Source organism: Ambystoma mexicanum, chromosome 7p (genome assembly GCF_040938575.1).
Source record: "Ambystoma mexicanum isolate Mex_15411 chromosome 7p, UKY_AmexF1_1, whole genome shotgun sequence".
NCBI classification, from domain to species: domain Eukaryota; kingdom Metazoa; phylum Chordata; class Amphibia; order Caudata; family Ambystomatidae; genus Ambystoma; species Ambystoma mexicanum.
In genome coordinates this window covers 4,260,594-4,548,951 of record NC_090939.1, presented here as the reverse complement: position 1 = coordinate 4,548,951, position 288,358 = coordinate 4,260,594, and positions in this window count along the sequence as shown.

Sequence of the window (288,358 nt, the reverse complement as noted above, 5' to 3'; positions counted from 1 at the left end):
GATTTTGTAATGTGTTTTATGGGCCATGGGGTCTTTTACTCCATAGGGTTTCATGTGATTTTTGGTAAGTGTGTTACACAGCACCCTCAGTGCAGTAACACAGGGGTGTCATAGTGACCCCCAAACATAGACTCCATACCCTGGGACTGACTACTGTCTCCCTGGGCCTGTAAAGTCACCATTGGCTTTACTAGTCTCAGATTGTGAACAGAACCAGTACAAACCATCATATTGTGGAAGTACTGGTAGGGGTAATTCGATTGCCCCTGGGTCTGTTTTCCAAGGGGGCACTGTCCAGTCCCCCCTTGTCGAGTTTCTGGCTGGTGGCAGTGGATACCACGCAAAATATTTTTTGGTGCAATGTTAAAGATACCGCCGGGTTATTTATTTAATATTTATTCCCCGGTTGGGTCTTTTTGTCAGGACTCGGTTTTAAAATGGCGTTTGTGTTCGCCTCTGAAACTCTAACCCAAGTCGAGACCTTTGTTCCACTTTTTGGCGGGCTTCTCCACAGAAGCCCTGCAAATGGTGCCACTCTGTCTAGGTCTACAGGAAGTGTGGGAGGGGGATTAGGCACCCTGGACTGAGTTGCCTTGGCAACTCAAGTCGCACTCTTGTGTGATTGGCACAGTGGTGAGCTGCCCGGCTCACCACTTAGCATGTTTGAGTCATAGCTAGGCTGTTGAATGGGGGTTTTTGTGCATAAAAGCAGGGCTTTGGGGACTGGAACTTCAGAAGTCACCACAGGACCTAAAGAATCCGAAGAGGGGAGAAGCTGAGCCATCTACAATGATGACACCACCGGTGGAGCCCTGCTGTACGAACTCACCACTTCCCTGACGACAGAGATCTTCTTCCAGGAGAGTCTTCTTCCCTTTGAGCTGGTGGGACCAACCAGTTCGCCTTTTTTGCCTTCCTGGATGTCTCATGGTCGAATCCCCCGTGCCAAGCACCCCGGCGGCCGGATAGCCACGCTTCACCACTACCGCGAATAAAAGGGTCGTACCTTTTAATCGGGAACTCCGCGGCTGGTTTCTTCCCTGGCAGTGCAAAAACCTCCAGCTTTCTTCCTCGTTGAGATCATCTCTTCCCCTGGACGAAGCCACGACTTGCACCCGCTGCCAGGAACAACTGCCACCGCTGGAGCTTTCTCACCATTTCAGGTACTGTGTCCCGCCTCGTCTCCCTTGCAACGGATTGTCCAATGTGTCCCATAAATCCTTGACCTTCCAACTGGGGTGACCTCAGACCTGCTAACATTGCCTTTCTGAACTGATCCAACCTCTTTTTGACTTTTCTGCAAAGACTTTGAGTACATTTCCACTGTGTGATCTTGGGCACATTCCGCCTTGCTCTCTCCAAGAGTGGGCCTGGCCTATGAACTTTTTGCTCTACAGGAGACCCTGCCTTTCTTGACTTGCTGTGGTTTCTTAAAAGTGTTGGTACTGTGTTATTTTCCTACTCTGCCTTTTCTCTCCCTTTTTAAACAAATTATTGGAGTGCCATCTACGGTTACACGCTCACCTCTGTTTTGCTAAATAAGTGGTGTCTTAACCTAGACTTGTCGAATAATTAATTAGGGAGGTGTATATACTTATAGTGACTGTGTTTGAACTTGCTTGATATATTAGTGCCAGTGTATTGTCATAAGTGTATTTTTAAATAAATAATTATATACTTTTATACCAAAGCTCTGGTCAGTGTTTGCTTGTTTTACTGTATTTTTAGCCCTATCGTGTATACTCTATATACTGCCTAACTCTTCTTGAGAGAAGTCTGACTTCTCAGCCACAGCTACCAGGTAAATCTTGAACCTATGGTCAACATGAGATGTTGGCCTGATGTAACATTGAAACCTCAGACGGTTGATGAAGGTGAGTGTTAGTGATGGCTTGGGTAGTTCGGGTGATACAGGCCTGATTACGGGCCCAAAAAAACAGTCTCAGGGGGCTGCGTCTCTCCTCTGGCTCGAGGGGGGTAGAGTCTAAAGTCGCTCTTGATTCTCCTAATCTTGATGCTGTGCTCCCAACTGGAAGTCGGCATGTGCCTGGACCCGGCATAGAGTGCTACCAGAATATGGTTGGCGATCTCCATGGACCCTCCAGTTGTAGATACCCCTGGATTCTGTCTGGTTGGCGATCTCTACCTACTCTAGCCAATCTGCGATCACCTTGATCTACATTCATTTAGCAATCTGCGGATTTTATCCACTTGGGGATCTCTGTAGGGTATTTTGCGGCGGGATTACCAGTGGTTTTGCTGATCTGTATTGGTACCATGTGGTTCCGCCTCCAGGAGGCTTTGCTTTTTGACCTGTTCTTAGCTCAGATCCCACAGATATGAAGGAGCCTGCAAATGATTGCTACTTGCTGCCCGAGTGCACATTCAGAGCCTCCGCTACTTGCTGCCCGAGTGCACATTCAGAGCCTCTGGGGAAACCATTTTCTTCCTCGTTAGTTATTCACCTCGTGAGAGTTTAGTTCTTTGCAGTGACCTTGTGACTGATCTTCAAACAGGACTACTAAGGTCTAGGAGACTGCAGGAATTAGACTTGAGGATCCCGGCCGAAAAATCAATTTCCTGACTAAATCTGGGTCACTCGATGCATCAAATGGTAACATTAGGTCGGGTATCCCATATGGAAATAATCTTTGTTAAAATTCATATTAATTCAACTTCTCTGCTACATATTCCATATGGATAGCCACGACCCATGAATAGATGAGGGTGCCCCCTTTGCGCCCCCTATCATTTACCTTTAGACCATCCTCGTCTTTTGCAGCACTCTGGTGCTCGCTAGCTAAGTTTGCTCTCCATGAAGCATGGTACATGTTCGCATTCACACATATGCATTTTATATATATTGAGTAAAAAAACTTTGTTAAAGGGACGTTATGGTTCAAAGTAAAACCGAAAAACCCCTGAAATTCGCCAGTTATGGTAAGCTAAGCAACCATAACTCGCGCCACCAAAGTGCATTGCTAAGACTAACACCCAGGACATCAAAAATGACATCACAAATGTCATTGACAAGCCTTTTTGGGATGCCTGATGTCCAGGTCTACGGCAGGTATAGGTTTCCCCCTCATATCATCCTAGACCTGGTCACTGAGAGGGAGGATGATCTCACATCACCCACCCTGTGCTCCCAAGCATTGAGCCCCTTGGAGAAGGTGCTCAATGTCCTGCATTTTTTGGCCACTGGGTCATTTCAGTGGACATCTGCCATAGTGGGGGGGTCTCACAGGCCACGCAGTCACGCTGTCTACACCAGGTATTGGCAATCATGACTGCACGCCCCTCAGTCCGCAGGCACATATACATGCCCAGAACACCCGCAGAAAGGTAGGCCGTGGTCCAGGACTTTTATAGGGAGGCACACTTCCCCAAAGTGCTTGGTGCCATAGATTGCACCCATGCAGCCCTACGTCCACCTAAGGCCACTGAAAACATCCACAGCAACCGCAAGCACTGGCATTCCATGAACATGCAGGTTGTATGCGATGTTAAAGGAATCATAACCTCTGTCTATGCAAACTACCCTGGCTCCACCCATGACAGTTTCATATACAGAATGTCCGCCCTGAGCCGGGCCCTGGAAGCTGGGAAGCATGGCGACACATGACTCATAGGTGAGTACAAATGCCTGTGCACATGCATGCATGTCACACACAGACAAATATCCAAACCCTAATAATCACAACCATTATCACCTCCCCAGGGGACAGTGCCTACCCTCTGAGCAACCACATTATGACGCCAATCCGGAACCCCACCACACCATCCCAGGTAAGATACAACGCTGCCCATATTGCAACCAGGGGCATAGTGGAGCGCACATTCGGAGGGCTCAAGTCACGCTTGCGCTGCCTTGACCGCTCTGGCGTCCAGCTACTATATGCACCCCCAGTAGTGTGCAGGATCATTGTGGCCACATGTGTCCTGCACAATTCTGCAACACGGCGGGACGTACCGGTGGACATGGTGGTGCCCCCACATCCCCAACCACAGGCACAGGCGCTGCCCATGGGAGGGGACAGGGCACGTGGCGAGGCAGCCCGGACCCAGCTTGTGGCCACATTTTTCACCTAAACTCCCACCCCTGCGGAGTGCACACAGGCCTGGCACATACCAGGTGACAATCGATGATGACAAAGAGACACTCAACTGTCACAACCTCACCACCCTGAGAATGTTGCCACGGAAGTGCTACATTGTGTGCATCCCTAGCTACTTAAACATAACCAATCCTGTGTGACCAAAAGGAACACATGCAAAGTGTGTATCAACCCCACCCCCCCTGCAAAACAGGCCATCACAATCCCTGGTATGGTATGTCACCTAAACCCTCCCAACCCACATCACCCTTATCTGCCACACCATGACATAAAAGGCCAACACATGACCAACAACATACAAAGTGACATGTCATAAATGATAACTGGCCTGAGACAATGATGCCTGACATGGAATCAGATGAAATGACTGACCAACAACCTCCCACACATACAAAGTCAGACCCAAATGCTTTCCATCAGTCGTAGCATGAACACAACACTGAATGCCTGTTCACATGCACATTGGGGATGGCAAAATCCCTACACCTGAACCTGTGTGTTGTGTGTGTCCCCTGCAACACACTGCTCAGCACACAGCACAGTGAGCAGCCATTGTGTTCCACATACACCTCGAGCATCACATGAAAAAGACCAATGAAATCTACCACCAAATGCTGCATGTACAGGACCCCAAATGGTAATAGATCATGTGCTGCATGGACACAGTGGACCCGAGAATGCAATCTGTGTGCACCTGTGGCCATGGAAGGGTGGTTGTACGTGTGGTGGATCATTGTGCAACTGTGTGTGTCATTAGGGACATGCACTCAATATATGCATGTGAAATAAAGTTACCCTCAGTGTCCTGTACACATGACATGTGAACATTGCCCATGTGAACACCCCAGCATGTCAAACCACACCAATCCCCTGCACAACACATCATGTACATAGTACCCCACAATGACAATGTCCGAGTGCCCAAAACACTGTAACCCAAGCCAACTATCCAACCACAAAAGGGCCTCCCTCATTTACACATCACCGTGAACTTCTGAACAACTGTCTCTGGGGTATGTAGCCTTCTTCCTTCAAGTCTACCGGGCTACAGGATCACCCTACCCCTTGGTCTCCATGTTCCAGCTTACGTGTAAATAGGGACCAGCCCACTCAGAGGCCACCTTGACTGGTAAAAATACCAAATTGCAGAGAACTCCAAGGAGCCAAACCCACAAACCAGGGAAAAAGCCTGTAGGCACCAAAAAACCCAGGAAGAGTCTCCAGTAGATGACTTGAAGTAGTAGGAACTGTCAAAGCACATGTACAAGCACAATGATAGAACAACCAAGGTAGCACAGTTGAACAATGGTTCTACAGGATGGGTACCATTTACGGTACATAACATACAATGAGGATGCAGCAACTGATGTGTAGTGTCACAACTCCGGTGTCCAGGCGCAGGAGTGGCACGAACCAACCACCCCCTCTGTGGTCTGGGCGCCTGCAAGGTTAAACTTACACAGGCCTCTGAGACCTTGGCGGGGAAAGAGGGTCAGGGATATGTTGTTTGGACAGGCATTGGTATTCAGGATAACCGGAAAGAGGGGCAGGAGAGGGGAGTCAGATTGGCAAGGGAAAGTAGTCAAAATACATAAAAAATATTTTCACAATAACACATACTCAATCTGAGAAACCATGTTCTTCATGCACATTGTACCAAATGAGTCAAATGCAAGGCAAAGAGAGACTTATCTCTGGGGTGAGTGCTGGCCTCCTGCCTGCGCACTCTCAGGTCTGGTAACAGGAGCAGTTCAATGCTGCAAAGAGAGTGTGAGTTACTAATCTGAATGTGTGTTAACAACACACACACACAACACCATCCATGCCCCAAAGTAAGTGACTCCTCCACAAACAAACACTCCTGTCTGCTGCTTTGTACCCATATGTTAGCTTGGCACCCTCATGGTTCATACACTATCAATGCAGTAAGGCAGGCGTATGTGGGCACGTGGGAAATGGAAGACCCATGCGTCAAGAATCACACATGACACAATGGTCCCTGGGTGAGCTGCTACACGCGTATAGGGAGGTGCAAATTTAGTACAAGTTGTGTTCTGGCTGCTGTGGATTTCAATAGGTAGTGCGGGTGGCAATTTGCACATGCAAATGATATACACTACACACAAGTCTGTGCCTCGCAGGGTATCCCTTTGCCCTGCATCAGTTACTGGCTAGGAACTCTACTGCCCTAATAACTCTGCTTCAATGGAGCAGGGGGTACTCAAGGATATGTTAGATGGCCCCTGTGTGTGCCCTGACAACTTGTAAAGCCACTTTGCATTTGGCCCTCAACGCATGTCAGCTGTACTGTGTGCTTCTCAAACAATTCCTGGCAAAGCTCCCCAGCACTGGTGCTACTTAGCATACATGTGCAAGTGGCCTGGTAGAAGCTTGGCTGCGGTGTGGGCCCTTGTGCTGCTCACCTTGCCTGGAGCTCCTGTAAACACGTCTGCTTCTGTTGGATGTCTGAGCACAAGCCCTGTGCTTCTGCTTGTGCACACATGCACACATCTGCACCACCGAACGTGGCCAGTTATCAGGATTACTCGTCCCTGTGTCTACTGGCAAAGGTAGTGTGGAGGCTCATTTCCCTGCAGAAAGGGCATAAAAGATATGAATAAGGCTTGAAAGTTCTGTGTGTGTGTGTGTCTTCATGCTGGTTCTCACTGGGTCAGGTTACAGACCTACATTCAAACTCCTCCCACCATCTGTGATACTTTGACAGGCCAAGGGTGCAGGCTACTGTCTACAGCATGAAGGGCATCAAGCACATATACAGGCAAGAAATAACATACATCATTATCCACATCAATTAATGGAGACATCAATCACATACTCACCCAAATTGATTACAGACACGGGGTGGATAAAACGCTACAAATCCCCACTAGGGGTGTTAACACAAGTAGTACAGCAATAGACAGGCTACAGTTATGACGAAAGTCCAAGGCCCTTGTGTAAATGTTTGTTACACCGAACCATCCTAGCAAGCCCATGGATAAGGGAAGCAGGAGTGGCCTATGTGAGTCAGGACCCCAAGCTGCAAACACATACATGCGAGAAGCTTGAAGGGCCCAGCTGGGACAGACAGTGGATGTTTTCAAAAGCCACAAAGCACCACACCGTCACATGAATGCACAATAGACAAACAATATCAAACTATACTAACTGATTAAACTAACAATGAACAACCTACATAACCTAAGTAAAATAACTATCTAATAGTCAATATCAACTAACTAAACAAAAACCAAAAATGGTCACATACGACCTAGGAGGGAGGGGAGGCACCCAGGAGGGGGGAGGTACAGGGTGCACCTCAACACCCACATGCGATGATGTTGAGACAAAAAAAAACCCTCAATGGGCTCAACGCCTGCACAGCCCGACCTGTGTGGGAGATATCTAGTCTTCCGAGTCAGCCTTTTCCTGAAAAGGTGGACGTGGCACAGGAGCCTGGCCACGCCTGGGCGCAGCTTGCCCCTCGGCAGCAAGTCTTCCAGACGGGTGAGCCTGGTTCTGTGCAGCGATTACACGTTGGTCAGCATGCAGAACCTCCCGTGATACACGTGCTTCTTCTTGCAAGGTAACACGTGTAACACGGAGGTCTTCCTGCGTGGCCTGCCTGGACAACTGATGCACCTCACGGCAAGCACGTAGCTCAGCCGAGATGGTACGCTCAAGCTGCTCAAACCTCTCCTCTAACCGCACCCTCTGGGACATCAAGAGGACACCCAGAGTGGATCTGAGGGACTCATACTCAGCCCTCAGGGCCTATATGTATGCCTCTGCGTGAGCAGCAATTGCTTGATGCAAAGACAACATTGAAGCCTGGAGTGCCCTGTCTGAGGTCGCCATGCCCAGCCTGAGCGAGCGGGCCGTGGACTGTGCCGCCCGTTGCTGGAGAAGCACCTGCCTAGCAGGGGGGAGCACAGATTGGGCCACACGCTCCATGCTCACAGCGATGTTTTCCATTGCTGCCCCCTGGCATTCTGAATTGGCAGTCATGTCTTGCTCCCACTCAGTATACCTCGATGGCGCGCGGCCACCGCGTTGCTGGGCTTGACACCTGTGGGTCCCAAGGACCGGCCGTCTTTGTCAGGTCGGCACCGCCCGCGGCTGCAGGACTACATTCCCCCATCAACGTGATGTCCCAGGCACATCAGTGACTGGTGTGGAGGGTGACCCTGCGTCCCGATTCACCACAGGCGGAGGTCCCACCACCGTCTGGCCCCTCAGTGCAGGTGTCGCGGACAGAGGAGCGTCCACCTCAGAATCACTCACGCCTGACAAATGGACCTGATGCACATCCAACTCGACATGGACGTCACAGTGGTCATCTGGGCTGGACTCATTGCCAGCCATGGACAAGATGGTCTGTAACACATTTGGGTTCTCGTGGTCTACCACCCCATGACCCCCACTTGTGCCGGGTTGCTGTTGTGATAACAACCCTGTGCCTGGCATGACAACACCATCCTCTGGCTCCATTGCGTCATCATCTGAAAAGTGGAGAAGAATAACATCAGTACACATGTCAGAAGCACACAACACACACACATAGACATCACACAGACGGCCAACACACCAACCAGACATGTCAGATTCAACTGAGAACCTGACATGCATGCAAGGTCACTTTGACATGGCATCAGTGAGTAGGCATGTAGAACGGTGTAACACGGCTCAGAAGTGGTTTGATGCAGTGCAGTACATGTGTACGTTACCCACTATCTACATGAACAAGTGCATCATGATGTGCATCAATATATGTGAATGCAGTGCAGGGAAAGTTCAGGCATCATGTGCAATGTGCATGCAATGGGTTGCATGGCTTCAAGCAATCCACCCCTCCCCCTAAGTGGAAATGCAGGGATGGCTTGCTTGGTATCAAAAGGATGTCCAGAGACCTGTGTATTGGCAGACAGTGTTCACTAGCATCTATTGCATCATCTGAGTCAACTGACAACACAGCATATGATGATGGGACAGTAAGCAGGACACATGATTAACCCTCAGTAGTACACCCATGTGTGCAGAAGACACTACTCCAGTTGGACAGAGTCAGTGGGCCAGAAACAGGGTGAGGCCTGTGCCCCACACAGACTGTCACACCCTAAACATGTGTGGGACGCAGGGCTGAGCCAGAGTGGGCATGGGAAGGCTGATTAAATGCCATGAAATGTAGTTCACACTGGACACGTACTACAATGATCATCCAGTCAAGGACACATAGGGGCATGCATGGAATGCAAATGAGCATGAATGGCCACTTGTGTCCCTGCGGAGCATCTGCCATTTGCACAGTCCAAGTGAGACACCCTGCATGAAGGACAGAGGATGTACCCCACTGCATGTGTCTGGCCGGTTTGCTGGTGGTAGTTTGCATGTACACAGGAGGCTTGAACAGGGCATTGCATCACGGCAAAATGATGCACACCAGTGCAATGTTGAAATTGGGGTGCAGGGGGGGTCGAGGGTTAAGGGAGCATGCCTACGTGGAGTACCCGCATGCAGGCAGAGGACACATGCACGTCAGTCATGCAATGACATAGTCCCAGTGCTGAGAGGAAGGACACCCCAGGACACATGCAGAAGGGCCAGTGAGCTGGAACATGGACTGGAGGGGCATCCGGGTGACTAGCATTTGAGTAGGGTGCAAGTGTGGTGATGAGGACAGTCCCTGTCTACTCTACATGTCCACCATCCTGCATGGCAGGCATGCATCAGTGAAGCATTGCATGATTTCCACATGAGAACCATGTACACATGACATGTAGTGCCAGTCATGCACAGCACATCACACAAGTAAAATGCACATGGCCTCGACAAACATGCAACTATACTCACTGGACTGGGCATCAAAGTCCTGCATCTCTCCCAACTCCTTCGACCAATTCTGGTGGTATGAACTCCGCAATGAGTGACTTCACCAGAGTCATGTTGTAATTTGAGGCATGCTTCGCTTCAGCGCTGCGTTTGAGGTAATTCCAATGCTTTTTGCACTCTTGCGCCTTGCGCACCTCATGGCCGAATGCACTCACATGTTCCGCAACTTAGTTTCCAGTGGGTATCACGATGGGCAGCCGTAGTTTGACAATTCGGCCCCACTAGCATGTCACGGTTCTGGTCCCGCACGTAGTCCACGAGGAAGTCCAGTTCCTGCTTGCAGAAAGGCTTTTTCCTCGACGTGCCGGAGGCTGTAGCTGTGTCTGGGGTCCCAGTCTGTACTGCAGGTGCAACCTTCCTCCTCTTCGACGCTGATCCGGACCCTGGCTGGCAAATGCCGCCCTGTACAGTATGGGCAGTGGCGCTGTTGGAATGAGCCGAGGGAGTGGCAGGTGGAACATGGAGTGAGGCCCTGACTTGCGTTAGTGGCTGCTGGGTGCCCTGGAATGGACCCTGTGCAGCAACATCCGCTGTACCAGGGTCATTGACCGGGACTGTCCTGGTTGGTAGACTCACAACCGGGGTGTTGTTGGCTGCATCTGCCCCTGCACTTGCCAACACCCGGCTGGTCGGGGCAGCAGATGACATTGCTGCCCCAGGGACACGTGCCTCGGTCAGGGCAGCCCTGCATGCACATACGGTGTGCCTCCTGATCACCTGGGATTCTGCCATGGACAATTCAAGTGCCAACGCAGCCTGCGCTGGCAGACCCTGAGCCTGGGTGGTGGGGTCCACAGCTGCACCTGCAGCTACCCCTACCCTTGGGCCCGTGGCAGTCAATGAAACGGACTGCCGGGTCACATGGGTGCCAGTGTCAGATGCAAGTACTGCATCTCCTGGAGCCGCAGGGGGTGGTGGCATGACTGCACCAACATGTGGCACAACATCGCACCGAGCTGGCGCACCCCTGCCTCTTCCCCATCTGCAGCCACCCTGGACACCCTGGAGCCCCCTACTCCCTGGTCACCCCAGCCACATCCCTGACCACACCCACCACGTGGATTACGCCCAGCTGAGGTGACCCTCACCTTACGTGGCCTCCCAACCATGGCACAGATGGAGTAGTGCCGGCACAGATGTAGTGGTGCCAATGGGAGGTGTACACGCCAATTGTCCTGGGCAATTGGGTGAAGGGGGTGAGATACAAGATGTTAACAGCACCCCTGCACATGCAAGGATGTATGTGACCCAGTGATTAAGTGACGGGTCACGCAATGCTCAGGCACCCCAAAACTGCTGTAAAACCGTGCACGCAACCCCGCAGCCCACGTGCGTGGAATTAACATCCCTCAGTATGTGGTGGCACCCAGGGACACGAAAAACGCGTACGCGTGGGACACGCAGGCTACTATGACCTCAAAAATAGAACGCGATACACAGGGGGCACCACAGTGGGAAAAATAGTGCGCACAACTCACCATCTGACTAGCGTGATAATGAAAAACACGCGTAGCCAATACCCCCGCCAAAAGAAGAGATATGTCCTTGATCCGCTGTGAAGTTGTGATGGCGCGCGAAACAAGACGAAGTCGCAACACACACGTCGGTCTCCACGAAAGGCACATACAGCGAACTGCTGGTCCCGCTCACCTTTAACCCGTGCTGAGGGAAACGTGCTGTTTTTTCACATGCCTATTCACTCCGTATCAAGCTGGCCACGTCACAACACACGGAAGACCACACTCCTGCCCAGAAGGCCAAATTACTGCCCCCTAGAGCCCCGAGCACGCTCCCACCTGCCATCTGCTGCTGCCTGCCTGCCTGTTGGCCACATGCCCTGCTATTTGGTGCCTGCACGTCAGCCATCTGCAGGGGTCCAGTTGCTGTGAACTGAAGACTCCCTACTGGAGTAACATCTATCCACAGCCCAGCCCCAGGACCCAGTTGCCCACCCACACCTGCCTCGGGGGTTGCCATGTCGGGGCAAACACCATTGGACACCACTGGCAACCCTCAGCCAGACAGGCAGAGGGCTACCAGCTTCAGTGCCAAAGAGGTTGGTATCCTAGTGGAGCAAGTCCTGGGGCAGTATGATGCCCTCTTTGGAAGTTCACGCACCGACAATGAAGGACGGAAGAGGATCTGGATGGACATTGTGGCTGCCATCAATGTGGAGGGGGTGGCAGCCCGTGACATTCAACACGTCCGGAAGCGCTGGGAGGACTTCAGGTCCAGGACCCTCAGCAAGGCCCGGCGCCTCTTGAAGGCAGAGGATGCTGAGGGGTGCCGGGTCCGCCTAACCGACATTCAGATGACTGTCCTGGAATGTATACACCCAGCGCTCCACATCCAGGTCCTTGAGAGGCAGTCCCGTCCGAAGTACATGCGTACTGAATGGACATTGTGCATGTAGAGGTGTGCCAGGAGTGTGCATGTTGGACAAATGTGTTTGTAGGGCCATGTGTGAAAGTGTATGTACAGGGACATGAGCCTGCCGCATGTGAGTCATGTCATGTGTGAGACACATCAATGGTGTATGTGTTGAAATGCACGCTGGCCAAATGCATGGGTGGGTGCACACATGTTTGAATTTCGGTTTATGTACTGTGCCATGGTTGTGGTGTCACACAAGTAATGCTGGTTCCATATGCATGTATCTGCACCATGCACATGCGCATGTGTGTGTATTTGCGAAATGTGCAACTGTGATACACCATGGATGCATGTGACACCCACATGTAGGGGAGTAATTTGCAGATGTGACATGGATGGCGATGATTTCACTGTGTCAGATGGTGGAGTTGTACAGATGCATTTATGTCTGGTGACGTGTGTGCATGTGTTCGGCACTCCCCGTGTTGCATGTGATGTCAGGCTGACCTTCGGATGCTCATGCTGTTGTGTGTGTATGGATGGTGCTGCCTGCTGCATTCCTGTGAATTTGTGCATGTGTGTGGGTTCAAATGATATGTGTGTTGGGGAGTGTGATGTCATGTGTGAAGTTTGACACTGCAACTCATGTGCAACTGTCATGTGTGTATCACACCCTTGTACAGTGCCCTGATGCCTGTGTTCTATCTCTCCCTGTCTGCAGCGTCAATTGATGAAGAGGGTGGAGACGGTGCTGTGGAGCACAGCGGCAGGGATCCCACTGCCAGTCGGAGACGCAAGGCCCAGCTCCCCTCCCAGGTTGTCATCTCGTCGGGGAGTGAGGAGTCTGGTGCCGCCTCTGCGGCCGCAGCTGCCGGGGGTAGGTCCAAGAGGCGGAGGTCAGAGGTGGACTCCTCGGCAGCAGAAGGACAGATGAGACCCCACAGGGGCCTATGGAGAAAGATGGCACAGAGTCATCCAGGTTGGTGGGGGGTTTGGTTGAGGAGGAGGCTGTGGAAGTCACACACACGGGGCCTGGAGGGGGGGATTCCACTGGTGCCAGTGGTGCAGTGCAGGGCCAGGGACAGGAGGCAGCACAGGCCGCTGCGGAGGTGCCTGTGTATGATCCTGTCCCCGATCCTGTGACTGCATAATCCTGCACCAGCAGGGATGCTTCGTCCAGGCCCGTTTTCAGGGAGGGAATAGCCGCACAACAACTAGCCTTCCTCTCCCTGCGTACGTGGCAATCCAGGACCGGCTTGAGCCTGTCCTGGGTGGGGTGGCATGGCATGTTCGTGACATTCGGGATGACGTGCAGGGTTCTCGTGAGGACAGTGCACTTCATTTTGAATGTCTCGAAGACCGCGTCAACCTACTAGACGGGGTCACCAGTGCTGGGTTCCTCCGTGTGCTGGAGCTTCTACCAACCCCCTCCTCAACTGAACCCCCTATGTGCCAGTCGTCCTCCGTGCCATCTTCCTGCCCAAGTGACACCTGGGCACCTTGTGGTGCTGCCCCTAACCCAGCGGCCAGACTGATGGAGGACACATCCCTGACACAGTCGGGAGTCGGAGGTCCAGCAGGGGTGGCCACACCAACAACTGGACCACAGCGGGAGGATGACGTGCAGGCAACAACAGGCAGGGCACATGCATGGCAGCAGCAGGCTCAAGGTGGGGGCAATGATGGCTCAGGGCCAACAACATTAGAGGGGCAGGCATCGGCCGGAGGGCAGGAGGACCCTGGATTGGGAGTGTCTTCCGTGTGGCAGCAGTTGGGCCAGCGGATAGATGCGGAGCGGCGGCAGGCGGAAGAGGCACGGCTCACAATGGTCAGGGCGGAGAACTCCATGCAAAGGGTGCTAAGGCGGGGCGAGTGCCTCAAGGTAATTCTCAGGGAGTTGGAGGTGAACATGGCATCGTCCCTGCGAAACATCTGGACCATGGAAAAGGCCCGCCTCCAGGACATAGACCAGGAGTTCGATGATGCCCTGGCCCGGGAAATTGAAAAGTGAGCCGTAGGACTTGCCCGCCGCCATTGTATATAGTTTGTAGTTTTAGGTTTCATTTTTGTTTTGCATTGATTTGGGGCGCTTGGACTATGCCCCACCTTTTTGTACATAGTTATTAGGTATTTTTTTTATAGGTTTCATTTCATTCGTTGGGCTCATGGACCCTGGATTTCTTCGTTTTACATAGTTGAACAGTGTATTTATCTTAATTTTTATTTTTTTCTCACCATGGAGCAATGGATTATACTATTTTCGTTTCCTTTGGATTTGTTTTGGTGGCTGGAGACTGTGGACACATTTTCATTTGGATTAATTTGGATTGAGACTTTGTTCTTTTTTTTCTGTTTGGGACATGCTGTATTTCATTTCTTGTTTGAAAATGTTTTATGTTTTCATTTATTTACCTTCATTTTATGTATAATACATTTTGGTTTATTACTTCGATGTGTGGTATTCTCTCATTGGTTTCATGCATGTCACGATGTGAGTTTTCGCAATCACTGGCACCCATTGTGTGTGTGTGACGGACATGTGTTGATGTACATACTTGACATTTGGGTTGTGTCATGTAATTGGCATTTCTATGTGGGGTGGATGTAATACCTGATTGGGTCTTTAGACTGGGTTGGCGTGAAGTGGGATTTTGGTGGACATGAGGCCCATGATTGTGGATCTTGATGACGTGTTGGGGGGGACATGAGTCGGGCCTGGTGGCAGGTGCCCGTCAATGCTGGGTGGGTGGGGGTGCAGGGGGACATGAGTCGGGGCCTGCTGGCAGGTGCCCGTCAATGCTGGGTAGGTAGGGGTGCAGAGGGACATGGGTCGGGGCCTGCTGGCAGGTGCCCATCAATGCTGGGTGGGTGGGGGTGCCGGGGGACATGAGGCAGGGCCTGCTGGCAGGTGCCCGTCAATGCTGGGTGGGCAGGGGTGCAGGGGGACATGAGTCGGGCCTGCCCGTCAATGCTGGGTGGGTGGGGGTGCAAGGGGACATGAGTCAGGGCCTGCTGGCAGGTGCCCGTCAATGCTGGGTGGGTGGGGGTGCAGGGGGACATGAGTCGGGGCCTGCTGGCAGGTGCCCGTCATTGTTGGGTGGGTGGGGGTGCAGCGGGACATGAGTCAGGGCCTGCTGGCAGGTGCCCGTCAATGCTGGGTGGGTAGGGGTGCAAGGGGACATGAGTCGGGGCCTGCCCGTCAATGCTGGGTGGGTGGGGGTGCAGGGGGACATGTGTCTGTGCTCACTAGTGCATGGTGACATGTGGGCTGGCTGGGAGGCATGCCCAGGGTGGATGGGCTTCCTGTGGGTCATGGCCAGGGCAGGGGGTAGAGGGCACACCTGGGAGGACCCACACTGCCAATTTGCATGTGGTACTCCCCGCGCACCCCTCAGAATACACGTACCCCGCTCAGCCAGCAAAATCGCGTGTGAAACTCCCTGCGCACCCCTCAGAATACACGTACCCCACTCTACAAGAAAAATCGCGTGTGAAATTCCCTGCGCACCCCTGAGAATACACGTACCCCGCTCAGCCAGCGAAATCGCTTGTGAAACTCCCCGCGCACCCCTCAGAATACACGTACCCAGCTCTGCCAGTGAAATCACGTGTGAAACTACCCGCGCACCCCTCAGAATACTCGTACCCCGCTCTCCAAGCGAAATCGCATGTGAAACTCCCCGCGCACCCCTCAGTATACACGTACCCCGCTCTCCAGCCGAAATCGCGTGTGAAACTCCCTGCACACCCCTCAGAATACACGTACCTCGCTCAGCCAGCAAAATCGCGTGTGAAACTCCCTGCGCACCCCTCAGAATACACGTACCCCGCTCAGCCAGCGAAATCGCATGTGAAACTCTCCGCGCAACCCTCAGAATGCACGTCCCCTCTCGCACTAGCGAAATCACGTGTAAAACTCCCTGCACACCCCTCAGAATACACGTACCCCGTTCTCCAAGCAAAATCATATGTGAAACTCCCCACGTACCCCTCAGAATACACGTACCCCGCTCAGCCAGTGAAATCGCATATGAAACTCCCCGTGCACGCCTCAGAATACACGTACCCCGCTCAGCCAGCGTAATCATGTGCGAAACTCCCGCGCACCCCTCAGAATACACGTACCCCGCTCTCCAAGCGAAATCGCGTGTGAAACTCCCCACCCACCCCTCAGTATACACGTACCGCGCTCTCCAGTCGAAATCGCATGTGAAACTCTCTGCGCACCCCTCAGAATACACGTACCCCGCTCAGCCAGCAAAATCGCATGTGAAACTCCCCGCGTACCCCTCAGAATAGACGTACCCCGCTCTCCAAGCGAAATCGCGTGTGAAACTCCCCGCGCACCTCTCAGAATACACGTACCCCGCTCAGCCAGCGAAATCATGTGTAAAACTCCCCACGCACCCCTCAGAATACACGTACCCCGCTCAACCAGCGAAATCGCTTGTGAAACTCCCTGCGCACCTGAGGATTACACGCATGCACCCCATCCACCCTCAATATTCCCCACAGGCAGCCCATCACCCCAGTGCATGCCCCACTTGCTGCCCACACCACAGGGTGGAGTTTTACACGTGATTTCGCTAGTGTGAGAGGGGGACATGTATTCTGAGAGGTGCGCAGGGAGTTTTAGATGCGATTTCGCTAGTGCGAGAGGGGGATGTGTATTCTGAGGGGTGCGCGGGGTGTTTTACACGCATTTTCATGGTTGGAGGTCTGGATGCTGGTCCACTGGCCTTTGCGCCATGTACTGGATTTGTGCGCTGTTCATGGCGCACGGGGCGGCGTTGGGGGCTTAACTGGCGCTGCTGCAGCGTCGTTGCTCCACTTTTGGATGTTAGAATCCATGAATCCGCTGTGTGCTGACATGGGTTTTGGCACGCGCGGCTGGCACAGACTGCTGCACGTTCACACTGTGCACCAGCCGCGTGCGCCACTTGTGTGCCGAATTCTATGAATTACACTCATAATATTTTGGGGTGCTGCCCTATCAAAACCATTGCACTTTTCGTTGTGAAGAAGTGGTGGCTCTGAAAAGAGCCTTATGGTGGTGTTTTTTTGTGTTTGAAAAACTTCAAATGGTGAACACCTACTGCAAAATGGATTGCTGTAATTCCAAAAAAGGTTGCAATGCATTTTGTACATTTATCAGAAAAATCTGATTGCCAGCATAAGTAAGATGGACTCCATCTCTGTGAAAAATGTATGGGCTACGAAACATAATATTTTCATTGTGAAAAGAGGACATGCCAACATCTCTTAAAAAGGCACATAAAGCCTTATTGACATTGCGCCTCGCTTTCTCCATTTGTGGACAAAATGAAGAAAAACGCAGCCACATTTGTCTCTTCGCAATACGAGAAAAAATGACTTGGGAATTTGGAAACATGTCCATGACCTTCCCAAGTCCTTCTTTCATTGCAAATTGCAAAGAAATTCCAGACACATGTCCTAAACTGTACCCTCCACAATTAATTATAATTATGTCTGGATGATGCTGTGTCTCCAAAGTAGCACAGAGAGTTACCAAGTCCAGCCACTTCATTCCACGCACTCCATGACAATGCACTTCCACATGAGGGAATCCAAGATGTGCAGCTACTCCATGGCATTCTGCATGCATCTCCAACCAATGTATCCATGAGTCTCCCAAAATCCAGATAATCTATTTCTGAAACACGCAGCCATAGCTATCTATTCTTCTCTCAGGGAAAAGACTTTCTGACAAACTCTCTCCTTACACAACACACCCAGTAATCTTTATTGACCAATCCCTTGCTCTACTCATTCTCATTTGCATGCCTCTCCACCCCAAAATCCCCATATGTAATACGCGATGTCCGCGGACTACAGCCATGTCTGCGGACATATCGAAAATCTGAGCATGGTGAATGTAAATATAAATACTGTGCCCCATTTCCCCTTTGAGGTTGGCTCTGAAAAGAGACGTTTTTTTGGGTTTTTTTGCAGATGCTTGACAGACACCTGTTATTTTGTATATATATATATTTTTTTTACTTTACTCCTAAAATCTTCACATAACCTTCTCCAAAACAGCATGGCATTTCCCATAAAAGATAAAGAAGTGCCATCTTCTTTAAAATAAACAGCATTACTGGAATCAATATTCTCATTATTACAGAAGAACATACCAGCTCTAAGCATGAAAGCACACATGCCTCGGTTGATTGCACACCTAGCAATGTTTTGCTGAGGACAAAAAACAGAACTATTGTCCCATATTGCCCTAGGCACTAATCCAGAAAAAATAACTTTGGCATTTGGAAGGATGTTCATTACTGCTTGAACCAAGTGTTCCAAATCTGCCAACAAAGTAGGGGCACTGACATAGCCCAAATGTAAAGCACCACAGAGCAAAACTACCACATGGGGACTGTTCATCCTGCCCATATATTCACAAACTTGCACAATTCCCTGTGCATTGCAATCAGGCGCAGTGCTCCACACCACCTCCACTCCTTTAATATCAAAATTGTTTGCCACAGGCCTGCATTGAACATACTGCTGTAAACCATGCAAAAACATATCTCCAAGCACCAACACCCTGACTTTCTACACCTCTGCCATCTTCACTACACACAGCCTCTTTCAACACAAATCCACAACCTGATTGGCTAATCCCTACAGTCTCCTTTCCATGCTGGATTTGCTGGAAAACCCCGGTTGTGGCACGCCCTGTCCGCGGACAGCCACAGTGTCCACGGAGTGCGTAACTCTTAGACAGCCCCTCTACCCTTTCCACTTCACTCTCTGTACCATTCCTTTATTGGATACAGCTAAGCAGTCACACAACCATCCACCAATCACATCCAAGACCTCTACATTTCAGCACTTCAGATGTACTGTTGATCACTCTGAGTACAATTCTCATATCATTGGAAAGCACTTACCACAAAAACTACTGTACAAGTCTCCAAGATTTCTACTTGCAGCTGCATGCATATCCGCATGCATGAATACAAACTACAGGTATGCATATTTTATGCAGAGTACATGTACAATTCTTGTAAATGCATATAAAGAGAGTAACTGCCACTTAACCTGTAAAACCTATAAAATGAATTTACTATTATTTTTCCCATCTGCTATAATCAACTGTCACCTCCAAACCTGTCTGCTATCTAAATTCTTTTTTTACACACACAACTATCTAAAATAAGATGGAAGAAATAACAGCATAATTGTAGAAAAACACTTAATAGTGTATTATAAAATTACACACAGCCAGGATAAGTTCCTGCATCTTTATACACTCACACAGATAGACACTATCATTGAAAAGCTCCCAGCTGAAATAACACCACTGCCTGTACATCACATGCTTCTGCTTTATTACCCACACCTTCACAAACATATACATTCTATGCTTTTCTATACAGTTTCCATTTACCTTGTAGAAATTACAAAACAAGTATATCATTATTTCTTCTATCTCCTAACATGCAATAACACAGCCTTGAGAAACCAAGTGAGTTTCATACAATTAGCATTCTACTCATTTGCAAAGCATGTTGAACTGACATATTGTAAATAAAATATAAAGGCTGCACATAGTCAAAGGAAACTGCATGCACACACTATGTTCAGTTATCAAACAACAATACTACTACAAAAACATAAAAATCAATGTCTAAATTAACATCAGTGATATAAACACACACCATTATTAACTTCTTTCTTTTACAATTGCAGTGAAGACCACTCTCCTGAAAAGCAGCAGCATCTGAAGAACAAACAACAACTCAGAAGAAACCTGCTCATTCCAAATACAAAAGTAAGTACAATACTACCACAATATTCTTACTGTTACTGAAACACACTGTAGGGTTGATTCATGGAATTTGTGCACCGAAAAACTCGGATTTTTGAACCATTCTGCATACAAATCCCCATTTGTTAAACAGGTATTTTCTGGCAGATTGGCACACAAATCCCCATTTATTGGCGCACAAATTCCATAAATCAGCCCCTAGAATGTTAGTATTGCAGAACAAAGAAATGTTTTAATTCTATACCATTAGATTTAGTATTAGTGCTTCTCTTCACCACTAGCTTACTTTCTACTGTCAGCTGAACCCCAGTATAGTAACACACAAATACAAGAATAGCCTTCCCAACTAATTGTAGCTGCCCAATGCACAATCAAACACCACCACATACATCCTTACCATCATACTCAGACACTCATGCACACAGCACACATACATTGCAGAACAGCCCAACCCATACCTTCTTTTTTTTAAACAGACCCCAAAGAATGCCTACCAAAAAGCAAGTCCGTAGAAAGCAATGCAGAAGTAGAGCAAATGAAAATAAAACTGTCTAAAATAAGCATCCATCTCTAGCAGAATTTGTCCAAAAAGTTCAAACAAAAGATCTAATAGAGCCATTAAGCGAAACAAAACAAGCTTCCAGTACAAGAACGTTGCCTCCTCTTTCAAAATGTAAAATGAAACAGAAAGTAATTAACAAGAATTCAGCTACCGCTACTGCTAACACTGTTCCTATACATCTTGATGTAGTGGCAAGCAACCATACCAAAAAAAGTATTTTACAAAACATTTTCCGCCACAGAGTCCTTCAGAATCTTATAAAAACAGGAGAGAGATCATGCACAACCCTTAAAATCTACCGTAGAAAATCTATCTTAGAAGCTTTGATAGACAGTGTAATCCTTCTCAAAAGAAAGTTATTCATTTTAGTATTAAAGAGAATGAAAGCACTAACAAAACTAACTACTAAATTACAATCAAGACTTCTCAATAAACTAAATGTCAACAAAAATAACTTCTTAAATATCTGTGGAGGTGAATGGAGTCACAACACGAGCACACAACCATATTTCAATGAAGAAGCATACAAACAAAAGCAAACAAACACAATTGCCATACATAGCAGTGAACGAGGGTATGAAAAACTTAATACCATTATGGAACATGAAACGCTGCTCACAAAAATATCCCCAGAAAACTCAGTATCACCTCTCCATCAGACTGAACCAAAACGTCCAGTGTACAAATTGCAGTGCACGTCCATGTGTAACATTGACAAAAAATCTTTCAAATCTTTATGCCAGTTCCTCAATCAATATGTAAAAGGCAAAGACAAATTCAAAATGAAACTTCTACAAACTATGGATACCTGTCCAGTGCGCAAACACACAGGACTACAAGGACATTCATTAGCCTGCATTTCAGGACTTAATTGCAAAAGCACCTTCCATCATATCAAAATGATATCAACACATCATTCAACTATAAGAAATCTAGTCTATAAACTGTACTATGCTAAAAGTCCAGCTTTAGCATTAGACAATTTAAATAACAATCTTCTACATGGTACAGGCAAATACCTACTCGAAGAAATAGAGCATATCCAGAGAAAATATTTTGGAAGTGAAAGCCACTTACAAAATGCAATAGCTTTACATCAGAGTAGGAACAATTCTACAAATGGCAACCTTCTACCACACACATACAAAAAAGAAATACTAAAATGTAAAAGTACATCCGCTGAAGTTCCAAACCATGTGTGTGTGTGTTGCTGCAGAACTTTTAATAAAAGTAGCGCAAAAACTGTAGACATAACATACAAAATAGAAGACAATGAAGATTCCAAATGGTTTGAATTAGCTCTCTACCTTATAGCAGAAAACAAATACAAAATAAATGACCCATTAATACTTTGCAGTTACTGCACTGCAAAACTTGACAACAACCAAACTCCTTCACGTGCTATCACAAATAACTTAGAATTATTTCCACTACCAAAACACTTGCAACACCTCAATTTATATGAGAGCATCATAATTCAAACAGTGCATCCATTTCAAGCAATAATACGCCTTCAACCAAAAACAGCAAAATTACCTCCTTCAGAATTAGTGAAAGGCATTCATGGCAAAATAGTTTATTTACCATTAGATCTGAAAGAAAATGTACACACTCTAGGAGTGCAACATCCAATAGAGCAATCTTTAATTATCTTAGTAAATGGTGTACCTACAAAAGACAAAACAAAATGGTAACAACTCGTAGACTTACATAAAGTTAGACAAGCCTTGCAATATCTAAAAAACAACAATGAATACTACAAAGAAATGAATATTGAAGAAAACCTGAGGGAAACGACTAAATAATTCAAGAGTCACCAGAAACTGGTCAATTTGAACTTCTAGATCCTGCTACAGTATCCAATATTTTAGACCATTATACAATTCACCCATTACACTCTAAAGACACCATAGATGATGCACTAGAAACATACCAAATGCGACAAACCAAAGGATCACCAATCAGCATATGGGAAACAAGTATAGAAGCATGTGCTTTTCCTCTACTCTTTCCTACTGGGAAAGTAGGAAGGTACGATGATAGAACCACTTAGATAACAGCATCAGAATACTGCTCATCACAAATGTATTCTGAGGATCCCAGATTTAGACAAAATGTGGAATACATATTCCACCTACTTTTTGAAAGTGAACTAGCAACTCTTTGCTGCAGAGTTTCACACACATTGAAATGAGGTACCCATTTTCAAAATATGTCAGCTACGCAATTACTAAAAAAAGAACAAGAAAAAGATGAGGTTTTACAATCAAGCATTACAAATCTGTTATCAAACATGCGTGGTACTAAAGAGTACTGGTTCCGACGTCACAGAGATGTACGTTGTATGATAAGGTTAGGTTAGAATAAAGGGTAATCCCTATTTTTTGTTGACGTGGGGTCTAATCTGAAGGAAGGGACGATCTGTGAAGGAAAATTATGAAATTCAGATTGACTACCCCTCTCTTTTAGTCTTGTATGGATCAGGATTCAGGGCAACCTGTGTATTTCATCCACTTAGGTAAACGCTTAGTTGAGAGAAATTGCACAATAACTGCAATTTATTACAAAATATCTATCTCTTTAATAGTCATAAAAATATCTTAAAAAACATTTCAGACATGATTATCAATCATACCATTCAGTCATCATTCATATATTCTAACAGGGGAGTTCTAAAACTGAGGAAAAAACTTGTGCATAACAGTTAATCAATGTATGCAATTTAGACATTGGAAAAAGACATTAGATTTTCCTTAGGCAGTCGACATATGTTTCGGCCCATTATAGTGTACCACTTATGTCAACGGTGGTCACAACAGTAAGTATCGGGCCATCTTCAGGACAACAATTACTTAGTGGTAGATCAATCTTGTTCCCCATTAGCACACAAACACATACATATGCGTCTTCTGTTTGTGTGTCTTTGAATGCCGTCTTACTTTGGCTATAGCTATCTCGATGTCTTACAGGTGTTCCTAAGTAAAACTCTCAGAAGTAGTATACAGTGGACATCTCTGATGTTCATACAGGTTGGTTGCTGCTATTTGTATATTAAAAGCTGATCTTGCTTTTGCTGCGTGCGGCCAGATTCCTTTTTACAGTTTATTTGGACATGTGTTCCAGTAGTTGGTTTATTACCTAAGGAATTTGCTAGTCGCTGCTTAAAGCAACTTTTTTCTTCTTTCCCGTCTGAGCCTATTTGTTAGTCCTGTTGTTTGTCTTTGTTAGCACCCCTGTATGATAAGAAACCTTGGCTCACCCACTTGGTTTGTTACATTAAGTTGTGCAGAATATACATGGGAATATTAACATGATTTCCTACGCATATCAAACAAAAACAAAACAAACATAGATATACTAACACCTGCAGAACTTTGCTCTCTAGATCCTATTAATGTTTCAAGATATTTCCATCATCGCTTCATTGCTATGCTACACTTTATTTGTAATAAAACTGTTCCTCCCCTCGGAGAAGTGCAACACTTCTTTTGGAGAAAAGAATACCAAGCCAGAGGAGCACCACATATCCACATGCTTTTATGATTAAAGATGCTCCTAAATTCGGTCAATACAGTGATGCCACTGTTTTACAGTTTATCAAAAAATATGTCACTTGTGAAATTCAATCATAGCAACAAATAGTGATCTTCATGCACACATTTTACAATTTCAAAGACACAAACGTGGGAAATATTGTCATTGCAAATACAAAAACAAAGGGAAATACTACACTAAATGCTGCTTTGGTTTCCCTAGACCAGTTACAGCAACAGGCCAAGTATTCAGTTAGTTTAACAAAGGTAGCGGGCGCCCCTCTCTCGCAAGAACAGACATGATAACCCGTTCAGTGGTTATTAACCACTTGAGAGTTCGCAGCCACTGCTTTTACTCACTGTGCCTTTCACAGATGGGAAATATCCATTTGCATATCAGTCTTTGTCCTGCCCAGGGGCAGTCCAGCACCGAAATACAATGGCAATTCCAATCTGAACGAGAGTACCACCAGCAACCCCATACACGTGTTTCACCCTTGTTGGGGATCATCAGTGAGGTGAAGCTGATGCCTCTCTAAGCACAGTGAGAGGGAGACCACGTCTGGTTGCCCCCAGGAGACCTAGGGTTACCAATCCCAGGTTCCTTAACAAATAGTTTAACAAAGGTAGCGGGCGCCCCTCTCTCACAAGAACAGACATGATAACCCGTTCAGTGGTTATTAACCACTTGAGAGTTCGCAGCCACTGCTTTTACTCACTGTGCCTTTCACAGATGGGAAATATCCATTTGCATATCAGTCTTTGTCCTGCCCAGGGGCAGTCCAGCACCGAAATACAATGGCAATTCCAATCTGAACGAGAGTACCACCAGCAACCCCATACACGTGTTTCACCCTTGTTGGGGATCATCAGTGAGGTGGAGCTGATGCCTCTCTAAGCACAGTGAGAGGGAGACCACGTCTGGTTGCCCCCAGGAGACCTAGGGTTACCAATCCCAGGTTCCTTAACAAATAGTTTAACAAAGGTAGCGGGCGCCCCTCTCTCGCAAGAACAGACATGGATTTTAGATTTGAAGCATCGTATGACTTCTTTCACCCTACAAGGAAAACGCCTACATAATGAATTTGGCAAATTTACCCTGATTCCAGTCTTAACCTTCTATCGACAAAAAGTCATTCCTACTCTGACCTATGGGGCGGAGGCCGGACTAAATATCGATAATCGTATTTGGGCAGTTTTGGAAGGGCAATTTTGGAGAGGAGTTTTAGCTCTGCCAAGCTGTGTGTCTATTGTCGCAATAAGACATGAACTAGGCCTTGATCCCTTAGACGGCCTGATTCTTTGGAAGTCCATTGTTTTGTTACGAAAAATGAACCTAAAAATAGTCGCTCCAGCCTATGAGATCTTAAAACAAAAAGAAGATAAACAATATTCAGGGATGATACATATTTGGGCTATGAAAATTAGGAAATCTCTAGCGGTCATGGATATCTCTTGGGAGTCTGTATGTAACACACCACAGATTGCAAAAAGAAAACTGAGATCCTGGTACTGGATAAAAAACGAAGAACGTCGAATGACAATGTCATCTTCGCTTAATTTAGGCTTGACATGTAATACTCTTGACAAGCTGCCCAAATACTTAACAAGATTTCCGTCAAGATACCATCGCAACAAATTTTTAAGATTTCGGCTAAATTTGTATGAAACTAAAGAGATAATGTACCTGAGACACTACAAAGAGATAGATAATAATAAATGTAGGCTCTGTAAAAACGAAGTAGAATCACTTAAACATCTAGTCTCTGATTGTGACCAGGTGGCGACTCAGCGTGCATTTTTCTTTAAACATCTAACAACTGTCCAACCAACGGACCATTTGTGGTGCATGCTGGTAGCTGGAAATAATGTTAAATCAATTTGTGCAGTGGTAGATTTTCTCGACAACATCTTGGAGAAAGCCTTGTGCTGAAAACAAACTTTTCATCTGAAAGAGCCGGAAGAAAACAATGAACCTATAAGAGAGCTAATTGATGACAAAGAAAGATGATGAAATTTTGTATGAATTTTTGTAATTGAAGTTGTGTAAATAACTAATTGTTACAAGTAAAAAAAAAAAAAAAAAAAAAAAAATAATTGTATAATAATAATAATAATTAATTTAGCATCTACATAGCGCCACGAACCCTCAGGTATCTGAGCGCTGCTTATTATTACCCACGGTGTGTGGTGCTCATTTGTCGACCTCAGAAGGACGAAAGGCTGAGTTTGGCCCTGCTGGGATTCAGACCTGCATCAGCAGGCTTTGCAAGCACTCTATCGGACCGGCTGAGGGTACCCTTTAAATTCAGTCTCTATCTCACTCCCTTCTGCTGTCCTCACCTCTTGCCTTTCCCCTACCTCAGTATCCCACCTATTTCTGTCCTGCTTGTTCTCTCTTCTCCACCTCCCCCTGTCCATGTCTTCCTTCTCTATCATTTACCACTTTGTGTCCAAACCCAGCTCGAAGGCTTCAGGAGCCCCTACCCCCTTCCTTCCACGCCATTCGGAAAGAATGTAAACACAATTCTTCCGATATAGCCACGTCATCATCACTGCCAAAATCTGCCTGCCAATTGTACCCTTCTCTCAGACTTGTGCACATAAAAACCCCCGAAAGCCACCTGGGTAATTACTGGGTAATCCGCCGGCCCCTCCAACACCCTCCCTGTGACAGGTCTTGGCCAGACCCTGGACTGACCCATTCTCACTGAGACCCAGCTCCCTCCCAAAGTCATACCCTCCTTTCAGGACCGGATGTCCATCACAGACAAGCAAAATGCAGCCCACTGCTGGCATCTGGGATCATGTAAAACATGTCTCCCCAGATCTGGGAGAGCCGGTTGAACCCTTCATTATTTTAGTGTGGCTTGAGTGCTTTAAAGGTGTCGTGCTGTGGAAGCCAAGATTGGCACCAAGCCCATTAGGATGTGGGGTTAAGCCCTTAACCACAAGCCCACCCCAGCATCACATCAGGATGGCTGTGAAATTACTTGGTTTGGATTGTACTCTCCAAGAAATCAGGACCATTAAAGTAAAGCTTTGAGTTTTAAAAAGTGTTCATCTTTTATACTGTTCTTGCAAAATGATAGTAATGGCTCCTCCCTTGGATTATTTTCTAGGTGTTATGATTCGCCTTCTTGGAGGCAAATGTTGATGTGAGGTGGGGAGGTGAGACCAATCCCACACCGGCGCACCGCCCTCCTCTGACGGGATCCCACAGTCAACAACATGTCATTTCCAGCACTGGATTGGCCAGAAACTTGTTTTCACACAACCAACCAACCCCAACCGGCCATCCACTAACATCTCTTGCCCTTTCCCACTTCTCTAGAGTTCTGGGGTTCCCAGTCGCTGCGACACCACCTCTGCACCCTGCTATGCTGTAAGAGTTGTCATCATGGAGCAAATGGTGTCTCGTTTTAAGACCTTCGCTCTCACTGCTGACTTGTAGTGCTTAGAAGTAGCCTGTGAGAGTCACAGGCAGTATACATAGAACCTACAGCATGGCGCACCATAACTCTTTCTTCACCCTCTTTGGGACGTGGCTGTGTGTTCATGACAAAGGCCAGCTCCATCTCGACACAATATTCTATAGATGTTCACATGCAAACTAGCTCACTGTGTCCAGTTTCAGGAATAGGACAAAGCTTTTAGCAGAGTTCCTCAACCCATCTCCCCCACCCACTAACCCACATAATAATAAAAGTGAAACATCTTCCAGGGGAGCTGGACTTACAAATAGCCATCAAATATGTGGGTGATTTCACATCTCCCCAGTAATAGTCTGAATAAGGCACTAGGCTTGGCACACCTCACAACAAAACCTATTACATTAATAGAGAGTAACCATGGGCAGGCACCTCTGTTAATTTAGAAAGCTTGCTTTTCTTCACAAATGATGCCTGCCATGTGCAGGTATGCAATAGTCGAATTAAATGTCACCTTGCCATGCTGTGGAGCGTTTAGCATAGAGCCCAAATGGAAGGAAGCCTCATGTTTTAAGTCCTCTGCTAATCGGACATGTTTTGCTTCGCTCACATTGACAGCCAATTGAGTTGAAACAGATTTCTGTTTAGCTGTAAGTGATATTCAGGGCTAAAATGGAGAAGTGTGCTTTAACTTCACAAAGAACAGTTCCAGAATGACGAAAATGGTTGCAAAAATGAGTGGAGCTGTTAACAGTGAAAAATAAAAGTAGTGGAACACCGCTCCCGCCCACTCCCGCTCACTTCGACCACTGGCTGTTCCTATAAAGCCGGGGACGGTGCGAGTGTTTCCCTTCATCCCTTTACCTTGGTGCCTGCATGAGCACATTACTCTTGTGCTTTATTTCTACATTCTGTTGCGGGTGCGGAGAAACGAAATGCTAGAATTTGACAGATGCTCAATGCCTCTGGTCTCTTACTGTCGTAGTGGGTGTGCAGAGGTTTTTTTTAAAATATGTTTCGTTGCAATTTCATGTCTGTTAGATCTTAACTCAAAATGTAAGTTCTTGTTTCTCGCGCTTTTACTAGCGTGATGCAGTTTTCCCATCTGCCCCAGTGCAGCGGCCAGCGTGTGTACAGTGCCCTGGCTGTTCACTCTGCTTGGTGCGTGCTCAAATAACATTACATTAATAATAACACACATTGTGCCTAGCCCAGCCAGCCCAACCAAGTGAAGGACAGGTGGGGGGCCCCCTCCAAGGATCCCAGGATGGGGGCCCGGGGCACGTGCCCCGTTTGCCCTCCCATAAAGACTTCTCTGAATCACACCCAAGCAGGACTCACTGTCTGTTCCCAATCGCACCCAAGCAGGATGAACTGCCTGTGCCCAATCAAACCCAAGCGGGACGCACCACCTGTTCCCAATCATACCCAAGCAGGATACACTGCCTGTTCCCAATCACACCTAAGCAGGACGCACTCAATAATACACCCAAGCAGGACTCACTGCCTGTGCCCCTGTGCCCAATCACACCTGAGCGGGATTCTCTGCCTGTTCCCAATCACATCCAAGCATAACGCACTGCCTGTTCCAAGCAGGATTTACCGCCTGTTCCCAATCACACCCAAGCAGGACGCACTGCCTGTGCCCAGTCACACCCAAGCAGGACGCACTGCCTGTTCCCAATCATACCCAAGCAGGACGCACTCAATCACACCCAAGCAGGATGTACTGCCCGACACCCGAGCAGGACACACTGGCTGTACCCAATCACACCCAAGCAGGACCCATTGCCCGTTCCCAATGTTATGCTATGTTATGTTAAACAAATTTATAGAGCGCACAAACACCCTTGGGTACTCTGGCGTTGGAATGAATACAAAGCTGGTAGGCGACAATTTTAAAACACCCAGGTTTTGAGCAAACACCGGAAGGTAAGGTGGTCAACTGTTATCCACAATGCCAGAGGAATGGCATTCCAGGCCTTAGCAGCTGCCACTGAAAAGACATGGCCGCCGGTATGGGTATGTCTAAACCGGGGAACTTTGACCAGGCAGGTAGAGTGAGAGCAGAGACACTGTGTTGGTGCATAGTAGGGGAACTTTTCTTGAATATATTCTGGCCCAGGGCCGTTGAAGGCCTGATGTACCATACACAAGGATTTGAACAGTATCCTCTTGTCCACCGGGAGCCAGTGAAGCTGCCTCAGCAGGGGGCTAATGTGGGCTCCCAGAGGAGGCCGCAGAATAGCTCTGACAGCAGCGTTCTGCAGTAACTGTAATCAATGGATCACAAAACGGGGCTGGGCAAGATACAGTGAGTTGCAATAGTATAGACCACTTAAGACAAGTGCTTCTACCACCGGAGCCTGACATTCTTTCAGCAGAAAAGGAAGGACTTTCCTAAGTATGCACAGTTTAAAATGTCTGCTCTTACAAACTGCTGCTACCTGGGCGTCCATCGCAAGAGAGGAGGAGATAACAACCCCCAAGTTGTTTATGGATGTCACAGGGACCGGGAGGGGGCCAAGAGAGGTCGGCCAGCAATCATTGGTCCAATAGAGAAGAGGCGAGGTGGTACCAACCACTAATACCTCTGTCTTGCTACCATTTAATTTGAGCCAATTAGATGACATCCATTCCCTGACCTCCTGAAGACAGAACCTAAACCAACTAGCCGTATTGGCATGATTAAGGTGTTCCACTTCCCACCGAAGCAGGATGCACTGCCTGGTCCCAATCACACCCAAGCGGGATGCACTGCCTGTGCCCAAACACACCCAAGCGGGATGCACTGCCAGTGCCCAATCACACCCAAGCAGGACGCACTGCCCGTTCCCAGTCACACACAAGCGGGACCCACTGCCTGTTCCCAATCACACCCAAGCAGGATGCACTGCCTGTGCCCAATCACACCCAAGCAGGACGCACTGCCCGGGCCCAATCACACCCAAACAGGATGCACTGCCTGTGCCCAATCACACCCAAGCGGGACGCACCACCTGTTCCCAATCACACCCAAGCAGGATGCACTGCCTGTTCCCAATCACACCCAAGCAGGACGCACTCAATCACAGCCAAGCAGGATGCACTGCCTGTTCCCAATCACACCCAAGCAGGACGCACCGCCTGTTCCAAGCAGGACTCACTGTCTGTTCCCAATCGCACCCAAGCAGGACGCACTGCCTGTGTCCAATCAAACCCAAGCAGGACACACTGCCTGTTCCCAATCACACCCAAGCAGGATGCACTCAATCACACTGAAGCAGGACACACTGCCTGTTCCCAATCACACCCACGCAGGAGGCACTGCTTGTTCCAAGCAGGACTTACTGCCTGTTCCCAATCACACCCAAGCAGGATGCACTGCCTGTGCCCAATAACACCCAAGCAGGACGCACTGCCTGTGCCCAATCAAACCCAAGCAGGACGCACTGCCTGTGCCCAATCAAACCCAAGCAGGACGCACTGTCTGTTCCCAATCACACCCAAGCGGGATGCACTACCTGTGCCCAATCACACCCAAGCGGGACACACTGCCCATGCCCAATCACACCCAAGCAGGATGCACTGCCTCTGCCCAATCACACCCAAGCAGGATGCACTGCCCTTTCCAAGTCACACCCAAGCGGGACGCACTGCCTGTTCCCAATCACACCCAAGAGGGATGCACTGCCCATACTCAATCACGCACAAGCATGGCGCACTGCGTTTTCCCAATCAGACCCAAGCAGGACACACTGCCTGTGCCCAATCACACCCAAGCAGGAAGCACAGCCTGTTCCCAATCTCACTCAAGCTGGACGCACTGCCTGTGTCCAATCACACACAAGCGGGGACGCACTGCCCGTGCCCAGTCAAACCCAAGCAGGACGCACTGCCTGCTCCCAATCACACCCAAGCAGGACATATGCCTGTTCCCAATCACACCCAAGCAGGACAAATTGCCTGCGCCCAATCTCACCCAATCAGGATGCACTGCCCGTTCCCAATCACAACCAAGCGGGACGCACTGCCTGTGCCCAATCACACCTAAGCGGGACGCACTGCCTGCGCCCAATCACACCCAAGCAGGACGCACTACCCGTTCCCAATCATACCCAAGCTGGACGCACTGCCTGCGCCCAATCACACCCAAGCAGGACGCACTACCCGTTCCCAATCACACCCAAGCGGGACGCACTGCCCGTTCCCAATCACACCCAAGCGGAATGCACTGCCCATGCCCAATCACACCCAAGCGGGATGCACTGCCTGTTCCCAGTCACACCCAAGCAGGGAGCACTGCCTGTTCCCAATCACACTCAAGCAGGGAGCACTGTCTGTGCCCAATCACGCACAAGCATGGCGCACTGCGTTTTCCCAATCAGACCCAAGCAGGACACACTGCCTGTGCCCAATCACACCCAAGCAGGACGCACTGCCTGTGCCCAATCACACCCAACCAGGATGCACTGTCTGTTCCCAGTCACACCCAAGCAAGGCGCACTGCCTGTTCCCAATCACACCCAAGCAGGACGCACTGCCTGTGCCCAATCACACCCAAGCAAGACGCACTGTCTGTTCCCAGTCACACCCAGGCAAGACGCACTTCCTGTTCTCAATCACACCCAAGCAGGGCACACTGCCTGTTTCCAATCTCACCCAAGCAGGACGCACTGCCTGTTCCCAATCATACCCAAGCAGGAGGCACTGCCTGTTCCAATGACACCCAAGCAGGATGCACTGTCTGTGCCCAGTCACGCCAAGCAGGACGCACTTTCTGTGCCCAATCACACCCAAGCAGGATGCACAGCCTGTTTCCAATCACACCCAAGCAGTACGCACTGCCTGTTCCCAATCACACCCAAGCGGGACACATTTCCTGTGCCCAATCACTGCTAAGGGGGATGCACAGCCTGTTTCCAATCACAGCCAAGCAGGATGCACTGCCCGTGCCCAATCACACCCAAGCAGGACGCACTGCCGGTTCCCGATCACACCCAAGCAGGACACACTGCCTGGGCGTCTGTTGAGAGGGTGTTAAAGGCCTGTTGCTGTTGTTTTCTCGATGGGAAGTACTTTATGCACACTTTCATGTGTCAAAACAAGGACTCCAACTAGATGACTATCACACAGGTGACTGTAAGTCTGAAAGAAGCACAACCTGTGGTCCTTTGCAAAGATCTCAAGTTGTGCTCTGTTAGTTGTGATGTGAATCTAATATTTAGGACTCCATACTGCATTCTGGTACATGTGGTTCTGCATTCATATGGACCTCATCACGAGTTGGGCGGTATCCCGGCTGTAATACTGCCCAACTGTAATAGAGTTTGCGCCAACCGGTCTGGCGGTATTACTTCCAGATCACGGGTTGGGCGTTAATGGTAAATCCCCGTTCCCCTTGGAAGCAGGTGTTCTAAAGTCAGAAGCAAGCTCTGTACCCTCACCACACTTAAAGACCATGGAGTATGAAACTGTTGCTGGTCCATAAGCCTGCCTCTCTGCCAGTCACCCTGTGCCTAGGACCTCACCATGCTGCATGTCCCCTGAAGGTGTGTGCCAGCCTGCCCCGGCACCCGAGAAGCAGACTGGCATTGGCCCTCGAGACCCTGGAGTGGGACTCTCAGCTCCTGGATTCCAGAACAGCTGAGATCTCTGTTGTTAACGATGACCCGTTACCAACTGTGATTCGAGTGTGCTGCAACACTGAGTGATTGAGCAGGACCGGTTGACGCTGCCCCTTGTCAACCATTGTTCATCGAACCACCGTCCACTGTTTCAACTCATTCGCTACTGCACTGTTTCAGGAAAAGTGTAGAGAAGGAGTCAAGTACCCCCATCTCAATCGACCTGCCCCTTTACCTGTATGCTGGAAACCAGAGTATTAGAAGCATACAGAACAGATGAACCGACAAAGAGCAGAATATGGACTCAGTCCAGTGCCAGTGAAAGGACCAGTACCTAAGAGAATCTGGGAGCCAAGGTACCTGTTGAGAAAACCTTATCTGCTTACAAAGAAATATGATGGCCATCTGAACGAGATCCCTGAAGAAGCAGAACCAATAAACTGCAAGGATGAATGATAGTATTACTAGCCATTACTAGCCATTGCCAAGTATATGTTATATGGAGCAGAAGACGAAGTACATAAAAGGATGCAGTGATCGGAGAATGCGGATATTCCATAAGACATCCAAAAGGAATAAGGATAAGTGACATCTTGGGCTCAAGGTGAAGAAACATATGCCATAGAAACAGATGAAGATATTAAATTATTTTACACATGTATAGATGCAGAAGAAACGCAAGCAGCAAAGTAATCGTGAAGCTAGCTCGAAGCTTATGGTAAAATAGATTGCGGCAAGCGCAAACGTATACATACATAGGAATGAGAGAATTATGGATGTTTTCCACTAAACATATTAAAGCAGGTTGGACATTAGCAAAAAGGCCTTAGTTCAGTGTGTCGCAGGTAAAAAAGCAGACATTAAATTACAGAAGCAGAGCTCAGAGAGGCGAGGTTGGATGAGCCTCAAGAAGCCAAGGTCTTATCAAACTGGAGTAAACTGACTTTGGATACAAAATCGTGTGAAAGAACACACCTCCTGTCCAGAAGTAGTGAACATAACAGGGAAGGCATCAGAGGTCTATTGGAATAAAATATTAAATACACAAAAAGGCTTGATTTTATGGTCTCTTGTCACATGGAAGCATGAAGTTGGACAAACAAGATGGTCGCACCTATGCATGGAGGCAGACTGTGCTGCTCACTCCCTCATTTTCTCAGAGCTAAGAACACTCTCTAGAACAAAGTTCAAAGGCCTAATTGACAGTAGACCACTGAGGTGATAATGGATTGATATGCTAATTGTTGGGAAGCTAAGGTTAAGGCGACCTCACCAGCACCTGGACGGCCAGGCTGCAGCCTGCTAAACGTATGTGGAAAAGTACTGAAGATGGATAGAGTGCCAACCAATTGTAGAGGACCTACCTATTCAGGGGTCCTATAGTGTGTAAACCAATGGGACGTTGAGTATTTAGTGACGTTCATAGTGGTAATTTTTAGAGGAGGGCTTAGTTGCCCACATGATGTTAAGTAACCAATCACATAGTTACACTTTTCTAGACTAGTATGGATCGTATACTTAGATGTTCACTCAGAGCCAATCACCCATGCTTATACGTTTTTGTAGTTTGCCACGTAGGATGACGTTGGTAGTGGCGTAGGTAAACATCATTGATGACAGATTTGGCTATAGAAGTACAGTTTTTTCTTAAATGCTTTGAGTTTTTAGATCAAGTGTTTGCGTTGATGTTCGTTATGCTCCCTGTTTTAGATAATTGACATTAAAACAGTCTTCTTTTTGTCAACTTTCTGAGTCGGCTCCATTATTTGGTGTATGAGTGAGATCTGCATCCCCATCCATCTCAAGGGTAATTGCTGCTCATCAAAGGGGCTGGACTATCCAGTTCACTTGGTAGCAGAGAGAGGATGGTTTAAGAACCATCAATCTAAGTAAACTTTAGAGTTTCTGTAATTTCGTACAACCTTTGGATTCGGCTAAAAGAACATGAAGCTCCCCATAGATAGTGGTTAGTGTAAAGCCAAAGAAGTGTCTTGCAAGATCAGGTGTGACGGGTCCCTTAATTTCAGATAGAATCCCCTCCCACGTCTACGCGAAGCGGATCGATCGGAAGGTTGAAGAGGCAATAAAAAAGCAGACGATCCCGAGAGTCAGAAGAGGAAAAGATGATATCAGCGAGTAAAAAACTGAGTGAGCTGACAAAAGCATGGGTAATGAATGAAGAAAAAAGAGAATAACAGAGGGAGGCGGGATAAAATATAACGTGAGAGTAAGTGTATAATATATGTGGAGAATAAAATACTGACTCGAGTGTGGCCGAGCAATGATATAAATTGTGAGAGTGGCCACGCTAAGAGAATACGCATTGGCCTGCATGTTTTATGACGTAACAGAAGAAGTTTGAACCCAAAGTTCTATAGCGGAATACTAGGAGACGATCACTGTTAAAGACGGGACCAAGGGGTCAACTTAAACTCTCCAGTCAGAGTATTTTTAGAGGGCTAGCGACCATTAAGAAGAGAATTATAGGAAATGTACGTAACCGGTTGAGTCTGTCTGTTGGTTTTATGAACAATGACGTCATAAGGGGAAAGTAGTAGTTGTTTGACTAGAACTGAACCTGATGGTTATTTTTAGAAAGATTAAAGTATCAATTGTGATTAGCAGGATTGGAGCTTGCGACGATTGGTGCTCGCTCATACTATTTTATTTTTCTGGAACGTGTTTTTAAGTCTGTGATTAAAAATAAACAAGTGTTATATTAAGGTAAGAGTAGACGAGTCAAAAATGGAGGATATTACGCCACTTGTGCATGTCTGTAAGCAGTTACCGAAACATGCACCTAAACTTAAACAGTATAGTGCAGAATGGGTTAAGGGAACCGCAGATAAAATGTTTATGCCGTGAACACAGGTAGGTTCGCTGTCGAAGGCAGTTTTGCAGCAAATGATGACATATCTGCATGCAGCATACATAGGGAAGAAGCTAGAGAAGTGATTAGCTAGTTTAGAGCTTTGGAAGATGTATGAACAAGAGAAAGATGAGGAGCCTCCTATGGATTGGATACTTAACATATGCAGAGAGGGGGGTGAGGAGCCGTCTGCTCCTCCCGCCCCAGCTGAAACAGGAGACGGGAGTAAGAAAGACGATGGATTATATCCATTAAGGGAGCTTAAAGCAGCAACAGGATATAGTAACCTGACATATGAATCACCTGTGCAAAGCAGTAATGAGAGCACAGAGAGAATTACTGAGAAAGATTTCATCTCTAAGGTCCCAAAGGGCATGGAGAGACGCGATAAGGAAAGGAGTGATCAAGCAAGTATATCTCTAGATATAGGAAGAGAGATAAAACAATGGAAAGGAGAAAGAGAGAAGGCTGATAAGACAGCGCTTTTACAGAATGAATGGATGGGTGGTCAGATTTTATTAAAACTTGATGGTAAGAGCATTGAGGTCGTAAGACAACGGGAAGATCACGACAAAAAAGATAAGGAAAGAGAAGAACGATTGAAAGACGAAGGAGCGAAAAGAAAGGATAGGCAAAGACAAGAGCAATTATACCGAGAAGAACAGTCGAGAAGACAAGAGAGAGCAAAAGATCAAAGAAAAGGCGATAATAGACAGAGAGCGATCGATGAACAGGAAAGGTTACAACAAAAAAGAATAGAAGCAGAGGAACAGAAAATAAGGGATAAAAGAATACAAAGACGAAAGGATGAGGAGGTACGCAGGGCAAATGAGAGAAGGGATATGAAGAAAAAAGAAGAAGACAGAGTAGGAGAGGAAGCGAGGAAACTAAGAGAATTTGATGATGATATGGAATGAAAAAGAAGGCAGAGAGCACATGATCTCGATTGCCTGGAGAAGGAAATAAGAGATCCAGAGCCAGAAGTAGCATGGGACGATATAGAGGAATTTTATCCAGAGTACGAGTCGTTACCGGGCCCGTCTGGAGTAAATCTAGAAGAAGAGTTTAACTCGAGGAGCATTTGTCATGTTCTGTACGGTAGATCCTTATCCTGGGAAGTACTTCAACATGGCGGCCATATCTGGCGATCATAGCACACACAACAGTCTAGATGTTCTATCCCAGAACACATTGCAGCTCACTGACATCACATCCTCCCAAGCAGCTTATCAACAGAATCCTCCAAGAGTCCAGTGCGTTGCTACTCTCATAGGAGTATACAAGCGCTACGTGAGTTAGTTTCAGTTTACCTATCCTTGCTTCCTTATTCCTGACTCCTTCTGACACTCTCTTACCTCGCTATTCTCCCTTCTATTCTTGATCTGCAGACCGCTACGGCAGGACGGGAAAAGACGTTACCAGACTTTGGACGAGTTAAACCACGCCCCTTAGGAGCGCGGTTCCAGCCCAGTTTCTATTTTGTTCGGAATGCAGATCCTCGCCCTCCACGAGGTATTCCGTATGCTTTATATTAATCCTTCTTCCATCGGCAGTCTAGGGATTTCCGTAATCGGTTGTTCCCTTTTCATGTTTTCATTCTAGCGCGGTTACCTACCTAAACACCCCAGGCTAACTGCCACTCCCCCGTGAGCAGTCTCCGGGAGGCTTCCTTTGTTTACAAACTGGTAGGCTTTATATTTTGTGGTTTTGCTACTATTGTTTAGTGATCTTTAGCTATTTCTCCCTCTACCCTTTCTTTTCTATTCTACTGTTTTCCTTAGCCCATCGATTCAGTACTTCTGGGAACTCCAGGTTACCTCTCCCTTCCTTCACATCGGTTTCCCAGGACACCTCTCTTCCTACTAACTGGGGGTAAGATATAGAACAGAAGATACAAAGGGGGTCTGGCAAACTGATAGACAAGGAAATTATATCCTACCCTAACCTAATCTAACCTTATCTTCTTAGCCAGAACTTAGTCTCAATTGCTAAGAAGCTCCCAACCACAGAAGGCGGAGTTGCATCCCGCGCTGGAACATCTCGGGGAGACAACGCTCTCTAGCAGCTCTCCGCAGGGTTTTTTCCCCTGTGAGGGTTTCCCTGGGAACCTCCCGGGGATCAAGCCTTTGAGCAGGACTCCGGAGGGGTTTTCAGGGGAATTCCTAATTTCTGCAGGGAAAGTCAGAGAGATCCATTCCAGGCACTCACCGGGCCACAGGACATTTCTCTTCGTTCATCCAGCCCAGGTAGGTGATTTTCTGTTTTCCTTCTCTATTCACCTGGAGCAATTGACATTTATATCTAACATTGTATAATCGCTGACAGTTAGCAACGCCTAGAAAAGAAGTCAGCAGTTGCTGACTAGCTCCAAGTGATTAGAGTCGGTTCCAGAGAACCCCCTAAAATGGATCCTCAACAACAGCAGATCCAGCAGCTAATAGCTGCGGTACAATCATTAACTACTGAGGTGCAACAACTTAAGCAGGAAAATAATACCCTACGACAGCACCAACAACAGGCAGCTCAGCAGGTAGCCCAGCAGGCCGTAGCCTCTCGCGTACCTCATTGTTCAGAGGTTCCTCCTGGCCCTTTACCAGGCGGCCAGTTTGATGGGAACCCCCATAAGGTCAAAGAATTCCTAGACTCTTGTGCCGTACAGTTTACGTTCAAGGGGGCATTTTTTCATACCGATCGAGACCGTGTGGGTTACATGTTCTCACAAATGACAGAACCAGCCTTAGCCTGGGCAACCCCTTTGATTACTAGTAATAATTCCATCCTGGACTCTCATACGGCCTTTTGTAACAGCATTCGCACCATGTTCGGCCGACAAGAAATCCGGGTGGCCTCCCAAGAACACCTCCTTGATTTCAAACAAGGAAATCTAGATATACTGACCTATATTACTAAATTTAAGCAGATGGCAAGTGAGACCACCTGGTCCGACGATGCACAGGATACGATCTTTAGGAGAGGGTTATCAGAAGAACTTAAGGACGAAGTGCCCAGAGTATCACGGCCCACCAATCTAACAGAATTCATTGCTCTAGTTCTACAGTTAGGTTACCGTATGAAGGAGAGACTGTTAGAAAGGAGAAAAGGCCAGACTCCTCGATTCGCATCTAACTTCCCTCACTCGCCCAGGACTCAGGCTACAGAAGAACCTATGCAGTTAGGGTCAACTTCAAGAGGGCCTTTAACGCCAGAAGAACGGAATCGCAGAAAGACCTTAGGCTTGTGTATGTACTGTGGCGCTAATACACATACTGTACAGGACTGCCCAATTACACTGCCTAGGCGCTCGGGAAACGCCAGCGCCCGGTCGTAAGAGGAACCACGATCCGGGATCCCACTCTTCAACCGAGTTCCTCACAGTCTTTTCATTCTTCAATGTGTACCAGTCATCCTGATACCAACATGGTAGTGTTAAGGATTTCATTTTCCTTTGGAGATAGAATTTTACAGGATATTCCAGCACTTATCGACAGCGGAGCTGCAGGGAACTTCATTGACGATCACTGGGCTGCTTCGCATGGTATCCCACGCTCCTCAAAGGCAGAATCAATACCAGTGGAAAGCGTTGATGGGAAGCGTTGATGGGAGTCCATTAGTGTCAGGACCTATCAAAGACCAGACCAGCCCTCTGTTGATGTCCATTGCATCTCATCGGGAGAGTCTCACTTTGGATATCATCTGAGCGGCTCATCATCCCATCATCTTGGGTATACTTTGGCTCAAAAAGCACAATCCGTTCATAAACTGGACCGCAGGATCTTTTTTCTTAGGGTCAGAATATTGTCTGACACATTGCATAGAGGATCAACAAAAAGTACTGGTAGACTCAATGTCCACTCTCCAGGGGTCACCAGGGGTTACAACTCTAAACCAGATTGCAAGTCTCCCAGAAGCATACCAACAATACCGAGAGGTATTTGCCGCTACTGAATACAATCAATTACCTCCTCACAGAAGAGATGATTGTACAATTGAGCTGATTCCAAATCAACCTTTACCTTTTGGTCGGATGTACATCCTATCAAATAACGAAAAAGAGGTTTTACGAGACTACCTTAGAACCAATTTAATGAATGGATTGATCACAGAGTCAACCTCACCAGCAGCCGCTTCCCTGTTCTTCGTTGCATAGAAGAACACTGCTGAACTCCGTCCTTGCATAGACTTTCGGGGACTGAATAAGATCACAGTCCCCGATAAGTATCCGATGCCCTTAATCCCTGACATCTTAGAGGCCGTTAAAGCGGCCACCATCTATTCAAAATTAGACTTGAAATGAGCTTACCACCTAATCCGAATAAAATCAGGGGACGAATGGAAAATGGCATTTCGAACCCCTTTTGGCCACTTCCAATATAGAGTGATGCCTTTTGGCCTTTCAAACGCTCCTGGTATCTTCCAACAATTTATGGACCATCTGTTCGCCGACCTCCTCCTTCACAACGTCGTTGTCTATTTAGATGACATTTTAGTCTATTCCAACACAGCCCAGGAACATGAAAAACATGTTGAAGAGGTTCTACGGCGACTCCAGCAGAATCATTTATACTGCAAGCTGGAAAAGTGCTCTTTCCACCAGCCCCAGGTTACTTATTTGGGGTATGTTCTATCCGCAAAGGGAATAGCCATCGACCCGGAGAAGGTGTCCGCTGTTCAGGACTGGCCAACGCCTGCCTCCTGCAAAGACATTCAATGTTTTGTGGGGTTTTCGAACTTCTACCGACGGTTTATACCTGACTTTTCCAGACTAACACAGCCTTTGACGAATATTCTGAAGAAAGGAGTCCCTTTTCTTTGGACAGAAACAACAGATAAAGCCTTTAAGAGGCTTAAGGAGCTTTTTACCTCAGCACCAGTGTTGTTAACCCCTGATCAGAACCGTCGGTTCATTGTGGAAACCGACGCCTCACAATATGCTCTAGGGGCTGTCTTGCTTCAAATAGACAACTCAGATCTTGAACGACCTGTAGCGTACCTGTCCAAAACCCTTGCTCCGGCAGAGCTAAACTATACAGTACTGGAGAAAGAGTTATTGGCAATCAAACGAGCATTCGAAGAATGGCGCCATCTACTACTGGGAGCCAAGTTTCCGGTAGAAGTCCGGACAGATCATCATAACCTCAGGATCCTACAATATGCCCAAACATGTAACAGCCGTCAAGCCAGATGGGCTCATTTCTTTTCTCCATTTCGAATCACGTTCACATTCATCCCAGGAAAGGAAAATCTAAAGGCCGATGCTCTATCCCGTAAGGAACAGCTTCCGAACAACCCTTTCAGGTCTGAACCCATCTTTCCTTGTATGGCTCTGGGACTGCACACTGTGCCCGATTTTCCCTCACGTCTGAAATCACAATCTTGTCCAACTGTTAAGAAAGAACTACCACGGGCTACACAACTGGCGTTAACTTTGGAAGACGGTTGCTATTTCTTTGGACACAGGGCTTATATTCCGACACGAACACTTCAGGATGAAGTTCTCAATATGTGCCACAGTTCAAAAGCAGCTGGACATAGGGGCTTTGCCTCCACCCAAGAATTGGTTTCTCGTTTCTTTTGGTGGCCATCATTGAGAAAGGACATAAAAGAATATGTTAAATCATGCCCCATATGTCTCCAAACTAAAACGTCTCGGCAAGCCCCTCTAGGTCAAGATGCCTTTGCCCACACGACCGTGGCAAATAATATCCACAGACTTCATAGTGGACCTACCACCATCACAAGGATGCTCGGCCCTAATGGTAACAATAGATACTTTTACTAAGATGGCACATTTCATTCCACTTGCCGGAGTGCCTTCTGCTGCCTTGATGGCTCGCATCTTCATCAACCACATATTCACCTTACATGGCTTACCAGAGACAATCATTTCGGGCAGAGGTTCACAATATACTTCACAGTATTGGAAACTTGTCTGCCGTCATCTTGGAATCTCACAGGCTCTCAGTTCAGGCTATCACCCCCAATCCAACGTCCAGACAGAAAGGCTCAAGCAAACCTTGGAAGGATACCTCAGGAGCTATGTCTCCACGGCTCAGGATGATTGGAAGGATCTATTACCTTTAGCCGAGTTCGCTTATAACAACTCTTTTCACTCGGCAATCTGTACTTCTCCATTCCATTGCTCCTATGGGTTCAACCCATCATCCTTTCCCACCTTGAAGAAGTCTGAGTCCAAATTTCCAGATGTAGATTGCCTGATGGACCAAATCCGGCAGGGTCATCGCACAGCTATCACTGCGCTTCGACAGTCCCAGGAAAGAACAAAGCATTTTGCGGACCGTCACTGGTCTCCAGCCCCGATAATCAAACCAGGAGATTGGGTTTGGCTGTCATCGCGTTTTCTCCCTCGGCATCTAGTGCCGTCCAAACTTTCTCCCCGATATTTTGGGCCATTCCAGGTGATCGCAACGATAGGATCAGTTTCCTTCAAACTCCGTCTACCGAGCACCTGGGCTCGCATCCATCCGGTGTTTCACGTATCTCAATTAAAACCAGACAATCGGAGTTCCTTTCTCCCAAAAACCTCTACTCGTCCTCCACCAGTTATGGTCGCATCCGGACCAGAATTCGAGGTCAAAGAGATATGTGACTCACGGTATCACCGGGGTCATTTACAATATCTTATAGACTGGAAAGGCTACACACCCGTGGATCGGAGTTGGGAACCTGAATCAGCTGTACACGCGCCCAAATTAGTAAAAAAAGTTTCATCTATTGCATCCGGACAAGCCAGGAGGGAGCGGCCCTAAGAAGGGGCATACTGTCATGTTCTGTACGGCAGATCCTTATCCTGGGAAGTACTTCAACATGGCCGCCATATCTGGTGATCATAGCACACACAACAGTCTAGATGTTCTATCCCAGAACACATTGCAGCTCACTGACGTCACATCCTCCCAAGCAGCTTATCAACAGAATCCTCCAAGAGTCCAGTGCGTTGCTACTCTCATAGGAGTATACAAGCGCTACATGAGTTAGTTTCAGTTTACCTATCCTTGCTTCCTTATTCCTGACTCCTTTTGACGCTCTCTTACCTCGCTATTCTCCCTTCTATTCTTGATCTGCAGACCGCTACAGCAGTACGGGAAAAGACGTTACCAGACTTCGGACGAGTTAAACCACGCCCCCTAGGAGCGCGGTTCCAGCCCAGTTTCTCTTTTGTTCGGAATGCAGATCCTCGCCCTCCACGAGGTATTCCATACGCTTTATATTAATCCTTCTTCCATCGGCAGTCTAGGGATTTCCGTAATCGGTTGTTCCCTTTTCATGTTTTCATTCTAGCGCGGTTACCTACCTCAAAACCCCAGGCTAAATGCCACTCCCCCGTGAGCAGTCTCCGGGAGGCTTCCTTTGTTTACAAACTGGTAGGCTTTATATTTTGTGGTTTTGCTACTATTGTTTAGTGATCTTTAGCTATTTCTCCCTCTACCCTTTCTTTTCTATTCTACTGTTTTCCTTAGCCCATCAATTCAGTACTTCTGGGAACTCCAGGTTACCTCTCCCTTCCTTCACATCGATTTCACAGGACGCCTCTCTTCCTACTAACTGGGGGTAAGATATAGAACAGAAGATACAAAGGGGGTCTGGCAAACTGATAGACAAGGAAATTATATCCTACTCTAACCTAATCTAACCTTATATTCTTAGCCAGAACTTAGTCTCAATTGCTAAGAAGCTCCCAACCACAGAAGGCGGAATTGCATCCCGCGCTGGAACATCTCGGGGAGACAACGCTCTCTAGCAGCTCTCCGCAGGGTTTTTTCCCCCGTGAGGGTTTCCCTGGGAACCTCCGGGGATCAAGCCTTTGAGCAGGACTCGGGAGGGATTTTCAGGGGAATTCCTAATTTCTGCAGAGAAAGTCAGAGAGATCCATTCCAGGCACTCACCGGGCCACAGGACATTTCCCTTCGTTCATCCAGCCCAGGTAGGTGATTTTCTGTTTTCCTTCTCTATTCACCTGGAGCAATTGACATTTATATCTAACATTGTATAATCGCTGACAGCATTGGGGAAGCAATCAATAAAGTATATCATGAAACGAAAGCCCAGAAAGAGATAAAGGGTAAGAAAAAAATGATTGGCTCGGGAGTACTCAGTTGTATGACACATAGGGAGCCTCATGTAGTACGAGGCCAAAGGAGCTGTCTCTAGATAGACTGACTCTGAGCAGAGATGATGATGATGAGAGAAGTTGCACAATTTGGGCACAGGACATGTCAGACGAAGACAGACACCTTCCATGGGGAAGGAAGAAGGGACATATGCAGCCCTGAGGGATGTTTTTCAATGGAGAAAACAGTCAGATGGTCAGATTTAAATGCCCCTGTAACCGGGGCGCCAGAGCCACTGGCGCAGTCAGATCAATTTAAGGTGCAATTCCACAGTGAGAGGAGAGAATCGCTGCCTTATGTGAGAAGATTAAGATTGCTACCTGGTAGAAGGCGATGTGGTAATATTCTTCCTGCATTGGATAGACACATGATGAGAGGTGAGAATGAGTTTGGGGCTTCGCAGTTTCCCTTATTGGAAAAAGGAGGGGCCAGACCACAATATATACCATGGCCCCAGATGGATAAGGATAACTTAAGGTGTAAGTTCCCGAGATTAACTTCGGGCACTGGGAAATGGATACATGAGTTAGAGAAAATGATGGAAGGAAACACGTTAGCCATAGGGGACATTAAAGGTTTCCTTATCACCCTACTTGGTGAGAGAGCTGATGACGTATGGACGAGGACAGGGTACCCTGGTGTGACTATAGTTAACACTGCTCATGATGGAGCACCATTCAATAACTGTAGGGCAGCGGTCTGGAAGGCACTCAGAGTACTATATCCAGACACGTCTGATATGGGAGCCATATCGACAAAAAGATGAAGGATGGAGGTGATCCGTTGCTTTACATTCAACATTTTCAGGAATCTTGGGCTTTGGAAATGCACGAGTGTAGAGGAGGAGCCAAGTACCCCACTCCATCTGCCCCGCCTACATTACCTGAAATGCATGAACCAAAGTACGTGACGTACACTGAATAGGTAGGACAGCAAAGAGAAGAGTGTGGACTCTGTGCAGTACCCATAAGAATACCTATACCTAAGAGAATATGGGAGGTAAAGTACCCATTGAGGAAACCATACTTGCATCCAAGACAATATGATGGCCATTTGAACGAGATTCCTGAAGAAGCAAAGAAACTAAATGACAAGGGTGAATGGTGACCTCATACAAAGTTGAATTGACACCATATAGAAAGATAACTGGACCAGAGAGGCAGACACTTTATAAAGTACAAGAAGTACCAAGGATATGTGACGTCTTGGGATCAAGATGAAGATACTTAGTTAGTTAAAACGTGTACAGATGCAATGAAACACAAGCAGCAAAGCAATTATGAAGCTAGCCACTTGCTTTTAAATAGATTAGACCATAGCAAGTGCCAATATATATCTATATACCTCTATAGATACATATGGACAATTAAAGGGTGAATGTTTCCACTACGTACATAAGCAGTACTGAACAAAGCAAGACAGCCTCATTTCAGTGTCGCAGTTAAGTAAAGCAAAAGAATTAAACAGAATAAAAGTTCAGCTAAGGAGTTTACTGAACCAAGAAAGCCAAGGTATTATCAAACTGGAATTGGCTGAAATTGGATACAATTAACGTGAAAGAATAGACACTCCTGTTCAGGAAGGTCAAGCAAAAACAAAAGACGTCAGAGGACTATTGAAAATAAAATCAAATACACAAAAAGGCTCAATTTCATGGTGTCCAGTCACGTAAGGAAAGAAAGTTGGACAAGCGAGATGATCACACCTACGCACGGAAGACGGCTGGTGCCCATACTCCTTATTATGTTACCTAAAAGAAGGGACACATACATCATTACTAAGACAACATGTTCCCTCAAGCATTCAGAACCTTACTGACAGCCACTTAACCAATGTGGGCTGTGTGTATAAGTAATTAATACTAATTACAAACCATTCACTAAAAAACATATTTTAATTATTTGCTTATCCATAGCACAAGTATCAAAAACGTTAAAAACACATATACACCACATAAAAGTATACAATGTTAAAAAGTAGTTTTTCAACCACACAGAATCAAGTACACATATGCTTGATGCAATCTGCACTAGCAACTTAATTTCTCTTGTTTTCTACTGCGTACTAAAAAGCCCAAGTTATATAAGTTTCTGTCCTTGGTATTGTTAATAACTGGACATTCTTCAGGGGCAGACGTCTGACTTGTGCTTTTTGTAGGCTTTTCTAGTCTTTCCTCTACAATCCTGGTTCCTAAAAATGAGGGTACATACAAACAAACAACACATTACTACATGGGCATTTTTGGTTCTTTTACTGAACCTAGCCATCCCTAATCACCTATAGGGTGCAACAATGTATGCCTTTCTTAATATACATGTGCAGAAAGAACGTGTAACACTGAATGTATTCAGGTTCATTAACAGTTATCATTCTTGTTAATCACCTTGCAAATGGTATAGAGAGTTACCGGTGTCCAGTCAAATGGTCGAAAACAAAGGATCGAATGACCATTTGATCGACAGTCAAATGATCGAGAAAAAAAACGTTGCATTTTTTTTTTTATTTATATATTTTTTTTGTTTGGGTTGGTAAAAAAATGTTTGCAATAAATAAAACCTATAGCAATTCGATTAATGTTGTTCATGCAACGTACATCGTAATGCCCTATAGTGAATGACGTCATCGCGTACAACGTGACGTGGTGATGTGGCGTCATGTCTACAATCAGTAGTCCAAGGTCCACAACTACTACGCTGCCACAATTTGACAGAAAAAGGAACCCATAACGCTAAATCCAAAAATCTCATTATGATCGCTAAGGTAACATCCCCGGATCTATAGTACATTCCTTAAATATAATTCAACACTCTACCATTAGAGCCCCACGGGATATATCAGAATTACAGAGATACATCCTGAAATGTCATGGTAGTGTAAAACCAGTAGAATGTTGATTTAAGAATACATTGTAAACATCACGATGTTCCAAACTGGATCTGTTGAATTATATTTAAGGAAGGTACATTATATTTATGACACAAAGGGTGAAGAAGTAAAATAATGGTTTAATGTTTATCCAACTGTACAAAACGAATTATGGAAATTGAGATACAGGCCTGTACATTTGTGTTTTACCAGCGTGAGGAATTATGTGACCTGGTACTATAGATCCGGGGATGTTACCTTAGCGATCATAATGAGATTTTTGGAATTAGGGTTATGGGTTCCCTTTTCTGTCAAATTGTGGCAGCGTAGTAGTTGTGGACCTTGGACTACTGAGTGTAGACATGACGCCACATCACCACGTCACGTTGTACGCGATGACGTCATTCACTATGGGGCGTTACGATGTACGTTGCTTAAACAACATTAATCAAATTGCTATCCCGATGCTATGATAAATAGTAGGATCCAAGTGTTGTTTCTCGTTTGAGTCTTTTCGACATGATCTTACACATAAGAGACGGGGCGTTAATTGATTAGAGATTTGGGTTGTATGGCAACGCGTTACGTTGGACGCGATGATGTCATTAAATTAGGACGAGACGATTCTCATGCTGGTATTTAAGGACCACACACATGGGTCTTGGTAGGAGCATAGATCCACAGACTGGAGTAATTATATGGTAACGCTGTCCTGCCAATAGAGGTAAGCAAAGGATTGGAGCTTTATTGAAGTATAGTTGATACTTTCTGTACTCGAATTGCGAGTACAAATAACTCTTGAGATAAACAATGATGGGTCTGTTGTTTATCACAGCCCTGACATTTGTTTTCTATTACAGACTTGACATTGGAATACTTTTGACCTATTATGCGGTGGATGACCCTTTTACAGTACACGTGACTGGAAGAGTGGGTGTTTTAGGTCCTGCTTGAATGTATGCAGTTGACCTATATTAAGGTAAGGGCACTAAGGTATATTTGCTAACATTTAGGTAGTTCAGATTTATAAGAAAACTGACAATATTGTGTGTATTTTATTAAAACCTTAGGTGAGGAAAGATCTAGTAATCCACACGTATTGGTTGTGGTACAGTATTGACCTCCTAAAAGAACTTCTAAAGAGAACTTAATAAGCTCCCCTGAAGGTGAGAAAATCCATCCTGTGGACTGAGGTGAAATTTACAGCTCCATACCTATTCCTGCTTGGTCTTTTTGGATGTTAAGAGGAACATGTGTATTTATTAGGTATCTTTGGACATGACACATAAAACTTTGAATAAACGATTTAAGGACTGAATTCAGATATAGGGTAACTCTCTATACCATTTGAAAGATGATTAACAAGAATTATAACTGTTAATGAACTTGAATACATTCAGTGTTACAAGTTCTTTCTGCACATGTATATTAAGAAAGGTATATATTGTTGCACCCTATAGGTGATTAGGGATGGCTGGGTTGAGTAAAAGAACCAAAAATGCCCATGTAGTAATGTGTTGTTTGTTTGTATGTACCCTCATTTATAGGAACCATGATTGTAGAGGAAAGAATAGAAAAGCCTACAAAAAGCAGAAGTCATACGTCTGCCCCTGAAGAATGTCCAGTTATTAACAACACCAAGGACAGAAACTTATATAAGTTGGGCTTTTTAGTACGCAGTAGAAAACAAGAGAAATTAAGTTGCTAGTGCGGTTTGCATCAGGCATATGTGTACTTGATTCTGTGTGGTGGAAAAACTACTTTTTAACATTGTATACTTTTATGTAGTGTATATGTGTTTTTTAACGTTTTTGATACTTGTGCTATGGATAAGCAAATAATTAAAATATGTTTTTTAGTGAATAGTTTGTAACTAGTATTAATTACTTATACACACAGCCCACATTGGTTAGGTGGCTGTCAGTAAGGTTCTGAATGCTTGAGGGAACATGTTGTCTTAGTAATGATGTATGTGTCCCTTCTTTTGGGTAACATAATATATTAAAACTCACTTGGTAGGAGGGACTATCACCATAGTGTGGGGCAAACCCCTGAATGAAATAACTCCCATACTCCTTAAAAATGATCAGAGAACAGTACACCCTCAAGGCCAACTTCAAGGCACTAATTGACACTGGACCATTGAGGTCATGATAGATGATATTTTAATTGGTGGGAATCTGGCGCAAAGGCAAGCTCCCCCGCACCTGGTTGTTCAGTCTGCGTGCTGCTAACGTAGGTAGGAAAAATACTGACGGGGGTTAGAAGCCAACCAATTGTAGGGGACCACGTAGTTGGGGGTCCTCCAGTGTGTGTAGCCAATGGGACATCATACATTTAGTGACGCTCATAGTGGCCATTTTGAAGGGACGGCTTAGTCGCCCCATCTGATGTTAACTATCCAATTACCTCTTTCCGTTACTCCATACAGATGTAGAACCTATGTTTTCTTTTTATTCATTTAGAACCAATCCCACCTCCGATAGGTTTTTGCAGTTTGCAACATAGGATGACGTTGGTAATGATGCAGGTCAAAACGTCGAAGATGACCAGTTATGGGTTTAAGAACCCAGCTTTTGTATGAAGTAGTTATAGTCAGAGTATCGAGCGATTGCTGATGTTCATTGTACTCCCTGTTTTATATACTTGATATTAAAACAGGCAAACGTTTGCTAAACATTTGTGTCATCTGGATTATTGATGTATGAATAAAATCTGCCTGCCCATCTATCTCCAGGGTACCACTACTCATCATAAAGGACTGGACAGAGCCTCCAGTTCACTTGGTAGCATAGATAAGATGGTTAGATAAGATAAACCATCGGCCGTCAACATAAGTACGTTTTCAATTCGGCAATATCGCACAACCTTTGCCTTTCGGCTGCCAGGACGTGAAGCTCCACTTAGAAGTGGTTAGAATAGGTAACTCCTTGTAAGGGAAGGTTTGACGGGACCCCTATTTTCAGATAGAAACCTCTCCCATATCTACACGAAGTGGATCAGAAAGCGGCTCGAAGAGGCCGTAACGAAGGCGGTGATCCCGAGGGTCAGAAGACAAAAACATGCGAACGATGAGTGAATAGACCAAAGAGTGTGGCAAAGGGATGCATGCATAGTGAATAGCGGAGAGTAACGGAGGGAGGCGGGATAAAAGATAATGTTAGAGTAAGAGTGTAATATATATATATATATGTATGTGGCAAATAAGATATTGGCCCTCATTACGACCCTGGCGGAAAGCGACTGACCGGAGCGCCACAGCGTAAATAGCGTTTCCGCCATTGCACGAAGGAGCAAAGTGCGGCCCATTCCGACCCATCGGGCACGAGCACCACGCCACGGCGGAAGTGCAAAGTCCGCGATGGCGGAAATGACCCCAAAACGGCCCACACCGCCGCCGTACGGCGCCCTAGGTGCAATACCGCCACCCCTCTCAGCGGTCACCGCAGTGTGCGCCTACCGGAAAGTACGGTGACCGGAAATATACGGAAACGGAAGTTAAAACATGGGCCCGGAACGGGAAACATCCCGGCGTACACCTATAAAAACACTAAAACCACACAACCACTAAAATCACCACCCTGAAACACACCCCAACCCGTCAACCACCCTAGCGAAACCAAGAAAAATGGGAAAAGTAGCGAAGAAAGCGTGCGACCGCAAGCGGCAGGTCCACTTCTCCCGTGAGGAACTCACCGTGCTAACAGAGACCCTCCAGGAGAATGCTGCCGTCGTCTTCTCCACGCAAATGACCAGAACGGCACTTGCAAACAAGAAGGCCATATGGGCTCTGGTGGCACAGCGGGTAAGTGCGGTGGGGACCGCACCCCGCACCCCACAGCAATGCCGCAAGCGATGGGACGACCTGCGGATACGCGTCCGCAGCATACTCTCTGCCAACCGCAACATTGCCACAGCCACCGGGGGAGGTCCTGAATCACCCATCAAGTTGACCCCCTGGGAAGAAATCTGTGCCTCCACCATCGGAATGGAGAGCATAGAGGGAGTCGGAGGGATGGAGAAAGGAGTGCAGACATCCGAAGAATCAGGTAGGTGGACCAGATAAAACAATGCCAAATCCACACAGTCCATCCATGTGAAGTACCATGCGTCCACATAGTGCAACAGAAACACATGTCCAGGAGAACGTCCACACACATCGGCCTGATAGCGCACGTTAAAACCCACAATAAATACATAAATAATCAAAAACCCCTAAAACACGCACTACACGTGCAGCAGGCACACCCTAACTGCAGGCTGCCAAACAACTGCACCCTCACTCCACACACAAATCAAAGCACCTCCAAGGCCCCGACCCAAATCACCCTCAGGTACCACCCCAAAGCATGTGATACAATGCCATTCCAATTCCCACAGACCCATCAATAACCCTCGCCCTCCTTTACTCCACCACAGGGTCCGATCCAAACGACGAGCTACAGGACACCCCTACCAGCACACCTGCAAAGAGGGCCAAGACCAACGGCCAGAGACCCTCCACCTCAGCTGCACGCATCAAGACACGGCAGCAGCACAAATCAGGTGGCAGCACAGAGGAGGGAACATCAACAGGCACCCCAGCAGCCAGCATGCCCACAACACCACCACCACAGGTCCCCCCAATGGATGCCACAGAAGGCACTGCCTCAGGTGGCAGCAGCACCATAGGCGACACCTCATTGATGGCAGCATGCTCCGACACAGAAAACGGGGATGCCGAAGTCAGATCCATCCATGACCTGTCCCAATCCCCCTGTCTGTCCCATCCCGTACAACATGAGGATACCACGCAGGGGCACCCACAAGACGACGACTGGCCATCCCCCACAAGCCCTGTGGCAAGGCAACATGAGGACAACAGCCCCTCTGCGACACCCCCGCAAATGGCCATGGCCCAGCAGAGGCAACAGTCCCTCGACCAGTTGATCGAACAACAGCAGCAACTGGCCACACTCCTCAAGGACCATGCCGATGAATGTGGGGGCACTAAGGCAGACATAGAAACATCAACTGAGACACTTAGGGCAGAAATGGAGAGAGGCACAGAGACGCTAAGGGCACAAATTGAGAGAAGCACCGAGAGCCTGAGGGGGGAACTGCATGCGACGTCCAAAGACGTATGTGCCGAACTTGCCGCAGTGCGCCGTGTGCTCACTGAGCTCTCGCAAACCCTTAGGGACATGCATGGACGTGAGCAGGCAGACACATCATCCGTTGCAAGTTCCGTCCAGGGCAGCCCCCAACGTAGATCTGGAAGGAACCTGCGCTCCACAGGCAGGGGTGCCCCTGATACCCGCAGAGGGGGCTTGCAATAGCGACAGCCCACTGACAATGAGCATCTTTGGACACTGGTGTTCGGGGGGGAGGTAGGAGGGTGGAGGGGGTGTGTTGGGCTCACTTGGGTGGCGGGTCGATAGGGTGTTCAACATGATATCACATATGCCATAAACAGTGCACGATCAACCAATGAGATGTGTGGACAATGATCTTTGTGTACTAGGCCATCATAGGCGTACAGTCCATATTGTGCATGTCCCAGACACACACAGTGCCACGAGTCCCGTGTCCATGTATCAGCCACCAGGCGTGAGTGCTAGAAGCATGCATCAATGAGATGCTGACGAATGTCACGGGCCTCCGGTGCCTCGCAGACTCCATGAGGTGCTGCCACATCCCCACCCTCATCATGACCATCATCAGGTGCTTGCAGTTCTGCGTCAGGGGGCATGGGCACATTTCTACGTACGCACATGTTGTGGAGCATGACACATGCCATCACCATTTTAGCAACCTTCTCATGGCGGTACAGGAGTGCCCCGCCAGACCTGCTGAGGCAGCGGAAACGGCCCTTCAGTAGGCCGAATGCCTGTTCTATGACTACACGGGTACGTGAGTGGGCATGGTTGTAGTCCTCCTCATGCTGGTCCCGTGGGTTCCAGACTGGTGTGAGGAGCCATCTCTTCAGTGGATATCCAGCATCACCTGTATGTGGACGAGAAACGTATGATGTGGAATGCCATTGATACGTACGCACACCACCCCCCCTTCCTGCCAGTACATTGCCAATTCACATACCCCACATCATCATGCATGTAATGAGACTCACCGAGTAGCCAGGATCTGTTCCCTGCGTGTCGCTCCATGTAGCGTGGTATTGTAGAGTTCCTCAAGACCATAGAATCATGGGTTGATCCAGGGAATCTGGCACAACAATGTGTAATGATCCTGTTGGAGTCACACACCATTTGTACATTCAGGGAATGAAATTGTTTTCGGTTGCGGTACTGGGCCTCCATGGCATGTGGGACGACCAATTCAACATGGGTGCAGTCGATGGCACCAATGCAACCCGGTATGCCGGCAAGTGCATGGAATCCCACTTTTGTGTTGGTAATTTCCTGCTCCGAGCGTGGTAGAGAGATGTAGTCGTCTGCGTGCTGCAGGAGGGCATCGAGCACTTGAAATAGTGTCCGTGAGAACAGTGGCTGAGAAATGCCATGCAACTGTCCGACTGTGTGCTGGTAGGTGCCTGTGGCCAGGAAGTGTAGTACAGACACCACCTTCAGTAGGGGTGGGATGGCGGTTGGGCTATCTATCATGCTGACAAGGTCAGCCTGTGTCATGTCCACAATGGCGGCTATGGTGTCCCGGTCCAGACGGTAGAGGGTGTGGATCTGCTCATCAGTGAGGTTGAACGGATGTGCTCGGAGGCGTGGGATTGCGGGCTGCCTGCGTGGTGGTAGTGGCTGTGCTGGTGGGCCTTGCTGGCCCTGCCTTGGCCTCCTCCTCCTCCTGCGTCTCCTCCGTGCGGCTGGTTGTAGTTGGTGTTCGTCTTCTTCTTGGAGTCGGAGCACTTGCAGTGCTATCAGGTCCCCCAGGGCCAACATCGCGAGTCCTGCCGGTAGCATTTCGGTGTGGTTGTGGGAGGAGACTGGCTGTGCAATTTATGTGTTTCCAGGCTGTATGGCCTCCACCTGTGGTGATTAATTCCACCTGTGCAAACTGCTCTCCCCTTTGGCCGAGCACGTCCCGCGCACAACGCTGCAAATCGGGGAATGGTATCTTGCTATTGCAATCATGTATTTGTACCCGATGGCCGTGTAAGATTGGTTGATATGTTCATTCTGCTGTGGTCCCATTGTTTCCCATACTATCTGTGCAGTCGCGAACGGACTTGTGAAGGGTCAGTGGAACGTAGTACTCGAGTAACGGTGGGCCCTCATGCATCACTGTACCGAGTTGCAACGACGGGCGGGGCGTCCCATTTGTGGGTGAAGGCAGTTGCCATTTTCACACACAGCCGCACTCGATGGAATAATTAGTGATTTCAAACGGCCACAGATGCCTTTTCGACGTGATGTTGCAAATGAGGAATTCGAAGGGCGGCGCTTTCGGTTTCCAGCTAGCGGCGAGGAGATGCCCACAGGTCTGACTGCAAATGTAACGTTCTATTGTTCAATGTCCTTGAGACAGGGCCCATGGCGAGGGAGCAATGATTGATATGAATAGGTTGGGATGCGCAATAGCTACGTGGGCGATGAGGCAGGCCGTTCCCAAATACATGTTACTTCACAACACTGGAATTACGGGCTGGGGCACTGTGGATTTAGCAGGCTGCATTACGCACAGACTCAATGGATGTTTCTAATGTTATGTGAGTAATTATTCATGCGTTTTGATCCCGGGATGAGGGAATGATGAATGGATGCATGGGCAGGTGATTTGATACAGAGTTTGCCATGTACAGGGCTTCTTGGGATCTGTTCGCCTCCCCTACGCTATGTGATGCAGGGCTGCCATAGTGGGACCATCGTCTATCTGGCCTTGTTGAGCCCTCCCTGTCTCGACGCGCCCTCAGACACTTGTGTCCATGCACGTTAACATTCCCATCTGATGGATTCTGTTTTGACAGACGCATGCACAGGTACACTCGTTTGTGATGGTGTTTGCACCTCGATATAGATGGTCATGAGTCGCAAGTGGTTTTGGGGTGGTGATGATCCTTTTGAGTGGGCTAGCATGCATATGGCTGTGGATTTCGTGTGATCATTGAAGTGAGTTGTTCGAATGCAGTTCTGATGGCCATTCTGTTCTTGTTCTTTTCTTTTGGTTGACAGGTATCTCCTCCCCTTTTGCCACTGCCATCTGTATGCCACTCCTGCAGATGGATTTTACTCCCGACACCTGCTGCTTCGTGTTAATCAGTGGAGCAGCATTACGATCTTATGGGACGATCGCCAATGGCCCACATGCCCTTACGCAGTACTGGTGGCTCGGAGCAACATTTAGGCCTTTCAGCTAGACTAGTGCCTCCCCATTGGGTCGGCCCTGCGGTTCTGTGCGCTTCCATGTTGCCTTTTCGTACGTGATTGTGGCTCTGTGTACCATGGGGGAACAGGGCGACACACAGGTAGTGGCTGGTCATTTCTTGCGGATGCAGCCCACAATGGTGATTAGTGTTTTGTAGTTCATGGCCTGATGGCTGTATGGGCTTGGTGACTTTGATGTGCATTAAATTTCTATTCTGATTTGGCCCGTGTAGCGTTTTTCTTTGCAAGTGATGTGGCATATGCCTATTTGGGGGGCGATGTATTGTGAGGAGATCTGCATTGGGTTCCAGCTTCGGGGTTTAGTTGCGTGGTACTGTGCTGGGCGCGTTTGCCTACGAAGCACAGTGAGGTCAGGGATGGGGGCTGCCAATATGACTGTTTGAATGTTGTCATGCTCAGGGGTGGGGGATTGGGTTTTGTGTGACAGATGCCGGTCAGCCAGGTGGACTGGTGGAATGATGTGATTTTCGGAATATTGCTGGTCACAGGTGCCTGTGTTTGCGTGCGTTTCTTGGGGGGGGGACTGTGGTCATGTCCATTGGAATGGCTTCTGTATTCGTGCCATCTGTGCCCTGCAGCTCCCATTGGCCCCTCTTGTGTTTCTTTTGTTCGTTGCCATGCAGGGGTGACTTGTACATTTCAATGGTTGCATTGTGACTTCATTGCACCTACGGGGAGTTGTACTTTGTGGGCAGGGAGCGGTGTACAGGCACTCAGTGGGGCCGTTTACGGTTGATTCGCGATGCCGTACTTCTCGCCATGGCGGAATGGTACATTACGCCATGCCTGATGGCGTTAGGTACATGTCCGCTAGGGTCGGAATTGGCGTACCCTTGCGCCATGGTGGTGTTTGCGGTTTGGCATGGCGCGCGCGCGCGTGCTTGGTGCAGTTAGCGTTGGCGTTCACTACGGTGTCGCTAATGGCTTCGTACTTTCCGGTGACGGGTCATAGTCGCACCGAGCGCTATTCGATGGCGGAATTGCATTTCCGCCATCGTTTTCCCCTTTCCGCCAGGGTCGTAATGAGGGCCATTGACTTGAGTGTGGCTGAGCAATATATGAGGAAGAATAGTCGTGAGTGTGGACACGCTATGAGGATACACCCTGTTCCTAGACTTTAAATAGTGCTAACAGAAGCTTTAATTCAGAGCCCCTTAGCAGGACATATAGAAGATGAGACTGGTTAAAGACAGTCTTAAAGGAATTAACTTAAGTTCCAAATCGGAGCAGATTTAGAGGGTAAGAAAAGTCTTAAGAAAAGATTGTGAGTAGTACATGTGGCCGGTCAAGTTTGTCTGTTTGTTTTATGTGATTCAAAGGGGATGTGATGACATCAGAGTTGGAAGAAGAAAATGTAATGTAAAGGAGAAGCGTGAAGTTGAGACGCTGCACAAGAGGGCAGAGCGACCTCTGACGGGCCCATAGGATCAGTACTTTTAAGACGAAATGCTGTACCTAAAGGTGGATGGGGTGCAGGATTCTCTTACTCCAACACAAATCAACAAGGACAAGTCAATGGTATGGCAAAGGGAAGTCCGTTTAATGACAAGTACAAAAAAACGGGGAAACAAATGGAAATCAACAGTGATGCGATCGCCTGTCTCGCTTCAACTCCCGAATTCATGCAATTCTATTGGTCGGAAAAGGTAACTTAAGTATAGATGCTATATCTGTATATGGTAACAAAGCGTGAGGATTGGATAACTCTTATTGGGTGGGTGTCTACGCCCATCCCTCTACATAACTCGTGATAGACGTCACTACAAGTACAACGTTTTATTGGTTCTACTAGCTATAGGACCCTAGATTATTTGGTCCATTGTGATTGGGTGGGTTACACCCCTAGACATAAATCTCCACTTTAATTAGCAGAATGCATAATGGACACCCAGGTGCCTGGTGCCCCAGGATTCATCCTGCCTCTCTTCCATCAATCAGTACTTTAGGGCTATGTGTCAATTAGTTGGCTGAGGATGGCCTCAAAACTGTAGCTTCTTATCAGGAAAAGTTATGGCATCCTCGGGTTCTGGGTGACATCAGGCATTGGTACCTCTTCGCGCTTGGCTGGTCACGTGTTTGTTCACCGTGAATCTGCTTCATTTTCCTTCTTTTCGTGTATTTGATCCTTCCCTAGCCTTGCCACCTGCCTGGGACCTCCTTATCTCGACCTTCACTGTCTGGCTGCTATGCTCTGAAGTTTTGATTCTTCGAGGTTGCCACTCTCCTCCCTTCCTTAGGTTGATCTCGAATTCCCAGGCATGAGCTGCTTCTTGCTGAGTTTCGATTCCGCTCTTTCCTTTGGCTTTAGCTGGAATATGAATCTTGGCCTTGTTAGCCCCTTGCAGCCTGGGCTTGATTCTGCTTTTTACAAAATGGAGTCGCACTTGTATAATGTGCTCCATTGAGGTAGATATATAATTGGCGCTTGCCGCTCTATTCTTCTACTAAGCATTGAAAGCAGTATTGTTTCCTTAGCTTCTTGCGTTCCACCCCTATTTACAGGCGTTAGCTGGTTGAATACTTCCATCTTGTTTCACAGCTACGTTTCCTTACATTTCTTTATATATCAACATCGTTTCTTCTTACAAGTCCATTACATCATTATTCTTTACATTTCGTCCTTTTGTGTCATCTTTCGATCGTCGTTTCGTTCATCTGTGAGTCTGTCCGGGCCTGTGTGTCATCACCACTCGACTTCCGTTAAGGCTCTATGGGTCTCTTCGGGGACAGTCTGCAAGTAGTCTTCAATTTGTGTTAACTACTGGTACAATTGTCTCAGTGGGTACCGGGCTGCCCAACGTTATCTGGTTATAGGCACTTCCACAGGTATTGCTCTTCTGATGGGTACTGGGCAGAGTCCTAGAGCTGCTCTCTGTTGGCTCATTTGTTCCTTATACGTCACATACCTTGGCGAATATGTTCCTGGTACCTCGAACTGTGGGGCTGGGGTGCAGGCCATGTCTGGGACCTCCTCTACAACGCGAAAATTGATTGTTTTATAATTGAACTTTGATGGTTTGTTTTTAAAGTAAAAAATTGTGTTGTGACGGGATTGGAGCTTGTGACGATTGGTGCTCGCACATAAGTGTATTTTGATTGAGACGTAAATTGGAAACTGTAACTAAAATATAAGCGAGTGGTAGCAAAGAGAAAAACAAAGGTTAGAAATGGAAGAAGTTACTCCATTAGTGCATCTCTGCAAACAGCTACCGAAACATGTACTTAAGCATAAACAGTTCAGTGCAGAGTGGGTTAAGGGGACCGCAGACAAAATGTTTATGCCATGGCCACAAGGCGGATCTTTATCGAGAGCAGTTCTGCAGCAAATGACAACATAGTTGCATGCCGTGTGCACAGGAAAAAAGTTATGAAAGCGCCTAGCGAGTTTAATACTTTAAAAAATGTATATTGAGCCTCCTTTAGATTGGATACTCAATATATGCAAAGAGGGGGTGAAGAGCCTCCTGCCCTGCCCGCCCTGTCTGAAATAACAGACGAAACTAAGAATGACGAAGGGTTATACCCATTAAGGGAACTTAAAGCAGTGACGGACATAGTAATCCGTCATATGAGTCACCTACGCAAAGTAGTGACAAGGGCCCAGAGAAAGATACCGAGAAAGATATAACCTCCAAAGTCCTGAGGGACAGGGAGAGACGTGATAAGGAGAGAAGTGATCGAGCAAGTACATCTCTAGATATAAGGAGAGAAATAAAGAGATGGAAAGGAGACAAAGATAAAACTGATGAGATGGTGCTCTTACAGACGAATGGATGGGAGGTCAGATTTTACTTAAATTTGATGGTAAAGTAATCGAGGATGTAAGACAAAGGGGGAATCAAGACAAACAAGATAGAAAAGACAAAGAAAGGGAGGAACGATTAAAAGATGAAGGAGTGAAAAAGGAAAGATAGACAAAGACAAGAACAGTTATATCAAGATTAGCAAGCTAAAAAAACAGGAAAGGGCAGAAGAGCAAAGAAAACGTGACAACGGAAAAAGAATAGAAGATGATGAACAGGAAAGGATAAGAGAGAAAGGAATACAGAGACGAAGGGATGAGGAAATACAAAGAGCATATGAATGAAGGGATATGAAAAAGAACGAGTAAGAGAAGAAGCTAGAAAGCGCAGAGAAGTCTATGATGACATGGAACGTAAAAGAAGACAGAGAGCATGCGATCTTGAGTATTTGGAAAGGGAAGTAAGAAATCCCAATCCACAAGTAGCATGGGAAGACCTAGAAGAATTCTCTCCTGAATCTGAGTCCTTACCAGGCACGTCTAGAGTAAATCTAGAAGATGAATTTGACTCATGAAGTATTGGGGAAACAATTGATAAAGTTTACTACGAAATGCAAACCCAGAAAGAATCACAAGGGAAGGGAAAAAATGATCGCCTCGAAAGCACTCAGTTGTAAGACACGGAGAAAGCCTCCTGTAGTGTGAAACATAAGGAGCTGTCTTTTGATGAGAGAAGTCGCACAAGTTGGGCACAAGAAGTATCAGACAAAGAGAGGGAAACCTTCCTGAGGGAAGAGAGAAGTGATAAATGTGATCCAGAGGGATATTCGCTTTCGGATAAAGGAGTAAAATGGGCAAATTTAAAAATACTTATGTCTAAGGCATCAGAGCCACTGACACAATCAGACCGATATAAGGTGCAACCCCACGGTCAGGGGGGGAGTCCAGGCCCTATGTGAGTGGGTTAAGATCATTGCCAGGTAGACGGCGATGTGGTAATATTATCCCGGCGGTAGATAGACAAATGATGAGAAATGAGAATGAGTTTGGAGCGTCACAGTTCCCCTTGTTAGAAAAAGGAGGGGCCAGGCCACAGTATATACCGTGGCCCCAGATGGACAGGGATAATTTAAAATGTAAACTCCTGAGTTTAACTTCCGGCGCTGGAAAATGGATAGAGTTAGAAGAAATGACGGAAGGGAATAGATTAGCTGTAGGGGATATTAAAGGTATTCTAATCGCCATACTTGGTGAGAGAGCTGATGACGTATGGACACGGGCAGGTTACCCTGGTGTAACTACAGTCAACACCGCACACAATGGAGCGCTGTTTAACAACTGTAGAGCAGCAATTTGGAAAGCGATTTGAGTGCTATATCCAGACACGTCCGATATGGGAGCTATAATGACAAGAAAGATGAAAGAGGGAGAGGATCCGTTGCTACATTCAGAATTTTCAAGACGCATGGACTCTTGAAACTCACATGGCTTGGGGGAAATCTATACATGTATTTTACCATATATTATGCCAAGGGCTGCCAGAGCAAGTACAGAAGCAGCTCAAGAAATTAGTGGGGATTGAAGCCAAACTGTGGTCAGAAATCCAGTTTACCATTGCACATTACTGCAGACTCCTGCAGGAAAAGAATCGAAAAAAGGATGATATGCAAAAAGGTGAGGAAGCAAAATTGGTTCTGAAAAAAACTTTCCAAGTACGCCATTGAAGGGGCAATGTTAACTAGTATAGGCAGACCAAATTTGCAGCATGCAATGAACATGCCACAGGTAAATAACCAAAGACAGTTTGATCAGACAAATAATGGATATGCTCCACGAGGAAGGGGATATCGAGGAAGAGGTTGGCAAGGTAATCAAGGGAATTGGCAGAATAATCAGGGAGGTTTTCAGAATATGCAAAATGGTAATCAAAACATGCAATATGGGCAGATGGGGAGACCACCGCCTATATGTTGGACATGTGGAATGACAGGGCACATGGTTTGAATGTGTTGAATCCAAGGGATGGAGCAGAACGATCGGTTTTCTAGACTGGGAGTGCCAAATCCACCTTCATATTCGCAGCAGAGCGGAAATGGATTTGCGCAAGATCAAACAGTGCAGCAGCAAGTGCAGAGAATGCAGCAAGGCTTGCAATCACAGCAAGTGACAGGTAATCAACCGCAAGGACAATCGCAGCAATCTCCTATGCAACTTCAGCAGAGCACAAACATAGAACTGCCTATGAGGCGGAGAATAGGAGGTGTCACTCTTGATGGAGGAAATCTATTCACGAGTGACGGAGTGAGACTGTACCCGAAATAGGAAAGCTCACTGGGAGACCTGATGTGTTCAGTCCTATCTGTAACACCGACTCCTCATGAGGAACCGAGGATAGATGTAAATATAGGCAGCAAAGCTTTTTCCTACTTAGTGGACATAGGTGCAACACGCTCGTGTATACGTGAGGGCACATTTTTAATGTCTGTCAATGCGATGAATACTCAGGGCTTTACAGGAGCAATGAGTCGAGTTCCTTTTACAGAAGAATTACCAGTCTCCATAGGAGAATACGATATGAAGGTGCCACTGCTTTATTCGGGGCAAACACCTGTCAACGCATTAGGACAAGATTTACGGACAAAAATGAATATGACCATTTCGTTTACCGGCGAAGGCATGATATGCTCAACACCGGGAATGCATTATTTAAACGTGTGTGAAATAATCATGCCATTCGTAGGACAAATAGCGCCTAGTGCGATACCGCTCGAACCCGAGGTGTTCCATTATGGGATACGTATTCTGTTAACATGGCTACCAGGTCTAGAAGGCAGAACCATGAGAGTTTCTATTTAGGCCTCAGATACCCTTGGACGGAGAGGAGGGGCAAATTTTTCCCTTAGACATAGAAGCAGCTATAATCCGAGAAAATATGGCTTTGCTTGATGCAACTGATGATAACGGTAGACGATGGAGCACAATAATTGCCAATGAGAAAGGCTAAGGATGCTGCAGGCTGCACAGAGGTTGAGAGGAGATAATTCGAGCTGGAGAGACCTTGGAAGGCCTGGAGGAAGAAAGACTGCCTAACTGCTGGGCCTTGTTTCAGCGGAGCTTGTGAGCCGAGGTAGTGAGCCAGTCTGCAGCCTTCAGAGCATTTTCCACATTGTTGTGAAAGGAGGTGCCTATTTCAACACCAACACACCGCGGAGTGGTGAGCAGAGCTGGTGAGCCGAGGTAGTGAGCCAGGCCTGCAGCTTGCAGAGCATTTTCCACATCGTTGTGAAAGGAGGTGCCTATTTCAACACCAACACACCGCGGAGCGATGAGTGGAGCTGGTGAGCCGAGGTAGTGAGCCAGTCTGCAGCCTGCAGAGCATTTTCCACATCGTTGTGAAAGGAGGTGCCTATTTCAACACCAACACACCGCGGAGTGGTGAGCAGAGCTGGTGAGCCGAGGTAGTGAGCCAGGCCTGCAGCCTGCAGAGCATTTTCCACATCGTTGTGAAAGGAGGTGCCTATTTCAACACCAACACACCGCGGAGCGATGAGTGGAGCTGGTGAGCCGAGGTAGTGAGCCAGTCTGCAGCCTGCAGAGCATTTTCCACATCGTTGTGAAAGGAGGTGCCTATTTCAACACCAACACACCGCAGAGTGGTGAGCGGAGCTGGTGAGCCGAGGTAGTGAGCCAGTCTGAAGCAGTCCACTGAAGACGCGGAGCAGGAGCCATATGGATCCGGACATGAGACCAGCAAGTTCAACGTTAAACTCGCCTCGACGTAAGACCCAAGGAAGAAAAGAGAGGGGGAAGGCAGAAATGGAATCGGCCCGAAGACCTGCTTCCAGGGACGTGCCCGAAAACACAGGGACCAGGGAAGCACCGACCGCACACCTGATCGGGTGAGTGAAGCGAAGGAAGTGAGAGAACACGACCCCAGAGACCCCACAGAAGAAAATGAATTCTTACCTGAGCCTCCGGTGAAAATGGCTTCCGCGACTGAAGCCTCGGGGGTCTAGGAGGTCCAAAAGGGGCCGGTGAGTGAAGATCAGAGGCATCCGGAGGCCCTTGAGCAGGTCCAGGAGATGAAACCCAGTGAGAAGTTAAAGCACCCATCCACCCCCGCACACGCTCCTGCTGGTCGAATTTCGCCATCCACCGACGAGGTGAGTAGAGTCCACGCAAGAGCGGTCGGAGGACAGCTCCCGCAGGTCTCTAAGTGGCATCCCAGCGGCGGGGCTGTGCGAGGAGAAAGAACGGAGGTGGAGGAGGTGGAGGAGGAACAAGAGGGGCTGGAGGGCAGAAATGACCTGGCCCGCCTGTCGGGCAGAGGTACGGCCGACCCAAACACTGCGGCCGCAGAAAAGGATTACGATGCCCAGGACCAATATTCTGAAAATCTGGTTACAAACCTGGATGACCCCCAAACCCGAGAGATTGGGACCTATCAAAAAAGCAAAGAAAATGAAGAAAAAAAGGTCATAGAAAATACAGCAAAGCAAGTGGAAAATACACAAAATACGCAAAACAAAATAAATATAGAGGTAATGATCCACAGTGATAACAGAGACCAGCATGATATTTCTCCAGATCGGGTGGTGCCGGCAGAAAGTGGGAAAAGGAGGGTAAATGACAACGAAAACTCTATAGAGATCATTGCCAGTGAAACGGATACGGATACAGAAAGTGAAAGTGAAGGGGACACTGAAAATGTATCCTCAGAGCCTGAAAGTAAAATGGGAGGAGAGTCAGAAGACTCAAATAAGGAGACTGATGGGGAACAACTTAAGACGGCAGCGAGGGGGAAAAATAAACGGAACAAAACAAAAATGGAAGCCACGGCAACAAAATCAGGGACAAAAATGTCTTTGATAATGAAAGCAACCACGAAACTCCCGAGTATGGAGAAGAAGGTAAACAGGGCGAAAGCAAATGGAAGTGAGGGATTAAAGGTGAGCAAAAGACGGGGATCCACGTCTAAAGGGTTACCAAACCTGCTTCTATCATGCCCACTAAAGGCATTCTTCACGCAACAACACAAAAGAAAGCAAACCACAGTGACGGAAGTATCAGACGCAGAGATGCTAGTAGCAGCACAAGAATCTCCGCCAGTTCCAAAGCAAAGTAAAACAGACTCAGCCTGCTTATCAAAAATAAACCCAGTGGAAGAAGAAACCATACCTCAAGAAAATTCAAATATAAGCAATAATGAGGGAAGTATAAATCAAGATACCCCAAAGAAGGTTGGGACGTTGACAGCCACATAAGGAGCGAACCCCGATTCAAAGCTTATAATGACCAGATTCAATGACTAAAGAAAGGGGCGCTGGCCAATCTAGGAGAAACAGAAGGAAGGGCGGATGGGAAACCGCTGGAAGCACCACAGGCAGAGCAAACAATGCTAGAGGCGCAACATCAGGATCACTCACAAGCTGAAAGAGAGCATCGTTTGGCTACAGATAAAAAAAAAAACGACATCGGTGAATAAAACAGAGGAAGAAGCTTGCAATTGGGACAACCATCGAATGAATAAGAAGTCATCCGGGTATTTAGCATCAACAGACCGGGATCAAAGGGTATCTATGGACCACTCATCTATGGAATCACCTGATGTCAAAAGAAGATCCGAAAAAAGCCAACAATCTCCCAAGAACAGACGGTTAAGTGACATTGCAACATCAATGCAAAAAGATGAAGCCATCATGTCCGCAATGACTATCGTACTAGCGTCCTTCTGTAAACTCTATGAAGCCATAAAAGAGGAGACTCAAGATAACACAGCGATCCTAACAAACATGATAACACAAATGGCACACGTGGAAAGCTAAATAACGGCGGTGGAAGATAGAGCAAGCAGCCTACAAAACAACTGGGAAAGCAAGATTGAATCCTTAGAAAGAAAGATCGAAAGCATGGAAATAATAAACAGAAAATTAGCGATGACAAAGACCACGCCGAAACCTACAATCCCAGAACCACAGGTACTGCTAGTGACAAAAGAAAAACCCTTCAAAGCACCGGCAGCAAGGAAAGATGAAGATAATCAATTGCCTAATAAAAACAGAGACCACCGAAAAATAGCACAGCTAACGGAACCGATTACAAAGTCCAACGATGGAAAAAAGAGGACACCTGTACCACCTGAAATACCACAAACCAAAACTGGCCCTCAAACAAGAGAGCAACATGATAGCATCAGCATACGGCCAGCAGAGAGGCACAAAATAAGTTCCCCAAGAACAGCGGAGGGCTTTATGAACAATTCAGACTTAATGAACATATCCCAACATTTAGCAAAAAATGAGATTGAGTCAAAAGAGGATGACATAAAGATAAGCAAAAGTAGCAAGAACATTAGCCAGAAAAGAGGAACAAGCCCCGCTGGAAAAACCAGAAAAGAAGAGGAACAGGACAAAAATGACCAAAGACGTTCGCCATGGAGGCAGAAAATGGACGGACAACAGAAACCTAAACAATACCATAGTGAGGAGAGATACAACAAAAGAAAAGATAACAGAATAAAATGGAGTCCATGGCAGTATCGATCATCGAGAGAGGAGGAAGAAAACCAACCCAAAAGAAATGAAGAGATACGCGTATTTAAGCTAGAATAAGTGCAAATAAAAGAAGACTACCTGATATTAAATCGACCAACAGTGTTGCAGTTAACAAGGAAAATGAAACTCTAAGAAAAATCAGAACAGAAGATGTAAAACTAGTGGAACCGTACCACAATGAAAAAAGGGCCAAAGCATATCTTCATGTAAAATCAGCTGGAATCAAATACATCGACCAGTCCGCATCCGAGGGAATTGAACAAATGGGTTTCCTCCTAACTGAAATAAAAAAGAATAGGGAAAAAAATGAGCAGGAGACTGAAAAGAAAGAAAGGACAAAACATGTTAGCCACTATCAATCTAAAACAGAGGAGCTATATCGTGAAAATCGATGGAAGAAACCTCAAGCAGAAGAAAAATCTGGGTGGGCTAACCAGTACATTCAAAGAAATGAAAAACGACACAGCGATAAAACTTGGAAAGAAGAAGCAGAAAAAAATAGGCAATAGAGGTATGCAAACAGGGCATATCACGAGTATGGACAGGGCTATGAAAGAAGTCGAAGAGAAGAAAAAGAAAAAAATGAGCAGAGGATACAAACTGTGCCAAGTTCGAAAATACAAGAACCAAAGAATATCTCAAAGGAGAACTATCGAGTGAAAACGATAGAAACATCTCAACCGAAAGGCCCATGGAAGTGGCTAACATCAGCGTGGAATAGAAACAGCTTGAAATAGCAACGACCAGGGCCAGCCCTCGACCAGTCCAACGACCCGACGAGAGGAGCGGAGTGGCCAGAAACATACACTATGGGATCCTGGAACACAAGAGGCCAAGCTCATCTAACGACAGCCGACGACGTGAACCTTAACCACTATGACATAGTCTGTCTGCAAGAAACATGGCTGATGGATAAAACCACGCTTGATGGGTACACGGTGGAAATATCGCCAGAAATTAAAGGCCTTTTAGGCAGACCATTGTGAGGTCTATTAACGGCAATCAAAACGGACGTGGGCCTAACAGAACCCAGAAAGTCGAAAGAAGCTTATGAAATGCTTGTGATCCTGACAACATGGGTCCAAGGTGGCGCAAAGCAGCAAGGCTTCCAATCAACCTACCTAGCAATAATAAACTGCTACTGTGACCCGCAACGTATGTCAACTAAAACCTTCTGCTCCAATATGGGAGCAGTGATTGATAAACTATATGAAGACTTCGAAAAAATTGAAATCATTATAGGTGGAGACTTCAATGCCAAATGCAACATTGCCACAGAAGTGAAGTCGGGCGACCAGTGGCCCGGTGGAAGCAAAGCAGTTATAATCCGAGGAAAAGCATGGAACGAAGTCATCAGACTAAGAAATATTCATAACATAGCCTCGTTGTTCCCGGAGCAAAAGAACATTCCTACCTAGGAACGAACGTCCTCAAAAGCAACATTAGACTACACATTCATCACTGCAGATCTAATACCAAGGATGAAGAGTTTCAAAGTCAAGAAAACAATACACAGCGACCACAACTTACTGTCTTGCACTTGGCAAGGAAAAAGACCCGAAAAACTGACTTTCCAAGCGGGCATTGAAGTAAATAACCAACAAACACGGCTCCGCTTAACAGAAGCTGACATTCCCAAAATCAAAGCATCTTGGGACTCACAAATTGCAAGCAAGCCGTCAATGAAGCCCGATGAAAGACTAAACTATCTGCCCTTATCACTGCCATATCAAAAACCGAGATCAGGCAAGACGACTAAATCAGATCATCCCAAGCATGCTTATGACAAAGAAGTGGTTGAAGAAAGGAAAGTGGGGCGGAGGCTGAGAAGAATAGCAAAGAAAACCAATGCCAAAGAAGATTGGGAGAAATGGCAGAGAGAAGTGAAAAGGTATAACAACTGGAGGAAACAGCATCGAGCAGCCCAATACCAAAATGATGCCGAAGAGATGATGAGAAAAATATCAACAAAAAAATCCAGTGAATTCTGGGCGCTGCTAAAAACAATGAACAACAAATCAAATGTGACACAGAGCAACGCAGTGTCGGAAGCAAAGTGGATAAACTATCTAACAACAGAATTTGAAGATCCTAAATCGATGACCACTGCAACAGAGTGTGACTCAAATACAACTTGGGTTGATGTATCCAATCCCGAGGACGCTGTCCAGTCATTTGGTCGAAAGACATTTGGTCGAAAGACAAATGGTCGACGGAATTTGGTCGAAAGCCAAATGGTCGAATTTTTTTTTATTTATATATATTTTTTAGGTTTTTGTTTAGGGGAAAAAAGGGTTTTTTTTAGAAAAAAAGGGGGTGGGGAGGACCCCCCCTAAAAAAAAAAAAAGTGAAAATACTAAAAAAAAAATATTCGACCATTTGTCTTTCGACCAAATGGTGTCGACCATTTGTCCTGTCGACCTTTTTTTTCGACCAAATGACTGGTAACCCCCGAGGACATAGAAGTGACAATCAGGAAGCTGAAAACATCTAGAACTCCAGGTTCCGATGGACTGACAAACGTGGATCTAAAACAGTTTCCCAAAGAGTGGACGGAAGTGATTGGTAAGATCTTCCCTGAATGTGGCAAAAAAACTGATTCCAGAAACATGGCAGAAAGCAGTCATAGTACCGGTGTATAAAAAGAGAAGTAGAGAAGACCCCGTGAGCTATAGGCCGATTGCCCTACTCGACATAATAGGAAAAAAATATGCAACACATCTGCTCGAGCACTTCAAGACCTGGGAAAGAAATGGCCCATCAAAAGACCACCTGCAAACGGGCTTTCAGAAAAATGCCAGCACAGCGATTAATATCATGCTAATTAACATCCTGAAAGCTAAAGTTAAGGAAGGAGCGCCAAAGGTGCACTTGGCATTTGTGGATCTCTCCAAAGCCTTTGACAAGATCGACCGTAACAAGCTGTGGTCGAAACTACATGGATGGAACTGTCCAACAAAGGTACTCTCTCCAATAAAATCTCTCCATTCGCTAACTAAGATAAGAGTTAAGCTAAACCACCAAGGCATCCTATCAGAAGAAATTACAGTGAACAGAGGTGTCAAACAGGGATTCCCTCTGGCTCCGGCCCTTTTCATTGTGTTCCTAGGTGATTACCAGCAGACAGAAACCAAAATCAGATTTTTCCCTCCGAAAATTGGAAAAACTTTCATCCCAAGACTGTTATATGCAGATGATGTCATCTTAATTGACCAGACGTAAATTGGGCTGCAACGTAAACTATCAAATCTGGCAAAGTATATTTCCGATAATCACCTAGAGATAAACAAAACGAAAACAAAAATGTTGACAATCGAGAAACCACGAAGTAAAACAACCAAGCAGCAGAACTGGTTCCTCGAGAACACAAAAATTGAAATTGTGAAGAAAATCAAATACCTCGGTGTTCAAATCGACAGCTCAGGAACCAACAAGTGCATGCAGGATTCGTTGTGGGAGAAAGTTAAACGGTTAACTTTGCCAACGAGGGCCGTTGACAACAAGTTCGGGAAATTCTCTCTAATCCCTGCGATAAATTTCTATAAGACAAAAGTAGTGCCAGCACTGGTGTATGGAATGGAAGCTTCCCTGAACATTGCAAGTCTTCTATGGAGCAAATTGGAGGGTCACGTGTGGAAAGCAGTGTTAGGCTTGTCAAAGTCGACATCCATGCCGGCAATCAGACGAGAATTGGGCTTAGTGTCCCTTGCTTCCATGGTCGACCAAAGTGCCATGAGACTCTTTAGGAAAAATATCATGGCAGATACCCTACATGCATATAAGATCATCAGGGAAGAAATTGAAATTGGAAAATGTGAAGCCCTAAAAAAAGGGTGAAAATCAGAAAAGAGAAACTAACTGAAATTGCTTGCACAGAAAAGGAGCTAAAAGAAAACCCTGATCGAATTAAACAAAAAATGGAGGCGATGGACTGGATCCACACGATTGAGAAAGCAGCTGGGAATAAACTCTTAACCCATCTGCGGCCGACTTTTAACAAGTTAAAAAGACCACAAAACTATTGTATTAAATTTCCGAAGAAAGAGAAACCTTTTCATGAAAGCCAGACTAAATCTCCTGCTAACTCACGAAATCTTGACTATTCGGGCTGTCGCCTATGTAAAAAGGCAGCAGTGGTTGAAACTCTGAAACATCTGGTGATAGACTGTCCCAACACGAAACAAAACAGAAGCTTATATCTCCTGCCGCTCATAACAAATCCATGGATGATACAAGAAGACGATATGTGGAACAGATTAATCTCAGGAGAAACTACTAGATGGACAGTGGCCATGGTGAAACTAACAGAACTCGCATTTCTTCAAATTGCCCAGAAAGCGACCTCATCAACTCCCTAATCGAACTGAGACCCATCTCCCTCATGGCTATGGCAAAGAGGGAAGTTCTGCTCTGGGAGTATGTTTGATAAACTGGTTGACGAGACAGTTGATGGGAGAACCGGTGTCGTGTGGTGAGATCAGGAGATAGGATGATCTTCTCGAACCTTTGATAAAACTCAGATCTGCCTGAATAATAATTCAATAAAAATAATAATAATAAAAAAAAATAAAGGCTGCAGAGTGAGTGATGTCACTGATGATGAATTATTTGGAGATGACCTATCTCATGATTTTGTAATATTTGAAATATGCATTACTTATTGGGTAAAGGCGATCAAGAGAGATGTTCCACAGAAAATGATGCTAGCAAAGAAACGTCCTGAATATTTTGATGAAGATATGGCGAAAGTGCCAGTTTCATTATGGACTACAGGCACCTATGACATAGGCTTACTGAAAGGGGTTGGGGAAGTAAAGATTAAATTGAAACCAGTAGCTATTCTACCTTGAGCACGGCAATATCCCATGTCTCGTGAGGCAGATGAAGGCATTTTCATGACGATTTCGCCATGATGGACCAAGGTATCTTAGTGATGTCAGAGACACCATGTAATATGTCAATTTATCCTGTGAAAAAAGTAAAGGTGGGTCTTGGAGACTAATACAAGATTTGAGACCAATAAACCAAATTGTAGAGGCCGAGTTCCCTTTAGTCCAAAACCCGTCTACAATTCTATGTAATATACCTGTTGATGCACGATATTTCACAGCGATTGACTTGAAAAATGCATTCTTTTCAATCCCATTGCATAAAGACTCTCACGATTTGACATTGTTTACCTTTAGACAAGTATGATTAAAAAGCACAAGGCTGCCCCAGGGGTACTGTGAGTCCCCATCAATTTTCACTAGAGTCCTCCAGATGGACTTTAGCAATATTGCTTTAGAAAGCGTTGTGCTGCAATATGTAGATGAAATTTTAGTTTGCAGCACCACATAGGAAGAGTGCAGACACGATTCTGTTCAGCTGATGATTATACTTGCTGACAAAGGATATAAGGTTGAGAAGGAAAGGTTAGAATATTGTCAGCAAGAAGTGTTGTACATAGGCCAATTGATTTCACATGAGGGAAAGAAGGTCACTCCCGAAAGAGCTGAGGCTATTCTGAAAACAGCTAAGCCACACACGATAAAACAGATGCAGAGTTTTCCAGGATTATGCAATTATGTCAGGGCATGGGTCTTTGACTACAACCTGTATACACAGCCTTTCTTACAGGCCTTAAAGAAAGCACAGGCAACGCAAGAAAAAATTGTGTGGACTGAGGCCAAGGAAGAAGGGTTTGATGAATTGAAAAAGCAATTTGCACAGCCCCAGTTCTAGGGATCCCCAATTATGCAGAGAAATTATTTTTATTCTCGCATACAGGTGGTACCTTTATGACAGCAGTACTCACACAGAGAACCACATTGGGGTACAAGCCCATTGCATATTACGGTGGAATTTTGGACCCAGTAATGAGAGGTCACATTCCATGCAAACAGTCTTTGGCTGCCACTGCATTCGCCATAGAGAAAGCTGCGAGCATAGGGATGGGATGTTCCATGACACTATTTGTAGAGCGTGCACTATTTGCTATTCTAGAAAAACCTAAGGGCACATTGACTTCTGAAAGGGCTTTTGGGTACGATGTAGTTATATCAAATCCAGCGATCAAAATAGTTTGATGCAGAGAAGTGAATCCTGCCATGTTTGTAGCCGAAACACTGGCAGAAGTGGGGCATGAACATGACTGTTCAAAATATGAAGAGTTATATGATGAAATCCCAAGAGTAAAAGAAAATGCCTTGCCAGGTGGAGAAATTGTTTTTATTGACAGTTCTTTGAGAATCGATCAAAATGATGGACAGAAATATACAGGTGCCACTGTGGTAAAATACACAGCCAATGGGGAGTTTCAGACATTGGTAAGTGCATGACTACCATCTCACTATTCAGCACAGGCTGCAGAATTAGTGGTGCTGATTGTCGCTCTTGGGAATCATGCAGACCAGGAAGGAACAGTGGACAGCGACTCCACCCATGTGACATCAACAGTGCACGCAGGGTTAGCACATTGGAAAAGGAGGGGCTGTCTCCGAGCGGATGGCACACCAGTGCAGCACGCAGCCTTATTGGACAGGCTTATCAAGTCACTACAACTCCCAGTGGCCATCGCGGTCGTTAAATGCGCAGCTCACACTAAAAAGACAGACTTTATTTCACTCAGAAACCAAGCAGCAGACGATGAAGTGAAATTCGCTGCATATTCAGAAAATATAATGTCCTTTGAAACACTTGATGTAAAAGAAAAAATGGTTGTGTTGATGAATGTGGTTGAAAAATGTAGTGATTTGCCAAAAACGCAGCTTTTGGGGTGTGGGGGAAGCACCTCAAGATGAGAAAGATTTGTGGACACGAAGAGGGTGTTCTTTAAACCCCTCTGAAGCATTGTGGCGACAGGACAGCACTCGTAAATCGGTGATGCCTGTAGCCTTACTGAGGGTAGCGCTGGAACAGCTACACTACCCTGCGTTCAAAACTAGGGAGAACCTTGCGGCAATGATTGCTGAAGATTGGTTTGTACCAAATCTGTTAGAGCATGTTGCCTTCTTTATGTGGAACTGTATATTTTGTCAAATATTCATGGCTGGGCATACACTGCGCACAGTTAGGGGGGTTATTCCGAGACCCATTGGCCCCTTTCAATATTTGTATATCGACTACGTCAATATGATTCAAGTATCTAATGGATATAGGTACATGATTGTTGTGGTATGTCCCTTTTGAAGGTGGATTGAGGCAGGTCCCTGTACGCATCCAGTGTCCACCTGTGCAGCCACATTTTTTGTGCGGGAAGTGTTTCCTAGATGGGGAGTATGTGAGGTAACAAGGTCAGACAATGGTCCACATTTTGTGAACCAAACCTTTGAGCAGATCAGCTGGTTGCTTGGTACAAAGCACAAGCTTCCTTGGCTTATCATCCGCAAGGAAATGGGATCTGTGAGAGACTCGACATGTCATCTGGCTTAAAGCAGATTCGAGGAGTGGACTGGGAGTTGGTATATGTCATAGAACTGACCTAGACATATTGAGAGCAGCTCTCTTCTTGCTGGAGAGATTTATATTTCGCTTGGTTAAAAACTGGTTCCAGAGAAATAAAGATTGAGAGTTCATTTCTGCTGTTCAGCCATCAGACCAGTGGATCAAGAATGAAGGTGCCAAGCCAGGACAGCAACTTCCAGGAGTAATGTGTAATGCTGATGTATTAACAAATTACTTTTTCCTTCCTTAGGCAATAAAAAATGGGTAGTACTAGTAGCAACTTCGTGATCCCTGACTTAGAAAGACATTGACATTATCCACGAAATAGGTGTTGTACATCAGCATACCTTTGGCTTATTTATGGTTGCATTCTGCTTATAATCATACTGCTCTCACTCACAGTCCGTACATCCTACTACCTTCATATACATGGGGCTAAGACTTCAGTGAATCTTCCTGAGCAAAAGGAAGTAGCAATTGTGGCAACTACGAGACACCCAAGGCCCTATGTAGTTATTCCCGTCCCAAAGAAACATGACCAATCACCTGAATCTGAGATAAGCACCATTATCATTCACATGCAAGGAAGGTTGTAGAGACTTTGGTTGGTCACAAGAAACATGTCTGGAAAAAATGTGCAAGATGAGAGGTTTCCAGACAATGTGCCTGTACAAGTAATGCATGTAAATACACCTGCTCCTGTGGTGAAGAACCCAAAGGTAACTCCTAGAAGACAGACATATATGGAGTTTATGCAAGACTTTTTTAAGCCTAACTGGGCAGCTGAGCAAAGGAAACTTTCTAAACTTTCTCCTACCAGGGGAACATTAACAGGTGTACCTTGTCCACTGACAGATGTGCCTATGATTTATCCAGAAAGAAGGAGTTATGCTGGCACACTTCATTACATGATTCTTGAAGGTCACATGAGGAGAATGAGAACTAAAAGAAACACTCAAGAAGCTGACTTTGAGCTAAATGATTACATGGACCGCACAGCACATTTGGGAAATAACATTTGGTACCAGCATATGAAAGAAGTAGGAAGAAGAACCTCGAATGAGGAATGCTTTGTGTGTGCACTCCTGCCATACAGTATGGGAAAGTCTAGAATCTTCATAGCTATCGAAATAGACGTCCAAACAGCACACTGTGTTTCACATATCACACTTTGCATATGCAGAGGCCAGTTCATGGGTCGTAATGCCTACTTCAAATGGGCCACTGAATGGACAGATCCAGATGAAGATGACTATAAGCAAGATACTAAAACAATAAACAAGGCCCATACTAAGAATCGTGTGATCAGATATGAGAAGTCTGGAGTAAAAGAAGCTGGAATCGGATGAGAAGTGAATAAGAAATTGGAGGTTGCAGGAAAATCTGCAGAGGACGCTCGAAGATGGAAGAACAGAGGTCAAATGCAGATCTTGGGATCTGTGTTATCACCCGATGGTTGGGAAGAAGGAGTGGTCATCTGCAGAGCTTGGGTGATCATTGGATGCTATACATCAGTCATTGACATTATGCAGAATGGCTGTAAGCCATTATGGCCAAGACTTGCTAAATTACTGACTTGGGTTGAAGACAAAGGAGGACCTCTGCAGATTGTGCCATTGGAAAGTTCAAAGCTGTGCTTCAGAAATAATGGCACAAGAAAAGTTGGAGAAAATAAAAATTGTGGTTGAATCTTTGATTTTCCAGGAATGGTACACGGTACAGCAGTGATCATGGATCATTATTGGGCTTGTGCAGCCAGAGCCTATGTCAGATTGCCTGCAGACTGGGGAGGAATATGCACACTGGTGAATGTCCATGTTACAGCTTTAGTGATTCCAAAAGGTGATTTACACATTGATAACTTCCCAAAAGCAGATGCTCACCTGAGGAAGAAGGGGTCTGTGGAGCTGATAAAGAGGATGAAGAGAGAGAACTATTTCTCAGCAAAGTCAATAGAAGCCTTCGATGCCAAACCATATGAGCACAGATTAGTTAGCCAGATGTCATCTGTGTTCACACTGATCTTCATGCCAGCTGTTCAGGTTGCAGCAAACACCAAGTGGCTACAAATCACCAGATGGGAATTGCTGCAGACAATTAACACTACAATAAAAGATTCAATGCAATCAGAAAAGAGATGAGAGCCATACGATTGATGACTCTTCAGAATAGATACGTCTTGGATATGATTACAGCAATGGATGGAGGTGTTTTTTCAAAAATCGGAGAATTGTGTTTCACATTTATACCTTCTCATGATGACGAGAATGGAACATTGACAGAGGCCATAGACATGCTGACAAAACTCCATGGCCAGATGATCGAGGAAGTAGAAGACATTGCTGTTGACAGCTGGTTTGGATCACTCTTCTTGTGGGTCCCACAATGGATGGCAGACATTTTCAAGTTCCTTGGAGCCCTGATAGTGATGATATTGCTTGGATTCTGTGTGATCAAGATAATAATCTCCCAATGCAAGAAGATAGCAAAGAAAGCCATAGGGATGAAGATTATGATCGATGTTGAATCGGATGGAAGCCCAAAGACCTGACAGACAAAGAGATCAGAGACTTTGTGAAGGCTAGTATCCATGCACCTGAGGGGACAAAGTTCTTATATCCGAAGAATCATAAGAAATATGTGGGAAGGTGGATCTACTGCAGTCCAAGTGGACAGTGCCAGGTCATGACATGGAATAAGGATGAACATGTGAAAACAGCAGCATGCCTGAAGGGAGTCATAAAGATATGGGTCCCAAAGAAGTTGTTCTTCAGGCCAAGTTGCCTGGATGTGAAGGATGATGTGGGAGTGGTCGATGAATCGCCCAGAGGGGGGAGTGTAGAAAATGAGCCAAGTACCCCCACCTCAATCGACCTTCCCCTTTTACCTGTATGTTGGAAACCAGAGTATGAGAAGCATACAGAACAGATGAACCGACAAAGAGCAGAATATGGACTCAGTCCAGTGCCAGTGAAAGGACCAGTACCTAAGAGAATCCGGGAGCCAAGGTACCTGTTGAGAAAACCTTATCTGCTTACAAAGAAATATGATGGCCATCTGAACGAGATCCCTGAAGAAGCAGAACCAATAAACTGCAAGGATGAATGATAGTATTACTAGCCATTACTAGCCATTGCCAAGTATATGTTATATGGAGCAGAAGACGAAGTACATAAAAGGATGCAGTGATCGGAGAATGCGGATATTCCATAAGACATCAAAAAGGAATAAGGATAAGTGACATCTTGGGCTCAAGGTGAAGAGACTTATGCCATAGAAACAGATGAAGATATTAAATCATTTTACACATGTATAGATGCAGAAGAAACGCAAGCAGCAAAGTAATCGTGAAGCTAGCTCGAAGCTTATGGTAAAATAGATTGCGGCAAGCGCCAACGTATACATACATAGGAATGAGAGAATTATGGATGTTTTCCACTAAATGTATTAAAGCAGGTTGGACATTAGCAAAAATGCCTCAGTTCAGTGTGTCGCAGGTAAAAAAGCAGACGTTAAATTACAGAAGCGGAGCTCAGAGAGGCAAGGTTGGATGAACCCCAAGAAGCCAAGGTCTTATCAAACTGGAGTAAACTGACTTTGGATACAAAATCGTGTGAAAGAACACACCTCCTGTCCAGAAGGAGTGAACATAACAGGGAAGGCATCAGAGGTCTATTGGAATAAAATATTAAATACACGAAAAGGCTTGATTTTATGGTCTCTAGTCACATGGAAGCATGAAGTTGGACAAACAAGATGGTCGCACCTACGCATGGAGGCAGACTGTGCTGCTCACTCCCTCATTTTCTCAGAGCTAAGAACACTCTCTAGAACAAAGTTCAAAGGCCTAATTGACAGTAGACCACTGAGGTGATAATGGATTGATATGCTAATTGGTGGGAAACTTAAGTTAAGGCAACCTCACCAGCATCTGGACTGCCAGGCTGAAGGATGCTAAACGTAGGTGGAAAAGTACTGAAGATCGATAGAGTGCCAACCAATTGTAGAGGACCTGCGTATTCAGGGGTCCTATAGTGTGTAAACCAATGGGACGTCGTGTATTTAGTGACATTCATAGTGGTCATTTTTAGAGGGCTTAGTTGCCCACATGATGTTAAGTAACCAATCACATAGTTACACTTTTTTTAGACTAGTATGGATCGTATACCTAGATGTTCACTCAGAGCCAATCACCCATGCTTATATGTTTTTGTAGTTTACCATGTAGGATGATGTTGGTAGTCACGTAGGTCAACGTCATTCATGACACATTCTGCTTAAAAAAAGTACAGTTTTTTCTTAAATGCTTTGAGTTTGAAGATGGAGCATTTTTGTGAATGTTCATTATGCTCCCTGTTTTAGATAATTGACTTTAAAACAGTCTTCCTTTTGTCAACTTCCTGAGTCGGCTCCATTATTTGGTGTATGAGTGAGATCTGATCCCCATCCATCTCAAGTGTAATTGCTGGTCCTCAAAGGGGCTGAACTATCCAGTTCAAAAGCACGTTGTGTCAAGGGCTTGGTCACTAGGCCGTGATTTACCGGATCCTTGCCGTGATGGGCTTCCTCCCTTCTTCTTGGAGGCACTGGTTCACGGGTTGTCGAGGAAGATCAGGCATCAGTGCAGGCAGGAGACTTGGCCCTATTCCATCCCAAACAGATTGAGTGAACTTGGGCTAGGTTCGGGACCGATTCCCCCACACCACGGGCTAGATTCACTTCCCGGCGATTTAACGTGGTGTAGGGCTGTTAAGATGGATTTCTGAACTTTGACCTGGTGGGCAGAGGTTTAGGAAGCCACCCTTGGTTTAGTGATTCAGGGGAACCTTCTGGACAAGCCAAATGAATCTAGATAGCTTGGCAGGCGGTCAAGACTAAGTCTCAGGAGGGGTGAGAGTGATCGGACGCCCACAATGAGCACACACAGGAATGAACCACAAATTACTCTTAGATAAAATATGAAAAATATCTATACATTTATTGTCAGCCGGACCAATAGACACAAGTAACTTTAGCAATGAGAAAACAGTTATCACACAAAATCCTTATACTATACAACATATATACATTGTATTTCCTAATGCCCAACAGTGGTAAAATGCATCCACAGCCTGTAAAGAGAGGGTTGAGTTAACACAAAAATGGCAAGTCTTTTGAGTCATTCCCTTACTTTCGAGGTCAGCCCTAAGAAGAGGGGAAGCTTGTGCTCAACAGTACAGTTGTGCGTAAAAGCACACGATTGCGCAGGTGAAGCAGAAAGCGGGTCTTCTTGGGAGGGCTGTAGCAAGTCAGGAAGGGGCCTGAGGCAATGAAGAATTGGTTCCTACTATTCCAGTGGGCCCTGCTCTTGGCGGCAAAGCAGTTTTCAAAACGCAAGAATAGCTAGGGAGTGCAGGCTAACGCAGCCAAGATTGAATACCTTTAAGGGATATTTGTGTGTAGTAGTAGGTTCGAGTCCTGCAGTTTTGCAGCGCTCCGGCTCTCAGCGGCTTCGGCGGAGAACGATCATCCGTGATGGGACAGTTGCCTTTTCTTGGCTTCCGAAGGAGGTATGAAGAAAATTCCAGTGCAGCAGGTTTCAGGGCACAGGAGAGTAGAACAGCAAGGGGTCAATAGCGACTGTCACCACCAGGTAGTGACACGGGAATCACAGAATACGGGCAGCATTAGACACTCTCCTAATTCATTGCACTCGAGACGGCAGCGAGTCTGCGGGATACCCTGAGGAAGAGCTGACAGTTCACTGGATGCCCCAGGAACACTTCCAAAGGGGCTCATTTGGTGGGTATTTAGGGGGCACCGATAGCAGTTGTTTCCACTACTCAAAAGCAGTGAAGGTGAAGCGCTCTGACAGGTCTTCTTGATCGAAGAAGAAAGCAGGGGTCCAACGGGACAGCAGAATGCGAAGGGTGTCAAAAGCTTTGAAAGCGTCTTTGGTGGTTTCACAAGTCTGTTTCTTCATGCAGGAGACTTGGCTCCTTCTGTAGTTCAGTGAGAACTCATGTGATCGACCTGGAATGGATGAAGAGCCACTTCTCTTATTCAAGATTAGCTTCACGCCAAATTCAAGCACTTCCAGTTGAAGATCTGCTCTCTTGCAGGCATCCCATTTGTTGACCAATCACAGTCCATGGCGGTCTCATGCATTCAGGCACTTCAGACATCCTGGCACCAGTAGTGTGGATTGGTACCAGACAGTCCCAACCCGCTTCCTGGGCACACACACATGACAAGCAGAAGCCAACGAAAGAGACCGGTTTTCACGGGATGCTGCATGCCAAAATAAGTAACCTGGGTGAAGGCAAGGGACCAAAATGGCCATGGGACAGAACAAAAGACTATGTGGCTCGGCCATTTTTTTCGGACCTGGCCACAGTCTGGAACCAAACGGAGTAAATGCGGTTTGATTCAGTAAAAAGAAGTAAAACACCATGAAAAGTAACTTCCGCCACCAGTTCTTCCCAGGAACACTCGTACAATCACCAAAAAACCCTTCGAGGGTGTCAAGGGCCATAAAACAAAAAGGGACTCCAGCGCACGGTACTGGAAGGTGCATTGTGCATTGTTAAAAAGTTACCAAGAAATGGCAACATAGTCAAAGACTAAGGTAAACATAGTTTCCCAGTACTGACAGTCAGAAGGGCGTGTCCGTTTCTACATAACAAGTGAGCCAAAGCCCAGGGGAGTAGAGCTGTGCTCACTGGTAAAAGTCAGGATAGGATAGCAAAACAAAAGCAAAAAGTTTGGGGGGTCCATAAATGGTGGGAAAATTGCACATAAATGAAATCTTTCCTAACAAGGGCAGTGGAGCCACAGGGGTGCCACTAAGCCAGGAAGAATTGATGGTCTCAAGGATATGTCAGAAGAGCCACTCTCTGACAATGGATGGTAAAAGTAAAAGGAAAGAAGAGACAGGACCAGGGCAGAGGAAGCCCAAGTCTGGAAAAGGCCTCAGGCAGCAGAAGGCAGAAGGCAGGGGCAGGGTCAGGTAAAAAGGCAGAAGGCAGGAGCAGGGTGAAGCAGAGAACACAAAGAGAACAAGGTGAGAGCAACAGGCGCCCAAAACCACAGAAAGGACAGAAATGGGACCAGGACCATGGGAGCGTTCAGACATACTGTTCCGGCTTATCGCCTGCCTTTTATAGTTGAAGCGAGCGTGCCAGCCTCAGCAGTTTCCCTGGAAACTAAATGCTGCTGCGGATCAGCTGACCCCAGAACATAAGTCCACGCTGTGCTGTCAGCGCATCGGCGCTCTGATCCCAGAAGCATCCTGGGCAACCGCAGCGCCACCAAAGAATTTTTCACCAGTGCCTCCCATTCCCAAATGCTCCCCACGGACCGAAGAAGAAAGCGCACCCACCCGCACCACTGGGGACACCTCCAGGCTCCAGCAAGTAAGTGGTGCGGGTGGCACGAGTGGCCATGGCGGCACGTGACACTCTCCCCCTTCCCAGGGGGCAGCCGAACAGCAGGCTTTCAGGGGTAACAGAGATGAAACTGATAAGCCCGAGGTGGGGCATGTACTTGAGAGGCAGTTTTCCAGTTATCCGTCGGAGCGTAGCCATCCCAGTTAATCAGGTAGTAAAGACGCCCTCTGCAAAAACGAGAGTCAGAAATGAAATGAACCATGTACTCAGGATAGCCGTTGATGTCCACTGGAGCAGGTTGGGCAGGCAGGCGACCATTGGGATATGGTACAAAAGGCTTCAACAACGAAATATGGAACACAGGATGTATCCCCCAGGCAGTGGGCAGTAAGAGTTTGTAGGCTACAGACGAGATCTTGTTGAGGATGGCAAAAGGACCCAGATACATAGGAACCAACTTGACAAGCAGGTTTCACAAGAGAAGGTTCTTAGATGACAAACACACACAATCACCATTCTGGTATGTAGGCTCCAAGTGATGGCACTTGTCTGCTTGTCATTTAGCACAGGTCTAGGTGTCCTGAACAATGGGATCTGTGAGCAGGTGTATCTGCTGTACGTGGCGTACCATAGCATCTGCAGAAGGAACAGGGCTGTCCAAGACGCGGTCCATGGGAGACAGTCTGGCAAGCTGACCATAGGTGACAAGAAAGGGTGGTCTTTGAATGGAGGAATGCCAGGAGTTAAATATAGGCGAATTCTGCCATATCCAAACAAGAAGACCAATTATCCTGTGTGGCGGTGACATAGCAACGTAGATATTGCTCAAGGGTTTGAGTAATTCTTTCGGTTTGGCTGTTAGTCTGGGGGTGGTAACCAGAACTATGTCCCCTTTGTATCTTCAAATGTTTGCACAGCTGAACCCAGGCATGAGCAATGAATTGTGAAACACGATCTTAGATGATCTTAGAGGGTAAACCATGTAGTCGATAGACCTCATAGAGAAAAACACCAGTCACTTGTGTGGCTGTGGGTAAGCCTGTCATGGGTACAAAGTGGGCCAGTTTAAAAAAACAATCAACCACCACCATTATGCCAGTGTTCCCATCAGACTCAGGGAGATCCACAATAAAGTCAACAGCGATGGTGTGCCATGGTCTAGGTGGTATTTCAATGGGTTATAATAAACCATTAGCTCTTTGTCGAGAATTCTTGGACTGGGTACATACTCGACAGAATTGCACATAAGACACAATCTGCTTGTTCAGAGAAAAACACCTGTCTGTCCTTTTCGTGCACCTCCTGCCAGGCAAATAGTTCAAGCACAGAGGGGTCTCTTGATGTAGCAGAATGGATCTGATCAAGGAAAGACTGAACAACTTCTATGAAATGCTTGCGATGCAAGACCATAGCAGGATACCATTCTGGGGTTGCAGCTGAATCCAAGGATCTGGACAACACATCTGCACGTACATTGGCGGAACCAGAGATGTGGCTAAGGACAAAATCATACTTAGAAAAAAAGAAAGCCCACCCGGCCTGTCGGCTTTTGTGACATGGTAAAGACTGCAGGTGTTGCAGATTCCAATGATCGGTGCGGACGACTGCAGTATTCCTTGCTCCCTGGATATGATGCCTCCTCTACTCAAAGGCCCCCTTGACTGCCAACAATTATTTTTCAATAACCGAATAGTTAGCTTCGCTACGAATTAATTTGCGCGAATAATATGCAATGGGATGTTCCACTGATGTTTTAGGATCAGACTGTAACAGTACTGCCCCGATGGCTCTGTTGGAAGCGTTGGCTTCAATGAAAAAAGGAGCTGAATCATATGGATGGCGAAGAATGGGTGCATACATGAACGCCTGGTTTAGCTCCTGCAAGGCCCGTTTGGCTAAAGAAGTCCACGCAAAGGGCAAGTTGTTACGTAATACCTGGGTTATAACCAAGCACAATTGGGCGAATTTGGTGATAAGATCACGGTAATGGATTGTGAAACCAATGAACCGTTGTACGGCCTTCCTGTTGTTGGGACTCTGCCATTCTCTTATGGTTAGGATCTTGCTGACATCCATCAGAATGCCTTGGCTGCTGATGGTATGGCCTAGGAAATCAACCTTCTCTTTATGAAATAGGCACTTGGACGGTTTGGTATATAAATGATTGGACTCCAGCCGATGCAGTACTTGTGTGACGTGTTCCTGATGTTTGACAATGGTAGAAGAGAAAATCAGGATATCGTCGAGGTATGCCCGCATAGACAATCCAATGAGATTCGAGAAGATAGTATCCATAAATCTTTGGAAGACTGACGGCACAGTACAAAGCCCAACGGGCATCACCCTGTATTCGAAATGGCCCTCTCGGGTTTTAAATGCTGTCTTCCATTCATCCCCTCTCCTTATCCGGACCAATTGGTAAGCACTGCGCAAATCCATTTTAGTGACATAATAGGCCCCCTTCAGGGATTCCAGTATGTTGCGGATGAGGGGTAGGGGATACCGGTCTTTCACAGTAATATTATTCAACTCACGATAATCGATGCATGGTCTCAAGGTACCTTCCTTTTTAGGCACAAGGAATAGGGGTGCACCAGCAGAAGACTGAGATGGCGCAATATATCCTTTCCGCAGACATACTTTCAGGTACTCCTGGAGTTCATGCCATTCACGGGCAACAGGGAATATATCCTCCCATGAGGTACATCTTTGTCAGGCAGGAGGGTTATGGCACAGTCGAAAGGCTGATGTGGAAGAAGCGGTATGTCTTCTGGTTCAGAAGGCAGGAGCCGGGACAGACAAAAAGGCATAAATCAGGAGCAGGGTCAGCCAGAGAACACACAGAGAGCAAGGTGAGAGAAACTGGGGCACAAAACCACAGAAGGGACAGAAATCTGACCAGGACCATGGGAGGGTTAAGATGTACTGTTCCGGTTTATCGCCAGCCTTTTATAGTAAAAGCGAGAGTTCCTTGGAGACCAAATGCCGTCGCCGATCAGCTGACCCCAGAACCATGTCATGATGTCAGCGTGTATGGGTTCCGATCCCGTAAGCATCCCGGCGCCAGCAAAGAATTCTTCACTAGTGCCTCCCGTTCCCAAATGCTCCCCATGGACCACAGATGTAAGTCCGCCCGCCCGCACCCCCGGGGATAAAACCTCCAGGCTCCAGCAGGTAAGTGGTGCAGGTGGCGCGAGATGCCAGGACAGCGTGTGATACGTTGTTGGGCTAGCTTGAACTACAAAGTATTAGTGCCTTGCCTTGCTCGAGTCACTGTCGGTAATGCTAGTTTCTTCACCGCCACTCCTGTGAGTCGACCAACCCGACCCCGGTGTTCCCTGAGCTGCGACCTCTGAGCCGTTGCATCGAATCGACTCGCCTGTGTGCTCTAGCACCTTCAATTGTCTCATGTGCTAAATGGAATTACCAATAATGATCTTGGACCCAAATAACTGGACAGACTCAAAGAATATGGCAAAGTATCACTTTATTATCAGCATAGAAATAAAGTAGAGCCATCTGTGAATAACTGGCAGTAATTCACGCACTCACACCCAAATGTCATTATACAAAGGTTTTATACCTCGATATGCGTCATCTATGATGTCATATCCAGGGTAAGCAGATCCCACTGCTACTGCCGTCCTTAAGTGATTTTATCCTCCTCTATCACCTATTTTCAACCAAATCCTATGTCCCGAATCCAACCCTCTCTACGAGGAGATTTCTGAAATATCTGCTGTTCCGAATGTTGTGATGGTTGCCTAGTAACCCTGACACCGCATAGAGCTAGCGTCCCATTGGCCACAAAGCCAACTTTGGCCACAACACCACGCCGGAAGGCATGAGCCGGCACCCAGCCAAAGGGACAAGTACCAGTCAGGTACATCCTGTGCCAGTACCACTACGCTGCAGCAGGCCAGCTAGGTGGGCAGGAGCCCAGCCCCGATCTTCATCCACGGCTGAAGTCCAAGCCGACATCTGCGACCGACAGACCGTGATGTACAACACAATGCCAATGTCCCCCTGAATCATATCTAGGGTAAGCAGAACCCATTGCTTCTGTCGTCCTTAAGTGATTTTATCCTCCTCTATCACCTATTTTCAAACAAATCTTATGTCCCGAATCCAAATTTCCAAGTTACTAGATTAGTGCCGAGGGCACTACTTTAGTCCATTATCCAACTGAAGTGATCCCATTGAAAACGCACTAACACTAGCTGAACAGTGCAACAATCACCACTGCCTAATACTGCATGTAAACTGTCTGATGTTGCTGGGCCGAACGCTTCTCTGCAATAGTACACAACTACCATACTGTTAATTCGTTTTGTCTGGATATGCATCCGCGATGACTCACCACTGACTAGTGTTTTACCACTTAGGGTTACCATAATATGCTTACTGTCCAAGAACTAAGCATGCTGCTTGTACCAGATTATCCAAGGCAGTGCAAAGTTGAAATAGCCTACTTTTGTTATACTATACCAGTGAAAAGTCAAAATAGCCTACTGTTGTTATACTATACCAGTGGAAAGTCGAAATAGCCTACCTTTGTTATACTATACCAGTGCAAAGTCCAAATAGCCTATTTTTTCTCAGCTAACTCTTGCTATACTCAGCACAGTTCCTGCATTGCTTTGCCTGTCATACTAGCGCTGAAGTTGGAACACCCTACCTCCACTAGTATAAGTGCCTGACACCTGCCCACTGCTACTATATATTGAGTTGTACACCCACGGGTACCATTGCAACTGAACTTTACAGCATATAATGTTTGCCACCACCCTCCACTTAATGGCTCTCATGCCTACTCTACCCTCAACCGCATGCTGGACTACCCAAAACATGTCTCAGAATACCATAACTAGCCACTCCCACCCAGTGACAATATCTTCCCAGCCTAGTGCTCTACCCAACATGCCCAGAACTAATGCCCCATGTGACCTCTTGCACAGGAACCTCAAACTACATTCAAGACTACCTAAATTATACGAACCACCAGCCAGACTCTCGACTAGTCACACCCATTATTCCAAAGATACCCATATAAAATCGAGGTCCACTCACTCAAGTACCACCCTCAAAAACCACCCAAACTTAATGCATGTCACATCACAACGACCCACAGCCACAGCAAGACTAGGTCTTCTTCAACATCAGCCTTACCTACCCATCCACTCAAAGGAGCACTTATCAACCCAAGATATCTAGTAGCACACGCTACTGAAATCGCGGATATAATAGAAGCAGAGAACTACGACTTCCTAGCCATCACTGAATCCTGGCTGCATCAGGCAGCAGGCCCAGCTTTAATGCTTGCTGTGCCAGCTAATTACACAATCTTAAGAGAAGATAGAGCTAACACCCGTGGTGCGGGTATAGCCATTATAGCTAAATCTGGCTAGACTAGCAATAAGATTAGCAGCTCCACTGCATGTCAACTCCTGTGAATCCCTTACAATTAAGTTCCCTATCTCAGACTCAGAAACTATTACAATGCATCTAATCTACAGGCCGCTGGGCCCCATTTGCTCCTTCAAAGAGGACCTATCCATGATTCTGTCAGACAACCTAAAAAATGCATCCCAGGTTCTCCTACCAGGACACATGAACCTAGGATACAATGACCCTAATGATACTCAAGCCACAAACCTTGCTAATGCCCTATCAGAATTTGGCTTCCTTGAATAGGGCAGGACTCTCGACTGGGAGGCAGATTATAACTGTAACATTAACATCACTACCATCAGCCCTCAGGTTTGGACGGACCACTCGCTTAAACCCTGCACTATAGACTCTAAAATCAACCCTGTCCCGAATAACCCCATAGCACCTGCTATGCCAACCAGAAATTAAAAGAACATAACATCAGATTGACTCTTACCACTCATACTCTCTACGTTAAACTCACTTCCAGACTCACTTGATCCATCTACCTTAGTGAATGAATTTAACAAAGTTATATCAGAAGCCCTCGATACTATCGCCCCCTTAAAAATGAGGAGCAGTAAGCCAAGAGCACACTTAAATGCCTGGTTTACACTATACCTTAAATCACTGAGAATAGAAAAATGAAAAAGTGAATCCTTATGGAGGTTAACACCATCTGAGGTGAACAAAGTGAACCTTGTTAACATCTCCACAAAATACAAAAATGAAATACGACGAGCAAAAAAAGAAAGCTTTGATAACAGGATATTACAGGCCAAATTGGGAACTAAGGAACTTTTCGCTATACTAAAGGAATTAGAAAACCCCATCCCTGCACCTGATAACTGTGTCAAAGACAAGACATGGTGCACAGAAATACGGAAAGCACTCACTGACAAAATTGCCACTCTTCAAGTAAAAATTGCCCAAAATAAAATAAATGTACAAGCATCTACTACCCAACCCAGAAATGTATTGCTCTTACCTAAACCAGAACTCTGCTTCAACTTCACCAAAACTACAATAATCGAAGTTGAACAAATAATACTCTCGCACAAGCCCTCTAACTGCCGAGAAGACCAATGTCCGGCACAAATTATAAAAGACGCAGCAAGAGATCTCTCACCTGTCATCTTCAAGCTTATTAACGCGTCATTCACCTCAGGCACTATCCCAAGTAACCTCAAGGAACCTCAACCTCATGGAATTTTGGGTCCTCCCCCTTCTGAAGAAACAAACACTTGACCCAGCCATACCCACAAACTATAGACCAATCACAACGGTACCATTCCTCCTCAAGATATTAGACAGGGTGGCTTACTTACAGATTCAGAGCTTCTTGGAACAGAAAAAACTCCCGGGTACCCGGCAATCAGGTTTCAGACCTCAGCATGGAACTGAAACGGCACTCATTGACCTCAGGGCCCAAGTTGACGAGTTGAGAGATACGGGTAAATGCGCCTTATTACTCCTCCTAGATCTCTCAGCAGCGTTTGATTTGGTGGACCACACTGTTCTTTGTAACCATTTAAAATTAGCTACACACTTCTCACAACACCCCATAGCGTGGATTCAATCTTTCTTGAGTGAAAGAACGATGAGAGTCTTCTCCACATCAGAAGCAGCTGATCCTATCCCCATTGCATGTGGTATTCCCCAGGGTTCTTGCGTCTCCCCCACTTTGTATAACATATTCACCAAGCCCCTCTTTGATGATCTGGATTGTCTTGGTGTCACCTACACTAGTTATGCTCAGATTCTCTTCCCACTTACAGGGGATTACAATCGGGACTTAGCCATGGTGAATAGGATATACCTCATCATCCAAGCATGGATGGCACTCTATGGCCTATGCCTGAATGATGAAAAAACTGAGCTCATTATCCTGGGGACCACACCTAATATCAACAAACTCGGCCATAAATATACCTCCTTTGACAAAGATGGCAACACGATTTAGGTGATGAAGGAGGTAAAAACACTAGGTTTTTACCTTGACTCTGGTCTCACCCTGACAAAACAAGTGAATGCTATGGCATCCACTACGGCTTACACGTGTAAACTGATTCGATCAGCCAAACCCTTCCTCTCAATGAGCAGTTGTACCACATTGGCAAGAGCACTTTTGCTATCTAAGTTGGACTACTGTAATGCTCTTTACTTTTGGAGCTAACAAGTACATCACTAAGAAAATTCAAATACTCCAAAACAATGCCTTGAGAGCGGCATTAGGAATGACCAAAAAAGATCACATCTCCACAGCAAGGAGAAATAATAACTGGCTCTCTACTCTTGATGAAATCAAATCCCTCAACAATGCAGCACCTTTTTACCTCACTGAGAGGTTCAACAAAAGACCGACATTCTGACCTACCCGAACGATCTACACTAACTGCCTGACAGTTCCTCCATTGAAACGAGCTACCATTGGCGGAAATAGTTTCCCTGTCAAAGCTGCTCAACTATGGAACGCCCTGCCACCATGCCTGAGGGAAAACCAAACATACCGACATTTCAGAATCAACATTATCAACTGGTTTAAATCAAATGGTCTCTAAATCCAGACTAGAGAGAGAAGGCCCTCTAACCTCTCCTGACTCACCCGCCGCTCTATGACTTCTCTTTTACCCTAATAGACCTTCTTGACTTGCCATCTGTAGATATCATCGTATTCTATTTTTGTGTGTAAATTGCCAACACTGCCATCCTAACATCTGTGCATTTTGCCAATTTTGCTATGCTCTGTACTATAATCTGTATGTTCTACACTGTAACATGTAACAGGGAATTTTGTAAATTCCTTGTACTATATTATGTGACTTTGTAAGCATAAAATGTCCTTGTCTCTGCGCCCTGATACCGCTGGGTCTGGCGCGCGCTACAAAAAAATAAACAAACAAACATCCTATGTGGCAAATTAAAAGCTATTGACATGAGGGATTGATTAAGGGAACATATGTACCTATAGTATATATAAGTGTTAATAACTTCATTGGCTTCCCCTTATCTGGTGGTCACACCTCAACCTACCTCTAAACACATATAATTCTGATTATAGCAGATAAATGGCAGTGGGTTGGTCTTTGCAACATTGTATAGCAGGTTGCTTCATAGACCCTCTGATTGGTTGGCATGCTTAACCAACCTTGGACTTACGGCTCGGTAGCAGCACGTAAGCAAAATGAAACTCAGGTGCCATAAGCAACATCAGACTACTCCCCACTTTCCCAATTGGTCCATCGTTGTTAGGAAAGTTTCCCATTTATGTGTAATTTTCCCTCCAGTTGTGTACCCCCCCAACTTTTTGCTGCTGTTTAAACACTCTGACTTTTGCAAGTGAAGCACAGCCTTCAGATGCACTCCTCTGGGCTTTTGCTCACTTTTTATGAGGAAACTGACATGCCCTTAAAGACAGTCAGTAATGGGAGACTTTGTTTCCCTTAGTCTTTTCCCATGTTGCAACTTTTCTGCAACATGTTACAAGTGCACAATGTACCTTAAAGGATTTTTTAGGAGAAGTGCAGATGTGCCTTGGACAGGGCGGGTGGCAGCTTATCTTTTTGCTTAATTTTAACTCTTTCTTGCCATGCAAACCGCTTTTACCGCGGTTGGCACATGAAGGTGACCTGGCTCCAAAATGGCCATGCCACAAGGTTCTTTGTCCTGTCCTTTGGCCATCTTGCCCCTTTACCTTCCCCAGGTCGAGCCAACTCAGAACAGTCCTTATTTGGGCATGCATTCTCCCGCGAAATGCCAAGCTTTCGTAGGCTTCTGCGTGACTTGTGTGTGTGCCTCAAGGATGTGGGCGGCACTGTCTAGTTCCAATACACATCCTGGGTGCCAGAGAGTCTTGTGTGCTGGGAATAACTGGGACCACTGTGGTCCGTGATTGGTCCACGTCTGGTGTGCCTGTATGTGAGCAGATCTCCCATTGGGTCCTCTTCGTTTTGGCACAAAGGAGATTCTGAATAAGAGAAGGCTCCAAACACCCACACCAGGTCACTATCTTGAGTTCTCACTGAACCTAGGATAGGATCCACATATCCAGAAACTATGACCTGCTGGAAGGTTTGCCACCTTGAGCCTGTTGTTGTCCTGCTGGACCCCTCTGCATCTGATCGAACCAGAAGGTCTGCAAAGACGCTTCGACCCATTGGAATAGTGCGACCAACTATTCATGGCACCTTCATCTAAACCTGCAAGTAAGCCTCTTCGGAAGTGTTCCTGGGCCAACCAGTGAACTGACGAGCTTGCGCAGGACCTTTGCTCTGAAACCGCTGCCATTTCGAGTTGACACTTGAAACTTGTTAGATCGCAAGCTCTGTGTTCACGGCACTCTCACACTGAATTTCGTACACTTGGCATTCCCAAGTCTGGAATAAAGAGAGAGCGCCCAAACCGGAGTACATGTGGTTACTGTGTCTCCCAGCCGTGGTGATGAACTTCGCAGGTGCCTTGCTACTGTGCCCCTCTGTGCCCTGAAGCCTGCTACAGTGAAACTATCCTGATTCCTTCACCAGGAGCGGAGTAATCGCCACTGTCCCACCAGGGAATCACCACTGAAACTTTGCCGCTGAAAGCCGCAGAGCCGCGCAACCGCCACATTTGAACCTGCAACCGAAGTGGACTTGACTGCCGAAGTTTGGTCCGGAGTGCGCTGGGGGTTGGTGAGTACTTACAACCCTTACCGGTGGCCCCTAGCACATCCATCCACTTTTACGCACGAGTGTCCCCTAAGGGCCACTCACCTTTCCACAGGGAGCCTGAGCTACCGTCCCTTTCCCAACTCCTGGAACCTGTTCTTCCCTTTTGGGGAGACCCTCCACCAATAGAAGGAACCTGTTCTTCATTGCCTTACCCACCTTTCTGAGCTGCTATAGCCCCTGCAAGAGACCCTGTTTGCGCCCCTCTGCACTATTGCGTGCACCTGCATATGAAAATAGATTTGAGCACTAGGCTCCACTCTTCGTAGGGACTGGACTGCCTCAGATGGAATTGACTGATGAAGATCTGCCTAAAGTCTAACTGCACTGCTTGCTCCCTTTCTTTTTAGGTTGTGGACCCATTCTGTGCTTTAAACCCTTTAGGCCACTTGGAATTGTATATATGTGTTAAGTGTTGTATTGGTTTGAAGTATTACTCTTGATATGATTTTATGATTTATGACTGGTTATTTATAACGCGCTTAATACCCAGAGGTTTCTAAGCACGGACCCAGGGATTAAACCTATGTTGCTCTGTGACGCCTTGCTTCCAAGGCGAGCACGTTACTCCTGAGCTATCCTCCTGAGACAATTGCTTAGTGTTTGGGTTCAAAGGCCTTGAATAAACGTACATGTATTTTAATATATATACACCTACTGGGAGCGATTTGTATTGTCCTTTACTGTGTGTGCTCTTTGAGGTCTTTCAGCCACCCTCACCCCTCCTGAGACCTAGTCTTGACCGCCGCCAATGCTACCTTGATTGGTCTGGCTTGTCCAGAAGATTACCCTTTTTCCAAGAAACTAGGCTGGCCTTCCGAACCTCTGCCCACCAGGTCAGAGTTCAGAAATCCATCTTAAGAAATGTCTCTCATCAGTGAGGCCCCCAGCCAAGGCCTCTCCTTTGTAGTTGACCTCAAAGTCTGCTCTCTGCCCTGGCACACCATTATCTTCGTTTGGGTTTAATGAATAGCCCTTGTTTTCAACTTCTGAATCACGTGTGAGGAGGCCACAAATGTGTCCATCGCAACCTTCTATTTACTGCTATTTGATTCAATTGAATTGGGTGTCATTACCCTTCTTGGCCTCTAGATACTTGGTGACTCCATCTTACACAGGTTTTCTGCATCTTTAATTGTCTAATAATTGGTTCTTGCAGATGTTTTCTCCTTCGCTTAATCTAAGAGAAATATGTCTTATGTGCATGGGTTATCCTTTTGACTCCCCTTGTGCCTTGCAATTATTCTTGAAGTAGAATCCCTGATCCGGGGCAAATAGACTCTTTATTTCTCACAGAGAGCAGTTTTTCCAGCGTATCCTGACTCTGCAGCCCTGGTCTGTCTCTGAGGTAGCCTGAATGGTTTTAATATGAGTCCGCCGTCCATCTTTCCATCATGGCCGCTCTAGCCATGTTATGTTTTCCTCTGCATTAAGCTTGTATATGTCTCATCTACCTTGTGTTTCGGCATATATACATTTATTAATCAGCAGGCTACTTTATCTTCTTTGCATATACAATTTCTTTATATTTGATTACATGTTTCTCTTGTTACTTCAGTTAAAGTCTTATTCTTTGAGTATTTGCATACCATTTCAGCCCGTCTCATTATCTTTCCTCTATGACGTCATTCTGCTCTCGTCAGATTTCACTTATAGCTCTATGTTGTCTAATGGTGTGTGCCAACATCCTTCCACCCTCTCAGTGCGAGGGTAAATTCGATATGGGTGTCTGCGTGCATATTATCACTCATACACTCGACGAAGTATTGGGATGATACCTGGTGTCCCACATAGAGCTATTCTCCTACTGTTCCAATATGACGGAGGTGAGGGGGGGATAGGAATAACATGTCCACCTGCTCCTCTACACCTGCATATCTTGGTACCAGCTCACTGCCATCGATCCTTGACCACCGAACTAGACCTGGTAACCACCTGATCCGCACAGCTCGAGTAGACGCTTTGGCCACAGCTCCCCTTCCGTTCAACCCCGCCTCAATGCTAGCTTGCCATTGGACCGTGGCGACTGACACATCTGCGACCTGACCCAACACTGACACCGACGCAGAGAAAACTGGTTCTACACTATCAAACCCCCAAGACATTTGCAGAAGGTATTTGACTAATACCTGCCCCCTTGGTCCAGCTTTGGGCCCTAGAGACTGGCTAGGTCATTTGTATCCCTTCTTGCAACTTGAAGAAATATCCTTTTGAACATTGGGCTCTTTTGAACGCCTTTCTCCCATTGTCTCTGTAGGAAAGCTATCTTCTTGACACTCTGCTTGGGTTGTTCTAGTAAGATTTATTTCATCACCCAGAGTGCTGCATCTCGTGTATCTGTGAATATTCTGTGTTTCTTCTGCGGGGTGGGGGTTTTTACATTGTTTTCTAGTTAGTACTGTACATGGTTTGTCTAATTAAAGCATATACTTTTGTTGAAACTTGATTGGACATTCCTTTATTTTGGACTGTTATACTTCGCTGTTTGGGTTGCTACGGAACCACATTTACACTGCTCTTAAGAGCACAGTCTTCCCTTGACCCTCGTTTCCACAAGAGGTGAAGGAGGTATATCTCTTGACTGTGCCTGTTCTACCTTTATGATTTTTTTGGCTCTTGGTTTGTAGAAGTGTGAGGGCTGAGTGGGCGTTTTAGCCTCTACTCATCCTTGTATTCCTGCCGGGCAGAAGTCAATTTGCCACAGTCACCCTCTGCTGCAGCCTCTCTCTGGGATTTTTGCTCCATCTCGCCTTATTTGAGATCGATCTCTTGGCCCTTTGTTTGCTTTCCCTTGAGATCCGACACCCTCTGCTGCAGCCTCTCTCATGGATCTTTGCTCCATTTCGCCTTATTTGAGATGGATCTCTTGGCCCTTTATTTGCTTTCCCTGGAGAACTGGCACCCTCTGCTGCAACCTCTCTCTGGGATCTTTGCTCCATCTCGCCTTATTTGAGATGGATCTCTTGGCCCTTTATTTGCTTTCCCTGGAGAACTGGCACCCTCTGCTGCAACCTCTCTCTGGGATCTTTGCTCCATCTCGCCTTATTTGAGATGGATCGCTTGGCCCTTTATTTGCTTTCCCTGGAGATCCGGCACCCTCTGCTGCAGCCTCTCTCTGGGATCTTTGCTCCATCTCGCCTTATTTGAGATGGATCTCTTGGCCCTTTATTTGCTTTCCCTGGCGATCCGGCATCCTCTGCTGCAGGCTCTCTCATGGATCTTTGCTCCATTTCGCCTTACTTGAGATGGATCACTTGGCTCTTTATTTGCTTTCCCTGGAGATCCGGCATCCTCTGCTGCAGGTTCTCACCGCCTCTACAATCTACCTTGCAGTCTGTGGTCTCTATCTGCTGGAGCTGTATTTGTCCTCCCTAGATCTGTCACATTTCCATTCATAATTTGACAAAATTAAACTGCATTTCACTATAGTAAATGGAATCTCCTTTAACCATGGCACAAATACAATGTCAAGGTGGATTGGGTGTCATGTTGGCTAGGCTGCTGCGTCCTCAAGCGACCAAGAAGCTTGCTTGCATTGAAAGTGGCGAGTCCGCGCACACGACTTTTCTTACGAAGTTCTGTAAGAAGAGTGTCAATTTCATAAAAATAAAGTTGGAAAAGAAAATGTTTAGATGCACTTTATTCTAAAGGAAGCTGAATGTGTGCAATCAGGGCCATCGGGAGGCGGGAGCCGGCACCAGTAACAAAGGTCACAACTAAGGCCCCTGTCAGTTTCACTGTCCACTGACAGGCCGCTTCATGAGACTTTCTGCCACAAGCCAAGCCTCCTAGGGGTTGTAATCTCTGGACTTCTGGACTACCATGACTCTTCAACCTCATTCACCATTGGTTCGTTCCCTCCTTCTGATTGCCCTTTTTACCTTCTTGGCTCCTGTACTCTCAGCTCTCCCTGTTATGTACTCTAACATTTGATTCCCACATCGTTCCATTAACTACATGGCCTTACATTTAACTTGAAAGTCAAACTTGGGTGTATTTTGCATTTAACTTTGGCCATTGATTGTAACCTGCTAGCCCAGTGACTGTTCTTTACTGCTGTACCTGCTTACTTCTCCCTCTGCCTCCTCTCTTCCCACTCATGGCGCTTTCTGTTTCTCCGATCTATTCCAACTGCTTCTCTATTAACTATCCTTCTCTTCTCACTAAGTCTGGAAAGAAGAAGTTTAAAAAGGATATCTTGGCCTCAAACCCTGGTCTCTCTATCGCTGATACTTATACCAGCGTCTCTTCCAGACAGACCCTCACAGACATCCTCTTTGTTGTCCCCTCGCCGGAACTATGGACCCCCCACATGATCTCTGTGATTTGTGCTGTCTCCTCCTCTCCCATTAATGGTGGCACTCGCTGGGATGTCCTCATGGCTTCTTTCGACTCCTCCAGAGTCATCCTTAATGTCTACCTAAATGGCACTGTCATGGTCCAAGGTCCTCAGGCCAATCTCCTCCTCTTCGATAGGCGGTTCCCTCGCCTCATCAACTTCCTACCATCCCTGGCTGTCCCCTCCTTCCACTCCTTGACTACCTTGACCACTCACCCCTCCGCCTCTGTCCTCCCTCGGGCTCCCTTCACACCTCTGCAGGGCATACCTCTAATTTGTACCCCTCCCTGGAAGGTCCTTAAGGCTGCCAACCTTCTTCATCTTGCCACTCTCAACTCTCACGCTGCTGTCAAACACTCCTCTGACATCTGCCACCTCCTGGAAGAACTTGACCTTGATGTCCTCGGTCTTACAGAGACATGGTTCACGGCCAGCTCTGTCACAAGCTTTGACACTCTCCTGAAGGCTTTAAGATCCTCTCTGCACCCAGATCCCCCTGGCCCGGAGGGAGTGTAGCCCTGAGCTTTCCTGAGTGGATTCCTGCCTCTATCATCCCCACTCAGACTTACTCTTCTTTCGAATGCCTTGTCTGCAGGCTCTCAATCTCTCCTAACCACTCTCTTACTGTTGCTACTCTCTACCGGCCCCCTGGTCAAATCACCTCTTTTCTCTCTGAGTGGGCTGACCTCTCCTCCTCCCTCCTGGCCTCAACCACTCAACTCCTCCTCCTTGGTGACCTCAACATTCACCCTGACTCTCCCTGTCCCTCATCTTTGCTCTTTTGCGACCTCTGTGACTCCCTCTCTCTCTCTATCCTCCCCTCTGGCCCAACGCACTCTTCAGTGCATACACTTGATGTCTTGACCTCCTCTGGCCTCCTCCTCTCTATCCCTCTGACCACTCCTCTCTACTGGAGTGGCCACTTCCTCCTTTCCTCTCATCTCTCTCTCTCTCTTCCCCCCAAGCCAAGCCTACCCCAACTCTGCCACCTACCTTCTCGGGCATCCGGCCCATGAAGCGTGTGCCATTGGACGCTTTCACTGCTAACTTCTCTCCCACCTCCACCTCTGGCTGACTCACATCCTGACACAGCTCTACTCTTCTATTTCTGATACTCTTGATGCTCTTGCCCCTGTCATGAGGATCCGCTTGAAGTGCAAAGCCAAGTGCAATTCCTGGTATGACTCTGACCCTAGCTACACTTAAACGTAAGTGTAGGGCAGCTGAGAGGAAATGGAGGGATTCTTGTTCATCCTCTGACAAACTGGCCTGTCGCCTGCTCCAAAGGCAATACCGACACTCTTTCCGCACTAAGAAGAGAGTCCACATTCAAGTCCGTGCCTCTGCGGCATCTAACAACTTGGCTGAACTCTTTAAAATCAGCAAGGAGCTGGCCAAGCCTGCTGCAGTCTCTACACATGCTCTTGTCTCCTAGGCTCTTTGCAATGCCCTTGCCTCTCTCTTTATCTCAAAAACCCAGGACATCCTGTCCACCCTCTCCTCCACTCCCTCTCCTCTTCCCGCTCTGTCCATACTTGCTGAATCTGCCTTTAGCCATCCCCCCACTCTCCTTCTCTTTTCTTTCCTCATCTCGCCTGATGAGGTAGCTAGACAAGTTTGATCTATGAAAGCCTCATCAAAACAGGTCTATCCCTGTTCCTCTAAAACTATCAAGGACCACATTGACACCCTTGCTCTGGTCCTTGTCGATTTCTGCAACCACTCCTTTGCCTCAGGATCCTTCCCCTCCCCTCTTAAGCACTCCTTTGTGCATCCTCTTCTCAAGAAACCCACAGCTGATCCGTCTTGTCTGGCCAACTATCGCCCAATTTCCATTGCTTTCTTTCTGGGCAAACTCCTGGAAAAGCTGGCCATCTTTCAGCTTAACCTTCATTCCAATTCTGTTGGCTGTCTCCATGACCATCAGTCTGGCTTCATAGCTGGCAGAAGCACGGAAACTGCTCTCCTGAACATCCGTGAGGATCTGCTCTCCAACCTTGACTCTAACATCACCTCTGCCCTCATCCTATTCGATCTCTCCTCTGCCTTCGACACGGTCAACCATACCATCCTGCTCAACCGTCTCCCTGATAACCTGGGTATCACTGATCAGGCTCTGGCCTGGCTGACCTCTTACCTCTCTGATCGACCCTCCCAGGTCCAACTGGGGTCCTTCCTTTCATCTATCTCCCTCTCTACCTGTGGTGTTCCCCAGGAGTCTAACCTCTCGCCCTGGCTTTTCAACCAATACCTGGCAACTCTCGCCCACTGCATTGCCATTCCATCCTCAAATTTCCGGTGCTACGCTGACGACACTCAACTCATTTTCAGGTTGCCCTCGGCCACCTCCCCTCCTTCTCTCATCTGCAATTGCCTAAATGCCATTCAAGATTGGTGTGCTGCCAATGATCTTTGTCTGAATACCAGCAAGACGGAGATCCTCCTCATCGGCACACCTTCACCATCCTTTCCCCTCACTCTCTGGCCGGCCTCCCTTGCCCCTCCTCCTACCCCCACCTGTGAGGCTAAGAACCTCGGGGTCACTTTTGACTCCACACTTTCCTTCTCCGCCCACATCGCTGATGTCTCAAAAAAGTCAAACTTCCTACTGCACCTCCTCAGAGGTACTCCGCCTTTCCTCTCCTTCCCCCAGAAGTTCACAGTCTCCCAAGCTCTGGTTCTCTCTAGGCTGGACTACTGTAACAGCCTCTTTCTAAATCTACCTGCCTCTACTCTCTGCCCTTTGCAGCTTATCCAGAGCAGGACTGCGATACTTGTCCTTGGCCCCAGGCCCTGGGATCGTATCTCTCCAGCTCTGAAATCTCTCCACTGGCTCCCAGTGGATGCAAGGATTACATTCAAAACCCTCTGCTTTGTCCACAAGGCTTTCTGGGGCCTGGGTCCAACATACCTTCAGCTATCCCTCTGCAAATACCTCCCATCTCGAGCACTCTGCTCCTCTACCTCGAACTCCCTCAGGGTCAGTCGTTTCTCGAAACGAGCTGGGGGTAGATCTCTGTTTTCGGCTGGGGCCTCCCTCTGGAACAGCGTCCCTGCCACTCTAAAACTGGAGGAGAACCATCTCCGGTTCCAGAAGCACCTCAAGACCTTCCTCTTTTCTTCTGCCGTCGCTCCCCCTCTCCCCTGCTGATCTGTTCTCTCTTGGCACCGTGCACCTGGCCACCCTCTGTCCCCTGGGCCCAGGTACCTGCTCACCCTGCCACCCTCCCGCACTGCCTCCGGGCCACCCCTTACACGGGGACTGTATCTGTACCCTTACAGCCCCCCTCTTATTTCCTGCACTTCTGACCTACCCTGCCTGCTGCCTTAAACTCAGCACTTGCCACTTGCTGGCTGCACTACCACTGTTTGTTGCCTTTATTATTTATTTATTTATCTGTTTCTCTTTTGCTCTGCACTTTCCACTTCTCCCCCTTACATGCACTTTTCCCCTCCCCCACTCCTGTGCACTTGCGCGTTCTCAATGACACTAGGGCCTAGTAAGATCGTTGTTTTGTTCTCCCCTGTTTCCCCTCCCTTGCCTCGTCATGCTCTGAAACACTTGTGTACGAGCGCGATAGAAATAAAATATCAATTCATATCCAGCACATGAGAAAGAGTAAAAGACGCGAGTAGTATGAAGCGGCTGGCTCTCGGCGCCGCCTCTGGGAGCAGAGTTTCTGCAGCACCGTGTGCTTCTGTTGTTTGTTGCAGTAAGAAGCTCTCTATGGAAGTCCAACCCACATTCTGTGCACTAATGGTTCCTGGAAAATCTAGTTCTCGCAGACACGTCAGGTTAGGAGTCTCTGTCTTTCAAAACCCATAAAACAGCAATTCTGCAAATTGCGCAAGAATTGGAATTCCTGCCTGGACTGGAACCAGTTCTTCTGACCCCCAGCCCGGCTCCGGAGGTGTGCACGGTGCCGGCCTCAGGAATGCTGCTGAGCCCCACTGGGGTGCCACCGCGCATGGGAAGCAGACACGCCCTGACTGGTGCTCTCAGGCAGCAGCTGGAATAGGTGCCCGCCACGCGCAGAGCACTACAGCCTGGTGGCCACTGGCCACGTGGAGCCGGCAGGGCTATGCGTGCAGCCCTGCGGCCCAGTCGCATGCACATGGCACGCTGGGGCCGGGTGGTGGAACCGGCTGCAACTCGGCGACCCCACAGCGGCCCGCACGCTCCTGCAGTGGCGACCTGCAGCAGCAGCACCCTCATGCCAAAGTGATTGCAGCCGCTGCTGCTCTCCAAAGGCTGCAGAGGCGGCGTGCCAATGCGCCCATGGGCGGCGTGCCAATGCGCCCATGACACCTAGTCTAGCATGACGTGGAACACACTCTTAATAGCCACATTTCTGAGATCAAGGTGATAGGCTTTTCAGACGTACTCTGCTTTTTTCACCCCCCCCCCATTCAGCATTCTGTGCCCTCGAGGCAGGAACGCGAGCATTCCGAGCATGCGCTCTCCTCCCACCTTGAGAGCCGTAGGTATCCGGAAGCGCGCTCAGCTGATCCGCAGCAACACACACGGACCTTTTGTTGGCCACCTCCATTCCCCTTTCACCCACTCTTTTCTGGACTCCTCCGGTCGCGTCCTCCGGGTTTAGCCGTTCCCAGAGTTCAGCCGTCATCCGGGTCGGAGAGCCAATGAAATGCAACTCAGTGGGTTCAGCGCCTCCCGAGTCCCGAGACCACGGCACTAGCAAGCATTCGTGCTCTGTTTGCACTCCACATGCACTCACAGGTAGAGCTCCTTCTTATGGCCCACCGCCTGCACTCGCTCTATCGCCAGCACTGTTTCCCTGCCACCTCACCCGGGCCCAGACTCCCAGTGTGTGCTGCGTGCACCGCTTTTACCTCGCCGTACCGGTGCCTCCTCTTGAGCTACAGACTAAGGTCTGGGCACCTTGGCGGGGGCACAATAGCCAACTCCCAGGCAAGCCAGGCGCAAGTTAGAAGCATTCTAGTGTGACATAGCGTAGCATGGCGTCACTGGACCCCAGTCTACCTCACATGGCTTTGCTTGCTTAGGCCAGTGATGGCTTTGCTTGCTTAGGCCAGTGATGGTCACGCGTCACTGGACCCCAGTCTACCTCACATGGCTTTGCTTGCTTAGGCCAATGATGGCCACGCGTCACTGGACCCCAGCCTACCTCACATGACTTTGCTTGCTTAGGCCAGCGATGGCCACGTTTCCCTGGACCCTAGTCTACCTCACATGGCTTTGCTTGCTTAGCCCAGCGATGGCCACGCGTCACTGGGCCCTAGTCTACCTCACATGGCTTTGCTTGCTTAGCCCAGCGATGGCCACGCGCCACTGGACCCCAGTCTACCTCACATGGTTTTGCTTGCTTAGGCCAGCGATGGCCACGCGTCACTGGACCCCAGTCTATCTCACATGGTTTTGCTTGCTTAGGCCAGCGATGGCCACGCGTCACTGGACCCTAGCCTACCTCACATGGCTTTGCTTGCTTAGGCCAGCGATGGCCACGCGTCACTGGACCATAGTCTACCTCACATGGCTTTGCTTGCTTAGGCCAGCGATGGCCACGCGTCACTGGACCCTAGTCTAACTCACATGGCTTTGCTTGCTTAGGCCAGTGATGGCCACGCGTCTCTGGACCCCAGTCTTAACCCAGTGATGACCACGCGTCATTGGACCCCAGTCTACCTCGCATGGCTTTGCTTCATTAGCCCAGCGATGGCCACGCGTCACTGGACCCTAGCCTACCTTGCATGGATTTGCTTGCTTAGGCCGGTGATGGCCACACGTCACTGGACCCTAGTCTACCTCACATGGCTTTGCTTGCTTAGGCCAGTGTTGGCCACGCGTCACTGGACCCTAGTCTACCCCGCATGGCTTAGCTTGCTTAGCCCAGTGATGGCCACGCGTCACTGGACCCTAGTCTACCTCGCATGGCTTTGCTTGATTAGCCAAGCGATGGCCACGCGTCAATGGACCTTAGTCTACCTCACATGGCTTTGCTTCCTTAGCCCAGCGCTGGCCACGCGTCACTGGACCCTAGTCTACCTCACCTGGCTTTGCTTGCATAGCCCAGTGATGGCCACGCGTCACTGGACCCTAGTCTACCTCATATGGCTTTGCTTGCTTAGGCCAGCGATGGCCACGCGTCACTGGACCCTAGCCTACCTCACATGGCTTTGCTTGCTTAGCCCAGTGATGGCCACTCGTCACTGGACCCTACCCTACCTCACATGGCTTTGCTTGCTTAGCCCAGTGATGGCCACGCTTCACTGGACCCTACCCTACCTCACATGGCTTAGCTTGCTTAGGCCAGTGATGGCCGTGCCTCACTGGACCCTAGTCTACCTCACATGGCGTAGCTTGCTTAGCCCAGCGATGGCCGCGCGTCACTGGACCCAGGTCTACCTCACATGGCTTTGCTTCCTTAGGCCAGTGTTGGCCATGCATCACTGGACCCCAGTCTACCTCACATGGCTTTGCTTGCTTAGGCCAGCGATGGCCACGCGTCACTGGACCCTAGTCTACCTCACATGGCTTTGCTTGCTTAGCCCAGTGATGGCCACGCGTCACTGGACCCTAGCCTACCTCACATGGCTTTGCTTGCTTAGCCCAGTGATGGCCACGTGTCACTGGACCCTAGCCTACCTCACATGGCTTTGCTTCCTTAGCCCAGTGATGGCCACGGGTCACTGGACCCTAGTCTACCTCACATGGATTTGCTTGCTTAGGCCAGCGATGGCCACGTGTCACTGGACTCTAGTCTACCTCACATGGCTTAGCTTGCTTCGGCCAGCGATGGCCACGCGTCACTGGACCCTAGTCTACTTCAAATGGCTTAGCTTGCTTAGGCCAGCGATGACCACGCGTCACCGGACCCTAGCCTACCTCACATGGCTTTGCTTGCTTAGGCCAGCGATGGCCACGCGTCACTGGACCCTAGTCAACCTCACATGGCTTTGCTTGCTTAGGCCAGCGATGGCCACGCGTCACTAGACCCCAGTCTACCTCACATGGCTTTGCTTGCTTAACCCAGTGATGGCCACGTGTCACTGGACCCTAGTCTACCTCACATGGCTTAGCTTGCTTAGGCCAGTGATGGCCACGTGTCACTGGACCCTAGCCTACCTCACATGGATTTGCTTGCTTAGGCCAGTGATGGCCATGCGCCACTGGACCCTAGTCTACCTCACATGGCTTAGCTTGCTTAGGCCAGTGATGGCCACGCGTCACCGGACCCTAGTCTACCTCACATGGCTTAGCTTGCTTAGCCCAGCGATGGCCACGCGTCACTGGACCCTAGCCTACCTCACATGGCTTTGCTTGCTTAGCCCAGTGATGGCCACGCGTCACTGGACCCTAGACTACCTCACATGGCTTAGCTTACTTAGCCCAGCAATTGCCACGCGTCACTGGACCCTACTTCACATGGCTTTGCTTGCTTAGCCCAGCGATGGCCACGTGTCACTGGACCCTAGTCTACCTCACATGGCTTAGCTTGCTTAGGCCAGTGATGGCCACGCGTCACTGGACCCTAGTTTACCTCACATGGCATTGCTTGCTTAGCCCAGTGATGGCCACGCGTCACTGGACCCTAGTCTACCTCACATGGCTTTGCTTGCTTAGGCCAGCGGCGATGGCCACGCGTCACTGGATCCTAGTCTACCTCACATGGCTTTGCTTGCTTAGCCCAGTGATGGCCATGCGTCACTGGACCCTAGTCTACTTCACATGGCTTTGCTTCCTTAGCCCAGTGATGGCCACGCATCACTGGACCCCAGTCTACCTCACATGGCTTTGCTTGCTTAGGCCAGCGATGGCCACACGTCACTGGACCCTAGTCTACTTCACATGGCTTTGCTTGCTCAGCCCAATGATGGCCATGGACCATAGTCTACCTCACGGCTTAGCTTGCTTAGGCCAGTGATGACCACGCGTCACTGGACCCTAGCCTACCTCACATGTCTTTGCTTCCTTAGCCCAGTGATGGCCACGCGTCACTGAACCCTAGCCTACCTCACATGGATTTGCTTGCTTAGGCCAGCGATGGCCACGCGTCACTGGACTCTAGTCTACCTCACATGGCTTAGCTTGCTTAGGCCAGCGATGGCCACGCGTCACTGGACCCTAGTCTACTTCAAATGGCTTAGCTTGCTTAGCCCAGCGATGGCCACGCGTCACTGGACCCTAGCCTACCTCACATGGCTTTGCTTGCTTAGGCCAGCGATGGCCACGCGTCACTGGACCCTAGTCTACCTCACATGGCTTTGCTTGCTTAGGCCAGCCATGGCCACGTGTCACTGGACCCCAGTCTACCTAACATGGCTTTGCTTGCTTAACCCAGTGATGGCCACGTGTCACTGGACCCTAGTCTACCTCATGGCTTAGCTTGCTTAGGCCAGTGATGACCAAGCATCACTGGACCCTAGCCTACCTCACATGGATTTGCTTGCTTAGGCCAGTGATGGCCACGCGTCACTGGACCCTAGCCTACTTCACATAGCTTTGCTTCCTTAGCCCAGTGATGGCCACGCGTCACTGGACCCTAGCCTACCTCACATGGATTTGCTTGCTTAGGCCAGCGATGGCCACGCGTCACTGGACCCTAGTCTACCTCACATGGCTTTGCTTGCTTAGGCCAGCGATGGCCACGCATCACTGGACCCCAGTCTACCTCACATGGCTTTGCTTGCTTAACCCAGTAATGGCCACGTGTCACTGGACCCTAGTCTACCTCACGGCTTAGCTTGCTTAGGCCAGTGATGACCACGCGTCACTGGACCCTAGCCTACCTCACATGGATTTGCTTGCTTAGGCCAGTGATGGCCACGCATCACTGGACCCTAGCCTACCTCACATAGCTGTGCTTCCTTAGCCCAGTGATGGCCACGCGTCACTGGACACTAGCCTACCTCACATGGATTTGCTTGCTTAGGCCAGCGATGGCCACGCGTCACTGGACCCTAGTCTACTTCAAATGGCTTAGCTTGCTTAGCCCAGAGATGGCCACGCGTCACTAGACCCTAGCCTACCTCACAAGGCTTTGCTTGCTTAGGCCAGCGATGGCCACGCGTCACTGGACCCTAGTCTACCTCACATGGCTTTGCTTGCTTAGGCCAGCGATGGCCACACGTCACTAGACCACAGTCTACCTCACATGGCTTTGCTTGCTTAACCCAGTGATGGCCACGTGTCACTGGACCCTAGTCTACCTCACATGGCTTAGCTTGCTTAGGCCAGTGATGGCCACGCGTCACTGGACCCTAGCCTACCTCACATGGATTTGCCTGCTTAGGCCAGTGATGGCCATGCGCCACTGGACCCTAGTCTACCTCACATGGTTTAGCTTGCTTAGGCCAGCGATGGCGAAAAACTATAAGTTGGATCAGTGAAACGGGTTAACTCTGGGAGAATTTAGAACATATCATCTTTTATTTAAATTGTTTTATTACAAAAATATATCACTAATTACATAAGAACTCTAAAAAAATCAACAATTCATCATCTCTTTCATACCTTCATACAATCCCCATTCTGACATATCTATCTAAAAAAACACATCAAGTGATACCCAATGCTTAATTTTTTAGTAGAACATCTATTATTGCTGTTTGTTAACATTTTTCAGCAATGACCCAGTCCATAGTTTCAAGTGTCATTGTGTAACTGGTATGATGTTTGACCAGATATCGTATTTCTAGAGAAAAAACGTCGACACGTGTTTCGGTCAGAGACCTTCTTCAGGACGTTGGGCAGGAGGACACTTCTCCGCCCTATTATATACTTGTATGGGCCAAAGTTCAATCTAAAAACAATAAGAAAAACCAGAATGTCAACCCTATTTCTTTTAAGAGGTGACGCATTAGTGTCACATTTGTGTCAAAATTAAATCAAGACACTCGCCTTACTCACCCCCAAGAAGCAATTCCTAGGATCGTGAGAAAGGACCCACAGGATTAATCCTCCACTGGTCTCGGTATTTATATCGAGCCTGTGGAATCAACACATACCAAAAACACACTTAATATTTATTCCATGAATCAAAACGAGACTTGTAACTATACATCTGTCAAACTAAGAATGATATATAAAAAGGCCACTTACACCTATCTGATGGCACAAGGAAAAACTCGTGCGAAGACTGCACGGTTATGTAGGTCGGACGTGCACTGGTATATTGCAAGCACTAAATCCTCACTGGACCCATCAACAACTGCAATAAAATTAAAAATATATACAGATTAGCCCCCGTAAACCACACGGTGTCACTTTGTTTTCTAATATATGCTCACCATCGTGCTGGACACATCTGTTGTCAACATCATACTCGGAGTACCGATGCTCTAGCCTTCTTTCCCATGCTGCTTACCCCCGTGAGAACATTATACTCGGAGTGCCATCACCGAAAACATCTCAGCCTACTGATAAACTATACCACACTCATATAGATAACATGAGTTACATATTGTTTTCTACACTACGTGTGCCCTCGCCATACTGCCATCGTTTAAATCCTGCCTATTATCGCACATACTTCTTACCTCAGTCCAGTCAATCGGCAACCATAAACAGGAGAACCACTGCTCCGGACGGCGTTCAATTCGCGCGTAACTGCCGACTCCATCGGAAGCAATGGACATAGAAAAGGGGACCAGCTAATATCCTCGTGAATAGACACAAAAAAGGGACTCTCTCCGGGCAAACCACTAGTGTCACACAACCAGACTGTATATCCAAAACGTGGGTAATCAATGGGTGCGTATATCCACTCATTTTAGAAAAATGGACGCTCCATGGTTCTGTGTCTCGAACCCCATGCCCGGCTGATCAACAATGGTCGATCACGTCCGGGCGGGCTCTAAAATCGTGGTGAATACACGTGCACGGTGCTTGGAATATATTAGCCCTTATCCTACTGTAACGCAGCTTGATTTTAGGAACTGGGTGCTTTGTTGAAGTACTGCGTCTAGGGCTCTAAAATCGTGGTGGATACACGTGCACGATGCTTGGAATATATTAGCCCTTATCCTACTGTAACACAGCTTGATTTTAGGGACTGGGTGCTTTGTTGAAGTACTACGTCTAGCAGATAAAGATTGTCATACATACAATTTCTATGACGCATCACAAAACAAATTCATAGGTCATACATAACCGGGACTGGGTGCTTTGTTGAAGTACTACGTCTAGCAGATAAAGATTGTCATACATACAATTTCTATGACGCATCACAAAACAAATTCATAGGTCATACATAACCGGCTGACTAGAAAGCTGACTAAGAGAATTCAATACTATTCATAAATGAACCTGTATTATTCATTATCTGCGGTGTATACATCAATAGCAAGGATGTTAATTGCTTATAACACATGTTAATTGGAAAAAAGTGGAAAATGTTAATTATTTGTAACAAGAGTGTTCCACTCTACTGAAACATTCAGTCCTTCCTTGACGGTATTCAGAGTGTGAATCCATTTCTGTTCTGTACGATGTAATATTGTACTAATGTCCCCCCCTCTCATATTACTCCTAATATGTTGGAGTACGAACCATCTCATTTCTGTATCTTTATGTTTCATTTTCAAAAAATGGTCGACAAGCGGTTTATCTGCCACACCATTCCTGATACAGCGCCTATGTTCTGATATTCGTTGTCGTACTTCACGTGTGGTCTTACCAACATATAGGAGTTGACAGGGGCAACTAATAATATAGATCACGTTTTTTGTCAGGCAATTGGTGTGGCAGTTCATCTTCCACACCTTTTCGCCATATTTGAATTCCTTTATGGTTACTGTTAGAGGGCATGCTACACACTTGCCACATTTATAGTGGCCCAATATGGGGGACAACCCCCACTGTGTATTGATGGTGGTAGCTCTCTTCGGTTCTCTGTACGTATGCACTAATCTCTGTCTTAGATTCTGATTGCGTTTAAATGCATACATTGGTTTCTGAAATAATGACCCCGGGTGTTTTACAAGATTCCAGTGTTTATTGATTATTCTCTTTATGTCAACGCTCACTGGATTAAAAGTTGTAACACACACTAAACGTTCATTCTTCTGTTTTTCTCGAGGGGTAAGACAAATTTCTCTATTTGTATTTTCCGCTCTTTTAAGTTGGTCTTTCACTAACCTTCTCGGGTACCCCCTCTTTTGTAACCTTCCTTTTAGTTGTTCCGCATGGATCTTGAATTCATCTCTTACAGAGCAGTTCCTTTTGATACGTAGGAACTGACCGTAGGGTAAGTTCTGCCGTAAACTCGCTGGATGGAAACTATTAAAATGCAGTAAGGTGTTTTTATCTGTGGGCTTTCTGAATAGGGTAGTCGTGAGATGATTCCCAGTTTTTTTGATCACAAGATCCAGGAAACTCACCTGTAGATAACTATATTCAATGGTGAATTTTATGTGAGTATCACATTGGTTCAACCATGTATGAAATTCGTGAAGGGATGCAACTGTCCCTTTCCAAATTAGAAAAACATCGTCAATGTAACGGTGCCATATATTTAGATGGCCACTCAGAGTGGGATGGCTAGTGAGTAGATTATGTGGTCCCACAATAAACTTCTCCTCATAATCAGCCATATATAAATTGGCAACGTCGGGAGCAAAAGTGGCACCCATGCTTACCCCTCTCTCTTGTTTATAGAGTTGGTTCTTGAACAGGAAGAAATTTTCAGTCATTGCCAGCCTAATACATTCCTGTATAAACTCAGTAGGGGGCAGATGAGGTCTCATTCTTTGATTTAAAAAGTGGCCTAGCACTTGTAGACACTCTTGTTGTGGAATAGCCGTGTATAATGACTCTACATCCATGGTCACCAAAATGTCGCCCTCCTCAATTTGGACTCCTTGGATGATGTTGATCATATGAGTCGAGTCTTTTACATATGAAGGCATAGCCTGCACAAATGGTTTTAGAAATACCTCCGCATAAACTGAAAGTGGCTCTAAAAGAGAGTCTATTGCTGACACAATAGGTCTCCCGGTGCTAGGCCACTTTTTAAATCAAAGAATGAGAGGGTAAGCATGGGTGCCACTTTTGGAAAGGGACAGTTGCATCCCTTCACGAATTTCATACATGGTTGAACCATGTCTACCTCACATGGCTCAGCTTACTTAGCCCAGCGATGGCCACGCGTCACTGGACCCTACTTCACATGGCTTTGCTTGCTTAGCCCAGCGATGGCCACACGTCACTGGACCCTAGTCTACCTCACATGGCTTTGCTTGCTTAGGCCAGTGATGGCCACGCTTCACTGGACCCTAGTCTACCTCACATGGCTTTGCTTGCTTAGCCCAGTGATGGCCACGCGTCACTGGACCCTAGTCTACCTCACATGGCTTTGCTTCCTTAGCCCAGTGATGGCCACGCATCACTGGACCCCAGTCTACCTCACATGGCTTTGCTTGCTTAGGCCAGCGATGGCCACGCGTCACTGGACCCTAGTCTACCTCACATGTCTTTGCTTGCTTAGGCCAGCGGCGATGGCCACGCGTCACTGGACACTAGTCTACCTCACGTGGCTTTGCTTGCTTAGCCCAGTGATGGCCACGCGTCACTGGACCCTAGTCTACCTCACATGGCTTTGCTTCCTTAGCCCAGTGATGGCCACGCGTCACTGGACCCTACCCTACCTCACATGGATTTGCTTGCTTAGGCCAGCGATGGCCACGCGTCACTGGACCCTAGTCTACCTCACATGGCTTTGCTTGCTTAGGCCAGCGATGGCCACGCGTCACTGGACCCCAGTCTACCTCACATGGCTTTGCTTGCTTAACCCAGTGATGGCCACGTGTCACTGGACCCTAGTCTACCTCACGTCTTAGCTTGCTTAGGCCAGTGATGACCACGCGTCACTGGACCCTAGCCTACCTCACATGGATTTGCTTCCTTAGCCCAGTGATGGCCACGCGTCACTGGACACTAGCCTACCTCACATGGATTTGCTTGCTTAGGCCAGCGATGGCCACGCGTCACTGGACCCTAGTCTACTTCAAATGGCTTAGCTTGCTTAGCCCAGAGATGGCCACGCGTCACTAGACCCTAGCCTACCTCACAAGGCTTTGCTTGCTTAGGCCAGCGATGGCCACGCGTCACTGGACCCTAGTCTACCTCACATGGCTTTGCTTGCTTAGGCCAGCGATGGCCACGCGTCACTAGACCACAGTCTACCTCACATGGCTTTGCTTGCTTAACCAAGTGATGGCCACGTGTCACTGGACCCTAGTCTACCTCACATGGCTTAGCTTGCTTAGGCCAGTGATGGCCACGCGTCACTGGACCCTAGCCTACCTCACATGGATTTGCCTGCTTAGGCCAGTGATGGCCATGCGCCACTGGACCCTAGTCTACCTCACATGGCTTAGCTTACTTAGGCCAGCGATGGCCATGCGTCACTGGACCCTAGTCTACCTCACATGGCTTAGCTTGCTTAGCCCAGCGATGGCCACGCATCACTGGACCCTAGCCTACCTCACATGTCTTTGCTTGCTTAGCCCAGTGATGGCCACGCGTCACTGGACCCTAGTCTACCTCACATGGCTCAGCTTACTTAGCCCAGCGATGGCCACGCGTCACTGGACCCTACTTCACATGGCTTTGCTTGCTTAGCCCAGCGATGGCCACACGTCACTGGACCCTAGTCTACCTCACATGGCTTAGCTTGCTTAGGCCAGTGATGGCCACACTTCACTGGACCCTAGTCTACCTCACATGGCTTTGCTTGCTTAGCCCAGTGATGGCCACGCGTCACTGGACCCTAGTCTACCTCACATGGCTTTGCTTGCTTAGGCCAGCGGCGATGGCCACGGGTCACTGGACCCTAGTCTACCTCACATGGCTTTGCTTGCTTAGCCCAGTGATGGCCACGCGTCACTGCACCCTAGTCTACCTCACATGGCTTTGCTTCCTTAGCCCAGTGATGGCCACGCATCACTGGACCCCAGTCTACCTACCTCACATGGCTTTGCTTGCTTAGGCCAGCGATGGCCACGCGTCACTGGACCCTAGTCTACCTCACATGTCTTTGCTTGCTTAGGCCAGTGGCGATGGCCACGCGTCACTGGACACTAGTCTACCTCACGTGGCTTTGCTTGCTTAGCCCAGTGATGGCCACGCGTCACTGGACCCTAGTCTACCTCACATGGCTTTGCTTCCTTAGCCCAGTGATGGCCACGCATCACTGGACCCCAGTCTACCTCACCTGGCTTTGCTTGCTTAGGCCAGCGAAGGCCACGCGTCACTGGACCCTAGTCTACCTCACATGGCTTTGCTTGCTTAGGCCAGCGGCGATGGCCACGCGTCACTGGACCCTAGTCTACCTCACATGGCTTTGCTTGCTTAGCCCAGTGATGGCCACGCGTCACTGGACCCTAGTCTACCTCACATGGCTTTGCTTCCTTAGCCCAGTGATCGCCAGGCATCACTGGACCCCAGTCTACCTCACATGGCTTTGCTTGCTTATGCCAGCGATGGCCACGCGTCACTGGACCCTAGTCTACTTCACATGGCTTTGCTTGCTTAGCCCAGTGATGGCCACGCGTCACTGGACCCTAGTCTACCTCACATGGCTTAGCTTGCTTAGGCCAGTGATGGCCACGCGTCACTGGACCCTATTCTACCTCACATGGCTTAGCTTGCTTAGCCCAGAGATGGCCACGCGTCACTGGACCCTAGCCTACCTCACATGGCTTAGCTTGCTTAGGCCAGTGATGGCCACGCGTCACTGGACCCTAGTCTACCTCACATGGCTTTGCTTGCTTAGCCCAGTGATGGCCACGCGTCACTGGACCCTAGTCTACCTCACATGGCTTTGCTTGCTTAGGCCAGCGGCGATGGCCACGCGTCACTGGACCCTAGTCTACCTCACATGGCTTAGCTTTCTTAGCCCAGTGATGGCCACGGGTCACTGGACCCTAGTCTACCTCACATGGCTTTGCTTCCTTAGCCCAGTGATGGCCACGCATCACTGGACCCCAGTCTACCTCACATGGCTTTGCTTGCTTAGGCCAGCGATGGCCACGCGTCACTGGACCCTAGTCTACCTCACATGGCTTTGCTTGCTTAGGCCAGCGGCGATGGCCACACGTCAGTAGACCCCAGTCTACCTCACATGGCTTTGCTTGCTTAGGCCAGTGATGGCCACGCATCACTGGACCCTAGTCTAGCTCACATGGCTTTGCTTGCTTAGGCCAGCGGCGATGGCCACGCGTCACTGGACCCTGGTCTACCTCACATGGCTTTGCTTGCTTAGCCCAGTGATGGCCACGCATCACTGGACCCTAGTCTACCTCACATGGCTTTGCTTCCTTAGCCCAGTGATGGCCACACATATCTGGACCCCAGTCTACCTCACATGGCTTTGCTTGCTTAGGCCAGCGATGGCCACGCGTCACTGGACCCTAGTCTACTTCACATGGCTTTGCTTGCTTAGCCCAGTGATGGCCAGGCGTCACTGGACCCTAGTCTACCTCACATGGTTTAGCTTGCTTAGGCCAGTGATGGCCACGCGTCACTGGACCCTAGTCTACCTCACATGGCTTAGCTTGCTTAGCCCAGAGATGGCCACGCGTCACTGGACCCTAGCCTACCTCACATGGATTTGCTTGCTTAGGCCAGCGATGGCCACGCGTCACTGGACTCTAGTCTACCTCACATGGCTTAGCTTGCTTAGGCCAGCGATGGCCACGCGTCACTGGACTCTAGTCTACCTCACATGGCTTAGCTTGCTTAGCCCAGAGTTGGCCATGCGTCACTGGACCCTAGTCTACCTCAAATGGCTTAGCTTGCTTTGCCCAACGATGGCCACGCGTCACTGGACCCTAGCCTACCTCACATGGCTTTGCTTGCTTAGGCCAGCGATGGCCACGCGTCACTGGACCCTAGTCTACCTCACATGGCTTAGCTTGCTTAGCCCAGTGATGGCCATGCGTCAACGTGTCACTGGACCCTAGTCTACCTCACATGGCTTAGCTTGCTTAGGCCAGTGATGGCCACGCGTCACTGGACCCTAGCCTACCTCACATGGATTTGCCTGCTTATGCCAGTGATGGCCACGCGCCACTGGACCCTAGTCTACCTCACATGGCTTAGCTTGCTTAGGCCAGCGATGGCCACGCGTCACTGGACCCTAGTCTACCTCACATGGCTTAGCTTGCTTAGCCCAGCGATGGCCACGCATCACTGGACCCTAGCCTACCTCACATGTCTTTGCTTGCTTAGCCCAGTGATGGCCACGCGTCACTAGACCCTAGTCTACCTCACATGGCTCAGCTTACTTAGCCCAGCGATGGCCACGCGTCACTGGACCCTACTTCACATGGCTTTGCTTGCTTAGCCCAGCGATGGCCACACGTCACTGGACCCTAGTCTACCTCACATGGCTTAGCTTGCTTAGGCCAGTGATGGCCACGCGTCACTGGACCCTAGTCTACCTCACATGGCTTTGCTTGCTTAGCCCAGTGATGGCCACGCGTCACTGGACCCTAGTCTACCTCACATGGCTTTGCTTGCTTAGGCCAGCGGCGATGGCCACGCGTCACTGGACCCTAGTCTACCTCACATGGCTTTGCTTGCTTAGCCCAGTGATGGCCACGCGTCACTGGACCCTAGTCTACCTCACATGGCTTTGCTTCCTTAGCCCAGTGATGGCCACGCATCACTGGACCTCAGTCTACCTCACATGGCTTTGCTTGCTTAGGCCAGCGATGGCCACGCGTCACTGGACCCTAGTCTACCTCACATGGCTTTGCTTGCTTAGGCCAGCGGCGATGGCCACGCGTCACTGGACACTAGTCTACCTCACATGGCTTTGCTTGCTTAGCCCAGTGATGGCCACGCGTCACTGGACCCTAGTCTACCTCACATGGCTTTGCTTCCTTAGCCCAGTGATGGCCAGGCATCACTGGACCCCAGTCTACCTCACATGGCTTTGCTTGCTTAGGCCAGCGATGGCCACGCGTCACTGGACCCTAGTCTACCTCACATGGCTTTGCTTGCTTAGGCCAGCGGCGATGGCCACGCGTCACTGGACCCTAGTCTACCTCACATGGCTTTGCTTGCTTAGCCCAGTGATGGCCACGCGTCACTGGACCCTAGTCTACCTCACATGGCTTTGCTTCCTTAGCCCAGTGATGGCCACGCATCACTGGACCCCAGTCTACCTCACATGGCTTTGCTTGCTTATGCCAGCAATGGCCACGCGTCACTGGACCCTAGTCTACTTCACATGGCTTTGCTTGCTTAGCCCAGTGATGGCCACGCGTCACTGGACCCTAGTCTACCTCACATGGCTTAGCTTGCTTAGGCCAGTGATGGCCACGCGTCACTGGACCCTAGTCTACCTCACATGGCTTAGCTTGCTTAGCCCAGAGATGGCCACGCGTCACTGGACCCTAGCCTACCTCACATGGCTTAGCTTGCTTAGGCCAGTGATGGCCACGCGTCACTGGACCCTAGTCTACCTCACATGGCTTTGCTTGCTTAGCCCAGTGATGGCCACGCGTCACTGGACCCTAGTCTACCTCACATGGCTTTGCTTGCTTAGGCCAGCGGCGATGGCCACGCGTCACTGGACCGTAGTCTACCTCACATGGCTTAGCTTGCTTAGCCCAGTGATGGCCACGCGTCACTGGACCCTAGTCTACCTCACATGGCTTTGCTTCCTTAGCCCAGTGATGGCCACGCATCACTGGACCCCAGTCTACCTCACATGGCTTTGCTTGCTTAGGCCAGCGATGGCCACGCGTCACTGCACCCTAGTCTACCTCACATGGCTTTGCTTGCTTAGGCCAGCGGCGATGGCCACACGTCACTAGACCCTAGTCTACCTCACATGGCTTTGCTTGCTTAGGCCAGTGATGGCCACGCATCACTGGACCCTAGTCTACCTCACATGGCTTTGCTTGCTTAGGCCAGCGGCGATGGCCACGCGTCACTGGACCCTGGTCTATCTCACATGGCTTTGCTTGCTTAGCCCAGTGATGGCCACGCATCACTGGACCCTAGTCTACCTCACATGGCTTTGCTTCCTTAGCCCAGTGATGGCCAGACATCACTGGACCCCAGTCTACCTCACATGGCTTTGCTTGCTTAGGCCAGCGATGGCCACGCGTCACTGGACCCTAGTCTACTTCACATGGCTTTGCTTCCTTAGCCCAGTGATGGCCACGCATCACTGTACCCCAGTCTACCTCACATGGCTTTGCTTGCTTAGGCCAGCGATGGCCACGCGTCACTGGACCCTAGTCTACCTCACATGGCTTAGCTTGCTTAGGCCAGTGATGGCCACGCGTCACTGGACCCTAGTCTACCTCACATGGCTTAGCTTGCTTAACCCAGAGATGGCCACGCGTCACTGGACCCTAGCCTACCTCACATGGCTTTGCTTCCTTAGCCCAGTGATGGCCACGCGTCACTGGACCCTAGCCTACCTCACATGGATTTGCTTGCTTAGGCCAGCGATGGCCACGCGTCACTGGACTCTAGTCTACCTCACATGGCTTAGCTTGCTTAGCCCAGAGATGGCCATGCGTCACTGGACCCTAGTCTACCTCAAATGGCTTAGCTTGCTTTGCCCAACGATGGCCACGCGTCACTGGACCCTAGCCTACCTCACATGGCTTTGCTTGCTTAGGCCAGCGATGGCCACGCGTCACTGGACCCTAGTCTACCTCACATGGCTTAGCTTGCTTAGCCCAGTGATGGCCACGCGTCACTGGACCCTAGTCTACCTCACATGGCTTTGCTTGCCTAACCCAGTGATGGCCACGTGTCACTGGACCTCAGTCTACCTCACGGCTTAGCTTGCTTAGGCCAGTGATGACCACGCGTCACTGGACCCTAGCCTACCTCACATGGATTTGCTTGCTTAGGCCAGTGATGGCCACGCGTCACTGGACCCTAGTCTACCTCACATGGCTTAGCTTGCTTAGGCCAGCGATGGCCATGCGTCACTGGACCCTAGTCGACCTCACATGGCTTAGCTTGCTTAGCCCAGCGATGACCACGCGTCACTGGACCCTAGCCTACCTCACATGGCTTTGCTTGCTTAGCCCAGTGATGGCCACGCGTCACCTGACCCTACCTCACATGGCTTTGCTTGCTTAGCCCAGCGATGGCCACGCGTCACTGGACCCTAGTCTACCTCACATGGCTTAGCTTGCTTAGGCCAGCGATGGCCACGCGTCACAGGACCCTAGCCTACCTCACATGGCTTTGCTTGCTTAGCCCAGTGATGGCCACGCGTCACTGGACCCTAGTCTACCTCACATGGCTTTGCTTGCTTAGGCCAGTGATGGCCATGCGTCACTGGACCCTATTCTACCTCACATGGCTTAGCTTGCTTAGGCCAGTGATGGCCACGCATCACTGGACCCTAGTCTACCTCACATGGCTTTGCATGGCCACGCGTCACTGGAAAGGCCAGTGATGGCCACGCGTCACTGGAACCTAGCCTACCTCACATGGCTGGACCCTACCCTACCTCACATGGATTTGCTTGCTTAGACCAGTGCTATCATACACGCATGGCCATCACTGGGCTCGGTTCTCAGGGCTCCTGTATTGCCCTGCTGTCCACTCTGTGCACATGCCAACTGTAGCATTTCACTTACACCTCTGGTCAAGAGTTTTTCAGTTTCTTTAGGCACAGAAAGAGACCACCAGATGTGAGGATTAAACCCAAACATTGCCACACATGAAAGGTAAATGAGCCATGTGTTTCAGCAGAGAGACTGGTGTCTAGGAGAGCCGACCTCTGCCTCCTCTCCAATACAATCCATAAAAGAAACCGACAAATACGTAGAGCGGTCGAGTAATATATCAAGCAGACGAGTAGTATGTTGTGCCGATAAGTGGATAGACCAGATGAGTGTGTGGATCCGAGGAGCATGCGGATTGAACGAGGGTGTGGACGGGTGTGGATGCCAACGAATGTATGGAGCGGACGACTGTATGTAGCGGACGAATGTATGTAGAGCGGACGAGAACATGTGGTGCGGATGCCGGTGTGGAGCGGATAGCTGTGTGGTGCGGATGCCTGTGTAGAGCGGATGCCTGTGTAGAGCGGATGCCTGCGTGGAGCCGATGCCTGTGTAGAGCAGACCGGATGAGCGTGCAGACCGGATGAGCGCATAGGCAGACTGGAGTGCATGCGCGGGGAGGACGGGAGTGCATGCATATGGAACACATGAGAGCATGCATGAAGCACACTGAAAATGAGGGATAGACTAGAGCACGCAAGAGGAACTATGAATGCGCGAGTGTTTACCTGATCGCATAAATTGCGTGACGTACATAATATGCATTGGTATGCGGGAACATTTGAAAGAACATATATCATACCACACCCCACGCCTACTCTCCTCTTTACACCACCACTCAAATAGAACACAGGGATACTATGACACCATTCGGTATAACTGTTCTCATATCAACATCTCCTGCTCACTCCCCATCACTCTAAGTAACCACCGCTGGTTTTACACCCCCAGCCAGGCGTTTCTCCTCAGGCCTAACGCAGCCACACTCGAGCTGGATAAATTCTGCCAGAGCTAACACATTCTCCTGACCTCTCAACCACCACACCTACCGCTAAGAAGCAGCTACCACATTAACTCCGCACCAGCTGCACACATACCTTGTGCGCACACGCACCTTTTGACTCTCTTCACCCTCTCTACTGACCCGAACTTCGGTTCCCAAGGGCGTTCAACCTACCAGCGCCTTCAGACCATACCAATGGTATATAAGGCGCTATATAAATGCAAAATAACAATAACAATAACAACAATACCAACAAACACACCTGCACGTGGACTTGGCTGTCTGCCATGAACCCACCGAGCTTTCCCCTGCTAGTGACACCTTGTGCCAAGTATCTGGGATTCCACATTGACAGTCATCTCCAGGGGTGGACCGGGAACCAAAAGAGGCCCAGGGTGCAGAACCCTACCAGGAAATCTCCAGAGTTGCCTATAGGCCAGTCCACCCCTGCCCAGACCGCAGAGGCCTTCCAGGAACTCTTCAGAGTTCCCTATAGGCCAGTCCACCCCTGGCCAGGGTGCAGAGGCCTACCAGGAAATCTCCAGAGTTGCCTATAGGCCTGCCCACCCCTACCCAGGGTGCAGAGGCCTACCAGGAACTATCCAGAGTTGCCTATAGGGATGTCTTCCCCGAGCCAGGGCGCAGAGGCCTACCGGGAACTCTCCAGAGTTCCCTATAGACCAGTCCACCCCTGCCCAGGGAGCAGAGGCCTACCGGGAAATCTCCAGAGGGGAACTCTCCAGAGTTCCCTATAGGCCAGTTCACCCCTGGCCACCTCTCCTTCAAAACGCACATAGTAAAGCAAACCCAGGCAGCTCCGCACATCTTTCCCTTTTGTGGAAAATCAAGGGCAGTCCTTCCAGGAAGAAACTTCGAATCTACAGTACAGGCCCTGGTCCTTTATCACGGTGGAATGCCCTGCTCACCGCCCTCCCTTCTTCTACCCTGGGACCAATCCTCGATGCCGCAGCCCGCCTCTTCAAAGGCCTCTGCACGTTTGACTACATTACATCCCCACTCATCGAGCAAATTTAACTGCCGCCTACAAGCACACAAAACCTTGAAGACAAGCCGCATCATTTTCAAAGCCGACCCTTTGCCGCATCATTTCCAAAGCCGACCCTTTGCCGCATCATTTCCAAAGCCGCCCCTTTGCTGCATCATTTCCAAAGCCGACCCTTTGCTGCATCATTTCCAAAGCCGACCCTTTGCCGCATCATTTCCAAAGCCGCCCCTTTGCTGCATCGTTTCCAAAGCCGCCCCTTAGCTGCATCATTTGCAAAGCCGCCCCTTTGCTGCATCGTTTCCAAAGCCGACCCTTTGCCGCATCATTTGCAAAGCCGCCCCTTTGCACACTCCCTCCTACCTCGCCAACTACGTCAAAGTCTCTTGTGGCCAATGCTCAACAAGTAGCCAGGACCTGGTGAGATTAAAGATGTACTAATATTTTTATAAAGTCAACGGGCATTCCGAATCTGCCGCCCTCTCCTTTCCATGGGCCCTGACACCCTTCTACATTAGACGCTCACCAACCTCAAAGCAATTCAGAATGAAGCACAAGACTCTTCTCTTCCCCCTTCTCTCTCAGTATACACTCCTAATGCCACCTCACCGCTACTTACTGCTCCTGTTGCTTCAGTGTAATGCACTGTTGCCCTCTGCAAACCTGTGCCCACACATCTGTGTTCCTAAAAATCCATTGATGTAAAGAACTCCATTGCTTCCCGAAGATCCGTCTGCGATCAACAAATACTCCTGTAGAGGAGCTCCCAAATACAGCCCGCATCCCAACCGTCCATTTTGAAGTACCAGGAACGTTCACATCGAAATATGTAACGTATGATGAGCAAATAAACCAGCAGAGAGCTGCAGTGGGGCTATGTCCAGTACCCATCAGAAGAACGATGCCTATTGAAGTACCAGTACCAAGGAAACCATGGACAGTAAGGTACCCACTGAGGAAACCCTACCAACAAATGAAGCGAAATGAAGATCATCTAAGTACAGCCCCTGAAGAAACCAAAAAGGTCTTAATGGAAGACGAATGGTGACGTCACGAGGACCCAGACTGACCCACACACAGAAGAAATGATGATCAGAGAATGACTCAAAGAGACGCAAAGCCATGAACAAGGATATTGTGAACCTAAAGTGAAAGGACAATGTCAAATGAAGAAGTTTAAGCTGTAAACAAAATGCAGATATTCGACCAGTTTACACCTGTACATATGCTTGGAACCGCAAGAAAGCTAAGAAAATCGTGCGGCTTGCTATGCTTAGTAGAAAGATAGTGTGGCAAGCACCACTATATATAATCTACCTCAGATGAAGCACCTTATATAAGTGTATTTCCACTTTGCACAAGAAACAGAATCAACCCAAGGTTGCTAAAGGCCACACGAGAAGAGCTTCATATTTAGCAAAATCGAGAAGAGACGGCTGAAACGAAACTCAGCAGTGGCAACTCGTGCCAGGAAAGCCAAGGTCGTATCAGTGGAAGAGACGAACAGTAGCTACAATTAATTGAATCTAAGAACAGAAAATCCTGCTTCGGAAAGGTTACGATAAGAAGACAAAGGCAGGTGGCAAGCTAAATGAGAATAAAATACACAAAATTGAGAGAAAAGAGACAATTCACAGTGTGACCAGCCGAGGAAGGAGAAGCAAGGGTTCACACCTACGCTTGGCACCTGATCAGGCGGAGATATCAGAACTTTTCCAGACAGAAGATGCAGTCGCGAGGCCAACCTCAGTGAACTAATTGACACATGGATACTAAAGTGATGATTGATTGTAACAATAATTGGAGGAACGCCAGGTAACTAAGGGGCACCCTGCACCTAGCCGACCATTCTGCGTGCTACTAAGCGAAGTGGAAAAGTATGCATGGGTTTGGTGCCAACCCAATCACAGTGGACCAAATAATCTAGGGTCCTATAGTTAGTAGAACCAATGAGACGTCGTAGTTTTAGTGACGTTTACAGCAGTCATTTTTGAAGGAAGGGCTTAGACGCCCACCTTACAGTGTTTACCCAATCCCCTCACTCTGTTACCATATACAGATATAGTACCTATATTAAAGTTACCTTTCCCGAACCAATAGAATTGCATGTTATCTTTTGAGTGTTACACGTCAATGATGATGAGTTTTTAGTATAAATGTTATGATTTTTATTAAGTTCGTTGGAGTTGTGAAGCGAGAAGGGAGATCGCGCATCCGCTGATATTCATGAGACTCCCCGTTTTTTGTACTTGTCATTAAACAGACTCCCTTTGCCAAACCGTTGAGTTGTCCTTATTGATTGGTGTTCAAGCATTAATCTGCACCCCATCCATCTCACGGGTGCTGCTATCTTGTCTTAAAGTGCTTCTGGGAAAACCATGACTCTATGGGCCAGTTGGGGGTCTCGCAGTACACTCCAAATAAAATAAATAATGCAAAATAAAATAGTGTCCTTTCTACAATGCCCTGGTCCCGTTCCACCTCCCTCGCCCACCCAACTGATTAGCACGTGCGCACTGTACTCTGAGAAGCGTGCACTGGCTATGAGTGACATGTGGAGAGGCTGGGATAAGGGGCACCCGTAGACAGAGGGGTGGATACAGGGGGGGGCAGAACGTGTCTACGTGTCTGCTGTAGATGAAGAAAGACTTCCTCCTTCGAATCTGGAAGCTCGGGCTATTCCCGCGTGCATGCAGGGAGGCCGAACCCATGTCCAATGTCATGTCACTGGTTTTGCCTGTTTGGTAATTTAGGATAGGGAAGACATTTCCAATGGGAAGTCCTGTTTTTGCCTGTGTGACCCGAAGGGGTTGTCCCCGAGTGTCCCTGTGTGTGTATATGTGTGTATTTGAGTGCATATGTGCACGCACCCAATTACAATGGGGTGTCCATGCACGTGCCAATACAGTGGGAATGGCAAGTTTCAAGAAGGATTCGCTGTGTACATGTGTGGGTCCGTGTCTGTGTGCAGGCTTGTCTCTGTGGTGTGTGTTTGGTTGCAGCGTCTAATGTAGAATACGGGGAGTTCCTCAACATGACCTGGTGTGTGTGTCTGTGTGTTGTTTCTGCACGTGCATGTCTGTGATTATCTAGATCTTTGTGCAGGGTGTGTCTGTGGTGTGTGTCTGTTTGCATGCACAGTGGAATTGCAGCTTCCACTGTAGAACATTTGGGAAATCCTCGACATGACCTTGTGTGTGTGGCTGTGTGTCGTTTCTGCACGTGCATGTCTGTGCAGGGGTTTGTCTGTGGTGTGTGTGTGTGTGAGTGTGTGTTAGTGTGTGTGTGTATGTGTGTGTCTGTGTTGTTTCTGCACGTGCATGTCTGTGATTATCTAGATCTGTGTCCAGGGGTGTGTCTGTGGTGTGTGTCTGTGTGTGTGTGTGTATGTGTGTGTATCTGTGTGTTGTTTCATCACGTGCATGTATGTGATTATCTAGATCTGTGTTCAGGGGTTTGTCTGTGGTGTGTGTGTGTATGTGTGTGTGTCTGTGTGTTGTTTCTGCACGTGCATGTCTGTGCAGGGGTTTGACTGTGGTGTGTGTGAGTGTGTGTGTGTGTGTATGTGTGTGTGTCTGTGTGTTGTTTCTGCACGTGCATGTCTGTGCAGGGGTTTGTCTGTGGTGTGTGTGTGAGTGTGTGTGTATGTGTGTGTCTGTGTTGTTTCTGCACGTGCATGTCTGTGATTATCTAGATCTGTGTGCAGGGGTGTGTCTGTGGTGTATGTCTGTGTGTATGTGTGTATGTGTGTGTATCTGTGTGTTGTTTCATCACGTGCATGTATGTGATTATCTAGATCTGTGTTCAGGGGTTTGTCTGTGGTGTGTGTGTGTGTGTGTATGTGTGTGTGTCTGTGTGTTGTTTCTGCATGTGCATGTCTGTGCAGGGGTTTGTCTGTGGTGTGTGTGAGTGTGCGTGTGTGTATGTGTGTGTGTGTGTCGTTTCTACACGTGCATGTCTATGCAGGGGTTTGTCTGTGGTGTGTGTGTGAGTGTATGTGTGTGTGTGTGTCTGTGTTGTTTCTGCACGTGCATGTCTGTGATTATCTAGATCTGTGTGCAGGGGTGTGTCTGTGGTGTATGTCTGTGTGTATGTGTGTATGTGTGTGTATCTGTGTGTTGTTTCATCACGTGCATGTATGTGATTATCTAGATCTGTGTTCAGGGGTTTGTCTGTGGTGTGTGTGTGTGTGTGTATGTGTGTGTGTCTGTGTGTTGTTTCTGCATGTGCATGTCTGTGCAGGGGTTTGTCTGTGGTGTGTGTGAGTGTGCGTGTGTGTATGTGTGTGTGTGTGTCGTTTCTACACGTGCATGTCTATGCAGGGGTTTGTCTGTGGTGTGTGTGTGAGTGTATGTGTGTGTGTGTGTCTGTGTTGTTTCTGCACGTGCATGTCTGTGATTATCTAGATCTGTGTGCAGGGGTGTGTCTGTGGTGTGTGTCTGTGTGTGTGTGTGTATGTGTGTGTATCTGTGTGTTGTTTCATCACGTGCATGTATGTGATTATCTAGATCTGTGTTCAGGGGTTTGTCTGTGGTGTGTGTGTGTGTGTGTGTTGTTTCTGCACGTGCATGTCTGTGCAGGGGTTTGTCTGTGGTGTGTGTGAGTGTGTGTGTGTGTGTATGTGTGTGTGTCTGTGTGTCGTTTCTACACGTGCATGTCTATGCAGGGGTTTGTCTGTGGTGTGTGTGTGAGTGTGTGTGTGTGTTGCTTTGCTTGTGAGGAAGGTTAGTGATGCAAATAAGAACTATAAAATGGGTTCTCTTACATTACTCAATTGCCATCTCAGCACTGTCAGAATGGAAGAGTTGATGGGTAATGAGGCAAGGGTCACCTGACAGGAGACATAAAGCCATGGGTAACTGGTTATTTTGGCTGGGGAGCGGGCTCCTGAGAGATTGACATAGAGCTGTGGTGTGAACCAGACTGGAACTTGATAGGATCATCTTTTAAGATGGATCTTTTTTTAGCATTGATGACTGGTATGGGTCAGGGTCTGGGCCAGGGCTATGGACGCAGAGCACCACTTGGCGGAGCCTGGTAGCGGAGAAGAGGCGCAGCCAGGGGTGTTGGTAGGTCTGGAAAAGACCCGGGGCTACGCTACTGTCGGAACTGTCGAGACTTGGGGCTAGCTAGCCTTTTGGTTGTAGCTCCTGAGACTCTATCCGGGGCTACAACCAAAAGACATGGGGCTATAGCCCCTTTTGCCCCCCCCTACCAACGCCTCTGGGCGCAACATCATTCCAAGACATTGACGCAGAGGCTGGTTTTTTACTGCCATTGGTGGCACGTGCAGAAGGTCCGGGTCTGAGCTAGGACCACGTTTAGGACCAGAGAGAGCTGAGTGCACGCGCTGTGTAGCAAGTCAAGCTGCCACTCCTGGAAGAGGCCAGAAGGACTCATCAACTTGCACCATGGACCATAAGGTTCAGTGGAGGTGGACCCTTTGCTTTAGGCAGAGATGTACCGGTGGGCGCGTGGCCGCGGTACTGCGGTCCTGCTTTCTGGAGAATTCTGTATGGCCATGGGAAGATTATAGAGACTCGTTGGAAGTACTTTTTTCCGGATGTAGACTGCTCAGGGACTTTACTGGCTGGCAGCCACCAGTGAAGGGGGCCCTTTCCAGAAAAGTCATATTAGATTCAAGGTGACTACCTCATAAGCAGACACTCCCACTCCATGCACTTGGGTGAGTTATAACTTCAGAAGAAGAAATACCTGTTCCTTGTGGAAGTGAGAGAATCTGGGCTCCAACCAGAAGTGATGGCTTCCTAAAGCCACCGCCTGCGCTTTGCTTGGGCTCCCACACCCCCTTGCCAGGAAACCCAGGACCTTCTGTGTTTCTTGAACCTTGATAGTTTGCAGTATCCAAAAATATTGCAAACAAGAGCTGGCGAGCCTCATGTCAAAGCCCACACGGACCCACTCACTCGTGAACCTGCACCCACACAGACCCGGAGAGAGCGAGAGAGCGGCACAGTGCTCGGCGTGAGCTCGGGCCGATGGTAAATCTTTTCAAGAAAACATTACTGATTAGATAAACAGGTGAGATACCACTGACAAACACTGGACATATGCCAATTATTTACCCAACGAGTGCAAGCAATGTAAGTATCATTCACAACTTATGTTTGCACAGAGGTTTATTGCAAAATCGGAATAGTACATGCAGTTTTGTTCCGACCAGAAACTGGAAGTGGAACAGTTATGGGACCCCATCATCCATCTTAGGGCTCTGGCCTGAGGCGCACAGTCCTTCTGTTTTTTCTCAGCTTGCCTCCAGACCTTCCCCTGAGAGGTCCTCATGGCAGGCCTCATCAGAGGCGCACATACTGATCAGCACACCTGAGGCATCGCAGGTCCATGAGGGGCATGAGTGACTCCACCCGCACAGCCCGCTCTGTGTGGGCGCCACTGGTGGCTGCCAGCCTTTCTTTGATTCTAGTGGGGTCCAGCCGGCTGGACCTCAGGGTGTCGCTACTGCGGTACGGGGTCCAGGACCACCTTTCCTGCCAGCGAGGGCACGGGACACCAGTGTGGCAGTGTGCAGTGCTTGCTAATGTTGGCCTTGGAGAGTGAAGACCAGGGTCCAGGACCACCTTTCCTGCCAGCGAGGGCACGGGACACCAGTGTGGCAGTGTGCAGTGCTTGCTAATGTTGGCCTTGGAGAGTGAAGTATAAAGAATACAATGAAAAGAGCCCAAATTCCATGATTGTGGAGTCCTATCTTGTTTTTGGGACTTAAGGTTACACAAGACTCGGAAAGATAGGACTTAGTCGTTTATCAACAGTTATCCATTCATCTGAATGCCATTGGTTTATTCAAAAAGTACACATTTTAATGGAGATAGCAAAATAGTCTAACATACATGATTAAACCCTCTAAAAAGATACAAGTGTATCATGTTGACAAAGACAAACATTAAGAACATACAATTCTAAAAGATCTTAGAGATAATGACTTTCTAATCTCTAATTCTTCTATTCTAATTCTATTCAATAATTAGGATTAGATTGTCCCTTCATTGGAATTTTCAATTCACTCAGATAGTTTAACTAATTAGACTGACAAAAAATTCTCGACATGTTTCATTCCTCTGTGTTGGTCTTGGGACTTTCTTCAGGAGTGGTCAATAAGGGGGGTTTAGAATGGGCTTCAGCTAAGTATGAACTCTTCTGGCCTCTTCTTTAGGATGATAATAACTGTTGATAAAGAAACATTAAAAAAGAATCAATTTATGTTTCTTTAGACACGTTTAAAGGTGTCGAAAAAGACTACAGGGTCCATTTGGTTACCTGATCTTTTTAGTGTGGGGGCTTTCTTGATTCGCAGGCGAAAAAATGTCCACATGTGTTGGGCATCATTTTCTTGGGAGGAAGGATATTCCTACCGAATCTGCAAACAACAAATTATTTTATTTACAAGAAAGTCTATTCCAGCCTTCAGCTTAGAAAACACAAAGCATTCTGGTAATTGCAGTTCCTCTGCGAGGTCGTTTAATTTGGAGAGGAGAGGTGTCCTTTCTTTAGTAATTGGTTATGATTTCTATATATTTTAAACGTATTTTAAACATAATGGCGAGATCATAATAGCTTATCCCTTATGCATGGGTTCTTAAAAAGGTCGCATTTTAGTCAGCTTACCAGTAGTTTAGTCAGAAAACTCTCTCTGTTCTTTTCCTTGCCGCGATGAACATAAAAGCTGTTTGAAAAATAAAGTCACTAACGCACCTCTAGTAAAACATTTTGGGGAAGCACAACATGGTTATGAAAACTTCAGCTGGACCGTTTTACTAATGGTACAAGGGAGAGATCACAATACAAAAAATAGAATCCTACTTGAAAAAGAACAGAGATTAATTTTTTTAACTAAAAGTGACAAAATAGGACTCAATGAGTCTATAGATTGGTTAAAAATCTGATCGCCCTAATGTATAATTTATAATCATCGGCACAACCTTCTTTTTGACTGTTAATAGCAGAGCCAGAGAACACAATTGAAGTTGAGGCCCTTTAACGATATAAACACTAAAAAAGGACTATTAGAGAGCTATATATAGACCTCTCAAAATAGCGGCCCAAACATAGATACTAACCAGAACAGGCGCAGGCACCCACGAAGGAGGATCTTACAGAAGGAGCTAAACTCAGCCCATAGAAGACACTAGCCCACAGGGATACCACTCCACCCTGTAGTGGCACCATTGGGAATGACTAGAGACCAAGAAACAGGTAAATCATGACACACACGGTAGCCTGTGCAAAGTATTGAAATACAGAGAAGTAAGATAGCACGTAGATTTAAACTCAGCACATGACTTGCATTTTTTAACATCCTTTTAGCATTTTTTTTAGCACTTTTCAAACTTTAAGAATAGCTGGAGAACAGTTCTACTGAAATCTTTTTTCGAACTGTTTTCAGCAAGGGGAAACAGGAATCCATTTAGAACTAACGGATACAACCCGTGTGGTTTATTTCAGAAACCAATTGTAGAAGCCTCTACACAGAAGCTAAAACTGCATGAACACATCCGCAAAACATCGCGGCAAGGAAAAGAACAGAGAGAGTTTTCTGACTAAACTACTGGTAAGCTGACTAAAATGCGACCTTTTTAAGAACCCATGCATAAGGGATAAGCTATTATGATCTCGCCATTATGTTTAAAATACGTTTAAAATATATAGAAATCATAACCAATTACTAAAGAAAGGACACCACTCCTCTCCAAATTAAACGACCTTGCAGAGGAACTGCAATTACCAGAATGCTTTGTGTTTTCTAAGCTGAAGGCTGGAATAGACTTTCTTGTAAATAAAATAATTTGTTGTTTGCAGATTCGGTAGGAATATCCTTCCTCCCAAGAAAATGATGCCCAACACATGTGGACATTTTTTCGCCTGCGAATCAAGAAAGCCCCCACACTAAAAAGATCAGGTAACCAAATGGACCCTGTAGTCTTTTTCGACACCTCTAAACTTGTCTAAAGAAACATAAATTGATTCTTTTTTAATGTTTCTTTATCAACAGTTATTATCATCCTCAAGAAGAGGCCAAAAGAGTTCATACTTAGCTGAAGCCCATTCTAAACCCCCCTTATTGACCACTCCTGAAGAAAGTCCCAAGACCAACACAGAGGACTGAAACATGTCGAGAATTTTTTGTCAGTCTAATTAGTTAAACTGTCTGAGTGAATTGAAAATTCCAATGAAGGGACAATCTAATCCTAATTATTGAATAGAATTAGAATAGAAGAATTAGAGATTAGAAAGTCATTATCTCTAAGATCTTTTAGAATTGTATGTTCCTAATGTTTGTCTTTGTCAACACGATACACTTGTATCTTTTTAGAGGGTTTAATCATGTATTTTAGACTATTTTGCTATCTCCATTAAAATGTGTACTTTTTGAATTAACCAATGGCATTCAGATGAATGGATAACTGTTGATAAAGGACTAAGTCCTATCTTTTCGAGTCTTGTGTAGCTTGGAGAGTGAAGACCAGGGTCCAGGACCACCTTTCCCGCCAGCGAGGGCACGGGACACAAGTGTGGCAGTGTGCAGTGCTTGCTAATGTTGGCCTTGGAGAGTGAAGACCAGGGTCCAGGACCGCCTTTCCTGCTAGCGAGGGCACGGGACACCAGTGTGGCAGTGTGCAGTGCTTGCTAATGTTGGCCTTGGAGAGTGAAGACCGGGGTCCAGGACCACCTTTCCTGCCAGGGAGGACACGGGACACCGCTGTGGCAGTGTGCAGTGGTTGCTAATGTTGGCATTGGAGAGTAAAGACCGGGGTCCAGGAACACTTTTGCTACCAGCGAGGGTACAGGACACCGGTGTGGCAGTGTGCAGGGCTTGCTAATGTTGGCCTTGGAGAGTGAAGACCGGGGTCCGGGACCACCTTTCCTGCCAGCGAGGGCACAGGACACCGGTGTGGCAGTGTGTAGTGGTTGCTAATGTTGGTCTTGGAGAGTGAAGACCGGGGTCCAGGACCACCTTTCCTACCAGTGAGGGCACAGGACGCTGGCATGGCAGTGTGCAGTGGTTGCTAATGTTGGCCCCAGAGAGTGAAGGCCGGGCTCCAGGACCACCTTTCCTGCCAGCGAGAGCACGGGACACCAGTGTGGCAGTGTGCAGTGGTTGCTAATGTTGGCCTTGGAGAGTGAAGGCCGGGGTCCAGGACCACCTTTCCTACCAATGAAGGCACGGGACACCGGTGTGGCAGTGTGCAGTGCTTGCTAATGTTGGTCTTGGAGAGTGAAGACAGGGGTCCAGGACCACATTTCCTGCTAGCGAGGGCATGGGACACCAGTGTGGCACTGTGCAGTGCTTGCTAATGTTGGCCTTGTAGAGTGAAGACCGGGTCCAGGACCACCTTTCCTGCCAGCGAGGGCACGGGACACCGCTGTGGCAGTGTGCAGTGGTTGCTAATTTTGGCCTTGGAGAGTGAAGACCGGGGTCCAGGACCACCTTTCCTTCCAGCGAGGGCACGGGACACCAGTGTGGCAGTGTGCAGTGCTTGCTAATGTTGGCCTTGGAGAGTGAAGACCGGGGTCCAGGACCACCTTTCCTGCCAGCGAGGGCACGGGACACCGCTGTGGCAGTGTGCAGTGGTTGCTAATGTTGGCCTTGGAGACTGAAGACCAGGGTCCAGGATCACCTTTCCTGCCAGCGAGGGCACGGGACACCGCTGTGGCAGTGTGCAGTGGTTGCTAATGTTGGCCTTGGAGAGTTAAGACCGGGGTCCAGGACCACCTTTCCTGCAGCGAGGGCACAGGACACCGCTGTGGCAGTGTGCAGTGGTTGCTAATGTTGGCCTTGGAGGGTGAAGACCGGGTCCAGGACCACCTTTGCTACCAGGGAGGGCACGGGATACCGGTGTGGCAGTGTGCAGTGGTTGCTAATGTTGGCCTTGGAGAGTGAAGACCGGGGTCCAGGACCACCTTTCCTTCCAGCGAGGGCACGGGACACCAGTGTGGCAGTGTGCAGTGCTTGCTAATGTTGGCCTTGGAGAGTGAAGACCGGGGTCCAGGACCACCTTTTCTGCCAGCGAGGGCACGGGACACCGCTGTGGCAGTGTGCAGTGGTTGCTAATGTTGGCCTTGGAGACTGAAGACCAGGGTCCAGGACCACCTTTCCTGCCAGCGAGGGCACGGGACACCGCTGTGGCAGTGTGCAGTGGTTGCTAATGTTGGCCTTGGAGACTGAAGACCAGGGTCCAGGACCACCTTTCCTACCAGCGAGGGCACGGGACACCAGTGTGGCAGTGTGCAGTGCTTGCTAATGTTGGCCTTGGAGAGTGAAGACCGGGGTCCAGGACCACCTTTCCTGCAGCGAGGGCACGGGACACCGCTGTGGCAGTGTGAAGTGGTTGCTTATGTTGGCCTTGGAGAGTGAAGACCGGGTCCAGGACCCCCTTTGCTACCAGGGAGGGCACGGGATACCGGTGTGGCAGTGTGCAGGGATTGTTAATGTTGGCCTTGGAGAGTGAAGACCAGGGTCCAGGACCACCTTTCCTGCCAGCGAGGGCACGGGACACCGGCGTGGCAGTGTGCAGCGGTTGCTAATGTTGGCCCCAGAGAGTGAAGACCAGGGTCCAGGACCACCTTTCCTACCAGCGAGGGCACAGGACACCGGCGTGGCAGGGTGCAGCGGTTGCTAATGTTGACCCCAGAGAGTGAAGACCGGGGTCCAGGACCACCTTTCCTACCAGCGAGGACACCGGACACCGGTGTGGCAGGGTGCAGTGGTTGCTAATGTTGGCCTTGGAGAGTGAAGATGGGGGTCCAGGCCACCTTTCCTACCAGCGAGGGCACGGGACACCGGTGTGGCAGGGTGCAGTGGTTGCTAATGTTGGCCTTGGAGAGTGAAGATGGGGGTCCAGGCCACCTTTCCTACCAGCGAGGGAATGTGACACAGGTCTGGCAGTGTGCAGTGCTTGCTAATGTGGGACAGCGGTGTGGCAGTGTGCAGTGCTTGCTAATGTTGGCCTTGGAGAGTGAAGAACGGAGTCCAGGACCACCTTTCCTGCCAGCGAGGACATGGGACACCAGTGTGATAGTGTGCAGTGCTTGCTAATGTTGGCCTTGGAGAGTGAAGGCCGGGGTCCAGGATCTCCTTTGCTACCAGCGAGAGCACGGGACACCAGTGTGGCAGTGTGCAGCGGTTGCTAATGTTGGCGCCAGAGAGTGAAGACCGGGGTCCAGGACCACCTTTCCTGCCAGCGAAGGCATGGGACACCGGTGTGGCAGTGTGTTGTGGTTGCTTATGTTGGCCTTGTAGAGGGAAGACCGGAGTCCAGGACCACATTTCCTGCCAGCGAAAGCACGGGACCCCGGCGTGGCAGTGCAGTTGTTGTTAATGTTTTCCTTGGAGAGTGAAGACCTGGGTCCAGGACCACCTTTCCTGCCAGTGAGTCCATAGGACACCGCTGTGTCAGTTTGCAGGGCTTGCTAATGTTGGCCTTGGAGAGTGAAGACCGGGGTCCAGGACCACCGTTCCTGCCAGCGAGGGCACGGGACACCGGTGTGGCATTGTGCAGTGCTTGCTAATGTTGGCGTTGAAGAATGAAGACCGGGGTCCAGGACCACGTTTCCTGCCAGCGAAGGCATGGGACACCGCCGTGGCAGTGTGCTGCAGTTGCTAAAGTTAGCCCAAGACAGTGAAGACCGGGGTCCAGGACCACCTTTCCTGCCAGCGAGGGCACGGGACACCAGTGTGGCAGTGTCCAGTGGTTGCTAATGTTGACCTTGGAGAGTGAAGACCGGGGTCCAGGACCACTTTTCCTACCAGCGAGGGCACGGGACACAGGTCAGGCAGTGTGTAGTGCTTGCTAATGTGGGACACCGGTGTGGCAGTGTGCAGTGCTTGCTAATGTTGGCCTTGGAGAGTGAAGACCGGAGTCCAGGACTACCTTTCCTGCCAGCGACGAAATGGGACACCAGTGTGGCAGTGTGCAGTGGTTGCTAACGTTGGCCTTGGAGAGTGAAGACCAGGGTCCAGGACCACCTTTGCTACCATCGAGGGGACGGGACACTGGCGTGGCAGTGTTCAGCTGTTGCTAATGTTGGCCTTGGAGAGTGAAGACCGGGGTCCGGGACCACCTTTCCTGCCAGCGAGGGCACAGGACACCGGTGTGGCAGTGTGTAGTGGTTGCTAATGTTGGTCTTGGAGAGTGAAGACCGGGGTCCAGGACCACCTTTCCTGCCAGCAAGAGCACGGGACACCTGTGTGGCAGTGTGCAGTGGTTGCTAATGTTGGCCTTGGAGAGTGAAGACCGGGGTCCAGGACCACCTTTCCTACCAACGAAGGCACGGGACACCAGTGTGGCAGTGTGCAGTGGTTGCTAATGTTGGTCTTGGAGAGTAAAGACGGGGGTCCAGGACAACCTTTCCTGCCAGCGAGGGCATGGGACACCAGTGTGGCAGTGTGCAGTGCTTGCTAATGTTGGCCTTGGAGAGTGAAGACCGGGTCCAGGACCACCTTTCCTGCCAGCGAGGGCACGGGACACCACTGTGGCAGTGTGCAGTGGTTGCTAATGTTGGCCTTGGACAGTGAAGACCGGGGTCCAGGACCACCTTTCCTTCCAGCGAGGGCACGGGACACCAGTTTGGCAGTGTGCAGTGCTTGCTAATGTTGGCCTTGGAGAGTGAAGACCGGGATCCAGGACCACCTTTCCTGCCGGCGAGGGCACGGGACACCGCTGTGGCAGTGTGCAGTGTTTGCTAATGTTGGCCTTGGAGACTGAAGACCGGGGTCCAGGACCACCTTTCCTGGCAGCAAGGGCACGGGACACCGCTGTGGCAGTGTGCAGTGGTTGCTAATGTTGGCCTTGGAGAGTGAAGACCGGAGTCCAGGACCACCTTTCCTATCAGCGAGGGCACGGGACACCAGTGTGGCAGTGTGCAGTGCTTGCTAATGTTGGCCTTGGAGAGTGAAGACCGGGGTCCAGGACCACCTTTCCTGCCAGCGAGGGCACGGGACAACGCTGTGGCAGTGTGCAGTGGTTGCTAATGTTGGCCTTGGAGAGTGAAGACCGGGGTCCAGGACCACCTTTCCGCCAGCGAGGGCACGGGACACCGCTGTGGCAGTGTGCAGTGGTTGCTAATGTTGGCCTTGGAGAGTGAAGACCGGGTCCAGGACCACCTTTGCTACCAGCGAGGGCATGGGACACCGGTGTAGCAGTGTGGAGGGATTGCTAATGTTGGCCTTGGAGAGTGAAGACCGGGTCCAGGACCAACTTTGCTACCAGCGAGGGCACCGGACACCGGTGTGGCAGTGTGCAGGGATTGCTAATGTTGGCCTTGGAGAGTGAAGACCAGGGTCCAGGACCACCTTTCCTGCCAGCGAGGGCACGGGAGACCGGCGTGGCAGTGTGCAGCGGTTGCTAATGTTGGCCCCAGAGAGTGAAGACCGGGGTCCAGGACCACCTTTCCTACCAGCGAGGGCACAGGACACCGGCGTGGCAGGGTGCAGCGGTTGCTAATGTTGACCCCAGAGAGTGAAGACCGGGGTCCAGGACCACCTTTCCTACCAGCGAGGGCACGGGACACCGGTGTGGCAGGGTGCAGTGGTTGCTAATGTTGGCCTTGGAGAGTGAAGATGGGGGTCCAGGCCCCCTTTCCTACCAGCGAGGGCACGGGACACCGGTGTGGCAGGGTGCAGTGGTTGCTAATGTTGGCCTTGGAGAGTGAAGATGGGGGTCCAGGCCACCTTTCCTACCAGCGAGGGAATGTGAAACAGGTCTGGCAGTGTGCAGTGCTTGCTAATGTGGGACAGCGGTGTGGCAGTGTGCAGTGCTTGCTAATGTTGGCCTTGGAGAGTGAAGACCGGGGTCCAGGACCACTTTTCCTACCAGCGAGGGCACGGGACACAGGTCAGGCAGTGTGTAGTGCTTGCTAATGTGGGACACCGGTGTGGCAGTGTGCAGTGCTTGCTAATGTTGGCCTTGGAGAGTGAAGACCGGAGTCCAGGACTACCTTTCCTGCCAGCGACGAAATGGGACACCAGTGTGGCAGTGTGCAGTGGTTGCTAACGTTGGCCTTGGAGAGTGAAGACCAGGGTCCAGGACCACCTTTGCTACCAGCGAGGGCACGGGACACCGGTGTGGCAGGGTGCAGTGGTTGCTAATGTTGGCCTTGGAGAGTGAAGATGGGGGTCCAGGCCACCTTTCCTACCAGCGAGGGCACGGGACACCGATGTGGCAGGGTGCAGTGGTTGCTAATGTTGGCCTTGGAGAGTGAAGATGGGGGTCCAGGCCACCTTTCCTACCAGCGAGGGAATGTGAAACAGGTCTGGCAGTGTGCAGTGCTTGCTAATGTGGGACAGCGGTGTGGCAGTGTGCAGTGCTTGCTAATGTTGGCCTTGGAGAGTGAAGAACGCAGTCCAGGACCACCTTTCCTGCCAGCGAGGACATGGGACACCAGTGTGGTAGTGTGCAGTGCTTGCTAATGTTGGCCTTGGAGAGTGAAGGCCGGCGTCCAGGATCTCCTTTGCTACCAGCGAGGGCACGGGACACCGGCGTGGCAGTGTGCAGTGCTTGCTAATGTTGGCCTTGGAGAGTGAAGAATGGGGTCCAGGACCACCTTTCCTACCAGCGAGGGCGCGGGACACCAGTGTGGCAGTGTGCAGCGGTTGCTAATGTTGGCCCCAGAGAGTGAAGACCGGGGTCCAGGACCACCTTTCCTGCCAGCGAGGGCACGGGACACCGGTGTGGCAGTGTGCAGGGATTGCTAATGTTGGCCTTGGAGAGTGAAGACCAGGGTCCAGGACCACCTCTCCTGCCAGCGAGGGCACAGGACACCGGCGTGGCAGTGTGCAGCGGTTGCTAATGTTGGCCCCAGAGATTGAAGACCGAGGTCCAGGACCACCTTTCCTACCAGCGAGGGCACAGGACACCAGCGTGGCAGGGTGCAGCAGTTGCTAATGTTGACCCCAGAGAGTGAAGACCGGGGTCAAGGACCACCTTTCCTACCAGCGAGGGCACGGGACACCAGTGTGGCAGGGTGCAGTGGTTGCTAATGTTGGCCTTGGAGAGTGAAGATGGGGGTCCAGGCCACCTTTCCTACCAGCGAGGGCACGGGACACCGGTGTGGCAGGGTGCAGTGGTTGCTAATGTTGGCCTTGGAGAGTGAAGATGGGGGTCCAGGCCACCTTTCCTACCAGCGAGGGAATGTGACACAGGTCTGGCAGTGTGCAGTGCTTGCTAATGTGGGACACTGGTGTGGCAGTGTGCAGTGCTTGCTAATGTTGGCCTTGGGGAGTGAAGACCGGAGTCCAGGACTACCTTTCCTGCCAGCGACGACATGGGACACCAGTGTGGCAGTGTGCAGTGGTTGCTAATGTTGACCTTGGAGAGTGAAGACCGGGGTCCAGGACCACCTTTCCTACCAGCGAGGACACGGGACACAGGTCTGGCAGTGTGTAGTGCTTGCTAATGTGGGACACCGGTGTGGCAGTGTGCAGTGCTTGCTAATGTTGGCCTTGGAGAGTGAAGACCGGAGTCCAGGACTACCTTTCCTGCCAGCGACGACATGGGACTCCGGTGTGGCAGTGTGCAGTGGTTGCTAACGTTGGCCTTGGAGAGTGAAGACCAGGGTCCAGGACCACCTTTGCTACCATCGAGGGGACGGGACACTGGCGTGGCAGTGTTCAGCTGTTGCTAATGTTGGCCTTGGAGAGTGAAGACCGGGGTCCGGGACCACCTTTCCTGCCAGCGAGGGCACAGGACACCGGTGTGGCAGTGTGTAGTGGTTGCTAATGTTGGTCTTGGAGAGTGAAGACCGGGGTCCAGGACCACCTTTCCTACCAGCGAGGGCACGGGACGCTGGCATGGCAGTGTGCAGTGGTTGCTAATGTTGGCCCCAGAGAGTGAAGGCCGGGGTCCAGGACCACCTTTCCTGCCAGCGAGAGCACGGGACACCGGTGTGGCAGTGTGCAGTGGTTGCTAATGTTGGTCTTGGAGAGTGAAGACGGGGGTCTAGGACCACCTTTCCTGCCAGCGAGGGCATGGGACACCAGTGTGGCAGTGTGCAGTGCTTGGAGAGTGAAGACGGGGGTCCAGGACCACCTTTCCTGCCAGCGAGGGCACGGGACACCAGTGTGGCAGTGTGCAGTGCTTGCTAATGTTGGCCTTGGAGAGTGAAGACCGGGTCCAGGACCACCTTTCCTGCCAGCGAGGGCACGGGACACCGCTGTGGCAGTGTGCAGTGGTTGCTAATGTTGGCCTTGGACAGTGAAGACCGGGGTCCAGGACCACCTTTCCTTCCAGCGAGGGCACGGGACACCAGTGTGGCAGTGTGCAGTGCTTGCTAATGTTAGCCTTGGAGAGTGAAGACCGGGATCCAGGACCACCTTTCCTGCCGGCGAGGGCATGGGACACCGCTGTGGCAGTGTGCAGTGTTTGCTAATGTTGGCCTTGGAGACTGAAGACCGGGGTCCAGGACCACCTTTCCTGGCAGCGAGGGCACGGGACACCGCTGTGGCAGTGTGCAGTGGTTGCTAATGTTGGCCTTGGAGAGTGAAGACCGGAGTCCAGGACCACCTTTCCTATCAGCGAGGGCACGGGACACCAGTGTGGCAGTGTGCAGTGCTTGCTAATGTTGGCCTTGGAGAGTGAAGACGGGGGTCCAGGACCACCTTTCCTGCCAGCGAGGGCACGGGACAACGCTGTGGCAGTGTGCAGTGGTTGCTAATGTTGACCTTGGAGAGTGAAGACCGGGGTCCAGGACCACCTTTCCTGCCAGCGAGGGCACGGGACACCGCTGTGACAGTGTGCAGTGGTTGCTAATGTTGGCCTTGGAGAGTGAAGACCGGGATCCAGGACCACCTTTCCTGCCAGCGAGGGCACGGGACAACGCTGTGGCAGTGTGCAGGGATTGCTAATGTTGGCCTTGGAGAGTGAAGACCGGGTCCAGGACCAACTTTGCTACCAGCGAGGGCATCGGACACCGGTGTGGCAGTGTGCAGGGATTGCTAATGTTGGCCTTGGAGAGTGAAGACCAGGGTCCAGGACCACCTTTCCTGCCAGCGAGGGCACGGGACACCGGCGTGGCAGTGTGCAGCGGTTGCTAATGTTGGCCCCAGAGAGTGAAGACCGGGGTCCAGGACCACCTTTCCTACCAGCGAGGGCACAGGACACCGGCGTGGCAGGGTGCAGCGGTTGCTAATGTTGACCACAGAGAGTGAAGACCGGGGTCCAGGACCACCTTTCCTACCAGCGAGGGCACGCGACACCGGTGTGGCAGGGTGCAGTGGTTGCTAATGTTGGCCTTGGAGAGTGAAGATGGGGGTCCAGGCCACCTTTCCTACCAGCGAGGGCACGGGACACCGGTGTGGCAGGGTGCAGTGGTTGCTAATGTTGGCCTTGGAGAGTGAAGATGGGGGTCCAGGCCACCTTTCCTACCAGCGAGGGAATGTGACACAGGTCTGGCAGTGTGCAGTGCTTGCTAATGTGGGACAGCGGTGTGGCAGTGTGCAGTGCTTGCTAATGTTGGCCTTGGAGAGTGAAGAATGGGGTCCAGGACCACCTTTCCTACCAGCGAGGGCACGGGACACCAGTGTGGCAGTGTGCAGCGGTTGCTAATGTTGGCCCCAGAGAGTGAAGACCGGGGTCCAGGACCACCTTTCCTGCCAGCGAGGGCACCGGACACCGGTGTGGCAGTGTGCAGGGATTGCTAATGTTGGCCTTGGAGAGTGAAGACCAGGGTCCAGGACCACCTTTCCTACCAGCGAGGGCACAGGACACCGGCGTGGCAGGGTGCAGCGGTTGCTAATGTTGACCCCAGAGAGTGAAGACCGGGGTCCAGGACCACCTTTCCTACCAGCGAGGGCACGGGACACCAGTGTGGCAGGGTGCAGTGGTTGCTAATGTTGGCCTTGGAGAGTGAAGATGGGGGTCCAGGCCACCTTTCCTACCAGCGAGGGCACGGGACACCGGTGTGGTAGGGTGCAGTGGTTGCTAATGTTGGCCTTGGAGAGTGAAGATGGGGGTCCAGGCCACCTTTCCTACCAGCGAGGGAATGTGACACAGGTCTGGCAGTGTGCAGTGCTTGCTAATGTGGGACACCAGTGTGGCAGTGTGCAGTGCTTGCTAATGTTGGCCTTGGAGAGTGAAGGCCGGCGTCCAGGATCTCCTTTGCTACCAGCGAGGGCACGGGACACCGGCGTGGCAGTGTGCAGTGCTTGCTAATGTTGGCCTTGGAGAGTGAAGAACGGGGTCCAGGACCACCTTTCCTACCAGCGAGGGCACAGGACACCAGTGTGGCAGTGTGCAGCGGTTGCTAATGTTGGCCACAGAGAGTGAAGACCGGGGTCCAGGACCACCTTTCCTACCAGCGAGGGCACGGGACACAGGTCTGGCAGTGTGTAGTGCTTGCTAATGTGGGACACCGGTGTGGCAGTGTGCAGTGCTTGCTAATGTTGGCCTTGGAGAGTGAAGACCGGAGTCCAGGACTACCTTTCCTGCCACCGACGACATGGGACACCAGTGTGGCAGTGTGCAGTGGTTGCTAATGTTGACCTTGGAGAGTGAAGACCGGGGTCCAGGACCACCTTTCCTACCAGCGAGGGCACGGGACACAGGTCAGGCAGTGTGTAGTGCTTGCTAATGTGGGACACCGGTGTGGCAGTGTGCAGTGCTTGCTAATGTTGGCCTTGGAGAGTGAAGACCGGAGTCCAGGACTTCCTTTCCTGCCAGCGACGACATGGGACACCAGTGTGGCAGTGTGCAGTGGTTGCTAACGTTGGCCTTGGAGAGTGAAGACCAGGGTCCAGGACCACCTTTGCTACCATCGAGGGGACGGGACACTGGCGTGGCAGTGTGCAGCTGTTGCTAATGTTGGCCTTGGAGAGAGAAGACCGGGGTCCGGGACCACCTTTCCTGCCAGCGAGGGCACAGGACACCGGTGTGGCAGTGTGTAGTGGTTGCTAATGTTGGTCTTGGAGAGTGAAGACCGGGGTCCAGGACCACCTTTCCTACCAGCGAGGGCACGGGACGCTGGCATGGCAGTGTGCAGTGGTTGCTAATGTTGGCCCCAGAGAGTGAATGCCGGGGTCCAGGACCACCTTTCCTGCCAGCGAGAGCACGGGACACCGGTGTGGCAGTGTGCAGTGGTTGCTACTGTTGGCCTTGGAGAGTGAAGACCGGGGTCCAGGACCACCTTTCCTACCAACGAAGGCACGGGACACCGGTGTGGCAGTGTGCAGTGGTTGCTAATGTTGGTCTTGGAGAGTGAAGACGGGGGTCCAGGACCACCTTTCCTGCCAGCGAGGGCATGGGACACCAGTGTGGCAGTGTGCAGTGCTTGCTAATGTTGGCCTTGGAGAGTGAAGACCGGGTCCAGGACCACCTTTCCTGCCAGCGAGGGCACGGGACACCGCTGTGGCAGTGTGCAGTGGTTGCTAATGTTGGCCTTGGACAGTGAAGACCGGGGTCCAGGACCACCTTTCCTTCCAGCGAGGGCACGGGACAACAGTGTGGCAGTGTGCAGTGCTTGCTAATGTTGGCCTTGGAGAGTGAAGACCGGGATCCAGGACCACCTTTCCTGCCGGCGAGGGCACGGGACACCGCTGTGGCAGTGTGCAGTGTTTGCTAATGTTGGCCTTGGAGACTGAAGACCGGGGTCCAGGCCCACCTTTCCTGGCAGCGAGGGCACGGGACACCGCTGTGGCAGTGTGCAGTGGTTGCTAATGTTGGCCTTGGAGAGTGAAGACCGGAGTCCAGGACCACCTTTCCTATCAGCAAGGGCACGGGACACCAGTGTGGCAGTGTGCAGTGCTTGCTAATGTTGGCATTGGAGAGTGAAGACCGGGTCCATGACCACCTTTGCTACCAGCGAGGGCATGGGACACCGGTGTGGCAGTGTGCAGGGATTGCTAATGTTGGCCTTGGAGAGTGAAGACCAGGGTCCAGGACCACCTTTCCTGCCAGCGAGGGCACGGGACACCGGCGTGGCAGTGTGCAGCGGTTGCTAATGTTGGCCCCAGAGAGTGAAGACCGGGGTCCAGGACCACCTTTCCTACCAGCGAGGGCACAGGACACTGGCGTGGCAGGGTGCAGCGGTTGCTAATGTTGACCCCAGAGAGTGAAGACCGGGGTCCAGGACCACCTTTCCTACCAGCGAGGGCACGGGACACCGGTGTGGCAGGGTGCAGTGGTTGCTAATGTTGGCCTTGGAGAGTGAAGATGGGGGTCCAGGCCATCTTTCCTACCAGCGAGGGCACGGGACACCGGTGTGGCAGGGTGCAGTGGTTGCTAATGTTGGCCTTGGAGAGTGAAGATGGGGGTCCAGGCCACCTTTCCTACCAGCGAGGGAATGTGACACAGGTCTGGCAGTGTGCAGTGCTTGCTAATGTGGGACAGCGGTGTGGCAGTGTGCAGTGCTTGCTAATGTTGGCCTTGGAGAGTGAAGAACGGAGTCCAGGACCACCTTTCCTGCCAGCGAGGACATGGGACACCAGTGTGGTAGTGTGCAGTGCTTGCTAATGTTGGCCTTGGAGAGTGAAGGCCGGCGTCCAGGATCTCCTTTGCTACCAGCGAGGGCACGGGACACCAGCGTGGCAGTGTGCAGTGCTTGCTAATGTTGGCCTTGGAGAGTGAAGAATGGGGTCCAGGACCACCTTTCCTACCAGCGAGGGCACGGGACACCAGTGTGGCAGTGTGCAGCGGTTGCTAATGTTGGCCCCAGAGAGTGAAGACCGGGGTCCAGGACCACCTTTCCTGCCAGCGAGGGCACGGGACACCGGTGTGGCAGTGTGCAGGGATTGCTAATGTTGGCCTTGGAGAGTGAAGACCAGGGTCCAGGACCACCTTTCCTGCCAGCGAGGGCACGGGACACCGGCGTGGCAGTGTGCAGCGGTTGCTAATGTTGGCCCCAGAGAGTGAAGACCGAGGTCCAGGACCACCTTTCCTACCAGCGAGGGCACAGGACACCGGCGTGGCAGGGTGCAGCGGTTGCTAATGTTGACCCCAGAGAGTGAAGACCGGGGTCCAGGACCACCTTTCCTACCAGCGAGGGCACGGGACACCAGTGTGGCAGGGTTCAGTGGTTGCTAATGTTGGCCTTGGAGAGTGAAGATGGGGGTCCAGGCCACCTTTCCTACCAGCGACGGCACGGGACACCGGTGTGGCAGGGGCAGTGGTTGCTAATGTTGGCCTTGGAGAGTGAAGATGGGGGTCCAGGCCACCTTTCCTACCATCGAGGGAATGTGACACAGGTCTGGAAGTGTGCAGTGCTTGCTAATGTGGGACAGCGGTGTGGCAGTGTGCAGTGCTTGCTAATGTTGGCCTTGGAGAGTGAAGAACGGAGTCCAGGACCACCTTTCCTGCCAGCGAGGACATGGGACACCAGTGTGGTAGTGTGCAGTGCTTGCTAATGTTGGCTTTGGAGAGTGAAGGCCGGCGTCCAGGATCTCCTTTGCTACCAGCGAGGGCATGGGACACCGGCGTGGCAGTGTGCAGTGCTTGCTAATGTTGGCCTTGGAGAGTGAAAAACGGGGTCCAGGACCACCTTTCCTTCCAGCGAGGGCATGGGACACCGGCGTGGCAGTGTGCAGTGCTTGCTAATGTTGGCCCCAGAGAGTGAAGACCGGGGTCCAGGACCACCTTTCCTACCAGCGAGGGCACGGGACACAGGTCTGGCAGTGTGTAGTGCTTGCTAATGTGGGACACCGGTGTGGCAGTGTGCAGTGCTTGCTAATGTTGGCCTTGGAGAGTGAAGACCGGAGTCCAGGTCTACCTTTCCTATCAGCGAGGGCACGGGACACCAGTGTGGCAGTGTGCAGTGCTTGCTAATGTTGGCATTGGAGAGTGAAGACCGGGTCCAGGACCACCTTTGCTACCAGCGAGGGCATGGGACACCGGTGTGGCAGTGTGCAGGGATTGCTAATGTTGGCCTTGGAGAGTGAAGACCAGGGTCCAGGACCACCTTTCCTGCCAGCGAGGGCACGGGACACCGGCGTGGCAGTGTGCAGCGGTTGCTAATGTTGGCCCCAGAGAGTGAAGACCGGGGTCCAGGACCACCTTTCCTACCAGCGAGGGCACAGGACACTGGCGTGGCAGGGTGCAGCGGTTGCTAATGTTGACCCCAGAGAGTGAAGACCGGGGTCCAGGACCACCTTTCCTACCAGCGAGGGCACGGGACACCAGTGTGGCAGTGTGCAGTGCTTGCTAATGTTGGCCTTGGGGAGTGAAGACCGGAGTCCAGGACTACCTTTCCTGCCAGCGACGACATGGGACACCAGTGTGGCAGTGTGCAGTGGTTGCTAATGTTGACCTTGGAGAGTGAAGACCGGGTTCCAGGACCACCTTTCCTACCAGCGAGGACACGGGACACAGGTCTGGCAGTGTGTAGTGCTTGCTAATGTGGGACACCGGTGTGGCAGTGTGCAGTGCTTGCTAATGTTGGCCTTGGAGAGTGAAGACCGGAGTCCAGGACTACCTTTCCTGCCAGCGACGACATGGGACTCCGGTGTGGCAGTGTGCAGTGGTTGCTAACGTTGGCCTTGGAGAGTGAAGACCAGGGTCCAGGACCACCTTTGCTACCATCGAGGGGACGGGACACTGGCGTGGCAGTGTTCAGCTGTTGCTAATGTTGGCCTTGGAGAGTGAAGACCGGGGTCCGGGACCACCTTTCCTGCCAGCGAGGGCACAGGACACCGGTGTGGCAGTGTGTAGTGGTTGCTAATGTTGGTCTTGGAGAGTGAAGACCGGGGTCCAGGACCACCTTTCCTACCAGCGAGGGCACGGGACGCTGGCATGGCAGTGTGCAGTGGTTGCTAATGTTGGCCCCAGAGAGTGAAGGCCGGGGTCCAGGACCACCTTTCCTGCCAGCGAGAGCACGGGACACCGGTGTGGCAGTGTGCAGTGGTTGCTAATGTTGGTCTTGGAGAGTGAAGACGGGGGTCTAGGACCACCTTTCCTGCCAGCGAGGGCATGGGACACCAGTGTGGCAGTGTGCAGTGCTTGGAGAGTGAAGACGGGGGTCCAGGACCACCTTTCCTGCCAGCGAGGGCACGGGACACCAGTGTGGCAGTGTGCAGTGCTTGCTAATGTTGGCCTTGGAGAGTGAAGACCGGGTCCAGGACCACCTTTCCTGCCAGCGAGGGCACGGGACACCGCTGTGGCAGTGTGCAGTGGTTGCTAATGTTGGCCTTGGACAGTGAAGACCGGGGTCCAGGACCACCTTTCCTTCCAGCGAGGGCACGGGACACCAGTGTGGCAGTGTGCAGTGCTTGCTAATGTTAGCCTTGGAGAGTGAAGACCGGGATCCAGGACCACCTTTCCTGCCGGCGAGGGCATGGGACACCGCTGTGGCAGTGTGCAGTGTTTGCTAATGTTGGCCTTGGAGACTGAAGACCGGGGTCCAGGACCACCTTTCCTGGCAGCGAGGGCACGGGACACCGCTGTGGCAGTGTGCAGTGGTTGCTAATGTTGGCCTTGGAGAGTGAAGACCGGAGTCCAGGACCACCTTTCCTATCAGCGAGGGCACGGGACACCAGTGTGGCAGTGTGCAGTGCTTGCTAATGTTGGCCTTGGAGAGTGAAGACGGGGGTCCAGGACCACCTTTCCTGCCAGCGAGGGCACGGGACAACGCTGTGGCAGTGTGCAGTGGTTGCTAATGTTGGCCTTGGAGAGTGAAGACCGGGGTCCAGGACCACCTTTCCTGCCAGCGAGGGCACGGGACACCGCTGTGACAGTGTGCAGTGGTTGCTAATGTTGGCCTTGGAGAGTGAAGACCGGGGTCCAGGACCACCTTTCCTGCCAGCGAGGGCACGGGACAACGCTGTGGCAGTGTGCAGGGATTGCTAATGTTGGCCTTGGAGAGTGAAGACCGGGTCCAGGACCAACTTTGCTACCAGCGAGGGCACCGGACACCGGTGTGGCAGTGTGCAGGGATTGCTAATGTTGGCCTTGGAGAGTGAAGACCAGGGTCCAGGACCACCTTTCCTGCCAGCGAGGGCACGGGACACCGGCGTGGCAGTGTGCAGCGGTTGCTAATGTTGGCCCCAGAGAGTGAAGACCGGGGTCCAGGACCACCTTTCCTACCAGCGAGGGCACAGGACACCGGCGTGGCAGGGTGCAGCGGTTGCTAATGTTGACCACAGAGAGTGAAGACCGGGGTCCAGGACCACCTTTCCTACCAGCGAGGGCACGCGACACCGGTGTGGCAGGGTGCAGTGGTTGCTAATGTTGGCCTTGGAGAGTGAAGATGGGGGTCCAGGCCACCTTTCCTACCAGCGAGGGCACGGGACACCGGTGTGGCAGGGTGCAGTGGTTGCTAATGTTGGCCTTGGAGAGTGAAGATGGGGGTCCAGGCCACCTTTCCTACCAGCGAGGGAATGTGACACAGGTCTGGCAGTGTGCAGTGCTTGCTAATGTGGGACAGCGGTGTGGCAGTGTGCAGTGCTTGCTAATGTTGGCCTTGGAGAGTGAAGAATGGGGTCCAGGACCACCTTTCCTACCAGCGAGGGCACGGGACACCAGTGTGGCAGTGTGCAGCGGTTGCTAATGTTGGCCCCAGAGAGTGAAGACCGGGGTCCAGGACCACCTTTCCTGCCAGCGAGGGCACCGGACACCGGTGTGGCAGTGTGCAGGGATTGCTAATGTTGGCCTTGGAGAGTGAAGACCAGGGTCCAGGACCACCTTTCCTACCAGCGAGGGCACAGGACACCGGCGTGGCAGGGTGCAGCGGTTGCTAATGTTGACCCCAGAGAGTGAAGACCGGGGTCCAGGACCACCTTTCCTACCAGCGAGGGCACGGGACACCAGTGTGGCAGGGTGCAGTGGTTGCTAATGTTGGCCTTGGAGAGTGAAGATGGGGGTCCAGGCCACCTTTCCTACCAGCGAGGGCACGGGACACCGGTGTGGTAGGGTGCAGTGGTTGCTAATGTTGGCCTTGGAGAGTGAAGATGGGGGTCCAGGCCACCTTTCCTACCAGCGAGGGAATGTGACACAGGTCTGGCAGTGTGCAGTGCTTGCTAATGTGGGACACCAGTGTGGCAGTGTGCAGTGCTTGCTAATGTTGGCCTTGGAGAGTGAAGGCCGGCGTCCAGGATCTCCTTTGCTACCAGCGAGGGCACGGGACACCGGCGTGGCAGTGTGCAGTGCTTGCTAATGTTGGCCTTGGAGAGTGAAGAACAGGGTCCAGGACCACCTTTCCTACCAGCGAGGGCACAGGACACCAGTGTGGCAGTGTGCAGCGGTTGCTAATGTTGGCCACAGAGAGTGAAGACCGGGGTCCAGGACCACCTTTCCTACCAGCGAGGGCACGGGACACAGGTCTGGCAGTGTGTAGTGCTTGCTAATGTGGGACACCGGTGTGGCAGTGTGCAGTGCTTGCTAATGTTGGCCTTGGAGAGTGAAGACCGGAGTCCAGGACTACCTTTCCTGCCACCGACGACATGGGACACCAGTGTGGCAGTGTGCAGTGGTTGCTAATGTTGACCTTGGAGAGTGAAGACCGGGGTCCAGGACCACCTTTCCTACCAGCGAGGGCACGGGACACAGGTCAGGCAGTGTGTAGTGCTTGCTAATGTGGGACACCGGTGTGGCAGTGTGCAGTGCTTGCTAATGTTGGCCTTGGAGAGTGAAGACCGGAGTCCAGGACTACCTTTCCTGCCAGCGACGACATGGGACACCAGTGTGGCAGTGTGCAGTGGTTGCTAACGTTGGCCTTGGAGAGTGAAGACCAGGGTCCAGGACCACCTTTGCTACCATCGAGGGGACGGGACACTGGCGTGGCAGTGTGCAGCTGTTGCTAATGTTGGCCTTGGAGAGAGAAGACCGGGGTCCGGGACCACCTTTCCTGCCAGCGAGGGCACAGGACACCGGTGTGGCAGTGTGTAGTGGTTGCTAATGTTGGTCTTGGAGAGTGAAGACCGGGGTCCAGGACCACCTTTCCTACCAGCGAGGGCACGGGACGCTGGCATGGCAGTGTGCAGTGGTTGCTAATGTTGGCCCCAGAGAGTGAATGCCGGGGTCCAGGACCACCTTTCCTGCCAGCGAGAGCACGGGACACCGGTGTGGCAGTGTGCAGTGGTTGCTACTGTTGGCCTTGGAGAGTGAAGACCGGGGTCCAGGACCACCTTTCCTACCAACGAAGGCACGGGACACCGGTGTGGCAGTGTGCAGTGGTTGCTAATGTTGGTCTTGGAGAGTGAAGACGGGGGTCCAGGACCACCTTTCCTGCCAGCGAGGGCATGGGACACCAGTGTGGCAGTGTGCAGTGCTTGCTAATGTTGGCCTTGGAGAGTGAAGACCGGGTCCAGGACCACCTTTCCTGCCAGCGAGGGCACGGGACACCGCTGTGGCAGTGTGCAGTGGTTGCTAATGTTGGCCTTGGACAGTGAAGACCGGGGTCCAGGACCACCTTTCCTTCCAGCGAGGGCACGGGACAACAGTGTGGCAGTGTGCAGTGCTTGCTAATGTTGGCCTTGGAGAGTGAAGACCGGGATCCAGGACCACCTTTCCTGCCGGCGAGGGCACGGGACACCGCTGTGGCAGTGTGCAGTGTTTGCTAATGTTGGCCTTGGAGACTGAAGACCGGGGTCCAGGCCCACCTTTCCTGGCAGCGAGGGCACGGGACACCGCTGTGGCAGTGTGCAGTGGTTGCTAATGTTGGCCTTGGAGAGTGAAGACCGGAGTCCAGGACCACCTTTCCTATCAGCAAGGGCACGGGACACCAGTGTGGCAGTGTGCAGTGCTTGCTAATGTTGGCATTGGAGAGTGAAGACCGGGTCCATGACCACCTTTGCTACCAGCGAGGGCATGGGACACCGGTGTGGCAGTGTGCAGGGATTGCTAATGTTGGCCTTGGAGAGTGAAGACCAGGGTCCAGGACCACCTTTCCTGCCAGCGAGGGCACGGGACACCGGCGTGTCAGTGTGCAGCGGTTGCTAATGTTGGCCCCAGAGAGTGAAGACCGGGGTCCAGGACCACCTTTCCTACCAGCGAGGGCACAGGACACTGGCGTGGCAGGGTGCAGCGGTTGCTAATGTTGACCCCAGAGAGTGAAGACCGGGGTCCAGGACCACCTTTCCTACCAGCGAGGGCACGGGACACCGGTGTGGCAGGGTGCAGTGGTTGCTAATGTTGGCCTTGGAGAGTGAAGATGGGGGTCCAGGCCATCTTTCCTACCAGCGAGGGCACGGGACACCGGTGTGGCAGGGTGCAGTGGTTGCTAATGTTGGCCTTGGAGAGTGAAGATGGGGGTCCAGGCCACCTTTCCTACCAGCGAGGGAATGTGACACAGGTCTGGCAGTGTGCAGTGCTTGCTAATGTGGGACAGCGGTGTGGCAGTGTGCAGTGCTTGCTAATGTTGGCCTTGGAGAGTGAAGAACGGAGTCCAGGACCACCTTTCCTGCCAGCGAGGACATGGGACACCAGTGTGGTAGTGTGCAGTGCTTGCTAATGTTGGCCTTGGAGAGTGAAGGCCGGCGTCCAGGATCACCTTTGCTACCAGCGAGGGCACGGGACACCAGCGTGGCAGTGTGCAGTGCTTGCTAATGTTGGCCTTGGAGAGTGAAGAATGGGGTCCAGGACCACCTTTCCTACCAGCGAGGGCACGGGACACCAGTGTGGCAGTGTGCAGCGGTTGCTAATGTTGGCCCCAGAGAGTGAAGACCGGGGTCCAGGACCACCTTTCCTGCCAGCGAGGGCACGGGACACCGGTGTGGCAGTGTGCAGGGATTGCTAATGTTGGCCTTGGAGAGTGAAGACCAGGGTCCAGGACCACCTTTCCTGCCAGCGAGGGCACGGGACACCGGCGTGGCAGTGTGCAGCGGTTGCTAATGTTGGCCCCAGAGAGTGAAGACCGAGGTCCAGGACCACCTTTCCTACCAGCGAGGGCACAGGACACCGGCGTGGCAGGGTGCAGCGGTTGCTAATGTTGACCCCAGAGAGTGAAGACCGGGGTCCAGGACCACCTTTCCTACCAGCGAGGGCACGGGACACCAGTGTGGCAGGGTTCAGTGGTTGCTAATGTTGGCCTTGGAGAGTGAAGATGGGGGTCCAGGCCACCTTTCCTACCAGCGACGGCACGGGACACCGGTGTGGCAGGGGCAGTGGTTGCTAATGTTGGCCTTGGAGAGTGAAGATGGGGGTCCAGGCCACCTTTCCTACCATCGAGGGAATGTGACACAGGTCTGGAAGTGTGCAGTGCTTGCTAATGTGGGACAGCGGTGTGGCAGTGTGCAGTGCTTGCTAATGTTGGCCTTGGAGAGTGAAGAACGGAGTCCAGGACCACCTTTCCTGCCAGCGAGGACATGGGACACCAGTGTGGTAGTGTGCAGTGCTCGCTAATGTTGGCTTTGGAGAGTGAAGGCCGGCGTCCAGGATCTCCTTTGCTACCAGCGAGGGCATGGGACACCGGCGTGGCAGTGTGCAGTGCTTGCTAATGTTGGCCTTGGAGAGTGAAAAACGGGGTCCAGGACCACCTTTCCTACCAGCGAGGGCATGGGACACCGGCGTGGCAGTGTGCAGTGCTTGCTAATGTTGGCCCCAGAGAGTGAAGACCGGGGTCCAGGACCACCTTTCCTACCAGCGAGGGCACGGGACACAGGTCTGGCAGTGTGTAGTGCTTGCTAATGTGGGACACCGGTGTGGCAGTGTGCAGTGCTTGCTAATGTTGGCCTTGGAGAGTGAAGACCGGAGTCCAGGTCTACCTTTCCTATCAGCGAGGGCACGGGACACCAGTGTGGCAGTGTGCAGTGCTTGCTAATGTTGGCATTGGAGAGTGAAGACCGGGTCCAGGACCACCTTTGCTACCAGCGAGGGCATGGGACACCGGTGTGGCAGTGTGCAGGGATTGCTAATGTTGGCCTTGGAGAGTGAAGACCAGGGTCCAGGACCACCTTTCCTGCCAGCGAGGGCACGGGACACCGGCGTGGCAGTGTGCAGCGGTTGCTAATGTTGGCCCCAGAGAGTGAAGACCGGGGTCCAGGACCACCTTTCCTACCAGCGAGGGCACAGGACACTGGCGTGGCAGGGTGCAGCGGTTGCTAATGTTGACCCCAGAGAGTGAAGACCGGGGTCCAGGACCACCTTTCCTACCAGCGAGGGCACGGGACACCGGTTTGGCAGGGTGCAGTGGTTGCTAATGTTGGCCTTGGAGAGGGAAGATGGGGGTCCAGGCCATCTTTCCTACCAGCAAGGGCACGGGACACCGGTGTGGCAGGGTGCAGTGGTGGCTAATGTTGGCCTTGGAGAGTGAAGATGGGGGTCCAGGCCACCTTTCCTACCACCGAGGGAATGTGACACAGGTCTGGCAGTGTGCAGTGCTTGCTAATGTGGGACAGCGGTGTGGCAGTGTGCAGTGCTTGCTAATGTTGGCCTTGGAGAGTGAAGAACGGAGTCCAGGACCACCTTTCCTGCCAGCGAGGACATGGGACACCAGTGTGGTAGTGTGCAGTGCTTGCTAATGTTGGCCTTGGAGAGTGAAGGCCGGCGTCCAGGATCTCCTTTGCTACCAGCGAGGGCACGGGACACCAGCGTGGCAGTGTGCTGTGCTTGCTAATGTTGGCCTTGGAGAGTGAAGAATGGGGTCCAGGACCACCTTTCCTACCAGCGAGGGCACGGGACACCAGTGTGGCAGTGTGCAGCGGTTGCTAATGTTGGCCCCAGAGAGTGAAGACCGGGGTCCAGGACCACCTTTCCTGCCAGCGAGGGCACGGGACACCGGTGTGGCAGTGTGCAGGGATTGCTAATGTTGGCCTTGGAGAGTGAAGACCAGGGTCCAGGACCACCTTTCCTGCCAGCGAGGGCACGGGACACCGGCGTGGCAGTGTGCAGCGGTTGCTAATGTTGGCCCCAGAGAGTGAAGACCGAGGTCCAGGACCACCTTTCCTACCAGCGAGGGCACAGGACAGCGGCGTGGCAGGGTGCAGCGGTTGCTAATGTTGACCCCAGAGAGTGAAGACCGGGGTCCAGGACCACCTTTCCTACCAGCGAGGGCACGGGACACCAGTGTTGCAGGGTTCAGTGGTTGCTAATGTTGGCCTTGGAGAGTGAAGATGGGGGTCCAGGCCACCTTTCCTACCAGCGACGGCACGGGACACCGGTGTGGCAGGGGCAGTGGTTGCTAATGTTGGCCTTGGAGAGTGAAGATGGGGGTCCAGGCCACCTTTCCTACCAGCGAGGGAATGTGACACAGGTCTGGCAGTGTGCAGTGCTTGCTAATGTGGGACAGCGGTGTGGCAGTGTGCAGTGCTTGCTAATGTTGGCCTTGGAGAGTGAAGAACGGAGTCCAGGACCACCTTTCCTGCCAGCGAGGACATGGGACACCAGTGTGGTAGTGTGCAGTGCTTGCTAATGTTGGCCTTGGAGAGTGAAGGCCGGCGTCCAGGATCTCCTTTGCTACCAGCGCGGGCATGGGACACCAGCGTGGCAGTGTGCAGTGCTTGCTAATGTTGGCCTTGGAGAGTGAAAAACGGGGTCCAGGACCACCTTTCCTACCAGCGAGGGCATGGGACACCGGCGTGGCAGTGTGCAGTGCTTGCTAATGTTGGCCCCAGAGAGTGAAGACCGGGGTCCAGGACCACCTTTCCTACCAGCGAGGGCACGGGACACAGGTCTGGCAGTGTGTAGTGCTTGCTAATGTGGGACACCGGTGTGGCAGTGTGTAGTGCTTGCTAATGTTGGCCTTGGAGAGTGAAGACCGGAGTCCAGGACTACCTTTCCTGCCAGCGACGACATGGGACACCAATGTGGCAGTGTGCAGTGGTTGCTAACGTTGGCCTTGGAGAGTGAAGACCAGGGTCCAGGACCACCTTTGCTACCAGCAAGGGGACGGGACACTGGCGTGGCAGTGTGCAGCTGTTGCTAATGTTGGCCTTGGAGAGTGAAGACCGGGGTCCAGGACCACCTTTCCTGCCAGCGAGGGCACGGGACACCAGTGTGGCAGTGTGCAGTGCTTGCTAATGTTGGCCTTGGAGAGTGGAGACCGGGGTGCAGGACCACCTTTCCTGCCAGCGAGGGCATGGGACACCGGTGTGGCAGTGTGCAGTGGTTGCTAATGTTGGCCTTGGAAAGTGAGGACCGGGGTCCAGGACCACCTTTGCTACCAGCAAGGGCATGGGACACCAGTGTGGTAGTGTGCAGTGCTTGCTAATGTTGGCCTTGGAGAGTGAAGGCCGGCGTCCAGGATCTCCTTTGCTACCAGCGCGGGCATGGGACACCGGCGTGGCAGTGTGCAGTGCTTGCTAATGTTGGCCTTGGAGAGTGAAAAACGGGGTCCAGGACCACCTTTCCTACCAGCGAGGGCATGGGACACCGGCGTGGCAGTGTGCAGTGCTTGCTAATGTTGGCCCCAGAGAGTGAAGACCGGGGTCCAGGACCACCTTTCCTACCAGCAAGGGCACGGGACACAGGTCTGGCAGTGTGTAGTGCTTGCTAATGTGGGACACCGGTGTGGCAGTGTGCAGTGCTTGCTAATGTTGGCCTTGGAGAGTGAAGACCGGAGTCCAGGTCTACCTTTCCTGCCAGCGACGACATGGGACACCAGTGTGGCAGTGTGCAGTGGTTGCTAATGTTGACCTTGGAGAGTGAAGACCGGGGTCCAGGACCACCTTTCCTACCAGCGAGGGCACGGGACACAGGTCTGGCAGTGTGTAGTGCTTGCTAATGTGGGACACCGGTGTGGCAGTGTGCAGTGCTTGCTAATGTTGGCCTTGGAGAGTGAAGACCGGAGTCCAGGACTACCTTTCCTGCCAGCGACGACATGGGACACCAATGTGGCAGTGTGCAGTGGTTGCTAACGTTGGCCTTGGAGAGTGAAGACCAGGGTCCAGGACCACCTTTGCTACCAGCAAGGGGACAGGACACTGGCGTGGCAGTGTGCAGCTGTTGCTAATGTTGGCCTTGGAGAGTGAAGACCGGGGTCCAGGACCACCTTTCCTGCCAGCGAGGGCACGGGACACCAGTGTGGCAGTGTGCAGTGCTTGCTAATGTTGGCCTTGGAGAGTGGAGACCGGGGTGCAGGACCACCTTTCCTGCCAGCGAGGGCATGGGACACCGGTGTGGCAGTGTGCAGTGGTTGCTAACGTTGGCCTCGGAGAGTGAAGACCAGGGTCCAGGACCACCTTTGCTACCAGCAAGGGGACGGGACACTGGCGTGGCAGTGTGCAGCTGTTGCTAATGTTGGCCTTGGAGAGTGAAGACCGGGGTCCAGGACCACCTTTCCTGCCAGCGAGGGCACGGGACACCAGTGTGGCAGTGTGCAGTGCTTGCTAATGTTGGCCTTGGAGAGTGGAGACCGGGGTGCAGGACCACCTTTCCTGCCAGCGAGGGCATGGGACACCGGTGTGGCAGTGTGCAGTGGTTGCTAATGTTGGCCTTGGAAAGTGAGGACCGGGGTCCAGGACCACCTTTGCTACCAGAGAGGGCATGGGACACCGGCGTGGCAGTGTGCAGCTGTTGCTAATGTTGGCCTTGGAAAGTGAAGACCGGGGTCCAGGACCACCTTTGCTACCAGCAAGGGCATGGGACACCAGTGTGGTAGTGTGCAGGGCTTGTTAATGTTGGCCTTGGAGAGTGAAGACCAGGTTCCAGGACCACCTTTCCTGCCAGCGAGGGCATGGGACACCGGCGTGGCAGTGTGCAGCGGTTGCTAAGGTTGGCCCCATAGAGTGAAGACCGGGGTCCAGAACCACCTTTCCTGCCAGCGAGGGCACAGGTCACCAGTGTGGCAGTTTACAGTGGTTGCTAATGTTGGCCTTCGAGAGTGACGACCGGGGTCCAGGACCACCTTTCCTGCCAGCAAGGGCACGGGACACCGGTGTGGCAGTGTGCTGTGGTTGCTAATGTTGGCCTTGGAGAGTGAAGACCGGGGTCCAGGACCACCTTTCCTGCCGGCGAGGGCAAGGGACACCGGTGTGGCAGTGTGCAGTGCTTGCTAATGTTGGCCTTGGAGAATGAAGACCGGGTCCAGGAAAACCTTTGCTACCAGCGAGGGCACGGGACACCGGTGTGGCAGTGTGCAGGCCTTCCTAATGTTGGCCTTGGAGAGTGAGGACCGGGGTCCAGGACAACCTTTGCTACCAGCGAGGGCACGGGACACCGGCGTGGCAGTGTGCAGCTGTTGCTAATGTTGGCCTTGGAGAGTGAAGACAGGGGTCCAGGACCACCTTTCCTGCCAGCGAGGGCATGGGACACCAGTGTGGCAGTGTGCAGTCGTTGCTAATGTTGGCCTTGGAAAGTGAAGACCGGGGTCCAGGACCACCTTTGCTACCAGCAAGGGCATGGGACACCAGTGTGGCAGTGTGCAGGGCTTGCTAATGTTGGCCTTGGAGAGTGAAGACCGGGGTCCAGGACCACCTTTCCTGCCAGCAGGTGCACGGGACACCGGCGTGGCAGTGTGCAGCGGTTGCTAATGTTGGCCCCATAGAGTGAAGACCGGGGTCCAGAACCACCTTTCCTGCCAGCGAGGGCACAGGTCACCAGTGTGGCAGTTTGCAGTGGTTGCTAATGTTGGCCTTCGAGAGTGACGACCGGGGTCCAGGACCACCTTTCCTGCCAGCGAGGGCACGGGACACTGGTGTGGCAGTGTGCAGTGGTTGCTAATGTTGGCCTTGGAGAGTGAAGACCGGGGTCCAGGACCACCTTTCCTGCAAGCGAGGGCAAGGGACACCGGTGTGGCAGTGTGCAGTGGTTGCTAATGTTGGCCTTGGAGAATGAAGACCGGGTCCAGGAAAACCTTTGCTACCAGCGAGGGCACGGGACACCGGTGTGGCAGTGTGCAGGGCTTCCTAATGTTGGCCTTGGAGAGTGAAGACCAGGGTCCAGGACCACCTTTACTGGCAGCAAGGCCACAGGACACCAGCGTGGCTGTGTGCAGCAGTTGCTAACGTTGGCCTTGGAGAGTGAAGACCAGGGTCCAGGACCACCTTTGCTACCAGCGAGGGCACGGGACACCGGTGTGGCAGTGTGCAGGGATTGCTAATGTTGGCCTTGGAGAGTGAAGACCAGGGTCCAGGACCACCTTTCCTGCCAGCGAGGGCACGGGACACCGGCATGGCAGTGTGCAGCGGTTGCTTATGTTGGCCCCAGAGAGTGAAGACCGGGGTCCAGGACCACCTTTACTACCAGCGAGGGCACAGGACACCGGCGTGCCAGGGTGCAGCGGTTGCTAATGTTGACCCCAGAGAGTGAAGACCGGGGTCCAGGACCACCTTTCCTACCAGCGAGGGCACGGGACACGGGTGTGGCAGGGTGCAGTGGTTGCTAATGTTGGCCTTGGAGAGTGAAGATGGGGGTCCAGGCCACCTTTCCTACCAGCGAGGGCACGGGACACCGGTGTGGCAGGGTGCAGTGGTTGCTAATGTTGGCCTTGGAGATTGAAGATGGGGGTCCAGGCCACCTTTCCTACCAACGCGGGAATGTAACACAGGTCTGGCAGTGTGCAGTGCTTGCTAATGTGGGACAGCGGTGTGGCAGTGTGCAGTGCTTGCTAATGTTGGCCTTGGAGAGTGAAGAACGGAGTCCAGGACCACCTTTCCTGCCAGCGAGGACATGGGACACCAGTGTGGTAGTGTGCAGTGCTTGCTAATGTTGGCCTTGGAGAGTGAAGGCCGGCGTCCAGGATCTCCTTTGCTACCAGCGAGGGCACAGGACACCGGCGTGGCAGTCTGCAGTGCTTGCTAATATTGGCCTTGGAGAGTGAAGAACGGGGTCCAGGACCACCTTTCCTACCAGCGAGGGCACGGGACACCAGTGTGGCAGTGTGCAGCGGTTGCTAATGTTGGCCCCAGAGAGTGAAGACCGGGGTCCAGGACCATCTTTCCTGCCAGCGAGGGCACTGGACACAGGTTTGGCAGTGTGTAGAGCTTGCTAATGTGGGACACTGGTGTGGCAGTGTGCAGTGCTTGCTAATGTTGGCCTTGGGGAGTGAAGACCGGAGTCCAGGACTACCTTTCCTGCCAGCGACGACATGGGACACCAGTGTGGCAGTGTGCAGTGGTTGCTAATGTTGACCTTGGAGAGTGAAGACTGGGGTCCAGGACCACCTTTCCTACCAGCGAGGACACGGGACACAGGTCTGGCAGTGTGTAGTGCTTGCTAATGTGGGACACCGGTGTGGCAGTGTGCAGTGCTTGCTAATGTTGGCCTTGGAGAGTGAAGACCGGAGTCCAGGACTACCTTTCCTGCCAGCGACGACATGGGACACCAGTGTGGCAGTGTGCAGTGGTTGCTAACGTTGGCCTTGGAGAGTGAAGACCAGGGTCCAGGACCACCTTTGATACCAGCGAGGGGACGGGACACTGGCGTGGCAGAGTGCAGCTGTTGCTAATGTTGGCCTTGGAGAGTGACGACCGTGGTCCAGGACCACCTTTCCTGCCAGCGAGGGCACGGGACACCGGTGTGGCAGTGTGCAGTGGTTGCTAATGTTGGCCTTGGAGAGTGAAGACCGGGGTCCAGGACCACCTTTCCTGCCAGCGAGGGCAAAGGACACCGGTGTGGCAGTGTGCAGTGGTTGCTAATGTTGGCCTTGGAGAATGAAGACAGGGTCCAGGAAAACCTTTGCTACCAGCGAGGGCACGGGACACCGGTGTGGCAGTGTGCAGGGCTTCCTAATGTTGGCCTTGGAGAGTGAAGACCCGGGTCCAGGACCACCTTTACTGGCAGCAAGGCCACAGGACACCGGCGTGGCTGTGTGCAGCAGTTGCTAACGTTGGCCTTGGAGAGTGAAGACCAGGGTCCAGGACCACCTTTGCTACCAGCGAGGGCACGGGACACCGGTGTGGCAGTGTGCAGGGATTGCTAATGTTGGCCTTGGAGAGTGAAGACCAGGGTCCAGGACCACCTTTCCTGCCAGCGAGGGCACGGGACACCGGCGTGGCAGTGTGCAGCGGTTGCTAATGTTGGCCCCAGAGAGTGAAGACCGGGGTCCAGGACCACCTTTCCTACCAGCGAGGGCACAGGACACCGGCGTGGCAGGGTGCAGCGGTTGCTAATGTTGACCCCAGAGAGTGAAGACCGGGGTCCAGGACCACCTTTCCTACAAGCGAGGGCACTGGACACCGGTGTGGCAGGGTGCAGTGGTTGCTAATGTTGGCCTTGGAGATTGAAGATGGGGGTCCAGGCCACCTTTCCTACCAACGAGGGAATGTAACACAGGTCTGGCAGTGTGTAGTGCTTGCTAATGTGGGACAGCGGTGTGGCAGTGTGCAGTGCTTGCTAATGTTGGCCTTGGAGAGTGAAGGTCGGCGTCCAGGATCTCCTTTGCTACCAGCGAGGGCACAGGACACTGGTGTGGCAGTGTGCTGTGGTTGCTAATGTTGACCTTGGAGAGTGAAGACCGGGGTCCAGGACCACCTTTCCTACCAGCGAGGGCACGGGACACAGGTCTGGCAGTGTGTAGAGCTTGCTAATGTGGGACACTGGTGTGGCTGTGTGCAGTGCTTGCTAATGTTGGCCTTGGGGAGTGAAGACCGGAGTCCAGGACTACCTTTCCTGCCAGCGACGACATGGGACACCAGTGTGGCAGTGTGCAGTGGTTGCTAATGTTGACCTTGGAGAGTGAAGACCGGGGTCCAGGACCACCTTTCCTACCAGCAAGGACACGGGACACAGGTCTGGCAGTGTGTAGTGCTTGCTAATGTGGGACACCGGTGTGGCAGTGTGCAGTGCTTGCTAATGTTGGCCTTGGAGAGTGAAGACCGGAGTCCAGGACTACCTTTCCTGCCAGCGACGACATGGGACACCAGTGTGGCAGTGTGCAGTGGTTGCTAACGTTGGCCTTGGAGAGTGTAGACCAGGGTCCAGGACCACCTTTGATACCAGCGAGGGGACGGGACACTGGCGTGGCAGAGTGCAGCTGTTGCTAATGTTGCCCTTGGAGAGTGAAGACCGGGGTCCAGGACCACCTTTCCTGCCAGCGAGGGCACGGGACACCAGTGTGGCAGTGTGCAGTGCTTGCTAATATTGGCCTTGGAGAGTGGAGACCGGGGTGCAGGACCACCTTTCCTGCCAGCGAGGGCATGGGACACAGGTGTGGCAGTGTGCAGTGGTTGCTAATGTTGGCCTTGGAAAGTGAGGACCGGGGTCCAGGACCACCTTTGCTACCAGCGAGGGCATGGGACACCGGCGTGGCAGTGTGCAGCTGTTGCTAATGTTGGCCTTGGAGAGTGAAGACAGGGGTCTTGGACCACCTTTCCTGCCAGCGAGTGCACGGGACACCAGTGTGGCAGTGTGCAGTCGTTGCTAATGTTGGCCTTGGAAAGTGAAGACCGGGGTCCAGGACTACCTTTGCTACCAGCAATGGCATGGGACACCAGTGTGGCAGTGTGCCGGGCTTGTTAATGTTGGCCTTGGAGAGTGAAGACCAGGTTCCAGGACCACCTTTCCTGCCAGCAAGGGCACGGGACACCGGTGTGGCAGTGTGCAGTGCTTGCTAATGTTGGCCTTGGAGAGTGAAGACCGGGGTCCAGGACCACCTTTCCTGCCAGCGAGGACATGGGACACCAGTGTGGTAGTGTGCAGTGCTTGCTAATGTTGGCCTTGGAGAGTGAAGGTCGGCGTCCAGGATCTCCTTTGCTACCAGCGAGGGCACAGGACACTGGTGTGGCAGTGTGCTGTGGTTGCTAATGTTGACCTTGGAGAGTGAAGACCGGGGTCCAGGACCACCTTTCCTACCAGCGAGGGCACGGGACACAGGTCTGGCAGTGTGTAGAGCTTGCTAATGTGGGACACTGGTGTGGCTGTGTGCAGTGCTTGCTAATGTTGGCCTTGGGGAGTGAAGACCGGAGTCCAGGACTACCTTTCCTGCCAGCGACGACATGGGACACCAGTGTGGCAGTGTGCAGTGGTTGCTAATGTTGACCTTGGAGAGTGAAGACCGGGGTCCAGGACCACCTTTCCTACCAGCAAGGACACGGGACACAGGTCTGGCAGTGTGTAGTGCTTGCTAATGTGGGACACCGGTGTGGCAGTGTGCAGTGCTTGCTAATGTTGGCCTTGGAGAGTGAAGACCGGAGTCCAGGACTACCTTTCCTGCCAGCGACGACATGGGACACCAGTGTGGCAGTGTGCAGTGGTTGCTAACGTTGGCCTTGGAGAGTGTAGACCAGGGTCCAGGACCACCTTTGATACCAGCGAGGGGACGGGACACTGGCGTGGCAGAGTGCAGCTGTTGCTAATGTTGCCCTTGGAGAGTGAAGACCGGGGTCCAGGACCACCTTTCCTGCCAGCGAGGGCACGGGACACCAGTGTGGCAGTGTGCAGTGCTTGCTAATATTGGCCTTGGAGAGTGGAGACCGGGGTGCAGGACCACCTTTCCTGCCAGCGAGGGCATGGGACACAGGTGTGGCAGTGTGCAGTGGTTGCTAATGTTGGCCTTGGAAAGTGAGGACCGGGGTCCAGGACCACCTTTGCTACCAGCGAGGGCATGGGACACCGGCGTGGCAGTGTGCAGCTGTTGCTAATGTTGGCCTTGGAGAGTGAAGACAGGGGTCTTGGACCACCTTTCCTGCCAGCGAGTGCACGGGACACCAGTGTGGCAGTGTGCAGTCGTTGCTAATGTTGGCCTTGGAAAGTGAAGACCGGGGTCCAGGACTACCTTTGCTACCAGCAATGGCATGGGACACCAGTGTGGCAGTGTGCCGGGCTTGTTAATGTTGGCCTTGGAGAGTGAAGACCAGGTTCCAGGACCACCTTTCCTGCCAGCAAGGGCACGGGACACCGGTGTGGCAGTGTGCAGTGCTTGCTAATGTTGGCCTTGGAGAGTGAAGACCGGGGTCCAGGACCACCTTTCCTGCCAGCACGTGCACGGGACTCCGGCGTGGCAGTGTGCAGCGGTTGCTAATGTTGGGCCCATAGAGTGAAGACCGGGGTCCAGAACCACCTTTCCTGCCAGCGAGGGCACAGGTCACCAGTGTGGCAGTTTGCAGTGGTTGCTAATGTTGGCCTTCGAGAGTGACGACCGGGGTCCAGGACCACCTTTCCTGCCAGCGAGGGCACGGGACACCGGTGTGGCAGTGTGCAGTGGTTGCTAATGTTGGCCTTGGAGAGTGAAGACCGGGGTCCAGGACCACCTTTCCTGCCAGCGAGGGCAAGGGACACCGGTGTGGCAGTGTGCAGTGGTTGCTAATGTTGGCCTTGGAAAATGAAGACCGGGTCCAAGACCACCTTTTTTACCAGCGAGGGCACGGGACACCGGTGTGGCAGTGTGCAGGGCTTGCTAATGTTGGCCTTGGCGAGTGAAGACCAGGGTCCAGGACCACCTTTACTGGCAGCGAGGCCACAGGACAGCAACGTGGCTGTGTGCAGCAGTTACTAACATTGGCCTTGGAGAGTGAAGACCAGGGTCCAGGACCACCTTTCCTACCAGCGAGGGCACGGGACACAGGTCTGGCAGTGTGTAGTGCTTGCTAATGTGGGACACCGGTGTGGCAGTGTGCAGTGCTTGCTAATGTTGGCCTTGGAGAGTGAAGACCGGAGTCCAGGACTACCTTTCCTGCCAGCGACGACATTGGACACCAGTGTGGCAGTGTGCAGTGCTTGCTAATGTTGGCGTTGGAGAGTGAAGACCAGGGTCCAGGACCACCTTTGCTACCAGCGAGGGGACGGGACACTGGCGTGGCAGTGTGCAGCTTTTGCTAATGTTGGCCTTGGAGAGTGAAGACCGGGGTCCAGGACCACGTTTCCTGCCAGCGAGGGCATGGGACACCAGTGTGGCAGTGTGCAGTGCTTGCTAATGTTGGCCTTGGAGAGTGGAGACCGGGGTGCAGGACCACCTTTCCTGCCAGCGAGGGCATGGGACACCGGTGTGGCAGTGTGCAGTGGTTGCTAATGTTGGCCTTGGAAAGTGAAGACCGGGGTCCAGGACCACCTTTGCTACCAGCGAGGGCATGGGACACCGGCGTGGCAGTGTGCAGCTGCTGCTAATGTTGGCCTTGGAGAGTAAAGGCAGGGGTCCAGGACCACCTTTCCTGCCAGCGAGGGCACGGGACACCGGTGTGGCAGTGTGCAGTGGTTGCTAATGTTGGCCTTGGAGAGTGAAGACCGGGGTCCAGGACCACCTTTCCTGCCAGCGAGGGCAAGGGACACCGGTGTGGCAGTGTGCAGGGCTTGCTGATGTGGGACACCGGTGTGGCAGTGTGCAGTGGTTGCTAATGTTGGCCTTCGAGAGTGACGACCGGGGTCCAGGACCACCTTTCCTGCCAGCGAGGGCACGGGACACCGGTGTGGCAGTGTGCAGTGGTTGCTAATGTTGGCCTTGGAGAATGAAGACCGGGTCCAGGACCACCTTTGCTACCAGCGAGGGCACGGGACACCGGTGTGGCAGTGTGCAGGGCTTGCTAATGTGGGACACCGGTGTGGCAGTGTGCAGTGCTTGCTAATGTTGGCCTTGGAGAGTGAAGACCGGAGTTCAGGACTACCTTTCCTGCCAGCGACGACATGGGACACCAATGTGGCAGTGTGCAGTGGTTGCTAACGTTGGCCTTGGAGAGTGAAGACCAGGGTCCAGGACCACCTTTGCTACCAGCAAGGGGACGGGACACTGGCGTGGCAGTGTGCAGCTGTTGCTAATGTTGGCCTTGGAGAGTGAAGACCGGGGTCCAGGACCACCTTTCCTGCCAGCGAGGGCACGGGACACCAGTGTGGCAGTGTGCAGCGGTTGCTAATGTTGGCCCCAGAGAGTGAAGACCGGGGTCCAGGACCACCTTTCCTGCCAGCGAGGGCACGGGACACCGGTGTGGCAGTGTGCAGGGATTGCTAATGTTGGCCTTGGAGAGTGAAGACCAGGGTCCAGGACCACCTTTCCTGCCAGCGAGGGCACGGGACACCGGCGTGGCAGTGTGCAGCGGTTGCTAATGTTGGCCCCAGAGAGTGAAGACCGAGGTCCAGGACCACCTTTCCTACCAGCGAGGGCACAGGACACCGGCGTGGCAGGGTGCAGCGGTTGCTAATGTTGACCCCAGAGAGTGAAGACCGGGGTCCAGGACCACCTTTCCTACCAGCGAGGGCACGGGACACCAGTGTGGCAGGGTGCAGTGGTTGCTAATGTTGGCCTTGGAGAGTGAAGATGGGGGTCCAGGCCACCTTTCCTACCAGCGAGGGCACGGGACACCGGTGTGGCAGGGTGCAGTGGTTGCTAATGTTGGCCTTGGAGAGTGAAGATGGGGGTCCAGGCCACCTTTCCTACCAGCGAGGGAATGTGACACAGGTCTGGCAGTGTGCAGTGCTTGCTAATGTGGGACAGCGGTGTGGCAGTGTGCAGTGCTTGCTAATGTTGGCCTTGGGGAGTGAAGAACGGAGTCCAGGACCACCTTTCCTGCCAGCGAGGACATGGGACACCAGTGTGGTAGTGTGCAGTGCTTGCTAATGTTGGCCTTGGAGAGTGAAGGCCGGCGTCCAGGATCTCCTTTGCTACCAGCGAGGGCACGGGACACCGGCGTGGCAGTGTGCACTGCTTGCTAATGTTGGCCTTGGAGAGTGAAGACCGGGGTCCAAGACCACCTTTCCTACCAGCGAGGGCACGGGACACAGGTCTGGCAGTGTGTAGTGCTTGCTAATGTGGGACACCGGTGTGGCAGTGTGCAGTGCTTGCTAATGTTGGCCTTGGAGAGTGAAGACCGGAGTCCAGGACTACCTTTCCTGCCAGCGACGACATGGGACACCAATGTGGCAGTGTGCAGTGGTTGCTAATGTTGGCCTTGGAGAGTGAAGACCAGGGTCCAGGACCACCTTTGCTACCAGCAAGGGGACGGGACACTGGCGTGGCAGTGTGCAGCTGTTGCTAATGTTGGCCTTGGAGAGTGAAGACCGGGGTCCAGGACCACCTTTCCTGCCAGCAAGGGCACGGGACACCAGTGTGGCAGTGTGCAGTGCTTGCTAATGTTGGCCTTGGAGAGTGGAGACCGGGGTGCAGGACCACCTTTCCTGCCAGCGAGGGCATGGGACACCGGTGTGGCAGTGTGCAGTGGTTGCTAATGTTGGCCTTGGAAAGTGAGGACCGGGGTCCAGGACCACCTTTGCTACCAGCGAGGGCATGGGACACCGGCGTGGCAGTGTGCAGCTGTTGCTAATGTTGGCCTTGGAGAGTGAAGACAGGGGTCCAGGACCACCTTTCCTGCCAGCGAGGGCACGGGACACCAGTGTGGCAGTGTGCAGTCGTTGCTAATGTTGGCCTTGGAAAGTGAAGACCGGGGTCCAGGACCACCTTTGCTACCGGCAAGGGCATGGGACACCAGTGTGGCAGTGTGCAGGGCTTGTTAATGTTGGCCTTGGATAGTGAAGACCAGGTTCCAGGACCACCTTTCCTGCCAGCAAGGGCATGGGACACCGGTGTGGCAGTGTGCAGTGCTTGCTAATGTTGGCCTTGGAGAGTGAAGACCGGGGTCCAGAACCACCTTTTCTGCCAGCGAGGGCACAGGTCACCAGTGTGGCAGTTTGCAGTGGTTGCTAATGTTGGCCTTCGAGAGTGACGACCGTGGTCCAGGACCACCTTTCCTGCCAGCGAGGGCACGGGACACCGGTGTGGCAGTGTGCAGTGGTTGCTAATGTTGGCCTTGGAGAGTGAAGACCGGGGTCCAGGACCACCTTTCCTGCCAGCGAGGGCAAAGGACACCGGTGTGGCAGTGTGCAGTGGTTGCTAATGTTGGCCTTGGAGAATGAAGACAGGGTCCAGGAAAACCTTTGCTACCAGCGAGGGCACGGGACACCGGTGTGGCAGTGTGCAGGGCTTCCTAATGTTGGCCTTGGAGAGTGAAGACCCGGGTACAGGACCACCTTTACTGGCAGCAAGGCCACAGGACACCGGCGTGGCTGTGTGCAGCAGTTGCTAACGTTGGCCTTGGAGAGTGAAGACCAGGGTCCAGGACCACCTTTGCTACCAGCGAGGGCACGGGACACCGGTGTGGCAGTGTGCAGGGATTGCTAATGTTGGCCTTGGAGAGTGAAGACCAGGGTCCAGGACCACCTTTCCTGCCAGCGAGGGCACGGGACACCGGCGTGGCAGTGTGCAGCGGTTGCTAATGTTGGCCCCAGAGAGTGAAGACCGGGGTCCAGGACCACCTTTCCTACCAGCGAGGGCACAGGACACCGGCGTGGCAGGGTGCAGCGGTTGCTAATGTTGACCCCAGAGAGTGAAGACCGGGGTCCAGGACCACCTTTCCTACCAGCGAGGGCACTGGACACCGGTGTGGCAGGGTGCAGTGGTTGCTAATGTTGGCCTTGGAGAGTGAAGATGGGGGTCCAGGCCACCTTTCCTACCAGCGAGGGCACGGGACACCGGTGTGGCAGGGTGCAGTGGTTGCTAATGTTGGCCTTGGAGATTGAAGATGGGGTTCCAGGCCACCTTTCCTACCAACGAGGGAATGTAACACAGGTCTGGCAGTGTGTAGTGCTTGCTAATGTGGGACAGCGGTGTGGCAGTGTGCAGTGCTTGCTAATGTTGGCCTTGGAGAGTGAAGAACGGAGTCCAGGACCACCTTTCCTGCCAGCGAGGACATGGGACACCAGTGTGGTAGTGTGCAGTGTTTGCTAATGTTGGCCTTGGAGAGTGAAGGTCGGCGTCCAGGATCTCCTTTGCTACCAGCGAGGGCACAGGACACTGGCGTGGCAGTGTGCAGTGCTTGCTAATATTGGCCTTGGAGAGTGAAGAACTGGGTCCAGGACCACCTTTCCTACCAGCGAGGGCACGGGACACCAGTGTGGCAGTGTGCAGCGGTTGCTAATGTTGGCCCCAGAGAGTGAAGACCGGGGTCCAGGACCATCTTTCCTGCCAGCGAGGGCACGGGACACCAGTGTGGCAGTGTGCTGTGGTTGCTAATGTTGACCTTGGAGAGTGAAGACCGGGGTCCAGGACCACCTTTCCTACCAGCGAGGGCACGGGACACAGGTCTGGCAGTGTGTAGAGCTTGCTAATGTGGGACACTGGTGTGGCTGTGTGCAGTGCTTGCTAATGTTGGCCTTGGGGAGTGAAGACCGGAGTCCAGGACTACCTTTCCTGCCAGCGACGACATGGGACACCAGTGTGGCAGTGTGCAGTGGTTGCTAATGTTGACCTTGGAGAGTGAAGACCGGGGTCCAGGACCACCTTTCCTACCAGCAAGGACACGGGACACAGGTCTGGCAGTGTGTAGTGCTTGCTAATGTGGGACACCGGTGTGGCAGTGTGCAGTGCTTGCTAATGTTGGCCTTGGAGAGTGAAGACCGGAGTCCAGGACTACCTTTCCTGCCAGCGACATGGGACACCAGTGTGGCAGTGTGCAGTGGTTGCTAACGTTGGCCTTGGAGAGTGTAGACCAGGGTCCAGGACCACCTTTGATACCAGCGAGGGGACGGGACACTGGCGTGGCAGAGTGCAGCTGTTGCTAATGTTGCCCTTGGAGAGTGAAGACCGGGGTCCAGGACCACCTTTCCTGCCAGCGAGGGCACGGGACACCAGTGTGGCAGTGTGCAGTGCTTGCTAATATTGGCCTTGGAGAGTGGAGACCGGGGTGCAGGACCACCTTTCCTGCCAGCGAGGGCATGGGACACAGGTGTGGCAGTGTGCAGTGGTTGCTAATGTTGGCCTTGGAAAGTCAGGACCGGGGTCCAGGACCACCTTTGCTACCAGCGAGGGCATGGGACACCGGCGTGGCAGTGTGCAGCTGTTGCTAATGTTGGCCTTGGAGAGTGAAGACAGGGGTCTTGGACCACCTTTCCTGCCAGCGAGTGCACGGGACACCAGTGTGGCAGTGTGCAGTCGTTGCTAATGTTGGCCTTGGAAAGTGAAGACCGGGGTCCAGGACTACCTTTGCTACCAGCAATGGCATGGGACACCAGTGTGGCAGTGTGCCGGGCTTGTTAATGTTGGCCTTGGAGAGTGAAGACCAGGTTCCAGGACCACCTTTCCTGCCAGCGAGGGCACGGGACACCGGTGTGGCAGTGTGCAGTGCTTGCTAATGTTGGCCTTGGAGAGTGAAGACCGGGGTCCAGGACCACCTTTCCTGCCAGCACGTGCACGGGACTCCGGCGTGGCAGTGTGCAGCGGTTGCTAATGTTGGCCCCATAGAGTGAAGACCGGGGTCCAGAACCACCTTTCCTGCCAGCGAGGGCACAGGTCACCAGTGTGGCAGTTTGCAGTGGTTGCTAATGTTGGCCTTCGAGAGTGACGACCGGGGTCCAGGACCACCTTTCCTGCCAGCAAGGGCACGGGACACCGGTGTGGCAGTGTGCAGTGGTTGCTAATGTTGGCCTTGGAGAGTGAAGACCGGGGTCCAGGACCACCTTTCCTGCCAGCGAGGGCAAGGGACACCGGTGTGGCAGTGTGCAGTGGTTGCTAATGTTGGCCTTGGAAAATGAAGACCGGGTCCAAGACCACCTTTTTTACCAGCGAGGGCACGGGACACCGGTGTGGCAGTGTGCAGGGCTTGCTAATGTTGGCCTTGGCGAGTGAAGACCAGGGTCCAGGACCACCTTTACTGGCAGCGAGGCCACAGGACAGCAACGTGGCTGTGTGCAGCAGTTACTAACATTGGCCTTGGAGAGTGAAGACCAGGGTCCAGGACCACCTTTCCTACCAGCGAGGGCACGGGACACAGGTCTGGCTGTGTGTAGTGCTTGCTAATGTGGGACACCGGTGTGGCAGTGTGCAGTGCTTGCTAATGTTGGCCTTGGAGAGTGAAGACCGGAGTCCAGGACTACCTTTCCTGCCAGCGACGACATTGGACACCAGTGTGGCAGTGTGCAGTGCTTGCTAATGTTGGCGTTGGAGAGTGAAGACCAGGGTCCAGGACCACCTTTGCTACCAGCGAGGGGACGGGACACTGGCGTGGCAGTGTGCAGCTTTTGCTAATGTTGGCCTTGGAGAGTGAAGACCGGGGTCCAGGACCACGTTTCCTGCCAGCGAGGGCATGGGACACCAGTGTGGCAGTGTGCAGTGCTTGCTAATGTTGGCCTTGGAGAGTGGAGACCGGGGTGCAGGACCACCTTTCCTGCCAGCGAGGGCATGGGACACCGGTGTGGCAGTGTGCAGTGGTTGCTAATGTTGGCCTTGGAAAGTGAAGACCGGGGTCCAGGACCACCTTTGCTACCAGCGAGGGCATGGGACACCGGCGTGGCAGTGTGCAGCTGCTGCTAATGTTGGCCTTGGAGAGTAAAGGCAGGGGTCCAGGACCACCTTTCCTGCCAGCGAGGGCACGGGACACCAGTGTGGCAGTGTGCAGTGGTTGCTAATGTTGGCCTTGGAAAGTGAAGACCGGGGTCCAGGACCACCTTTGCTACCAGCAAGGGCATGGGACACCAGGGTGGCAGTGTGCAGGGCTTGTTAATGTTGGCCTTGGAGAGTGAACACCAGGGTCCAGGACCACCTTTCCTGCCAGCTCGTGCACGGGACACCGGCGTGGCAGTGTGCAGCGGTTGCTAATGTTGGCCCCATAGAGTGAAGACCGGGGTATAGAACCACCTTTCCTGCCAGCGAGGGCACAGGTCACCAGTGTGGCAGTTTGCAGTGGTTGCTAATGTTGGCCTTCGAGAGTGACGACCGGGGTCCAGGACCACCTTTCCTGCCAGCGAGGGCACGGGACACCGGTGTGGCAGTGTGCAGTGGTTGCTAATGTTGGCCTTGGAGAGTGAAGACCGGGGTCCAGGAACACCTTTCCTGCCAGCGAGGGCAAGGGACACCGGTGTGGCAGTGTGCAGTGGTTGCTACTGTTGGCCTTGGAGAATGAAGACCGGGTTCAGGACCACCTTTGCTACCAGCGAGGGCACGGGACACAGGTGTGGCAGTGTGCAGGGCTTGCTAATGTTGGCCTTGGAGAGTGAAGACCAGGGTAAAGGACCACCTTTACTGGCAGCGAGGCCACAGGACACCGGCGTGGCTGTGTGCAGCAGTTGCTAATGTTGGCCCCAGAGATTGAAGACCGGGGTCCAGGACAACCTTTCCTGCCAGCTAGGGCACGGGACACCGGTGTGGCAGTGTGCAGTGGTTGCTAATGTTGGCCTTGGAGAGTGAAGACTGGGGTCCAGGACCACCTTTCCTACCAGCGAGGGCATGGGATACCCGTGTGTCAGGGTGCAGTGATTGCTAATGTTGGCCTTGGAGAATGAAGACCGGGTCCAGGAAAACCTTTGCTACCAGCGAGGGCACGGGACACCGGTGTGGCAGTGTGCAGGGCTTCCTAATGTTGGCCTTGGAGAGTGAAGACCAGGGTCCAGGACCACCTTTACTGGCAGCAAGGCCACAGGACACCGGCGTGGCTGTGTGCAGCAGTTGCTAACGTTGGCCTTGGAGAGTGAAGACCAGGGTCCAGGACCACCTTTGCTACCAGCGAGGGCACGGGACACCGGTGTGGCAGTGTGCAGGGATTGCTAATGTTGGCCTTGGAGAGTGAAGACCAGGGTCCAGGACCACCTTTCCTGCCAGCGAGGGCACGGGACACCGGCGTGGCAGTGTGCAGCGGTTGCTAATGTTGGCCCCAGAGAGTGAAGCCCGGGGTCCAGGACCACCTTTCCTACCAGCGAGGGCACAGGACACCGGCGTGGCAGGGTGCAGCGGTTGCTAATGTTGACCCCAGAGAGTGAAGACCGGGGTCCAGGACCACCTTTCCTACCAGCGAGGGCACAGGACACCGGTGTGGCAGGGTGCAGTGGTTGCTAATGTTGGCCTTGGAGAGTGAAGATGGGGGTCCAGGCCACCTTTCCTACCAGCGAGGGCACGGGACACCGGTGTGGCAGGGTGCAGTGGTTGCTAATGTTGGCCTTGGAGATTGAAGATGGGGGTCCAGGCCACCTTTCCTACCAACGAGGGAATGTAACACAGGTCTGGCAGTGTGCAGTGCTTGCTAATGTGGGACAGCGGTGTGGCAGTGTGCAGTGCTTGCTAATGTTGGCCTTGGAGAGTGAAGAACGGAGTCCAGGACCACCTTTCCTGCCAGCGATGACATGGGACACCAGTGTGGTAGTGTGCAGTGCTTGCTAATGTTGGCCTTGGAGAGTGATGGCCGGCGTCCAGGATCTCCTTTGCTACCAGCGAGGGCACAGGACACCGGCGTGGCAGTGTGCAGTGCTTGCTAATATTGGCCTTGGAGAGTGAAGAACGGGGTCCAGGACCACCTTTCCTACCAGCGAGGGCACGGGACACCAGTGTGGCAGTGTGCAGCGGTTGCTAATGTTGGCCCCAGAGAGTGAAGACCGGGGTCCAGGACCATCTTTCCTGCCAGCGAGGGCACGGGACACCGGTGTGGCTGTGTGCTGTGGTTGCTAATGTTGACCTTGGAGAGTGAAGACCGGGGTCCAGGACCACCTTTCCTACCAGCGAGGGCACGGGACACAGGTCTGGCAATGTGTAGAGCTTGCTAATGTGGGACACTGGTGTGGCAGTGTGCAGTGCTTGCTAATGTTGGCCTTGGGGAGTGAAGACCGGAGTCCAGGACTACCTTTCCTGCCAGCGACGACATGGGACACCAGTGTGGCAGTGTGCAGTGGTTGCTAATGTTGACCTTGGAGAGTGAAGACCGGGGTCCAGGACCACCTTTCCTACCAGCGAGGACACGGGACACAGGTCTGGCAGTGTGTAGTGCTTGCTAATGTGGGACACCGGTGTGGCAGTGTGCAGTGCTTGCTAATGTTGGCCTTGGAGAGTGAAGACCAGAGTCCAGGACTACCTTTCCTGCCAGCGACGACATGGGAAACCAGTGTGGCAGTGTGCAGTGGTTGCTAACGTTGGCCTTGGAAAGTGAGGACCGGGGTCCAGGACCACCTTTGCTACCAGCGAGGACACGGGACACAGGTCTGGCAGTGTGTAGTGCTTGCTAATGTGGGACACCGGTGTGGCAGTGTGCAGTGCTTGCTAATGTTGGCCTTGGAGAGTGAAGACCAGAGTCCAGGACTACCTTTCCTGCCAGCGAGGGCATGGGACACAAGTGTGGCAGTGTGCAGTGGTTGCTAATGTTGGCCTTGGAAAGTGAGGACCGGGGTCCAGGACCACCTTTGCTACCAGCGAGGGCATGGGACACCGGCGTGGCAGTGTGCCGCTGTTGCTAATGTTGGCCTTGGAGAGTGAAGACCGGGGTCCAGGACCACCTTTCCTACCAGCGAGGACACGGGACACAGGTCTGGCAGTGTGTAGTGCTTGCTAATGTGGGACACCGGTGTGGCAGTGTGCAGTGCTTGCTAATGTTGGCCTTGGAGAGTGAAGACCAGAGTCCAGGACTACCTTTCCTGCCAGCGAGGGCATGGGACACAGGTGTGGCAGTGTGCAGTGGTTGCTAATGTTGGCCTTGGAAAGTGAGGACCGGGGTCCAGGACCACCTTTGCTACCAGCGAGGGCATGGGACACCGGCGTGGCAGTGTGCCGCTGTTGCTAATGTTGGCCTTGGAGAGTGAAGACAGGGGTCCAGGACCACCTTTCCTGCCAGCGAGGGCACGGGACACCAGTGTGGCAGTGTGCAGGGCTTGTTAATGTTGGCCTTGGAGAGTGAAGACCAAGTTCCAGGACCACCTTTCCTGCCAGCGAGGGCACGGGACACCGGTGTGGCAGTGTGCAGTGCTTGCTAATGTTGGCCTTGGAGAGTGAAGACCGGGGTCCAGGACCACCTTTCCTGCCAGCACGTGCACGGGACACCGGCGTGGCAGTGTGCAGCGGTTGCTAATGTTGGCCCCATAGAGTGAAGACCGGGGTCCAGAACCACCTTTCCTGCCAGCGAGGGCACAGGTCACCAGTGTGGTAGTTTGCAGTGGTTGCTAATGTTGGCCTTCGAGAGTGACGACCGGGGTCCAGGACCACCTTTCCTGCCAGCGAGGGCACGGGACACTGGTGTGGCAGTGTGCAGTGGTTGCTAATGTTGGCCTTGGAGAGTGAAGACTGGGGTCCAGGACCACCTTTCCTGCCAGCGAGGGCAAGGGACACCAGTGTGGCAGTGTGCAGTGGTTGCTAATGTTGGCCTTGGAGAATGAAGACCGGGTCCAGGACCACCTTTGCTACCAGCGAGGGCACGGGACACCGGTGTGGCAGTGTGCAGGGCTTGCTAATGTGGGACACCGGTGTGGCAGTGTGCAGTGCTTGCTAATGTTGGCCTTGGAGAGTGAAGACCGGAGTCCAGGACTACCTTTCCTGCCAGCGACGACATGGGACACCAATGTGGCAGTGTGCAGTGGTTGCTAACGTTGGCCTTAGAGAGTGAAGACCAGGGTCCAGGACCACCTTTGCTACCAGCAAGGGGACGGGACACTGGCGTGGCAGTGTGCAGCTGTTGCTAATGTTGGCCTTGGAGAGTGAAGACCGGGGTCCAGGACCACCTTTCCTGCCAGCGAGGGCACGGGACACCAGTGTGGCAGTGTGCAGCGGTTGCTAATGTTGGCCCCAGAGAGTGAAGACCGGGGTCCAGGACCACCTTTCCTGCCACCGAGGGCACGGGACACCGGTGTGGCAGTGTGCAGGGATTGCTAATGTTGGCCCTGGAGAGTGAAGACCAGGGTCCAGGACCACCTTTCCTGCCAGCGAGGGCACGGGACACCGGCGTGGCAGTGTGCAGCGGTTGCTAATGTTGGCCCCAGAGAGTGAAGACCGAGGTCCAGGACCACTTTTCCTACCAGCGAGGGCACAGGACACCGGCGTGGCAGGGTGCAGCGGTTGCTAATGTTGACCCCAGAGAGTGAAGACCGGGGTCCAGGACCACCTTTCCTACCAGCGAGGGCACGGGACACCAGTGTGGCAGGGTGCAGTGGTTGCTAATGTAGGCCTTGGAGAGTGAAGATGGGGGTCCAGGCCACCTTTCCTACCAGCGAGGGCACGGGACACCGGTGTGGCAGGGTGCAGTGGTTGCTAATGTTGGCCTTGGAGAGTGAAGATGGGGGTCCAGGCCACCTTTCCTACCAGCGAGGGAATGTGACACAGGTCTGGCAGTGTGCAGTGCTTGCGAATGTGGGACAGCGGTGTGGCAGTGTGCAGTGCTTGCTAATGTTGGCCTTGGGGAGTGAAGAACGGAGTCCAGGATCACCTTTCCTGCCAGCGAGGACATGGGACACCAGTGTGGTAGTGTGCAGTGCTTGCTAATGTTGGCCTTGGAGAGTGAAGGCCGGCGTCCAGGATCTCCTTTGCTACCAGCGAGGGCACGGGACACCGGCGTGGCAGTGTGCAGTGCTTGCTAATGTTGGCCTTGGAGAGTGAAGACCGGGGTCCAAGACCACCTTTCCTACCAGCGAGGGCACGGGACACAGGTCTGGCAGTGTGTAGTGCTTGCTAATGTGGGACACCGGTGTGGCAGTGTGCAGTGCTTGCTAATGTTGGCCTTGGAGAGTGAAGACCGGAGTCCAGGACTACCTTTCCTGCCAGCGACGACATGGGACACCAGTGTGGCAGTGTGCAGTGGTTGCTAACGTTGGCCTTGGAGAGTGAAGACCAGGGTCCAGGACCACCTTTGATACCAGCGAGGGGACGGGACACTGGCGTGGCAGAGTGCAGCTGTTGCTAATGTTGCCCTTGGAGAGTGAAGACCGGGGTCCAGGACCACCTTTCCTGCCAGCGAGGGCACGGGACACCAGTGTGGCAGTGTGCAGTGCTTGCTAATATTGGCCTTGCAGAGTGGAGACCGGGGTGCAGGACCACCTTTCCTGCCAGCGAGGGCATGAGACACAGGTGTGGCAGTGTGCAGTGGTTGCTAATGTTGGCCTTGGAAAGTGAGGACCGGGGTCCAGGACCACCTTTGCTACCAGCGAGGGCATGGGACACCGGCGTGGCAGTGTGCCGCTGTTGCTAATGTTGGCCTTGGAGAGTGAAGACAGGGGTCCAGGACCACCTTTCCTGCCAGCGAGGGCACGGGAAACCAGTGTGGCAGTGTGCAGGGCTTGTTAATGTTGGCCTTGGAGAGTGAAGACCAAGTTCCAGGACCACCTTTCCTGCCAGCGAGGGCACGGGACACCGGTGTGGCAGTGTGCAGTGCTTGCTAATGTTGGCCTTGGAGAGTGAAGACCGGGGTCCAGGACCACCTTTCCTGCCAGCACGTGCACGGGACACCGGCGTGGCAGTGTGCAGCGGTTGCTAATGTTGGCCCCATAGAGTGAAGACCGGGGTCCAGAACCACCTTTCCTGCCAGCGAGGGCACAGGTCACCAGTGTGGCAGTTTGCAGTGGTTGCTAATGTTGGCCTTCGAGAGTGACGACCGGGGTCCAGGACCACCTTTCCTGCCAGCGAGGGCACGGGACACCGGTGTGGCAGTGTGCAGTGGTTGCTAATGTTGGCCTTGGAGAGTGAAGACTGGGGTCCAGGACCACCTTTCCTGCCAGCGAGGGCAAGGGACACCAGTGTGGCAGTGTGCAGTGGTTGCTAATGTTGGCCTTGGAGAATGAAGACCGGGTCCAGGACCACCTTTGCTACCAGCGAGGGCACGGGACACCGGTGTGGCAGTGTGCAGGGCTTGCTAATGTGGGACACCGGTGTGGCAGTGTGCAGTGCTTGCTAATGTTGGCCTTGGAGAGTGAAGACCGGAGTCCAGGACTACCTTTCCTGCCAGCGACGACATGGGACACCAATGTGGCAGTGTGCAGTGGTTGCTAACGTTGGCCTTGGAGAGTGAAGACCAGGGTCCAGGACCACCTTTGCTACCAGCAAGGGGACGGGACACTGGCGTGGCAGTGTGCAGCTGTTGCTAATGTTGGCCTTGGAGAGTGAAGACCGGGGTCCAGGACCACCTTTCCTGCCAGCGAGGGCACGGGACACCAGTGTGGCAGTGTGCAGCGGTTGCTAATGTTGGCCCCAGAGAGTGAAGACCGGGGTCCAGGACCACCTTTCCTGCCACCGAGGGCACGGGACACCGGTGTGGCAGTGTGCAGGGATTGCTAATGTTGGCCTTGGAGAGTGAAGACCAGGGTCCAGGACCACCTTTCCTGCCAGCGAGGGCACGGGACACCGGCGTGGCAGTGTGCAGCGGTTGCTAATGTTGGCCCCAGAGAGTGAAGACCGAGGTCCAGGACCACCTTTCCTACCAGCGAGGGCACAGGACACCGGCGTGGCAGGGTGCAGCGGTTGCTAATGTTGACCCCAGAGAGTGAAGACCGGGGTCCAGGACCACCTTTCCTACCAGCGAGGGCACGGGACACCAGTGTGGCAGGGTGCAGTGGTTGCTAATGTTGGCCTTGGAGAGTGAAGATGGGGGTCCAGGCCACCTTTCCTACCAGCGAGGGCACGGGACACCGGTGTGGCAGGGTGCAGTGGTTGCTAATGTTGGCCTTGGAGAGTGAAGATGGGGGTCCAGGCCACCTTTCCTACCAGCGAGGGAATGTGACACAGGTCTGGCAGTGTGCAGTGCTTGCTATTGTGGGACAGCGGTGTGGCAGTGTGCAGTGCTTGCTAATGTTGGCCTTGGGGAGTGAAGAAAGGAGTCCAGGACCACCTTTCCTGCCAGCGAGGACATGGGACACCAGTGTGGTAGTGTGCAGTGCTTGCTAATGTTGGCCTTGGAGAGTGAAGGCCGGCGTCCAGGATCTCCTTTGCTACCAGCGAGGGCACGGGACACCGGCGTGGCAGTGTGCAGTGCTTGCTAATGTTGGCCTTGGAGAGTGAAGACCGGGGTCCAAGACCACCTTTCCTACCAGCGAGGGCACGGGACACAGGTCTGGCAGTGTGTAGTGCTTGCTAATGTGGGACACCGGTGTGGCAGTGTGCAGTGCTTGCTAATGTTGGCCTTGGAGAGTGAAGACCGGAGTCCAGGACTACCTTTCCTGCCAGCGACGACATGGGACACCAATGTGGCAGTGTGCAGTGGTTGCTAACGTTGGCCTTGGAGAGTGAAGACCAGGGTCCAGGACCACCTTTGCTACCAGCAAGGGGACGGGACACTGGTGTGGCAGTGTGCAGCTGTTGCTAATGTTGGCCTTGGAGAGTGAAGACCGGGGTCCAGGACCACCTTTCCTGCCAGCGAGGGCACGGGACACCAGTGTGGCAGTGTGCAGTGCTTGCTAATGTTGGCCTTGGAGAGTGGAGACCAGGGTGCAGGACCACCTTTCCTGCCAGCGAGGGCATGGGACACCGGTGTGGCAGTGTGCAGTGGTTGCTAATGTTGGCCTTGGAAAGTGAGGACCGGGGTCCAGGACCACCTTTGCAACCAGCGAGGGCATGGGACACCGGCGTGGCAGTGTGCAGCTGTTGCTAATGTTGGCCTTGGAGAGTGAAGACAGTGGTCCAGGACCACCTTTCCTGCCAGCGAGGGCACGGGACACCAGTGTGGCAGTGTGCAGTCGTTGCTAATGTTGGCCATGGAAAGTGAAGACCGGGGTCCAGGACCACCTTTGCTAACAGCAAGGGCATGGGACACTAGTGTGGCAGTGTGCAGGGCTTGTTAATGTTGGCCTTGGATAGTGAAGACCAGGTTCCAGGACCACCTTTCCTGCCAGCAAGGGCATGGGACACCGGTGTGGCAGTGTGCAGTGCTTGCCAATGTTGGCCTTGGAGAGTGAAGACCGGGGTCCAGGACCACCTTTCCTGCCAGCACGTGCACGGGACACCGGCGTGGCAGTGTGCAGCGGTTGCTAATGTTGGCCCCATAGAGTGAAGACCGGGGTCCAGAACCACCTTTCCTGCCAGCGAGGGCACAGGTCACCAGTGTGGCAGTTTGCAGTGGTTGCTAATTTTGGCCTTCGAGAGTGACGACCGGGGTCCAGGACCACCTTTCCTGCCAGCGAGGGCACGGGACACCGGTGTGGCAGTGTGCAGTGGTTGCTAATGTTGGCCTTGGAGAGTGAAGACCGGGGTCCAGGACCACCTTTCCTGCCGGCGAGGGCAAGGGACACCGGTTGGGAGTGTGCAGTGGTTGCTAATGTTGGCCTTGGAGAATGAAGACCGGGTCCAGCAAAACCTTTGCTACCAGCGAGGGCACGGGACACCGGTGTGGCAGCGTGCAGGCCTTCCTAATGTTGGCCTTGGAGAGTGAGGACCGGGGTCCAGGACCACCTTTGCTACCAGCGAGGGCATGGGACACCGGCGTGGCAGTGTGCAGCTGTTGCTAATGTTGGCCTTGGAGAGTGAAGACAGGGGTCCAGGACCACCTTTCCTGGAGGCGAGGGCATGGGACACCAGTGTGGCAGTGTGCAGTCGTTGCTAATGTTGGCCTTAGAAAGTGAAGACCGGGGTCCAGGACCACCTTTGCTACCAGCAAGGGCATGGGACACCAGTGTGGCAGTGTGCAGGGTTTGTTAATGTTGGCCTTGGAGAGTGAAGACCAGGTTCCAGGACCACCTTTCCTGCCAGCGAGGGCATGGGACACCGGTGTGGCAGTGTGCAGTGCTTGCTAATGTTGGCCTTGGAGAGTGAAGACCGGGGCCCAGGACCACCTTTCATGCCAGCACGTGCACGGGACACTGGCGTGGCAGTGTGCAGCGGTTGCTTATGTTGGCCCCATAGAGTGAAGACCGGGGTCCAGAACCACCTTTCCTGCCAGCGAGGGCACAGGTCACCAGTGTGGCAGTTTGCAGTGGTTGCTAATGTTGGCCTTCGAGAGTGACGACCAGGGTCCAGGACCACCTTTCCTGCCAGCGAGGGCACGGGACACCGGTGTGGCAGTGTGCAGTGGTTGCTAATGTTGGCCTTGGAGAGTGAAGACCGGGGTCCAGGACCACCTTTCCTGCCAGCGAGGGCACGGGACACCGGTGTGGCAGTGTGCAGTGGTTGCTAATGTTGGCCTTGGAGAGTGAAGACTGGGGTCCAGGACCACCTTTCCTGCCAGCGAGGGCAAGGGACACCAGTGTGGCAGTGTGCAGTGGTTGCTAATGTTGGCCTTGGAGAATGAAGACCGGGTCCAGGACCACCTTTGCTACCAGCGAGGGCACGGGACACCGGTGTGGCAGTGTGCAGGGCTTGCTAATGTGGGACACCGGTGTGGCAGTGTGCAGTGCTTGCTAATGTTGGCCTTGGAGAGTGAAGACCGGAGTCCAGGACTACCTTTCCTGCCAGCGACGACATGGGACACCAATGTGGCAGTGTGCAGTGGTTGCTAACGTTGGCCTTGGAGAGTGAAGACCAGGGTCCAGGACCACCTTTGCTACCAGCAAGGGGACGGGACACTGGCGTGGCAGTGTGCAGCTGTTGCTAATGTTGGCCTTGGAGAGTGAAGACCGGGGTCCAGGACCACCTTTCCTGCCAGCGAGGGCACGGGACACCAGTGTGGCAGTGTGCAGCGGTTGCTAATGTTGGCCCCAGAGAGTGAAGACCGGGGTCCAGGACCACCTTTCCTGCCACCGAGGGCACGGGACACCGGTGTGGCAGTGTGCAGGGATTGCTAATGTTGGCCTTGGAGAGTGAAGACCAGGGTCCAGGACCACCTTTCCTGCCAGCGAGGGCACGGGACACCGGCGTGGCAGTGTGCAGCGGTTGCTAATGTTGGCCCCAGAGAGTGAAGACCGAGGTCCAGGACCACCTTTCCTACCAGCGAGAGCACAGGACACCGGCGTGGCAGGGTGCAGCGGTTGCTAATGTTGACCCCAGAGAGTGAAGACCGGGGTCCAGGACCACCTTTCCTACCAGCGAGGGCACGGGACACCAGTGTGGCAGGGTGCAGTGGTTGCTAATGTTGGCCTTGGAGAGTGAAGATGGGGGTCCAGGCCACCTTTCCTACCAGCGAGGGCACGGGACACCGGTGTGGCAGGGTGCAGTGGTTGCTAATGTTGGCCTTGGAGAGTGAAGATGGGGGTCCAGGCCACCTTTCCTACCAGCGAGGGAATGTGACACAGGTCTGGCAGTGTGCAGTGCTTGCTATTGTGGGACAGCGGTGTGGCAGTGTGCAGTGCTTGCTAATGTTGGCCTTGGGGAGTGAAGAAAGGAGTCCAGGACCACCTTTCCTGCCAGCGAGGACATGGGACACCAGTGTGGTAGTGTGCAGTGCTTGCTAATGTTGGCCTTGGAGAGTGAAGGCCGGCGTCCAGGATCTCCTTTGCTACCAGCGAGGGCACGGGACACCGGCGTGGCAGTGTGCAGTGCTTGCTAATGTTGGCCTTGGAGAGTGAAGACCGGGGTCCAAGACCACCTTTCCTACCAGCGAGGGCACGGGACACAGGTCTGGCAGTGTGTAGTGCTTGCTAATGTGGGACACCGGTGTGGCAGTGTGCAGTGCTTGCTAATGTTGGCCTTGGAGAGTGAAGACCGGAGTCCAGGACTACCTTTCCTGCCAGCGACGACATGGGACACCAATGTGGCAGTGTGCAGTGGTTGCTAACGTTGGCCTTGGAGAGTGAAGACCAGGGTCCAGGACCACCTTTGCTACCAGCAAGGGGACGGGACACTGGTGTGGCAGTGTGCAGCTGTTGCTAATGTTGGCCTTGGAGAGTGAAGACCGGGGTCCAGGACCACCTTTCCTGCCAGCGAGGGCACGGGACACCAGTGTGGCAGTGTGCAGTGCTTGCTAATGTTGGCCTTGGAGAGTGGAGACCGGGGTGCAGGACCACCTTTCCTGCCAGCGAGGGCATGGGACACCGGTGTGGCAGTGTGCAGTGGTTGCTAATGTTGGCCTTGGAAAGTGAGGACCGGGGTCCAGGACCACCTTTGCAACCAGCGAGGGCATGGGACACCGGCGTGGCAGTGTGCAGCTGTTGCTAATGTTGGCCTTGGAGAGTGAAGACAGGGGTCCAGGACCACCTTTCCTGCCAGCGAGGGCACGGGACACCAGTGTGGCAGGGTGCAGTGGTTGCTAATGTTGGCCTTGGAGAGTGAAGATGGGGGTCCAGGCCACCTTTCCTACCAGCGAGGGCACGGGACACCGGTGTGGCAGGGTGCAGTGGTTGCTAATGTTGGCCTTGGAGAGTGAAGATGGGGGTCCAGGCCACCTTTCCTACCAGCGAGGGAATGTGACACAGGTCTGGCAGTGTGCAGTGCTTGCTATTGTGGGACAGCGGTGTGGCAGTGTGCAGTGCTTGCTAATGTTGGCCTTGGGGAGTGAAGAAAGGAGTCCAGGACCACCTTTCCTGCCAGCGAGGACATGGGACACCAGTGTGGTAGTGTGCAGTGCTTGCTAATGTTGGCCTTGGAGAGTGAAGGCCGGCGTCCAGGATCTCCTTTGCTACCAGCGAGGGCACGGGACACCGGCGTGGCAGTGTGCAGTGCTTGCTAATGTTGGCCTTGGAGAGTGAAGACCGGGGTCCAAGACCACCTTTCCTACCAGCGAGGGCACGGGACACAGGTCTGGCAGTGTGTAGTGCTTGCTAATGTGGGACACCGGTGTGGCAGTGTGCAGTGCTTGCTAATGTTGGCCTTGGAGAGTGAAGACCGGAGTCCAGGACTACCTTTCCTGCCAGCGACGACATGGGACACCAATGTGGCAGTGTGCAGTGGTTGCTAACGTTGGCCTTGGAGAGTGAAGACCAGGGTCCAGGACCACCTTTGCTACCAACAAGGGGACGGGACACTGGTGTGGCAGTGTGCAGCTGTTGCTAATGTTGGCCTTGGAGAGTGAAGACCGGGGTCCAGGACCACCTTTCCTGCCAGCGAGGGCACGGGACACCAGTGTGGCAGTGTGCAGTGCTTGCTAATGTTGGCCTTGGAGAGTGGAGACCAGGGTGCAGGACCACCTTTCCTGCCAGCGAGGGCATGGGACACCGGTGTGGCAGTGTGCAGTGGTTGCTAATGTTGGCCTTGGAAAGTGAGGACCGGGGTCCAGGACCACCTTTGCAACCAGCGAGGGCATGGGACACCGGCGTGGCAGTGTGCAGCTGTTGCTAATGTTGGCCTTGGAGAGTGAAGACAGTGGTCCAGGACCACCTTTCCTGCCAGCGAGGGCACGGGACACCAGTGTGGCAGTGTGCAGTCGTTGCTAATGTTGGCCATGGAAAGTGAAGACCGGGGTCCAGGACCACCTTTGCTACCAGCAAGGGCATGGGACACTAGTGTGGCAGTGTGCAGGGCTTGTTAATGTTGGCCTTGGATAGTGAAGACCAGGTTCCAGGACCACCTTTCCTGCCAGCAAGGGCATGGGACACCGGTGTGGCAGTGTGCAGTGCTTGCCAATGTTGGCCTTGGAGAGTGAAGACCGGGGTCCAGGACCACCTTTCCTGCCAGCACGTGCAGGGGACACCGGCGTGGCAGTGTGCAGCGGTTGCTAATGTTGGCCCCATAGAGTGAAGACCGGGGTCCAGAACCACCTTTCCTGCCAGCGAGGGCACAGGTCACCAGTGTGGCAGTTTGCAGTGGTTGCTAATTTTGGCCTTCGAGAGTGACGACCGGGGTCCAGGACCACCTTTCCTGCCAGCGAGGGCACGGGACACCGGTGTGGCAGTGTGCAGTGGTTGCTAATGTTGGCCTTGGAGAGTGAAGACCGGGGTCCAGGACCACCTTTCCTGCCGGCGAGGGCAAGGGACACCGGTTGGGAGTGTGCAGTGGTTGCTAATGTTGGCCTTGGAGAATGAAGACCGGGTCCAGCAAAACCTTTGCTACCAGCGAGGGCACGGGACACCGGTGTGGCAGCGTGCAGGCCTTCCTAATGTTGGCCTTGGAGAGTGAGGACCGGGGTCCAGGACCACCTTTGCTACCAGCGAGGGCATGGGACACCGGCGTGGCAGTGTGCAGCTGTTGCTAATGTTGGCCTTGGAGAGTGAAGACAGGGGTCCAGGACCACCTTTCCTGGAGGCGAGGGCATGGGACACCAGTGTGGCAGTGTGCAGTCGTTGCTAATGTTGGCCTTAGAAAGTGAAGACCGGGGTCCAGGACCACCTTTGCTACCAGCAAGGGCATGGGACACCAGTGTGGCAGTGTGCAGGGTTTGTTAATGTTGGCCTTGGAGAGTGAAGACCAGGTTCCAGGACCACCTTTCCTGCCAGCGAGGGCATGGGACACCGGTGTGGCAGTGTGCAGTGCTTGCTAATGTTGGCCTTGGAGAGTGAAGACCGGGGCCCAGGACCACCTTTCATGCCAGCACGTGCACGGGACACTGGCGTGGCAGTGTGCAGCGGTTGCTAATGTTGGCCCCATAGAGTGAAGACCGGGGTCCAGAACCACCTTTCCTGCCAGCGAGGGCACAGGTCACCAGTGTGGCAGTTTGCAGTGGTTGCTAATGTTGGCCTTCGAGAGTGACGACCAGGGTACAGGACCACCTTTCCTGCCAGCGAGGGCACGGGACACCGGTGTGGCAGTGTGCAGTGGTTGCTAATGTTGGCCTTGGAGAGTGAAGACCGGGGTCCAGGACCACCTTTCCTGCCAGCGAGGGCACGGGACACCGGTGTGGCAGTGTGCAGTGGTTGCTAATGTTGGCCTTGGAGAGTGAAGACTGGGGTCCAGGACCACCTTTCCTGCCAGCGAGGGCAAGGGACACCAGTGTGGCAGTGTGCAGTGGTTGCTAATGTTGGCCTTGGAGAATGAAGACCGGGTCCAGGACCACCTTTGCTACCAGCGAGGGCACGGGACACCGGTGTGGCAGTGTGCAGGGCTTGCTAATGTGGGACACCGGTGTGGCAGTGTGCAGTGCTTGCTAATGTTGGCCTTGGAGAGTGAAGACCGGAGTCCAGGACTACCTTTCCTGCCAGCGACGACATGGGACACCAATGTGGCAGTGTGCAGTGGTTGCTAACGTTGGCCTTGGAGAGTGAAGACCAGGGTCCAGGACCACCTTTGCTACCAGCAAGGGGACGGGACACTGGCGTGGCAGTGTGCAGCTGTTGCTAATGTTGGCCTTGGAGAGTGAAGACCGGGGTCCAGGACCACCTTTCCTGCCAGCGAGGGCACGGGACACCAGTGTGGCAGTGTGCAGCGGTTGCTAATGTTGGCCCCAGAGAGTGAAGACCGGGGTCCAGGACCACCTTTACTGCCACCGAGGGCACGGGACACCGGTGTGGCAGTGTGCAGGGATTGCTAATGTTGGCCTTGGAGAGTGAAGACCAGGGTCCAGGACCACCTTTCCTGCCAGCGAGGGCACGGGACACCGGCGTGGCAGTGTGCAGCGGTTGCTAATGTTGGCCCCAGAGAGTGAAGACCGAGGTCCAGGACCACCTTTCCTACCAGCGAGGGCACAGGACACCGGCGTGGCAGGGTGCAGCGGTTGCTAATGTTGACCCCAGAGAGTGAAGACCGGGGTCCAGGACCACCTTTCCTACCAGCGAGGGCACGGGACACCAGTGTGGCAGGGTGCAGTGGTTGCTAATGTTGGCCTTGGAGAGTGAAGATGGGGGTCCAGGCCACCTTTCCTACCAGCGAGGGCACGGGACACCGGTGTGGCAGGGTGCAGTGGTTGCTAATGTTGGCCTTGGAGAGTGAAGATGGGGGTCCAGGCCACCTTTCCTACCAGCGAGGGAATGTGACACAGGTCTGGCAGTGTGCAGTGCTTGCTATTGTGGGACAGCGGTGTGGCAGTGTGCAGTGCTTGCTAATGTTGGCCTTGGGGAGTGAAGAAAGGAGTCCAGGACCACCTTTCCTGCCAGCGAGGACATGGGACACCAGTGTGGTAGTGTGCAGTGCTTGCTAATGTTGGCCTTGGAGAGTGAAGGCCGGCGTCCAGGATCTCCTTTGCTACCAGCGAGGGCACGGGACACCGGCGTGGCAGTGTGCAGTGCTTGCTAATGTTGGCCTTGGAGAGTGAAGACCGGGGTCCAAGACCACCTTTCCTACCAGCGAGGGCACGGGACACAGGTCTGGCAGTGTGTAGTGCTTGCTAATGTGGGACACCGGTGTGGCAGTGTGCAGTGCTTGCTAATGTTGGCCTTGGAGAGTGAAGACCGGAGTCCAGGACTACCTTTCCTGCCAGCGACGACATGGGACACCAATGTGGCAGTGTGCAGTGGTTGCTAACGTTGGCCTTGGAGAGTGAAGACCAGGGTCCAGGACCACCTTTGCTACCAGCAAGGGGACGGGACACTGGTGTGGCAGTGTGCAGCTGTTGCTAATGTTGGCCTTGGAGAGTGAAGACCGGGGTCCAGGACCACCTTTCCTGCCAGCGAGGGCACGGGACACCAGTGTGGCAGTGTGCAGTGCTTGCTAATGTTGGCCTTGGAGAGTGGAGACCGGGGTGCAGGACCACCTTTCCTGCCAGCGAGGGCATGGGACACCGGTGTGGCAGTGTGCAGTGGTTGCTAATGTTGGCCTTGGAAAGTGAGGACCGGGGTCCAGGACCACCTTTGCAACCAGCGAGGGCATGGGACACCGGCGTGGCAGTGTGCAGCTGTTGCTAATGTTGGCCTTGGAGAGTGAAGACAGGGGTCCAGGACCACCTTTCCTGCCAGCGAGGGCACGGGACACCAGTGTGGCAGTGTGCAGTCGCTGCTAATGTTGGCCATGGAAAGTGAAGACCGGGGTCCAGGACCACCTTTGCTACCAGCAAGGGCATGGGACACTAGTGTGGCAGTGTGCAGGGCTTGTTAATGTTGGCCTTGGATAGTGAAGACCAGGTTCCAGGACCACCTTTCCTGCCAGCAAGGGCATGGGACACCGGTGTGGCAGTGTGCAGTGCTTGCCAATGTTGGCCTTGGAGAGTGAAGACCGGGGTCCAGGACCACCTTTCCTGCCAGCACGTGCACGGGACACCGGCGTGGCAGTGTGCAGCGGTTGCTAATGTTGGCCCCATAGAGTGAAGACCGGGGTCCAGAACCACCTTTCCTGCCAGCGAGGGCACAGGTCACCAGTGTGGCAGTTTGCAGTGGTTGCTAATTTTGGCCTTCGAGAGTGACGACCGGGGTCCAGGACCACCTTTCCTGCCAGCGAGGGCACGGGACACCGGTGTGGCAGTGTGCAGTGGTTGCTAATGTTGGCCTTGGAGAGTGAAGACCGGGGTCCAGGACCACCTTTCCTGCCGGCGAGGGCAAGGGACACCGGTGTGGGAGTGTGCAGTGGTTGCTAATGTTGGCCTTGGAGAATGAAGACCGGGTCCAGCAAAACCTTTGCTACCAGCGAGGGCACGGGACACCGGTGTGGCAGCGTGCAGGCCTTCCTAATGTTGGCCTTGGAGAGTGAGGACCGGGGTCCAGGACCACCTTTGCTACCAGCGAGGGCATGGGACACCGGCGTGGCAGTGTGCAGCTGTTGCTAATGTTGGCCTTGGAGAGTGAAGACAGGGGTCCAGGACCACCTTTCCTGCAGGCGAGGGCATGGGACACCAGTGTGGCAGTGTGCAGTCGTTGCTAATGTTGGCCTTAGAAAGTGAAGACCGGGGTCCAGGACCACCTTTGCTACCAGCAAGGGCATGGGACACCAGTGTGGCAGTGTGCAGGGTTTGTTAATGTTGGCCTTGGAGAGTGAAGACCAGGTTCCAGGACCACCTTTCCTGCCAGCGAGGGCATGGGACACCGGTGTGGCAGTGTGCAGTGCTTGCTAATGTTGGCCTTGGAGAGTGAAGACCGGGGCCCAGGACCACCTTTCATGCCAGCACGTGCACGGGACACTGGCGTGGCAGTGTGCAGCGGTTGCTAATGTTGGCCCCATAGAGTGAAGACCGGGGTCCAGAACCACCTTTCCTGCCAGCGAGGGCACAGGTCACCAGTGTGGCAGTTTGCAGTGGTTGCTAATGTTGGCCTTCGAGAGTGACGACCAGGGTCCAGGACCACCTTTCCTGCCAGCGAGGGCACGGGACACCGGTGTGGCAGTGTGCAGTGGTTGCTAATGTTGGCCTTGGAGAGTGAAGACCGGGGTCCAGGACCACCTTTCCTGCCAGCGAGGGCAAGGGACACCGGTGTAGCAGTGTGCAGTGGTTGCTAATGTTGGCCTTGGAGAATGAAGACCGGGTCCAGGAAAACCTTTGCTACCAGCGAGGGCACGGGACACCGGTGTGGCAGTGTGCAGCGGTTGCTAATGTTGGCCTTGGAGATTGAAGATGGGGGTCCAGGCCACCTTTCCTACCAGCGAGGGCACAGGACACCGGTGTGGCAGGGTGCAGTGGTTGCTAATGTTGGCCTTGGAGATTGAAGATGGGGGTCCAGGCCACCTTTCCTACCAACGAGGGAATGTAACACAGGTCTGGCAGTGTGCAGTGCTTGCTAATGCGGGTCAGCGGTGTGGCAGTGTGCAGTGCTTGCTAATGTTGGCCTTGGAGAGTGAAGAACGGAGTCCAGGACCACCTTTCCTGCCAGCGAGGACATGGGACACCAGTGTGGTAGTGTGCAGTGCTTGCTAATGTTGGCCTTGGAGAGTGAAGGCCGGCGTCCAGGATCTCCTTTGCTACCAGCGAGGGCATAGGACACTGGCGTGGCAGTGTGCAGTGCTTGCTAATATTGGCCTTGGAGAGTGAAGAACTGGGTCCAGGACCACCTTTCCTACCAGCGAGGGCACGGGACACCAGTGTGGCAGTGTGCAGCGGTTGCTAATGTTGGCCTTGGAGAGTGAAGAACGGAGTCCAGGACCACCTTTCCTGCCAGCGAGGACATGGGACACCAGTGTGGTAGTGTGCAGTGCTTGCTAATGTTGGCCTTGGAGAGTGAAGACCGGGGTCCAGGACCATCTTTCCTGCCAGCGAGGGCACGGGACACCGGTGTGGCAGTGTGCTGTGGTTGCTAATGTTGACCTTGGAGAGTGAAGACCGGGGTCCAGGACCACCTTTCCTACCAGCGAGGGCACGGGACACAGGTCTGGCAATGTGCAGAGCTTGCTAATGTGGGACACTGGTGTGGCAGTGTGCAGTGCTTGCTAATGTTGGCCTTGGGGAGTGAAGACCGGAGTCCAGGACTACATTTCCTGCCAGCGACGACATGGGACACCAGTGTGGCAGTGTGCAGTGGTTGCTAATGTTGACCTTGGAGAGTGAAGACCGGGGTCCAGGACCACCTTTCCTACCAGCGAGGACACGGGACACAGGTCTGGCAGTGTGTAGTGCTTGCTAATGTGGGACACCGGTGTGGCAGTGTGCAGTGCTTGCTAATGTTGGCCTTGGAGAGTGAAGACCAGAGTCCAGGACTACCTTTCCTGCCAGCGACGACATGGGACACCAGTGTGGCAGTGTGCAGTGGTTGCTAACGTTGGCCTTGGAGAGTGAAGACCAGGGTCCAGGACCACCTTTGATACCAGCGAGGGGACGGGACACTGGCGTGGCAGAGTGCAGCTGTTGCTAATGTTGCCCTTGGAGAGTGAAGACCGGGGTCCAGGACCATCTTTCCTACCAGCGAGGGCACGGGACACAGGTCTGGCAGTGTGTAGAGCTTGCTAATGTGGGACACTGGTGTGGCAGTGTGCAGTGCTTGCTAATGTTGGCCTTGGGGAGTGAAGACCGGAGTCCAGGACTACCTTTCCTGCCAGCGACGACATGGGACACCAGTGTGGCAGTGTGCAGTGGTTGCTAATGTTGACCTTGGAGAGTGAAGACCGGGGTCCAGGACCACCTTTCCTACCAGCGAGGACACGGGACACAGGTCTGGCAGTGTGTAGTGCTTGCTAATGTGGGACACCGGTGTGGCAGTGTGCAGTGCTTGCTAATGTTGGCCTTGGAGAGTGAAGACCGGAGTCCAGGACTACCTTTCCTGCCAGCGACGACATGGGACACCAGTGTGGCAGTGTGCAGTGGTTGCTAACGTTGGCCTTGGAGAGTGAAGACCAGGGTCCAGGACCACCTTTGATACCAGCGAGGGGACGGGACACTGGCGTGGCAGAATGCAGCTGTTGCTAATGTTGCCCTTGGAGAGTGAAGACCAGGGTCCAGGACCACCTTTCCTGCCAGCGAGGGCACGGGACACCAGTGTGGCAGTGTGCAGTGCTTGCTAATATTGGCCTTGGAGAGTGGAGACCGGGGTGCAGGACCACCTTTCCTGCCAGCGAGGGCATGGGACACAGGTGTGGCAGTGTGCAGTGGTTGCTAATGTTGTCCTTGGAAAGTGAGGACCGGGGTCCAGGACCACCTTTGCTACCAGCGAGGGCATGGGAAACCGGCGTGGCAGTGTGCAGCTGTTGCTAATGTTGGCCTTGGAGAGTGAAGACAGGGGTCCAGGACCACCTTTCCTGCCAGCGAGGGTACGGGACACCAGTGTGGCAATGTGTAGAGCTTGCTAATGTGGGACACTGGTGTGGCAGTGTGCAGTGCTTGCTAATGTTGGCCTTGGGGAGTGAAGACCGGAGTCCAGGACTACATTTCCTGCCAGCGACGACATGGGACACCAGTGTGGCAGTGTGCAGTGGTTGCTAATGTTGACCTTGGAGAGTGAAGACCGGGGTCCAGGACCACCTTTCCTACCAGCGAGGACACGGGACACAGGTCTGGCAGTGTGTAGTGCTTGCTAATGTGGGACACCGGTGTGGCAGTGTGCAGTGCTTGCTAATGTTGGCCTTGGAGAGTGAAGACCAGAGTCCAGGACTACCTTTCCTGCCAGCGACGACATGGGACACCAGTGTGGCAGTGTGCAGTGGTTGCTAACGTTGGCCTTGGAGAGTGAAGACCAGGGTCCAGGACCACCTTTGATACCAGCGAGGGGACGGGACACTGGCGTGGCAGAGTGCAGCTGTTGCTAATGTTGCCCTTGGAGAGTGAAGACCGGGGTCCAGGACCATCTTTCCTACCAGCGAGGGCACGGGACACAGGTCTGGCAGTGTGTAGAGCTTGCTAATGTGGGACACTGGTGTGGCAGTGTGCAGTGCTTGCTAATGTTGGCCTTGGGGAGTGAAGACCGGAGTCCAGGACTACCTTTCCTGCCAGCGACGACATGGGACACCAGTGTGGCAGTGTGCAGTGGTTGCTAATGTTGACCTTGGAGAGTGAAGACCGGGGTCCAGGACCACCTTTCCTACCAGCGAGGACACGGGACACAGGTCTGGCAGTGTGTAGTGCTTGCTAATGTGGGACACCGGTGTGGCAGTGTGCAGTGCTTGCTAATGTTGGCCTTGGAGAGTGAAGACCGGAGTCCAGGACTACCTTTCCTGCCAGCGACGACATGGGACACCAGTGTGGCAGTGTGCAGTGGTTGCTAACGTTGGCCTTGGAGAGTGAAGACCAGGGTCCAGGACCACCTTTGATACCAGCGAGGGGACGGGACACTGGCGTGGCAGAATGCAGCTGTTGCTAATGTTGCCCTTGGAGAGTGAAGACCGGGGTCCAGGACCACCTTTCCTGCCAGCGAGGGCACGGGACACCAGTGTGGCAGTGTGCAGTGCTTGCTAATATTGGCCTTGGAGAGTGGAGACCGGGGTGCAGGACCACCTTTCCTGCCAGCGAGGGCATGGGACACAGGTGTGGCAGTGTGCAGTGGTTGCTAATTTTGTCCTTGGAAAGTGAGGACCGGGGTCCAGGACCACCTTTGCTACCAGCGAGGGCATGGGAAACCGGTGTGGCAGTGTGCAGCTGTTGCTAATGTTGGCCTTGGAGAGTGAAGACAGGGGTCCAGGACCACCTTTCCTGCCAGCGAGGGTACGGGACACCAGTGTGGCAGTGTGCAGTCGTTGCTAATGTTGGCCTTGGAAAGTGAAGACCGGGGTCCAGGACTACCTTTGCTACCAGCAATGGCATGGGACACCAGTGTGGCAGTGTGCAGGGCTTGTTAATGTTGGCCTTGGAGAGTGAAGACCAGGTTCCAGGACTACCTTTCCTGCCAGCGAGGGCACGGGACACCGGTGTGGCAGTGTGCAGTGCTTGCTAATGTTGGCCTTGGAGAGTGAAGACCGGGGTCCAGGACCACCTTTCCTGCCAGCACGTGCACGGGACACCGGCGTGGCAGTGTGCAGCGGTTGCTAATGTTGGCCCCATAGAGTGAAGACCGGGGTCCAGAACCACCTTTCCTGCCAGCGAGGGCACAGGTCACCAGTGTGGCAGTTTGCAGTGGTTGCTAATGTTGGCCTTCGAGAGTGACGACCGGGGTCCAGGACCACCTTTCCTGCCAGCGAGGGCACGGGACACCGGTGTGGCAGTGTGCAGTGGTTGCTAATGTTGGCCTTGGAGAGTGAAGACCGGGGTCCATGACCACCTTTCCTGCCAGCGAGGGCAAGGGACACCGGTGTGGCAGTGTGCAGTGGTTGCTAATGTTGGCCTTGGAGAATGAAGACCGGGTCCAGGACCACCTTTGCTACCAGCGAGGGCACGGGACACCGGTGTGGCAGTGTGCAGGGCTTGCTAATGTTGGCCTTGGCGAGTGAAGACCAGGGTCCAGGACCACCTTTACTGGCAGCGAGGCCACAGGACACCAGCGTGGCTGTGTGCAGCAGTTACTAACATTGGCCTTGGAGAGTGAAGACCAGGTTCCAGGACGACCTTTCCTACCAGCGAGGGCACGGGACACAGGTCTGGCAGTGTGTAGTGCTTGCTAATGTGGGACACCGGTGTGGCAGTGTGCAGTGCTTGCTAATGTTGGCCTTGGAGAGTGAAGACCGGAGTCCAGGACTACCTTTCCTGCCAGCGACGACATGGGACACCAGTGTGGCAGTGTGCAGTGCTTGCTAATGGTGGCGTTGGAAAGTGAAGACCAGGGTCCAGGACCACCTTTGCTACCAGCGAGGGGATGGGACACTGGCGTGGCAGTGTGCAGCTGTTGCTAATGTTGGCCTTGGAGAGTGAAGACCGGGGTCCAGAACCACGTTTCCTGCCAGCGAGGGCACGGGACACCAGTGTGGCAGTGTGCAGTGCTTGCTAATGTTGGCCTTGGAGAGTGGAGACCGGGGTGCAGGACCACCTTTCCTGCCAGCGAGGGCATGGGACACCGGTGTGGCAGTGTGCAGTGCTTGCTAATGTTGGCCTTGGAAAGTGAAGACCGGGGTCCAGGACCACCTTTGCTACCAGCGAGGGCATGGGACACCGGCGTGGCAGTGTGCAGCTGCTGCTAATGTTGGCCTTGGAGAGTGAAGACAGGGGTCCAGGACCATCTTTCCTGCCAGCGAGGGCACGGGACACCAGTGTGGCAGTGTGCAGTGGTTGCTAATGTTGGGCTTGGAAAGTGAAGACCGGGGTCCAGGACCACCTTTGCTACCAGCAAGGGCATGGGACACCAGGGTGGCAGTGTGCAGGGCTTGTTAATGTTGGCCTTGGAGAGTGAAGACCAGGGTCCAGGACCACCTTTCCTGCCAGCACGTGCACGGGACACCGGCGTGGCAGTGTGCAGCGGTTGCTAATGTTGGCCCCATAGAGTGAAGACCGTGGTCCAGAACCACCTTTCCTGCCAGCGAGGGCACAGATCACCAGTGTGGCAGTTTGCAGTGGTTGCTAATGTTGGCCTTCGAGAGTGACGACCGGGGTCCAGGACCACCTTTCCTGCCAGCGAGGGCACGGGATACCGTTGTGGCAGTGTGCAGTGGTTGCTAATGTTGGCCTTAGAGAGTGAGGACGGGGGTCCAGGACCACCTTTCCTGCCAGCGAGGGCATGGGACACCAGTGTGGCAGTGTGCAGTCGTTTCTAATGTTGGCCCCGGAGAGTAAAGACCGGGGTCCAGGATCACCTTTCCTGCCCGTGGGGGCATGCAACACTGGTGTGGCAGTGTGCATTGATTGCTAATGTTGGCCTTGGAGAGTGAAGACCAGGGTCACCTTTCCTGCCAGCGATGGCATGGGACGGTGTGGCAGTGTGCAGTGGTTGCTAATGTTGGCCTTGGAGAGTGAAGACCGGGGTCCAGGACCACCTTTCCTGCCAGTGAGGGCACGGGACACCGGTGTGGCAGTGTGCAGTGCTCGCTAATATTGGCCCCAGAGAGTTAAGACCGGGGTCCATGACCACCTTTCCTGCCACCGAGGGCACGGGACACCGGTGTGGCAGTGTGCAGTGGTTGCTAATGTTGGCCTTGGAGAGTGAAGACCAGGGTCCAGGACCACCTTTCCTAGCAGCGAGGGCATGGGACACCAGTGTGGCAGTGTGCAGTGGTTGCTAATGTTGGCCCCAGAGAGTGAAAACCGGGGTGCAGGACCACCTTTCCTGCCAGCGAGGGCATGGGACACCAGTGTAGCAGTGGTGCAGTGGTTGCTAATGTTGGCCTTGGAGAGTGAAGACCGGGGTCCACGACCACCTTTCCTGCCAGCGACGACATGGGACACCAGTGTGGCAGTGTGCAGTGCTTGCTAATGTTGGCCTTGGAAAGTGAAGACCGGGGTCCAGGACCACCTTTGCTACCAGCGAGGGCACGGGACACCGGCGTGGCAGTGTGCAGCTGCTGCTAATGTTGGCCTTGGAGAGTGAAGACAGGGGTCCAGGACCACCTTTCCTGCCAGCGAGGGCACGGGACACCAGTGTGGCAGTGTGCAGTGGTTGCTAATGTTGGCCTTGGAAAGTGAAGACCGGGGTCCAGGACCACCTTTGCTACCAGCAAGGGCATGGGACACCAGGGTGGCAGTGTGCAGGGCTTGTTAATGTTGGCCTTGGAGAGTGAACACCAGGGTCCAGGACCACCTTTGCTACCAGCGAGGGGACGGGACACTGGCGTGGCAGTGTGCAGCTGTTGCTAATGTTGGCCTTGGAGAGTGAAGACCGGGGTCCAGGACTACGTTTCCTGCCAGCGAGGGCACGGGAGACCAGTGTGGCAGTGTGCAGTGCTTGCTAATGTTGGCCTTGGAGAGTGGAGACCGGGGTGCAGGACCACCTTTCCTGCCAGCGAGGGCATGGGACACCGGTGTGGCAGTGTGCAGTGGTTGCTAATGTTGGCCTTGGAAAGTGAAGACCGGGGTCCAGGACCACCTTTGCTACCAGCGAGGGCATGGGACACCGGCGTGGCAGTGTGCAGCTGCTGCTAATGTTGGCCTTGGAGAGTGAAGACAGGGGTCCAGGACCACCTTTCCTGCCAGCGAGGGCACGGGACACCAGTGTGGCAGTGTGCAGTGGTTGCTAATGTTGGCCTTGGAAAGTGAAGACCGGGGTCCAGGACCACCTTTGCTACCAGCAAGGGCATGGGACACCAGGGTGGCAGTGTGCAGGGCTTGTTAATGTTGGACTTGGAGAGTGAAGACCAGGGTCCAGGACCACCTTTCCTGCCAGCACGTGCACGGGACACCGGCGTGGCAGTGTGCAGCGGTTGCTAATATTGGACCCATAGAGTGAAGACCGGGGTCCAGAACCACCTTTCCTGCCAGCGAGGGCACAGGTCACCAGTGTGGCAGTTTGCAGTGGTTGCTAATGTTGGCCTTCGAAAGTGACGACCGGGGTCCAGGACCACCTTTCCTGCCAGCGAGGGCATGGGACACCGGTGTGGCAGTGTGCAATGGTTGCTAATGTTGGCCTTGGAGAGTGAAGACCGGGGTCCAGGAACACCTTTCCTGCCAGCGAGGGCAAGGGACACCGGTGTGGCAGTGTGCAGTGGTTGCTAATGTTGGCCTTGGAGAATGAAGACCGGGTCCAGGACCACCTTTGCTACCAGCGAGGGCACGGGACACAGATGTGGCAGTGTGCAGGGCTTGCTAATGTTGGCCTTGGAGAGTGAAGACCAGGGTCCAGGACCACCTTTACTGGCAGCGAGGCCACAGGACACCGGCGTGGCTGTGTGCAGCAGTTGCTAATGTTGGACCCAGAGATTGAAGACCAGGGTCCAGGACAACCTTTCCTGCCAGCTAGGGCACGGGACACCGGTGTGGCAGTGTGCAGTGGTTGCTAATGTTGGCCTTGGAGAGTGAAGATGGGGGTCCAGGCCACCTTTCCTACCAGCGAGGGCACGGGACACCGGTGTGGCAGGGTGCAGTGGTTGCTAATGTTGGCCTTGGAGATTGAAGATGGGGGTCCAGGCCACCTTTCCTACCAACGAGGGAATGTAACACAGGTCTGGCAGTGTGCAGTGCTTGCTAATGTGGGACAGCGGTGTGGCAGTGTGCAGTGCTTGCTAATGTTGGCCTTGGAGAGTGAAGAACGGAGTCCAGGACCACCTTTCCTGCCAGCGAGGGCATGGGACACCAGTGTAGCAGTGTGCAGTGGTTGCTAATGTTGGCCTTGGAGAGTGAAGACCGGGGTCCACGACCACCTTTCCTGCCAGCGACGACATGGGACACCAGTGTGGCAGTGTGCAGTGCTTGCTAATGTTGGCCTTGGAGAGTGAAGACCAGGGTCCAGGACCACCTTTGCTACCAGCGAGGGGACGGGACACTGGCGTGGCAGTGTGCAGCAGTTGCTAATGTTGGCCTTGGAGACTGAAGACCGGGGTCCAGGACCACGTTTCCTGCCAGCGAGGGCACGGGACGCCAGTGTGGCAGTGTGCAGTGCTTGCTAATGTTGGCCTTGGAGAGTGGAGACCGGGGTGCAGGACCACCTTTCCTGCCAGCGAGGGCATGGGACACCGGTGTGGCAGTGTGCAGTGGTTGCTAATGTTGGCCTTGGAAATTGAAGACCGGGGTCCAGGACCACCTTTGCTACCAGCGAGGGCATGGGACACCGGCGTGGCAGTGTGCAGCTGCTGCTAATGTTGGCCTTGGAGAGTGAAGACAGGGGTCCAGGACCACCTTTCCTGCCAGTGAGGGCACGGGACACCAGTGTGGCAGTGTGCAGTGGTTGCTAATGTTGGCCTTGGAAAGTGAAGACCGGGGTCCAGGACCACCTTTGCTACCAGCAAGGGCATGGGACACCAGGGTGGCAGTGTGCAGGGCTTGTTAATGTTGGCCTTGGAGAGTGAAGACCAGGGTCCAGGACCACCTTTGCTACCAGCGAGGGGACGGGACACTGGCGTGGCAGTGTGCAGCTGTTGCTAATGTTGGCCTTGGAGAGTGAAGACCGGGGTCCAGGACTACGTTTCCTGCCAGCGAGGGCACGGGAGACCAGTGTGGCAGTGTGCAGTGCTTGCTAATGTTGGCCTTGGAGAGTGGAGACCGGGGTGCAGGACCACCTTTCCTGCCAGCGAGGGCATGGGACACCGGTGTGGCAGTGTGCAGTGGTTGCTAATGTTGGCCTTGGAAAGTGAAGACCAGGTTCCAGAACCACCTTTGCTACCAGCGAGGGCATGGGACACCGGCGTGGCAGTGTGCAGCTGCTGCTAATGTTGGCCTTGGAGAGTGAAGACAGGTGTCCAGGACCACCTTTCCTGCCAGCGAGGGCACGGGACACCAGTGTGGCAGTGTGCAGTGGTTGCTAATGTTGGCCTTGGAAAGTGAAGACCGGGGTCCAGGACCACCTTTGCTACCAGCAAGGGCATGGGACACCAGGGTGGCAGTGTGCAGGGCTTGTTAATGTTGGCCTTGGAGAGTGAACACCAGGGTCCAGGACCACCTTTGCTACCAGCGAGGGGACGGGACACTGGCGTGGCAGTGTGCAGCTGTTGCTAATGTTGGCCTTGGAGAGTGAAGACCGGGGTCCAGGACTACGTTTCCTGCCAGCGAGGGCACGGGAGACCAGTGTGGCAGTGTGCAGTGCTTGCTAATGTTGGCCTTGGAGAGTGGAGACCGGGGTGCAGGACCACCTTTCCTGCCAGCGAGGGCATGGGACACCGGTGTGGCAGTGTGCAGTGGTTGCTAATGTTGGCCTTGGAAAGTGAAGACCGGGGTCCAGGACCACCTTTGCTACCAGCGAGGGCATGGGGCACCGGCGTGGCAGTGTGCAGCTGCTGCTAATGTTGGCCTTGGAGAGTGAAGACAGGGGTCCAGGACCACCTTTCCTGCCAGCGAGGGCACGGGACACCAGTGTGGCAGTGTGCAGTGGTTGCTAATGTTGACCTTGGAAAGTGAAGACCGGGGTCCAGGGCCACCTTTGCTACCAGCAAGGGAATGGGACACCAGGGTGGCAGTGTGCAGGGCTTGTTAATGTTGGACTTGGAGAGTGAAGACCAGGGTCCAGAACCACCTTTCCTGCCAGCACGTGCACGGGACACCGGCGTGGCAGTGTGCAGCGGTTGCTAATGTTGGCCCCATAGAGTGAAGACCGGGGTCCAGAACCACCTTTCCTGCCAGCGAGGGCACAGGTCACCAGTGTGGCAGTTTGCAGTGGTTGCTAATGTTGGCCTTCGAAAGTGACGACCGGGGTCCAGGACCACCTTTCCTGCCAGCGAGGGCACGGGACACCGGTGTGGCAGTGTGCAATGGTTGCTAATGTTGGCCTTGGAGAGTGAAGACCGGGGTCCAGGAACACCTTTCCTGCCAGCGAGGGCACGGGACACCGGTGTGGCAGTGTGCAGTGGTTGCTAATGTTGGCCTTGGAGAATGAAGACCGGGTCCAGGACCACCTTTGCTACCAGCGAGGGCACGGGACACAGATGTGGCAGTGTGCAGGGCTTGCTAATGTTGGCCTTGGAGAGTGAAGACCAGGGTCCAGGACCACCTTTACTGGCAGCGAGGCCACAGGACACCGGCGTGGCTGTGTGCAGCAGTTGCTAATGTTGGCCCCAGAGATTGAAGACCAGGGTCCAGGACAACCTTTCCTGCCAGCTAGGGCACGGGACACCGGTGTGGCAGTGTGCAGTGGTTGCTAATGTTGGCCTTGGAGAGTGAAGATGGGGGTCCAGGCCACCTTTCCTACCAACGAGGGCACGGGACACCGGTGTGGCAGGGTGCAGTGGTTGCTAATGTTGGCCTTGGAGATTGAAGATGGGGGTCCAGGCCACCTTTCCTACCAACGAGGGAATGTAACACAGGTCTGGCAGTGTGCAGTGCTTGCTAATGTGGGACAGCGGTGTGGCAGTGTGCAGTGCTTGCTAATGTTGGCCTTGGAGAGTGAAGAACGGAGTCCAGGACCACCTTTCCTGCCAGCGAGGGCATGGGACACCAGTGTAGCAGTGTGCAGTGGTTGCTAATGTTGGCCTTGGAGAGTGAAGACCGGGGTCCACGACCACCTTTCCTGCCAGCGACGACATGGGACACCAGTGTGGCAGTGTGCAGTGCTTGCTAATGTTGGCCTTGGAGAGTGAAGACCAGGGTCCAGGACCACCTTTGCTACCAGCGAGGGGACGGGACACTGGCGTGGCAGTGTGCAGCAGTTGCTAATGTTGGCCTTGGAGAGTGAAGACCGGGGTCCAGGACCACGTTTCCTGCCAGCGAGGGCACGGGACACCAGTGTGGCAGTGTGCAGTGCTTGCTAATGTTGGCCTTGGAGAGTGGAGACCGGGGTGCAGGACCACCTTTCCTGCCAGCGAGGGCATGGGACACCGGTGTGGCAGTGTGCAGTGGTTGCTAATGTTGGCCTTGGAAAGTGAAGACCGGGGTCCAGGACCACCTTTGCTACCAGCGAGGGCATGGGACACCGGCGTGGCAGTGTGCAGCTGCTGCTAATGTTGGCCTTGGAGAGTGAAGACAGGGGTCCAGGACCACCTTTCCTGCCAGCGAGGGCACGGGACACCAGTGTGGCAGTGTGCAGTGGTTGCTAATGTTGGCCTTGGAAAGTGAAGACCGGGGTCCAGGACCACCTTTGCTACCAGCAAGGGCATGGGACACCAGGGTGGCAGTGTGCAGGGCTTGTTAATGTTGGCCTTGGAGAGTGAAGACCAGGGTCCAGGACCACCTTTGCTACCAGCGAGGGGACGGGACACTGGCGTGGCAGTGTGCAGCTGTTGCTAATGTTGGCCTTGGAGAGTGAAGACCGGGGTCCAGGACTACGTTTCCTGCCAGCGAGGGCACGGGAGACCAGTGTGGCAGTGTGCAGTGCTTGCTAATGTTGGCCTTGGAGAGTGGAGACCGGGGTGCAGGACCACCTTTCCTGCCAGCGAGGGCATGGGACACCGGTGTGGCAGTGTGCAGTGGTTGCTAATGTTGGCCTTGGAAAGTGAAGACCGGGGTCCAGGACCACCTTTGCTACCAGCGAGGGCATGGGACACCGGCGTGGCAGTGTGCAGCTGCTGCTAATGTTGGCCTTGGAGAGTGAAGACAGGGGTCCAGGACCACCTTTCCTGCCAGCGAGGGCACGGGACACCAGTGTGGCAGTGTGCAGTGGTTGCTAATGTTGGGCTTGGAAAGTGAAGACCGGGGTCCAGGACCACCTTTGCTACCAGCAAGGGCATGGGACACCAGGGTGGCAGTGTGCAGGGCTTGTTAATGTTGGCCTTGGAGAGTGAAGACCAGGGTCCAGGACCACCTTTCCTGCCAGCACGTGCACGGGACACCGGCGTGGCAGTGTGCAGCGGTTGCTAATGTTGGCCCCATTGAGTGAAGACCGTGGTCCAGAACCACCTTTCCTGCCAGCGAGGGCACAGGTCACCAGTGTGGCAGTTTGCAGTGGTTGCTAATGTTGGCCTTCGAGAGTGACGACCGGGGTCCAGGACCACCTTTCCTGCCAGCGAGGGCACGGGATACCGTTGTGGCAGTGTGCAGTGGTTGCTAATGTTGGCCTTAGAGAGTGAGGACGGGGGTCCAGGACCACCTTTCCTGCCAGCGAGGGCATGGGACACCGGTGTGGCAGTGTGCAGTCGTTTCTAATGTTGGCCCCGGAGAGTAAAGACCGGGGTCCAGGATCACCTTTCCTGCCCGCGGGGGCATGCGACACTGGTGTGGCAGTGTGCATTGATTGCTAATGTTGGCCTTGGAGAGTGAAGACCAGGGTCCAGGACCACCTTTCCTGCCAGCGATGGCAAGGGACGGTGTGGCAGTGTGCAGTGGTTGCTAATGTTGGCCTTGGAGAGTGAAGACCGGAGTCCAGGACCACCTTTCCTGCCAGTGAGGGCCCGGGACACCGGTGTGGCAGTGTGCAGTGCTCGCTAATATTGGCCCCAGAGAGTTAAGACCGGGGTCCATGACCACCTTTCCTGCCACCGAGGGCACGGGACACCGGTGTGGCAGTGTGCAGTGGTTGCTAATGTTGGCCTTGGAGAGTGAAGACCAGGGTCCAGGACCACCTTTCCTAGCAGCGAGGGCATGGGACACCAGTGTGGCAGTGTGCAGTGGTTGCTAATGTTGGCCCCAGAGAGTGAAAACCGGGGTGCAGGACCACCTTTCCTGCCAGCGAGGGCATGGGACACCAGTGTAGCAGTGGTGCAGTGGTTGCTAATGTTGGCCTTGGAGAGTGAAGACCGGGGTCCACGACCACCTTTCCTGCCAGCGACGACATGGGACACCAGTGTGGCAGTGTGCAGTGCTTGCTAATGTTGGCCTTGGAAAGTGAAGACCGGGGTCCAGGACCACCTTTGCTACCAGCGAGGGCACGGGACACCGGCGTGGCAGTGTGCAGCTGCTGCTAATGTTGGCCTTGGAGAGTGAAGACAGGGGTCCAGGACCACCTTTCCTGCCAGCGAGGGCACGGGACACCAGTGTGGCAGTGTGCAGTGGTTGCTAATGTTGGCCTTGGAAAGTGAAGACCGGGGTCCAGGACCACCTTTGCTACCAGCAAGGGCATGGGACACCAGGGTGGCAGTGTGCAGGGCTTGTTAATGTTGGCCTTGGAGAGTGAACACCAGGGTCCAGGACCACCTTTGCTACCAGCGAGGGGACGGGACACTGGCGTGGCAGTGTGCAGCTGTTGCTAATGTTGGCCTTGGAGAGTGAAGACCGGGGTCCAGGACTACGTTTCCTGCCAGCGAGGGCACGGGAGACCTTGTGGCAGTGTGCAGTGCTTGCTAATGTTGGCCTTGGAGAGTGGAGACCGGGGTGCAGGACCACCTTTCCTGCCAGCGAGGGCATGGGACACCGGTGTGGCAGTGTGCAGTGGTTGCTAATGTTGGCCTTGGAAAGTGAAGACCGGGGTCCAGGACCACCTTTGCTACCAGCGAGGGCATGGGACACCGGCGTGGCAGTGTGCAGCTGCTGCTAATGTTGGCCTTGGAGAGTGAAGACAGGGGTCCAGGACCACCTTTCCTGCCAGCGAGGGCACGGGACACCAGTGTGGCAGTGTGCAGTGGTTGCTAATGTTGACCTTGGAAAGTGAAGACCGGGGTCCAGGACCACCTTTGCTACCAGCAAGGGCATGGGACACCAGGGTGGCAGTGTGCAGGGCTTGTTAATGTTGGACTTGGAGATTGAAGACCAGGGTCCAGGACCACCTTTCCTGCCAGCACGTGCACGGGACACCGGCGTGGCAGTGTGCAGCGGTTGCTAATGTTGGCCCCATAGAGTGAAGACCGGGGTCCAGAACCACCTTTCCTGCCAGCGAGGGCACAGGTCACCAGTGTGGCAGTTTGCAGTGGTTGCTAATGTTGGCCTTCGAAAGTGACGACCGGGGTCCAGGACCACCTTTCCTGCCAGCGAGGGCACGGGACACCGGTGTGGCAGTGTGCAATGGTTGCTAATGTTGGCCTTGGAGAGTGAAGACCGGGGTCCAGGAACACCTTTCCTGCCAGCGAGGGCAAGGGACACCGGTGTGGCAGTGTGCAGTGGTTGCTAATGTTGGCCTTGGAGAATGAAGACCGGGTCCAGGACCACCTTTGCTACCAGCGAGGGCACGGGACACAGATGTGGCAGTGTGCAGGGCTTGCTAATGTTGGCCTTGGAGAGTGAAGACCAGGGTCCAGGACCACCTTTACTGGCAGCGAGGCCACAGGACACCGGCGTGGCTGTGTGCAGCAGTTGCTAATGTTGGCCCCAGAGATTGAAGACCAGGGTCCAGGACAACCTTTCCTGCCAGCTAGGGCACGGGACACCAGTGTGGCAGTGTGCAGTGGTTGCTAATGTTGGCCTTGGAGAGTGAAGATGGGGGTCCAGGCCACCTTTCCTACCAGCGAGGGCACGGGACACCGGTGTGGCAGGGTGCAGTGGTTGCTAATGTTGGCCTTGGAGATTGAAGATGGGGGTCCAGGCCACCTTTCCTACCAACGAGGGAATGTAACATAGGTCTGGCAGTGTGCAGTGCTTGCTAATGTGGGACAGCGGTGTGGCAGTGTGCAGTGCTTGCTAATGTTGGCCTTGGAGAGTGAAGAACGGAGTCCAGGACCACCTTTCCTGCCAGCGAGGGCATGGGACACCAGTGTAGCAGTGTGCAGTGGTTGCTAATGTTGGCCTTGGAGAGTGAAGACCGGGGTCCACGACCACCTTTCCTGCCAGCGACGACATGGGACACCAGTGTGGCAGTGTGCAGTGCTTGCTAATGTTGGCCTTGGAGAGTGAAGACCAGGGTCCAGGACCACCTTTGCTACCAGCGAGGGGACGGGACACTGGCGTGGCAGTGTGCAGCAGTTGCTAATGTTGGCCTTGGAGAGTGAAGACCGGGGTCCAGGACCACGTTTCCTGCCAGCGAGGGCACGGGACACCAGTGTGGCAGTGTGCAGTGCTTGCTAATGTTGGCCTTGGAGAGTGGAGACCGGGGTGCAGGACCACCTTTCCTGCCAGCGAGGGCATGGGACACCGGTGTGGCAGTGTGCAGTGGTTGCTAATGTTGGCCTTGGAAAGTGAAGACCGGGGTCCAGGACCACCTTTGCTACCAGCAAGGGCATGGGACACCAGGGTGGCAGTGTGCAGGGCTTGTTAATGTTGGCCTTGGATAGTGAAGACCAGGGTCCAGGACCACCTTTGCTATCAGCGAGGGGACGGGACACTGGCGTGGCAGTGTGCAGCTGTTGCTAATGTTGGCCTTCGAGAGTGAAGACCGGGGTCCAGGACTACGTTTCCTGCCAGCGAGGGCACGGGAGACCAGTGTGGCAGTGTGCAGTGCTTGCTAATGTTGGCCTTGGAGAGTGGAGACCGGGGTGCAGGACCACCTTTCCTGCCAGCGAGGGCATGGGACACCGGTGTGGCAGTGTGCAGTGGTTGCTAATGTTGGCCTTGGAAAGTGAAGACCGGGGTCCAGGACCACCTTTGCTACCAGCGAGGGCATGGGACACCGGCGTGGCAGTGTGCAGCTGCTGCTAATGTTGGCCTTGGAGAGTGAAGACAGGGGTCCAGGACCACCTTTCCTGCCAGCGAGGGCACGGGACACCAGTGTGGCAGTGTGCAGTGGTTGCTAATGTTGGCCTTGGAAAGTGAAGACCGGGGTCCAGGACCACCTTTGCTACCAGCAAGGGCATGGGACACCAGGGTAGCAGTGTGCAGGGCTTGTTAATGTTGGACTTGGAGAGTGAAGACCGGGGTCCAGGACCACCTTTCCTGCCAGCACGTGCACGGGATACCGGCGTGGCAGTGTGCAGCGGTTGCTAATGTTGGCCCCATAGAGTGAAGACCGGGGTCCAGAACCACCTTTCCTGCCAGCGAGGGCACAGGTCACCAGTGTGGCAGTTTGCAGTGGTTGCTAATGTTGGCCTTCGAGAGTGACGACCGGGGTCCAGGACCACCTTTCCTGCCAGCGAGGGCACGGGACACCGGTGTGGCAGTGTGCAATGGTTGCTAATGTTGGCCTTGGAGAGTGAAGACCGGGGTCCAGGAACACCTTTCCTGCCAGCGAGGGCAAGGGAAACCGGTGTGGCAGTGTGCAGCAGTTGCTAATGTTGGCCCCAGAGATTGAAGACCGGGGTCCAGGACAACCTTTCCTGCCAGCTAGGGCACGGGACACCGGTGTGGCAGTGTGCAGTGGTTGCTAATGTTGGCCTTGGAGAGTGAAGACTGGGGTCCAGGACCACCTTTCCTACCAGCGAGGGCATGGGATACCAGTGTGTCAGGGTGCAGTGATTGCTAATGTTGGCCTTGGAGAAGGAATATGGGGGTCCAGGCCACCTTTCCTACCAGCGAGGGCATGTGACACAGGTCTGGCAGTGTGCAGTGCTTGTTAATGTGGGACGCGGGTCACAAGGCATGGGTCTCCAGTGTAGCAGTGTGCAGTGGTTGCTAATGTTGGCCTTGGAGAGTGAAGACCGGGGTCCAGGACCACCTTTCCTATCAGCAAGGGCACGGGACAAAGATCTGGCAGTGTGTAGTGCTTGCTAACGTGGGATACCGGTGTGGCAGTGTGCAGTGCTTGCTAATGTTGGCCTTGGAGAGTGAAGACCGGAGTCCAGGACCACCTTTCCTGCCAGCGAGGACATGGGACACCGGTGTGACAGTGTGCAGTGGTTGCTAATGTGGGACACCGGTGTGGCAATGTGCAGTGCTTGCTAATGTTGCCCTTGGAGATTGAAGACCGGGGTCCATGACCACCTTTCCTGCCAGTGAGGGCATGCAACACCGGTGTGGCAGTGTGCAGTGGTTGCTAATGTGGGACACCGTTGTGGCAGTGTGCAGTGGTTGCTAATGTTGGCCCCAGAGAGTGAAAACCGGGGTGCAGGACCACCTTTCCTGCCAGCGAGGGCATGGGACACCAGTGTAGCAGTGGTGCAGTGGTTGCTAATGTTGGCCTTGGAGAGTGAAGACCGGGGTCCACGACCACCTTTCCTGCCAGCGACGACATGGGACACCAGTGTGGCAGTGTGCAGTGCTTGCTAATGTTGGCCTTGGAAAGTGAAGACCGGGGTCCAGGACCACCTTTGCTACCAGCGAGGGCACGGGACACCGGCGTGGCAGTGTGCAGCTGCTGCTAATGTTGGCCTTGGAGAGTGAAGACAGGGGTCCAGGACCACCTTTCCTGCCAGCGAGGGCACGGGACACCAGTGTGGCAGTGTGCAGTGGTTGCTAATGTTGGCCTTGGAAAGTGAAGACCGGGGTCCAGGACCACCTTTGCTACCAGCAAGGGCATGGGACACCAGGGTGGCAGTGTGCAGGGCTTGTTAATGTTGGCCTTGGAGAGTGAACACCAGGGTCCAGGACCACCTTTGCTACCAGCGAGGGGACGGGACACTGGCGTGGCAGTGTGCAGCTGTTGCTAATGTTGGCCTTGGAGAGTGAAGACCGGGGTCCAGGACTACGTTTCCTGCCAGCGAGGGCACGGGAGACCTTGTGGCAGTGTGCAGTGCTTGCTAATGTTGGCCTTGGAGAGTGGAGACCGGGGTGCAGGACCACCTTTCCTGCCAGCGAGGGCATGGGACACCGGTGTGGCAGTGTGCAGTGGTTGCTAATGTTGGCCTTGGAAAGTGAAGACCGGGGTCCAGGACCACCTTTGCTACCAGCGAGGGCATGGGACACCGGCGTGGCAGTGTGCAGCTGCTGCTAATGTTGGCCTTGGAGAGTGAAGACAGGGGTCCAGGACCACCTTTCCTGCCAGCGAGGGCACGGGACACCAGTGTGGCAGTGTGCAGTGGTTGCTAATGTTGACCTTGGAAAGTGAAGACCGGGGTCCAGGACCACCTTTGCTACCAGCAAGGGCATGGGACACCAGGGTGGCAGTGTGCAGGGCTTGTTAATGTTGGACTTGGAGAGTGAAGACCAGGGTCCAGGACCACCTTTCCTGCCAGCACGTGCACGGGACACCGGCGTGGCAGTGTGCAGCGGTTGCTAATGTTGGCCCCATAGAGTGAAGACCGGGGTCCAGAACCACCTTTCCTGCCAGCGAGGGCACAGGTCACCAGTGTGGCAGTTTGCAGTGGTTGCTAATGTTGGCCTTCGAAAGTGACGACCGGGGTCCAGGACCACCTTTCCTGCCAGCGAGGGCACGGGACACCGGTGTGGCAGTGTGCAATGGTTGCTAATGTTGGCCTTGGAGAGTGAAGACCGGGGTCCAGGAACACCTTTCCTGCCAGCGAGGGCAAGGGACACCGGTGTGGCAGTGTGCAGTGGTTGCTAATGTTGGCCTTGGAGAATGAAGACCGGGTCCAGGACCACCTTTGCTACCAGCGAGGGCACGGGACACAGATGTGGCAGTGTGCAGGGCTTGCTAATGTTGGCCTTGGAGAGTGAAGACCAGGGTCCAGGACCACCTTTACTGGCAGCGAGGCCACAGGACACCGGCGTGGCTGTGTGCAGCAGTTGCTAATGTTGGCCCCAGAGATTGAAGACCAGGGTCCAGGACAACCTTTCCTGCCAGCTAGGGCACGGGACACCAGTGTGGCAGTGTGCAGTGGTTGCTAATGTTGGCCTTGGAGAGTGAAGATGGGGGTCCAGGCCACCTTTCCTACCAGCGAGGGCACGGGACACCGGTGTGGCAGGGTGCAGTGGTTGCTAATGTTGGCCTTGGAGATTGAAGATGGGGGTCCAGGCCACCTTTCCTACCAACGAGGGAATGTAACATAGGTCTGGCAGTGTGCAGTGCTTGCTAATGTGGGACAGCGGTGTGGCAGTGTGCAGTGCTTGCTAATGTTGGCCTTGGAGAGTGAAGAACGGAGTCCAGGACCACCTTTCCTGCCAGCGAGGGCATGGGACACCAGTGTAGCAGTGTGCAGTGGTTGCTAATGTTGGCCTTGGAGAGTGAAGACCGGGGTCCACGACCACCTTTCCTGCCAGCGACGACATGGGACACCAGTGTGGCAGTGTGCAGTGCTTGCTAATGTTGGCCTTGGAGAGTGAAGACCAGGGTCCAGGACCACCTTTGCTACCAGCGAGGGGACGGGACACTGGCGTGGCAGTGTGCAGCAGTTGCTAATGTTGGCCTTGGAGAGTGAAGACCGGGGTCCAGGACCACGTTTCCTGCCAGCGAGGGCACGGGACACCAGTGTGGCAGTGTGCAGTGCTTGCTAATGTTGGCCTTGGAGAGTGGAGACCGGGGTGCAGGACCACCTTTCCTGCCAGCGAGGGCATGGGACACCGGTGTGGCAGTGTGCAGTGGTTGCTAATGTTGGCCTTGGAAAGTGAAGACCGGGGTCCAGGACCACCTTTGCTACCAGCAAGGGCATGGGACACCAGGGTGGCAGTGTGCAGGGCTTGTTAATGTTGGCCTTGGATAGTGAAGACCAGGGTCCAGGACCACCTTTGCTATCAGCGAGGGGACGGGACACTGGCGTGGCAGTGTGCAGCTGTTGCTAATGTTGGCCTTCGAGAGTGAAGACCGGGGTCCAGGACTACGTTTCCTGCCAGCGAGGGCACGGGAGACCAGTGTGGCAGTGTGCAGTGCTTGCTAATGTTGGCCTTGGAGAGTGGAGACCGGGGTGCAGGACCACCTTTCCTGCCAGCGAGGGCATGGGACACCGGTGTGGCAGTGTGCAGTGGTTGCTAATGTTGGCCTTGGAAAGTGAAGACCGGGGTCCAGGACCACCTTTGCTACCAGCGAGGGCATGGGACACCGGCGTGGCAGTGTGCAGCTGCTGCTAATGTTGGCCTTGGAGAGTGAAGACAGGGGTCCAGGACCACCTTTCCTGCCAGCGAGGGCACGGGACACCAGTGTGGCAGTGTGCAGTGGTTGCTAATGTTGGCCTTGGAAAGTGAAGACCGGGGTCCAGGACCACCTTTGCTACCAGCAAGGGCATGGGACACCAGGGTAGCAGTGTGCAGGGCTTGTTAATGTTGGACTTGGAGAGTGAAGACCGGGGTCCAGGACCACCTTTCCTGCCAGCACGTGCACGGGATACCGGCGTGGCAGTGTGCAGCGGTTGCTAATGTTGGCCCCATAGAGTGAAGACCGGGGTCCAGAACCACCTTTCCTGCCAGCGAGGGCACAGGTCACCAGTGTGGCAGTTTGCAGTGGTTGCTAATGTTGGCCTTCGAGAGTGACGACCGGGGTCCAGGACCACCTTTCCTGCCAGCGAGGGCACGGGACACCGGTGTGGCAGTGTGCAATGGTTGCTAATGTTGGCCTTGGAGAGTGAAGACCGGGGTCCAGGAACACCTTTCCTGCCAGCGAGGGCAAGGGAAACCGGTGTGGCAGTGTGCAGCAGTTGCTAATGTTGGCCCCAGAGATTGAAGACCGGGGTCCAGGACAACCTTTCCTGCCAGCTAGGGCACGGGACACCGGTGTGGCAGTGTGCAGTGGTTGCTAATGTTGGCCTTGGAGAGTGAAGACTGGGGTCCAGGACCACCTTTCCTACCAGCGAGGGCATGGGATACCAGTGTGTCAGGGTGCAGTGATTGCTAATGTTGGCCTTGGAGAGTGAATATGGGGGTCCAGGCCACCTTTCCTACCAGCGAGGGCATGTGACACAGGTCTGGCAGTGTGCAGTGCTTGTTAATGTGGGACGCGGGTCACAAGGCATGGGTCTCCAGTGTAGCAGTGTGCAGTGGTTGCTAATGTTGGCCTTGGAGAGTGAAGACCGGGGTCCAGGACCACCTTTCCTATCAGCAAGGGCACGGGACAAAGATCTGGCAGTGTGTAGTGCTTGCTAACGTGGGATACCGGTGTGGCAGTGTGCAGTGCTTGCTAATGTTGGCCTTGGAGAGTGAAGACCGGAGTCCAGGACCACCTTTCCTGCCAGCGAGGACATGGGACACCGGTGTGACAGTGTGCAGTGGTTGCTAATGTGGGACACCGGTGTGGCAATGTGCAGTGCTTGCTAATGTTGCCCTTGGAGATTGAAGACCGGGGTCCATGACCACCTTTCCTGCCAGTGAGGGCATGCAACACCGGTGTGGCAGTGTGCAGTGGTTGCTAATGTGGGACACCGTTGTGGCAGTGTGCAGTGGTTGCTAATGTTGGCCTTAGAGAGTGAGGACGGGGGTCCAGGACCACCTTTCCTGCCAGCGAGGGCATGGGACACCGGTGTGGCAGTGTGCAGTCGTTTCTAATGTTGGCCCCGGAGAGTAAAGACCGGGGTTCAGGATCACCTTTCCTGCCCGCGGGGGCATGCGACACTGGTGTGGCAGTGTGCATTGGTTGCTAATGTTGGCCTTGGAGAGTGAAGACCAGGGTCCAGGACCACCTTTCCTGCCAGCGATGGCACGGGACACCGGTGTGGCAGTGTGCAATGGTTGCTAATGTTGGCCTTGGAGAGTGAAGACCGGGGTCCAGGAACACCTTTCCTGCCAGCGAGGGCAAGGGACACCGGTGTGGCAGTGTGCATTGGTTGCTAATGTTGGCCTTGGAGAGTGAAGACCAGGGTCCAGGACCACCTTTCCTGCCAGCGAGGGCACGGGACACCGGTGTGGCAGTGTGCAATGGTTGCTAATGTTGGCCTTGGAGAGTGAAGACCGGGGTCCAGGAACACCTTTCCTGCCAGCGAGGGCAAGGGACACCGGTGTGGCAGTGTGCAGTGGTTGCTAATGTTGGCCTTGGAGAATGAAGACCGGGTCCAGGACCACCTTTGCTACCAGCGAGGGCACGGGACACAGATGTGGCAGTGTGCAGGGCTTGCTAATGTTGGCCTTGGAGAGTGAAGACCAGGGTCCAGGACCACCTTTACTGGCAGCGAGGCCACAGGACACCGGCGTGGCTGTGTGCAGCAGTTGCTAATGTTGGCCCCAGAGATTGAAGACCAGGGTCCAGGACAACCTTTCCTGCCAGCTAGGCCAGGGGACACCGGTGTGGCAGTGTGCAGTGGTTGCTAATGTTGGCCTTGGAGAGTGAAGATGGGGGTCCAGGCCACCTTTCCTACCAGCGAGGGCACGGGACACCGGTGTGGCAGGGTGCAGTGGTTGCTAATGTTGGCCTTGGAGATTGAAGATGGGGGTCCAGGCCACCTTTCCTACCAACGAGGGAATGTAACACAGGTCTGGCAGTGTGCAGTGCTTGCTAATGTGGGACAGCGGTGTGGCAGTGTGCAGTGCTTGCTAATGTTGGCCTTGGAGAGTGAAGAACGGAGTCCAGGACCACCTTTCCTGCCAGCGAGGGCATGGGACTCCAGTGTAGCAGTGTGCAGTGGTTGCTAATGTTGGCCTTGGAGAGTGAAGACCGGGGTCCACGACCACCTTTCCTGCCAGCGACGACATGGGACACCAGTGTGGCAGTGTGCAGTGCTTGCTAATGTTGGCCTTGGAGAGTGAAGACCAGGGTCCAGGACCACCTTTGCTACCAGAGAGGGGACGGGACACTGGCGTGGCAGTGTGCAGCAGTTGCTAATGTTGGCCTTGGAGAGTGAAGACCGGGGTCCAGGACCACGTTTCCTGCCAGCGAGGGCACGGGACACCAGTGTGGCAGTGTGCAGTGCTTGCTAATGTTGGCCTTGGAGAGTGGAGACCGGGGTGCAGGACCACCTTTCCTGCCAGCGAGGGCATGGGACACCGGTGTGGCAGTGTGCAGTGGTTGCTAATGTTGGCCTTGGAAAGTGAAGACCGGGGTCCAGGACCACCTTTGCTACCTGCGAGGGCATGGGACACCGGCGTGGCAGTGTGCAGCTGCTGCTAATGTTGGCCTTGGAGAGTGAAGACAGGGGTCCAGGACCACCTTTCCTGCCAGCGAGGGCACGGGACACCAGTGTGGCAGTGTGCAGTGGTTGCTAATGTTGGCCTTGGAAAGTGAAGACCGGGGTCCAGGACCACCTTTGCTACCAGCAAGGGCATGGGACACCAGGGTGGCAGTGTGCAGGGCTTGTTAATGTTGGCCTTGGAGAGTGAAGACCAGGGTCCAGGACCACCTTTGCTACCAGCGAGGGGACGGGACACTGGCGTGGCAGTGTGCAGCTGTTGCTAATGTTGGCCTTGGAGAGTGAAGACCGGGGTCCAGGACTACGTTTCCTGCCAGCGAGGGCACGGGAGACCAGTGTGGCAGTGTGCAGCTGCTGCTAATGTTGGCCTTGGAGAGTGAAGACAGGGGTCCAGGACCACCTTTCCTGCCAGCGAGGGCACGGGACACCAGTGTGGCAGTGTGCAGTGGTTGCTAATGTTGGGCTTGGAAAGTGAAGACCGGGGTCCAGGACCACCTTTGCTACCAGCAAGGGCATGGGACACCAGGGTGGCAGTGTGCAGGGCTTGTTAATGTTGGCCTTGGAGAGTGAAGACCAGGGTCCAGGACCACCTTTCCTGCCAGCACGTGCACGGGACACCGGCGTGGCAGTGTGCAGCGGTTGCTAATGTTGGCCCCATAGAGTGAAGACCGTGGTCCAGAACCACCTTTCCTGCCAGCGAGGGCACGGGATACCGTTGTGGCAGTGTGCAGTGGTTGCTAATGTTGGCCTTAGAGAGTGAGGACGGGGGTCCAGGACCACCTTTCATGCCAGCGAGGGCATGGGACACCGGTGTGGCAGTGTGCAGTCGTTTCTAATGTTGGCCCCGGAGAGTAAAGACCGGGGTCCAGGATCACCTTTCCTGCCCGCGGGGGCATGCGACACTGGTGTGGCAGTGTGCATTGATTGCTAATGTTGGCCTTGGAGAGTGAAGACCAGGGTCCAGGACCACCTTTCCTGCCAGCGATGGCATGGGACGGTGTGGCAGTGTGCAGTGGTTGCTAATGTTGGCCTTGGAGAGTGAAGACCGGGGTCCAGGACCACCTTTCCTGCCAGTGAGGGCACGGGACACCGGTGTGGCAGTGTGCAGTGCTCGCTAATATTGGCCCCAGAGAGTTAAGACCGGGGTCCATGACCACCTTTCCTGCCACCGAGGGCACGGGACACCGGTGTGGCAGTGTGCAGTGGTTGCTAATGTTGGCCTTGGAGAGTGAAGACCAGGGTCCAGGACCACCTTTCCTAGCAGCGAGGGCATGGGACACCAGTGTGGCAGTGTGCAGTGGTTGCTAATGTTGGCCCCAGAGAGTGAAAACCGGGGTGCAGGACCACCTTTCCTGCCAGCGAGGGCATGGGACACCAGTGTAGCAGTGGTGCAGTGGTTGCTAATGTTGGCCTTGGAGAGTGAAGACCGGGGTCCACGACCACCTTTCCTGCCAGCGACGACATGGGACACCAGTGTGGCAGTGTGCAGTGCTTGCTAATGTTGGCCTTGGAAAGTGAAGACCGGGGTCCAGGACCACCTTTGCTACCAGCGAGGGCACGGGACACCGGCGTGGCAGTGTGCAGCTGCTGCTAATGTTGGCCTTGGAGAGTGAAGACAGGGGTCCAGGACCACCTTTCCTGCCAGCGAGGGCACGGGACACCAGTGTGGCAGTGTGCAGTGGTTGCTAATGTTGGCCTTGGAAAGTGAAGACCGGGGTCCAGGACCACCTTTGCTACCAGCAAGGGCATGGGACACCAGGGTGGCAGTGTGCAGGGCTTGTTAATGTTGGCCTTGGAGAGTGAACACCAGGGTCCAGGACCACCTTTGCTACCAGCGAGGGGACGGGACACTGGCGTGGCAGTGTGCAGCTGTTGCTAATGTTGGCCTTGGAGAGTGAAGACCGGGGTCCAGGACTACGTTTCCTGCCAGCGAGGGCACGGGAGACCTTGTGGCAGTGTGCAGTGCTTGCTAATGTTGGCCTTGGAGAGTGGAGACCGGGGTGCAGGACCACCTTTCCTGCCAGCGAGGGCATGGGACACCGGTGTGGCAGTGTGCAGTGGTTGCTAATGTTGGCCTTGGAAAGTGAAGACCGGGGTCCAGGACCACCTTTGCTACCAGCGAGGGCATGGGACACCGGCGTGGCAGTGTGCAGCTGCTGCTAATGTTGGCCTTGGAGAGTGAAGACAGGGGTCCAGGACCACCTTTCCTGCCAGCGAGGGCACGGGACACCAGTGTGGCAGTGTGCAGTGGTTGCTAATGTTGACCTTGGAAAGTGAAGACCGGGGTCCAGGACCACCTTTGCTACCAGCAAGGGCATGGGACACCAGGGTGGCAGTGTGCAGGGCTTGTTAATGTTGGACTTGGAGAGTGAAGACCAGGGTCCAGGACCACCTTTCCTGCCAGCACGTGCACGGGACACCGGCGTGGCAGTGTGCAGCGGTTGCTAATGTTGGCCCCATAGAGTGAAGACCGGGGTCCAGAACCACCTTTCCTGCCAGCGAGGGCACAGGTCACCAGTGTGGCAGTTTGCAGTGGTTGCTAATGTTGGCCTTCGAAAGTGACGACCGGGGTCCAGGACCACCTTTCCTGCCAGCGAGGGCACGGGACACCGGTGTGGCAGTGTGCAATGGTTGCTAATGTTGGCCTTGGAGAGTGAAGACCGGGGTCCAGGAACACCTTTCCTGCCAGCGAGGGCAAGGGACACCGGTGTGGCAGTGTGCAGTGGTTGCTAATGTTGGCCTTGGAGAATGAAGACCGGGTCCAGGACCACCTTTGCTACCAGCGAGGGCACGGGACACAGATGTGGCAGTGTGCAGGGCTTGCTAATGTTGGCCTTGGAGAGTGAAGACCAGGGTCCAGGACCACCTTTCCTGCCAGCACGTGCACGGGACACCGGCGTGGCAGTGTGCAGCGGTTGCTAATGTTGGCCCCATAGAGTGAAGACCGTGGTCCAGAACCACCTTTCCTGCCAGCGAGGGCACAGGTCACCAGTGTGGCAGTTTGCAGTGGTTGCTAATGTTGGCCTTCGAGAGTGACGACCGGGGTCAAGGACCACCTTTCCTGCCAGCGAGGGCACGGGATACCGTTGTGGCAGTGTGCAGTGGTTGCTAATGTTGGCCTTAGAGAGTGAGGACGGGGGTCCAGGACCACCTTTCCTGCCAGCGAGGGCATGGGACACCGGTGTGGCAGTGTGCAGTCGTTTCTAATGTTGGCCCCGGAGAGTAAAGACCGGGGTCCAGGATCACCTTTCCTGCCCGCGGGGGCATGCGACACTGGTGTGGCAGTGTGCATTGATTGCTAATGTTGGCCTTGGAGAGTGAAGACCAGGGTCCAGGACCACCTTTCCTGCCAGCGATGGCATGGGACGGTGTGGCAGTGTGCAGTGGTTGCTAATGTTGGCCTTGGAGAGTGAAGACCGGAGTCCAGGACCACCTTTCCTGCCAGTGAGGGCACGGGACACCGGTGTGGCAGTGTGCAGTGCTCGCTAATATTGGCCCCAGAGAGTTAAGACCGGGGTCTATGACCACCTTTCCTGCCACCGAGGGCACGGGACACCGGTGTGGCAGTGTGCAGTGGTTGCTAATGTTGGCCTTGGAGAGTGAAGACCAGGGTCCAGGACCACCTTTCCTAGCAGCGAGGGCATGGGACACCAGTGTGGCAGTGTGCAGTGGTTGCTAATGTTGGCCCCAGAGAGTGAAAACCGGGGTGCAGGACCACCTTTCCTGCCAGCGAGGGCATGGGACACCAGTGTAGCAGTGGTGCAGTGGTTGCTAATGTTGGCCTTGGAGAGTGAAGACCGGGGTCCACGACCACCTTTCCTGCCAGCGACGACATGGGACACCAGTGTGGCAGTGTGCAGTGCTTGCTAATGTTGGCCTTGGAAAGTGAAGACCGGGGTCCAGGACCACCTTTGCTACCAGCGAGGGCACGGGACACCGGCGTGGCAGTGTGCAGCTGCTGCTAATGTTGGCCTTGGAGAGTGAAGACAGGGGTCCAGGACCACCTTTCCTGCCAGCGAGGGCACGGGACACCAGTGTGGCAGTGTGCAGTGGTTGCTAATGTTGGCCTTGGAAAGTGAAGACCGGGGTCCAGGACCACCTTTGCTACCAGCAAGGGCATGGGACACCAGGGTGGCAGTGTGCAGGGCTTGTTAATGTTGGCCTTGGAGAGTGAACACCAGGGTCCAGGACCACCTTTGCTACCAGCGAGGGGACGGGACACTGGCGTGGCAGTGTGCAGCTGTTGCTAATGTTGGCCTTGGAGAGTGAAGACCGGGGTCCAGGACTACGTTTCCTGCCAGCGAGGGCACGGGAGACCTTGTGGCAGTGTGCAGTGCTTGCTAATGTTGGCCTTGGAGAGTGGAGACCGGGGTGCAGGACCACCTTTCCTGCCAGCGAGGGCATGGGACACCGGTGTGGCAGTGTGCAGTGGTTGCTAATGTTGGCCTTGGAAAGTGAAGACCGGGGTCCAGGACCACCTTTGCTACCAGCGAGGGCATGGGACACCGGCGTGGCAGTGTGCAGCTGCTGCTAATGTTGGCCTTGGAGAGTGAAGACAGGGGTCCAGGACCACCTTTCCTGCCAGCGAGGGCACGGGACACCAGTGTGGCAGTGTGCAGTGGTTGCTAATGTTGACCTTGGAAAGTGAAGACCGGGGTCCAGGACCACCTTTGCTACCAGCAAGGGCATGGGACACCAGGGTGGCAGTGTGCAGGGCTTGTTAATGTTGGACTTGGAGAGTGAAGACCAGGGTCCAGGACCACCTTTCCTGCCAGCACGTGCACGGGACACCGGCGTGGCAGTGTGCAGCGGTTGCTAATGTTGGCCCCATAGAGTGAAGACCGGGGTCCAGAACCACCTTTCCTGCCAGCGAGGGCACAGGTCACCAGTGTGACAGTTTGCAGTGGTTGCTAATGTTGGCCTTCGAAAGTGACGACCGGGGTCCAGGACCACCTTTCCTGCCAGCGAGGGCACGGGACACCGGTGTGGCAGTGTGCAATGGTTGCTAATGTTGGCCTTGGAGAGTGAAGACCGGGGTCCAGGAACACCTTTCCTGCCAGCGAGGGCAAGGGACACCGGTGTGGCAGTGTGCAGTGGTTGCTAATGTTGGCCTTGGAGAATGAAGACCGGGTCCAGGACCACCTTTGCTACCAGCGAGGGCACGGGACACAGATGTGGCAGTGTGCAGGGCTTGCTAATGTTGGCCTTGGAGAGTGAAGACCAGGGTCCAGGACCACCTTTACTGGCAGCGAGGCCACAGGACACCGGCGTGGCTGTGTGCAGCAGTTGCTAATGTTGGCCCCAGAGATTGAAGACCAGGGTCCAGGACAACCTTTCCTGCCAGCTAGGGCACGGGACACCAGTGTGGCAGTGTGCAGTGGTTGCTAATGTTGGCCTTGGAGAGTGAAGATGGGGGTCCAGGCCACCTTTCCTACCAGCGAGGGCACGGGACACCGGTGTGGCAGGGTGCAGTGGTTGCTAATGTTGGCCTTGGAGATTGAAGATGGGGGTCCAGGCCACCTTTCCTACCAACGAGGGAATGTAACACAGGTCTGGCAGTGTGCAGTGCTTGCTAATGTGGGACAGCGGTGTGGCAGTGTGCAGTGCTTGCTAATGTTGGCCTTGGAGAGTGAAGAACGGAGTCCAGGACCACCTTTCCTGCCAGCGAGGGCATGGGACACCAGTGTAGCAGTGTGCAGTGGTTGCTAATGTTGGCCTTGGAGAGTGAAGACCGGGGTCCACGACCACCTTTCCTGCCAGCGACGACATGGGACACCAGTGTGGCAGTGTGCAGTGCTTGCTAATGTTGGCCTTGGAGAGTGAAGACCAGGGTCCAGGACCACGTTTCCTGCCAGCGAGGGCACGGGACACCAGTGTGGCAGTGTGCAGTGCTTGCTAATGTTGGCCTTGGAGAGTGGAGACCGGGGTGCAGGACCACCTTTCCTGCCAGCGAGGGCATGGGACACCGGTGTGGCAGTGTGCAGTGGTTGCTAATGTTGGCCTTGGAAAGTGAAGACCGGGGTCCAGGACCACCTTTGCTACCAGCGAGGGGACGGGACACTGGCGTGGCAGTGTGCAGCAGTTGCTAATGTTGGCCTTGGAGAGTGAAGACCGGGGTCCAGGACCACGTTTCCTGCCAGCGAGGGCACGGGACACCAGTGTGGCAGTGTGCAGTGCTTGCTAATGTTGGCCTTGGAGAGTGGAGACCGGGGTGCAGGACCACCTTTCCTGCCAGCGAGGGCATGGGACACCGGTGTGGCAGTGTGCAGTGGTTGCTAATGTTGGCCTTGGAAAGTGAAGACCGGGGTCCAGGACCACCTTTGCTACCAGCAAGGGCATGGGACACCAGGGTGGCAGTGTGCAGGGCTTGTTAATGTTGGCCTTGGATAGTGAAGACCAGGGTCCAGGACCACCTTTGCTATCAGCGAGGGGACGGGACACTGGCGTGGCAGTGTGCAGCTGTTGCTAATGTTGGCCTTCGAGAGTGAAGACCGGGGTCCAGGACTACGTTTCCTGCCAGCGAGGGCACGGGAGACCAGTGTGGCAGTGTGCAGTGGTTGCTAATGTTGGCCTTGGAGAGTGGAGACCGGGGTGCAGGACCACCTTTCCTGCCAGCGAGGGCATGGGACACCGGTGTGGCAGTGTGCAGTGGTTGCTAATGTTGGCCTTGGAAAGTGAAGACTGGGGTCCAGGACCACCTTTGCTACCAGCGAGGGCATGGGACACCGGCGTGGCAGTGTGCAGCTGCTGCTAATGTTGGCCTTGGAGAGTGAAGACAGGGGTCCAGGACCACCTTTCCTGCCAGCGAGGGCACGGGACACCAGTGTGGCAGTGTGCAGTGGTTGCTAATGTTGGCCTTGGAAAGTGAAGACCGGGGTCCAGGACCACCTTTGCTACCAGCAAGGGCATGGGACACCAGGGTAGCAGTGTGCAGGGCTTGTTAATGTTGGACTTGGAGAGTGAAGACCGGGGTCCAGGACCACCTTTCCTGCCAGCACGTGCACGGGATACCGGCGTGGCAGTGTGCAGCGGTTGCTAATGTTGGCCCCATAGAGTGAAGACCGGGGTCCAGAACCACCTTTCCTGCCAGCGAGGGCACAGGTCACCAGTGTGGCAGTTTGCAGTGGTTGCTAATGTTGGCCTTCGAGAGTGACGACCGGGGTCCAGGACCACCAAGAAACAAAAAGAATATGACAATAGATAATGTCATACCCGCTATTCTTCCAACCTTAAACGCCTTGCCTGACAATTTAGACCCCGGCACTTTAGTTCACGAGTATAACAAAATTATGACTGATACTCTGGACAAAATTGCCCCACTTAAAATGTGTACAAGTAAACCCAAAGCCCATCTAAATAAATGGTTCACGCCCGAACTCAAGGCTTTACGTCTCACCAAGAGAAAATATGAATCCAACTGGAAAATATGTGCAACTGCTGAGAACAAGGCTAACCTAATATCTATCTCCCGTCAATACAAAAACGCAGTCTGTCTGGCTAAGAAAAACTCATACAACGATCGCATCGCCAACTCCAAATCAAGCATGAAGGAACTCTTCTCCATCCTAAAGGAACTTGAGTCACCTATTGCCATACCAGACACCTGCACTAAAGATCAGACCTGGTGTTCTGACATCCAATATGCTCTAACTAATAAAATTACTACCCTCCAAAACAAAATTCAACTTAAAAAAGACTCGCTTAAACTCCCTACACTGCCACCACCTAAGGCGATCCACATGCCTCAACATACCAAATTCTCCTTCACCAAAACTTCCACACTCGAGATTGAAAAAATCATCCTCACCCTCAAACCATCCAACTGCAAAGGTGACATCTGCCCAGCACAGCTAATAAAAGACGCTGCCAGAGACCTATCACCATTTATCTCCAAACTTGTCAATGCATCCTTCTCCACAGGCATCATCCCAGCTAACCTAAAACAATCCTGGGTGCTCCCGTTGCTTAAAAAGCAAACTTTAGATCCTCTCATCCCCACCAATTACCGTCCAATCACCACAGTTCCGTTTCTGCTAAAGATCCTGGACAAAGTGGCCTATATACAGATTCAAAACTACCTTGAACTGCACAAACTACTAGGATCTAGACAATCTGGCTTCCGCCCACTACACGGAACGGAAACAGCCCTGATTGACTTAAAGGCCCAAATAGACGAACTGAGAGATCAGGGTAAGACAGCCCTCCTCCTCCTACTAGATCTCTCAGCTGCGTTTGATCTTGTGGACCACAAAGTCCTCTGCAAACACCTGGACGTTGCCGCTCACTTCTCCACCCAAGCCATCAGTTGGATAGAATCCTTTCTGAGTGAGAGAACTATGAGAGTCTTTTCCCCTTCGGCAGCAGCTGACCCTATACCCATTACTTGTGGTGTCCCTCAGGGTTCCTGCGTCTCTCCGACCCTTTACAATATATTCACCAAACCTCTGTTCGATGATTTGGACAATCTCGGTATCACCTACACTAACTATGCAGATGATACACAGATTCTCTTCCCACTTTCTGGGGATCACAGTGAGGATGGGGAGTTGGTGAATAGAGTGTATCTCATCATTCAGGCATGGATGGCCACTCACGGTCTTTGCCTGAATGATGATAAGACAGAGTTGATCATTCTGGGCACACAAGCCAATATTAACAAATTGGGCCCAGATTACTCAGCCTTCAGCATAGACGGAAATGTCATTAAAGTCTCGAGGGAAGTAAAAACACTTGGTTTTTATCTCGACTCTACCCTGTCCTTCACTAAACAGGTAAACTCCCTAGCCTCCACCACTGCTTACACCTGTAAATTGATCAGAGCAGGCAAGCCCTTCCTGTCCAATACCAGCTGCCTAATCCTGGCTAGAGCCTTAATTCTTTCCCGACTTGATTACTGTAATGCCCTATACAGTAGCGCCAATAAAGCCACTACCCTAAGACTTCAAACTCTACAAAATAATGCTCTCAGAGCTGCATTAGGAATAAGAAAGAGGGAGCATATCTCCTCGACTAGGCGGCAACATAAATGGCTTTCTACTGAGAATAAAATCCAGCTAAAAATGATCTCATTAACCCATAAGGCCTTAAATAATGCTGCTCCTAGCTACTTGATGGACAAAATAAAAAGAAAAACTTCCAATAGACCCATGAGACTCGCCAACTCCAATTGTTTGGCAGTACCTAGATTCAGACTTGCCAAAATTGGTGGCGTTTGCTTCCCTGTGAAAGCTGCTAACCTGTGGAACGCCCTGCCACCTAACCTTAGAGCTGACCAACCCTTCCCCCATTTCAGAAGGAACCTTATCAAACACATTATCGCCAACAATGACTTAACACCCGAACACTCACAAGCGTAGTCCTACCTAATGTACCCCGACGCGACATCAACCTTTATGTTTATTACTGCTAATCATGTATATTGTTAACTGTACATTCATGTAAATACGGCAACTCTTTATCTGTACATTCTAGTAATTTGTGTAATATGGCGTAATATTGTAAATTCATTTATATAACATTGTAACATTGTAAGCTTCGCATATACTTGTTGCTGCGCCCGGTAACCTAAGGGTCTGGTGCGCAATATAAATAAATAAACAAACAAACAAACAAACAAACACCTTTCCTGCCAGCGAGGGCACGGGACACCGGTGTGGCAGTGTGCAATGGTTGCTAATGTTGGCCTTGGAGAGTGAAGACCGGGGTCCAGGAACACCTTTCCTGCCAGCGAGGGCAAGGGAAACCGGTGTGGCAGTGTGCAGCAGTTGCTAATGTTGGCCCCAGAGATTGAAGACCGGGGTCCAGGACAACCTTTCCTGCCAGCTAGGGCACGGGACACCGGTGTGGCAGTGTGCAGTGGTTGCTAATGTTGGCCTTGGAGAGTGAAGACTGGGGTCCAGGACCACCTTTCCTACCAGCGAGGGCATGGGATACCAGTGTGTCAGGGTGCAGTGATTGCTAATGTTGGCCTTGGAGAGTGAATATGGGGGTCCAGGCCACCTTTCCTACCAGCGAGGGCATGTGACACAGGTCTGGCAGTGTGCAGTGCTTGTTAATGTGGGACGCGGGTCACAAGGCATGGGTCTCCAGTGTAGCAGTGTGCAGTGGTTGCTAATGTTGGCCTTGGAGAGTGAAGACCGGGGTCCAGGACCACCTTTCCTATCAGCAAGGGCACGGGACAAAGATCTGGCAGTGTGTAGTGCTTGCTAACGTGGGATACCGGTGTGGCAGTGTGCAGTGCTTGCTAATGTTGGCCTTGGAGAGTGAAGACCGGAGTCCAGGACCACCTTTCCTGCCAGCGAGGACATGGGACACCGGTGTGACAGTGTGCAGTGGTTGCTAATGTGGGACACCGGTGTGGCAATGTGCAGTGCTTGCTAATGTTGCCCTTGGAGATTGAAGACCGGGGTCCATGACCACCTTTCCTGCCAGTGAGGGCATGCAACACCGGTGTGGCAGTGTGCAGTGGTTGCTAATGTGGGACACCGTTGTGGCAGTGTGCAGTGGTTGCTAATGTTGGCCTTAGTGAGTGAGGACGGGGGTCCAGGACCACCTTTCCTGCCAGCGAGGGCATGGGACACCGGTGTGGCAGTGTGCAGTCGTTTCTAATGTTGGCCCCGGAGAGTAAAGACCGGGGTTCAGGATCACCTTTCCTGCCCGCGGGGGCATGCGACACTGGTGTGGCAGTGTGCATTGGTTGCTAATGTTGGCCTTGGAGAGTGAAGACCAGGGTCCAGGACCACCTTTCCTGCCAGCGATGGCACGGGACACCGGTGTGGCAGTGTGCAATGGTTGCTAATGTTGGCCTTGGAGAGTGAAGACCGGGGTCCAGGAACACCTTTCCTGCCAGCGAGGGCAAGGGACACCGGTGTGGCAGTGTGCATTGGTTGCTAATGTTGGCCTTGGAGAGTGAAGACCAGGGTCCAGGACCACCTTTCCTGCCAGCGAGGGCACGGGACACCGGTGTGGCAGTGTGCAATGGTTGCTAATGTTGGCCTTGGAGAGTGAAGACCGGGGTCCAGGAACACCTTTCCTGCCAGCGAGGGCAAGGGACACCGGTGTGGCAGTGTGCAGTGGTTGCTAATGTTGGCCTTGGAGAATGAAGACCGGGTCCAGGACCACCTTTGCTACCAGCGAGGGCACGGGACACAGATGTGGCAGTGTGCAGGGCTTGCTAATGTTGGCCTTGGAGAGTGAAGACCAGGGTCCAGGACCACCTTTACTGGCAGCGAGGCCACAGGACACCGGCGTGGCTGTGTGCAGCAGTTGCTAATGTTGGCCCCAGAGATTGAAGACCAGGGTCCAGGACAACCTTTCCTGCCAGCTAGGCCAGGGGACACCGGTGTGGCAGTGTGCAGTGGTTGCTAATGTTGGCCTTGGAGAGTGAAGATGGGGGTCCAGGCCACCTTTCCTACCAGCGAGGGCACGGGACACCGGTGTGGCAGGGTGCAGTGGTTGCTAATGTTGGCCTTGGAGATTGAAGATGGGGGTCCAGGCCACCTTTCCTACCAACGAGGGAATGTAACACAGGTCTGGCAGTGTGCAGTGCTTGCTAATGTGGGACAGCGGTGTGGCAGTGTGCAGTGCTTGCTAATGTTGGCCTTGGAGAGTGAAGAACGGAGTCCAGGACCACCTTTCCTGCCAGCGAGGGCATGGGACTCCAGTGTAGCATTGTGCAGTGGTTGCTAATGTTGGCCTTGGAGAGTGAAGACCGGGGTCCACGACCACCTTTCCTGCCAGCGACGACATGGGACACCAGTGTGGCAGTGTGCAGTGCTTGCTAATGTTGGCCTTGGAGAGTGAAGACCAGGGTCCAGGACCACCTTTGCTACCAGAGAGGGGACGGGACACTGGCGTGGCAGTGTGCAGCAGTTGCTAATGTTGGCCTTGGAGAGTGAAGACCGGGGTCCAGGACCACGTTTCCTGCCAGCGAGGGCACGGGACACCAGTGTGGCAGTGTGCAGTGCTTGCTAATGTTGGCCTTGGAGAGTGGAGACCGGGGTGCAGGACCACCTTTCCTGCCAGCGAGGGCATGGGACACCGGTGTGGCAGTGTGCAGTGGTTGCTAATGTTGGCCTTGGAAAGTGAAGACCGGGGTCCAGGACCACCTTTGCTACCAGCGAGGGCATGGGACACCGGCGTGGCAGTGTGCAGCTGCTGCTAATGTTGGCCTTGGAGAGTGAAGACAGGGGTCCAGGACCACCTTTCCTGCCAGCGAGGGCACGGGACACCAGTGTGGCAGTGTGCAGTGGTTGCTAATGTTGGCCTTGGAAAGTGAAGACCGGGGTCCAGGACCACCTTTGCTACCAGCAAGGGCATGGGACACCAGGGTGGCAGTGTGCAGGGCTTGTTAATGTTGGCCTTGGAGAGTGAAGACCAGGGTCCAGGACCACCTTTGCTACCAGCGAGGGGACGGGACACTGGCGTGGCAGTGTGCAGCTGTTGCTAATGTTGGCCTTGGAGAGTGAAGACCGGGGTCCAGGACTACGTTTCCTGCCAGCGAGGGCACGGGAGACCAGTGTGGCAGTGTGCAGTGCTTGCTAATGTTGGCCTTGGAGAGTGGAGACCGGGGTGCAGGACCACCTTTCCTGCCAGCGAGGGCATGGGACACCGGTGTGGCAGTGTGCAGTGGTTGCTAATGTTGGCCTTGGAAAGTGAAGACCGGGGTCCAGGACCACCTTTGCTACCAGCGAGGGCATGGGACACCGGCGTGGCAGTGTGCAGCTGCTGCTAATGTTGGCCTTGGAGAGTGAAGACAGGGGTCCAGGACCACCTTTCCTGCCAGCGAGGGCACGGGACACCAGTGTGGCAGTGTGCAGTGGTTGCTAATGTTGGGCTTGGAAAGTGAAGACCGGGGTCCAGGACCACCTTTGCTACCAGCAAGAGCATGGGACACCAGGGTGGCAGTGTGCAGGGCTTGTTAATGTTGGCCTTGGAGAGTGAAGACCAGGGTCCAGGACCACCTTTCCTGCCAGCACGTGCACGGGACACCGGCGTGGCAGTGTGCAGCGGTTGCTAATGTTGGCCCCATAGAGTGAAGACCGTGGTCCAGAACCACCTTTCCTGCCAGCGAGGGCACGGGATACCGTTGTGGCAGTGTGCAGTGGTTGCTAATGTTGGCCTTAGAGAGTGAGGACGGGGGTCCAGGACCACCTTTCATGCCAGCGAGGGCATGGGACACCGGTGTGGCAGTGTGCAGTCGTTTCTAATGTTGGCCCCGGAGAGTAAAGACCGGGGTCCAGGATCACCTTTCCTGCCCGCGGGGGCATGCGACACTGGTGTGGCAGTGTGCATTGATTGCTAATGTTGGCCTTGGAGAGTGAAGACCAGGGTCCAGGACCACCTTTCCTGCCAGCGATGGCATGGGACGGTGTGGCAGTGTGCAGTGGTTGCTAATGTTGGCCTTGGAGAGTGAAGACCGGGGTCCAGGACCACCTTTCCTGCCAGTGAGGGCACGGGACACCGGTGTGGCAGTGTGCAGTGCTCGCTAATATTGGCCCCAGAGAGTTAAGACCGGGGTCCATGACCACCTTTCCTGCCACCGAGGGCACGGGACACCGGTGTGGCAGTGTGCAGTGGTTGCTAATGTTGGCCTTGGAGAGTGAAGACCAGGGTCCAGGACCACCTTTCCTAGCAGCGAGGGCATGGGACACCAGTGTGGCAGTGTGCAGTGGTTGCTAATGTTGGCCCCAGAGAGTGAAAACCGGGGTGCAGGACCACCTTTCCTGCCAGCGAGGGCATGGGACACCAGTGTAGCAGTGGTGCAGTGGTTGCTAATGTTGGCCTTGGAGAGTGAAGACCGGGGTCCACGACCACCTTTCCTGCCAGCGACGACATGGGACACCAGTGTGGCAGTGTGCAGTGCTTGCTAATGTTGGCCTTGGAAAGTGAAGACCGGGGTCCAGGACCACCTTTGCTACCAGCGAGGGCACGGGACACCGGCGTGGCAGTGTGCAGCTGCTGCTAATGTTGGCCTTGGAGAGTGAAGACAGGGGTCCAGGACCACCTTTCCTGCCAGCGAGGGCACGGGACACCAGTGTGGCAGTGTGCAGTGGTTTCTAATGTTGGCCTTGGAAAGTGAAGACCGGGGTCCAGGACCACCTTTGCTACCAGCAAGGGCATGGGACACCAGGGTGGCAGTGTGCAGGGCTTGTTAATGTTGGCCTTGGAGAGTGAACACCAGGGTCCAGGACCACCTTTGCTACCAGCGAGGGGACGGGACACTGGCGTGGCAGTGTGCAGCTGTTGCTAATGTTGGCCTTGGAGAGTGAAGACCGGGGTCCAGGACTACGTTTCCTGCCAGCGAGGGCACGGGAGACCTTGTGGCAGTGTGCAGTGCTTGCTAATGTTGGCCTTGGAGAGTGGAGACCGGGGTGCAGGACCACCTTTCCTGCCAGCGAGGGCATGGGACACCGGTGTGGCAGTGTGCAGTGGTTGCTAATGTTGGCCTTGGAAAGTGAAGACCGGGGTCCAGGACCACCTTTGCTACCAGCGAGGGCATGGGACACCGGCGTGGCAGTGTGCAGCTGCTGCTAATGTTGGCCTTGGAGAGTGAAGACAGGGGTCCAGGACCACCTTTCCTGCCAGCGAGGGCACGGGACACCAGTGTGGCAGTGTGCAGTGGTTGCTAATGTTGACCTTGGAAAGTGAAGACCGGGGTCCAGGACCACCTTTGCTACCAGCAAGGGCATGGGACACCAGGGTGGCAGTGTGCAGGGCTTGTTAATGTTGGACTTGGAGAGTGAAGACCAGGGTCCAGGACCACCTTTCCTGCCAGCACGTGCACGGGACACCGGCGTGGCAGTGTGCAGCGGTTGCTAATGTTGGCCCCATAGAGTGAAGACCGGGGTCCAGAACCACCTTTCCTGCCAGCGAGGGCACAGGTCACCAGTGTGGCAGTTTGCAGTGGTTGCTAATGTTGGCCTTCGAAAGTGACGACCGGGGTCCAGGACCACCTTTCCTGCCAGCGAGGGCACGGGACACCGGTGTGGCAGTGTGCAATGGTTGCTAATGTTGGCCTTGGAGAGTGAAGACCGGGGTCCAGGAACACCTTTCCTGCCAGCGAGGGCAAGGGACACCGGTGTGGCAGTGTGCAGTGGTTGCTAATGTTGGCCTTGGAGAATGAAGACCGGGTCCAGGACCACCTTTGCTACCAGCGAGGGCACGGGACACAGATGTGGCAGTGTGCAGGGCTTGCTAATGTTGGCCTTGGAGAGTGAAGACCAGGGTCCAGGACCACCTTTACTGGCAGCGAGGCCACAGGACACCGGCGTGGCTGTGTGCAGCAGTTGCTAATGTTGGCCCCAGAGATTGAAGACCAGGGTCCAGGACAACCTTTCCTGCCAGCTAGGGCACGGGACACCAGTGTGGCAGTGTGCAGTGGTTGCTAATGTTGGCCTTGGAGAGTGAAGATGGGGGTCCAGGCCACCTTTCCTACCAGCGAGGGCACGGGACACCGGTGTGGCAGGGTGCAGTGGTTGCTAATGTTGGCCTTGGAGATTGAAGATGGGGGTCCAGGCCACCTTTCCTACCAACGAGGGAATGTAACACAGGTCTGGCAGTGTGCAGTGCTTGCTAATGTGGGACAGCGGTGTGGCAGTGTGCAGTGCTTGCTAATGTTGGCCTTGGAGAGTGAAGAACGGAGTCCAGGACCACCTTTCCTGCCAGCGAGGGCATGGGACACCAGTGTAGCAGTGTGCAGTGGTTGCTAATGTTGGCCTTGGAGAGTGAAGACCGGGGTCCACGACCACCTTTCCTGCCAGCGACGACATGGGACACCAGTGTGGCAGTGTGCAGTGCTTGCTAATGTTGGCCTTGGAGAGTGAAGACCAGGGTCCAGGACCACCTTTGCTACCAGCGAGGGGACGGGACACTGGCGTGGCAGTGTGCAGCAGTTGCTAATGTTGGCCTTGGAGAGTGAAGACCGGGGTCCAGGACCACGTTTCCTGCCAGCGAGGGCACGGGACACCAGTGTGGCAGTGTGCAGTGCTTGCTAATGTTGGCCTTGGAGAGTGGAGACCGGGGTGCAGGACCACCTTTCCTGCCAGCGAGGGCATGGGACACCGGTGTGGCAGTGTGCAGTGGTTGCTAATGTTGGCCTTGGAAAGTGAAGACCGGGGTCCAGGACCACCTTTGCTACCAGCGAGGGCATGGGACACCGGCGTGGCAGTGTGCAGCTGCTGCTAATGTTGGCCTTGGAGAGTGAAGACAGGGGTCCAGGACCACCTTTCCTGCCAGCGAGGGCACGGGACACCAGTGTGGCAGTGTGCAGTGGTTGCTAATGTTGGCCTTGGAAAGTGAAGACCGGGGTCCAGGACCACCTTTGCTACCAGCAAGGGCATGGGACACCAGGGTGGCAGTGTGCAGGGCTTGTTAATGTTGGCCTTGGATCGTGAAGACCAGGGTCCAGGACCACCTTTGCTACCAGCGAGGGGACGGGACACTGGCGTGGCAGTGTGCAGCTGTTGCTAATGTTGGCCTTGGAGAGTGAAGACCGGGGTCCAGGACTACGTTTCCTGCCAGCGAGGGCACGGGAGACCAGTGTGGCAGTGTGCAGTGCTTGCTAATGTTGGCCTTGGAGAGTGGAGACCGGGGTGCAGGACCACCTTTCCTGCCAGCGAGGGCATGGGACACCGGTGTGGCAGTGTGCAGTGGTTGCTAATGTTGGCCTTGGAAAGTGAAGACCGGGGTCCAGGACCACCTTTGCTACCAGCGAGGGCATGGGACACCGGCGTGGCAGTGTGCAGCTGCTGCTAATGTTGGCCTTGGAGAGTGAAGACAGGGGTCCAGGACCACCTTTCCTGCCAGCGAGGGCACGGGACACCAGTGTGGCAGTGTGCAGTGGTTGCTAATGTTGGCCTTGGAAAGTGAAGACCGGGGTCCAGGACCACCTTTGCTACCAGCAAGGGCATGGGACACCAGGGTAGCAGTGTGCAGGGCTTGTTAATGTTGGACTTGGAGAGTGAAGACCGGGGTCCAGGACCACCTTTCCTGCCAGCACGTGCACGGGATACCGGCATGGCAGTGTGCAGCGGTTGCTAATGTTGGCTTCATAGAGTGAAGACCGGGGTCCAGAACCACCTTTCCTGCCAGCGAGGGCACAGGTCACCAGTGTGGCAGTTTGCAGTGGTTGCTAATGTTGGCCTTCGAGAGTGACGACCGGGGTCCAGGACCACCTTTCCTGCCAGCGAGGGCACGGGACACCGGTGTGGCAGTGTGCAATGGTTGCTAATGTTGGCCTTGGAGAGTGAAGACCGGGGTCCAGGAACACCTTTCCTGCCAGCGAGGGCAAGGGAAACCGGTGTGGCAGTGTGCAGCAGTTGCTAATGTTGGCCCCAGAGATTGAAGACCGGGGTCCAGGACAACCTTTCCTGCCAGCTAGGGCACGGGACACCGGTGTGGCAGTGTGCAGTGGTTGCTAATGTTGCCCTTGGAGAGTGAAGACTGGGGTCCAGGACCACCTTTCCTACCAGCGAGGGCATGGGATACCAGTGTGTCAGGGTGCAGTGATTGCTAATGTTGGCCTTGGAGAGTGAATATGGGGGTCCAGGCCACCTTTCCTACCAGCGAGGGCATGTGACACAGGTCTGGCAGTGTGCAGTGCTTGTTAATGTGGGACATGGGTCACAAGGCATGGGTCTCCAGTGTAGCAGTGTGCAGTGGTTGCTAATGTTGGCCTTGGAGAGTGAAGACCGGGGTCCAGGACCACCTTTCCTATCAGCAAGGGCACGGGACAAAGATCTGGCAGTGTGTAGTGCTTGCTAACGTGGGATACCGGTGTGGCAGTGTGCAGTGCTTGCTAATGTTGGCCTTGGAGAGTGAAGACCGGAGTCCAGGACCACCTTTCCTGCCAGCGAGGACATGGGACACCGGTGTGACAGTGTGCAGTGGTTGCTAATGTGGGACACCGGTGTGGCAGTGTGCAGTGCTTGCTAATGTTGCCCTTGGAGATTGAAGACCGGGGTCCATGACCACCTTTCCTGCCAGTGAGGGCATGCAACACCGGTGTGGCAGTGTGCAGTGGTTGCTAATGTGGGACACCGTTGTGGCAGTGTGCAGTGGTTGCTAATGTTGGCCTTAGAGAGTGAGGACGGGGGTCCAGGACCACCTTTCCTGCCAGCGAGGGCATGGGACACCGGTGTGGCAGTGTGCAGTCGTTTCTAATGTTGGCCCCGGAGAGTAAAGACCGGGGTTCAGGATCACCTTTCCTGCCCGCGGGGGCATGCGACACTGGTGTGGCAGTGTGCATTGGTTGCTAATGTTGGCCTTGGAGAGTGAAGACCAGGGTCCAGGACCACCTTTCCTGCCAGCGATGGCATGGGACGGTGTTGCAGTGTGCAGTGGTTGCTAATGTTGGCCTTGGAGAGTGAAGACCGGGGTCCAGGACCACCTTTCCTGCCAGCGAGGGCACGGGACACCGGTGTGGCAGTGCTCACTAATATTGGCCTCAGAGAGTTAAGACCGGGGTCCAGGACCACCTTTCCTGCCACCGAGGGCACGGGACACCGGTGTGGCAGTGTGCAGTGGTTGCTAATGTTGGCCTTGGAGAGTGAAGACCAGGGTCCAGGACCACCTTTCCTACCAGCGAGGGCATGGGACACCAGTGTGGCAGTGTGAAGTGGTTGCTAATGTTGGCCCCAGAGAGTGAAAACCGGGGTGCAGGACCACCTTTCCTGCCAGCGAGGGCACGGGACACCAGTGTAGCAGTGTGCAGTGGTTGCTAATGTTGGCCTTGGAGAGTGAAGACCGGGGTCCAGGACCACCTTTCCTATCAAGCGAGGACATGGGACACTGGTGTGACAGTGTGCAGTGCTTGCTAATGTTGGCCTTGGAGAGTGAAGACCGGGATTCAGGACCACCTTTCCTAACAGCGAGGGCATGGGACACCGGTGTGGCAGTGTGCAGGGCTTGCTAATGTTGGCCTTGGAGAGTGAAGACCGGGGTCCAGGACCACCTTTCCTGCCAGCGAGGGCACGGGACACTGGTGTGGCAGTGTGCAGTGGTTGCTAATGTTGGCTGTGGAGAATGAAGACCGGGGTCCAGGACCACCTTTCCTGCCAGCAAGGGCATGGGACACCGGTGTGGCAGTGTGTAGTGCTTGGTAATGTTGGCCTTGGAGAGTGAAGACGGGGGTCCAGGACCACCTTTCCTGCCAGCAATGGCACGGGACACAGGTCTGGAAGTGTGCAGTACTTGCTAATGTTGGCCTTGGAGAGTGAAGACCGGGGTCCAGGCCCGCCTTTCCTGCCAGCGATGGCATGGGACAGCGGTATGGCAGTGTGCAGTGGTTGCTAATGTGGGACACCGGCATGGCAGTGTGCAGTAGTTGCTAATGTTGGCCCCAGAGAGTGAAGACCGGGTCCAGGACCACCTTTCCTGCCAGCGAGGGCATGGGACACCTGTGTGGCAGTGTGCAGTGCTTGTTAATGTTGGCCTTGGAGAGTGAAGACGGGGGTCCAGGACCACCTTTCCTGCCACCGAGGGCACGGGACACCGGTGTGGCAGTGTGCAGTGGTTGCTAATGTTGGCCTTGGAGAGTGAAGACCAGGGTCGAGGACCACCTTTCCTACCAGCGAGGGCATGGGACACCAGTGTGGCAGTGTGCAGTGGTTGCTAATGTTGGCCCCAGAGAGTGAAAACCGGGGTGCAGGACCACCTTTCCTGCCAGCGAGGGCACGGGACACCAGTGTAGCAGTGTGCAGTGGTTGCTAATGTTGGCCTTGGAGAGTGAAGACCGGGGTCCAGGACCACCTTTCCTATCAAGCGAGGACATGGGACACTGGTGTGACAGTGTGCAGTGCTTGCTAATGTTGGCCTTGGAGAGTGAAGACCGGGGTCCAGGACCACCTTTCCTACCAGCGAGGGCACAGAACACCAGTGTGGCAGTGTGCAGGGCTTGCTAATGTTGGCCTTGAAGAATGAAGACCGGGGTCCAGGACCACCTTTCCTGCCAGCGAGGGCACAGGACACCGGTGTGGCAGTGTGCAGGGCTTGCTAATGTTGGCCTTGGAGAGTGAAGACCGGGGTCCAGGACCACCGTTCCTGCCAGCAAGGGCACTGGACACCGGTGTGGCAGTGTGCAGTGGTTGCTAATGTTGGCCCCGGAGTGATGACCAGGGTCCAGGACTACCTTTCCTGCCAGCAATGGCACGGGACACAGGTCTGGAAGTGTGCAGTGGTTGCTAATGTTGGCCTTGGAGAGTGAAGACCGGGGTCCAGGACCACCTTTCCTGCCAGCGAGGGCACGGGACACTGGTGTGGCAGTGTGCAGTGGTTGCTAATGTTGGCTGTGGAGAATGAAGACCGGGGTCCAGGACCACCTTCCCTGCCAGCAAGGGCACGGGACAACGCTGTGGCAGTGTGTAGTGCTTGGTAATGTTGGCCTTGGAGAGTGAAGACGGGGGTCCAGGACCACCTTTCCTGCCAGCAATGGCACGGGACACAGTTCTGGAAGTGTGCAGTACCTGCTAATGTTGGCCTTGGAGAGTGAAGACCAGGGTCCAGGCCCGCCTTTCCTGCCAGCGATGGCATGGGACAGCGGTATGGCAGTGTGCAGTGGTTGCTAATGTGGGACACCGGCATGGCAGTGTGCAGTAGTTGCTAATGTTGGCCCCAGAGAGTGAAGACCAGGTCCAGGACCACCTTTCCTGCCAGCGAGGGCATGGGACACCTGTGTGGCAGTGTGCAGTGCTTGTTAATGTTGGCCTTGGAGAGTTAAGACGGGGGTCCAGGACCACCTTTCCTGCCAGCGATGGCATGGGACACCGGTGTGGCAGTGTGCAGTGGTTGCTAATGTGGGACACCGGTGTGGCAGTGTGCAGTAGTTGCTAATGTTGGCCCCAGAGAGTGAAGAGCAACATCCTAGAGGATCTTCTGGTGAATGGTGTTGGCTTCAGTCTGACACCTCCCCCGTAGTGATCAGCAGGAAGGAGCCGGTCCCCGCTACTTGCTGCACTCCCCTGCGGGTGGGTGGCCAGCAGGAGTTGGAATGATTGCAACCCTGTGATTGGGAGTTGATATTCTTGGGCTGCGTAGAAACCCTGGGAGTACACACGTCTACATGTGTACCACATTGCTAAAAGAGGGCCTAATAGAATATGCCACCACAACACTGCAACAAATGCCATTAGGAAATCATATGGCACCAGAAGCCAGGGCATGCGTAGGCTTGAAATCCACTGCTGCAAAAAAGCGAAGGACCAGAAAACAAGCCTTCTCTGCTTATGCCCCAAGACTATGGAACCTCCTCCTTGTCCCCATCAGACTTGCCCCCACGTTCCTACCAGTCAGAAAAGAACTCAAGACCCACCTCTTCAAGGAGTCTCTCCTCCTTAACGCCTAGGCCATTACGTCGCCCGCTCCGGCACCACCTGACTCGCTAGGCACATCCACTCCTCTCCTCCCAACCACCCTATACTGCTTTACCCCTCCTCTGTGCCTCTCTGTATCGTACCCCCACTGTATAGCTGTCGGTTGTTACCTCTGAAAAGCGCTCTGTTATGCATCTGTGCTGTTGTACACCTCTGTAAAGCGCTCTGTTATGCATCTGCATTGTTGTATACCTCCATAAAGGGCTCTGTTGTACACGTGTATTGTTGCATACCACTGCAAAGCGCTCCGTTGTGCATCTGAACTGTTGTATACCTCTGTAAAGCGCTCTGTTATGCATCTGTACTGTTGTATACCTATGTAAAGTGCTCCGTTATGCATCTGTACTGTTGTATACCTCTCTAAAGTGCTCCGTTATGCATCTGTACTGTTGTATACCTATGTAAAGCGCTCTGTTATGCATCTGTACTGTTGTATACCTATGTAAAGCGCTCCGTTATGCATCTGTACTGTATATACCTATGTAAAGCGCTCCGTTATGCATCTGTACTGTTGTATACCTCTCTAAAGCGCTCCGTTATGCATCTGTACTGTTGTATACCTATGTAAAGCGCTCCGTTATGCATCTGTACTGTTGTATACCTCTGTAAAGCGATCCGTTATGCATCTGTACTGTTGTATACCACTGTAAAGCGCTCCGTTATGCATCTGTACTGTTGTATGCCTCTGTAAAGTGCTCCGTTAAGCCTCTGTACTGTAAAGTGCTCCATTAAGCGTCTGTACTGTAAAGCGCTCCGTTATGCATCTGTACTGTTGTATACCTATGTGAAGCGCTCCGTTAGGCATCTGTACTGTTGTATACCTATGTAAAGCGCTCCGTTATGCATCTGTACTGTTGTATACCTCTCTAAAGCGCTCCGTTATGCATCTGTACTGTTGTATACCTATGTAAAGCGCTCCGTTATGCATCTGTACTGTTGTATACCTCTGTAAGCGATCCGTTATGCATCTGTACTGTTGTATACCACTGTAAAGCGCTCCGTTATGCATCTGTACTGTTGTATACCTCTGTAAAGTGCTCCGTTAAGCCTCTGTACTGTAAAGCGCTCCATTAAGCCTCTGTACTGTAAAGCGCTCCGTTATGCATCTGTACTGTTGTATACCTATGTAAAGCGCTCCGTTATGCATCTGTACTGTTGTATATCTCTCTAAAGCGCTCCGTTATGCATCTGTACTGCTGTATACCTCTGTAAAGTGCTCCGTTAAGCCTCTGTACTGTTAAGCGCTCCATTAAGCCTCTGTACTGTAAAGCGCTACGTTATGCATCTGTACTGTTGCATAGCTCTGTAAAGGGCACCGTTGTGCACGTGTATTGTATACCCTTGTTAAGGGCTCCGTTATGCATCTGTACTGTTGTATACCTCTCTAAAGCGCTCCGTTATGCATCTGTACTGTTGTATACGTATGTAAAGCGCTCTGTTATGCATCTGTACTGTTGTATACCTATGTAAAGCGCTCCGTTATGCATCTGTACTGTTGTATACCTCTCTAAAGCGCTCCGTTATGCATCTGTACTGTTGTATACCTCTGTAAAGTGCTCCGTTAAGCCTCTGTACTGTAAAGCGCTCCATTAAGCCTCTGTACTGTAAAGCGCTCTGTTATGCATCTGTACTTTTGTATACCTATGTAAAGCGCTCCGTTATGCATCTGTACTGTTGTATACCTCTCTAAAGTGCTCCGTTATGCATCTGTACTGTTGTATACCTCTGTAAAGTGCTCCGTTAAGCCTCTGTACTGTAAAGCGCTCCATTAAGCCTCTGTACTGTAAAGCGCTCCGTTATGCATCTGTACTGTTGTATACCTATGTAAAGCGCTCCGTTATGCATCTGTACTGTTGTATATCTCTCTAAAGCGCTCCGTTATGCATCTGTACTGTTGTATACCTCTGTAAAGTGCTCCGTTAAGCCTCTGTACTGTAAAGCGCTCCATTAAGCCTCTGTACTGTAAAACGCTCTGTTATGCATCTGTACTGTTGTATACCTCTGTAAAGCGATCCGTTATGCATCTGTACTGTTGTATACCTATGTAAAGCACTCCGTTATGCATCTGTACTGTTGTATACCTATGTAAAGTGCTCCGTTATGCATCTGTACTGTTGTATACCTCTGTAAAGCAATCTATTATGCATCTGTACTGTTGTATACCACTGTAAAGCGCTCCGTTATGCATCTGTACTGTTGTATACCACTGTAAAGCGCTCCGTTATGCATCTGTACTGTTGTATACCTCTGTAAAGTGCTCCGTTAAGCCTCTGTACTGTAAAGCGCTCCATTAAGCCTCTGTACTGTAAAGCGCTCCGTTATGCATCTGTACTGTTGTATACCTATGTAAAGCGCTCCGTTATGCATCTGTACTGTTGTATACCTCTCTAAAGCGCTCCGTTATGCATCTGTACTGTTTTATACCTCTGTAAAGTGCTCCGTTAAGCCTCTGTACTGTAAAGCGCTCCATTAAGCCTCTGTACTGTAAAGCGCTCTGTTATGCATCTGTACTTTTGTATACCTATGTAAAGCGCTCCGTTATGCATCTGTACTGTTGTATACCTCTCTAAAGCGCTCCGTTATGCATCTGTACTGTTGTATACCTCTGTAAAGTGCTCCGTTAAGCCTCTGTACTGTAAAGCGCTCCATTAAGCCTTTGTACTGTAAAGCGCTCCGTTATGCATCTGTACTGTTGTATACCTCTGTAAAGTGCTCCGTTAAGCCTCTGTACTGTAAAGCGCTCCATTAAGCCTCTGTACTGTAAAGCGCTCCGTTATGCATCTGTACTGTTGTATACCTCTGTAAAGTGCTCCGTTAAGCCTCTGTACTGTAAAGCGCTCCATTAAGCCTCTGTACTGTAAAGCGCTCCGTCATGCATCTGTACTGTTGCATAGCTCTGTAAAGGGCACCGTTGTGCACGTGTATTGTATACCCTTGTTAAGCTCTCTGTTGTGTATTTGTATTGTTGCATACCTTTGTTAAGCTAGGTCCACGCTTAATAAATACAATAATAATGACCAGTTGAAACTGGCCCTGTCTATCTATTCCCAGGATATGTCTCATTGTTTGTGCTAATTAATAAAGCAGAATTGAAGAGCAGAGCAGAGAAGGCCCCGCGTTAGTTCCAGAGTCCTGTGGCCAGACTCCAGATGACTGGAAGTGCCGAAGCTCAGCTCCATGTGTCCGCTGCCAGCTCAAGCATCGCCGTTCCAATTCACATATTGCCAGCTAGTTTCAAGCTGTCCAATGTGAACACGTATTATCATGGTCATGCCACCTTCAACAGCATCAGCATGCCATTGTTGCCCCAGTAAAATACATGATCATGTATCTACTGTGCCCACATAAAATTGTGATAACAATCTAGATACAGCAATGCCTGCTTTGCTCCCATAAAACATTTCATCATGCGGGCATGATGTGTTTTACTGGGGCAGTACTGGCATCACATTGAAAACTGCCCATCACAATTAATGTTCTGATGGAAGGGTGTACCGTTCCTCAAGCACATTTTCGGACAAATTGCGGCTGGACATAAAAGCGATTTGGCTTTAGCCAAATCATTTCTTGCTATTTAGCTCTTATGAATACTTTGCTTTCTCATTGAAATGCAATGAGAAAACTCAGGGAGGCAAATATTCAGTGCAAATTGCAAAAGAAAGGCAATTACACTACTTATTGTTCTACAACATTCCTGGTTACACAGAGGAGTAAAATGCATGTTTAGGTAGTGGGGAGAGATAGTGGCGAGAAGTAGTGAGGAGTGAGCCTTTTCTTTGGTACGGGAAATCCCCACAGAGAATTCACAACAGGTAGTAGGGACAAGTAGGGCTGAGGTCATCGGTTATACCTCAATCAGAGGGACATGCCCCAGCCTACGAAGCCTCTCAGAGGAACATCAAATTGAGAAATCTCTCTGGTTCCTCTGTAGGTTAGTCTGCCATATTAAATGTACAGGACTCTGCTTGTATGGATATAGTCAAGGAACTCATTTGAAACGGAGGGTGGGATCCACTCCACTGAGAACGAACATGGGTCAAATAACCTGTTCTAGCTCACAGCTCCCTTCACAGAGGAGAAATACCCATTTGGATATCAGTCTGTGTCCCACCCTCAAATGCTAGGCAATTCTCCTCTGAACAAGAGTTCCATCAGCAACCCCAGAAGCATGTTTCAGCCTTGTTGGCCAGCATGAGTGAGGTGAAGCTGAGCCTCTCGAAAGCGCAGTGAGCAAGGGGTCCACTCAGGGTCCCCCTTGGTTACTTAGGTTGAAAACCCAAGTTTTACAAAATTTAAAAGGATTGTGGGAGCCACTCTACTGAGCATGAGCATGGGTCAAATACCCTGTTCTATGGAATTTCTTCCACTCCGGAGGGTGTACAACCACGCTTTAGCTCACAGAGCTATGCTTTGCTGGTGAAACTGGCTGATGGAGAGGATCTTTGGAAAACAGTAGACTTCCCAACGGGCAGGCTGCCTCCTGCAGACGAAAAGAACTGGGGACGGGGAAGTCCCAGTCATGCAGTGCAAGGCTTGGGCAACATCTCCCAACCCATAAAGGACTCTTAGAAGAGCTTGCCTATTCGTACATCTTTTGAATATCAATATGGGTAGTCTGATGTAACAGGAAACGTGTGGTAGAGAGGGGAGAACATTTCTGTGTGACCAGAGAGGTAGAGGCCACCATATCTGTCGGTGTTGTGTTAGAGGGCAGTATATCTGTCGGTGTTGTGGTAGAGGGCAGTATATCTGTCGGCGTTGTGGTAGAAGGCAGTATATCTGTCGGTGTTGTGGTAGAGGGCACTATATCTATTGGCGTTGTGGTAGAGGGCAGTATATCTGTCGGTGTTGTGGTAGAAGGCACTATATCTGTCGGTGTTGTAGTAGAGGGCAGTATCTCTGTCGGTGTTGTGGTAGAGGGCAGTATATCTGTCGGTATTGTGGTAGAGGGCACTTTATCTGTCGGTGTTGTGGTAGAGGGCAGTGTATCTGTCGGTGTTGTGGTAGAGAGCACTATATCTGTCGGCGTTGTGGTAGAAGGCAGTATATCTGTCGGTGTTGTGGTAGAAGGCACTATATCTGTCGGTGTTGTGGTAGAGGGCAATATATCTGTTAATGTTGTGGTGGAGGGCAGTATATCTGTCGGCGTTGTGGAAGAAGGCAGTATATCTGTCGGTGTTGTGGTAGAGGGCAGTATATCTGTCGGTGTTGTGGTAGAGGGCAGTATATCTGTTGGTATTGTGGTAGAGGGCACTATATCTGTCGGTGTTGTGGTAGAGGGCACTATATCTGTTGGTGTTGTGGTAGAGGGCAATATATCTGTCGGTGTTGTGGTAGAGGGCACTATATCTGTCGGTGTTGTGGTAGAGGGCAGTATATCTGTCGGTGTTGTGGTAGAGGGCACTATATCTGTCGGTGTTGTGGTAGAGGGCAATATATCTGTCGGTATTGTGGTAGAGGCCACTTTATCTGTCGGTGTTGTGGTAGAGGGCAGTATATCTGTCGGTGTTGTGGTAGAGATCACTATATCTGTCGGCGTTGTGGTAGAAGGCAGTATATCTGTCAGTGTTGTGGTAGAGGGCACTATATCTGTCGGTATTGTGGTAGAGGGCAGTATATCTGTCGGTGTTGTGGTAGAAGGCAGTATATCTGTCAGTGTTGTGGTAGAGGGCAGTATATCTGACAGTGTTGTGGTAGAGGGCAGTATATCTGTCGGTGTTGTGGTAGAGGGCAGTATATCTGTCAGTGTTGTGGTAGAGGGCAGTATATCTGTCGGTGTTGTGGTAGAGGGCACTATATCTGTCAGTGTTGTTATAGAGGGAAGTATATCTGTCAGTGTTGTGGTAGAGGGCAGTATATCTGTCGGGGTTGTGGTAGAGGGCAGTATATCTGTCAGTGTTGTGGTAGAGGGCACTATATCTGTCAGTGTTGTGGTAGAGGGCACTATATCTGTCAGTGTTGTTATAGAGGGAAGTATATCTGTCAGTGTTGTGGTAGAGGGCAGTATATCTGTCGGGGTTGTGGTAGAGGGCAGTATATCTGTCAGTGTTGTGGTGTGGAGTTTGAAGGGTGAGAGACATAGAGAAAGCCGTAGAGAATTGAATCCACTAGTGTTGTGGGAAGTAGAAAGTGTAAATGGGCGTAGATTGAGAATGAGTGGAACTGAGTGAGTGCCCAACAGGCTAGGAAGTGCTTCTCAGCGCTTAAAGTGTTTGAGCAGAATCCGTAACATGCCATGATTTCCTATGTGTACTCGTGCCGTATTCGCCTCTGGGACAGTCCTCTGTCACGTATGTTACATGGGAGACGGAGTCCCCGTCTTTAGAAATAGTAATGAGATGGAGACAACTCACCTGGACGTGTGCCCTGCTTGAGTGAACAGAAACCATTCCCACATGTCTATGTGAGCTGCCAGGAAGCTTGGGAAATCCCTTTCCGCCTGAGCTGCCTTGCAACTCGCAGGAGACTGCAGTGTGTGCGAATTGCAATGGCAATCCGTCGCCAATAGAAGAATCCAGCTAGTTCCTTGCGACGCACCCTTGGCCTTTGTGAAGCCTGCCCCCTCGGCCCACACGGTGCTGGCTCATTGCGTCATCTGCCCTTTTCTGACGTGTCTGCTTTAAGTGAGGATGTTAAGAACATGAACTGCAATCAATGATACACGGGAAACATGCTGTAAAAGTGTTTCCCCTTTTTTCAAAATGGCATTTATTAAAATTCGACAACTATTGCACCTCATCTTCGGCTTGATTAACTCTTCCGTATTCGGGCAGACAGCACGTGTGCTGTTCGGCACTCCCCGGATGTAGACACATCTATATTACCCTCAGGTAACTGTGATTACAATCTAAAAAATGCCGCATCTGCATTATCCCTGTAGAGCACGTTCTCATTCTGGTTCCTAAACTTCACTCAGGAAAATACAGGGTTATTGCAAACAAAGCCATGCCAGAGTTGCCCCAGCAAAACACATGATCACACCAGGATGTGAATGCATTTTGTAGAGGTATGGCTCAAATGTCAGTTCCAAACTGGCATCACCATTGGCTGGAGAAATGTAGATGCCAACTGCAAAAATGCCATGTGTGTGTACCCAAACTAAGCTCATTGTCAAGCTGGAATCAACATGCACGCACAGCGCCCCCATGTCTTATGTCCCTCAATGTCCCTGGCACTGCCTCTTACCATGATCCACTGCCCGCTGAAGTGTGAAATGCAACCTACACTTACCCCAAATGCCCCCATGTTATGCCTCGTTGCCTCCTGTGTATCTCAGTGCCACTCACATTGCCACACAACCTCCCCATGTCAAATCTCATTCCTTCCTGGTTTGCCGTACAACACTCATATTTACCCAGGCCATGGTCCATTGCCCCAAGAAATAGCTCATGTCACAACCTAATGTCCCCTCACAAACACAAATCCTGTTTTTAAAAAGTAACTTGTCAGTGGAATCACAAACCCTCACAATATTGCAGCTCTCACTGGAGAGAGGTTTCAGTCACATTTCTCCCTGAGTTCTGTCTGTACTGAGAGACATAGCTGTCCTCAGGGGAGATGGGTTACAGCCTCAGGCATGAGTTACTCTGCACATGCCCAGACTGTGTAGCTCTGGCACCTCAAAGTCCTGCTATGACATAAGCTACTCCACCCTGTGCTCGAAGGGACAGCAGGTTCAGATGTGCAGCATGAGCAGCTTTGCTTCCCACCATACATGGGATGGATCCAATAGGCATATGAGGTCCCTACTAGTGCTCATTTGGTTCTACTCTGCAGAGCTGTGCAATTCAGCTGCTGTTGGGCTGGTTGGGGAAGCTCTCTACCTTGCCCTCTCAGCACCTTCATTATGAGTGAGGTGACACCGCCCAACTGCCAATTATATATGGGTCGCCACTGGTGAGATAGAATATTGGAGCTATTTTATAAATAAACATCAAGATAATGGTGCAAAGACATAACCCATGGCAGACTCCTCGGACAGCAATCTTGTCATGTTGTCCATGTTCAAACTAGTCCTCACTATTTCCTTTCTAAGACAATACTGCCAAGGCTTGCACTAGCCGCCAAAGAGGTAATGATGCACTTACAACATTTCTGTCGTAGTGTGGAACATAATTTAATTAAGCTAAATAACTATATGAAAAGTATGCTAATACAAATGGAAAACCAACTTCAGATTACCAGGTTCAAGTTAATGTGAGGTTTAGCAGAAATACTTCACATTTCTGCATCTCATATGAAGATGTATCTGCCGCTCTAGGTCCTTTTATAATATTTTGGAAATAATCAATCATGTCACCATGAGATTAGAAATCCCAGATCATGCGAAGGTACATCCTGCAAGAGGTTTTGCTTCTTCGGCCAATCTCCTGTGCATTGTTTCTCTCTCTCTCTCTCTCTTTGTTCCTCCTGCAATAGTGTGCTATAACGCTCTGAATTTCTGGCCATCCTTTGGCTTCTATCCCGGCTATTTTATGAAGGGCTTTCTGTGCTTCCTTCGATGAAATAAAATACGGAGGTGGACTGGTCCCAGGCTGTGCCCGTCTCTGGCCGCCACATCTCCTACACCCAAAGAATGAACTGCGCAGCATCTTCCTCAACCCCCATAGTGCATTGCATGATAGAGTGTAAATCGGGGGTGTCTGGCAGGTTCTCCACAGGGCATCCAACACTAGTGCACAAACATTATTGAATGATGCACCGTCATGTGCATCGTTTCCTGTGGTGAAACCCGGGAACCCTGCTTTCACCCACACTGAGTCTGCCTGATCTCCTACCGCCGATACCAAAAGGTTTTTATATCCCCTATGGCCAGGGGCACTCCCGTTGTGTTTTTTTCAAATGCGTAAATCCATTTTCCCACACCCGCTGTGAGCGGGGGGAGGGATTTGAGGAGGTTGTTTTTATCCATCAATGCCCAGGCCACATAATGGGGCCACCCGCTCCTTTATGAATGAGGGGCATTTGTAATTTTGATTTTATCTTTCCATGATTTACCTTTGTTCCTTTCTTTTTCGCTAATGCTATTCTTCCCATTGTGTTCCTTAGCCTGTTTTCCCATCCTTCTACTTCCTCTGCCACCCTTGGGGAGACCCACTGAACTGGCTTTATTCCTCCTACGGCACCCTCCTCACCTTCGTCAAAATCACTCCAACATTCCTTGCCTCTTTTCGAAGCTACTGTATCATATCCTACACTCTCTACCTCTCCCCCCCTTTCCACTCGTACTGTCTTTATTGGTGCACTGTCTATTCTAAAAAGAAAGTCACCAGATTTCCACTCATCTTCTGGCAGGAGAGAGGAGGTTTTCAAGGGTTGTGGCAGTGACCCTTCCCCCAATGGTTGCGTTCTCTCACATATTGCTCTTTATCGGGTCAGTTCTGTTTGTGTGGCTATTAGCGCTATTTCAAGATCTTGTGTAGATGGCCCTATGGGGGCAGGTGCGGTTGTAGTTGGAACATACAGTGGGGGAACTGAGCTAGGAGTTGCTGGTGTGCTTACCCCCGGTTCATAGGCTGGGTCAGAGTATCCCTATGCGGGTCTTGAGAGTGATGGGTATATCATTGTGGGCTCTTCGCTCCCCTTTCCTCCTTCCTTCTCCCCACCTTGCATGTTTTTAGGTAACCCACTCTTTTTTCCCTTATTATTTGTGGCATGTGTTTCCTCAAACATATTTCACAAATCTAGCACCTCTCATCTATTCTGGAGCTGTTTCCCCTTGTATTTTGCCATCAGGTAAATTGCTACATGATCTAATATTTCCTTATCAAAAGACCCTTCCTTCTGGCCAGGCATGAAGTGATCCTTCCACCTTTGTTTCCATTACCCACTGACCATAGTAATTTCATATTCGTTCACTGTACATGGGGAGGTGCTTCCAAATATCTGACAGTGGGGTACCATCCCCATTCTCTGAAAGAGCCCTTTCCCCCCTCCTTTTTTGAGCTCAATCTTCAGATCTTAATCACTTGTACAATAAACAATACATTTATTTGTCCTTGCACGTCACTGACACATTTGTCAGACCCCAGACATGAAACATGAACCATTGAACACTTCACAGATGAACCAACAGAGATACCGACAACATTGTACAAAAACATACACCTTGATCCTTCTCCATCTTTTCCCCGAGTTCCTCTCCCCCTGTTTGGAGCAACACCCCTTCCTCACTCGTGCTACACTCACATCACATTTCGCCCCTGCTGTGCCTGCCTCCACATCTTTAAAATCACAAAACAATAAGATAAGTTATTAACCACTACTTATTACTGAGCCCACTGCTTATATGAGGCTCCTACTTTTCACCGTTTCCACTTATTTCCTGCACTGGTCGGGACAGAGCACTCTGGCACCGCCTTCTACCCCCTCTCGGAGCTAGGTTCACATTCCTCCTCTATTTTCCCACTTTATTCTTTGTTATGTATATAAAAACTGATGGCCATGAAAAAAGAAAGCGCTTAGTTTCCTACACTCTCTCTTCTCCATCCATCCCCACATCATGCGTGTTCCAATTCCTCCCCCTTTCCCAAGAGCCTCTGTTCACGGTCTATCCACAAAGCCTGGGCCTCCCCATCGTGACCGCACCCGGCTCAGGCGAGCAGTGGGGTATTCGCAAAGCCAGAACCCACAATAACCGTTTTCTTCTGCGTGCGCGTTTTGGGAACCAGTCAGCCATAGGTGGGGGCGGCCCTTCCATAGAAGCCCTGGATCTCGCTACAAGTACGGGGGTTCTTGAGGAATATCACGACAGGATCACCAAATTAAGGTATACTCCTCACAACACATAATATCCAGTAGACCAAATAATGGACACACCCCGTGTGGGAATGAGACCAGGAGATTAATTGCAAGTAAAACAAATTTATATAAGATAAAGTATGCATGCCAAGAACTCTACTGCCCGAGAGCACTCTGCCAAACAATACACGGGCAGCACATTAAAAGGGCAGACAGCGTCAGTGGTGACGTTTCAATAAGGTACAAATATCAGCATGGGATTGGGGAGGCCTATAGCTTAATGGACACTGTACGGGAGGAAGGATGCTAATTGGTCGTCGCTTCCCCTCGCTCCAGGCACACGTGGGTCTGCTGGGCTCATCTCCTTGGTGTGAAGGTCAGGCCAGAGAGGCGCTACAATGCTTTATATCCAAGCTAAAACAACAGGAGCTGGTGGTGTGAGACAAATGGCAAACATAAAAGTCATTGCATGAATAGGGGTACTTTCAGAAACCATTGGCAGATACATTAGCAGTCCAACCATTGTGCTCTAGGGTTCATAAAACACGGTACCCCAGATCCAGGTGTCGTTCTCATGCATTTTGATCTACCTGATGCCTCATGATACAGATAGACATGTGTTAGTCTTGGAGAAGATATATTGACGCATAGGATTAGGGATATGGTGGGTGTCCTGGAATGGTCGCTGTGAGGGGGTCAGGTGTGTATATTCATCTAAGAGAGTATGGGGCAAGAGACTGGTGGGCCGTGGTCTGGCAGGGTGGGTGTCAAGGGAGCATGGACAGGTTAGTGGGGATGGATGGGCACATGGCCTGTGGCCTGCTCTAGTCTCACATAGTGCAATGAGCTCATCTGACCGAAGTGATACTAAACGTTGATGCTAACAAAAAAACTCAGCATTTCTGCAGACTTATCTCAATCAAAAATCTCACACAACCATCTCTCGCACAACAACCCGCACGTACTTCACAACACTGCAACAACACATAAGCTTCACCAACAGCACACGAGGACTGACATCGATCTGATACTCACACCAAAGCTCTGCACCCGGTGTATACCGAGTTGAAGCTGCCAACAGAACACCACTCCTCTCACTATCCTACTCCCGCTTCACCTACTAACCCATCCCACCTTCTCGTTTGCAGATCCGCCAGAGTCCCTGGGGACCGACTCCATTGGTGATGGTGCGCGGTGCAAAAACCTCTAACATTTAACATTTAACAATGAATGGCTGGACTTCCGTGAGAACAAGGCTTGTGTGGAGCTGGCAGGAGGTGGAAGGGGCTCGGGTTGTCTGTGCGCAGCACTGGGGAAGGGAGAGCTGTGACTACTGAGAGATCATTCTTGGGCCTAGTAAAAGACGTTTGGTGTAGCACAAAATTGAGTCTCTGAGCATTTTAGTAGAGGCTTGGTTATTTGGTTGTTTACTAATATTATGTAGGGCAGAAGACAGAGAGGAGGGTGGGGGCGTCTCCCCACATATTGCGTCTAGTCATTGGGGGAATAGTAAGGGTGATGGGAAAGACCACCTCTCCCCTAACAATAAGATGGGGCTGAATTGTTTACACATTTAAAAACTAAGCATAACATTTTAAAATCAATACAGACCTTGACTGTGATCCAGTGTAAGGAGCGCCTAAGGCTTGAGATTGGGCAGGACTTTCGTACTCTAAAAAGTAGCCTCACTGCTGCATTTTGAGATTTCTGCAGACGTGGAGTTGGAGTGATTGGAATGCCTGCGAGCAGGCCATTCCAATAATCCAGGTGGGAATTCACCAGGGCCCCCACAACCAGTGGCTGATCCACAGCTGGAATAAACGGAAGAGCCTATCGCAGGAGGAGCAAGGTGCCAAGCACTGACTGCACCTTAGCGCTCACCATGGCTGTACACCCCAGGTTTTCCTGCCAGGCGCATCCTAGGTTCTTTATCTTGGGGGCAAACAGGAGGTCTGAGCCCAGAAAACAGGGTGGACCAGGGCATCCACTTTGATCAAGCAGGTGTTTTGGCCCCAAACAATGCTACTTACATTTTACTGGAATTGGAAAGAAGCCAGTTAGAGGAGATCTATCCCGTGACTTCCACCAAGCACTGTTCTACCGTCTGAAAAGCCTCTTCCACATGATATGATATGATAGGTTATTTATAACGTGCTTAATAACCAGAGGTTTCTAAGCGCAGACTGGGGATTGAACCTCTGTTGCTCCGCGTTGTCTTGCTTCCAAGGCAAGCATGTTGCCCTTGAGCTATCCTCCAGAGACCTGCCTGAGCTATCCTCCCGAGACCTGAGCTATCCTCCCGAGACCTGAGCTATCCTCCCGAGACCTGAGCTATCCTCCAGAGACCTGAGCTATCCTCCCGAGACCTGAGCTATCCTCCCGAGACCTGAGCTATCCTCCCGAGACCTGAGCTATCCTCCCGAGACCTGAGCTATCCTCCCGAGACCTGAGCTATCCTCCCGAGACCTGAGCTATCCTCCAGAGACCTGAGCTATCCTCCCGAGACCTGAGCTATCCTCCCGAGACCTGAGCTATCCTCCAGAGACCTGAGCTATCCTCCCGAGACCTGAGCTATCCTCCCGAGACCTGAGCTATCCTCCCGAGACATTACCTATTTAGATACATGTCTGGGTGGCATCCGCATAGAAGTAGAAGTTGACCTCATGCTGCATAAGTAGATCGATCAGAGGACGCAACTATAAATTAAATAGCAGAGGGGAGAGAGCTGAGCCCTGTGGGACTCCACTTTTCTGTGGAAGAGAGTCTGGGGTCAACCCACCCATCTTCGCCGGTTGCTGCCACTTGATGGCTTCCTCTGAGATGTTTCCCATCTTCCTGAGTCGACGACATTGTGGCTGAAGAAGGAAGCTGGGTTGAAGAAGCCCCCCAGGACTAGTTAAAGGAACATATAGTTGAGATGATGAGGATCCGGACCCTCACAACCCTGGGAAGCCAATTCCCTTCCATGGCAGTATCTCGAGTGAGAGCAGGGGGGGACTGGGAGCCAAAAGGGGCCCTGGAAATAATGTTCCAAGTGGCCCCATATTACACATTTATAGCAAGCCCAAACCTTTTCCTATGAGACAATTTGGAAATACTACCCAAAAGAGGGCAGGGTGACTATGCCTACTAAAAAATCTCCAGAGTTCCCTATAGGCCAGTCCACCCCTGCCCAGGGTGCAGAGGCCTACCAGGAAATCTCCATGGTTCCCTATAGGCCAGTCCATCCCTGCCCAGGGTGCAGAGGCCTACGGAGAAATCGCTAGGGTTCCCTATAGGCCAGTCCACCCCTGGCCAGGGTGCAGAGGCCTACCGGGAAATCTCCAGTCCCCTATAGGCTAGTGCACCCCTGCCCAGGGTGCAGAGGCCTACCGGGAAATCTCTAGGGTTCCCTATAGGCCAGTCCACCCCTGGTCTGGGGGGGGGTTGTCAGATTCTATCATGTGTCCAAAAACTTTTATTTTTACCCAAGTCATTATGTCATTATCTGATATCTGTTTTTCTTTTTTTTTAATGTACTTTATGCAGTGCAAATTCACCTCTGGGGAGAAGCTCTTCCTGGAGATTATTGATTGCGGGACTGACCCCCCGTGGGGAAGATATGATGGGATTGTGGAGGAAGGCATATGGTTGTGTAAGGAGTGCTGCGTGTGTGGTGGTTCAGGTGGAATGCTGATCTAGAGGAGGGAAAATAGGAACGCCTGCAGTGAGGAGCTTTCCCCCTCATCGGAGGGTTGAATGGTTTGAACCGCTTCAAACCATGGGCGTGTTTTGCTTTTAATCAAGTTAAATCACTGCATCAATCGTAATTGTTATGTTTCGGAAAGCAGGTCATGAAGATCAGGATCACACGGCAAGCAGGCAGGCAGGCAGGCAGGCAGGCAGGCAAGCAGGCAGGCAGGCAGGCAGGCAAGCAGGCAGGCAGGCAGGCAGGCAGGCACTGAAGCAATACATCACAGAGAGAGACAGGTTGGCACGTCTGAACTCTGCTTTAATTAAGCGCGGACTGCCCTGGCTCCAGGCGGCAGGTACCCCCGCCCATTAATACACGTGGGTGGCAGCCCACTCATGAGCTGCAATAAACAGGGGACTCATCCTCCAACAACAAGTAGTAATCATAGAAGTAGGACATTACAGTAATAAAGGTCTATAGGTGAATAAAATCAAATACAACGAAGAAAACCAAATCCAAATAAACTGTGACAACAGAAAATGGCACAACATTTGAGCCCGATCAAGGCCGCAATAGGCCCCGCGATTCCAATCGCTCGGGTCGGGTTTCAGCGCCAGGTGGGCTGAAGTAGTCGAGGGCATTTCAACCCTGCTTCTTTAGATGGGGGGGGGGGGCATTAGGAAGGCGGGAAACCCCAGTTAGAACCCTGTAAGCACGTGACACCTCAGCACTCTAGCACTCCCCTACCAAAAAAATCTGGATTGAAAGTGGATTGCTACTGGATTTTCCCAAACATTTAAATCCTCTTTAAATCCTCTTTAACTCCAGAAACTCCCATTGTACTCAGAGGATTGCTTTTGGCTTCTTTTTGGCTTCATGCACCCTGAAATATGTTAATTAGCAATCCTCAGTGGAATGCAATCCCAAAACAATCCAAGCAATCCAATCCCCAAACAATCCACTAAAAATCCAAAAACAATCCAATCCCCAAACAATCCTATAAAAATCCAAAAGCAGTGCCATCCCTAAATAAATACAAAAGCAACGGATTACATCTGGCTTCCTTTTAGCTTAATGCACCCTCGTAGAGATCCAAAAGCAATGAAATCCCCAAATAAACCTTTTGAAATCCAAAAGCAATTAATGTAGTCACCAAATAATACTTTACAAATCAAAAAAACAAAGCAATTCCAAAAATATCCTTTAACAATATAGGCATTGTTTCGGTTTATGAGCTGGAAATAAATTTTGGAGTTTAACAAAAATAATGTTTACTATAATCCTGAAACGAAACGCTTAAAAAACACATTTGGTGCACCTTGTTGAATTGGGCTTTAAAAAGCCTCACTGTGGCTTAACTGCTGCCCATTTTAGAGAGTTGCATTTTGAATTGTTGTTAGAACTATAGTGATGACTTATTAGGTCAGTCATTTAGGTAAAATGGCCTTGAAAGTCAAGACCATGTAATGGCATATTAACTATATTTAAAAAGAAGCGACACATATTTTTTTCCCCCACTATATTTATTAAAACGAGGCAGAGATTCAATCGGACACTGTGTGCATAGCACAAAAACACGACTGTACCAATCCCAAACATGGGTGCTTTACAATTAAAAAATGGGTGAGAGGACCCAGAACCAGTCCAGAAAGTCACACGAGTATCCAGGCCCAGCCCAGGGAGCAAGCGAGTCCGGTGGGGTCCAGCCCAGGGATCAAGGTTGAGAGGGGACAAAGAACCAGTCCAGGGAGTCACCAGTATCCAGGCCCAGCCCAGTGAGCAAGCGAGTCCGGTGGGGTCGAGCAAGGGTGAGAGGTGACCCAGAACCAGTCCAGGGAGTCACACGAGTATCCAGGCCCAGCCAAAGGAGCAAGCGAATCCAGACCAGAGAGCAAGGTTGAGAGGGGACCCAGAACCAGTCCAGGGAGTCACACCAGTATCCAGGCCCAGCCCAGGGAGCAAGCGAATCCGGTGGGGTCGAGCAAGGGTGAGAGGGGACCAAGAACCAGTCCAGAGAGTCACACAAGTATCAGTGCCTAGCCCAGGGAGCAAGGTTGAGAGGGGACACAGAACCAGTCCAGGGAGTCACACGAGTATCCAGGCCCAGCCGAAGGAGCAAGCGAGACCTGTGGGGTCCAGCCCAGGGAGCAAGGGTGAGAGGGGACCCAGAACCAGTCCAGAGAGTCACACAAGTATCAGTGCCTAGCCCAGGGAGCAAGGTTGAGAGGGGACACAGAACCAGTCCAGGGAGTCACACAAGTATTCAGGCCCAGCCCAGGGAGCAAGCGAGTCAGGTGGGGTCCAGCCCAGGGAGCAAGGGAATGCCCAACTACACTGGTGTAGAAAAGACCAGGTCTGGCTCCTTCTTCATCCGGTAGTCCCCAATTTTATTTTGAAGGGCTTTTCTGTACTCAGATGCAGAGAATACTGGAAAGCCCATTTCCCTGGCTTTACATGGATACATTCTGAAATGCAAAAAAAGATATTGTGTAAAAAGTTTGAAAAGAGCAAGCAAAGTACAACTAGTCGCCGATATAAACTTTATGAAAAATAGCAACTGGTAATGCAGGCTATGTGAGCAAAGCGGTTCATGATATGATCGTTTATTTATATAGCGTTGATACACAATGTGTTTCAAAGCGCTGCAAGGCAAGGGAGGGAACATGGGAAAATACAATGACATTCTTACAGACCATGAACAGTAAGGATGTGAAATTAACTATTGTACTCGGCCTGACGACATTTCAGGTAGTGCTAAAACATAGATATGATATGGCATTTATAACGCGCCTATACAAAAGTGTTTCAAGGCACGACGAGGCAAGGGAGGGGAAACGGAGGGAAGACAGACTACTATGCCAGGTGACATTGAGATCACGCAGTGGCCGAGGGAAGGGGAAAAGTGCATGGAAAGGGGGGTGGGAAGTGCGGAGCAGAGGAGAAACGGATAAATAGAAAATAAATAAATAAGGAAGGCAATAAACAGTGGTAGTGCAGCCAACAAGTGGCAAGTGCTGGGATAAGGCAGCAGACAGGGTGTGTCTGATAAGTGCACAAAGATAAAGGGAGGGAGGGGGCTGTATGGGTACAGATACAGACCCCAGTGCAAGGGGTTGCCCTGAGGCAGGGTGGGTGGCACGGTGAACAGGTACCAGGAGTGGTCTAGAGACCTCATCAGGTGTGACAGGGGAGAGGGAGGAGAGAAGAGGGGGGCCCAAGAGATGAATTGTGAAGCAATGTGCACACCCGCAAGATCAATCTCTAGTGTTCCATGTGAGAAAACAGTCAGGAAATGGATTTCTATCTACACACATGACACATAAGCGCCCAGCTCACTTCCCACCTAAGTTACCTTTACTCTATAACACCTGATTATTATTATCATCATCAGATGTACATGTACATCATTTATTAACATTGGACTGATACAAGTCTGGGTTTGCTCTAAGCTCGACCCTGTGTTTGCAGATCATGCACAACCGTTTGAGAAAGTGCCCATCTCAATGAGCTACCTTACTTCACCCCACAACACGCATGGTACGCATCCATGCTTGCAGCATATGGCACACATTTCATGAGCACTACAACTCTGCTGCCCCCACAACTACAGGACCATTGGCTCCGTTATTAACTAGTTGCTCTCCATGAACACATGTTCAAACACACTTTCCCCCGCCAGGAGAACTAACTTGAAGCTTATATACCATGCCACCTATAGCATAAAACGCTTCCCGGGAAAGCAATATGTCGTGTTGGAATCCTTCTGTTTTCAAGACCATAAATAATGACAAAGGTGTGAAAGAACTGCCCATAATTTTCACTTGTGCCTCCACCCTACAACACTGTCCATATGTGGGCACATCTCCACCTAGATGCCCCCATTACAATAAAGCACAGCGCTTACGTCATGCGAGAATGCTTGATAAACAGACAGTAGCTTTAAGATGTTGTTAAAAAATTACACTGTGCGCTTCTAGCCTTGTATATCCTTGGTAACATCCCAATCTCACTTGCAGGCTGCCATTGCAGACCTGCCCTCTTATCCACTAAATGAACCGTCATGCCCATTTAACTAATTCCTTAATCTAATCTAATCTTCTAATCCTAGTGCTAATACCGTGCAACATTGCACTTGTACCGGTGAAAAGTTTCTGTCATCTGACCCATGGTGGGAATGTATGGCCGTTCAGCATTCCTACTCAGGACTTTAGTTTCCCGTGCCATGTGTGAGAACAGTCCTTCACTCCTATTTTTTTTGGACTGGGTGGCCTCAGGCATGGCAGGGGGGACTTGAGATCCGCGTTTGTGACTCTGGTGTAATGTACACATGTAAAACATTACTTTTTCTGGAGTGACAACCCTGGTAAAAATGATGTGAATCTCACCCCCATTGAGTTTTCTGACTTCAATAGATGGTTTAGGATTCCCGTTTAAGGGGCACTCTGCCTTTCCACATCCCCACGTTACAAGGAGAAGCCAAAAAGTGTTCTGATGGTACTAAAATCTAGAAGGCCCAAACAATAAGACACAGAACAGCCTTGCACATATTTTCCTTTTGCAAAAAGCCTGGAAATGATTCCCCTGACCATGCGTGAGAAAGGCATCCATTCCCCGATTTTGCTTAGAGTTCTAGGACTTAGAAGTTTTCCTAAATTAGAAAAAAAAACTACAAGTCCCAGAATTCAAGGGGAAAAACAGGATTGGTATGCCTCCTTACACATGGCCAATGGCAACTTCCGAGCCCTGCTTTTAGCGTTGGTTGTCGGATATACATTATATACATTTGAAAAGCACATTTATATTGTGCGAGGTAGCTTTGCATCCACTGTGGAACTCCAGTTGCGTATCGATACCCGTTTTATACGTTTTCTTTAAATGGCCTGCTATTGCAACAGTGAGTTACAACTGTGACCCTTTCAGATGTAATTCCATTCTCTTTTGTGTTAAAATGTTAATAGCCAGATAGGCGCAGTTCAGCATTAGTCCATTTGCTTGGCTGGTAAGAGTGATAAGAGTGAGAATACCAAGTTATTAATTTGGGCTTCTCTATTGGCATGTGAATAGCATTGTTCCAGGGTCTGCTATAATGGTACTACCCAGCGGTAAAACAGCAACAGATGGAAAATAATGCGAGTACCTGAGCATGTACACGATTGCAGTTGCTGGCAAATCTCTAATGCACATGCGTGAGCCAAAACATTTGGCTTTGTCAATGCTTTTAACAGGACTTTAGCTAAAAGAACAGACGCCAGCAAACACACGCACAGCTTATAAATCGAATGGGTGAAGGTACACTTAGTTACTTTAGGAGCTCATTTATAGTGACAGGTCAACCAGTCTAAATAAATAAAAACACCCACATGCTGTGGGTCCCTCCACACGTGTCCTACTTACTATGTACTCCACTGCAATAACTTCCGTTTAGCAAAAATAAAAAAGCACTGTGTACAAAAGTGCTGCACACTGAGAACTGTGGAAACAGCACGAGAAGGGACTGGGATGGAACATTTTGAAAAAATATGCGGCCGTTTAAAATGAATATTGTCCAGAAACAATAGTGGAAGCCGAGTGGAAGATATCCCAGATGCACACAGCAACAGGACTTCAAACACCGTCCTAGCCGCAAAAGTGGCTTAGAGTGGTCAAAGTAAGTGGCTCGCTGAGGCGATCACAGATAGTGTAACATAGAATGGACACGAGAAATTGACTAGGCACGCTTTCATGTTTCACATACACGCCTGCGCGAGGACACTTCCAACAACAGAGGCAGCTGGACCTGCCTCATAAATGAACATTCTTGGGAGGCCGGGTATTTCAATCCTCCCTCGCGCCGCTCCGTTCCTGGGCTATAGTCAGTTCGCCAGGCCTCGGAACAGGCCCGTGAGAGCCTCCTTCCTTCCCTGCCTTTTCCCGCGTCTCCCCTCCATGCTATATAATAACACATCATTATTGTTTGGCCTTGGGCATCTGCATGCATTCACAGTGATTTGTTAATATGGGCCTATACTCACTGATATTAACGATACATATGGAGATCCATTCTTGTATGAAATGTATATCACTTTACAGTGATAGCGTAACCCATATTTTTCATAGTGTACTTAGAAACAATGCTATGTGATGCCACTTCCTGTTTTATCGAGTGGTGAAATGTCATGTTCCATAGCTTCCTGTGATGTCACTTCTGGGTGGGGTCGAATTATATCACTTCCTGTGATGTCATCAGATGTTAAGGGTCATGTGATGTGCTACCCCAGGCATTTTGGTGAAATGACGTCCCTGGCTGTACACCTCTATGAAACAATGACTAAAAGTAGGTGATATTATTATCACAAAATACATTTTGTTGTGTGTCTTCAAAGCACATTTACAAACCCAATGGAGATTAAGCTCATATTACTTTGCCTTTGGGTACTTACAGCTTTCCAGTGAAAACGTGGAGTCTCTGTGTTAGGGAGAATTCTCTTATAAGGCTAATTTCCCAAACCTAGTGAGTCCCCCAGCAGCTTTGCTGGATTTTTGGGGGTTGTTTTTTCTCCTGCTAACCATGAGACTGTTTTCCTCCCACTCTTAGGCTTGATTTGAGGTATGTCTTTGACTTAGTATGTGTTCATGGGCAATGGGGTAGCCTTTTTACTCCACAGTGCATCATCTGTTTTGTATGTGTGTTACACATCACCCTCAGTGCAGTAACACAGGGGTGTCATAGTGACCCCGAAACATAGACTCCATACCCTGAGACTGACTACTGTCTACCAGGGCATGTAAAGTCACCATTGACTTTACTAGTCCTAAATTGTGAACAGAACCAGTACAAACGATCATATTGTGGAAGTACTGGTAGGGGTAATTTGATTGCCCCTGGGTCTGTTTTCAAGGGGGCACTGTGCAGTCCCCCCTTGTCGAGTTTCTGGCTGATGGCAGTGGTTATCACGCAAAATATTCACTCGGAATATTCTCTATGGGATTTTCCCATTGATTTTTAACGCACCACTTTTTGGTGCAATGTTAAAGATACCGCTGATTTATTTATTTAATATTAAATCCACGGGTGGGTCTTTTTGCCAGAACCGGTTCCAAAATGGCATTTGTGTCCGTCCCTGTAACTCTGACCAAGGTCGAGCCCTTTGTTCCACTATTTTGGTGGGCTTCTCCACAGAAGCCCTCCAAATGGTGCCACTCTGTCTGGGTTCCACGGGAGGGGTGGAGGGGGGAATTGGCACCCTGGACTGCCATAGCAACCCAAGTCACACTCTACTCTGATTGGCCCAGTGGTGAGCCGCCCGGCTCACCACTTAGCATGTGTGATTGACAGCTAGGCTGATGAATGGGGGTTTTTCTGCATAAAAGCAGGGCCTTTGGGACTGGAACTTCAGAAGTCGCCACGGGACCTAAGAATCCGAAGAGGGAAGAAGCTGAGCCATCTGCAACGACGACACCACCGATGAAGCCCTGCTGCAACAAACTCACCACTTTCCCAACGACAAGAGAAGATCTGCTGGAGAGTCTTCTTCCTTTGAGCTGGTAGGATCAACCAGTTTGCCCTTTTCGCTTCCAAAGACGTCTCTTGGTCGAATCGCCCGTGCCCAGCACGCCGGCGGCCGGATAGCCAAGCTTCACAACTTTGACCGCGAATAAAAGGAACGCACCTTTTAATGGAGAACTCTGCGGCTGGTTTCATCCCTGGGCAGTGCAACGACTCCAAGTTTCCTCCTCGACGAGATCCTCTCTTCCCCTGGCCGGAACAACGAACTGCAACCACTGCCAGGAACAACTGCCACCGCTGGAGCTTCCTCTCTCTTTAAGGTACTGTGTCCTGCCTGGCCTCCCTTTCAACGGATTGCTAAAGGCGACCCTTAAATCCTTGGCTTTCCAACTGGGTTGGCTCCAGACCTTCTAACTTTACTTCTTGAATCACCCCCTCCTCTTTTGAACACTCTGCAAAGACTTTTTAGTACAGCTTAAACTGTGTGATCTTGGGCACATTTCGCTTTGCTCCATTTAAAGTGGGCCTGCCCTATGAACTTTTGCTCTACAGTATACACTGCCTTTATTCTCTTGCTCTGAGCTTCTAAAAGTGTTGGGAACCTTGTTGTTTTATGCTCTGCCTTTTCTCTCCCTTTAAACTTAACTATTGGAGTGCCATCTAGGCTACGCGCTCACATCTGTGTTAATAAATAGTGGTGCTGTAGCCCTGACTTGTCTGATAGTTACCAAGGGAGGTGTTTATACTTTACTTGACTGTGTTTGAACTTGCTTTTGATTGAGAGTGCTAGTGTATTGCCTAAAGTGTGTTTTAAATAAATAACTCTATACTTTTGATACAAAGCTCTGGTCAGTGGGTTACCCTTTTCCTTTTGTGCCCCCAGTAGGTGCACCCACACATGTGAGGTACCTTTTTACACCTGTGGGAACGCGAGAAGGTATGACATCTGTTGTTGGCCATGTGTTTCGGTGAGTGGACACAGGGAAATGTCTCTGAAATTTGCTGGAAATGAAGACAAATCAGACATTTCGCTCTGGCCACCCACCGAAACACACCGCCAACACCACATGGCCTACCTTTTTTTCCGCGGGCAGCAATGCTGTCACACAGGGTATCGTTGGAAAGGGGAGCATCTCCCCTTTCCAACGATACCCACCTCGATCTCCGGCTTGAAATACAGCCGGAGATCGAGGGGGAGAAAGGTGAAGACTCACCTTATATTTTCACTGCAGCAGCCCGAAATGGCTGCTGCGGTGAAAATTACTTTCAGTTTCACGCCGACGTGCATTACGCATGCCGACGTGAAACTGAAGGTAATCCAGCCCCCTGGCAGTGAGGGGGGACCTCCCCTTCACATAGCCCGGGGGTTGGATTACTGTTTTGTGTGATCCCTGCTTTGCAGGGATCACACAAAACAAGGTGCCAAAAAGGACGAGCTATCTCGTCCTTGGCACTGTGCATGCACTTCCAAGGATGAGATATCTCGTCCTTGGCACTTAAGGGGTTAAGTGCAGACCAAGCTTCGAGAAACAGCAGAGCGCTTTATAGAGGTATACAACAATACAGATGCATAACGGAGCAGTTTTCAGAGGTAACAATAGAACACATACGCAGCTGGAGGTGGTATACAGAGGGGCACAGAGGAGGGGTACAGCTGTACCGGGTGGCAGGCAGGAGATAGGCGGCCACCGTCCAGCGAGCCAGGTGGCGCGATGGGAGATATGGCCGAGGTGTTAGCCATTCCTTCTACCTCTTGCTGCAAATTGGTATACCCTGAATGTTAGCGACTAGGCATTATCTACTGGAGAAATTAGTTAAGTGCAGTTGGACTTGTAATTTGCACCAATAAAATGCAAAATTACTAAAACCTAATCTCTGCGAAAAGTTTAATCAGATTAAAATGCTAAATAACGGCTACCAGCGTCGAAACTAGTTTGACATTATGTTGCCAACATTTAAATGCAGTAAAAATGTGTGCCTACATTACTGGATTGTTTTTACAGAGATACAAGTTGGAAAAAATCAAAAATAAATCTTACAATGTATACTTGCTTGTAAAATAATCCTAAACAAATGCAGTAAAAATGTGTAGTGTTGCTGGATTGGTTTTATTGAGAAACAAGTGAAAAAAAAAAAAAGAAAATCCACCACTTTAATAGCAAGCAATCCTTGCTTCAAAAAATCCCAAATAAATCCTGTAAAAATGCTGCCTGCCAATTTGTGTTAGTGGATTGTTTTTACTTAGAAACAAGTCAGTAAAACTCCTAAATAAATCCTGCAGAAATGCCTGCCTGCCAATTAGTGTTAGTGGATTGTTTTTACTGAGAAACAAGTCAGTAAAACTCCAAAATAAATCCTGTAGAAATGCCTGCCTGCCAATTAGTGTTAGTGGATTGTTTTTACTGAGAAACAAGTCAGTAAAACTCCAAAATAAATCCTGTTGAAATGCCTTCCTGCCAATTAGTGTTAGTGGATTGTTTTTACTGAGAAACAAGTCAGTAAAAATCCAAAATAAATCCTCCAACCCAAGACAAATAAATCCTTGCTTGAAAAAATCCCCAAAAAATCCAAAATAACTCCCAAAAAAATCTCCAGCTTAAAAACAATCCAGAAGCAATCCCAAAACAATCCAAAAAGTGGATTTCTTTTTTACTAGGGTCCAGCCAACACCAAGGTGTGGTGTAGAGAAAGGGCCCTGGACGTCATAATAAAGCAGGTGGGGTGGGGGTGGAGGGGGGGTGGCGACACTAAGGCGGTCAGTGCCAGTTGCAATCCGTTATTCAATGCAGCCTGCCTTGTAAGGCCTCTGACCCATGCCACATCACACTGGCACCGAGCAGGACGCCTCACGCGGCTCCACATCGGGGAGCAGACCGCTCCCCTAAAGAAAAAAAACCCTTACCCCCCCCCCATCAAGACAGTGCCGGATCATGGATGAAAAGGCAGAGCGCCTAAACAGCCGGAGCGCAGAGAAGCGGCAAGCACGACAGTCGCCATAGCCCACGTCACCAGGAGCAGCAGTGAGGCGGGTGTAGTCACACCTGCACCAAGACACTGATAAGCCGTGGCACACAGAACAAGGGACAACAGTAACATGCACTGAGCAGGGGGGGTACCGCAGGGCACGTCGGCTCATAAGGCAACAGGTCAGATGATAGGCACAGGCACGGCCCTTGCCTGGGAACCGCCATGTGGCAAAACACAGCACAAAGCTCATTCATGAAGCCATTCGACCCCTACGCAGAAGGTGCCACCCTCTGACGGGAGATCACATCAGCAGAAGACAGACCGACCCCTACGCAGAAGGTGCCACCCTCTGACGGGAGATCACATCAGCAGAAGACAGACCGACCCCTACGCAGAAGGTGCCACCCTCTGACGGGAGATCACATCAGCAGAAGACAGACCGACCCCTACGCAGAAGGTGCCACCCTCTGACGGGAGATCACATCAGCAGCAGACAGACCGACCCCTACGCAGAAGGTGCCACCCTCTGACGGGAGATCACATCAGCAGAAGACAGACCGACCCCTACGCAGAAGGTGCCACCCTCTGACGGGAGATCACATCAGCAGCAGACAGACCGACCCCTACGCAGAAGGTGCCACCCTCTGACGGGAGATCACATCAGCAGAAGACAGATGCACCTTCCTCGTGCTACACCTATAGGAACACTAGCCCTGCAGCTGTTCAACGCCCTGCCCAGCCGAGGCCAGGAAGATGACTACAAAGCTGCCAAGATAGCCCTCAACAACAAGTTCAAGCCCCGGCTAACTCGAGACTACAAGCGGTTCCAGTTTATGGATTTATTTATTTATTACATTTGTTACACTCCCAGGCCCTTGGGTATCACAGCGGTTACAGACAATTAGTTTCAATATCATTCAGTGGGGATCATTTACAGCAAAAGTACAATCAGAAAGTCAAAGCGAATTTACAATTACAAGCAGAGAAAATAAGTGACAGAAGTGCTTACAGGTGCTAGAGTAGTGGCGTTATTCGTATTGGTTGAATAGCCATGTTTGGAGAGACTTTTTGGAGGCCAAAAAGGATTCCTCTTTTTTGATGCTTAAGCCTAGAGAGACAAAGACCCACTGAATAAATCGATGAGTGTGATGCAACAGTACGGGAGATGGCTGTGGGGTGTGAATTCCCAGACGAGGTGTTTGCGGTCCAGCAACAAATAATAGACAGCATCTCGTCCGACATGCCCAGGGGGGCCATTCTATAGAAGATAAACGTACCCCTGGAGAGAATCCTGGAGATAGGATGACAGAGAGAAAGGACAGACTCTCAGGTGGCAGCCATGGAGGCGGCTATGAGCCGCATGCCAATCGATATGGAAAAGCCTGTTGCAAGCACGACCGCAATTGATTTGCGGAGAGACACTAGAGAAATACCCAACATACCCAGACGCACAGCCCGAAAGCAAGAATCACTTAAGTGGTGTGAAAGAGCTTGGCACAAAGGAGAACCATGGCCGGCCTGAGGAGTGACATGCAGCAAGTGGGGCAAAGTAAACCACTTTGCCTCCATCTGCCTGAGCTCCAGGTTCTGCTGAGAACCCCAAAGATCAAACTCGAAGGAGACCAGTACAACAAGAACAAGTTAGCAGAAGAGTGGAAAAGGCAAAGCAAGACTTGTCCGCCGTGAGCATAGGCTGAGTAGTGTGGGTTCACTTTGCTCCTCTTACCAGATCCCTACCTAAGTAATACATCACAGACAACTTATGTGTATGGAAAAGTTGTAGGCCGTAGGCATTTTATTTTCTTACAGAAAATACAACACAACAAAATAAATACACTGCCATATGCTTTTGGGCACCTTGTGTCCAGTCCTGAAGTTGCCCAAGGCTCCTCCTGAGTTCTTGTTATCCCTGGGCCTTCGTACCTGGGCACATGCCGCCTACGACATGTCTTGGACCGTTTACCGAAAGAGTACTCGGCGTTCCCACTACTGCCTGCTCCTTCTTCTCTTGGACCGTGTACCGAAAGAGTACTCGGCGTTCCCACTTCTGCCTGCTCCTTCTTTTTTGGACCGTGTACCGAAAGAGTACTCAGCTTCCCGGCTCCGGCCTGCACCCTTCTTCTTCCGTTATTCTTGTAGGGTGGGTTGGGTGGTAAACGTTTTTCCTTCCCCTTATCCAGGCACTAAGAGCCTACCCGAGAGAGGTGAGCTCCCACCTGGTTTGTGCTGCCTCTCCTTTTCCTGGCTTACTTATACCCCCCCGGCCTTTTGTTCCTTCCTGGGGGCGGCCGGGTTACCCCCTGACCCCTTGATGTTATATTTCGCACCTTCCCAGGTGCTACTTCCTGCCCTTTCCTGGGCTTTTGTTTCTTGTGGCGCTGTTCGGACGCCCTCCCTACGCTTTCGTGCTGTTTTCCCCCACCCCGCGCCTAACCTCCCAGACCCTCTATCGTCCCGCATTTCATGCGGCCCGGGGCCTGGGCCTTAATCGAAGCAAGAGTGAAAGTGAAGACGACGAACCATCTGAGGAAGAGTTGTCTCTGGAGCGGCAAACAGGACCCCAAAAGAGACGGCCTGAACAAGTACACCCGATCTCAGCGATAAAACCAACAAAGAGCAAGAGAATCACGACACACGAGTCCCAGCCAACATGCACGGTGCTCGTAGATAGCTCGCCAACTCAAATCGTAATCAGAACTGGAGCTACAGTGAACGTGATGCCACTGACTCAATTTCAGAAGATACCAGCAGGGCCCCGTCTGCAACCCAAAGCGGTCCGATTCAATACATATGGAAGCCAAAAGGCCCTTCCTGTAAAAGGGTCCTTCAAATCCAATGTAATGTACAATGGTGAGACATGCCACATCTGAAAATATGCTGTGGACGCCGGCATAGAAACACTGCTGAGCTGCAAGACGGCAGAGAGGAGGAAACTCATCCAATTCGCGTTTAGCACCCAAACACCCGTGATAGACAAGCTGCTGGAAAAACATGCCAAGATCTTCAGGGGAATTGGCTGCTTGAAGAACAGGACCATCTCACTTCACATAGATCCCACAGTGGAACTGGAGGCAATACGGCACTGCTGAGCCCAATTCCAAATGCGAGCAGCAGCGGAAGCAGAGTTTCAAAAACTTGAGGATTTGAACATCATAGAGAAAACGTCCGGGCCTGTACCATGGGTGTCCCTGATGGTCATCACAAAAAAACAATAACCCCAAACAGAACAAGCTAGCCAAAGGACCCCCTTATATCACAACTTTTATTTATCTCACCTAGGGCTTCAAAGATACAGCGGAGCCAACGTTGGCATCTCGTCGGCGGCAGAAGGGTTTCAGGACAAAATACACACATTACTACAAGAACTGTCTGATGCCACGGATGTCAGCGACAACATACTAGTATATGCAACCTCAGAAGAAGAACACAACCCACAGATTGCGGCAGTCCTGCAACACTCAGAGGAGTCGGGCCTGACCTTAGAGGCCGAAAAAAATGCAAATTTCGGAAGAGTGAACTGGTGTTCTTTGGATACGTCTTCAAGGCAGAGTATCGCAAGACCTGATCAAAGTAGCTGATGTGAAGAGCGTGTAGCCCCCAACAAGGGCTTCTAAGGTTTGGAGCTTTCTGGGTATGGGCACGTATTGTGGCCGGTTCACACCAGACCTAACCACAGTAGCATCACCCCTACGAGAGCTCACCCAGAAAGATGCGTCATGGACCTGGAGCAAGGAACAGAGGATAAAAGACTTACTCACGACAAACACAACAATGGCATTATTCAACACAACATGGCAAACAGAGCTACTAGTGGACGCTGGTCCGGTCCAGCTGGAAGCTAGGAGCGGTCCTCACCCAGACATACCAGAAGGTATCGCACACCCCATTGCATTTGCCAGTCAAGCACTAACCAAGACGGAGCTTAATTATGCACATATCGAAAGAGAGGCACTAGCCATCCTGTGAGGATGCATACATTTCCAGGTGTACCTCTTTGGACATCCTGTTACGGTATACATTGACGGTATACATTGATCATAAACAGTTCGTACCGATCTTCAGAGAGTCAGCCCTGTATCCCCCAGCAAGACTGGAAAGATGGATGCAATAGCTGCAGCTGTTTGACATTGATATGCTTTCCAGATCTGGGGTAGACAGGCTGGCGGATTATCTTTCCAAACACGCCCGGCCGGCAACACCAGCAAAACAGGAAGCAACACAAAAGATGGATGAACATGTCTGCCATGTGATAGCATGCACCCAACCGCAAAGTATGAAACTGGAAGAAATAGTAAACAAAACAGCACGTGAAACGTGTCTACAATTGGCAAAAGAGTCAATAACGTCGGGAGACTGGAATAATTATCTTACGGCAACAACGCAGCACACTGCGGCAGCCCAAAAAACTGTTACAAGGACTGTTTGGAATACGGCATGAGCTGTCCATCTCTCCTGAAGGAGTCATACTAAAAGGACATTGCATTGTCCTGCTGACGATGCTTGAAGAACATGTGCTCTGGCTAGCCCATGAAGGCCATCCATGCATAATGAAAATGCAGTCCTTCCTGAAATCAAGAGTATGGGTGTCAAACGTCCATCAGAAAGTAATGACACTAGTGTGCTCATGCACAGCATGCCAGTCCCCCCAAGGTCAAGGACCACCTGAGCCAAACGTGAATCCCCCGCACAGCCAACAGAGATGACTTGGCGTGAAAATTAATGTGAAATTAGCTGGCCTATGTACAGCACCTCCTGTTGACAGTATTGTAGCTTTTCCTTGTCAACCGTATATACGTATATTCTGTTGCTAACAAAGCCTACCTACTAGTAGTAGTAGTTGATGAATTTAGCAGAAATCGAGACGTTGAGCCCATGAGATCCACTGATGCAATGTCAGTTATAATGGCATTAGAACAAACAAAATAAAAAGTGACAACAGGCCACCGTTCAAGGGGGGAGTACTGCAGAGATTCCTTGCCAACCACAACTGCACTCGTCAACACAAGTGAGTCCTGCAGCTCTCATGTTCGGGGTGCCGATACAAGGGAGGCTCCCAGTACACCCTAACTGGGTAGCTCCAGACATAGATCACAAGCAAGTAGAGCGGTTCAGGCAAACCAGAAATGAGAAGGAGAGCCTTGCGACAAGAGCCCACCCCATCGACCTTGCACCAAGCGACACAGTGTTAGTGACAAATAGATTGCCGCCAAAGAAGATGGCATTGTTGTATGAATCACAGCCATGGACCATAACCGAAAATTAACATGGAATGGTGAAAGTGACTTGAGACCACGAAACAGTGATGAGAAATACAATTTAAAATATTTACAAGTGATAATTCAATTGGAGCTTAAAGGTGGTGTACAGGAGGACAGAGCGACCTCTGACGGGCCCATGGGATTAGAGCTCACCCTCAAGCACTTTTAAGACAAGATAGCTGCACCTTGAGGAGGATGGGGTGCAGGATTCTCTTACTCCAACACCAATCAATAAGGACAACTCAGTAGTTTGGCAAAGGGAAGTCCGTTTAATGACAAGTACAAAAAATGGGGAAACAAATGGAAATCAACAGTGATGCGATCGCCTGTCTCGCTTCAACTCCCCACTTCTCCATTCAAACAGCAATTCTTATAGGCAAAATTCATCATCATTGATGTGTAAAACTCAAAGTTTGCCATGCAATTCTATTGGTCGGAAAAGGTAACTAAGTATAGATGCTATATCTGTATATGGTAACAAAGCATGAGGATTGGATAACTCTTATCGGGTGGGCGTCTACGCTCATTCCTCTACATCACTCGTGATAGACGTCACTACAAGTACGACGTCTCATTGGTTCTACTAGCTATAGGACCCTAGATTATTTGGTCCATTGTGATTGGGTAAGTTACACCCCTAGACATAAATCTCCACTTTAATTAGTAGCATGCCGAATGGACACCAAGATGCAGTGTGCCCCAAGATTCACCCTGCCTCCCTTCCATCAATCATTACTTTAGGGCTGTGTGTCAATTAGTTGGCTGAGGTTGGCTTCAAAACTGTAGCTTCTTATCAGGAAAAGTTATGGCATCCTCGGGCTCTGTGTGACATCAGACGTTGGTACATCTTCGCCCTTGGCTGGTCACGTGTCTGTTCACCATGAATCTGCTTCATTTTCCTTCTTTTCGTGTATTTGATTCTTCCTTAGCCTTGCCACCTGCCTGGGGCCTCCTTATCACGACCTTCACGGGGCAGGCTGCTATGCTCTGAAGTTTCGATTCTTCGAAGTTGCCGCTCTCCTCCCTTCCTTAGGTTGACCTCAAATTCCCAGGCATGAGCTGCTTTGTACTCAGTTTCGATTCTGCTCTTTCCTTCTGGCTTTAGCTGGAATATGAATCTCAGCCTGGTTGGCCCCTTGCAGCCTGTGCTTAATTATGCTTTTGTAAAATGGAGTCGCACTTGTATAATGTGCTTTTGAGGTAGATATATAGTTGGCGCTTGCCGCTCTATTCTTCTACTAAGCATAGCAAGGTGTACTGTTTTCTTAGCTTCTTGCGTTCCAAGCCTATTTACAGGCGTTAGCTGGTTGGATACTTCCATTCCATTTTACAGCTATGTTTCCTTATATTTCGACATCGCCTCTTCTTCATCTCTATTCATAACTTTTTGTCTTTGAGTGTCTGTCATCTTTTGGTTGTCGTTTCATTCATCTGTGAGTGTGTCCGGGCCCTTGGATCATCACCACTCGCCTTCCATTAAGACTCTTTGGGTCTCTTCTGGAACAGTTTGTGAGTAGTCTTCATTTCGTGTTAACTGCTGGTACAGTTGTCTCAGTGGGTGCCGGGCTGCCCATGGTTGTCTGGTTATAGGCACTGCAACAGGTATTGCTCTTCTGATGGGCACTGGGCAGAGTCCTAGAGCTGCTCTCTGTTGGTTTATTTGTTCCTCATTTGTCACATATCTTGGCGGGTATGTTCCTGGTACCTCAAAATGGGTGGCTGGAGTGCAGGCCATATCTGGGACTTCCTCTACACTCCCCCCTCTGGTCGGTTCATCGACCACTTCTGCTTCCTCCTTCGGGTTCGTCTTACTTGGTTCTTCTGTATTTTGTTCATCGTCTTCTGGGTTTGTACATGATGGCGTGAACGTGTGTTTCTTTGGAGTCCATATTTGTATCACCCCTTTCAGACTTTCTGCTGTTTTTACATGTTCGTCCTTGTTCCAGGTCATAAACTGGCATTGTCCATTTGGGCTGCAATAGATCCATTTTCCTTCATACTTTGTTAGTTTTCTGGGATACACACACTTTGTTCCTTCTGGCGCAAATTTGCTGGCCTTCACAAAGTCTCTTATTTCTTCATCAGTTAGGTCTCTGGGCTTCCATCCTGGTTTGACGTTGATCATGATCTTCATCCCTATGGCTTTCTTCGCAGTTTTCTGGCATTGTGTAATGATTATCTTGATAACAAAAAATCCTAGTAGTATCATTAATATCAGGGCTCCCAGAAACTTGAATATGTCTGCCATCCATTGTGGGACCCATGAGATTAGAGTTCCAAACCAGCTGTCATCATCAACTTCGTCAGTTTCATTGATCATCTGATTCTGTAGGTTTGTCAGCATATTTATGGCTCCTATTAAAGTTCCATTTTCTTTGTCATCCGAAGGTATAAATGTGCAACATGATTCTCCGATTTTTGCGCAAACACCTCCATCCATCGCGGTGATCATGTCAAGTACATATCTGTTCTGGAAGGTCATCAATTGGATTGCTCTTAGTTCTTCTTTAATCGCATTGAATCCTTTTATGGTAGTGTTGATGGTCTGCAATAACTCCCATCTGGACATCTGCAACCATTTGGTATTTACTCCGACTTGGATTCTTAGCATGAAGATTGTTATGAACACTGATGAAGTGAGGCTGAAAAGCCTGTGTTCATACGGGATTGCATGAAATGCTTCTTCTGATTTGGCAGAAAAGTAATTCTCTCTCTTCATTCGGGATACCAGTTCCACAGATCTCCTTTTCCTCATGTGAGCATCTGCTTTCGGGAAACTGTCAATATTCAGGTCACTTTTCGGGATCACAAATGCAGGAACGTGGACGTTCACTATTGTGCATATGCCTCCCCAGTCTCTTGGCAGTCTGATGTATGCTCTGGATCCACACACCCAAAAATGATCCATAATAAATGCGGTTCAGTGCATCATTCCTGGGGCCTCGAAGATTCGTCCACAGTTCTGATTCTCTCCCATCTTCCTTGTGCCGTTGTTCCTGATGCACAATTTTGGCCTTTCCAGTGGCACTATCTGCAAGGGTCCTCCTCTGTCTTCGACCCATGTCAACAACTTTACCAATTTTGGCCATAGAGGTTTGCATAACCTCTGTGAGTTCTCTATTGCTTCTTGGCAGGCTCCAAGGACCATCCAAGCTCGGCAGACCACCACTCCTTCTTCCCATCCGTTTGGGGAAACCACTGTTCCCCAAATCTGCATTTGGCGTCTGTTCTTCCAAATTTGAGCTTCTTCTGGGGTTTTTCCTTAGACGTTCAGCCATGGGTTTATTTCCCATCTTGTTCCTGTTCCTTTAACTTCAGGCTTCTCATACCTGATCAAGTGATTCTTAGTATGCGCTCTGTTTCTTGTATTGATGTCCTGGACGTAACCGTCTTCATCCGGGTACTTCGTTTCAGTTGCCCATATCAATGAGGCATCCCTCCCCATAAATTGTCCTCTGGTGTTGCACATTGCCACGTGTGACATAAAGTGTGCTGTAGGGGCATCAATTTCTACAGCCACAAAGATCTTGGATTTACCCATGCTGTACGGTAGAAGTGCACAGACAAAGCATTTTCCTTCTGAATGTCTTCTTCCAACTTCTTTAATGTGTTGGTACCAAATGTTGTTTCCTAGATGTGCTGTGCTATCCAGGTAATCGTTTAGTTCATTGTTATCTTCATGTGCGCTTCTCTTGATTCTTAGTGTCTTTCTGTAGTTAGCTATAACTATATCTTTAAACGCGTCTGTGTGACTTTTTCTTGCTGGAGGACTCTTGGGCATTCTGGTCGGTGAAGCAGTTTTCATTATCTGCATCGATGTGATAGGAGGCGGTTTTGCGATTCTCTTCCTCTCCTCTTGTATTCCTTCGTAGAGTGCTTTTAACCACCACATGTCTGCCATCAGCCCAACGTATGGCTGCATTGTGGGCCTGGTGCTTGTTCCTGGTGTTGGAACAGGTGAGCTTGTCACTGCAGTCTCTGCGGTTTTATTTTTCAGTTCCTCATGTAGTTTCTTCACTCTAGCTATGAACGGGAATAAATGATCTATCAACATTTGTGTCCTTGCAGTGAATTCTCCCGTAGCCGCTTCTGTCTTCTTGAGGGCTTTTGCTATGTCTTCTTTAGTCGGCCCTTCACTTGATTCTTTTTGGTCACCTTTACTATTTTCTGGGACTGGTTGTTCGGTAAGCAGTCTCGTACTTTCTGTTGTCTTTGTTCGAGGTTCTGTGGCCATTGACTCATGCCCTGGCTCGTGTGCATTCAGTGTGTGTGTGCGAGTAGTGGTCAGTGTTATGTTTTCATTCATTCCGTGCTGACCCTGTCTCCAGCTTTTCTCTTCATTTGTTACCTCAAGTGTGTATGAATCACTGCTAATTACATTCAATTTTAGTTTGTTTACCTTACCATCAGATTTTCTCGGGACTGCAATAACTACATAGGGTCGGGGTGCTTTTGTGGGACCTATGTGTACATTATCCGGTGGGTACACTGAAATTGGAGTGCTTCGTACACCAACAAAAAATGCAGTTCTGATTGTTAATGACAGAAAGACAATGATAATCACTATACATATACACATAATCGAGCGGTACGAAAGGTGGGAGCATTTCCTTCCCGAGAAGCAGGGGTGCCCCTCTGTTTGTGGGAGGACCAGGTTACTGTTCTGGGCCCGCATTTTAATCATAGCAACTGTTAAAGTTCTATTCCTTTCATTTACTCCATTATTGATTCTCAGAAAGTTTGTATCATAAAGTGTCTGGTGCTTCGCAAGTGTCCCCCCTCTTGCGGGTCACGATTGTCTCTGGATATGGGATACAGTTCCCTTGCTAGACTATGGAAAATAGGTTAGACTAACACTTTTGGTGAGTCACATTCATTATGCACATTCAAAATAGGTAAGCTCCCAGCCCACCCCCCTAATCTGTTTTAGTCCTGAGGGTATGCTGGAAATATGAAGAAATTGAAAAATAGCAATCAATCAAAATAAAAAAATAAATAAATAAATAAAAGCGGTGAAGTTCTTGTCTCCGCTCCCTCGATCTGTCCCTCGGCGGAAAGATGAAGTATTTTGACTCTGTCTCCTGGATCTGTCCCACGGTGGAAAGATGAAGAGCTGCCTTGGCTTCCTCGATCTGTCCCTCGGCGAAAGGTTTCACTGGAATCTCCTCAGATACTCTCTTTGAAAGTTGGACACTTGGAGCATTCTGCCATGGAGGAGCGTTCCCATATGCGCAACATTAGTTGGATCTCTGATCAAGGTGATGGAGTCAACCTCGGCAGGTCTCCGCACCATTTCTGGAAAGTCAGTGACTAGACGAAAGAGGATGTTATGTGCCAATCGGCTGTCTTCGGGTGACAGAGACATTTGACTTATTTCCTGTGCTGGGCTTTGGATTACAAGCCTTTTCCTTGACGTGAACAGTCCTTGCACGTTCCTGCTGCATGGATTGCGACCAGGTAGTTGAGCTTAGCCTACAGCTGGCTCAAATGTTCAGTGTTTCTTGGATCGCTTATGTACGTAAGAGTGTCAGTGGTTCTCCCGACGAGTGCTGGGCACTCTTAGATGATGCGAAAGAAAAGCGTATTTGTGAGTTCATCTACTATCGCCTGCGGTGGAAGCATTTGTGTCCTTATCACTGTATTGTGGTAACACAGCAAAGGCTTCCGCAATGACAGTCAGCAGTTGCCGGATTACTTTCTTGTTGGCAGGATCTTGAATAAAGTCTGTGACACAGGTTACTCTCCCTACAAGTGACGGATATGTCTCTAGTACTAATTGGAAACAGGACAGTACATTCCTTGTGATATTTCTGCTGGGGGATACCATAAGTTCTGCAAAACAAGGTCTTAGTGTTGGTTGCTTCCGGATACTGGGCCTCATCACGAGTTGGGCGGTAACGCCAGCGCTATTAGCGCCGGCGTTAATAGCCCTACCGCCAAACCCCCGGCGCTAATAGCGTGGGATCACGGGTTTGGCGGAACGGGTATTGCCCATTCCCCACTGAGCCCATTCCCAATTGGGCTCCATGGGGAATTTTTGCGCTCTTACCGCCGGCGGATTTCCCGCCAAGCGGTAATAGCGCACATTTTCGGCAGATTTCCCCCCAGCTCAGAGCTGGAGAGAAATCCTCCAAAGCCCTGATTTGGCAGACCCTTAAATCCGGTGGGAATAGTGCTACCGCCGGATTTAAGGGTTACCACCAAACTCGTGATGAGGCCCACTGTGTTAGCTCCTTAGGGCAAAAGTCCTCAATCTCATTCTATTTGGGTCTTGTTGTTCAACAATGCTTAAGTGTGGCTTGGTTCAAAAGTTTGTATCACCAACGTTGTTGTGGCTTTGGATGTACAATTCTCTTCTTTACCCTGCAACTAGGCTGCACAGAGTGTCCATTTTATGGCCTTACCCCCTTTTTGTTCTTCACCCTGCAACTGGGATGCACAGAGTGTCTGTTATTGTCCTTATCCCCTTTTATGCTTAGAGGAAATGTCCAGTTTAGGCCACAACTTTCAAAAAGAGTTCCTTTGTCTTGGCTTTGCTGCTCATGCGTCCTTCTTCCTCTTCATGGATCTTGTCTCTACGTGCTGAGGTTCTTCCCCGTTGTCTGTGGTCTCTTCGCGGTGGGGTGCAGCTAGAGGATTTTCTCTGATATGGGGCTTAATGTCGTTGAGAAAAATCCATGCTCTCCTGCCCTGCAGTTTTACAGCTGATGGAGTGCAGTCCTCTACGATGAAAGGGCCATTGAATCTTGGCTCGTCCCACCTTTTCCGTGTGTGGTTTTTCACCAACACGGCATCCCCAGGGAAGATGAGTGGCATACGTAGACCTTGAACTGCGTCTGTTTCAGCATCTCCTGCTGTGTTTTGTGCTGCGCTGCACCCTTTTCATTGTCGCTGCAGTTAGTCTGAAATTACAGTAAGGCTGGATGTCATGCAGTTCAAGTACTTTTGCATTTCGGATCCTAGGACCTCTTGGGTTGACTGGACATCACATCTAGCTCTGTCTCAGGGGTAAGGGGTGTGTTAATTCTCCTTCCAGTGACTGTCTTGCGCGGCGTAAGATGATGGTCGGAGCCTGGTTGGTTCCAAAGAGCATACAATGCCAGTGGAAGGCAGTGTAACCATCCCCTCTTTAGAGTAAGCTTCATCCTGGCTATCCTTTCCTTTAACAAGCTGTTGAGCCTCTCACAGATACCATTACCTTCGGATGATACACCGACGAGAACTTGTGCTTTATACCAAGCAGCAAGCTGATCTGCTCAAAGACTGTGTTAACAAAATGAGCCCCATTGTCTGATCTCATCACCTCACACACCCCCCATCTAGGGAACACTTCCCTCACCAGGAATTTGGCCACACAGGTAGATTCTGGGTGTGTACATGGACCTGTTTCTATCCATCTAGAGAATGGAAACACCACTACAATTAAGTACCTGTACCCGTTACACACTTGAATCATGTCGACATAGTTGATATGTAAGTGCTGAAAAGGCCCATTTGGCTGGGGGATGACTCCTCTCACTACTTTTAATGTGTGCCCAGCGGTGAATTGCTGGCAGATTATGCAGTTCACCATAAAGAATGCCACATGCTGAGCTAAATTCGGCATAAACCAGTCTTCTGCTAGCGCTGCTGCTAGATTCTCTTTTGACATGTGAAATGGGTAATGCAACTGTTCCAATGCTATTTGTAGTAGGGCTACAGGCATTACTGGTTTACCAGTGCTGTCTTGCCACCACAATCTGTCAGAGGGGTTTAAGGAACACCCAATACGTTTCCACAAGTTCTTTTCATCCTGAGGTGCCTCCCCTTGAAGCTCCATCAGTTCTGTCTGCCCCATATTGCTATAGGCTTCTGGTGTGGCTCGTGCTATCATCATTCGTTCATGGGTGCACGCCACTTCTACTTCCATGATCGTTTCACTCTTGGATGCCATATGCTTGGCTTCCGTGTCTGCTGCATGGTTCCCGCGTGACACGAAATCTGTCCCTTTGGTGTGGGCGGCACATTTCACGACCGCTATGCCCACTGGGAGCTGTAGTGCCTTTATCAGCCTGTCCAATAAGGCTGCGTGCTGTACTGGCATGCCGTCTGCTCGGAGGTAGCCCCTCCTTTTCCAGCGTGCTAAGCCTGCGTGCACTGTTGACGTTACATAGGCAGAGTCACTGTACACCGTTACTTCCTGGTCTGCATGATTCTCAATGGCGAGTATCAACGCCACTAGTTCTGCAGCCTGTGCTGAATAATGAGATGGTATTCGTGCACTGATGAGTACTTGAAATTTTCCATTCGCTATGTGTTTTACTACGGCCACGCCTGTGTATCTTTGTCCGTCTTCTGGTCGATTCTCGAAGAACCATCAATGAAAACGATCTCACCACCCGCCAGGGCATTTTCTTTTATCCTGGGGATTTCATCATAAAATTCTTCATAGTTTGCACAGTCATGTATCGGCTCTCCTTCAGCGACTGGCTCAGCTATGAACGTAGCTGGGTCTACTGTTTTACATCAAACTATTTTGATCAATGGATTAGATATGATCACTTCATAGGCAGAAGCTCTCTGAGATGTCAACGTACCCTTTGGTTTCTCTAAAATGGCAAATAATGAGTGCTCAATGTATAACGTCATGGAGCATTCCATAACAATCGTTGTTGCCTTCTCTATGGCGAACGCTGCGGAAGCTAAACTGTGTTCACATGGGAAGTGGCCTCTCATGACTGGGTCCAGACTCCCACTGCAATGAGGTTTTTTGAGCAAACACTGCTGTCATAACGCTGCCACCTGTGTGTAAGAAAAGGTAGAATTCCTCTGCATAATTAGGAATCCTGAGAACTGGGGCCGTACAAATTGCTCTCTTGAGTTCTGTAAACCCCTTTTCCATTGCCTCAGTCCGTTCGATTTTTTCCTTTGTCACCTGGGCTTTCTTTAGAGCCTGGAGCAAGGGCTTGGTATAAGTGCTGTAATCGAAAACCCATGCTCTAACATAATTGCACAGGCCTAAGAAGCTCTGCATTAGCTTTATCATGAGCGGCTTAGCCATGTTCATGATAACTTCAGCCATTTCTGGGGTTGCCCTTTTCCCTTCATGTGAAATTAGCTGGCCTGTGTACAGCACCTCCTGTTGACAGTATTGTAGCTTTTCCTTGTCAACCGTATATACTTTCTCAGCCAGTATAGTCAGTAGCTGGACAGAATCGCGCCTGCATTGCTCTTCAGTGGTGCTGCAGATTAGAATGTCATCCACATACTGCAAGACAACACTGTCTAATGCAATATTGCTTAGGTCCATCTGTAGGACTCTGTTGAAAATGGACGGGGACTCACAGTACCCCTGTGGCAACCTCGTGCTTTTCAGGCGCATTTGTCTGAATGTAAATGACGTCAGGTCTTGTGAGTCACGGTGTAACGGGATTGAGAAAAAAGCATTTTTCAAGTCAATCACCGTGAAATATTTCGCCTTGATGGGTATGTTACACAGGATTGTAGATGGATTAGGGACTAGAGGGAACTCGGCATCAACAATATCGTTTAATGCTTTTAAATCTTGGATTAAATGCCAAGACCCTCCTTTTGATTTCTTGACGGGGTAAATCACTGTATTACAGGGTGATTCTGACATCACTAGGATGCCCTGATCCCATGGCGGAAATTGTCTTCGCGATCCCTTCATCCGCTTCTCTGGACATGGGATATTGTTGCGCTCTTGGTAAAATTGCTCCTGGTTTCAGTTTAATTTTCACTTCTCCTACCCCCTTCAGGAGGCCTACGTCATAAGGTCCTGTAGTCCATACTGAGACAGGGACTTGGGCCATGTCATCATCAAAATATGCTGGACGGATCAGTGCCAACATCATTCTCTGTGGCACTTCTCGTTTGATCATTTTTACCCAAAATATGAGACTTACTTCCACCCTCGTCTCTTCTAAGTCAGGGTGTTCTTTGAATTGATCGTCATCGTTGATGTCAGTCACTCGATACCCTTCTTCAATGGCGATAATTGCGCACCATTGTCTGCCTTCATCATCGTACCCTTCAACCAATGCTACATTCCCTCGTACTGTTGCAGTATGTATCGTCAACGGAAATACTTGTCCCTCTTCTTCATGCATAGGTATCCTTGGTCTGAATAGGAATTCGTCAGGGGTTCTCATAGTTCTATCTGCGAGGCCTGGCAATCCCGCCACAAGCACACGAATGCCATATGCGAAGACTTCTGGTTCTCATGGTATAGCTCTCATGGCTATGCGTCCTGAGTATGCTCTGATCATCTTGCATACCGTTGAATAATGCATTCCTGGAGTGGAGCATATTATGCCCTCCTCCTGTGAATGAGATTGTCATGTTCAATTTTGTGATTAAGTCTCGACCCAAAATGTTCCCTGGGTCTGACGTGAATATAACTAGGGTACATTCATTGCGCATTCTCCTATGGAGACTGGGAGATTGTCCGTAAAGGGAACTCGACAGTGAGCTCCTGTAAAACTCTGAGTATCTATGGCCTTGCCGGACAAGGAAAACTTGCCTTCTCGTATGCACAAGCGTGTTGCACCCGTGTCAACTAAGAAGGAATATTCTTTCCCCCCTATGACGACATTCACCCTTGGTTTTCTGTTAGGGTCTGGTTTCACTGATAGGATAGAGCACATCAGGGTTCCCAGTGAGCTGTCCTAGTTCATATATAAGTTTGGTCCACGGTACACTTGTGGATTTTCTCCATTCCCAGGGTTGCCTCCCCTTCCGGAGTTTGTGCCCTGAGACATTTGCAGTGGTGCCTGTTGGAATTGCCCTTGTGGCAGGCTCCCCATGTTCGGGGGTTGAACCCCTTGTTGTGCACCTTGCTGGTAGCCTGCTGCTTGCTGCTGCACTGTGTGATTCTGTGCACTGCCCTGTTGTGAGATTGCAGGCGGATTCACCGTGCCTGCTCGCATTCCTTGGCCATTTTGCCACACGCCTTGGCATCTGCATGAGCGCGCCAGATGCCCTGTCATTCCACACAGCCAACACACTGGCGGCGGTCGGGCTATTTGTCCATTTGACATATCTGGATTGCCCATCTGCACGTTTTGTAAGCCTCCTTGATTACTCTGAAAATCTCCCTGATTACTCTGCCATCCTCTCCCTCTAAATCCCCTTCCCCTCGGGTACAATCCTATGTTACCCTGGTTGTTCTGCTGCGGGTTAGCCACCTGTTGTACGTTCTGTTCAGCTGGGCTCGTCAGCATGGCTCCTTCGAGAGCATACTTTGATAATTTCTTTTGCACCAGCTTCGCTTCCTCACCCTTATGAGTTGCCTCCTTTTTTTTGATTCTTTTCTTGCAACAATCTACAGTAATGTGCAATAGTCAACTGTATTTCAGCTCAAGGTTTAGCCTCTACCGCTACCAATTTCTTGAGCTGTTTCTGCACTGGTTCTGGCAACCCTTGGCACAATATGTGGTAGAATACAGGTATAGATTTCGTCCAAGATTCATGCGTTTCGAGCACCCAAACGTCTTGGAAATTCTGGATATAAATTAACGGATCTTCTGACTCCTTCATTTTAAGAGTCATTATAGCTCCCATATTGGAGGTGTCTGGGTACAGCACTCGTATCGCTTTCCATACTACTGCTATACAATTATTAAAAGGTGCTCCGTCGTGTCCAGTGTTAATTATGGTAACACCAGGGTACCCAGCCCATGCCCATACATCGTCTGCTCTCTCACCGAGTATGGCAATCAGGAGACCTTTAATGTCCCCTATAGCTAATGTGACACCCCCTGTAATTTTTCCAAACTTGTGTATCCCCTTCCCGGCTCCCTATGTCAGCATTGGAGGCTTGTTTTTCAAGTTCTCTCGATCCATGTGTGGCCATGGAATATATTGTAGTCTTACTCCCCCCTTTTCTAGCAGCGGAAATTGGAATGCACAGTCTACCTTTTCTTTCCCCATAGCTCTCCTGTCTATCGCTGGAGTAATATTCTCACAAATCGCCGTCTGCCTGGCAATGTCCTCAGCCTGTCTGCATAGGCGGATGCTGACACCCCGCTGTGACCTTGGGATGTTCCTTCGTGTCGGTCAGACTGTGCGGTAGACTCTGATGACCTTGGTGCGGACTCGCTAGCATCTGACCATCCTTTGTCCCTTGGGAGCCGCTTTTCGCGCCGTCTCCCTTCTTCATTTGTCTCGCTCTCCGTCTCCTCTCCGGAGTCAGAAATTGATTGTTCCCAATTCATGCAACACCTTGCGTCATCGTCGTTCTTACTGATTTCTAGCCTGACCAGGGACAATCTCCTGCTCCCACTACTTCGGGTGACATCCTCAGTGTCATATAGCTGAGTGCTTTCCAAGCGCTCGTCTTCCCTTCCCCCTTGGGATATTGGCTCCAGCCCCATTTCATCGTATATTTTATCGATCGTTTCCCCAAAGCTTCTGGTATAGAAGTCATCTTCAATATTTGTCCCACTTGTGCCTGGTACTGAATCGTGCGCAGGGATGAATTCTTCGATGTCTTCCCACTCTGCAACAGGATTGGGTTTTTTAACTTCCCGCTTCAGATACTCGAGATCGCGTGCCCTCTGTCTACGCTTGCGTTCAATATCATCATCAAATTCTTTGGGCTTCCCTGCTTCTTCGCTGACCTTATCTTCTTCCCTTCTCCTTTCGTTTCTACATTCATTTGCCCTTCTAACTTCCTCATCTTGTCGTCTCTTTATTCTTTTTTCTCATACTCTTTGCTCTTCTTCCAACCTTTGCAGGTTCTGTCTGTACTGGTCATAGGCTGCTATCTGTTTGCGACTGAGCGGCTTTCCTTGCTCTTCGCGATATAGCTGTTCTCGCCTCAGCCTATCTTTCCTTTTTACTCTTTCGTCCCTTATTTCCTTATCCTTCTTCTTCTCCCTTCTCTGTGTCTCATCTGACTTTTCTCTCTGTCTCACATCATCACTTCCTTTACCATCGAGTTTCAACAATATCTGTCCTCCCATCCATTCATCTTTTGCGAATGCTATCTCATCCGTTCTGTCTTCACTTCCTTGTCATTTATTTCCCTCTCTCTCTTTATCGAGAGGTGCATTTGTCTGTGCCTGATCCCTCCTCTCGTCATCGCGTCTCTCCCTGTCCTTCGGGACTGCGGAGGTGAGATTCTTCTCCTGCTCTTTTCCTTTATTGTCGTCACTACTATAGGTAGGCGACTCATATGCGGGGTTGCTGTACCCAGTTGCTGCTTTAAGCTCCCTTAATGGGTAGAGTCCCTCAGACTTGCTTCCCTCAGTTTCTATTTCAGGCGTGGCAGGTGGCGCGGCAGGCATCTCACCCCCTCCATACGTTTAATATCCGGTCAGCAGGTGGCTCTCCATCCTTCGACTGTTCGAACATTTTCCAAAGTTCTAGAACAGCAAGGCGTTTCTCTAGTTTCTTGCCTGCATATGTGGCATGCAAATACGTTGTCATGTGTTTTAAGACGGCTTTAGATAAGGACCCGTTCTGTGGCCACGGCATGAACATCTTGTGGGCAGCACCCTTAACCCACTCTGTACTGTATTTCTTAAGCTTGGGTGCATGTTTAGGCAATTGTTTACATAAGTGAGCTAGTGGAGTAATATCTTCCATGCTTGAATTCTGTTTCTTAACAATACTTTCATGCAAGTTCACCACTGCCAACAATATGAGCGAGCACCAAATACCGCAAGCTCCAATCCAATCTTTTCCTGTCAAAATTTTATATCACCAATTTACTCAAGAACATCAATTCAGGTGCGATTCCCACTCAACTATAGAATAGCGTAAAATCCCTTGATCAATTTCAAACAAGAAGACAAATTTCCTTACGTGTGACACATCAATATAACATGTATGACAAACATCAAACAGACTAGGCAGACACCAGCTGGACACAGATATCTCTGCCTTCTAATCAATACCCTGACATGGAGTTTAAACAAACTCCTTTTATAACGTCTTTAATCGTCGTAGTAGCCTATTCTTTCCCTAATATGTGGGACTATGAGTTCACGTTTCTTCTGACCGCTATATTAAAGCACAGGAACAAGGCATATCCTCTCTCTTCTTGGGTGTCCACCCCGGTGTCTTCTCTCTTCTCGGCTGTCCACCCCGGTATTCACTATTTTATTCAAATATACAGTCTTCTCTACTTCTAACTATTTTGTTTTTCGTCCTCCCTCCGTTTCCTTTCCCTTACTTGTTCTAATGCCTATAAAAACATTAGCCAAAGCATTGAATTTTTTGTTTCAATCACCGCTCGCATCGTTCCTCTCTGAATCCTCGGGATCACCGCCTTCGTTACTGCCTTATTTTGGTCTTTCGTCTGATTCACTGCCCGTAGGAATGGAAGGGTTTATGTTTTTTAAAACGGGTACCTTCAACCCACTGTAGTTTTTTAGGACAAGTTTATACTATCATTGTTCATGGGAAGCTTCACAGTCTACTCGGCCAAAATGGCAAAGGACTTGTGATATTGCCGAAGACCTAGAGTTACTTCGTGTCGACGGTCAATAGGTGTCTTATCAATAATTGATATTCAGTAGTCGATGGTAAAAACCATCCTCACCGCTACCAAGTATACTGGAGGGCCGAGCGACCTCTGATGGGCCCAATGGATCAGAGCTCATCCTCAAGTACTTTTAAGACGAGATAACTGCACCTTGAGGAGGATGGGGTGCAGGATTCTCTTAACTCCAACACCAATCAATAAGGACAACTCAGTAGTTTGGCAAAGGGACGTCTGTTTAATGACAAGTACAAAAAACGGGGAAACAAATGGAAATCAACAGTGATGCGATCGCCTGTCTCGCTTCAACTCCCCACTTCTCCATTCAAACAGCAATTCTTATAGGCAAAATTCGTCATCATTTGACGTGTAAAACTCAAAGTTTGTCATGCAATTCTATTGGTCAGAAAAGGTAACTTAAGTATAGATGCTATATCTGTATATGGTAACAAAGCATGAGGATTGGATAACTCTTATCGGGTGGGTGTCTACGCCCATCCCTCTACATAATTCTTGATAGACGTCACAACAAGTACGACGTTTCATTGGTTCTACTAGCTATAGGACCCTAGATTATTTGGTCCATTGTGATTGGGTAAGTTACACCCCTAGACATAAATCTCCACTTTAATTAGCAGCATGCCGAATGGACACCAAGATGCAGTGTGCACCAAGATTCACCCTGCCTCCCTTCCATCAATCAGTACTTTAGGGCTATGTGTCAATTAGTTGGCTGAGGTTGGCCTCGAAACTGTAGCTTCTTATCAGGAAAAGTTATGGCATCCTTGGGTTCTGGGTGACATCAGACGTTGGTACCTCTTCGCGCTTGGCTGATCACGTGTCTAATCACCGTGAATCTGCTTAATTTTCCTTCTTTTCATGTATTTGATTCTTCCTTAGCCTTGCTACCTGCCTCGGGTCTCCTTATCTCGACCTTCACTGGCTGGCTGCTATGCTCTTATGTTTCGTCTCTTCAACGTTGCCGCTCTCCTCCCTTCCTTAGGTTGACCTTGAATTTCCAGGCATGAGCTGCTTTGTACTCAGTTTCGATTCCGCTCGTTCCTTCTGGTTTTAGCTGGAATATGAATCTCGGCCTGGTTGGTCCCTTGAAGCCTGGCATTAATTCTGCTTTTGTAAAATGGAGTCGCACTGGTATAATGTGCTTTTGAGGTAGATATATAGTTGGCGCTTGCCGCCCTATTCTTCTACTAAGCATAGCAAGCTGTACTGTTTTCTTAGCTTCTTGCGTTCCAAGCCTATTTACAGGCGTTAGCTGGTTGGATACTTCCATTCCATTTTACAGCTACGTTTCCTTATATTTCAACATCGTCTCTTCTTCTAAATCCATTACATCTCTATTCATAACTTTTTGTCTTTGAGTGTCATCTTTTGGTTGTCGTTTCGTTTCTTGGGTCATCACCACTCGCCTTTCATTAAGGCTCTTTGGGTCTCTTCTGGGACAGTTTGTAAGTAGTCTTCATTTCGTGTTAACTGCTGGTACGGTTGTCTCAATGGGTGCCGGGCTTTCCATGGTTGTCTGGTTATAGGCACTGCAACAGGTATTTCTCTTCTGATGGGCACTTGGCAGAACCCCAGAGCTGCTTTCTGTTGGTTTATTTGTTCTTCATAGGTCACATATCTTGGCGAGTATGTTCCTGGTACCTCAAAATGGGTGGCTGTAGTGCAGGCCATATCTGGGACCTCCTCTACAGTGGAACAGCCCTCACTTCTGAGTACATGTGTGCATACATGCATGCATGCAGTGCTGATAGCAGGCCTCAATCCCAGTACCTTGGGTGTACATGGGATATTATGAAAAGAACTCACTTCTGAGTATGTGTGTTCATACATGCATACATGCAGTGCTGATAGCAGGCCTCACTCTAGTACATTGGGTGTACATGTGTTATTATGTACAGGTAAGTGTGAGCACACATCTGCTTATGATATCGTACATCATTCCTAAGCACATGTGTGCATAGAAATGGTGATGGTTGGTAACAGTCTTCACTTTTGTTGTTACAACAACACACTCTTGAGTACCTGCGATTATGGCAACACACCTAATTCCTGAATAGTTGTGTGCAAATATGCAAGGATCGTAACAGACCCCACTCCTGAGTACATACATAGCATGATTGTAAACGACCTTCCTCCTTAGTCTGAGTACATGTATGCATGCATGTGCCATGGTAACCAGCCTCCTTCCTGAATATTCTTGTGCTTACATTCATGCTTTAGTGTGTGGGCAAGGTAGCTCCCTCCCAGGTTTGTGGGAGCTTACATATAATGATGGTAACAGAGCTCACTCCTCAGTGCCGTGTGCATACATGTGACATGGTAACAGGACTCCCTCCATGGTACTCTGCGCATACATGCAGTGATGGTAATGGAAAACAGTCTCTAGTACACATGTGCACACATGTGATGAACGTAATACATTTCGCTCCTGAGTGCATGCACGCAATTATGGCAGTACAGGTGTGTGTTCTTTTGCGATCATGGTTACAGATCTTACTCTGTGTACATGTATGCAAACATGCGATGGTGCACACTTGGGTGCATGCATGCAATCATGGCAGTACATGTGTGTGTTTAAGTGATGATGTTCTCAGAACCCATTCCTGACTCAAGGTTTGTGATGTTCACGCTCTGCGCAGTGAGTCACAGAGCATGAGTTCTGAGTACGCCTCAGCGATCCAGCACACAGTGCCTCCTACCTCCCTCTCATATGCTCTGACTGACAGGCGGGGAATTTGGGAAAACCCTTAAAGGCCAACGCCTCCGAAGTCTCCTTGGGGCCGAACTGGTTAGAACAGGGCATGGCTGGGTGAGCGGGGCCTCCAGAGGGGCTGGTAAATGCTTTCACATGCGCCTAGCCCCTGGACGTGTGCATGCATGCAATCATGGCAATATATGTGTCCATATTGCTGTGGTAATCCCATGTAAGGTGTTAATTTTCCTAGTGAGTCTACAGAGCACCTCGCAGACCCCACACAGCGCCACTCACCTCCCGCATCTCTGCACAGCTCCTCGCAAACCCCACACAGCACCACTCAGCTCCCACATCTCTGCAGAGCTCCTCGCAGACCCCACACAGCGCCACTCAGCTCCCACATCTATACAGAGCTCCTAGCAGTCCCCACACAGCGCCACTCAGCTCCCACATCTCTGCACAGCTCCTCGCAGACCCCACACAGCGCCACTCAGCTCCCACATCTATACAGAGCTCCTCGCATTCCCCACACAGCGCCACTCAGCTCCCACATCTATACAGAGCTCCTCGCAGTCCCCACACAGCGCCACTCAGCTCCCACATCTCTGCACAGCTCCTCGCAAACCCCACACAGCACCACTCAGCTCCCACATCTATACAGAGCTCCTCGCAGTCCCCACACAGCGCCACTCAGCTGCCACATCTCGGCACAGCTCCTCGCAGACCCCACACAGCGCCACTCAGCTCCCACATCTATACAGAGCTCCTCGCAGTCCCCACACAGCGTCACTCAGCTCCCACATCTCTGCACAGCTCCTCGCAAACCCCACACAGCACCACTCAGCTCCCACATCTCTGCAGAGCTCCTCGCAGACCCCACACAGCGCCACTCAGCTCCCACATCTATACAGAGCTCCTCGCAGTCCCCACACAGCGCCACTCAGCTCCCACATCTCTGCACAGCTCCTCGCAAACCCCACACAGCGCCACTCAGCTCCCACATCTCTGCACAGCTCCTCGCAGACCCCACACAGCACCACTCAGCTCTGACATCTTTGCACAGCTCATCGCAGTCCCCACACAGCGCCACTCGGCTCCCACATCTTTGCACAGCTCCTCGCAGACCCCACACAGCGCCACTCAGCTCCCACATCTCTGCACAGCTCCTCGCAGTCCCCAAACAGCGCCACTCAGCTCCTACATCTCTGCACAGCTCCTCGCAGTCCCCACACAGCGCCACTCAGCTCCTACATCTCTGTGGAGCTCCTCGCAGTCCCCACACAGCGCCACTCAGCTCCCACATCTCTGCGGAGCTCCTCACAGTCCCCACACAGCGCCACTCAGCGCCCACATCTGTGCGGAGCACCTCGCAGACCCCACACAGCACCACTCAGCTCCCACATCTCTGCAGAGCTCCTCGCAGACCCCACACAGCGCCACTCTGCTCCCACATCTATACAGAGCTCCTCGCAGTCCCCACACAGCGCCACTCAGCTCCCACATCTCTGCACAGCTCCTCGCAGACCCCACACAGCACCACTCAGCTCCCACATCTATACAGAGCTTCTCGCAGTCCCCACACAGCGCCACTCAGCTCCGACATCTATACAGAGCTCCTCGCAGTCCCCACACAGCGCCACTCAGCTCCCACATCTCGGCACAGCTTCTCGCAGACCCCACACAGCGCCACTCAGCTCCCACATCTATACAGAGCTCCTCGCAGTCCCCACACAGCGCCACTCAGCTCCCACATCTCTGCAGAGCTCCTCGCAGTCCCCACACAGCGCCACTCAGCTCCCACATCTCTGCACAGCTCCTCGCAAACCCCACACAGCACCACTCAGCTCCCACATCTCTGCAGAGCTCCCCGCAGTCCCCACACAGCGCCATTCAGCTCCCACATCTCTGCACAGCACCTCGCAGACCCCACACAGCGCCACTCAGCTCCCACACAGCGCCACTCAGCTCCCACACAGCGCCACTCAGCTCCCACATAGCGCCATTCAGCTCCCAAATCTCTGCACAGCTCCTCGCAGACCCCAAACAGCACCACTCAGCTCCCACATCTCTGCAGAGCTCCTCGCAGTCCCCACACAGCGCCACTCAGCTCCCACATCTCTGCGCAGCTCCTCGCATACCCCACACAGCGCCACTCACCTCCCACATCTCTGCACAGCTCCTCGCAAACCCCACACAGCACCACTCAGCTCCCACATCTATACAGAGCTCCTCGCAGTCCTCACACAGCGCCACTCAGCTCCCACATCTCTGCACAGCTCCTCGCAAACCCCACACAGCACCACTCAGCTCCCACATCTATACAGAGCGCCTCGCAGTCCCCACACAGCGCCACTCAGCTCCCACATCTCGGCACAGCTCCTCGCAGACCCCACACAGCGCCACTCAGCTCCCACATCTATACAGAGCTCCTCGCAGTCCCCACACAGCGCCACTCAGCTCCCACATCTCTGCACAGCTCCTCGCAAACCCCACACAGCACCACTCAGCTCCCACATCTCTGCAGAGCTCCCGCAGTCCCCACACAGCGCCACTCAGCTCCCACATCTCTGCACAGCTCCTCGCAGTCCCCACACAGCGCCACTCGGCTCCCACATCTCTGCAGAGCTCCCGCAGTCCCCACACAGCGCCACTCAGCTCCGACATCTCTGCACAGCTCATCGCAGTCCCCACACAGCGCCACTCGGCTCCCACATCTCTGCACAGCTCTTCGCAGACCCCACACAGCGCCACTCAGCTCCCACATCTCTGCACAGCTCCTCGCAGTCCCCACACAGTGCCACTCAGCTCCCAGATCTCTGCACAGCTCCTTGCAGTCCCCACACAGCGCCACTCAGCTCCTACATCTCTGTGGAGCTCCTCACAGTCCCCACACAGCGCACACATCTGTGCGGAGCACCTCGCAGACCCCACACAGCGCCACTCAGCTCCCAGATCTCTGCACAGCTCCTCGCAGTCCCCACACAGCGCCACTCAGATCCCACATCTCTGCGTAGCTCCTCGCAGTCCCCACACAGCGCCACTCAGCTCCCAGATCTCTGCACAGCTCCTCGCAGTCCCCACACAGCGCCACTCAGATCCCACATCTCTGCGGAGCTCCTCACAGTCCCCACACAGCGCACACATCTGTGCGGAGCACCTCGCAGACCCCACACAGCACCACTCAGCTCCCACATCTCTGCAGAGCTCCTCGCAGTCCCCACTCAGCGCCACTCAGCTCCCACACAGCGCCACTCAGCTCCCACACAGCACCACTCAGCTCCCACACAGCGCCACTCAGATCCCACACAGCGCCACTCAGCTCCCACATCTCTGCAGAGCTCCTCGCAGACCCCACACAGCGCCACTCAGCTCCTACATCTCTGCAGAGCTCCTCGCAGTCCCCACACAGCGCCACTCAGCTACCACATCTCTGCAGAGCTCCTCGCAGTCCCCACACACCACCACTCAGCGCCCACATCCCTGCAGAGCTCCTCGCAGTCCCCACACAGCGCCACTCAGCTCCCACATCTCTGCGGAGCTCCTCGCAGACCCCACACAGCACCACTCAGCTCCCGCATCTCTGCAGAGCTCCTCGCAGTCCCCACTCAGCGCCACTCAGCTCCCACACAGCGCCACTCAGCTCCCACATCTCTGCAGAGCTCCTCGCAGACCCCACTCAGCGCCACTCATCTCCCACATCTCTGCAGAGCTCCTTGCAGACCCCACACAGCGCCACTCAGCTCCTACATCTCTGCACAGCTCCTCGCAGACCCCACACAGCACCACTCAGCTCCTACATCTCTGCAGAGCTCCTCGCAGTCCCCACACAGCGCCACTCATCTCCCACATCTCTGCAGAGCTCCTCGCAGACCCCACACAGCGCCACTCAGCTCCAACATCTCTGCACAGCTCCTCGTAGACCCCACACAGCACCACTCAGCTCCTACATCTCTGCAGAGCTCCTCGCAGTCCCCACACAGCGCCACTCAGCTCCTACATCTTTGCAGAGCTCCTCGCAGTCCCCACACAGTGTCACTCAGCTCCTACATCTTTGCAGAGCTCCTCGCAGTCCCCACACAGCGTCACTCAGCTCCTACATCTCTGCAAAGCTCCTCGCAGACGCCACTCAGCGTCACTCAGCTCCCACATCTCTGCACAGCTCCTCGCAGACCCCACACAGCGCCACTCAGCTCCCACATCTCTGCAGAGCTCCTCGCAGACGCCACGCAGCACCATTCAGCTCCCACACAGCGCCACTCAGCTCCTACATCTTTGCAGAGCTCCTCGCAGTCCCCACACAGCACCACTCAGCTCCTACATCTTTGCAGAGCTCCTCGCAGTCCCCACACAGCGTCACTCAGCTCCTACATCTCTGCAGATGTCCTCGCAGACGCCAGTCAGCGCCACTCAGCTCCCACATCTCTGCAAAGCTCCTCGCAGTCCCCACACAGCGCCACTCAGCTCCCACATCTCTGCAGAGCTCCTCGCAGACGCCACACAGCGCCACTCAGCTCCCACATCTCTGCAGAGCTCCTCGCAGACGCCACACAGCGCCACTCAGCTCCCACATCTCTGCAGAGCTCCTCGCAGTCCCCACTCAGCGCCACTCAGCTCCCACATCTCTGCAGAGCTCCTTGCAGTCCCCACACAGCGCCATTCAGCTCCCACATCTCTGCAGTGCTTCTCGCAGTCCCCACACAGCGCCACTCATTTCCCACATCTCTGCAGAGCTCTTAGCCGTCCCCACACAGCGCCACTCAGCGCCCACATCTCTGCACAGCTCCTCGCAGTCCCCACACAGCGCCACTCAGCTACCACATCTCTGCAGAGCTCCTCGCAGTCCCCACACAGCACCACTCAGCTCCCACATCTCTGCAGAGCTCCTCGCAGACCCCACACAGCGCCACTCTGCGCCCACATCTCTGCAGAGCTCCACGCAGTCCCCACACAGCGCCACTCAGCTCCCACATCTCTGCAGAGCTCCTCGCAGACGCCACACAGCGCCACTCAGCTCCCACATCTCTGCAGAGCTCCTCGCAGTCCCCACTCAGCGCCACTCAGCTCACACATCTCTGCAGAGCTCCTCGCAGTCCCACACAGCGCCACTCAGCTCCCACATCTCTGCAGAGCTCCTCGCAGTCCCCACTCAGCGCCACTCAGCTCCTACATCTCTGCAGAGCTCCTCGCAGTTCCCACACAGCGCCACTCAGCTCCTACATCTTTGCAGAGCTCCTCGCAGTCCCCACACAGTGTCACTCAGCTCCTACATCTTTGCCGAGCTCCTCGCAGTCCCCACACAGCGTCACTCAGCTCCTACATCTCTGCAGAGCTCCTCCAAGACGCCACTCAGCGTCACTCAGCTCCTACATCTCTGCAGAGGTCCTCGCAGACGCCACTCAGCGCCACTCAGCTCCCACATCTCTGTAGAGCTCCTCGCAGTCCCCACACAGCACCACTCAGCTCCCACATCTCTGCAGAGCTCCTCGCAGACGCCACACAGCGCCACTCAGCTCCCACATCTCTGCAGAGCTCCTCGCAGACGCCACACAGCGCCACTCAGCTCCCACATCTCTGCAGAGCTCCTCGCAGTCCCCACTCAGCGCCACTCAGCTCCCCCACACAGCGCCACTCAGCTCCTACATCTTTGCAGAGCTCCTCGCAGACCCCACACAGCGCCACTCCGCTCCCACATCTCTGCGGAGCTCCTCGCAGTCCCCACACAGCGCCACTCAGCGCCCACATCTCTGCGGAGCTCCTCGCAGAGCCCACACAGCGCCACTCGGCTCCCACATCTCTGCGGAGCTCCTCGCAGTCCCCACACAGCGCCACTCGGCTCCCACATCTCTGCGGAGCACCTCGCAGTCCCCACACAGCGCCACTCGGCTCTCACACCTCTGCAGAGCACCTCGCAGTCCCCACACAGCGCCACTCAGCTCCCACATCTCTGCAGCGCTCCTCGCAGTCCCCACACACAGCGCCACCCAGCTCCCACATCTCTGCAGAGCTCCTCACAGTCCCCAAACAGCGCCACTCAGCTCCCACATCTATACAGAGCTCCTCGCAGTCCCCACATAGCGCCACTCAGCTCCCAATCTCTGCAGAGCTCCTCACATTCCCCACACAGCCCCACTCAGCTCCCACATCTATACAGAGCTCCTCGCAGTCCCCACGCAGCGCCACTCAGCTCCCACACAGCGCCACTCAGCTCCCACACAGCGCCACTCAGCTCCCACATCTCTGCAGAGTTTCTCGCAGTCCCCACACAGTGCCACTCAGCTCCCACGTCTATACAGACCTCCTCGCAGTCCCCACACAGCGCCACTGAGCTCCCACATCTCTGCAGAGCTCCTCGTAGTCCCCACATACCGCCACTCAGCTCCCACATCTGTGCAGAGCTGTTCACAGTCCACACACAGCGCCCACATCTCTGCAGAGCTCCTCGCAGTCCCCACATAGCGCCACTCAGAGCCCACATCTCTGCAGAGCTCCTCGCAGTCCCCACACAGCGCCACTCAGCTCCCACATCACTGCAGAGCTCCTTGCAGTCCACACACAGTGCCACTCAGCTCCCACATCTTTGCACAGCTCCTCGCAAACCCCACACAGCACCACTCAGCAAACACCGCCACTCAGCTCCCACATCTATGCAGAGCTGCTCACAGTCCACACACAGCGCCCACATCTCTGCAGAGCTCCTCGCAGACGCCACACAGCGCCACTCAGCTCCTACACCTCCGCAGAGCTCCTCGCAGTACCCACACAGCGCCACTCAGAGCCCACATCTCTGCAGAGCTCCTCGCAGTCCCCACACAGCGCCACTCAGAGCCCACATCTCTGCAGAGCTCCTCGCAGTCCCCACACAGCGCCACTCAGCTCCCACATCTCTGCAGAGCTCCTCGCAGACGCCACACAGCGCCAATCAGCTCCCACATCTCTGCAGAGCTCCTCGCAGTCCCCACTCAGCGCCACTCAGCTCACACATCTCTGCAGAGCTCCTCGCAGTCCCACACAGCGCCACTCAGCTCACACATCTCTGCAGAGCTCCTCGCAGTCCCACACAGCGCCACTCAGCTCCCACATCTCTGCAGAGCTCCTCGCAGACGCCACACAGCACTCCTCCGCTCCCACATCTCTGCAGAGCTCCTCGCAGATGCCACACAGCGCCACTCAGCTCCCACATCTCCGCACAGCTCCTCGCAGACCCCACACAGCGCCACTCAGCTCCCACATCTCCGCACAGCTCCTTGCAGACCCCACACAGCACCACTCAGCTCCCACATTTCCGCACAGCTCCTCGCAGACCCCACACAGCGCCACTCAGCTCCCACATCTCTGCACAGCTCCTTGCAGTCCCCACACAGCGTCACTCAGCTCCTACATCTCTGCAGATGTCCTCGCAGACGCCAGTCAGCGCCACTCAGCTCCCACATCTCTGCAAAGCTCCTCGCAGTCCCCACACAGCGCCACTCAGCTCCCACATCTCTGCAGAGCTCCTCGCAGACGCCACACAGCGCCACTCAGCTCCCACATCTCTGCAGAGCTCCTCGCAGACGCCACACAGCGCCACTCAGCTCCCACATCTCTGCAGAGCTCCTCGCAGTCCCCACTCAGCGCCACTCAGCTCCCACATCTCTGCAGAGCTCCTTGCAGTCCCCACACAGCGCCATTCAGCTCCCACATCTCTGCAGTGCTTCTCGCAGTCCCCACACAGCGCCACTCATTTCCCACATCTCTGCAGAGCTCTTAGCCGTCCCCACACAGCGCCACTCAGCGCCCACATCTCTGCACAGCTCCTCGCAGTCCCCACACAGCGCCACTCAGCTACCACATCTCTGCAGAGCTCCTCGCAGTCCCCACACAGCACCACTCAGCTCCCACATCTCTGCAGAGCTCCTCGCAGACCCCACACAGCGCCACTCTGCGCCCACATCTCTGCAGAGCTCCACGCAGTCCCCACACAGCGCCACTCAGCTCCCACATCTCTGCAGAGCTCCTCGCAGACGCCACACAGCGCCACTCAGCTCCCACATCTCTGCAGAGCTCCTCGCAGTCCCCACTCAGCGCCACTCAGCTCACACATCTCTGCAGAGCTCCTCGCAGTCCCACACAGCGCCACTCAGCTCCCACATCTCTGCAGAGCTCCTCGCAGTCCCCACTCAGCGCCACTCAGCTCCTACATCTCTGCAGAGCTCCTCGCAGTTCCCACACAGCGCCACTCAGCTCCTACATCTTTGCAGAGCTCCTCGCAGTCCCCACACAGTGTCACTCAGCTCCTACATCTTTGCCGAGCTCCTCGCAGACGCCACTCAGCGTCACTCAGCTCCTACATCTCTGCAGAGGTCCTCGCAGACGCCACTCAGCGCCACTCAGCTCCCACATCTCTGTAGAGCTCCTCGCAGTCCCCACACAGCACCACTCAGCTCCCACATCTCTGCAGAGCTCCTCGCAGACGCCACACAGCGCCACTCAGCTCCCACATCTCTGCAGAGCTCCTCGCAGACGCCACACAGCGCCACTCAGCTCCCACATCTCTGCAGAGCTCCTCGCAGTCCCCACTCAGCGCCACTCAGCTCCCCCACACAGCGCCACTCAGCTCCTACATCTTTGCAGAGCTCCTCGCAGACCCCACACAGCGCCACTCCGCTCCCACATCTCTGCGGAGCTCCTCGCAGTCCCCACACAGCGCCACTCAGCGCCCACATCTCTGCGGAGCTCCTCGCAGAGCCCACACAGCGCCACTCGGCTCCCACATCTCTGCGGAGCTCCTCGCAGTCCCCACACAGCGCCACTCGGCTCCCACATCTCTGCGGAGCACCTCGCAGTCCCCACACAGCGCCACTCGGCTCTCACACCTCTGCAGAGCACCTCGCAGTCCCCACACAGCGCCACTCAGCTCCCACATCTCTGCAGCGCTCCTCGCAGTCCCCACACACAGCGCCACCCAGCTCCCACATCTCTGCAGAGCTCCTCACAGTCCCCAAACAGCGCCACTCAGCTCCCACATCTATACAGAGCTCCTCGCAGTCCCCACATAGCGCCACTCAGCTCCCAATCTCTGCAGAGCTCCTCACATTCCCCACACAGCCCCACTCAGCTCCCACATCTATACAGAGCTCCTCGCAGTCCCCACGCAGCGCCACTCAGCTCCCACACAGCGCCACTCAGCTCCCACACAGCGCCACTCAGCTCCCACATCTCTGCAGAGTTTCTCGCAGTCCCCACACAGTGCCACTCAGCTCCCACGTCTATACAGACCTCCTCGCAGTCCCCACACAGCGCCACTGAGCTCCCACATCTCTGCAGAGCTCCTCGTAGTCCCCACATACCGCCACTCAGCTCCCACATCTGTGCAGAGCTGTTCACAGTCCACACACAGCGCCCACATCTCTGCAGAGCTCCTCGCAGTCCCCACATAGCGCCACTCAGAGCCCACATCTCTGCAGAGCTCCTCGCAGTCCCCACACAGCGCCACTCAGCTCCCACATCACTGCAGAGCTCCTTGCAGTCCACACACAGTGCCACTCAGCTCCCACATCTTTGCACAGCTCCTCGCAAACCCCACACAGCACCACTCAGCAAACACCGCCACTCAGCTCCCACATCTATGCAGAGCTCCTCGCAGACGCCACACAGCGCCACTCAGCTCCTACACCTCCGCAGAGCTCCTCGCAGTACCCACACAGCGCCACTCAGAGCCCACATCTCTGCAGAGCTCCTCGCAGTCCCCACACAGCGCCACTCAGAGCCCACATCTCTGCAGAGCTCCTCGCAGTCCCCACACAGCGCCACTCAGCTCCCACATCTCTGCAGAGCTCCTCGCAGACGCCACACAGCGCCAATCAGCTCCCACATCTCTGCAGAGCTCCTCGCAGTCCCCACTCAGCGCCACTCAGCTCACACATCTCTGCAGAGCTCCTCGCAGTCCCACACAGCGCCACTCAGCTCACACATCTCTGCAGAGCTCCTCGCAGTCCCACACAGCGCCACTCAGCTCCCACATCTCTGCAGAGCTCCTCGCAGACGCCACACAGCACTCCTCCGCTCCCACATCTCTGCAGAGCTCCTCGCAGATGCCACACAGCGCCACTCAGCTCCCACATCTCCGCACAGCTCCTCGCAGACCCCACACAGCGCCACTCAGCTCCCACATCTCCGCACAGCTCCTTGCAGACCCCACACAGCACCACTCAGCTCCCACATTTCCGCACAGCTCCTCGCAGACCCCACACAGCGCCACTCAGCTCCCACATCTCTGCACAGCTCCTTGCAGTCCCCACACAGTGCCACACAGCTCCCACATCTCTGCACAGCTCCTCGCAGTCCCGACTCAGCGCCACTCAGCTCCCACACAGCGCCACTCAGCTCCCACACAGCACCACTCAGCTCCCACACAGCGCCACTCAGATCCCACACAGCGCCACTCAGCTCCCACACAGCGCCACTCAGCTCCCACATCTCTGCAGAGCTCCTCGCAGACCCCACACAGCGCCACTCATCTCCTACATCTCTGCAGAGCTCCTCGCAGTCCTCACACAGCGCCACTCAGCGCCCACATCTCTGCAGAGCTCCTCGCAGTCCCCACACAGCGCCACTCAGCTCCCACATCTCTGCGGAGCTCCTCGCAGACCCCACACAGCACCACTCAGCTCCCGCATCTCTGCAGAGCTCCTCGCAGTCCCCACTCAGCGCCACTCAGCTCCCACACAGCGCCACTCAGCTCCCACATCTCTGCAGAGCTCCTCGCAGTCCCCACACAGCGCCACTCAGCTCCCACATCACTGCAGAGCTCCTTGCAGTCCACACACAGTGCCACTCAGCTCCCACATCTTTGCACAGCTCCTCGCAAACCCCACACAGCACCACTCAGCAAACACCGCCACTCAGCTCCCACATCTATGCAGAGCTGCTCACAGTCCACACACAGCGCCCACATCTCTGCAGAGCTCCTCGCAGACGCCACACAGCGCCACTCAGCTCCTACACCTCCGCAGAGCTCCTCGCAGTACCCACACAGCGCCACTCAGAGCCCACATCTCTGCAGAGCTCCTCGCAGTCCCCACACAGCGCCACTCAGAGCCCACATCTCTGCAGAGCTCCTCGCAGTCCCCACACAGCGCCACTCAGCTCCCACATCTCTGCAGAGCTCCTCGCAGACGCCACACAGCGCCAATCAGCTCCCACATCTCTGCAGAGCTCCTCGCAGTCCCCACTCAGCGCCACTCAGCTCACACATCTCTGCAGAGCTCCTCGCAGTCCCACACAGCGCCACTCAGCTCACACATCTCTGCAGAGCTCCTCGCAGTCCCACACAGCGCCACTCAGCTCCCACATCTCTGCAGAGCTCCTCGCAGACGCCACACAGCACTCCTCCGCTCCCACATCTCTGCAGAGCTCCTCGCAGATGCCACACAGCGCCACTCAGCTCCCACATCTCCGCACAGCTCCTCGCAGACCCCACACAGCGCCACTCAGCTCCCACATCTCCGCACAGCTCCTTGCAGACCCCACACAGCACCACTCAGCTCCCACATTTCCGCACAGCTCCTCGCAGACCCCACACAGCGCCACTCAGCTCCCACATCTCTGCACAGCTCCTTGCAGTCCCCACACAGTGCCACACAGCTCCCACATCTCTGCACAGCTCCTCGCAGTCCCGACTCAGCGCCACTCAGCTCCCACACAGCGCCACTCAGCTCCCACACAGCACCACTCAGCTCCCACACAGCGCCACTCAGATCCCACACAGCGCCACTCAGCTCCCACACAGCGCCACTCAGCTCCCACATCTCTGCAGAGCTCCTCGCAGACCCCACACAGCGCCACTCATCTCCTACATCTCTGCAGAGCTCCTCGCAGTCCTCACACAGCGCCACTCAGCGCCACATCTCTGCAGAGCTCCTCGCAGTCCCCACACAGCGCCACTCAGCTCCCACATCTCTGCGGAGCTCCTCGCAGACCCCACACAGCACCACTCAGCTCCCGCATCTCTGCAGAGCTCCTCGCAGTCCCCACTCAGCGCCACTCAGCTCCCACACAGCACCACTCAGCTCCCACATCTCTGCAGAGCTCCTCGCAGACCCCACACAGCGCCACTCAGCTCCCACATCTCTGCAGAGCTCCTCGCAGTCCCCACACAGCGTCACTCAGCTCCTACATCTCTGCAGAGCTCCTCGCAGACGCCACTCAGCGTCACTCAGCTCCTACATCTCTGCAGAGGTCCTCGCAGACGCCACTCAGCGCCACTCAGCTCCCACATCTCTGTAGAGCTCCTCGCAGTCCCCACACAGCGCCACTCAGCTCCCACATCTCTGCAGAGCTCCTCGCAGACGCCACACAGCGCCACTCAGCTCCCACATCTCTGCAGAGCTCCTCGCAGACGCCACACAGCGCCACTCAGCTCCCACATCTCTCCAGAGCTCCTCGCAGTCCCCACTCAGCGCCACTCAGCTCCCCCACACAGCGCCACGCAGCTCCTACATCTTTGCAGAGCTCCTCGCAGACCCCACACAGTGCCACTCCGCTCCCACATCTCTGCGGAGCTCCTCGCAGTCCCCACACAGTGCCACTCAGCGCCCACATCTCTGCGGAGCTCCTCGCAGAGCCCACACAGCGCCACTCGGCTCCCACATCTCTGCGGAGCTCCTCGCAGTCCCCACACAGCGCCACTCGGCTCCCACATCTCTGCTGAGCACCTCGCAGTCCCCACACAGCGCCACTCGGCTCTCACACCTCTGCAGAGCACCTCGCAGTCCCCACACAGCGCCACTCAGCTCCCACATCTCTGCAGCGCTCCTCGCAGTCCCCACACACAGCGCCACTCGGCTTCCACATCTCTGCACAGCTCCTCGCAGACCCCACACAGCGCCACCCAGCTCCCACATCTCTGCAGAGCTCCTCGCAGTTCCCACACAGCGCCACTCAGCTTTCTCATCTCTGCAGAGCTCCTCACAGTCCCCAAACAGCGCCACTCAGCTCCCACATCTATACAGAGCTCCTCGCAGTCCCCACATAGCGCCACTCAGCTCCCAATCTCTGCAGAGCTCCTCACATTCCCCACACAGCCCCACTCAGCTCACACATCTATACAGAGCTCCTCGCAGTCCCCACGCAGCGCCACTCAGCTCCCACACAGCGCCACTCAGCTCCCACACAGCGCCACTCAGCTCCCACATCTCTGCAGAGTTTCTCGCAGTCCCCACACAGTGCCACTCAGCTCCCACGTCTATACAGACCTCCTCGCAGTCCCCACACAGCTCCACTCAGCTCCCACACAGCGCCACTCAGCTCCCACATCTCTGCAGAGCTCCTCGCAGACCCCACATAGCGCCACTCATCTCCTACATCTCTGCAGAGCTCCTCGCAGTCCTCACACAGCGCCACTCAGCTACCACATCTCTGCAGAGCTCTTCGCAGTCCCCACACAGCACCACTCAGCGCCCACATCTCTGCAGAGCTCCTCGCAGTCCCCACACAGCGCCACTCAGCTCCCACATCTCTGCGGAGCTCCTCGCAGACCCCACACAGCACCACTCAGCTCCCGCATCTCTGCAGAGCTCCTCGCAGGCACCACTCAGCTCCCACACAGCGCCACTCAGCTCCCACATCTCTGCAGAGCTCCTTGCAGACCCCACACAGCGCCACTGAGCTCCCACATCTCTGCAGAGCTCCTCGCAGACCCCACACAGCGCCACTCAGCTCCTACATCTCTGCAGAGCTCCTCGCAGTCCCCACACAGCGCCACTCAGCTCCTACATCTTTGCAGAGCTCCTCGCAGCCCCCACACAGTGTCACTCAGCTCCTACATCTTTGCCGAGCTCCTCGCAGTCCCCACACAGCGTCACTCAGCTCCTACATCTCTGCAGAGCTCCTCGCAGACGCCACTCAGCGTCACTCAGCTCCTACATCTCTGCAGAGGTCCTCGCAGACGCCACTCAGCGCCACGCAGCTCCCACATCTCTGCAGAGCTCCTCGCAGTCCCCACACAGCGCCACTCAGCTCCCACATCTCTGCAGAGCTCCTCGCAGACGCCACACAGCGCCACTCAGCTCCCACATCTCTGCAGAGCTCCTCGCAGACGCCACACAGCGCCACTCAGCTCCCACATCTCTGCAGAGCTCCTCGCAGTCCCCACTCAGCGCCACTCAGCTCCCCCACACAGCGCCACTCAGCTCCTACATCTTTGCAGAGCTCCTCGCAGACCCCACACAGCGCCACTCCGCTCCCACATCTCTGCGGAGCTCCTCGCAGTCCCCACACAGCGCCACTCAGCGCCCACATCTCTGCGGAGCTCCTCGCAGAGCCCACACAGCGCCACTCGGCTCCCACATCTCTGCGGAGCTCCTCGCAGTCCCCACACAGCGCCACTCGGCTCCCACATCTCTGCGGAGCACCTCGCAGTCCCCACACAGCGCCACTCGGCTCCCACACCTCTGCAGAGCACCTCGCAGTCCCC